The 288,358-nt window shown below is 44.4% G+C and overlaps 3 protein-coding genes across 3 annotated transcripts; all 3 read right to left on the reverse strand.

The window, feature by feature from the left end:
• Window positions 1–1,610: 1,610 nt before the first annotated feature.
• Window positions 1,611–146,869, reverse strand: LOC147462489 (nucleotide pyrophosphatase/phosphodiesterase-like). The gene is made up of 14 exons (XM_086493680.1): window positions 146,809–146,869; window positions 144,522–144,541; window positions 144,315–144,440; window positions 57,716–57,807; window positions 56,592–56,658; window positions 55,298–55,420; window positions 55,051–55,143; window positions 54,834–54,966; window positions 28,390–28,471; window positions 16,149–16,281; window positions 15,714–15,919; window positions 15,479–15,604; window positions 13,653–13,962; window positions 1,611–2,430 (listed from the first exon to the last, which is right to left on the reverse strand). The coding sequence occupies exons 1-14, from the start codon at window positions 146,867–146,869 to the stop codon at window positions 2,122–2,124; spliced, it is 1,881 nt and encodes a 626-aa protein (XP_086349806.1). The 3' UTR covers window positions 1,611–2,121.
• Window positions 146,870–231,635: 84,766 nt separating this feature from the next.
• LOC147462490 ((S)-8-oxocitronellyl enol synthase CYC2-like) lies at window positions 231,636–233,845 on the reverse strand. The gene is made up of 2 exons (XM_086484149.1): window positions 233,654–233,845; window positions 231,636–232,999 (listed from the first exon to the last, which is right to left on the reverse strand). The coding sequence occupies exons 1-2, from the start codon at window positions 233,696–233,698 to the stop codon at window positions 231,872–231,874; spliced, it is 1,173 nt and encodes a 390-aa protein (XP_086340275.1). The 5' UTR covers window positions 233,699–233,845; the 3' UTR covers window positions 231,636–231,871.
• A 22,398-nt stretch (window positions 233,846–256,243) lies between these two features.
• On the reverse strand, window positions 256,244–259,735 carry LOC147462491 (peroxidase 57-like). The gene is made up of 4 exons (XM_086484157.1): window positions 259,310–259,735; window positions 257,520–257,708; window positions 257,179–257,341; window positions 256,244–257,091 (listed from the first exon to the last, which is right to left on the reverse strand). The coding sequence occupies exons 1-4, from the start codon at window positions 259,559–259,561 to the stop codon at window positions 256,355–256,357; spliced, it is 1,341 nt and encodes a 446-aa protein (XP_086340283.1). The 5' UTR covers window positions 259,562–259,735; the 3' UTR covers window positions 256,244–256,354.
• Between the last annotated feature and the right edge of the window lie 28,623 nt (window positions 259,736–288,358).

Below are 288,358 nucleotides of genomic sequence, written 5' to 3' on the forward strand. Positions count from 1 at the left end.
AAACTTGGTGAAACCTACAACATCCTTAATAGAGTCTGTATCCACGGAAGACGGACGTACATCAATGCCCCGCATAATATTCCAAACGCCCTTTGACACAAGAACATGTGTCATCATGTAAGCCCACATTAGGTAGCACAACCCAAAGAGGAATATAAGGGACCTGTTTTGCAAAAAAATTCACTGACAAAAATTTTGCAAAAAAGGACGAAATTGCCTGCATAGTACTTCTTATAGAAGAAACGGAGGTCAAAATCAACCCGAATCAAAATTATGAGAAAACCAAGCTCTATGAGCTTGCCTGAAGTATTAATCGACCCGTTGATGCGCACCAAAGCTCACCCAAATCGGAGAAAGTGAGCAGGTGGATGTTGGTGACGCTAGCAACTACATCCAAGGAGGATGCAACCTGCTCTAATACCAACTAACGGAATTAGAGTTGTAGAGATACACACACAACTTGGAGAAGATGGAGAAGCTAAAGGCACACAACGGAGAGTGTATTGCTTATGCACAATAGAAAGATGAGTTAGCCTCAAAATGATGGGTGTATATACAATGCACGAGGAAAAAATCTCCTAGTGAGGGAAAAAATGCATGGCGGTCCTGGGTGTGTTCACACACATCACTACCACATATATGATAACAATAATTGTAGTAAAAGCAAATTACATTGTGTTTTCTTCTCTCTCTGCGCGTGGGAGTCACAACACAATGACATGAAGACGCATGTTCTCACTCTACTACTGATAGAGTAAACTTTCTTGCACACACACAAACAACTTTCTTGCTACAACTTTCATTGCTCATACATTGCATATTACAAATAACTTGAGATTGACCTTCATCATTCAAAATTTGGTGTATGTAGTATCCTTCAATGCTAAGCTGATTCACATGTACCTCACTCTTTATCAAAATGATCTGCTCCAGGTATTATGTACCTACAAAAACCTATCTATTTCTTCTTGATACTTTTGAAACGAAACAAAATGAACACATCAAAACACCTAAATAAAACACCCAAAGGATTTCATGTGACTATGACTGGGTTCAGATGACATAGAGAGCACATCCACATTTGCAAGCAACCATTGGCCAATGCAAAGAGAATTGGTTTCCAGACCCATGTCAAGTTGGATGAGCCCTCCTTGTCCCTATCTCACATGGGATCGACCTATGAGGGCTCTAGGGCCCAGGTTGAGGAGGGACGCACCCGTTGTCTGATTGCCACTATGAGCTAGGGCTGAACTAAGGGCAAAAACGGTGCCCCAAGTTCACCCCCTAGTTCATTGGCCTCGCATCATTGGTGACCATGTCGCACGACAAACGATGACCATGTCGTTTCACCCAAGTTTATCCACCCCTAGTTCACCATACTTCACCTCTAGTTTACCCTTAGTTTACCCACGCCTAGTTCACCCTTGTTCCATGGGCGATTGGACAACTGAGATGAAAGCCCTCCGTACCGCCGAGTTTGGGCCCTAGACCTCATCTTAACCTACCCTATGGCTCCACTCCTAGATTTTCGAATCATATTTTTAGCCTGCAACATTTAATGCTTAGAAGTTCGTTGTTATTTTTGAGATCATTATAGAACACACGCATGCTCGCTCAATTTGGATCGGATTGTTCCATTTCCTTTGTTTTGTACAGAACATGAGAACTACAACCTTTCTTGTCTGTTGAAAATTTTAATGCAAGAAAACCTATTTCTGTGGGAGCATTACTGCCCGTGTAGTCGAGGGTTTAATGCCCTCAAAATGATCTTTTTGATCGTTCCTATAATACATTCATCACCTCCAGGATTGCGCATTTAGGGTTGAATATTAGAGCTTCCTCCGATGCAAACCATTTCCATAGTATTTTGAGTCTTGAAAGCTACTGCATTATATGTGCCATAATAACATTTCATTAATAACACCAACGTTTTGGACTGGTGATTGAAGAAAAAGTAATGTCTTAAATATCTCATAGAGGATTGTAAATTGGAAACAATCCTGAAATGCAAGGATCTATGAATAGGTTTTTGAATGGGATTATGAAATCAACAAAACAACTCAAATTTCCATGAATTTCATGTCAAATGAGTAAGACATGTACGTCAACTTTCTGATACCATCAAGTGGCCCATGTAGTCTCTGGGCAGTTGTTTAGAGAATCACAGCCAAGGATATCTTTGTAGCGCCTTGATATCCATAACTGGTCATACACCTTACCATCACTGCTTTTCTTGTACTCTAGCAGTAGCCCAGACGAATTGTATGCGGTTAGCTTTACGAACCCGAAATCCTTGTCTTGAAACACACTCCAGTCTGGTCTTGGTGAGGAAAAGTTTACCAAGTGAGATCCACCCCCACCAACCACAAGATGGATAGTTGCATTGAATCTTCCAGAGAAAAAGTTTTTCTCTTCACTAACACATTCACCCTGCATATGTCAAAAACTTGAAGTCGGTATACATATGCATGTGCCTATAATTTGGTTAAATTCCACAATGAAACAGTTACAACAGGTGCATTTCTTCTAGGTCTCATAGGCCAGATCGGTGCGCATGTAACACACACAAAGAGAGAGAGAGAGAGAGAGAGAGAGAGAGAGAGAGAGAGAGAGAGAGAGAGAGAGAGAGAGAGAGAAATGAAATGAAATGTTATATTAACGTCTTCAAAAGGCCAAAGTGACCTATGAGACCTGAAAGTTACAATGTGGTGGATCTGATACAAAGTCAGAGTAACAAGATGACAAAATGACAGAATGACAAAATAAATTACTATGGAATCCTAAACTGCTAGGTGTGGACTAAGCAGCTAAACAACTAGCTGGGATGGGTAAATCACAGGAGATCCAGCATCAGTCGCTGGCGGATCTCATCAATCTCCTCCATGGTCAGTAGTCTGACCGGGCGTCGTGCATGTCGAGCCAAAGTGATCCGAATCCTCTGATGCAGCCTCCGTCGATGCTGTGTAGTCCTCCGCAGTCGTGGGCGTCTGGATCTCCCTAGCCCAATCGCTCGGTCGATTAGTATGCCTCTGGTGTAAAGCGACGGGCTCTGCTGTGGTAGTAACTCCTCTGGGTGTCTAGTGGCAGCTCTAAAGAAGTCTGATCTGTCTCTGAGACTGGCTAGCCTCTCCTCTCATTAGGCTCTCTGTGTGTCTGTGCAGCTCGAGCAAAAACAAACCCAGGCATCTCTAATCCTCGTACCGCATGACTCTAGCGAAAGGTCCAAAGCCCTCTCTGAACAAGCAATGGAAGCGGCCTCGTATCTCGTAGTAGACGGGGCAGTGGCATGTGTAGTGCAACTCTGTCTCAGGCTCGATGTCACACAGGGGGCATGTCCTGGCCTCTGCTGCTATTCCGTTGTATCTCCCGGTCTCGATCCGCAGCTGGTGTGAAGATGTGCGAATCTGGCCAATAGCACATCGTATTCCATGAGACAAGTGGGTGTCCATGTAGCTGGGCCTCGTCACAAAACCATCCTCCGTAAGCTGGAGGAGATGCTCTTTGTAGAAAGCCATCTTCGTGCCTAGCTCTTGTGCTGGTTGTATCCATGTCCTCTTGGTGTCTAGCTGAGTCAAATCTTGGCGAATGAGCCTGGTTACCTCGGACTGTGTAAGAGTCAGAGAGGGCGCATCCAGTGAGTACTGGAAGGGGGGCAATCTGTCTATGCTGAACCCATGCATCTGAAACCATGATGTCATCTCCCCGTACCAGCATGCTGTATCTTCTTGCATGGCTAACTGTCGAGAGGGCTCAAGTGCAAGGCGCGCATATCTGTCTTTGGGAAGTTCTCATATGCGGTGCATGAAGGAGACAGATCTAGTGAGCGCCTCAACCACCAGTGGGGGGGCAGCTAGCTCTGCTCGTACAATAGCACGTGGTACTGAAGCCTTGGCTCTAATGAGCCGCGAGATCATAGAGACCAGAGGCTTCTCCATGTCCCCCCATCCATCCCTCCGGCCCGTCCTCCCATGATGATCCAGTGAAGGTCCCCAAATCTCAGCTCCATAAAGCAATGCAGAAGCCACTAGAGTGTCAAAGAGCCAGAGCTTCGTCCGAGGCTCCTGAAACTGAACCTGTGAACACATCCTTTCCAATCTACCCAATGCTGCATGGGCTCTGGTCAATCTAGTCTCTGCTGCCCTCCTTAATGAAAATGCTGGCCCACTAAAAACCACTCCAAGGTAAGTGTAAGCATATGTATACTCCACCTTCTCCTGGCTGTATGTGAAGGCAAGTGCTGATCTCCTAATCCACTGTGGGGTGGTATTAAATACCATGACCTTGGTTTTACCAAGGTTTACGGACAAACCACTTTCTTGGGCAAACCTATGCAAAGCATCCGAGTGACGTTGCATCCCCTTCGGAGAGTCGGAGATCAACACAATATCATCAGCATATAACAATAGTGGAATCCATGTCCCTGCCAGCTGTGCACCTCTATCACCATCTCTCTCAATGTAGTCAGAAGCCTCATCTACATACATACCAAATACAGTAGGAGGGAGCGGGCAGCCCTGCTTCACCCCAATAGTGGAGTAAACCGGTGTGGATAGACCCTCTGGGATGCGTACATGCCCCACTACTGACCTGTATAATGCCATGACCCCCCAAATGAGCTCTTTGGGTACTCCCATCTGCTGTAATCTGCGCATCAATCTAGCTCTGGGCACTGTGTCAAATGCTTTGCGAAAATCCACAAAGCTACAATAGATCCGTCTCCCATGCGCTCTGCCCTCCTCAATGATGGCTCTGAGTGTCAAGATATGGTCCAGAGTAGAAAAACCCCTCCTGAAACCTGCCTGCCCGGCTGCGCGTATCCCCTCCCTCTCTGCCCATCTACTCAGCTGCTGCTCAAGAATAGATGCGTACAACCGTGCCAATGTGTGTCCAATCATGATAGTGCGATAGTTCCCAGGCTCCATGGGGTCTCCCGACTTGAAGATGGGTACAATAGTAGATAGGCTCCAAGTATCAGGCAAGCCCTCACACATGGCACGGTTAAACATAACCGCTAGAAGCTCTGCTAGTAAATCTCTGGCATGCGTGAAATGCTCAGCCACTAGGCCATCATGATCATATGCTCTCCCAGTCCTCATCCTGTCAATGGCCTTCCTCACCATCTGAGCGGTGAAAAAAGCACATGTGTGTGGGCATGGATCGGGGGGGTCGGGAAGGGGGGGCTGCTCAGGAACTGTGTACAAAGATGATGCATACTAGCCCCACGCCTCTGTAGAAGTGATGGCAGGGGGGGGGAGTGCTCATGAAAGAGCCTCCATGCCTCACGTGAGTCCTGACTCAAGAATAGCTGGTATAGATCCTGCTCTAGGCGAGCCAAAAAAGCCCTCTTCTTCCGCCGCACTAGGCGTCGGAAGTCAATCTGTGACTGCCTGTGAGTGATGTCCCCCAAAAGCACCTCCTTCTTAAGTCTAGCTCTAGTGTCCCGGCATTCCTCATCATACCAGCTGTTCTGGGGCATGCTTCCCGAACGGCTTCTCTGCTCAGGCTGGGTATGTGGGTATGCCTCTGTTGCTGCATCATGTAGTGTCTGTGTCAGTATAGTAGTAAGCTCCTCCAGAGGTCGCCCTGGATCCTCTGTGCACAGGAGTCTGTAGATCCCATCTATGTATACAGAGTCCGTCTCCCGTGTAAAGGTGTAGCGAGTAGGGGCTGCTGCCCGTCGCCTGTGTGCTACACTAAGCTGAAAAGAAATGGTCAGCGACACAAGAGCATGATCCACTGCCACACCAACAAGTCTGGGTCCAACCGTAAGGTCCTAGATACTAGAGATGAGGCTCGGCTGTGCCATGACATAATCCACTGTGCTGGCTCCATGTCTGTGTGGAAAGCACGTAAAACCCCCCGCAATGGGAAATCTCTGTAGGCCATTCAAGATGACCAATCCATGTGCAGTCCCCATGTCTATCAAGTGTCGTCCATACTCAGTGTGTTCTCCATCCTGTGATAGTCTGGATAGGCCCGTCTCTGCAACATCCAACTCTCTCAGCATCTCCTCTGAAGTATCATAAAATAATGTCTGATGATGGGCAGTCCTAGCATTGAAATCCCCTAGAATGATGATGTCACCATCTCTAGAGAACTCCCATATGTCATCATCTAGAATAGAGAAGGGGGACTGTCCTCTGGGTGGTGCATACACTGACGTACTCGGGGGAAAGTAGCAAATAGAAATGTAAAGATATCTGCCTATCTCCGCTCTCAATCTCACCCACATGTACCTAGCTTGCTCATCCCTGCGGGCTATATGTATCAATGGCTGCAACTCCTCCCTAAATAACACTGCCACTCCTCCTGAGCCCCGCCCTCTGTGCTCTGATCGTGTTTCCTGTCTACAGGCTGTCTCCCATCTATATCCACTAATATGAGGCATAGATTGCCCCGGTGCCTGATGTGTCTCAGAGTAGAAGACGATGTCTCTTCCCGTAAAACTATCCTCAAAGGCACCCACATCAAGGCGCATAGATCCATTGCAATTCCAGGTGGCAACTTTGAGTGTGGTCCCATAGGTCTCGCACCGTCATGTGGAGCGCCGCTCTATAATCACCACTCGGCCATCTCTGTAGAAGGCCGTCTTTCCCTTCTCCCTTGCCGCTTGAATCTCTGGCATTACCTCTCTCATATGCGCCAGCTGTGTGAGAGTGAGGTCATCTCCAAGGAAAAATGAAAATGAAATGTCATATTGAACTTCTTCAAAAGGCAAACAATGACCTATGAGACCAAACTGATACAATGTGTATCTAATGCTCCATCGGTGTCGAGACGACCCCCTCATGTGGGAGCCACATGGGGGCGACGGGACTGTCACAAACTGATGACGTGGCATGACCTTTGGACAGATCCCGGACAGAGAGGACCCTAGGGAAAGTGGCAGAGAAAGTTTTGCCACCTTACAGAACCTTTCCGACGGGGCCTAAATTAAAGACTTTAGGCCCTGTCAATGAGGGTGCCTCTCGTATGAATGCGGGTACAACCCTGTGCTGGTGGTTGGTCTCTTGGCTCCCTCGATCCAAAGAAGTCTGTGATCTGTCTCTGCGACTGTCGTACTCCATGTCTCCTCAACAGACTATCTCTATGTCGGTGTAGCTCAAGTAGATATAGGCCAAGGCATCTCTGATCCTGATACCTCATGACTCTATCTAGGGGTCCAAAACCCTCCCTGAATAAGCAATGGAAGCACCCTCGTATCTCATAATACGCAGTGCAGTGGCATATGTAGTGTAGCTCTGTCTCTGGCTCTCTACCGCATAGTTGACATATCCTAGACTCCTGCGGTATCCCTCTGAATCTACCCGTCTCAGTCTCCAGCTGGTGTGAGGATGTGCGAATCTGACCAATAGCACATCACAGACCATGAGACAAATGAGTGTCCATGTAGCTTGGACGAGTCACAAACCCATCTCCCGAAAGTTGGAGAAGGTGCTCTTTGTAGAAAGCCATCTTGGTGCCCAACTCGTGCATCGGCTCTACCCATGTCCTTCTGGTGTCCAACTATATAATATCCTGCCGAATGAGTCTAGTGATCTCCATCCGTGTGACTGGTAGGGAGGGTGCATCCAGGGAATACTGAAAGGGAGGCAATCTATCCATGCTGAGACCATGCCTCTGAAACCATGAGTTCATCTGCGCATACCAACATGATGCATCTCCCTGCATCGCTAACTGTCTAGAGGACTCAAGAGCCAATCTGGTATATCTGCCTCTATGTGTATCCCATAGACTGTGCATAAAGGACACTGATCTGGTAAGAGCCTCAATCTCTGTAGGAGGGGCGGCTACCTCCGCTCGAATAATCGCATGTGGTACGGAGGCCTTGGCTCTAATCATCCGAAATATTATAAATAACAAGGGTCTCTCCATGTTCCTCCAACTGTCATGATTCACAGATGGTCCCCACACTTGGACCCCATAAAGCACAGCTGAAGCAACCAAAGTATCAAAGAGCCATAACTTTGTTCGTGGTTCTTGAAACTGAACCTGCGAACACATCCTCTCTAGCCCTCCCAATGCCGCATAGGCTCTGGACAGTCTAGTCTCTGCTGCTCTCCTCATAGTAAACCTCGGCACTATCCTTTGCAAAGTTGTGCAATGCATCCAAATGTCTCTGCATGCCCTCTGGCGACTCTGATATCAACACAATATCATCAGCATATAATAATAAAGGGATCCATGTCCCTGCTAGCTGAGTGCCTTTGTCACCCTCTCTGTCAATGTAGTCAGAGACCTCATCTACATACATACCAAAAAGCGTAGGGGACAAAGGACACCCCTGTTTCACTCCAATAGTGGAATGAACAATGTCAAGAAATCCCCTCAGGAGTGCGTACCTGGCCACTCACTGAGCCGTATAAAGCCATGATCCCCCATATGATCTCTGTGGGTACTCCCAACTTCAGTAGCCTGTGCATCAATCTGGCCCTCGGCACTGTGTTGAATGCCTTGCGGAAGTCCACAAAGAAGCAATACATCCGTCTCCCATGAGCCCGACCCTCCTCAATAATGGCTCTGAGTGTAAGAATATGGTCCAAAGTGGAGAAACCCCTCCTGAATCCAGCCTGTCCTGTTGCTCGTATGCCCTCATTTTCTGCCCATTTACTCAGTTGCTGTTCAAGAATGGATGCATACAACCGTGCCAATGTGTGCCCTATCATAATAGTACGGTAGTTCCCTGGTACCGTGGGGTCCCCTGCCTTGAAAAGAGGTACAATAGTAGATAATCTCCAGGACTCGGGTAGTCCCTCACACATGACACGGTTAAACAACCGCGCAAGAACCTCTGACAGTAAATCTCTAGCATGTATCAAGTGCTCTGCCACCAAACCATCATGATAATATGCTCTCCTAGTCCTCATCCTGTCAATGGCGTTCTTCACCATCTCAGTGGTAAAGAAGGTACTAGTGGCTGGACATGGCTCTAGAGGGTCTGGTAATGGTGGTTGCCCGGGTACTCTATATAATGATGCTACATACTGACCCCAAGTCTCGGGAGAGGTAATCACTGGAGGAGGTGAGTGCTCACGGAAGAGACGCCAGGCCTCACCTGAATCTCGACTCAAAAAGAGCTGATACAAATCACGTTCCATCTGGGCTAAAAAGGCCCGCTTCTCCCGTCGCACTAAACGCCGAAGAGCAATCCGAGATTGTCGATATGTAATGACTCCCAAGTATAAGCTCGCTCTGAATCTCAACTCTCATCTCTCTGCATTCCTCATCATACCAACTATTCTGAGGCATGTTCCCAGAACGTCATCTCTGATCTGGTTGAGTGTGTGGGTATGCCTCTGCTGCTGCCCCATGCAAGATCTCCGTCAATAAAGTGGTGATCTCCTCCACTGTATATACAGGCTCGGCTGCCCACATCCGTCTGTAAATCTCTTCCACATAAACTGAATCCGTCTCTGGTGTAAAAGTATACCGTGTGTGTGCAATCCTTCATGGTGTCTGCGAGACACTATACTGGAAAGAGACTGAAAAAGTCAGGAGAGCATGGTCCACTGCTACTCCAACAAGCCTAGGGCCCACACTGAAATCCTGAATATTAAAGATGAAGCTCGGTGAAGTCATGACATAGTCTACTGTACTGGCCCCATGTCTGTGTGGAAAGCATGTGAATCCCCCAAACGAAGGAAAAATCTCTAGACGATTAAGTATGGCCAGACCATGCGTAGTCACCATCTCTGTGAGATATCTCCCATACTCTTGTGTGCTCTCTATCCTGTGAGTGTCTGTCAAGCCCCATCTCCGATATATCCATCTCTCTAAGCATCTCCTCCGAGGTATCATAAAATACCGTTTGGAAGTTGCCCGTCCTGGCATTAAAGTCTCCCAAGAGAATGATATCTCCATCTCTAGAGAACTCCCATATGTCATCATCAAGTATAGAGAAAGGGGATTGCCCTCTAGGTGAGGTATAGACTGATGTGCTAGGGGGAAAGTAACATATAGCAATGTATAAGAATCTGCCTGTATCAGCTCTCAGTCTCACCCACATGTATCTTGCCTGATCATCTCTCCGGACAATCTGTAATAGCGGCTGCAACTCCTCCTTGAATAAGACTGCTACCCCTCCTGAACCTCGACTCCCATGCTGGGATCTAGCGTCTGGCCGACAAGCTGTCTCCCATACATAACAAGTCACACTTGGCATCAACTGTCCAGATTTTTGATGTGTCTCTGAGTAAAAGACAATGTCTCTATCTCTGAAGCTATCCTCAAAGGCACCCACATCCAGCCTATATGATCCATTACAATTCCATGCCGCCATCCCGAGTGTGGTCCCATATGTCTCGCACCGTCATGCTGTGCGATTTTCCAAAACCACTACTTTCCCTCCTCTATAAAAGGCAATTTTTCCCTTCTCCCTTGCTGCCTTGATCTCTAGCATCAACTCTTGCATATGTGCTATTTGTGCTAGAGTAAGGTCATCCCCCATAAATATTCCAGTTTTCTTAAGTGCCGGTCTCTTCTTTAGGAATTCCTTCCTTGTTTCCAAAGTCGGGAAATGCAAAATAAGTGCTTTCTCTTTGACGTTTCCCTTCTCATCCACTCCTTTCTTTCCTACTCTCCAAGCACCTGTGTGCATAGGTTCCGGGATGCCCATGCGTTGCAAGAGTTCCTTCACTTCGTCTTCTACATTTTCGGTGTCTTTGATACCGGTAATACGCACATGGAGGGCTCTAGTACTCCTCTTCTGTTCCTCCTCAATGGTCATATTGATGATGGTAGAAGTCTGTGCGGCTTCTGGCATCCGGGCCTTCCCTTTCTTTGCACCTTCAATCCATTTTTCTGCTTTGTCAACTTTCTCCTGTGTTTTAAAAAGGCGCTCCGCCCATGAGGAAGCCTCTTTCGAGTTTTGTTCTTCCCCTTCGCGCAGAGTTTTCACCTGCTCCTTAATATCTTCGAGCTCCTTTAACATCGAGGGCTGATTTCCCCCTTCCGTTTTGGGCATAATTTTGCAAGCTGCAAGTTCCCCTTTAAGCTCTTCAATCATTGCATCTTTTTCCTTCATGCACTTTTTCACATTGGTTTTCCAAGATTCAAAGCTTGCAATTGCCTCATCCAACTTTTTCTGCATAATACATTCCATTACATTCACTTCTGCCCGCATCTCCCCTTTCACAGATAGATACATCTCATCATGCCTATCAAGCATCGCTTTATCTAATTCTTTCCTCATATCTACATACATAGAATTCTTATAACTATCTGCATTTGCGTACATCTCTTTCCTGATGTCATCTCTCATAAAGCTGAGCTCAGATTTAATCATTACTTGAACCCTCTCCATCATTAAATCATCTTGGACTTTGAGGGTTTTCCCTGCCCTCAGTGAGCTTGGCGAGAGTATACTATCTCTGCTCCTCCGCTTGAAAGTCGCTTTCATTTTTTTTGGGGTGGTGAAGCCACTTGCATCACCATCCTCGGCTGGTTGGTCCATCTGAGAGAGAAGAACAAAGACTCACCAACAGAGGTCTCGCCTCCGCCCTCGTTGGCCTCGCCTTCGTCACCAAAGTCCTCGCCCTAGCCAAGAACCAAGAACCTGCCTCGCCAAGAACCAAGAACCAGCCAGCTCGCCAAGAACCTGCTCGCCCTCGCCAAGAACCCTCGCCACGGGCAGGGGCGGCGGGTGCAGAGCAGGGGGCAGCGGGCGAGAGAGAGGGCGGGAGGTCGGGGCAGCGGCAACGGGGGCAGCAGAGAGAGAGAGAGAGAGAGAGAGAGAGAGAGAGAGAGAGAGAGAGAGAGAGAGAAATCAAATGAAATGTTATATTAACGTCTTCAAAAGGCCAAAATGACCTATATGAGAGAGAGAGAGAGAGAGAGAGAGAGAGAGAGAGAGAGAGAGAGAGAGAGAGAGAGAGAGATGAAATAAATGTTTCATTGATATCTTCTAAAGTCGCGGGGTAACAGACAGACTGCTTGAGATTGACTCTGCTATTCCTTCACACTGGGACGCAGTCATGCGAGGCACGGTTCAGATGCCTCCACATTGTGGCTGGGAAGGCCTCTTTGCTCAGAGCACTCTCTTATTAGTTCGTTTAGACACCATGCTGTTCACAGTTGATACTGACTACTCTCCGGGGATGCATGCTAGATTGACATATGCTACTACCTCTCCGCCCCTTGTCTACCCCGGCGCTCGATGGGAGGCCATACAAGTAGTTGGCTCCCGCGGGAAGCGTCGTTGTGTTGACCCCCGTTTTGCTTCCGCTGATGTTGCACTTTGGAGGCTTTGGGTGTGGGAAGGCCGTGCCCTATCTCAGCTTTATTGGGACCCAGGAGAGTGGGATTGGCCTCACTCTCACCCCACCGGTGCGCATGTATCATTCTTTGAGTACACAATCAGAATTGGAAGATTCGCATTGATGAGACACCACCAAGAGCAACCCACTCGTATGCGTTTCTGGTTACATTCAGGTCTCCCCCATGCCTATCTACAGCAGTTTTGGTCAGCCATCTGGGATTTACATGTGGCTCGTCGTATTTCCTTTTTCCTGTGGATGATTGCACATGCAAGACTTCCAGTTGGGACTTGGTTAGCTTCTATGGGTCATGAACCGTTATGTACTCGCTGTTCTTTGCGCATACCTGAGTCACCTGCACACTGTCTTTGGTCATGCTCGTCTTCTCATGTAGTGTGGCTATCAGTTTGTTTTTTACTTAGCAGAGCTGGTGTTCAGCATGGATTTCTCACTTGGGGATCCGTCTCCTGGTTGATGCCCATGCCCGGACCACATCTTTTCTACGAGGGCTCAAACACAGATCCAGCTCTTATGCTTACCCCGACTAGTTACCGGCGAGGGACTTTGGCTATGTTACCACAGATTGCTTGGCAGGGGGATCCTCAGACACGTGATGAAATCTTTTCAGTCATCACTAGCATTACACTCTGGAATGTTTGGAGAGCTCGTTGTCTTCACATTCTCAGTGCGGCTCCACAGCTCCTTCCGGATACCGTCACTGCCATTTGGCTGGACATCATTCACACCCTCATTTGGCAGTGGGATTCTTCCTCAGGTACATCTAGAGCAGCCGAGGCTCATCGATTTGACTTCCTTCGGCGTTGGGCCCGATCTCCACTCTTCTTCACACTTACAGGTGGACAGATTACATGGCATTATGCACCTCCTCAATGGTTCCTCCTCCACTCATCATACAGACCACCATGAGATTGTTCTAGTCGAGTTGTCACTATAGTGGCTCTCAACCTTACATTCAGCATGTACACCCCACGTGATAGGCTATTTTGGCATCCGCTGGGGATTATATTGTGCTCAGTAATATGCAGCCCTGATTTTTCCACAAAAGAGAGAGAGAGAGAGAGAGAGAGAGAGAGAGAGAGAGAGAGAGAGAGAGAGATGGAAATGAAATAAATGTTTCATTGACATCTTCTAAAGTCCAAAACGATCCATGAGACCAAAGAGTTACATCATGATGAGTCTAACACAAGGTCTGGATAAAAAGAATGAAACTAACTAAACAGAAACACTATCAGAGCTGTAAAAGGTGGGTATCAAGAGCCTGAGGGGTACATATACAAAAGGTGGGTGTGTATCTCTGAGAAAAAAGAGCATTTCAAGACAAAATTTCGGAGCAAAAATTATTTTAGCAGTGCTGTTAGTATAGCAAGCAGTGCTAACCTCATATACAGGACATGTTCGTTCATAGTTGTGCACATGTCCATAGAAAGCCAGGTCCACTTTGTACTTCTGCCACAGTTGCTGCAACGAGTCTCGTCCGAATGGCTCCGCAAAAGTCCCTTCGCTGGCATACCCTGGACTTGATGAGTACCCAAGTACACGATGGGCGATGAAGATAAGCCATGGTTGCTTCCGCCGATCTGCACCGGAAAGGCACTCTTCAATAAACCTGTATTGCTCAGTTCCAGGCCTCCAATCATGCTCAGAGTCCGCAATGCAAAAGTGGAAAAGTCCGTAGTCTGCTGAATACCTGGAAAACAACACATATGCTCATGTTAATAGTCTTCCAAGCATTTACAACCCAACTCTTTCAGATTTGTTCAAATTCCTGCAAAGTAAATGAAGCTCACTCTCCTCCTCTGTCATGTGCCTCTGTGCCTTCTCAGCCGCCCATGTATGGCCTGCCACCAACTTTCTTACCTGTAACTGACTGTATCATAAATATAGCGATAATACGATAAGAGGTATACCTAGATGAACCCAGAATAAGCCCAGATTCACCCTTGAAGGAAAGTGCAAGATATAGACCCGTGGTAGTCACCCAGAAGACAATATAACCATCAGCTCCATCATGCATAGTATTGACTAAATACCACGGCATCCCCACTAACGTCGTCAGTGCCCAATAGTGGGTCACAAACCTCAAGAGAGATTGTTGTAGAAGCTTACTCACACACTGGGGGCAGCTGGTATGGATTTATCTTTTGAGGTTCCATGCACATCTGTATGCCCGGGTAAGTACAACATGCTCAACATTACTATAATCAGCTCTGTGAACGGTTCTAGGGGTTAGGGGTACTATCTAGGCAGATTTTTTGCTCTTGCTTTTTGCGTTTTTCTGCCCTCCTTATCTCATTGCTTTTCTGGCTAATTGTTCAGCCTGACAAAGCATGTTGCTTGTCGTTAAACAACTGCTGCTTTTTTACTGGATTGCTTGTCAAAGTGCACGTTTTTCATTGACCAGTATCTATTCTGAAGAGATGATTGGCTACCTTTAGACATGCTCTTTGGGGCTAGAACCTCTTGATGGATTCATAAGGCCTCATGAACTTCAAATCAAGCTCTTTTTGGGGCATCACATCAGCATAAACTCTCTACCTGGCTTTCTGTTCTCCCTCTTGGAGTCCTCGCTTGTCGTGGGCAACCTGAGCCAGGCAACCTAAGTGGGAAGGCAATTTCCAAGGTGCGACTCTTATCAACAGTACCTGTAGTGAAGCAACCTGAGCCAGGCAACCTAAGTGGCAAGGCAATTTTCAAGGTGCGACTCTTATCAACATACCTGTAGTGAAGCACTAGTTCTACATTCAAAGGATACCCAGAACCTAGTTGTATGTGTTGAATGATCCATAAACAAATACCTACGGCCGACATTGACAATGGCAGTTACAGTGCTACAACTTCTGTAAACCAGGAGTTGCACTCCCCCGTCTTCTCTCTCCTTCAATCTCTGAGTACAGTACATGTGTTTTTGTGTTGTGAAATTTGAGTATTGCAGAAATGGTGGTTTACTTCAGAGTTGCAGATTCAGTTCTTGCCAGTTTTTATTTTGTGGTGATTTGTAGTGCACTGTCTTTACCCCTTCTGCTGTGGCAGAAGCTGGTTTCAAGCTCCATGTGATGATGATGAGAATGAGTGTGTGTGCAAGCACATATAGTTCATATGGATTTGGACATACCAAGTTACCCACATGACCATTCACCTAAACAACATGTTTGAATCCAAAAATCATGACTAACGTCTGAAAACTACAGTGATTAACAACGTACCAAAACTTAGCTCTGTTTTTAGAGGGCACGTAGAACATTGTCTCCGTCACTGCTCCACATTCTCCTCCAGAGTCCTTTGTTTTATAAAATGATCCTGAATTTGGCCAGTCTCGTTCATGGTTCCCGCTGTGAGCATTAATTTCAGTCAAAAACCAAGTGCATTTCTCTCTTTTGCAGCATGCATCTGGACTTTTTCAACATGACCTCATTATTTTTCGAATATCCTGGATACAACCTTGCAACCATGTAGGGTACTTGGGAGCTTAAAGGCTCTACTAGCTCTGTGAACTGATCCCATTGTGACAGATAACCATTTGCATATGATAGATCCCCAATGTGGAAGATGGCATCTATGTTTGCTAGGTCTTCTATTAGTCGATCGGTTGTATTCAATGAACCAGGTTGGTAATTTGAATATTCATTTGACAGATCCCGTTCAGCCTACAAAGAATGAAATTGGAGCCTCTTAGAATAGCTGCAATTCTATGTTATGCCCAGTGACAAGAAACTGTTTAAAGTTAATAACTGTTACTGTCCACAGAACAACTATTAATGACTGGTTGAAAAAGGATTTCCCTGTTCTTCACATATCAACCCAATTACAATCAGGGCTTTCCTTCACTCTTTTGATGAAAACAAAAAGCTGGAGAGAGAAAGGTTTCAGATCAACCTTGCCCAGATCTCCAAAAACTATGATTCGTTGCAACGAACTCTGGCCAGGGTAAGGAGGGCCCTTAAAAGTTTGTTCTTTGCTCCAATCGTAAGTTCCATTCACCAACTTATGCCCAACCTTATAGTAGTACCTGCTTTATGCAAACTCTCTCTCTCTCTCTCTCTCTCACACACACACATACACACACACACACACACACACACACACACACACACACACTGAGTATGGCAGATACTTGATAGATATGGGAACTGCACATAGATTGGCCATTTTGAATGGCCTACAAAGATTTTCTACAGCTAGAGGTTTTACATGCTTTCCACATCGACATGGTGCTAGTACAGTGGATTATGTTATGGCCCAGCCAGTTCTCATTCCATTCTTTCAAGATTTCATGGTGGGCACTAGGCCAGTTGGAGTAGCAGTTGAGCATGCTATCTTGTCTTTCACTCTTACGTTTCAGTTAAGCACAGCTCCATTAGGAGAGGTCCCCACACACGCTCGATATACCTTCGTGAGGGAGACGGATTCTGTGTATATGGATGAGATATACAGGCAGCTATGCACTCACGAGCTGGGACGGCCACTAGATGAACTCATTCAGATACTAAGAGAGACGCTCCATGATGCAGCATCGGAGGCATACCCCCACAGCCAGCCTACACGAAGACGATCTGGGAGCATGCCTCAGAACCGCTGGTATGATGAGGAGTGTAGAGAGACGAGGATCAGATTACAGAGGGAAGTGCTCATGGGTATTACCACACATAGACAATCACGGATTATCTTTCGCCGCCTAGTGCGACGAAAGAAAAGGGCTTATCTATCCCAGCTAGAGCGGGATCTGTATTAGTTGTTTATGAGTCAAGACTCGGGCGAAGCATGGAGGCTATTCCATGAGCATTCACCACCACCTGCCGTCGCCTCCACAGAGACATGGGGGGAATATGCCACATCTCTCTACACAGCAGCAGGGCAACCACCTTTGCCAGACCCACTAGAGACATGCCCTGAGGCATGTACTTACTTTACTGCCGAGAGGGTAAGGAAAGCCATTGACAGGATGAAGACAAGGAGAGCACATGATCATGATGGTCTGGTAGCAGAGCACTTCATCCATGCCAGAGATATTCTTGCAGAGCTTCTTGCTATGATGTTTAATCGAGCCATGTATGAAGGCTTTCCTGAGACTTGGAGTATGTCTACAATTGTGTCTATTTTCAAGTCAGGAAATCCCATAATTCCCGGGAATTATCGCACCATCATGGTTGGATACACATTAGCTAGGCTGTATGCATTCGTTCTTGAGCAGGAGTTGAGTAGATGGGCAGAGCGAGAGGGCATACGAGCACCAAGGCAGGCAGGATTCGGGAGAGGTTTCTCCACTCTTGCCATATTCTCACACTCAAAGCTATTATTGAGGAGGGTAGACACCATGGCAAGAGGATTTATTGTAGCTTTGTGGATTTCCGCAAAGCTTTTGACACAGTACCGAGAGCCAGACTTATACGCAGACTATAGGACATGGGTGTGCCTATAGAGCTGATATGGCGTATTTTGGCTTTATACAGGACAGTGATGGGGCAGGTACACAATACTGAGGGAATGTCTGGCACGGATGCCCCCTATCTCCGACTCTTTTTGGGATGTATGTGGATGAGTTTTCAAACTATGTAGAGCATCAGGGAGACAGAGGGGCTCAACTAGCAGGGACATGGATTCCGTTGTTACTATATGCTGATGATATTGTGTTGATTTCTCACTCTCCACAGGGGATGCAACGTCATTTAGATGCACACATTTGCTTGTGACAGTGGATTGTCTGTCAACCTTTGGAAAACCAAGGTTATGGTAGGTTCAACACCACATCACAGTGGGTCAGGAGGTCAACACCCACATTTACGTATGGCCAGGAGACTGTGGAGTACACAGATGCATATACCTAGCTTGGGGTAGTTTTCAGTGGACCGATGTTTTCACTAAGGAGAGCATCAGAGACTAGACTAGACTAGCTTGGACTAGACTGAGGAAGACTGACCACCACAAAATCCAAGCTAAGTGTGAAGTCTTGTACCCTCAAAGGCACCTTCTCTACTATGCCCACAGGGTAGACTGTCATCTCGTCTGCCAATGTAACAGTGAATGGAGTAGGGTGGATAGGCTGCAGACCTAAGGTCCACATAGTAAATTCTAGCATTAGATTGATCCCAGATCCACCATCCACTATGACGCCTGAGAATTGATGCCCAAGAATAGATACAGTGAGACGAGGACTTTTGTAGTCGGTGAGGGGAGCAGTTGGATATGAAATCATGTAGGACTCCAAGGGCTGCACAGGTAGGTGACCGCCACTAGGCCCTACACCAGGGTATAGAGGCTGAATTACTGAGAGGGTGTCACTTCTGAGCGTTGAAACTAGCCGGGGCATCTGATAAAGGGACACTTGTTCAAAGGTATTCTTCAAGATTGCTTCTGCTGTGGGCTTCGCTCCTACAATCTGGGCCTCCTCGAAAACTTTGACCTGTTGCAAGTCAGCCACTGCTGCAAAGAAGGCCCCATCAATGTCCGAAAGCATAGAGATTGTCCTATTCTTTTCACCACTTAAGGGTTCGACAGTTTGATCAGGTTGCGGAAGTGATGGACGAGATGGTCCTGTTGGCAAGCTTAAACCCAGGGCTGCTCTTTGTGCCCGAGTGAGCACGCCAGCGGGCTCTACCACTTGTTGTAGCCGAACTGTATGAGTAGCAGGTGCTGGCTGAGGGGTGGTGTTCACTGTGATTAGATTGATCTTTGGGAATGTGAACTCTTGTTGGTTTTGAGTCGGGCCTGAAGATGGGGATCCCCTTTGCTTGGGACAATCCTTACTGTAGTGGTCCTTAGACTCCACACAATGTCTGCAAGGAGGAGACCCTTCAGGTAAAGGACACTTACTTTGGTAATGCCCAATATTCACCGCATCTGTAGCATAAGATTGGCCGATTAGCCGGACAAAATGGGGGACGAGGTGGTCGCTGCTCTTGTTGCTGCATGGAGTTGAAGGCTGAGGTGTAGAAGCTTTGGGGAACTGAAGGAGTACTAGCATGATAAAAGCTGGGGGATGCAAAGTTGTTGTGCATACCTTGCTGCAGACGAGGTGTTGTGAGCATAGGTGGCAACGGGTTTTGATGGCCATAGGGTGAGACCATGTTGGATGCAGGAGCTAGCCCTTGTTGGAGAGAAGGACCTAGACTTTGTTGTTTTTGCCGCAATGCCTTGATATAGTAACAATCCTTCTCTTTGTGCCCAGATTTTTCGCAGAAGTGGCAAGAAGTCCGAAGAGGACAGTCCTGTAGAGGGTGTCCTGGAGAGCGACAAGAGCTGCACCATACAATAGCTTTAGTCTCTTGCTACAACCCAAGCTCTTCTAGCTCTCTCTTGATTTGATCCAAAGCCTCAAAATGCGGTTGTTTCTCTTGTCTAAGAGAGATTGATTTCTCTTCTTGGAGAGCGCGTTGTAGTTTTAGGGCTTCATGTTCTCTGCACAAAGAAGTCAATGGATCAGCAGGACTACTTTCCGAGAACACAGAGGGAGTCTCTATGTGAGGGGAGTTGTTGAACAGTTTCCTAGCCCCCTCTATCCTAGTAGCAACTGCAACGAATCCCTCCAGAGTGGCGTCGGGTCGGAGACTGTCTCGGAGTTTTTGCTGAGAGGTTTTGGGGAGCACCTTCTCCACCCACTTCTTAACCATGAATTCACCGGGTTGCTGGGGAAGTTTGGCAACCAGAGACTTGGTTTTAGTCATAAGCTCTGCAAAAGTCTCCTTTGGTTGGAGCACCATGTTGGCCAACTCATCCAACACCTTCTCTTGGTAGTCACCTAGCCAGAAAGCTGCACAGAACTGTTGTCTTAAGGCTGCCCAAGTTGCAAAATGGTTCTCTGCAAACTGGCTGTACCATTTGTCTGCTAAGCCATCCAAGGTGGATGGAAAGAGTACCAAATTAGCATCTTCTCTGTTAAGACCACGACCCCTACAGAGAGATACAAACCTCCTTGCATGGTCGTCAGCATCTTCTGAAGAGAGTCCTTTAAAGGTGGGGAACTTGATGTTTACCTTGGCCAAAACACTAGCCAATGCCTCCATGGCCCCTTGCTGAGCTTGTTGCTCAATAGCTTGCTGTAGCAGAATAGAGGAGAGCTTTTTTGGAGAAGGTGATCTGGAAGATGTGGAACCGGATGAAGGAATGAGTGATGTCGTATGTGGAGGTATGGGTGATGAGGTTAATGGACTTCTACTAGGTACCAAAGGTCGTCTTCTGTAATAGTACTTGAGAGGGCTCAGTAGTGCGCTTTGACGCTCGACTGACCGCCTTGTATATGTCATGCAGTGACCACCAATCCAACCAAGCTTTGGGCAAGAAGACCCTTAACTGTGGGCTGAACAACATAGGTCTAGACCAAGACAAGTGAGGATAGTGGATCACCTGGTCCATGACGAGTGACTAGACCACCTAGCTGGACGAAGACGAGGAGGACTGGACCATGGCGAGGAGGACTGGACGAGGACTAGGAGGGACCAGACCACGACCACGGACGAGGACGAGGACTGGTTGGACCAGGGCGAGAGAGGACCAGACCAGCAGAATAGCTACCGGACTTGCTAGGCAGTGACACGTGGCAGGGATACGGTGGTTTAGTGGACATCGTAGCGAGGTCACCACCGCCACCCAGTGGAGATAGACTTAGATGTTGTCATTTATAAGCCGTTGGTGGCTCTTTATGGTTGTATATATGAGGAGTAGCGTTTTGGTCAGGTTTATCTTTTACGTAGTCGTCTAGAGTGAGTCTATACACAGAGCACGTCTTCACCGTCCCTGCACATCTGAGCCTCGACACCCCCATTGTACCTGTGAGTCCTGGGCTGGAGCTGAGTGTGCTGCCACGCCAAAGTCTATATCAATTCTTTGAGATAGTCGAGTCATATGTTTTGGTCTGCTGTTGTGTCTTTGTGAGCTCAGTTGACGTCTATTGTTTCCTTCTTTTCAGTCTGTTTGAGTGAGATTTTCAGTCTGTAGAGTGAGATTGTCACGCACATTGCACTGAGGACCACCCACTGTAGAGAGCACGACACATTACGCGCGCTACACCTCTGTGCTCTGATCGAGTCTCCTGTCTGCAAGATGTCTCCCATTGTATCCGCTGACATGGGGCATGGACTGCCCCGGGGCCTAATGCGTCTCAGAGTAGAAAATGACGTCTCTCCTTGTGAAACTATCGTCAAAGGGCCCTACATCTAGACGCAAAGATCCATTACAATTCATGTAGCCACTCTGAGTGTGGTCCCACAGGTCTCGTGCCGTCATGCAGGGTGCTTCTCCAGAATAACCACTCGTCCATCCCTGTAGAAGGCCACTTTCCCCTTCTCTTGAGCTGTCATTATCTTGGGCATAACTTCTTTCATATGAGCAAGCTGTGAGAGTGTGAGGTCATCTCCAAGGAATATTCTTTAGTGTAGCTTCTTCAAGAAGTCCTTCTTTGCCTCCATGGATGGGAAGTGCATGATTAGTGCTCTTTCCTTTGAAGTCTCTCCATTTCCTTGTGTCTTCTTCCCTACGCTCCATGCCTTTGTATGAGAGAGAGAGAGAGAGAGAGAGAGAGAGAGAGAGAGAGAGAGAGAGAGAGAAATGAAATGAAATGAAATGATATATTAACGTCTACAAGAGGCCAAAATGACCTATGAGACCAACTGATTACAATGATGAGTCTAGTACCAAGTCTGGGTACAAACAAGAAAACTACAAACAAAGAACTGATAGGAGTGCTACCGACTCCTATGGGTGGCTGGTAGGCTGAGCACTGGTATCATGCCATAAAGGTACAAAGTGGGGATAAGTGTCACCATGATACAATATAGCAGTAGCATGAAGCCTATCCCGATCGACATTCTGGGTGTCATGCTAGAATCCTGTGGATCCTCTGCCGCAATCTCCGCCGGTGCTACGTGGCTCCCCTCCTCAGTCGCAGTCGTCTCGATCTCCCTAACTCTATAGCTCGATCAATGAGAGTACCGCTGATGTGTGTATGGGTGGGAACCGAGCTCTCTGGTGGTGGTGTCCCCTCTGACTCTGTGGTACTCAGACTGAAGAAATCTGAGATGCGTCTCTGGGACTGTCTCTGTCTTTGTCCATTCAATAGAGCGTCTCTATGTCTCTGAATCTCAAGTAGGAATAATCCGAGACATCTTTGATCCTGATATCTCATGACTCTGTCTAACGAGTCAAAACCATCTCTGAATAGACAATGAAAGCGTCCCCGAATCTCATAGTAGACTGTGCAGCGACATATGTAGTGAAACTCTGTCTCTGGCTCTGCATGGCATAACTGACATATCCTACTGTCTGCTGGTATGCCTCTGAATCTACCTGTCTCAATCCCAAGCTGGTGTGAAGATGTGCGAATCTGGCCAATAGCACATCGTAACCTATGAGATAGATGTGTGTCCATGTAACTGGGCCGTGTGACAAATCCGTCTGTCGTGAGTTGAAGAAGATGTTCTCTATAGAAAACCCTCTTCGTACCCAACTCCCGTGATGGTTCTATCCATGTCCTCTTGCTATCAAGCTGGATAAGATCCTGCCGAATGAGTCTAGTAGTCTCCATCCGTGTAAGAGCCAAGGATGGTGCATCAAGAGAATACTGGAAAGGGGGCAGCCTGTCCATGCTGAAACCATGCCTCTGAAACCATGAGTTCATCTGTGCATACCAACATGATGTATCTCCCTGTAATGCCAGCTGTCTGGATGACTCGAGAGCAAGCCTGGCATACCTGTCCCTGGTGGTGTCCCATAAGCTGTGTACAAATGATACTGATCTGGTGAGTGCCTCAACCTCCATAGGTGGGGCAGCCAGCTCCGCTCGTATGATGTCATGTGGGACTGAGGCCTTGGCTCTAATCAGCCTAGAAATCATAGATATCAAGGGTCTCTCCATATTAGTCCATCCAGCACTGTCAATAGACGGTCCCCAAACCTGAACCGCGTAGTGCATAACTGAAGCGACCAAAGTATCGAAAAGCCAGAGCTTTGTTCGAGGTTCCTGGAACTGAACTTGCGAGCAAATCCTCTCTAAACCACCTAGGGCTGCATAGGCACGAGTCAATCTAGTGTCTGCTGCTACTTTCAGTGTGAACCTCGGTCCACTAAAGACCACCCCACGATATGTGTATGCATCAGTGTACTCCATACTGTCCTGTCCATATGTGAAAGTAGGTGCTGATCTCCTAACCCACAGTGGCATGGTATTAAATACCATGACCTTGGTTTTACCAAGGTTGACAGACAATCCACTATCCTCTGCAAAACTATGCAATGCGTCCAAATGTCTCTGCATACCCTCTGGCGATTCTGATATCAACACGATATCGTCAGCATACAATAAAAGAGGGATCCATGTCCCTACAAGCTGAGCACCTCTATCACCTCCTCTGTCAATATAATCAGAGACCCCATCAACATACATACCAAATAAAGTAGAGGACAGTGGGCATCCCTGTTTCACTCCGATGGTGGAGTGAACTATGTCGGATATCCCCTCTGATGTGCGTACATGACCCATCACTGAACTGTACAATGCCATGATCCCCCACATCAGCTCTGTGGGTACCCCCAATTCCATAAGCCGGTGCATCAATCTGGCCCTCGGCACTGTGTCAAAGGCTTTGCGAAAATCCACAAAGCTGCAGTATATCCGTCTACCATGTGCTCGACCCTCCTCAATGATAGCTCTGAGTGTAAAGACATGATCTAGTGTGGAGAAACCCCTTCTGAAACCAGCCTGCCCAGGTGCTCGTATGCCCATAATCTCTGCCCAACTGCTCAGCCTATGCTCGAGGATGGATGCATATAACCGTGCCAATGTGTGTCCTACCATGATAGTACGGTAATTCCCCGGCACTGTGGGGTCACCTGTCTTGAAGATAGGTACAATAGTAGATAATCTCCAAGACTCAGGGAGACCCTCACACATGACACGGTTGAATATCCGTGCAAGCATCTCTGCCAACAAATCCCCAGCATGTATAATGTGCTCTGCTACCAAACCCTCATGATCCTGTGCCCGTCTGGTCTTCATCCTGTCAATGGCCTCCTTTACCATCTCAGTGGTAAAGAAGGTGCTCGTAGCCGGACATGGTTGTGGTGGGTCTGGTAATGGTGGTTGTCCAGGTACAGTGTATAAAGATGTTGCATACTGCCCCCATATCTCTGTAGAAGTAATCACTGGTGGGGGAGACTTCTCATGGAATAGACGCCAAGCCTCTCCTGAATCTCTACTAAGGAAGAGCTGATATAAATCTTGCTCCATCTGGACCAAGAAAGCTCGCTTCTTCCGCCGCACTAGTCGTCGTGTAGCAATGCGAGACTGTCTATAGGTGATCACTCCCAATGTAAGGTCCCGCTGTATCTGAGTTCTCCTCTGTCGACACTCCTCATCATACCAGTTGTTCTGAGGCATGTGCCCAGAACGACGTCTCTGCCCAGGCTGAGTGTGTGGATATGCCTCTGTCGCTGCCCCATGTAATGTCACTGTCAGCATAGATGTGATCTCCTCCACTGTGTATACTGGCTCTGATGTGCATAAAAGCCTACGTATCTCCTCTACATAGACTGAGTCAGTCTCTGGTGTAAAAGTATAGCGTGTATGTCCACCATCCCGTGAGGCCTGAGATGTATTGTACTCAAAGGAGACTGATAATGTTAAAAGTGCATGATCTACTGCTATCCCAACTGGCCTGGGCCCCACTGTGAAATCCTGAATGTGAGAGATAAAGCTCGGATGTGTCAGAACATAGTCTACAGTGCTGGACCCATGTCTATGTGGAAAACAAGTAAAACCTGTAGACAATGGGAAAGTCGTTAAGCCATTCAGTATGGCTAAACTGTGAGTAGTCGTCATCTCTCTCAGGTATCTCCCATACTCTGTATGCTCTCTGTCGTGTGAGCATCTCTCAAGTCCCAACTCCTCTGGCTCTAGCTCTCTAAGCATCTCCTCTGATGTGTCATAGAAGACTGTCTGTGAGCTGCCTGTACGGGCATTGAAATCCCCCAGGAGTATGATGTCTCCATCTCTGGAGAACTCCCAGATATCATCATCAAGTACAGAGTAAGGAGACTGTCCTCTGGGTGAAGCATATACTAAAGTGCTGGGAGGAAAATAGCATATGGCGATGTACAAGAAACGTCCAGTCTCTGCCCTCAGCCTCACCCACAAGTATCTGGCCTGATCATCTCTCCGAACTATGTGCAATAGTGGTTGGAGCTCCTCTCTGAAAAGAACTGCTACACCTCCTGATCCTCTAGTCCCATGTGCAGTTCTGGTGCATGTCCTACAAGCTGTCTCCCATCTGTATCCTGATATGTGCGGCATCAACTGTCCTGGAGCCTGATGAGTCTCTGAGTAGAAAACAATGTCTCTGTCTCTGAAGCTATCCTCAAAGGCCCCCACATCAAGTCTATACGAACCATTACAGTTCCAAACTGCCATCCTAAGAGTGGTCCCATAGGTCTCGCACCGTCATGTAGAGCGGTGCTCTGTAATCACTACTCGTCCATTTCTGTAGAAAGCTAACTTCCCCTTCTCCCTTGCTGCTATAATCTCTGGCATGACCTCTCTCATATGTGCAAGCTGTGAGAGCGTAAGATCATCTCCTAAAAAGATACCTGTTTTCTTGAGGGTTGGCCTCTTCTTTAAAAAGTCTTTCTTTTCTTCCATGGAGGGAAAGCGCAAAATGAGAGCCCGTCCTTTTGAACTCTCCCCATTACCTTCACTCTTCTTGCCCACTCTCCAAGCTTGTGTGTGCGAGGGCTTCTCCACCCCCATCATGGACATGAGGCTCTTCACCTCTTGGTCCACCTTATCTGAATCTTTTAGGCCGGTCACTCTCACGTGTAGAGCGCGTACCCTTCTTCGTTGTTCCTCTTCTAGTGTTTTGTTGATGATGTCGGGTGTAGTCGGAATTTCTTTGCCCTTTCCCTTCTTGACAACTTCAATCCATTTTTCAGCCTCGTCCATTTTCTTTTGTGTTTTGGAGAGAACCTCCACCCATGAGGTCTTCATTTCTCCTTCCTCCTTTATTTCTTTGACTTGTGCTCGTATACTATTCAGCTCGTCAATCATTGATGGCTGAATTTCCCCATCTTCAAGGCGTCTTCCCTCTTTGGTTTCGTCGAGTTCCTCCCGAAGGGCTGAGATGCTACTTTTTAAAGCTTGAATTTCATCCCGGAACTCCTTGCGTTCTAGTTCCCTCGCCTGTTCCTCCCTCTTTTTCCATTCGAGAATTAAATTCTTCTCTTTCTTCCACTCATCCATGTGGGCTTTGCATTCTTTCAACTCCTTTTCAATGGCTGTCATCCTCTTGCTTGTGACCATGTAGTGCGCCGCCATTTGTCTTGCCTTATTTGTTTCACTTTCTGAGAGAGAGGAGAGAGCAACCTATACGCACCGCATTATGCATACATATGTTTCCCCATTCAGCCTACATGGCATATGTTTGCTTTCTGTATGTGTCAATTTGTAATTTCTGTGAGCTCTGCAGTTTCCAAATTCCTTGCAAATAAATCCTTGCACGTAAGATACTCGCTGAAAGCTATACTGGGCTCAATACGCGCTGAATGAATGCTGATGCTGCTGGCAGATGCTACTGAACTGGTGTTGAAGCTACTGGATGGCTGAGTACTGAATGGGTACTGCAGGATGCTGACTCCAGGAGATGGCGATGAGGGAAGGGAGACCTCTGCGATGTCTGGTCTGTTGACACGCCGAAGCCCCTGCTGAAAACGCTAACTCTGGAGCAGCAAACGCTGGTACAAGTTGAGCCTAACGCAGGCTGCCAGGTGCTGGGCGTAGGATAATGCAGGTGTTTGCTGGCTGACCCACGTAGATGGCTGCGTGATGGGGAGCGAGGAGGGGCTGCGTGAGAGAGAGAGAGAGAGAGAGAGAGAGAGAGAGAGAGACGTGAACATCAAATAGCATAACATTGTATTCCATCATGCACTGTTACAAAAATGAGCAAAAATTACAAAGGCGTGATCACAAATCATCATTGTCTTCAAACACTTTAATCATGAGCATTTTGAGGCTATCTCCGATTCCATATCATCATCGTCGTCAACTTTTGTAGCAACAACTTCTTGCATTTGGAAGACATCATAGTGCTATTATGCTGCTCTTACTACAATTTTTTGAGGCTTATGGATAAGTCTCATATTGCAAGTCAACCTGTCTAACTAGAGGCAACTCTATCTGCCTCTGTCACCTACTCTTCTTGGCTTCTCTCCTCCTAGCTCTCTCGGCAATACAACCGGTTCATGCACTTTATGGAAAATCCTGGAATCAATAAATATGCTGGTCTGCTAGCTTTGGTCCTCATGAATGAGCCATTTAGACAGCTTAGATCAGACTATAGGCCATAGTATAAATACATGGTCATTTGAGTACAATACGCTTGATCAGAATTTTCATCTATCAAGAGGAATCAGAGCTTCCCCTTTCTCATTACTATTGTCTCTTTGTACATCAAGGTAGTTCCTTTGGCACCACAGAGCTTCTTAGTCATCATTTTGGGCTAAAATTAATGTAAAATGCTAATTTTTTTTCAAACAAAATTCTACACACTTGGTTCCTAGAATTTAATATTTTTCAGCATGCCCTTGCTATTCTTGTGGAGAAACAAGCGGATAATTTTTGTAAAAAGCACATGGTAAGAGTCTTCATATGAGGTTATGTGCTATCCTGTATGTCAATGTATGCATGGAACAAGAATACATTCTGCCATGCACACTCCTCTGCCTGTGGTTGAGTCAACGACTGTAGAGAATGCTCAAGGTGTAGGTTCACAGAAGCATGGAGCTTATGTTCGGTAAAATTATCAATTTGTGGTTATGTATGGATAATCTGGAATTCACTGCGCAGAAACCTCCAAAATTGTACTTGGAATCTTCTCTTTGGATAGGGAATTACTCAAAAGGAAGTGGGTCCATTCCCGCCTAGTGTCTTATGTGCCCATTCTATTTTCAGCTTTGTCCTATGGTTATGACAGTGCTTACGTGCATGCATGAACACGGGGACAAAAACAAACAATCTAGGAAATCATACATGACATTTATGTCGAAAATAAATGCTTATGCTTGGGGATAATTTTGTACACTATACTCCTGCCGAATTGCATATGAGTGGAATAATAATCATTGCTTTATGTTTTCTTACTTGACATTTGGCCACAAGTCGCTTAAATAGCTTGAATGGGTAAAGCCAGGATCGCGCCATCCCACTGTTAGTGCTGGAGGTCCTGAGAAAAACAAGCAAAAGAATTGAAAGAAAAAACCTTTTCTGCTGAAAACTTCTTAACTGCTAGATTAAAAAAAGAGGTCAAAAGATAACGCAGAGACAAAATAAAGTAAATGGAATGCTTTGTGTACGTTTTATGCTGCAATTAGTTAGCTGCATTAACTACTTTTCAGCAATTCATAACATATGTAGGTGAACCAACGAACAAGCACTTACAGAGAATGCTGCAGTCATTCATCTGACCAGACTCATTCAAGTAAGTGTGTCTGTCGTGACAATTTGACAAAAGAGTTTGCATCACAAAATACGTACAAACTAGTCCGTAGGCAGAATACTACCAGCTTACTATTTGAAAAGTACCATAAAAGAAATAAATATCCATGACTACTTTCATCACAGTCCGTTAACCTATTGACAAGGGGATTGGAGTGACTCCCTTTATGCAACAGTCTCTACATCAAGCTCAACATGGACTCTTGGAATGGTAGTCGCCACTCCAAAAGCTTCAAAGATAGAGATCCGTCCGATAATTTAGGATGATCTGCCCAATCGCCCTCCCCCAACCACTTAGCATCCAAAGCAAGATAATTCCTGAACTTGACTAAGTACCTTCAATGGATCTTACCTTTTACTTTCTTTTCCTTGTGTGCAAGAATTTGTTCTGATTGAAGGGTTTCTTCCATTTCTTAAACTTCTAGCTGTTGATCAACAATCATTTCCTTTGGAACCTTCTTGAAAAGGGAGAAAGAGACTAACATGGAAAGCGTTATGGATTCTCCAATGAGGAGGCAACTGCAAGCGGAAAGAGACTTCATTAATGTTTCAGAAATCCTAAAAGGTCCATAATAACTTGCAATCAAGCCTTCTTAAAACGGAGAAGAACCCAATCACCTTCTTTAAACACCAATGCCCTTCGACGTTTATCTACTACCTTCTTGTGCTTCTCCTGGGAGCATTGAAGAGCGAATTTTGACTTTAGCATAGGAAGAAGAAAAGTCCTCCACAAAATGATAAGCCTGGAATATTTTATCCTTTGTACAGAGAATAGGTGGAATTTTCTTCCCTCCTTTGGCAATTTCAAAAGGAGCTTTACTTGTGGAAGAATTCATTGTGTTGTACGCAAATTCCACCAATGAAAGATATTTTCCCACTCACTATCATGATCAAATACATAAGACTGAAGCCAATCCAAGACTATGGAATGGTAATTTCCGATTGACCATTGTTTGGGATTAAAAATAAGAGAACTTCAGAGTTGTTCCCATTGTTGCTAAATTGGCTTTATCTGACAAGAAAATAACTCTAAATGAATTATTGGATTTATAAGTGAGAAGGGTTTTCTCGCTTGGAACACCAAGAAAAATAATTCTAAATGAACTATTGGAATTTTAAGTGAGAGGGGTTTTCTCACTGGAGACATCCGAGTACAGAGAATTCCTAGTGCGTCATTCAGAGTAATGACGGGAGCACTTTGAAAGGGAATATATGTAAGGCCACCAGGAACGGGTACTTCTGATGCGTCACATCAGATGGGTGACAGGGAGCATCGGGAAGAAGTATCAGACCATCCAGGAACGGACATCTCTGATGCGTCATAGGATGCGTGACAAAGAGCATCGCGAAGGAGATTGTACCGTAAGTTCGGTAGGAAAAGACTAGGTGATGGGTATTCCTGATGTGTCACAAGGTGGGTGACACGTGCATCGGAAAGGGAGTATCCATAGTCGGGAGGAAATTCCGAACTGTGTTAGAATTGTGCATAAGGAAAAGCAAGCACTTGAATGAAGATGGATTCAGAGAAAACTTTGAGGAAAAACAGATGCTTTTTGAGAAAGCGGGATTGCTTTTTGGAAAAGCATATGCTTTCTCGCGAGGAAGTCTATGTTTGCATTGCAATTGTGCATGTGATTGCATCCAGGGACGCCTCGGAAGTGCTGTGAAAGCATTGTTTTTTACTTATAAGGTTTTATTGAGTTTTTTGGGCAAATTCAAACTATTTTAAAATATGTCGGCCGCTCACACTTAATAAGTGGGCAGCCATCAGATAAATAAGGCAACAGATCAACTAGCGTTTTCTCTCTCTTTTTCTGGCAAAACAAAGCACAAAAAAAAGGCCGCGATCTCTACTCGAGCAACTATTCTTGCCCGTGGCCAGGAGCTATAAAAGCATCGCATGCCCTCACTCAAAGGGAAGGATCAGTTTCTGCAAGAAGGAGATGCTACTCGAGACTTTGACGGTAACGATTTTCATGTCATGATCTCTAAGTATTTGTTTGCAGGTGTACTTCCTCTTAGTGAGGGAGTAGGAGCAGAGGAAGGCATGAGCCTCTGCAAGAGAAAGCGCTCTGAGGAATTAGAGCCAGATTAGCCCAAGGGTTTCGTACCCAAGTTTGGGAAGTAGATCCACGGATCGGAGAGAGGTAGTCTCTCGAGTTGTGATCCGGGAGTTGAGATTCCCAAGTAAGGATTTCGCGTCTGGGAAAGCAGAGTTGTTCTGCGAGAAGAGGACTCTGGAAACAATGTTAGATTGTACAGCGTCCCCGAACCTCCTAGGGATATTAGGGTCCATTTAGCACCAGAACCCTAAACCTGCAAAAATACACAACAGGCTGTAATTCACTGTTTCGGCTCCGTTTCGTGTGCCGGTCGCATCTGTAGCAAAGTCCTCGAGCTCCCGCACCTGTAGGGCTACTTGCCCTTTGAATCGAACGAGATTTCACAAGTGAAACCTCTCCAAATCACCTGTACCTGCGGGGGATTAGCCGCTAGCTAATCCAGTACCTCTGCAAGAGGCTCTTGCCTCGGCAATCGCGCAAGAACCCACACAACTGTACATTGGTCAATTGAAAAGCCCACTAGAGGGGCATAACATACTGCCATAAGGGAGAGAGAGAGCAGTGCGTAGCGTGCAGGGCATCACTCCTGGCACCGCATTGTATATAAGAGGGAAAGGAAGCACTCCATAGCTCTCAACCTGTGACAAAATGCAAATGAAGGCCTCTCCCAGCTTAAAAATCAGCGCCACTTCTTCCTGCATGAGGAAAGTGCACAAAAATGTGCCACTTGGCACATTTACAACCTATTTCCCGTTTCTGGGTTGCCACCTAAAAATCTCCCGACAGGTTGCCCAGTTGACTTCATGGCAGAGTAATAAAATGTTCCCCTTGTCATTCCGAAGGTAATGACGCCAACACATCTTCAGGTCCCAAAATAGCAGTTCCCTAAATTTTAGGAGATGCTGCCATTGTATCTTTCTAGGTCATCTGACCCCCTTTGTACACTGCAGCCACACCCAGAACTGAAATGTAGCCTCTTAGCAAAGGATTCCACTTTGGCTAGTCAATGACCCCACTTTGGCTAACCATAGTCCTTGTCCGACCTTAGTGCTCTCTTGCCCTCAGGCCTGGACTCCCTCTGAACAGTTCCACACTAGCTATGCAATGCAGGGCAATTAGATTTCCCGAGGGGTGTTTCCAAAAAGTGAAAATAAATAAATAATAAAGAGGAAATCAACAAAAAGGATAGATAGTAGTCACACGCTGGTGACAAGTAGTCTCTCGAGTTGTGATCCAGAAGTTGAGATTCCCAAGTAAGGACTTCGCGTCTAGGAAAGAAGAGTTTTTCTGCGAGAAGAGGACTCTGGAAACAGAGTTGGAAAAGAGTTGCAGGGATGCCATGCCCTGAATCTGGAAGGTGAGACCCAGAGGCTAGAACCTTGATTCTCGACAATTTGGAATAAGGAACGAAGGTTCCTTGGAATAGGGTTTTGCCCTAAGAATAGGACGCAGAGGCTTCCGGGAACCATCAAGTCTCTTTAGTTCAAGTGCTTGTATAGACTTCTCCTCAGTAATAAAGATACTATTACGGGGGGGGGAGGGGGGACAACCCATCTTCTAGTCCCCAATACTGTGTCAATCTTCTCACTCTCTATCTCTCTCTCTATCTATTTCTCTCTGTATCCTCTGGCTTCAGTAATAAGTGATAAATTCTATTTATCCGAATGTATTCTATATTGCTATGCGCTCCCGTTTGTGAGTGGTATCAGAGCATGGTCTCCTCTCTTTCTATGTGAAGGAGGACGACTCTGGGAAGAGACGGGAAGAATCCATGACAAGCCAAGAGAGAAGTAAGCAGGCGGAAACCTAAGTCCTGCAAGAAAAGCTCGCAGAGTTGGGAAAAAAATCTCTCTCTGCAAGAAGTCTACACAAGACTTGGGATTCTCTGAGAAAGCGATAAGAGCATGATGCTCAAGAACCTAGAGATTCCAAGGAGCGGAATACTCAAGATCCTTCAGAATCCAAAAATTATCCATGAAGATCAATCCAAAACCATAGCCAAGAAATCCCGTCACTCCGGGAAGGATATGAAGAAGGTCTTTAGACCTCAGAACACTCCGGTCAAGTTTCATACTTTTGACGGAAGGGAAGATGTTCCAAAAGCTACCGCTTTCATTCGACAGTTTCAAGTTGCCTTTACAAACGGCAATTTCTGAGAAGCGTCGAAGGTGAGGCATTGTGACCAAACACCTCAAGCGTCGAAGGTGAGACATTGTGACCACCCCCTCGCCCGACTCTACAGAGCCCACCATCAGACTTGCTCTTTCACCGACAGAGCAAGCGAGCCTCGTAGCAAAGGTGGAGCACCTCCAAGCGACCTCCGTCATCTATAAGATTCTCGGCACCAGACCCAGCAAAGGAGAGCTGCGTGACCTTCTCCAGGCCCGCCTTCTCGCAGAGGTGGGCAAGATCTTGGATGTTCAGATCCTCGGACAAGGCTAATATCAGATCGAGCTTGAGACCTCCGAGATGGCGTCCAAGGTCATCGCCACGAGTCCCTTGACCATTCGAGCAGTTCGAGCCCACTTTCAATAGTGGAGACATAGTTTTGACCCTGCTTCAGATGTTTTGGTAGAGGAGGCAGGACATTCCCATCTCGGTCTGCTTTCCTGGTTTACAAAAGGAGTACCTGTCACTTTTGTCCAGGATAGGCTCAACGATTGGGACTGTCCTGGAGACACCTCGCACGGTAGCCTCAATAGCTGCCAAGGCGACCGGCATTCCCTCAGTTCGCATTCTAGTTAGGGACAATCACACTCTCCCAAAGGTCATCCTCCTTCCTCGGGTCAATGGGGGTTGGTTTAGACAGAGAGTGGAGTATTCGGGCCTCCCAAATCAGTGCTTCATTTTTCGACAGATGGGCCATCTTGTGAAGGACTGTCCACACAGGAGGCCCCGACCTGCACCACAAACTCAGCCCCAGCCTGCTAGGGCTAGCCGGCAGCCACAGGCAAAAACATAGAGCACACAGACAGAGCCACCCTCGGAGCTTGGGGCTCCAGCAGAGGAAGGATGGCAACAGGTTCGTGGTCGACAACGGTAGGGGCCACAAAAACAGCCTGGCACTCAGAGTGGTCCTCAGGCGCTTGCCCAACAGCAGTGGGTTCCCACGGGGAACCGATTCGGTCCTCTTGAGCAGGACAAGGTCCTTGCTCCAGCCCCCACCTCAGCTTCATCCTCGACAGCCCCCCCTCCCCCGAGTTCCCCCCCTCCTCATCACCCTCCCCCTTGCCTCTTGCTCCCGCCGCCTCTCCCCCTCGCCCCTCTACCTTTGCCGGTCCCCCTGCCCCTCTTCTCCCCCACCTCCCCCCCGTTTCCCCCTGCTCCTACACCCACCCCTCCCGCTCCAGTACCACCGTCGACCCAGGGGACAGGGCCATCTCCGGCTGCTAGGAGATCTCTTGGAAGCGCCTTTGCCACGAGTCGTTTGGCGAAAGAGGGACAACCTTTCTTACGACCCCCTCTATAGGTACAGACGTCTCTCTTTGCAGTAGTCCCTCGTGGTCTGACAAGCTTCAACATTCGGCGCCGATGGGACTTCTTTGCCTACGACTTTACACGCTTTCCCGGTGACTCCTCATCAGACCTTGAGGCAGACTACTTCAAGGTTCATGTTTTGTAGGCAGCTAGGGGGATAGAGACCTTGGACTCTACGGTTGGCTTCTCTTTTCCCCTTTGTGGCAGGGACCAGATTGAGTGGACTCTCGACTCAGTGTTGGAGTGGCTCCATACGCACGCCCTAGAGTTCTCTCGCCACATGGGAGACCTTGGAGTTACAGACATACTTCAGACTCTATGGCCATTGGCCAAGTTTTCTGTGACCCCTCCAGATGCAGCAGGATGTAGACACATTGTGGTTCACTTCTTTGTTGATACGCAGTGCTCGCCATGCTATGTACATGTTCAAGAGGACTCCTGGACAGAGGAGGTTGCTTTACATACGGCTCGGTCTACTTGAGCTTGGGCCGGGTACTCTTTGCAGTCACGCCTATCTAGAGGACGCTCGGATGCGGATTACTCCCCATCCAAGCCAGCCTCGAAGATAGCACGTTTAGCTACTGCGGCAACGTCTGTTCTCTCTCGCTCCCCATGAGGATCGTCTCATGGAACGTGCAAGGATTAGGTGGGCCCCAGTTTCAACGTCAGACGAGCCGACTGCGTCAGGAGCTTCAGCATTGCCTTGTGGGAGGAGAGATTGATCTCCTTATGCTACAGGAGCATCATCTGTGTGAGAGCCGCATTAGATGATGTGGTCAGCTCTTGCGTGGACGATATGATACTTTTTGGTCAGTTGCTTTTGGACCTGGAGGCATCCAGGGTGGGGTATGTATGACTATTGCGGATTCTTTACAACAGGCCATTGTGGGAGGCAGGGCTCAGTGGATCACTATGCAGGTTCAGGGTTGCCTTGTGGGCTTCCTGGACATATATGCGCCCAATGTGGTGAGTGCACGAGCAGAGTTTTGGTCACAGATTGTTGAGTCTCTACCGCAAGCAGAGTAGTGATGCATAGGGGGTGACTTCAACATGTTGGAGGACCCTTCTGACAGGATTGGTGGTAGCCATGCTACTGTGCATGGAGTTGAGCTGGCAGCATGGGAGAGGTTTTGTATGACTCTGAGAGTTTCGGATGTGTGGCAGCACTCTAGCTTTGTGAGGCCCCCAGACAGTCTGACCTTCTCTCGTTCGGACCAAAGAGTGGGACTAGTGACTATTTCTGTGACTTGGGTGAAACAGTTGGCATTCTGGGAGGGACCTCCTTCAAGGACCATGCACGAGTGATCCTCACAGTGGCAGATAGGCAGAGGAGGGGGAGCACGATGCTTCGCATCCCTGAGAGGGTCTTGCTGGACTCTGCACTCAGAGAGCGAGTAGAGGCTCTTTGGACAGAGAGCTTGGACATGCAGGATCCTCCTGCTGACAAAGTGGCCTCAAGACTTGCTCAGATTAGTCGTTTCTTTCTTCAGGAGTCTTTGGCTCGCCTGGCTGCAGCGACAGAGGAGGAGCAGTGTCACAAGGCAGGCACCACGTACCAATAGAAAAGAACAAACTGAACAACTTTAAGTACTTCAAATAACAATTGAACTGAAATGGAGAGAGAGAGACGACACAGAGTGGCGGAATTCCACCCCAGAGAGTATTGGCCCCAAACCTTGGCGCCCCTTTCGGTATTTCTTTATATTGCATCAACACAGTACAAGCCGGTACTCCAGACTCTGCACCTTCGTACTGAAGCATGCCATAGAATGAGCCCTAGCCTCATATTTAAAGGCCCTTGGCCTGAAAAGCAGTTATAGTAAAAAGCCTTTAAAACTCAAAAGCTTCTGGTTCAAAAGCAAAGCCAAAAAGCTGCCAGCGCAATTTACGGAAATCCGTACAGCCTGCCATGTCATCAGCCTGCGCAAAACGCGGTAATCCGTACAGCCTGCCACGTCATCTTGTCAGCGCAATTTTTGGAATTTGTCTGCTGCCTTAGGGTTAGGGTTAGGGTTTCTGGCAGAAATTAGGGTTTAGGCCCCTCGACCACATGTGTATGTTGACTCCATTCTTTAGGCTTTGACACGTCAGCAGTTTGTTACATCTCCCCTTCTTGAAAGAGAGTAATCTTCCGCCATTTCAGCATACCTGCAAAACAACTCAAGTTAGCTCAAAAATTTCCGAGGGTCATTCCGAGGGACAATCAGTTTGCTCTTTTTATTAAGCAGTTAGCTTCTCCTTTCTGCTCTTTTGATCAAGGAGTTAGCTGCTCCTATCGGCTGTTTTGATCAAGGAGTTAGCTTCTCCTTTCGTCCAGATCGGAACTCTTGATATTCCGGCGTAGTAAAATTAGCCATCACACCCAGACCGTACTGATCTTCCTCGGGTGTCTTGATGCACTAAAAATACATACCCAGGCAATCTCATCCAATTAGGAATATTCAATGGTTGGCACATCACAATGCAACACAAATGCTCACATATGCATGTTACAAGACATAGAAACATAAAGCCGCTGATGAACACTCCTCCCGCATCCTGTGGAGTAAGATCTGTAGCAGGCTGGAGTGTAGGTCGCCCCCCCTGCATCACTATCATCCTACTGGTGGAAGATAGCTCAAACTGAAGTGCCGGGCCTGTGAGGGTGGACCAAGCCGCTGCCCCCCAAGTGTATTGTCAAGCCGTGGAGAGGGAAGGCATCAGCCGAAGAACTCGTAGCCACACCTGCTGGGCCCAAGGACAGTCCCAAAGACAGTGACGCTGACTCTCCACCAACTGGTCACAGGCTGCACATGCAGCCGAGAGACCACTATGCACAAGCCAGCTCCCTACTGCTGTGGCTCTGTGTGCAACCAGCCACTGGAACAAAGTGACGCGCCTCGGCTGTCTGGAGTCCCACAGCCTCTGCCAAAAAGCTGCCAAGAACTCTACTGTGAGGCCCTCCTCCTGCCAATGACGTGCTGCAGCGGGGCGGGCCTCTCTCTGTGCTGCAAGTATATGACGTCCAAGCCGAACAGTATACTGAAAAAAGGGGACTCCTGGGCGGTCTGCAGAAGAGAAGGGGTCCCTCCATAGCCACTCACCAGGATCCCACTGTACTCGTACCAGTGGATAGCACTCCCAAGCCCATAGCCTCCAGTGTCCTGTCTCAAGAGCTGCTGGGTAAGGGTCGATGACGCAAGTCCTCCCACAGATGCCCACAACTCGGATCCTTTGGAAACAGCACTCTGCTACCTGCGGGGCCTCTACTGCAACTCGCTGTAATCGTCCCCCACCCTGAAGCTCGAAGAACAGGGCTGGGACAGTCTCTGACCAAGCCCTGACTGAAATAAGAACCTCCAGTCGTGTGAAGGCTCCCATCCACCGGGGTGCTACTGGCTCGAGAGGCGTGAGCCACTCAACTGGAACTGACTCTGAGATGTCCTGACACATGCTCTGCACCCCTCTCATGCCCTGTAGCTGGACAGCCTGCACCTCCTCTGACAAACCTGTGAACGCTAGCCAGTCACCTAGAGAGCGCGCTGGACCTGTTGCCATGGGACCCCAAGAAACATGAGGCCGACTCCCAACCAAGTGGCCTCTCAGAGTGCTAACCATGGGGTTCCAGACGAGGGGCTGCCGTAGGCGCTCCTCCGTGCACGTCAGCTGTCTCTGCTGTAGGCCACGCCGTAAGAGCTCCCAAGATCGAAGCAAACTCACAGCCAATCAGTCCTCCAGTCTCCTGCTCAAACCAACTCGGCGCAACTCTGTAAAGATCCATCTGGTCGAAGGTTGCCAAGCGTCTCCTGACTGAGGCACCCTGGCACGAAGCCTCTGCAGCAAGAACTCCTTCCAGGGCTCCTCGCCTGGAAGAAGTCCTCTGACGACGAACTTCCCAAGAAGGGCTCTGCTCTGCTGTGCTGGATCAATGATCCCAAGCCCTCCCTGAGAACAAGGAAGTGTGATGACCGACCAAGCCACCTTGGCTCGGGCAATCTGAGTGTCGCGACCTGACCAAAGGAACTTCCTGATCTGCCTCTCTACCTGGCTGATACAAGAACTCGAGAAGATCCAGCAAGAAGTGATGTACCACATAGTCGCCAACAACACCTGGTTGGCAACTACTACTCTGCCAGCCAGCGAAAGTCGTGCTGAGCTCCAATGTAACAGCTTTCTCCTGATGGAAAGAAGAAGAGGAGCAATCTGCTGCTCGGGGGACAAGTCTAAACCAACGTGACAACCCAAGTACCGAACTGCAGTCCCTGGAGGAATCCACCTCAAACCCTCTCCTGGCATCCAATCTGGCACAGGAGCACTGCCAACCGAGAAAGCCACTGTCTTTCTCCAGTTGATCAGTGCGCCAGATGCACAGAAGAAGGTCTCCAAAGCCTGCTCACATCTGTGTAAATTGGCCTCCTGGCCCTCTAAGTACAAGGCTGAGTCGTCGGCAAACTCAGCGTCCAGAAGCTCATCTCCCCGTATAGGGAGTGCTAAGCCCCGCAGACCAACCTGCTGTGACACCAAAAATCTGCTCTCATCGCCTCCGCATAAAACAAAAAGAGAAAGGGGGCAAGAGGACAACACTGTCTGACCGATCGTGTGAGCATGAAGTGCTCACCTCTACCTCCTGCCAAAAGCACCTGACTGTGAGCCTGTCTGTACAAAGGTGACACCCCTCTGATCCAAGCATCTGAGAAGCCCATCCTGCGTAGTGTGCCCTCTAGAAAGTCCCAGTCAACTCTGTCGTATGCCTTCTCAAAATCGAGAAGAAGAATCACAAGGTCCTCCCCACGGAGTCGTGCCAGGGAAAAAGCCTACCTGAAAGTGAAGATGTTGTCAAGGATACTGCGTTCCTTGACAAAACCTGTCTGAGTCCCATGTATAAGGCTCTCCAAAAGTGGCTGAATCCTCAAACTAAGAGCCTTGGCAAGAATTTTGTAGGCTGAGTTGAGGATGGTGATGGGGCGCCACTGTCGAATCTCATCCAAGGAGCCATCCTCCTTTGGAATGAGGTAAATCAGGCCCTTACTCATGCTATCCGGCATCACTCCTGTGTGCAGAATGTACTGAAAGGCACTACAAAGATCTATGCCAAGCAGGTCCCAATACTCCAAGAAAAAACTGGGAGTCAGCCCATCCTCACCTGGAGAGCTACCACGAGGGAGGGCCCTAAGAGCCATGTGCAGCTCCTCAAGCTAAAGAGGTATCTCTAGCCTCTGGCGCATCTCCTCAGTCACAAGACAAGGCATCTGTGCCCAAACCTGCTCCCTGCATGCATCCCGTCTCTCTGACTGGGGCTCATCCGACAGTAACTCACGGTAAAAGTCAGTAGCAACTGCACGCATATCCTCGGGCTCACAAACAACTGACCCATCGGGTCTCCTCAACTGATTGACCTTGGCATGCGAGTGCCGAGGTCCCACTGTCTCAAAAAAAGCACCTGTCACTCTGTCACCCACCTGAGTCCACTGAGATGCCTGTCGGTGAAAGGCAAACTCATAGCGCCTCTCCTATGTGCAAGCAAGCTCCTGTCGAGCCTACTGTAACTGCTCCTCCAACCATGGACTGTCTGGATGCTACTCCTGCATCCTCTGTAGTGAAGCAATGCCTCGTCTGAGACGCTGCTCCTCCTCTCTCGCTGCAGCCCGTCGAGCCAGACACTCCTCGAGAAAAAAGTGGCTAAGCTGAGCTAGGCCTAAGGCCACTCTGTCTGCAGGTGGAGCCTGGCTGTCCATGCCCTCTGTCCAGAGAGCCTCTACCCTCTCTCTGAGTGTTGAGTCCAACAAGACCCGCTCTGGGATGGGAAGCATTGTGCTCCCACTCCTCTGCCTGTCTGCCACTGTGAGGATCACTGGTGGAGCCTACTGTAACTGCTCCTCCAACCATGGACTGTCTGGATGCTACTCCTGCATCCTCTGTAGTGAAGCAATGCCTCGTCTGAGACGCTGCTCCTCCTCTCTCGCTGCAGCCCGTCGAGCCAGACACTCCTCGAGAAAAAAGTGGCTAAGCTGAGCTAGGCCTAAGGCCACTCTGTCTGCAGGTGGAGCCTGGCTGTCCATGCCCTCTGTCCAGAGAGCCTCTACCCTCTCTCTGAGTGTTGAGTCCAACAAGACCCGCTCTGGGATGGAAAGCATTGTGCTCCCACTCCTCTGCCTGTCTGCCACTGTGAGGATCACTGGTACATGGTCCGAGAAGGATGTCCCTGCCAGGATGCCCACTGATCCCCCCAAGTAACTGAAGTGGTCACTAGTGTAGAAGCGATCTATGCGTAATAGATTCACTCCTCCCACTCTGCGGTCCGATCTAGAGAAGGCAAGACTCTCTGGAGGCCTCACAAAGCCAGAATGCTGCCATGTATCCGAGACCCTCAAACTCATACACAACCTCTCCCAAGCTGCTAACTCGACTCCATGCACAGTAGCATGGCTGCCTCCGATCCTGTCAGAAGGGTCCTCCAACATGTTGAAGTCCCCTCCTACACACCAATGGTCAACCTGTGGCAAAGACTCAACAATCTGTGACCAAAACTCTGCACGAGCACTCGCCACATTGGGCGCATAGATGTTCAGGAAGCCCACAAGGCCACCCTGAACCTGCATAGTGATCCACTGAGCCCTGCCTGGCACAATAATCCCTCTGCCCACAATGGCCTGCTGCAATGAGTCCGCAATAGTCATACATACCCCACCCTGGATGCCTCCAGGTCCAAAAGCAGCTGACCAAAAGGTATCATAGCGTCCACGCAAAATCTGACCACATCGCCGAATGCGGCTCTCAGACAAATGGTGCTCCTTAAGCATGAGGAGATCAACCTCTCCTCCCACAAGGCAACGCTGAATCTCCTGACGCAATCGGCCCCGCTGTCGCTGAAACTGGGGCCCACCTAGTCCCTGCACGTTCCACGAGACAATCCTCGTGGGGAGCGAGAGAGAACAGATGCTGCCGCAACAGCAAGACGGGCTATCTTCGAGGCTGGCTTGGATGGGGAGTAATCTGCATCCGAGCGTCCTCTAGATAGGCGAGACTGCAGTGAGTGCCTGGTCCAAGCCCAAGTAGAGTGAGCCGTGCGTAAAGCAACCTCCTCTGTCCAGGAGTCCTCATGAATGTATACATAGCAAGGCAAACACTGCGTATCAGCAAAAAAGTACACCACAATGTGCCTACATCCTGCTGAGTCTAGGGGTGTCACCGCAAACTTGGCCAGTGGCCACAAAGTCTGCAGCAAATCTGTAACGCCAAGTTCTCCCATGTGGTGAGAGAACTCGAGAACCTGTGTATGCAACCATCCCACCACTGAGTCGAGGGACCACTCTGTCTCAGTCCTGCCACAGAGGGGGAAGGAGAAACCAACTGCTGAGTCCAAGGCCTCTGTCCCCCTAGCGGCGAGGAACAAAGCGTGGACTCTGAAGCAGGCTGCCTCGTGGTTTGCTGCGGAGTCGCCAAGAAAACGAGTAAACCCGTAATCGAAGAAATCCCAGCGGCGTCGGAGGTCAATGCTCGTCAAACCACGCGGGATAGCTGCAAGAGAAGATGTCTGAATCTGCAGAGGGGGCCGCAAGAAGGGCTGACCCTCTCTCGCTAGGCGACTCGTGGCAAAGGCGCTGCCAAGAGATCTCCTAGCCGCCGGCGAGGGACCAGTCTCCTGAGTCGACTGTGGTACTGAAGCAGGAGGAGGGGGTGAAGGAGCTGGGGGGGGGGGGGGAGGAGAAGAGAAGCGGGGTGGGGCAACAGAGACAAGGGGGCGAGGTGGGGAGTGGGCGGGAGCAGAGGGCGAGGGAGGGGATGAGGAGGAGGAGGGGAAATCGGATGGTGGGGCGGCTGGCGAGGGTGAAGCGGAGGTGGAGGCTGGCGTAGGGGGCTCCTCCTTCTCAAGAGGACCAAAGCGGTTCCCCGTGGGAACCCACTGCTGCTGAGTAGGCACCTGAGGGCCACTCTGAGTGCCAGGCTGTCGCTGTGGCCCCTGGCGTCGACGGCCACGGGCCTGCTGCCACCCCTCCTCCGCTGGAGCCCCAGGCTCGGAGGGTGGCTCTGGATCTGTGTGCTGTGTCACTGGCTGTGGCTGCGGCCCAGCCTTGGCAGGCTGGGCCTGAGGCTGAAGTGCAGGTCGAGGTCTCCTCCGTGGACAGGCCTTCGCTAGGTGGCCCATCTGTCTGCAAATGAAGCACTGGTTCGGGAGACCCGAGTACTCCACACTCTGTCTAAACCACCCCCCACTCACCCGAGGCAGAAGGATGACCTTCGGGAGCGTGTGGGTATCTCTGACCAAAACTCGAACTGAAGGGATGCCAGCCGCCTTGGCAGCCACTGATGCTGCCGTACGAGGTGTCTCCAGGACGGTCCCGATGGCGGAGCCAATCCTGGAGAGAAGTGGAAGGTACTCCCTCCGTAAACCCGGAAAGCAGACTGAGATGGGGATGTCTGCCTCCTCTACTAGCACATCCGAAGTCGGGTCAAAACCATGTCGCCACTGTCGAAAGTGGGCGCGTGATGCTCGGATGGCCAGTGGACTCATAGCTATGACCTTGGAGGCCATCTCGGAAGTCTCGAACTCAATCTGGTAGTACCCCCGTCCGAGAATCTGGACATCCAAGATCTTGCCCACCTTTGCGAGAAGGCGGGCCTGGAGAAGGTCTCGCAGCTCTCCTCTGCTAGGACGGGTGCCGAGAACCTTGCAGATGACAGAAGTCGCCTGCAAGCGTTCTACCTCTGCGGCAAGGCTCGCTTGCTCTGTCGGCGAGAGAGCAAGTCGAATGGTGGGCTCAGCGGGGTCGGGCGAGGGGGCTTCAGGCGAGTCCCTCTGTGGCGGAGTTGGAGCCTCCATCTGTGTCTACTGCTAAGTCGAAGAAGCGGGCGGTGAAGAAAATCTGTGACTGAGTATGCCAAGCACTTGTCCGAAGAAGAAGTGATGCAGAGCCAGGTGCAGAAGACCTTCGGGAGCGATGAGGACGGGAGGGGGGGACGGATAAAGCGGCGAGCGAAAGTTTAAAAGGCTGCCGGCGAGGGGGGGGGGGGGGGGGGGGGGGGGGGGGGGGGGAGGGAGAAGCGGCCAAGGAATGGGGGGCAGCAGACGGGCTAGGGGCCAGCTAGGGGGGAGGGCAGCGGGCAGCAGAGGGCAAGGGTGGCATGGCGGGCAGGGCTGGGCGAGGGAGGCAGCGCGGGGGCAGGAGGTAGCGCGAGGGGGAAGCGCGGGGGCAGGAGGTAGCGCGAGGGGGCAACGCGGGGGCTGGAGGCAGCGAGGGCGAGAGGGAGGGGGGGGGGAGCGTGCAGCAGCAGCGAGCATCCTTGTGTCGACTATCTAAAAGAGTTCTTACAAGACATTTGTTGGTTTCCTTCCCTTGACTTTTATTTAATTTTGGGACCCTCTTTTTGAAATCACAAATGCCCGGACATTGCATGGCCAATGTGGAACAGCTGTTGGCCGAGAGTTTCAACCGCAAGAGTCAAGGCTAGGCAACCACCAGATGGTTGGGCCGATCGGCACTGAAATTTGACTAGTAGAGAAGTGGCTAGGCTAAGTTAAAGTCATTTAGGGCCCTCAACAAGACTTCATAAGTTGGTGGGTACTAGGTAATTAAACCAAATGGGCAAAGTGGACACTTGGCAATCTGAAGCAATGAACGACACCTCAGCCAAAATGGGGCGCCCAAATTCGATATGAGAGAGAGGAGGGCTGATTTTGCTCATAAGTGACTATAGTGTGTGTGTGTGTGTGTGTGTGTGTGTGTGTGTACTTTCTTCACATGGGTCAGATATTGGACCTTCTGGAGTATTTGGCGCCAACGCAACTCCAGCATGTTTGACCACATTGATCTGGACCCTTTCCCCTATCAAGATGTCTCTTCGGTAATCCTTGCGCTTTGCCATCGCTGCTGGGGATATATCGCCTGACCTTTATCAGCTTTCTTATGTTTGCTTTTAGAGACTTTTTATACTTGAACACATTGGTGTTCACCCTGATGTATCGACTTCTTGTTGTGGGTTTTCCCTCTTTGGAGGTTTCCCACTTGTAAATTAATCAAATGCACTTACTATAAAAAAAAAAGTGTGTGCGTACGTACTAGGTGCACGTTCACAACTTTAATGGAAATCTTGCCTTCTCCTCTGTTTTATGTCGCACAATGATTCCGCTCTCGTGCATCTCTCTCCCCTTTTGAATACATATTCATGATGACCAGCTCAAGGGCTATTCATTTGTTATGTATAGTTGTGGGGATTCTATGCTCGATTGCCGAGGCAAGAGCCTCTTGCACAGGTACTGAGTCAACTAACCACTTATTCAAAGCAAGTAGCACGCTAACAGAACGATTTAGAGAGATTTCTCGTGAGAAATCTTGTCTATATCAAAGGGCAAGTAACCCTACACATGTGGGAGCTTGAGCGCTACCCACAGGAGCAATCAGCACACGAATCAGAGCACAAAACAGAGAATTTCAGCTTGCTGTAATTTTTTGCAGGGTTAGGGTTTCAGCCACAATGATGCCTAAATGTCCCAAGAGCTTTCGAGACGTGGTTTCATGGACTGCGCTTATGTCCGGATATGCAAAACTTGGACAGACAGCTGATGTTTTCAAGATTTTCAACAGCATGGTAGGAGAAGGTACAAAGCCTGACTCAATCTCGTTGCTGGTTGTGCTTAGAGCGTACAATTTTCTAGGTTTTCCTAGTGGGGATAACTCATTTTGTGAGGCAATTGCCAAACATTATGGCATTGCTCTACCCCTTGAGAAAAATGACAAGGTTTTGGAGTCCTTTGATTGTTTGCAGCTAGCAGGTGCCTGTCCGGATGCAAGGACCTTCATCTGCAGCTTGAATGCTTGGAGAGATTTGGGGGCCATAAGTAAAGGTGAAAAGCTACATGGTGAAATTCAAAAAAGAGGATTGCTACAAGAAGAGCTACATGGAGAAGTTGGAAATACTCTTGTAAGCATGTATGCTGGGAAGCTAGGGAATTGTCATACAAATACAGGTGTTTTGGTGCATTTTCGAGGCCAGAAACACAAAAAATTCAGCATGCTGTAATTTCTCATAAAAGTGCTCTAGAGTGTGTGGGAAATCACCGTTTACTTGGGTTCTTGTCCGTGGAGACTTCTAATGTCGCTATGCTGCCAAAATTGGGCTAGAGTAGGGGAATTTCAGCCTGAAAAAAGTGGGACATCTTGTAGAAGTTTACAGGATTTCTCAAGTGCAATAAGAATAAAGAAATACCGAAAGGGGTACCAACCTTTGGCACCAACAAAGTGTCCTTGTCTACTTGGGAGCACTCTAGCTACCAAGTTGTGAATTATTTTGAAGTGGTGAGATCCAGCTACGGGACTATTGGTGAAGTTACTTTGTGTCGTATAGTACAGGGAAAGACCATGTATTTTACGGGTGTGAGCTAAAGTTTACCGCCCTTTAGTAAGACTACAAGCCGGTTTTAGACAACTTGGTCTGAGCAAGAAAATGCCTCAAACTTTGGTGATACGTACGCATGTACAATCAGCCCCCAAAAGATAATGCTTCCAGGAAGTCAAGGCATGGATGATCACCAAGACTTCCTTTCTCATAAATTTGTGAGACGCGCTTTGCCTTAGTCAAAAGTCGGCACTCATATGCTATGACGTGCCCATCCTATTGCAAAACCTTCCCAATACTACTCCCACGGAGTCCCACATCCATCAAAAGAGCTTCAAAAGATTTTTGAAGATCGAGTAATACTAGAATTGGTCAAGTTGTGAGTTTCTCCTTGAGGCATTCAAAAACAGCATCCTCCTTCTGCCCCCAAATGAAGACTCCTTTGCGGGTAAGAGTATGTAGTGGAGCTGCAATTTCAGCAAACGACTTGATACGGTAAGAGCACAAACCCAAGAAACTGCACACATCATGCACATGTCGAAGAGGTGGCCAGACGCGGATGGCTACCACCTTTGCTGGATCCATGTGTACACCTTCAAAAGAAATATGTGGCCAAGAAAAGGAATCTCTTGCATCAAGAATTCTAAGCAACTTTGACCCATTTGTGAAAGATTAGAATTATCTGAAGAAGATCCTCTGCCCTTGAAAAAAATCAAGTACGCGGAAAGATGTGTTTTCATTAACTTGGACACTGCAGAAGTAAATACAACTGGAGCAGGCCCGCCTTGAAGTTTGACATTGAGCACAAGCTCTTTGCCTCTTTGTTGCAAGTACAGTTTCTTATCTCGAGAATCAATCATTACATGGTTTTTATGGTGCCATGGCATCCGTACTAAGACATCACACCCTTCAAGAGGCATGATGTATCAGTCATCTTATCCAACAAAACCTTGGACATGCAACCGCAGATTGCCGCGATCAAAGGAGTAACCATCACTTCATGTCCTGGTGCTACAGCATCCATTTGTGGCCCCATCTCCTTTGGCTTCACTCCAAGCTTGGCCGCAACTTTAGGAGAAATAAAATTCTCCTTGGCTCCATCATCAAAGAAGATAAACACCTCTTGATCTCGAACTTCTCCCCAAGCCCGATATAACTCTGTAAAGTCATCTTCAAGCTGCATCCCCAAGATGTCATGTACTAGTCCAGCTGTTTTGGACTTCTTGTATTTTCACTCCTCCATAGCTTTGGTGGACACGAGCTTGTCTTTAGAGTGTTTAGTGGGGCAGCCGACTTGTGTCCCACCTTGCCACATGTGAAGCACTTTCCTCGCTTGAACCATTCCATCTTTTCTTCACCATCTTTAGGCCCTTTGCTGATTTCCTCTTCCGAAAACGGTTCTTCTTGTTATCTTGCTTCTGGGACTGGTTCTTAATCTTGGACTGATCTTTAGACTACTTCTTCTTGCCGAATGTCAGCTTTTCCCACCAACAGCTTTGTACCCATCGTGAGCATGAGCCATCACTTGTTGGATTCCTTCTGCTTCAATAACGTTTAAGTTCTTGAGGAAGCCCACAGCAATACTTCTCTAATTACTCTGCCAAGATGACTAGGCCAAATGAAGCAACTGGAAGGTAGGAATCCCAGAATTTCTTGTCATAGTCTCATAGAGTCTCTCCTTCTTCAAAGAGTAGTTGATTGCAATCTAAAAGGACATCAACTTCAAAAGAGGAAGTTAGCCATAAAGATGCAAATTCAAGCCACATTCTAGGAGCTTGGCTTTGTAATTGCTCAGCATCTCCCTTCAGGAAAGAGGAAGCTTTTCAGACTTTAGAAGCTTTTGTGAAATTCCCTCCAGAGAAGGCTGCGTCAAACTGTTGTGTGAAAGCTAAATCCTTCTCCCCATCCGTGAAAGGTGTCAAACTTGATACTTTGGCCTAATTCCTTGTAGTCTTTCTGAACACCCCATGGTGTAAGTTGATCATAAGGGGTGGGGCGTAGCAACGTGTTACTGGTACCTCCAAAGGTTGAACCAAAAGTAGGTGCAATACCTCCTCGATAGCCATGGATTGTCCTCAAAAATGGAGTTGTGATTAGGACCTAGCATGCCTGCCATTCCTCCATTGAAACCATTATGGTTTCCTGGCATGTCATTATTTTGTTCCGGAATGTTGGATCCAAAGATCCCATTGTGCACCCAAGGATTTCGTTCCCCTGCAATTCCAGAGATAATAGGAACTCCTACCGGAAAAATTGGTATTCCCACCCATGCATTGTCTGTCTACGAAGAAATTGGGCTCCTCAGGGCCTTCACGTTCGGGACATTTACTTTGATTTGGGGATTTAGAGAACCCACCAGATCCTTCCCTTGCTTGAAATGGTCTTCATGGCTCTCTCCTTCATGTGCTTGACATAACAGGGATCCTGATTGTAAGCAATAAAATGCTCTAGCATATGCGATGAAGATTATGAAGCACCAGATATGCAAAGCTTTAAGAGTAAGACATTAAAGCCACGTGGATGCAAGAAATTAGGCACAACATACTATAGCGTAGATAGTGTGTCGTGCTCTCTACAGTGGGTGCTCCTCAGTGCAATGTGCGTGACAATCTCACTCAAAACAGACTGAAAACGGGAAACAATAGACAACAACTAAGCTCACAGAGACACAACAGCAATAGTAGACCACAACAAATGACTCGACTATCTCAAAGAACTGATACAGACTCTGGCATGGCAGCACACTCAGCTCCAGCCCAGGACTCTCAGGTACAATGGGGTGTCGAGGCTCAGATGTGCAGGGATGGTGAATAAGTGCTCTGTTATAGACTCATTGCCCTCGACGACGATGCTGGACCCGATGTAAAAGAAGATGATGATCCTGACCCTACCGCTACTACTCACATGTACAATCATAAAGAGCCACCAACGGCTCATAAATGTCCAGTCAGCTAAGTCTATCTCCAAACTGAGTGGTGGTGGTGACCTGGCCACGATGTCCACTAGACCACCGTCGGTACCCTGCCACGTGTCATTCCCCAGCCCAGAGGGTCCGTCCAGTGTGAACCAAACCAACTGTAACCAACTGTCCAACTGTCTGTCCAGTGAAGTGACACTAGCCCTGCTACAGGTTGCCCGCCACAAGACCGCTCACCGTCTCGGTGAGAGGAATACTAAAAAAACTGTGAAGGAAAACCACTAGGTACTGCATCCGTACATCTTTCTTGAAGCAGGTGTTAGGCCCATGACCTTATGTACCTCAAAAGTGGAGTTAAAAACACTGCACTGCTTGCAATCGCCTTAAGCCTCTAACTGGGCAGGAACCCAGTATGTATGATTGCATAGCCTAAGAATCCCAATTGGCAAAAAATGAGGCTTTATAGCAAAGAGATAAGCTCAGTTTGATTCCAACGCATCTTTATCTTCCCTAACCGTAGTGATAGGAAAATGACCTGGTCCATGCTTGCAGTTGCAGATGAACCTTGCCACACTTTTTGCAACAACACTCTTCTCGAAAAGAGGGATGACCATAAGCCCGAGTAACACCGCAAATAGGGTTAAGCTCCATCATGATGGCAAAACGAAAATGCCTTCACAGCAAATAGGATGGCAACCAAGTGAATGCATAAAGCCAGCTGATCATGCGGGGTGTGTGTGTGTGTTGGGGGGGGGGGGGGACTTGCTGAGGCTGAGAGGGGTGGGAAGGGAAAAGAGGGATGACAATAAGCCCGAGTAACACCGTAAATAGGGTTAAGCTCCATCATGATGGCAGAACGAAAAGGCCTTCATAGCAACAAGATGGCAACCAAGTGAATGCATAGAGCAAGCTGATCATGCGGGGGTGGTGGGGGGGGGGGGGGGGGGGGGGGGGGGGTGGAACTTGCTGAGGCTGAGAGGGGTGGGGAAGGCTAGATAGGGGAGAGTAGTGGAAGGGGGTGGGTAGGGGCGAGGGGGGGCTCGTTAGGGGCGAGGGGAAGGGAGGGGGTGGGTTGGGGTGGGGGTCGGGGGGGGTGGGGTGGTTTGGGTAGGGGCGAGGGGGGCTGGTTAGGGCGAGGGCAAGGGAGGGGGTGGGTAGGGGCGAGGGTAAGAGAGGGGGTGGGGTGAACTCCTGTCGAGGAGATTTCTGCCCGCTTCTATGATCCTCCATAGGCTCACCAAATTAAAAGACTTCCACCAAGGGCACATCCGGGGTAACTTCTATGACCTTCAACCTTTGAGCTAGCTCAGGTGGCTCATTGGTTTTAGTTGCTGTGGACACATTGGAAGAGGGTGTACCTCTAGGCAAGGAGTGAATAGAGACTCCATAGCACGGCATAGATTTGGTAGCTTCTAACCACTCTAGCAGATCTTCGTCTGACCCTTCAGGTGTAGTAGGTTGTTCTTGTTCAGGGTTGGTTTCCATTGACAAAGAAACTTGTTGCACCACGGGATCCATACCTCCTAAGAGAATGGGTTGCATCGGGGAGCCAAAAGTATGTATCCACATTGCATCGTTTCCCCAATCATGAAGTGCTTTAGTGTGTCGTAGCCATGGTCTTCCAATGAGCAAGGGAAATCCGCCCTCAACCTCGGGAAGACGAACCACAACAAAATCCAAGTTAAGAGTAAAGTCTTGTACCTGCAGAGGCACATTGTCCACCATGCCCACTGGGTAGACTGTCCGCTGGTCGGCCAATGTAACTGTGAAGGGAGCAGGGCGAGTAGGCTGTAGACCTAGAGCTAACATAGTGAACTCGGGCATCAGGTTGATGCCAAATCCACCATCCACTATCACTCCTGAGAATTGCCGACCCAAAACGGACACTGTCAGGCGAGGGCTTCTATAATCAGTGAGTGGAGCAGCGGGATTGGATATCATATAGGACTCTGATGGTCGCACTGGGAGGTGCCCGCCACTAGGACTTACTCCGGGGTAAAGTGACTGAATAACAGCAAGGGTGTCACTTCTAAAATTCGCATCTAGTCACAGCATGTCATAGAGGGACACTTGTTGGAAGGTGTTCTTCAAGACTGTCTCTGCTGTGAGCTTTTCCTGTTCTACCGGTTGTTTCTCGGGTACCTTGATCTTTTGTAGATCGGAAACTGCTTCCAAGAAAGCTTCATCAATATCGGAGAGCAAAGATTTGGATTCTTTCATGGCACGGGGGGATAGCTTGTTAAGAACTGCAGGCAGGGTATCCACTGGTGTGAGAATGTGTGGGAGAGTTGAACTTGCTGGAATGCTAAGACCGAGAGCGGCTCTCTGGGCCCGGGTGTGGACGTCCGATGGCTCCTCTGCCAACTGCGGCGGCTTATTTTGAGGGGTAACCAAGTGGGTAGAAGGGGGCGGCTGAGAAACGGTGCTCACTGCTATCAAATTGAGCTTGGGAAAGGCAAACTCATTTTGGCTTTGACTTGAGTTCGAAGCCGTGGATACACGAAGTTTAGGGCAATCCTTACTGTAGTGATCCCGTGTTTCAGGGCAATGACGGCAAGGAGGGGACCCTTCTGGCAGGGGGCATTTGCTTTGGTAATGCCACTATTCCCTGCATCTGTAGCACAAAATGGGCCGATTCAAAGGGCGAGTCGAAGGGTGAGGTGGTCCTTGCTCCTGGTGCATTGAGTTGGAGGTGTAGGCATAGAAGCTTTGAGGTGATGAGGAAGCAAGGGTGTGATAAAAGCTCTGAGACGGAAAAGTACTTGGCATACCTTCCATAGGAGGGGCTGTCAGCAAAGGTGGCATATGGTGTGGATGGCCACAAGGAGAAACCATGTTCGATGCAGGTGCTGGCCCTTGTTGAAGAGTAGGACCAAGACTTTGATGTATTTGTCGCAATCCCTTGAGGTAGTAACAATCCTTCTCCTCATGTCCAGATTTTTCACAAAAGTGGCAGTAAACCATAAGGGGGCATTCCTGTGGAGGGTGCCCTGGAGAGCGGCATGAGCTACACCAAACCGTAGCCTTAGTCTTTTGCTGACCCTTGAGCTCTTCTAGCTCGCGCTTGATCTGTTCCAATGCCTCGTGATGTGGACGCTTCTCCTGTCTAAGAGAGAAGGACCTCTCCTCTTGAAGAGTTCGCTGTAACTGTAGGGCTTCCAGTTCCCTACGTAAAGAAGTTAACGGATCACCAGGACTTTCCGAAAACCCAGAGGGGGTCTCTATGTGAGGGGAGTTGTTGAACAGCTTCCTAGCCTCCTCTATCCTAGTAGCAGCTGCAATGAATCCCTCCAGAGTGGCGTCGGTTCGGAGACTGTCTCGGAGTTTTTGCTGAGAGGTTTTGGGGAGCACCTTCTCCACCCACTTCTTAACCATGAATTCACCGGGTTGCTGGGGAAGTTTGGCAACCAGAGACTTGGTTTTAGTCATAAGCTCTGCAAAAGTCTCCTTTGGCTGGAGCACCATGTTGGCCAGCTCATCCAACACCTTCTCCTGGTAGTCACCTCGCCTGAAAGCTGCACAGAACTGTTGTCTTAAGGCTGCCCAAGTTGCAAATGGTGTCAACATCTTCTGAAGAGAGTCCTTTGAAGGTAGGGGACTTGATGTTTACCTTGGCCAAAACACTTGCCAAAGCCTCCATGGCCCCTTGCTGAGCCTGTTGCTCAATAGCCTGCTGTAGCAGAATAGGAGAGAGCTTTACTGGAGAAGGTGATCTAGAAGATGTGGAACCTGATGAAGGAATGGGTGATGTATGTGGAGGTATGGGTGATGAGGTTGATGGACTTCTACTAGGTACCAAAGGTCGTCTTCTGTTGTAGTACTTCTGAGGGCTCAATAGTGTGCTTTGACGCTCGACTGACCGCCTTGTATGTGTCATGCAGTGACCACCAACCCAACCAAGCTTTGGGCAAGAAAACCTTGAACTGGCTGAAGACTGGTCTAGACTCTACTAGACCAGGCAAGTGACTAGACCAAGGTGGACCAGGGACGGGGAGGACTAGACCAGGGTCGAGAAGGACTAGACCAGGGACGAGAACTGGTTGGACCAGGGGCGAGAGATGACTAGGGCGAGGGAGGACTAGACCAGTTGGACCAGGCAAGAGGAGACAGTGCAAGGCAAGGTAGGCGAAGCTAGATAAACCTAACCAGCTTCAAGATTTGTAGCTCACAAAGTGAGATTTCAGTTGAGGTCCCACCGTGATCGCCAAAATGAGAGCACCTGTAGCGCAGATAGTGTGTCGAGCTCTCTACAATGGGTGCTCCTCAATGCAATTTGCGTGACAATCTCACTCAAAACAGACTGAAAACAGGAAACAATAGACAACAACTGAGCTCACAGAGACACAACAGCAACAGTAGACCACAACAAATGACTCGACTATCTCAAAGAACTGATACAGACTATGGCGTGGCAGCACACTCAGCTCCAGCCCAGGACTCTCAGGTACAATGGGGTGACAAGGCTCAGATGTGCAAGGATGGTAAATAAATGCTCTGTGTATAGACTCACTGACCTCGACGACGATGCTGGACCCGATGTAAAAGAAGATGATGATCCTGACCCTACCGCTACTACTCACATGTACAATCATAAAGAGCCACCAACGGCTCATAAATGTCCAGTCAGCTAAGTCTATCTCCAAAGTCAGCTAAGTCTATCTCCAAACTGAGTGGTGGTGGTGACCTGGCCACATGTCCACTAGACCACCGTCGGTACCCTGCCACGTGTCACCCCCCAGCCCAGAGGGTCCGTCCAGTGTGAACCAGACCAACTGTAACCAACTGTCCAACTGTCTGTCCTGTGAAGTGACACTGTAGCCCTGCTACACATACGAGCCACTACATGCAGCTAGAGTATGCACAGAAAGTGATCCGTGCAGTTTGGGCGCAATCTCTTGACACGTTTCTGGAAAATGATGTGAGACACCCTGGCTTTCTCTAGATGATAAAGGATGTTATTACAATGCCACACGTACGTAACTGTTACAAAGTGTACACAACATCCTGGAGAGTCTCGCATAAGGGAATGCGGGCTGCACTACTCTCCCCTAACAGTCTCCCCTAAACACAGATTTCTCTCCACTACACTTACCTTCGTAAGGAGCTTCCTTGAATGTCCCACACCTAGTATAATGGACCCAATGACTCAGAACATCAACAGATGTCAGCACTTCCAGAAAAAACAAGAGGAAAGAAGATCAAAAAGCTCCCTCAAAACCCACCAAAGCTCACATGGTTCCATTTGTAAAAAGCATGGTCCAAAGGGGACTCTATGGCAGTCAATATTACAAACTAAAGAGGGGTTATCTCTACCCAAATCAAGCCCCTTCAAGGAAAAAACATGAGAAGAATCAGGAAAAGGTCTAAAGATACGAGGGGAAATTTTGAGACATCATATGCACAAGATTCTGCTTGACAAACGAACCCTTATGTGTGTGTACACCATAGATAGAAAGTCATACTAGACAAGAGGCTCATGTGCAGAGCTAAAACCACTTGCCCATTGACGTATAGAGAAGAGCCAGATTCTAGACACAACTCTACAAGCCTGACAACCAGCAATGCAGGCTCCTCCACCTCCCAAACCCTCCAACTTTCACTGCAGCTAGGTTGTTTTGTCGCTTTTCCTTAATTAAATCTCACACGTTTCCCTTGTTGAAAAACTAACATTGTTCTGCTTTTCACTTGTACGCACAATCAATCACACAAATAGCTAGTAGCACAAACAACCGTCCCATCTTCTTCATTTGATGGTGATAGGTGGCGTTATAGAGACAAGCTCCTACATCCATCGCAACATGTAAGCTAGAACAAGAAGAGCCCCAGATATCTGTAATTCTCGAACTGCAATGACACATCATAGTGGTCAGAATAGTCATTTCTATTTTACCTTTTGTTTTGCTTTCAGTTTCTCTTAGTTCCTTCCAGACACTTTATCAAATTCCCCCAAGCTGGTAACTTTCTGGGTCTCATAGGTCATTTTGGCCTTTTGAAGATGTTTCATATAACATTTCATTTCATTTCTCTCATCTATTCTCAATCCTCAAATTTTGCAATGACGTACAAATTTGTTCAATGGAACTCCAAATTCCAGTGAGAGGTGAGTCTCCAAATCATGCATGATATCATCACAACAGGTGGTCTCCCATGGGCTGCTATCCACCATAAATATTTATCTGGCCCAAATTGACCTCCATCCTTGCATGATAGAGGTTAGGTTCCCACATAGGTGACCCATATAAGAGAATCAGGGAGACCAGCATGTCAAACAACAGAAGGCAAAAAAAAAAAGATTTTCATTAAAGAGCAATAAAGATTACCACACATGTCATGTCTTTCATAGGTCAATGTGCCTGCAGAGACATGGTTCTCAATCTTGAATTCTTCTGTTCCCCATCGGACAATAGGAATGGCTTCATGAATTCCATAACCGCTAGTCCAAGTGACTACCATCTTGTAACAATGTATATTTTGTCTCAAGAGGAGTTGCTTCTTCAAGTGTGTATCCAGAAAAACCCTAACCTGCATTTACCTTACCTCATTCCAAGATCTTCCAAGAGCCAACCGTGGATAAAGAGGAGCTTTTGGATTCCAGAACCTAATGGGCTCAGAAATTGCAAGTAGCACAGGCTGCTCAAAGCAAAGATGACAAAACAAGTCAGAAGAATCAAATATGAATCTGAACAAATTCTAGGGTTGATAATCAGAAAAAAAACCAACTGTATACCCCTGAAAACTAGTTTTAAGAAAACATTCTTCTATCCAAGGAAATAATAAACCTTACACTGGTTATTCCGCCAGAAAAGTAAGCAAAAGAGAAATCAGCACGCTGATTGATTAGTCTCAAGTGTAGCATTCCCCTTCCAGATATTTCGTAATCAGCAGAGGTGAAGTTTGCAAATTGGTACTGTGGCCAAAAAGGGGAAGAAGTGAAAACAAACGCTAAACGATTTCAGAACCATCGACTAGCACTGTAATATCCAAACACTGTTCCATGCAGTGAACTTTTGTGGTTAGGTAGCAGCACTTGGAACATGTATCATTTCTAAAAGCCAAATCATTTCTTTCCTAAAGCCACATTTACAACCACAACATTTCTACAGCATCAGCAACAATGTTACCAGAATATTTCCTCAAAATCGAAGGACCACAAATACAGCCTCACAGAACTTGAAATATACTATCAGATTTGAAAAGGACCCAGCATACTTACCGATGAAGCTTCATAGCTACAGATTGCATCTCATCGTATGGAGCATTGCTGATACCCCACATTAAGCTCTCAAGAAGACCACGCTTCACTAAAACTGTTTTGTTTCGAGTGTTTTGAATGTGCATTCTTCACACGAATTCCTTTTTCATATCCACAGTCAAGGAGTTTTTGTGCTTGAACACAGAAAGAAATGGGCAAGACTAGAGACATTGAAACAAGGACAAAAATAAAGAAATAGGCAGGGCTAGAGACGTTGAAACAAGGACCAAAATAGTCAGGGCTAAACACATTAAACGAGGACAGCACATTAATATCCCACCGAAAATGTCAAAGGTTCCTCGAGTGAAAAGCCAGAAGCATGCATGGTGTATTCTTTGCTGCCTGTCAAAATGATTAGCAAGACCTTGATTGTATGCTCTGTCAGAAGAAAAGGGCAGAGCTAGAGACATTGAAACAAGGATAGCAAGAAATGGGCAGGGCCAGAGATGTTAATAAGGACAATAATTTTCTTTTCAAAAGGCAGGGTAAAGACGCCGAAACAAGGACAACAATGACGATGGATGAAATATGACATCCAAAACTACATCCCACAAAGAATATTAATAAGACTTTCCTCAATCCAATGGCAGAAAATATGCTTGGTGCATTTTGGCCAATTGTTAGAATGATTTGAAGGCCTTGATTGTATGTGGTGTAGGAGATGCTAGCACAGAAACCTCTCTTTGAGTAGCTTTACTCCATACAGACTCCAATTTGTAGGATCAGTCTTAACTGCTGATAGTTGACAGAAAAAGCCCTTAACAATCTGGACACACTTCTTAACCACAACATGTGTTTCTATTCCTCGACGATTTTACAGTTCTACCTTGATTGGGGCGTTGCAAAAGAAAGGCGCATCCTCCAAATCATCGCTTTCCACACAAAGAGATGCACTGTAAATAAAATCCCTATTAAAGAGCAATTGAAGAAATTTGAGGCGTGCAATTTGTTTAAATCAATTACACCAAACTAGCAAGCAGGGTACACTTGGTACTCTCATTTCACCAGCTCACAAAAGAACCATAAATTAATATTTGGAGGTCTATCTGCAACCCTACAAGCTCAAAATTTGTGGGGCTACTGCCAAAACAAATTGATATGGACAAGCAACAAAATAGCAAAGAGCATCCCTGCCTTGCATGTGCCTATAAGAAACACTAAACACTAGTGCCTTCCATCCTTGTGTTGACTATCGGTAACACAACATTCTTTGATATACCCGCAAGGCTACATGAACAGTAGCAATAAATTCCTAATGGTAGGCCTAGACTGCCCTAAAGTATTTTTTATATAAAGCTGTAGAAAGCCTCTCTCAACAAACTTAGCATCTGCCCAGACATATTGTCATTTTAAAAAATCGAAGCTCACCCCGTTCCCCCTGGCAACACAGCGCACAGATTTCTCCATAAAGTTCCCCAAAATTTTTCCTTTGAAGTATATCTGATTATACGCTGGATACCAGAAACTTTCTCGACTCCCCGAGCATCTGTCGTTGTCTAGAAGTTGTGGACTTTCCATACTACATACCTTCTTTTGCTCTTCGTCCACCTTAAGAGCACTTTTCCTTGCCAAGACATTGTAGATAGTCCCTTGCTGAACCTTGTCCACTGAACTTTCGTAATTTGGTTCCTTAACCCCAAGTAACTCACAAGAAGAACTATCCCTGACTGCCTCATAAGTCATTTTATATTCAATTATCTAGCATAAGGTCCAAGCTCTTACAATTTCCCTATGGAAACCTAAATCCTTGTAAATAAGTTGATACATGCATCCTTTCCACTTTGCTTCAACATTGCATGAACCTCTGAATACCAATAAAATTATCCAGTTAACTACAATGCGAACTCCCACCACGCCTTCAAAGTAGCTCATCAAGCTTTTCTAAATGCTCTCTACTTATCACCATATGACTCTTAAAGAGTTGTTTAACTCTTAGTAAAGAACACTTACTTGAACTTGGCAGGCGAAAAAACAGCAATCCAGTCTGATGAAGCTGCAGCACTTCGATTAAAAATAACAGTTACCAATTCGGCATGATTGCCCTAATTCAAACCAATAAAACCGTCAGATGAAATTATTGTGCAAAGCATGCAATGGTTTGCAAAAGTTAGTTGAAACCATAAGGAAGACAGCACGTGCAATGCCTTCCACAAGGGGATAGTATAAAGAAAGAAATGTACAATCTAAAAATCATTCTTTTCTTCTACACTTCTTGTTAGTACTTTTAGATGAGTGTGCAATTCAATACATGGGTTCGAGTCTTGTGTAATGCTGTAACATAAGCTCCAATGTGGTTGCGATACACAGCGGTCATCTTTTCTTTCTATCAAGCCTCTTTGCTCCTTGATTCCTGACCACCTCCTCTTATTCCCCCCCCCCATTTCATAGATCTCCACTTGAGCCTAATTCTTTATCCAAAGATTCTCCATCCTATTCTTTCACATCTAAGTCTGACTCTTCTCCTGCAAGCTACCTTATAAGCCGCTAAAATCTTCTCTAAATCAGAAATCCTCATCTCTTGCAAGGAGGACCAGAAGTAAATGTCTACCATTAGGTGTGTCGCTAAATTGAACCTTTGTTTAATAATTAGTATCATATCAAGTCATGCAAAGCCTTCCAATGCAGACGACACTATAAAATTCCACATTTCAAGGAGGAAGATTTGTCTTCCATTTGTGACATATAGAGGAATCTTGTAGACAAGCTTCCTAGGAGGAAGATATCATCATTACATGAGTATGTATGACAAAATATATAGTAGAGTGGTAATCTTGACAAGCACAAAGCAAAACTCGTCGTCAAAGATTAAGCTCAAAAAGAAGGGATCCACTATGGAGAAACCTTTCACCAACTACCAAATACAAAACTAACCATTGTGAACTATCGTTATACGCACAACAAAAGCCCAATTGGACTGAAATCGAGGGTTTCATCTCTGTGGATGCTCACCAACATAATAAGCGCTCGTGCAAACTACATCCATGTGGTGTTCCATGCTGGGACCAAGCATATAGAGATTTAGTACGATTTTGTTTGTGAGAAGACCAAGGATGGCTCTATTCAACTAGAGTACATTCCAATGTCAGATAACCCTACTGATATCTTCACCAAACCTCTTCCACAGGGGATATTATCCTTTCATGCCAGCTCCCTTGAATTTGTTTCCCATCCAAGAGCTAGGAGGGGGTGTTGGAGTTCAGATTCATGTCTGATGGTGGCTCCAGTATCTCCCACAAGCATATTAGGGAGTGGGGGACTGTTTTGTGGCTGTGCTCGGCCGTATTTGAGGTAGACGTACCTTTCTCAGCGATGCACTCCACGTGTAATGTGCAGCGGCAGTGAATGATGCTCCAAGCTCATGATGAGTGATCAATGGGTGCTCAAGGTTCCTTCTACGGAAGGGAAGGGAGAGCCTTCCTTGAGTTAATAAGAGATTGTGCAATGACCAAAACAAGAGAGTGGAAAACTGTGCGAGAAAGTGTTGTGAGTGGTAGAGAGAGAGAGAGAAGATACGACACCAGATGGGGTCCAAAACCCCCCCTCCAAGGGGGCCCCTCTCTATTAGAGAGGTATTTTCTTTAGATTGCACAAAGTCTGGTACAATGGTTTTAAATGCTGTGATGCTTGACGGCGACGATGTCAAAGACGATGATGATGACGTCAATGACAACGACGAGGCTATGGCTGAATGCTGAAAAATGCTAGCAATGTCGATGGCTAGAATCTGCAACCATGACGAGGCTAGAGGATCAGAGAAGCCGAGCCTCTCAAAGACCAGCAGTACCAACGTTTTTGCAGCCTTGCATCAGCGTTTTTTAGCCAGCATTCAGCCATACAATCACCGTTGATTTCAAGCCTTCGCCTCATCACCGATTCAGCCCTCAACCATTAGCAGCACCAGCGATTTTCAGTTTCAGCCATCGCCACTCTCGGCGATAGCAGATTAGCCCACACCCTCGTCGTCATCGACCCCGCTGTATCAAGCACAAAAGTACGCGTAGTACCCTTCAATATCTCAGCAATACCAAGCATCTGCATCAAGTACCCATTAGCATCTCAACATTCCAACATTTAGCCATTGTATCAGCATTTATGTAAGTAATAAAGGAAGTAGCTACTCTAGCAACAGAGCAAGAGGACCCTTGAGGGTGGTTGGGACCTGAGGACGAGGGCCCTAACCTCTGAAGGACGAGGGCGAGCTGTGCCAAGGGCGAGAGCTAGCTGCCTACCAAGGGAGAGGGCTAGTAGAGCCAAGGGCGACCAGACGAGACCAGTGCCAGGGCAAGGACGAGAGCAGTCAAGTCAGCCAGGACAAGGGCGAGGACTTGGTGACGAGGGCAAGGCCAACCAGCGCGGAGGCCAGACCTCAGCTCGTGAGGGCCTTGACTCAGTGCTCGCTTTGTTCTTCTCTCTCGGATAGACCTCAGCTGGTGTAGGCCTTGACTCAGTGCTCGCTTTGTTCTTCTCTCTCGGATGGACTAACCAGTCGAGGATGGTGATGCAAGTGGCTTCACCACGCCACAAAAAATGAAAGCGACTTTCAAGCGGAGGAACAAAGATAGCATACTCTCGCCAAGCTCATTGCGGGCAGGGAAAACCGTCAGAATCCAAGATGATTTAATGATGGAGAGGGTTTAAGTGATGATTAAATCTGAGCTCAGCTTTATCAGAGATGACATCAGGAAAGAGATGTACGCAAACGCAGAGAGTTCTAAGAATTCTATGTATGCAGATATGAGGAAAGAATTCGATAAAGCGATGCTTGGTAAGCATGATGAGATGTATCTATCTGTGAAAGGGGAGATGCAGGCTCTAATGCGGGCAGAACTGAATGTAATGGAATGTATTATGCAGAAAAAGTTGGATGAGGCAATTGCAAGCTTTGAATCTTGGGAAACCAATGTGGAAAAGTGCATGAAGGACTCGGAAACCCCATCAAAACTCGAGGCTCGCTGCTGCTCGCACCTCTCCCCCCTTGCGCCATCGCCCTCCTTCACTCCCTCGCGCTGCTCTCCCGCTTGTCCGCCTCGCGCTGCTCCCTTCCCCTCGCGCTACCCCTGCTGCTGTCCGCTGCACTGGCAGCCCGCAGCTGCCCGCTGCCCAGCTCAGCCAGCTCTCCCTGCCGCTCCCCCCCCCCCCCCCCCCCCCCCCCCTCGCGCTGCCCCCCGTTGCTGCCTGCTGCCCAGCCAGCCCGAAGCAGTTCCCGCAGTCAACCACGCCAGCCCGCCCCCTCCCACTGTCCGCCCCCCTCGCTTGCTTTTTACCGTTAGCCTTCTCCCTCTCCATTCTTGCTTGACGGGCGTCGCCAGCACCATTGACGTGCTCGGTCCAACAGGTCTTCCCCCCCTTTTTTCGTCGACGATCCTCCGCCTTTTCTGTACCAGTAGCAGACACAAATGGCGGCTCATGCTCCACCGCAGAGGGACTCCAATGAAGCCCCCTCGCCCGACCCCGCTGAGCCCACCATTCGACTTGCTCTTACGCCGGCAGAGCAAGCGAGTCTTGCCACAGAGGTAGAACGCTTGCAGGCGACTTCTGTCATCTGCAAGGTTCTCGGCACTCGTCCCAGCAGAGGAGAGCTGCGAGACCTTCTCCAGGCCCACCTCCTCGCAGAGGTGGGCAAGATCTTGGATGTCCAGATTCTCGGATGGGGGTACTACCAGATTGAGTTCGAGACTTCCGAGATGGCCTCCAAGGTCATAGCTATGAGTCCATTGGCCATCCGAGCATCACGCGCCCACTTTCGACACTGGCGACATGGTTTTGACCCGTCTTCGGATGTGCTAGTAGAGGAGGCGGACATCCCCATCTCAGTCTGCTTTCCGGGTTTACGGAGGGAGTACCTTCCACTTCTCTCCAGGATTGGCTCCACCATCGGAACTGTCCTGGAGACACCTCGTACGGCAGCATCAGTAGCTGCCAAGGCGGCTGGCATCCCTTCAGTTCAAGTTTTGGTCAGAGATACCCACACGCTCCCGAAGGTCATCCTTCTGCCTCGGGTGAGTGGGGGTTGGTTTAGACAGAGTGTGGAGTACTCGGGTCTCCCGAACCAGTCCTTCATTTGCAGACAGATGGGCCACCTAGCGAAGGCCTGTCCGCGGAGGAGACCACGACCCGCACCCCAGCCTCAGCCCCAGCCTGCCAAGGCTGGGCCGCAACCACAGCCAGCGACACAGAGCACAGATTCAGCGCCACCCTCCGAGCCTGGGGCTCCAGCGGAGGAGGGGTGGCAGCAGGCCCGTGGCCGTCGACGCCAGGGGCCACAGCGACAGCCTGGCACTCAGAGAGGCCCCCAGGTGCCTACTCAGCAGTAGTGGGTTCCCACGGGGAACAGCTTTGGTCCTCTTGCGCAGGAGGAGCCCCCTACGCCAGCCACCTCCTCAGCTTCACCCTCGCCTGCCGCTCCGCCTTCCGATCTCCCCTCCTCCTCCTCATGCCCTCCCCCGCCCTCTGCTACCGCTCACTCCCCACCTCGCCCCCCCCATGTCTCTGCCGCCCCACCCCGCTTCTCCTCTCCCCCGCCCCCCCCAGCCCCTTCTCCCCCTCCTCCTACTTCAGTACCACAGTCGGCTCAGGAGACTGGACCCTTGCCTGCGGCCAGGAGATCTCTTGGCAGCGCCTTCGCCACGAGTCTCCTAGCGAGAGAGGGTCAGCCCTTCATGCGGCCCCCACTGCAGATTCAGACTTCTCCTCTTGCAGCTATCCCTCGTGGTTTGACGAGCTTTGACCTCCGACGCCGCTGGGATTTCATCGATTACGGGTTTACTCGTTTTCTTGGCGATTCCGCAGCAGACCACGAGGCAACCTGCTTCAGAGTCCACGCTTTGTTCCTCGCCGCTAGGGGGACAGAGGCCTTGGACTCAGCAGTTGGTTTCTCCTTCCCCCTATGTGGCAGGACTGAGACAGAGTGGTCCCTCGACTCAGTGGTGGGATGGTTGCATACACAGGTTCTCGAGTTCTCTCACCACACGGGAGAACTTGGCATTACAGATTTGCTGCAGACTTTGTGGCCACTGGCCAAGTTTGCGGTGACACCCCCAGATTCTGCAGGATGTAGACACATTGTGGTGTACTTTTTTGCTGATACGCAGTGTTTGCCTTGCTATGTATTCATTCATGAGGACTCCTGGACAGAGGAGGTTGCTTTACGCACGGCTCGCTCTACTTGGGCTTGGACCAGGCACTCACTGCAGTCTCGCCTATCTAGAGGACGCTCGGATGCGGATTACTCCCCATCCAAGCCTGCTTCGAAGATAGCTCGTCTTGCTGCTGCGGCAGCATCTGTTCTCTCTCGCTCCCCATGAGGATCGTCTCGTGCAACGTGCAGGGACTAGGTGGGCCCCAGTTTCAGCGACAGCGGGGCCGATTGCGTCAGGAGCTTCAGCGTTGCCTTGTGGGAGGAGAGATTGATCTCCTTATGCTTCAGGAGCACCATTTGTCTGAGAGCCACATTCGGCGATGTGGTCAGATTTTGCGTGGACGCTATGATACCTTTTGGTCAGCTGCTTTTGGACCTGGAGGCATCCAGGGTGGGGTATGTATGACTATTGCGGACTCATTACAGCAGGCCATTGTGGGCAGAGCGATTATTGTACCAGGCAGGGCGCAGTGGATTACTATGCAGGTTCAGGGTAGCCTTGTGGGTTTCCTGAACATCTATGCGCCCAATGTGGCGAGTACTCGTGCAGAGTTTTGGTCACAGATTGTTGAGTCTTTGCCACAGGTTGACCAGTGGTGTGTAGGTAGGGACTTCAACATGTTAGAGGACCCATCTGACAGGATCGGAGGCAGCCATGCTACTTTGCATGGAGTCGAGTTAGCAGCTTGGGAGAGGTTTTGTATGACGTTGAGGGTCTCGGATACATGGCAGCATTCTGGCTTTGTGAGGCCTCCAGAGAGTCTTGCCTTCTCTAGATCGGACCGCAGAGTGGGAGGAGTGAATCTATCGCACATAGATCGCTTCTACACTAGTGACCACTTCAGAGACTTGGGGGGATCAGTGGGCATCCTGGCAGGGACATCCTTCTCGGACCATGCACCAGTGATCCTCACAGTGGCAGACAGGCAGAGGAGTGGGAGCACGATGCTTCGCATCCCAGAGCGGGTCTTATTGGACTCAGCACTCAGAGAGAGGGTCGAGGCTCTCTGGACACAGGGCATGGACAGCCAGGCTCCACCTGCAGACAGAGTGGCCTCAGGCCTAGCTCAACTTAGCCACTTCTTTCTCCAGGAGTCTTTGGCTCGACGGGCTGCAGCGAGAGAGGAGGAGCAGCGTCTCAGACGAGGCATTGCTTCACTACAGAGGATGCAGGAGCAGCATCCAGACAGTCCATGGTTGGAGGAGCAGCTACAGCAGGCTCGACAGGAGCTTGCTTGCACAGAGGAGAGGCGCCATGAGTTTTCCTTCCACCGACAGGCATCTCAGTGGACTCAGGTGGGTGACAGAGTGACAGGTGTTTTTTTTGAGACAGTGGGACCTCGGCACTCGCATGCCAAGGTCAATCAGTTGAGGAGACTCGATGGGTCAGTTGTTTGTGAGCCAGAGGATATGCGTGCAGTTGCTACTGACTTTTACCGTGAGCTACTGTCCGCTGAGCCAGAGTCAGAGAGATAGGATGCATGCAGGGAGCAGGTCTGGGCACAGATGCCTTGTCTTGTGACTGAGGAGATGCGGTAGAGGATTGAGTTACCTCTTCAGCTTGAGGAGCTGCACACGGCCCTTAGGGCCCTCCCTCGTGGTAGTTGTCCAGGTGAGGATGGGCTGACTTTCACCTTCTTCTTGGAGTACTGGGAAATGCTTGGCCCAGATCTTTGTAGTGCCTTTCAGTACATTCTACACACAGGAGTGATGCCGGATAGCATGAGTGAGGGCCTGATTTACCTCATTCCAAAGGAGGGTGGCTCCTTGGATGAGATTCGACAGTGGCGTCCCATCACCATTCTCAACTCAGCCTACAAAATTCTTGCCAAGGCTCTGAGTTTGAGGATTCAGCCACTTTTGGAGAGCCTCATACATGGGACTCAGACAGGTTTTGTCAAGGAATGCAGTATCCTTGACAACATCTTCACTTTTTGGGAGGCTTCTGCCCTTGCACGGCTCCGTGGGGAGGACCTTGTGATTCTTCTTCTCGATTTTGAGAAGGCATACGACAGAGTTGACTGGGACTTTCTAGAGGGCACGCTACGTAGGATGGGCTTCTCAGAGGCTTGGATCAGAGGGGTATCAGCTTTGTACAGGCAGGCCCACAGTCAGGTGCTTTTGGCAGGAGGTAGAGGTGAGCGCTTCATGCTCACACGATCGGTCAGACAGGGTTGTCCTCTTGCCCCCTTTCTCTTTCTGTTCTATGCGGAGGCGATGAGCAGATTTTTGGTGTCACAGCAGGTTGGTCTACAGGGCTTAGCACTCCCTATTCAGGGAGATGAGCTACTAGACGCTGAGTTTGCCGACGACTCAGCCTTGTACTTAGATGGCCAGGAGGCCAACCTTCACAGGTGTGAGCAGGCTCTGGGGACCTGTTGTGCATCGGGCGCACTCATCAACTGGAGAAAGACAGTGGCTTTCTCAGTTGGTAGTGCTCCTGTGCCAGATTGGATGCCAGGAGAGGGTTTCAGGTGGATTCCTCCAGGGACTGCAGTTCGGTACTTGGGTTGTCAGGTTGGTTTGGATTTGTCCCCCGAGCAGCAGATTGCTCCTCTTCTCCTGTCCATCAGGAGAAAGCTGTTACATTGGAGCTCAGCACGACTTTCGCTGGCTGGTAGAGTAGTAGTTGCCAACCAGGTGTTGTTGGCGACTATGTGGTACATCACTTCTTGCTGGATCTTCTCGAGTTCTTGCATCAGCCAGGTAGAGAGGTTGATCAGGAACTTCCTTTGGTCTGGTCGCGACACTCAGATTGCCCAAGCCAAGGTGGCTTGGTCGGTCATCACACTTCCTTGTTCTCAGGGAGGGCTTGGGATCATTGATCCAGCACAGCAGAGCAGAGCCCTTCTTGGGAAGTTCGTCGTCAGAGGACTTCTTCCAGGCGAGGAGCCCTGGAAGGAGTTCTTGTTGCAGAGGCTTCGTGCCAGGGTGCCTCAGTCAGGAGGCCCTTGGCAACCTTCGACCAGATGGATCTTTACAGAGTTGCGCCGAGTTGGTTTGAGCAAGAGACTGGAGGATCGATTCGCTGTGAGTTTGCTTCGTTCTTGGGAGCTATTGCGGCGTGGCCTAGAGCAGCGGCAGCCGACCTGCACGGAGGAGCGCCTACGGCAGCCCCTCGTCTGGAACCCCATGGTTAGCACTCAGAGAGGCCACTTGGTTGAGAGTAGGGCTCATGTTTCTTGGGGTCCCATGGCAGCAGGTCCAGCGCGCTCTCTAGGTGACTGGCTAGAGTTCACAGGTTTGTCAGAGGAGGTGCAGGTTGTCCAGCTACAGGGCATGAGAGGGGTTCAGAGCATGTGTCAGGACATCTCAGAGTCAGTTCCAGCTGATTGGCTCACGCCTCTCGAGCCAGTAGCACCCCGGTGGATGGGAGCCTTCACACGACTCGAGGTTCTCATTTCAGTCAGGGCTTGCTCAGAGACTGTCCCAGCCCTGTTCTTCGAGCTTCACGGTGGGGGACGATTACAGAGAGTTGCAGTAGAGGCTCCGCAGGTAGCAGAGTGTTGTTTCCAGAGGATCCGAGTTGTGGGCATCTGTGGGAGGACTTGCGTCATAGACCCTGACCCAACAGCTCTTGAGACAGGACTGTCACAAAGTGATGACGTGGCGGACAGCAGAAACCCTAATTTCTGCCAGAAACCCTAAAATTCCTGCAAACCCTAATTTTTGCCAAAAACCCTAAATTCCGGAAATCGCGGAGGCGGATTATTAAAAATTTTTATTTTATTTTTTTTAATAATCCGCCTCCGCGATTTCCGGAATTTAGGGTTTTTGGCAAAAATTAGGGTTTGCAGGAATTTTAGGGTTTCTGCTGTCCGCCACGTCATCACTTTGTGACACAGGACACTGGAGGCTATGGGCTTGGGAGTGCTGTCCACTGGCACGAGTACAGTGGGATCCTGGTGAGTGGCTATGGAGGGACCCATTCTCTTCTGCAGACCGCCCAGGAGTCCCTTTCTTTCAGTACACTGTTCAGCTTGGACGTCATATACTTGCAGCACAGAGAGAGGCCCGCCCCGCTGCAGCACGTCATTGGCAGGAGGAGGGTCTCACAGTTGAGTTCTTGGCAGCTTTTTGGCAGAGGCTGTGGGACTCCAGACAGCCGAGGCGCGTCACCTTGTTCCAGTGGTTGGTTGCACACAGAGCCACAGCAGTAGGGAGCTGGCTTGTACATAGTGGTCTCTCGGCCGCATGTACAGCCTGTGACCAGTTGGTGGAGAGTCAGCGACACTGTCTTTGGGACTACCCCTCGGCCCAGCAGGTGTGGCTACGAGTTATTCGGCTGATGCCTGCCCTCTCCACGGCTCGACAGTACACTTGGGGGGCGGCGGCTTGGTCCACCCTCACGGGCCCGGCACTTCAGTTTGAGCTATCTTCCACCAGCAGGATGATAGTGATACAGGGGGGTCGACCTACACTCCAGCCTGCTACAGACCTTACTCCACAGGAATGGAGCAGTGAGAGAGCGGAGTGTTGGGAGCTCATCAGCGGCCTAGCTCTCTGGTTCATCTGGCGAGCCCGTTGTTTCCGCATCTTTGAGGCTCGCCCTGTACCACCAGCGGAGACTGTTCGTGACTTTTGGCTAGAGCTGATCCACACTCTCAGAGGATAGCTTGAGGGACTACAGGGCAGCTCCGACCGCATGCGGGAGCGCCGCGAGGCTTTCCTTCGTCTCTGGCGCCCTGGGCCGTTTTACTCCATGGTCCAGGGGGTGCTCAGATGGCACTATTGTCCACCTGTGTGGCCTTTCCCTCCTCCCATCTCTTGATTTAGCCCCATTGTATATATGCTGTTTTTTTCATTGGGAGAGTCTCCCCATCATGTTTGTTGTAGCCCTCTCTTGCAGAGGTGGATGTAGCCCTATGGGCAGCTTTCATTAACTAATAGAAGGATCTTTTTCTCGAAAAAAAAAAAAAAAGTGCATGAAGGAAAAAGATGCAGTGATTGAAGAGCTTAAAGGGGAACTTGCAGCATGCAAAATTATGCCCAAAACGGAAGGGGGAAATCAGCCCTCGATGTTAAAGGAGCTCGAAGATATTAAGGAGCAGGTGAAAACTCTGCACGAAGGGGAAGAACTTAACTCAAAAGAGACTTCCTCATGGGCGGAGCGCCTTTCTAAAACACAGGATAAAGTTGACGAAGCAAAAAAATGGATTGAAGGTGCAAAGAAAGGAAAGGCCCGGATGCCAGAAGCCGCACAGACTTCTACCATCATCAATATGACCATTGAGGAGGAACAGAAGAGGAGGACTAGAGCCCTCCATGTGCGTATTACCGGTATCAAAGACACCGAAAATGTAGAAGACGAAGTGAAGGAACTCTTGCAGCGCATGGGCATCCCGGAACCTATGCACACAGGTGCTTGGAGAGTAGGAAAGAAGGGAGTGGATGAGAAGGGAAACGTCAAAGAGAAAGCACTTATTTTGCGTTTCCCGACTTTGGAAACAAGGAAGGAATTTCTGAAGAAGAGACCAGCACTTAAGAAAACCGGAATATTTATGGGGGATGACCTTACTTTAGCACAAATAGCACATATGCAAGAGTTGATGGCAGAGATCAAGGCAGCAAGGGAGAAGGGAAAAATTGCCTTTTACAGAGGAGGGAAAGTAGTGGTTTTGGAAAAACGCACAGCATGACGGTGCGAGACATATGGGACCACACTCCGGATGACGGAATGGAATTGTAATGGATCATATACGCTGGATGTGGGTGCCTTTGAAGATAGCTTCAGAAATAGAGACATTGTCTTTTACTCAGAGTCACATCAAAAATCTAGGCAGTTGATGCCAAGTGTGACTGGCTATTTATGGGAGACAGCTTGTCGGCCAGACGCTAGATCCCAGCATGGAAGTCGAGGTTCAGGAGGGGTAGCAGTCTTATTCAAGGAAGAGTTGCAGCCGCTATTACAGATTGTTCGGAGAGATGACCAGGCGAGATACATGTGGGTGAGATTGAGAGCTGAGACAGGCAGATTCTTATACATTTCTATATGTTACTTTCCCCCTAGCACATCAGTCTATACCTCACCTAGAGGGAAATCCCCTTTCTCTATACTTGATGCTGACATATGGGAGTTCTCTAGAGATGGAGATATCATTCTCTTGGGAGACTTTAATGCCAGGACGGCCAACTCCCAAACGGTATTTTATGATACCTCAGAGGAGATGCTTAGAGAGATGGATATATCGGAGATGGGACTTGACAGACACTCACAGGATAAAGAGCACACAGAGTATGGGAGATATCTCATGGAGATGACAACTACGCATGGTCTGGCCATACTTAATGGTCTAGAGATTTTTCCTTCGTCTGGGGGATTCACATACTTTCCACACACACATGGGGCCAGTACAGTGGACTATGTCATGACTTCACCGAGCTTCATCTCTCATATTCAAGATCTCAGTGTGGGCCCTAGGCCTGTTGGAGTAGCAGTGGACCATGCTCTCCTGACTTTTTCAGTCTCTTTCCAGTATAGTGTCTCTCAGACAACACGGAGGATTGCACACACACGGTATACTTTTACACCAGAGACGGATTCAGTCTATGTGGAAGAGATTTACAGACGAATGGGGGCAGCCGAGCCTGTATATACAGTGGAGGAGATCACCACTTTATTGACGGAGATCTTGCATGGGGTAGCAGCAGAGGCATACCCACACACTCAACCAGATCAGAGAAGACGTTCTGGGAACATGCCTCAGAATAGTTGGTATGATGAGGAGTGCAGAGAGATGAGAGTTCAGATTCAGAGCGAGCTTATACTTGGAGTCATTACATATAGACAGTCTCGGATTGCCCTTCGGCGTTTAGTGCAACGGAAGAAGCCGGCCTTTTTAGCCCAAATGGAACGTGATTTGTATCAGCTCTTTTTGAGCCGAGATTCAGGTGAGGCCTGGCGTCTCTTCCATGAGCACTCACCTCCTCCAGTGATTACCTCTCCCAAGATTTGGGGTCAATATGCAGCATCATTATATACAGTACCTGGGCAACCACCATTACCAGACCCTCTAGAGCCATGTCCAGCCACTAGTACCTTCTTTACCACTGAGATGGTGAAGAACGCCATTGACAGGATGAGGACTAGGAGAGCATATTATCATGATGGTTTGGTGGCAGAGCACTTGATACATGCTAGAGATTTACTGTCAGAGGTTCTTGCGCGGTTGTTTAACCGTGTCATGTGTGAGGGACTACCCGAGTCCTGGAGATTATCTACTATTGTACCTCTTTTCAAGGCAGGGGACCCCACGGTACCAGGGAACTACCGTACTATTATGATAAGGGCACCTTGGCACGGTTGTATGCATCCATTCTTGAACAGCAGCATCCATTCTTGAACAGCAACTGAGTAAATGGGCAGAAAATGAGGGCATACGAGCAGCAGGACAGGCTGGATTCAAGAGGGGTTTCTCCACTTTGGACCATATTCTTACACTCAGAGCCATTATTGAGGAGGGTCGGGCACATGGGGGACGGATGTATTGTTGCTTTGTGGATTTCCGCAAGGCATTTGACACAGTGCCGAGGACCAGATTGATGCACAGGCTACTGAAGGTGGGAGTACCCACAGAGATCATATGGGGGATCATGGCTTTATACGGCTCAGTGACTGGCCAGGTACGCACTCCTGAGGGGATTTCTGACATTGTTCATTCCGCTATTGGAGTGAAACAGGGGTGTCCTTTGTCCCCTACACTTTTTGGAATGTATGTAGATGAGGTCTCTGACTACATTGACAAAGAGGGTGACAGAGGCGCTCAGCTGGCAGGGATATGGATCCCTTTATTATTATATGCTGATGATATTGTGTTAATGTCAGAGTCGCCAGAGGGCATGCAAAGACATTTGGATGCATTGCACAACTTTGCAGAGGATAGTGGACTGTCTGTGAACCTTGGTAAAACCAAGGTTATGGTGTTTAACACCACACCACAGTGGGTCAAGAGATCGGCACCTACACTCGTATATGGCCAGGACACTGTGGAGTACACAGATGAATATACATATCTGGGGGTGGTATTCACCGGACCGAGGTTTACCCTGAGGAGAGCAGCAGAGACTAGACTATCCAGAGCCTATGCGGTATTAGGAGGGCTAGAGAGGATGTGTTCGCAGGTTCAGTTTCAAGAACCACGAACAAAACTATGGCTCTTTGATACTTTGGTTGCTTCAGCTATGCTTTATGGGGTCCAAGTTTGGGGACCATCTGTGAATCATGACAGTTGGAGGAACATGGAGAGACCCTTGGTATTTTTGATATCCCGGATGATTAGAGCCAAGGCCTCGGTACCACATGAGATTATTCGAGCGGAGGTAGCCGCCCCTCCTATAGAGATTGAGGCTCTTACCAGATCAGTGTCCTTTATGCACATTCTATGGGATACACATAGAGGCAGATATACTAGATTGGCTCTTGAGTCCTCTAGACAGTTAGCGATGAAGGGAGATGCATCATGTTGGTATGCACAGATGACCTCATGGTTTCAGAGGCATGGTCTGAGCATGGATAGATTGCCTCCCTTTCAGTATTCCCTGGATGCACCCTCCCTGCCAGTCACACGGACGGAGATCACTAGACTCATTCGTCAGGATCTTATACAGTTGAACACCAGGAGGACACGGGTAGAGCCGATACAGGAGTTGGGCATGAAGATGGCTTTCTACAAAGAGAACCTTCTCCAACTTTCAGGGGATGGGTTTGTGACTCGTCCGAACTACATGGACACTCATTTATCTCATGGTCTACGATGTGCTATTGGTCAAATTCGCACATCCTCACACCAGCTAGAGATTGAGACGGGTAGATTCAGAGGGATACCACCAGAGGCTAGGATATGTCAACTATGCGGTAGAGAGCCAGAGACAGAGCTACACTACATATGCCACTGCACTGTATTATGAGATACGAGGGCGCTTCCATTGCTTATTCAGGGAGGGTTTTGGACCCCTAGATAGAGTCATGAGGTATCAGGACCAGAGATGCCTTGGCTTATATCTACTTGAGCTACACCGACATAGAGACAGTCTGTTGGGAAGTCATGGGAGTACGATAGTCGCAGAGACAGATCACAGATTTCTTTGGATCGAGGGAGCCAAGAGACCTACCACCAGCACAGGGTTGTACCCGCATTCATACCAGAGGCACCCTCATTGACAGGGCGATTGAGCTCGGGAGATCGAGACGACCACGACCGAGACACACGAGCACACTACATCGACGGAGACTCCAGCAGAGGATAAGAGGCATTCTAGCACGACACCCAGATTGTCATTGAGGGCCTATTCTACATTTTCACATCTCACATTTCACACTTCATTTCAGTTTTCATTTTTACTTTCAGTACTTTTTGTACTTGTACTTCAGACATTGTATTAGATTCACCACTTTGTATCTGATGGTTTCAAAGGTAATTTTGGCCTTTTGAAGACGTTAATATATCATTTCATTTCTCTCTCTCTCTTTGCGTCCCTCATATTCATTGTTTTCAGTTCAGTAAAAAAAAGTAACCCTTGTGTGGTCCAACAAAGAAAGGGCGTAAAATGATCTGAATACGCTCGCTGCTGGTACTACGCCTCGCGCTCGCCCTCGCTGCCCTTCTACCTCCCCTCGCGCATGCCCTGATGCCCACTTCATTCTCCCCCCCCCCCCCCCCCCCCTCCCGCCCCGCCCCCTGCGCGCTACCGTATGCTGCCCTTTGAGCCTGAGCTGCCCGCTTTGCCAGTGCTACCCCACCCCCCCTACGTGTTCTCTTTCGGAGTCGCTTCACAGCGGCATCGGCTCGCCGTTTCGTTTCACCTCGCCCTCATCAACGCCCTCGACTCCCTCTCGCTCCTCGTCTTCGCAGCAACAGACACAGATGGAGGATTCTGCTCCGCCTCGGAGGGACTCCACTGCAGCCCCCTCGCCCGACCCCGAAGAACCCACCATTCGACTTGCTCTCTCGCCGACAGAGCAAGCGATCTTAGAGGCAGAGGCGGCGCGCCTTCAGGCCACCTCTGTTATTTACAAGATTCTCGGCACCAAACCCAACAAAGGGAAGTTTGCGATCTCCTTCAGGCCCGCCGCCTTCTCGCTGAGGTGGGCAAGATTCTCGATGTTCAGTTATCAGACGTGGCTACTACCAAATAGAGTTTGAGACTCCTGAGATGGCGTCCAAGGTCATTGCGATGAGCCCCCTGGCCATCCGAGCAATTAGAGCACACTTTTGACAGTGGCACCACAGTTCCGACCCAGCTACCGACGTTCTTGTAGAGGAGGCAAACTTGCCCATCTCAGTCTGCTTCCCCGACCTGAGGAGGAAGCACCTTCTGCTCCTATCCAAGATAGGCTCCGCGATTAGGATTGTCCTGGAGACACCTCGCACGGCAGCCTCTGTAGCTACCAAGGCGGTTGGCATCCCTATAGTACGTGTTCTGGTTCGGGACACCCACACTCTCCCGAAGGTAATCCTACTACCTCGAGTGAGTGGAGGTTCGTTCCATTAGAACGTGGTGTATTCGGGCCTCCCGAATCAGTGTTTCTTTTGTCGACACATGGGCCATTTGGCAAAGGCATGTCCTCGCAGGAGACCTCGACCCACAGCGTAGGCGCAGCTTCCCAAGGCTGAGCAGGCCCAGCAACCAGATACACAGGACGCACAGGCTGGTACCTCGACAAAGACCAGCGATCAGAGAACTGACGGTTGGCAGCAGGTGCCTGACCACCGCCGACAGGGGCGGGCTCACCCCATTGCTCCCCCTGGTGACCGACCTTCTGCAACACAGCAGCACTGGGTTCCGACTGGGAACCGTTTTGACCCCCTTCTGCAGGACCCGCCTGAGGAGGCCCCGTCCACTTCAATTCCTCCACCTCCACCTCCCTCTGACGCTACCGCTTTGCCTCCCCCACCTCCACCTCCGCCTCCCGTCCCTCCTCTCTCCCCGGTGGGGCCCTCAGCCTCATCTCCCGACCCCTCCTCCACTCCTCCTCAGCCGATGGAGACTGGACATGCGCCTGCCGTGAGGCGTTCTCTTGGTAGTGCTTTCGCTACAAGCCGTGGCGCTTGAAAGGGACAGCCCCACCTGAGGCCGCCTTTTTTGGTGCAGACTTCTCCTTTTGTAGTAGTCCCTCGAGGTTTGACTAGCTTTGACATTCGTAGACGGTGGGACTTCTTCGACTACAGCTTCACACGGTTCCTAGGTGACCCTTCTCCCGACCTAGAGGAGGCTTGCTTTCGAGTTCACGTCCTCTTTCTTGCAGCTAGAGGCACTGAGGCTTTGGACACAGCGGTAGGTTTCTCCTTCCCGTTGTACGGTAGAGATTCCACAGAGTGGACCCAGCACACAGTTCTTGACTGGCTCCGGACTCAAGCTGCTAGTTCTCACACCACACAGGGGACTTAGGGGTGACAAATTTGGTGCAGACACTTTGGCCTCTTGCCAAGTTTAGCGTGACCCCTTTGGATGCAGTGGGTTGCAGGCACATTGTGGTGCATTTGTTTGCTGACACTCAAAGCCCTCCTTGTTATGTATTTGTACATGAGGATTCTTGGACAGGGGATGTAGCCCTTCGGGCTCCACGCTCGGCTTGGGCCTAGGCAGGACAGTCACTTCTTTCTCGCTTATCTAGAGGTCGTTCGGATGCGGATTACTCCCCATCCAAACCGACCTCAAAGATAGCGAGGTTGGCTGCTGTGGCAGCAGCTGTTTTCTCCCACTGATTCCATGAGGATTATCTCATGGAATGTGCAGGGATTAGGAGGGCCCCAGTTTCAGCGTTAGCGGGGTCGATTGCGTCAGGAGCTTCAGAGATGCCTTATGGGTGGTGAGATTGACATTCTTATGCTACAGGAGCATCATCTTTGTGAGAGCCGCAAGACGGTGTGGCCAGATTTTGCATGGTCGCTATGAGACATTTTGGTCTACTGCATTTGGACCTGGAGGCATCCAAGGAGGGGTATGTATGACTATTGCAGTTTTTTTGCAGCATGCCATTATGGGTAGAGGGATTATTGTGCCAGGCAGGGCTCAATGTATTACTATGCAAGTTCAGGGTAGCCTCATGGGCTTCCTGAACATCTATGCGCCCAATGTGGCGAGTGCACGTGCAGAGTTTTGGTCTCACATTGTAGAGTCTCTGTCGCAGGCAAAGCAATGGTGCATTGGGAGTGACTTCAACATGTTGGAGGACCCCTCCTACAGGATTGGAGGTAGTCATACTACAGTACATGGAGTTGAGTTGGTAGCTTAGGAGAGGTTAAGTATGACTCTTCGGGTTTCAGATGTGTGGCAGCATTCTAGCTTTGTGAGGCCCCCACACAACCTAGCCTTCTCTTGTTCGGACCGTGGGAGGAGTGAATCTATCTCGGATAGATCGCTTCTACACTAGTGACCACTTTTGTGACTTGGGTGGGATACTTTGCATTCTGGCTGAGACTTCTTTCTCGGACCATGCACCAGTGATCCTCACAGTGACAGATAGACAGAGGAGGGGGAGCACGATGCTACGCATCCTTGAGAGGGTCTTGCTGGACTCTGCGCTCAGAGAGCAAGTGGTGGCTCTTTGGAGAGAGGGCTTAGACATGCATGACTCTGTTGACAAAGTAGCTTCTGGACTTGCTCAGCTTAGTCGGCTTTTTCTCCAGGAGTCTACGACCTGCCTGGTTGCAGCGAGAGTGGAGGAACGTCTCCAGCGAGGCGTTGCTTCCTTGCAGAGGATGCAGGAGCAGCATCCAGACAGTCCCTGGTTCAAGGAGCAGTTGCAGCAGGCTCGCCAAGAGCTCGCCAACACAAAAGAGAGGCGCCATGAGTTTGCTTTCCATCGACAGGCATTTCAATGGACCCAGGTGGGTACAGAGTGACAGGGGCTTTCTTTGAGGCAGTGGGACCACGACATACGCATGCTAGGGTCAGTCGGTTGAGGAGGCTTGATGGGTCAATTGCTTCAGAGCCAGAGGACATGCGAGTAGTTGCTACTGACTTCTACCGTGACTTGCTGTCAACAGATCCTCAGTCAGAGCGTCAGGATGCATGCAGAGAGCAGGTTGGGTACAGATGCCTTGTCTTGTGACTGAGGAGATGCGCCAGAGGCTTGAGCTGCCTCTTCACCTAGAGGAGCTCCACGTGGCCCTCAGAGCACTTCCCCGTGGTAGCTGTCCAGGTGAGGATGGTTTGACTCTCAGCTTTTTCTTAGAGTACTAGGACTTGCTTAGCTCAGATCTCTTGCAGCGCTTTTCAGTACATCCTGCACACAGGAGATGGCTGACAGCATGAGTGAGGGTCTGATCTACCTCATTCCCAAGGAGGGTGGCTCCTTGGATAAGATTCGACAGTGGCGGCCCATCACCATTTTCAACTCAGCCTACAAAATTCTTGCCAAGGCTCTGAGTTTGAGGATTCAACCATTTCTAGAGAGCATTATACATGGGACCATAGTTACCGGGAACGGGAAAACGGAACGGGAACGCGGAACGGGAACGTGGAACAAAATGCCATTCCCTGTTACGGGTACTCACGTTTGAAACACGGAACGGGGATTCGGAACGGGAACTTGGAATGGGAACGGGGAACGGAGACCTAAAAACGGCCATTCCCTGTTTCTATGCATGGGACACATACAGGTTTTGTCAAGGAGCGTAGTATCCTTGACAACATCTTTACTTTTTGGGAGGCATTTGCCCTCGCGCGCCTCTGTGGTGAGGATTTGGTGATACTTCTTCTCAATTTTGAGAAGGCCTACGATAGAGTGGACTGGGACTTTTTAGAGGGCACTCTACGCAGGATGGGTTTCTTCAAATGCCTAGATCAAAGGTGTGTCAGCTCTTTACAGAAGGCCACACAGTCAGGTGTTGTTGGCAGGTGGTAGAGGAGATCACTTTATGCTCACACGTTCGGTCAAACATGGCTGCCCTCTTGCCCCCTTCCTCGTTCTATTCTATGATGAGGCAATGAGCAGGTTTTTGGTTTCACAGCAGGTTGGTCTACGTGGCTTAGCGCTCCCTATTCGGGGCAATGAGCTACTGGATGCTAAGTTTGCAGACGACTCACCCTTGTACTTGGAGGGCCAGGAGGCCAACCTTCACAGGTGTGAGCAAGCTCTTGAGACCTTCGTTGTGCATCAGGCGCATTGATCAACTAGAGAAAGACAGTGGCTTTCTCGGTTGGTAGTGCTCCTACGCCTGATTGGCTACCAGGTGAGGGTTTCACATGGATTCCTCCAGGGACTGCAATTCGATACTTGGGTTGTCAGGTTGGTTTGGACTTGTCTCCTAAGCAACAGATTGCTCCCCTCCTGTCCATCAAGAGGAAGCTGTTACACTGGAGCTCCGCACAATTTTCTCTGGCTGGCAGAGTTGTAGTGGCCAACCAGGTGTTGTGGCTACTATGTGGTACATCACTTCTTGTTGGATCTTTTCGAGTTTCTGCATCAGCCAGGTCGAGATGCTGATCAAAAACTTCCTTTGGTCAGGGCGCAACACTCAAATAGCCCGGGCTAGAGTGGCATGGAAGGTCATCACTCTTCCGTGTTCTCAGGGAGAGTTGGGGATCATTGACCCAGCAGATCAGAGCAGAGCCCTTCTTGGGAAGTTTGTTGTTAGGGGATTACTGCCATAGGAGGAGCCCTGGAAGGAGTTTTTGCTTCAGCGGCTTAGTGCTAGAGTGCCCAAGCCTGGAGGCCCTTGGAGACCTTTGACCAGATGGATTTTCAAAGAGATGCGCAGAGTGAGCCTGAGCAAGAGACTGGAGGACCGTTTTGGTGTGAGTATGCTCCGCTCCTGGGAGCAGTTGAGGAGAGGCCTGGAGCAACACCAGCCTACTTGCACGGAGGAGCGTCTGCGACAGCCCCTTGTTTGGAACCCCATGGTTAGCACTCAGAGAGGCCACTTGGTTGGTAGTAGGCCTCATGTTTCATGGGGTCCCATGGCAGAGGGTCGACCACGCACCTTAGGTGATTGGCTACAGTTTTCAGGCTTGTCAAAGGAGCTTCAGAGCATCCAGTTGCAGGGCATGAGAGGGGTGCAGAGCATGTGTCAAGACATCACAAAGGCAGTACCAGCTGAGTGCTCACACCTCTTGAGTCAACAACGCCCAGATGAATGGGGGCCTTCACACAACTGGAGGTTCTCATCACAGTTCGGGCTTGCTCAGAGACTCTACCCTCCCTGTTTTTCGAGCTCCAGGGTGAGGGTTGTTTACACCGAGTTTCTGTAGAGCTCCTCAATTGGCAGTGTTGTTTTCAGAGGATCCAAGTTGTGGGCATTTGTGGGAGGACTTGTGTCATAGATCCTGACCTAGCAGCTCTTGAGACTGGCCACTAGAGGCTATGGGCTTGGGAGAGCTTTCCACTGGCACGAGTACAGTGGGATCCTGGAGAGTGGTTTTGGAGGGACCCCTTCTCAGCCGACCATCCAGGTGTCCCTTTCTTTCAGTACACTGTTCGACTGGGACGTCACATACTGGCAACACGGAGAGAGGCTCATCCTGCTGCAGCACCTCATTGGCAGGAGAAGGGTCTCATAGCTAAGTTCTTGTCAGCTTTTTGGGCGAGGTTGTGAGACTCCATACAGCCGCGGCAAGTCACTTTGTTCCAGTGGCTGGTTGCACATCGAGCTACAGCAGTTGGAAGCTGGCTGTACATGGTGGTCTCTCGGCAGCATGCGCAGCTTGTGACCATCCTGTGGAGAGTTGGCGTCATTGTCTTTGGGACTGTCCTTTGGCACAACAAGTTTGGCTCCATGTCCTTCAGCTGATGCCAGCTCTTTCCTCAGTACGGCAGTACACTTGAGGGGCAGCTGTTTGGTCCACTCTCACGGGCCCAGCACTTCAGTTTGAGCTATCCTCCACCAACAGGATGATAGTGATGTAGGGGGGTCGGCCTACACTCCAGCCTGCTATAGAGCTTACGCCACAGGAGTGGTGCAGTGAGAGAGAGGAGTGTTGGAAGCTCATCTGCGGCCTGACACTCTGGTTCATCTAGCGGGCTCGCTGCTTCCGCATCTATGAGGCTCGCCCTGTGCCACCAGCAAAGACAGTTTGGGATCTTTGGCTAGAGCTGATCCATACTCTCAGAGGACAGTTCAAGAGACTCTAGGGCAGCTTCGACCGCATGAAGAGAGGCTTTCCTTCGACTTTGGCCCCCTGGGCCTTTCTTCACCATGGTCCAGGGTGTGCTCAAATGGCACTACCATCCACCTGCCTGGCTTTTCCCTCCTCCCATCTCTTGATTTAGCCTCATTGTACGTATGTTGTTTTTCATTGGGAGAGTCTTCCCCTTATGATTGTTGTAGCCCTCTCTAGTAGAGGTTGTTGTAGCCCTGTGGGCAATTTCAGTAACTAATAAAAGGATCTTGTAGGGGGGGGGGGGTGTTAAAAAAAAAAAAAGTAACCCTTGTGTTTGTGCAGAGTACTAGATCCAAGCTAAATCCTTAAACACTTCCGCTGTACCACACTGTTGCCCACCCGGTAGGCTGGTATGAGGGAGGACCCCCATTCCTAGGTTTCACGGGATCAGAGTCTCGAATCCTCTACATTTTACTACTAAATATGTGTGCCAGGTCACTTTAGTGAGTTTACATATTTATTAGAATTTTAGGCCATTAATCAAGATTGTGGAGTTTTCTAGGCAGGTAGGGCAATTCTTGGAATTGCTTATATATGCAAACCCCCCTCCCTTGCACTATTGGCATGTAGTTCAGTGTAGAGTTACAGCACTTGGACACACTCTCTCTTTAGTGTTTTCATCTTGCTAGTGTTTTGCAGTGTGCGGCCACTTTCTCTCTCTATTGTTTTTCTCCACCAACAATCTCTCTCCTCGTCAGATAGATCTTTTAGGTCTCTTGGGATAGTTTCCTACGACGTTAAAATACTCTTCTTCTTCTTCTCTCTCTCTCTTTGGCGTTTTCCTCTAGCGATCTCACTTCCTCTCTCTAGCGCTCCCTCTCCTCTGCGTATAGATATCCTACACATGGTGTTTGTGCATGCGGGTGATTGCGGTGCTCGTACGGTGGGCGGTTTGCGCTACGAGCTTGTGTACAAGAAGATCTATTGCGATAGATCCGTGAATGCTCACTCCCGACGGGAGGTTTGCGTGTGAATAGGGTTCATCTGATTCTTGCGGGATTTGCCGTTTGAATCCATGTGTGTCGCGGTAAGAGGATCGGATTTCCCGGTAGAAGAGAAATCGGCCTTGCTCTGATATCACTGTCACAATCTTAGTCACCCCCAAGACGAGAATCCAGCACGACACACAAGAGAATCACTTAAAATACTTCACAACTTTGAAATCACAGTTCAATTTGGTCGACATGGCCAAACGTAGTTCCGTGCCCAGAGAGATCGACCCCCAAGACTAGTTCCCCTTTCGGTATTTCTTTTATATTAATGTTTGAGCAAAGTACAACTCCCGAAGGAGTCCTCTGCTCTCAGACTATGCATCCAGATGCCCTACAGAGTGAGGGCCCTTGGGTCTATTTATTGATACAAGGGATGTCCAAAAAGCAGAGCCCCAAAAGCTTTTAAACTGAAAAGCAAAGTGTTCAAAAGCAATAATCCCAAAAGCAAGTAGTGCAAATTACGGAAATTCGTACTGTTTCCACGTCATAATCTGTCCGCTTCTGCCACGTCAGCAGATTGCCACGACATTCCCGCCACATCATCAGTTTGTGACAATAAAACCAGTCCTCAAGAAACCTCCTGTCCCACGGATGTTTATTGAAGATGAACTCGAGGACCTTGTCGGAAAACAAGTCAACCAACTGTTGCGGTCAAAGGAGCAACTGAAGAAACGTAACAAGGGAAACTGACATCCCTAGTTACTTGGGCCGAAAATCCTCTTTTGAGAATGCAAGAAAACAGAAGAAGCGTGTACGCTTCAAAGGATTGTCCAGTTCGTTCTCATCTTCTTCTGATAACTCGGACAGCTGATCCTCTTCTAACTCGAGTGACGAGGACAAAAAGGACAAGAAACGACGAAAGGACCATACGTTTTATGCAAAAAGGAAGCACTTCTTCAGAGCCAATCAGTATGATTTTCTCGACGACAAGGGCAAAAAGGCCAAGGAATTCAAAGAAGGTGGACACGTAGTAAAATTTGAATACTTTTCAGGATTTCGAGATGCTCCCAAGGCTTTAGACTTTCTCCAGCAGTTTGACATAGCAATTTCTGGAGGCTGCTATATAGAGCACTCCAAGATTAGACGGACAGCATCCTTTTTGAAAGGAAATGCACGGACATGGTGGTCCATTCTTTTGTTAAGAAAAGAAGCACCAACAAAGTGGTTGAAATTTAAGAAACTCTTTATTTCTTCATGGCTTACACAAGAATACGAACAAGACGTTATTAATGACTGAGACCATTTTCAGATGGTCAAGGAAGAACCTTTGGATACTTGCCTTTAAGAAGATCAGTGTAAGGAGCAAATTGAGCAGTTTTGTTGTGGACTTCTCAAAGAAATTCATGACTACTATCTTGAGAAGAAGTCAGAATCCATACAACAATTGATGGGACATGCTAAGCGGGGATTCGATATGCATTCGGGTAACTTTACTTACCCACTGGATAAACCTTCAACAAATCAGAACAGAAACAGATGACAGAAAGATACACGATCTCGATTGACAGAAGACCAGAGAGATGAATATTTCAAAGCGGAAAAGTGTTTTTGAATGTGGAGAACTAGGACATATCTCTGCACGGTGCCCCAAAAAGGCACAAGAATGAAAACGGTTGATAGATTGAAAATAGAACGGGGCGAGGAGATGCTCGTTTTAGAACAGATATTAGATAGAAAATTATGAACAAACTAGCATTATTTTTGCTTTATGAAATTATGAAATAGGAAATTTTGAAGATGACTTTGATTTAAGTATGAAACTAATGTTTTATGGAAGATCCTACTATTTGTGAACAAATAACAGGATTATGAATGAGATGATGATGATTTTGGAGCAGTGAGCTCCCGAATGAACCTGATATCATGATTCAATGGAGTTGTCGTGCGCGCAACAAGAGTTCCTGCAAGATGAGATGGCCACACAGCTAGAACTGAATGATTGAACCACTTTGTTCAGTATGAACTCAGTGTGTGATGGATTGGGATCCCCGGAAATGATTACTCGCACACGACAGTGCTTGAATACAGATGGAATGATTGACCAAATGACTGCAGCATTTTGGTCTCGAAAATCTATGGGCATGATCCCAATATAAGATTAGTCAATCCGACATCAATGAGATCTAGGATAGATCTAGATATGATTGCTAAATACGTTGCTAGGAATCATGGTCCTAGATTAGAACAAACTCTATGGACGTATTCGCAATATGGGATTAGTAAATCCCGACATCAATGAGGTCCGGTGCGCATCTAGATGCGATTGCTAAATACGTTGCCAAAAATCACGCTCCTAGATTCTATGTGAAATGATCTGAATGTGATATGAATGTGATGTGATGTGATCTGATGTGACTGTCGTCTTTGTACAAGTGCTGGATTTGTGTCATCTAGTGCGTCGATACTTAGAGTAGTGTCTACTGACCTGGTTTATGGCTTATGTCTGATTTTGCAGGCGTAATCGAGGGCGATTATATTCTTTTAAGAGGGGGGTTATGTCACAAACTGATGATGTGGCAGTATGACCACCGTACAGAAGTGTTGGTGTGGCAGTACGGATGTTGACAGGGAAAACTGTATGGAATCCCGAAATATGCGTTGGTTGATGACGTGGCAGCTTGTACAGATTCCGCAAATTGCGCTGATGGATTTTGGTAGATTTTTGACCAGTTGCTTTTGAGACTACTTGCTTTTGAGTTGAAATTGCTTTTGGGAACCAATTGATTTTGAGTTGAATTGCTTTTGGGGCTCTGCTTTTGGCATCCCTTGTAAGAATAAATAGGCCCTTAAGGGCCTCACTCTTCAGAGCATCTAGACGCAGAGTCTGAGAGTAGAGGACCCCTTCTGGAGTTGTACTTTGCTCAAGCATTAACATAATAAAGAAATACAAAAAGGGGCGCGAAGTTTTTGGGGCCAATACCTTTGGGCACGGAACTACTGGCGTGTCAAAGCCCTGAAGAATGGAGCCAACTTGCAGATCCCGGCCGAGGGGCCTAAACCCTCAGAAGAACAAGTAACATAAGAAGAAGTCCTACCAACTTATGGGGACCCCGTCCAATGGGGCCTGAGTGACGTAAAGGTATTAAAATAAAGCAGGACCCCCACACACACACCAAGACTTGTGCAAAAACTGATGACATGTCAGTTGTACAGAATTCCGTGATTTACACTAGCAGCTTTTGGGCATTGTTTTTGGACCAGACACTTTTGAGTTTGAAGGCTTTTTATGTAAACTTATTTTGGGGCCTAGGGCCTTTAAATATGTGGCCATGGGCTCATTCTCTGGCATGCTTCTTGGAGAAGGTGCAGAGTCTGGAGTACCGGCTTGTACTATGTTGATGCAATATAAAGAAATATCGAAAGGGGCGCCAAGGTTTGGGGCCAATACTCTCTGGGGTGAAACTCCGCCACTCCGTGTCGAGTATCGTCCCTCTCTTTGAGTTCAGTTGTTATTGAAGTGCTAAAAGTCTGTTCAATCTGTTCTTTTCTATTGGCACGTGGTGCCCGCCTTGTGAAACTACCCCGGGCCGTGTCGACTCAAATGAATTGTGATAAAGTTTGTGAAGTATTTTTAAGTGATTCTCTCGTGTGTCATGTCAGATTCCCGACTTGGGGTGCCCAAGTCTGTAACAGCTTCTATCTATACGTTCATGTAGGTCCGGATTTCTCTCAAGAAAAGGAAAAAAAAATTATGTTAATTATCAAAGTGTCATCTTGCTCTCTATCTCCTCTTCAAGGACCCGCATGCTTTCAGAAAAGCACACGACTAGAGCTCTGATACCATTGTATGTAAGGAGCAGCAGAAGTGAATGTTGAACTTTGCTCAAGATAAGTGCTCCAAACTGTGCTCAAGGGTTCCTTTTACTTACAGAAGGGAGAGCCTTCCGTTCCTTTAGTGAGAGAGCGCAATGATCACAAACAAAGTGAATGACACTATGAATAAAGGTGTTGAGACTGAGAGAAAGAGAGAAGAATACGACACCAGACAGTTGTCAAACCCTCCTCCAAGGGCCCCCCTCTCTATGGCGAGAGAGGTCTATGCTATTGATTGCACAAATCTAGTACAATGGTCTAGATGCAATGGACTTGCCGACGATGCCGACAACAATGATGACGACGATGAGACAGGCTGAAATCTGAAAATGCTAGGGGCTGAAATCTGCTTATCTGCTAACTGTTGAAATCTGACACTGTGTCGGCGAGGATGGCGATGGCGACGATACAACAACAATGCGTTGAGAACGCAGATGCTGAAATCTCCGGACAGCGGGCTGAATCTGAAAACGCTGGTTCCTCTGACGGTGCGGCGAGGACTGCTGCGGGTAGGTGAGATGTGCGACGCTAGAGGCGGGATCTGCTGTGTCTAACTGTCACGTGCACATGTAACCCTATGTGCATGTGAACAGCTACTTCATGTTCAGGGTTCAAGTCAAGCTTAGAAAGTGTTCTGGCACCTTTGTGAGTCTGTTCGCAGGCCGTGCATGTCCACACACTTAGTAGTTGCATTTCCTCTGGTTGCACATAGCATGATCATCAGATTACAATCAATACCCATCAGGAGTATTTTACAGTGAACAGAACCCATTTTCCCTATTTTAGCCATTTTTCACTTATTATTATTAAGTGACTTTCTTGGGAAACTGGGTAGGGCAAATCTTACAAGTGACTATATAAGAAAAGCTAGCGCTAGCACTTTCTGGCAAAAGAGGCAACATGGAACCCAGTTCTGACAGTGCACCTTCTCAGCAAGACCGGCAGGAGGACTTAGCGTTTTTCAGCCATCAAGACACAGATAGCGTTTTCTGCAGCAGATCAACGTTTTGCAGTTTGCAGCAGATCACCTAGCGTTTGCAGATTCCCAGATCAGCCTGGCGTTTTTGCTGTCACAAACTGCTACCGTGTCAAAGCCCTAAAAAATGGACCCAACTTACAGATGTCGGCCGAGGGGCCTAAACCCTAACAAGAACAAGTAACAGAAGAAGAAGTCTTACCAACTTATGGGGACCCCGTCTGATGGGGCCCCAATGACACAAAGGGATTAAAATAAAGCAAGATACACATACACAAGCGCAAAACTGATGACGTGGCAGCTGTATAGACGCTCCGCGTTTTGCGCTAACTGATGACGTGGTAGTTGTACGGAATACCGCAAATCGCACTGCCAGCTTTTTGGCATTGCTTTTGGATCAAAAGCTTTTGAGTTTTGAAGGCTTTTCATGTAAACTGCTTTTAGGGCCAAGGGCCTTTAAATATGTGCTAAGGGCTCATTCTCTGGCATGCTTCCTAGAGAAGGCGCAGAGTCTGGAGTATCGGCTTGTACTTTGTTGATGCAATATAAAGAAATACCGAAAGAGGCGCCAAGGTTTGGGGCCAATACTCTCTGGGATGGAATTCCGCCACTCCGTGTCGTCTCCCCCTCTCTCAGTTCAGTTGTTATTGAAGTGCTAAAAGTCTATTCAATCTGTTCTTTTCTATTGGCACATGGTGCCCGTAATGTGACATTTGCAAAAAGCAGATCAGTCTAGCGTTTTTGCATTTGCAGATTACCATCAGCGTTTTGCAGATTTCCGACGACAGAACCCACTTGCGTTTTCAGTTTTCAGCAGTCAGACTCCGCACCACAGCTCCCAAACCTCGCCGATCTCACCTTCCCGCAGCAGATCCTCGCCGCACGGTCAGATCAGCCAGAGTTTACAGATTCAGCCCGCTATTCGCAGATTTCAGCATCTGTGTTTTCAGCGCATCGTTGTCGTGTCGTTGTCATAGCCGTCGTCACCGACATAGAGTCAAAATTCAGCAGATACCAGATTTGCAGATTTCAGCCCCTAGCGTTTTCAGTTTTCAGCTCGTCTCGTCGTCGTCATCACCGTTGTCGACATCGTCAGCAAGAACATTGCATTTAGACCATTGTACGAGGATTTTGCAATCAATAGCATAGACCTCTCTCGCCATAGAGAGTGGGGCCCTTGGAGAAGGGTTTGACAACATTGTGGTGTCGTATTCTTCTCTCTCTATCTCTCAGTCTCAGCACCTTCATTCACAGTGTTTACCACTTGTTTTTTATCATATGCACTCTCTCACTAAAGAACCAGAAGGCTTTCCCTTCTGTAAGTAAAAGGAACCCTTGAGCATAGTTCGGAGCACTCATCCTGAGCAAAGTTCAACATTCACTTCCGCTGCACCTTACACTGGTATCAGAGCTTTGGCAGTGTTCTGTATCACTCAAGGAAAGAACCACAAGAATTTTTTTTTGCTTGTTGCGTTCGCACGTAACCCAAGTTCTCTTGGGCGTGTCGATTGCTAATCGTGTTTTTGAAGAGTGACAAGAAACCCAAGAAGAAGGGCTTGTCCAGCCTCCCCTTGTTTCTCTTTCCACTCATTGAGAGCGGACCGTGCACTTAGCGGCCGGCCAATGGACGTGAGGTGGGAAAAAGCAACCTAGGTGTGAGCGCAAGGCCGCCAAGGGGTGCACCCGTGGGAAAGAGAAGAGCTCGGGTAAGAGAAGATCCTTCTCTAACACACATTCCAAGCTAAAGCAAGAACCTCAAGAACTCAAGGACTCGAGAACCCAAGAACCTCAAGACCCCAAGTTCTCTGTGAACTTAAGAACCCAAGATATTAGTGTATGGTTATCACCCATAGCAGAATGGATACTTTGCATGAAGGTGATGAGCATGAAGGTGGTAAAGAAGAATTTTCCCCACCAAGAGGTTTTTCCGACCCTCCCCCTTCCCCATCTAAGCCGCGGTTTGCACCAAATCCGATGGAGGCTTTGGTCAAGTCGATGATGGACATGATGCTACAACAAGAGGCGCAACGCGCCACCTTTGATCGCGAGCGCGAGCAATCGCGCTTGGCAGCCGAAGAAAGACGAGCGGCCTTGGAATTAGAGCGTGAGGCGCAGAGAGACCAACGCATGCAAGAGTTGGTCCTACAGGTACTTACCTCGAAACCCGAGCCTGTAAGGGTGCAACGAAATGAATGTTGAACTTTGCTCAAGATAGTGCTCTGGATTGTGCTCAAGGGTTCCTTTTACTTATGGAAGGAAGAGCCTTCCGTTCTTTAATGAGAGAGTGCAATGGACACAAACAAAGTGAATGGACACTGTGCGTGAAGGTGCTGAGAGTGAGAGATAGAGAGAGAAGAGAATACGACACCGAAGATATTGTCAAACCCTCCTCCAAGGGCCCTACTCTGGATGGCGAGAGTGGTCTACTATTGATTGCACAATCTAATACAATGGCTGATGCAAATCTAAATGCTTGCTATGTCGATGTCGACGGTGTGGACGACGAGGACGAGACTATGGCTGAAAACTGAGTGCTGCTAATCTACAATTGTCGAAGTTGACGGGCTGATCTGCTATTGCCAAAACGTGTCCTTGCTGCTCCTTTAAGCGTTGGATTGCTAATGCTTCGTAAGGCCAAAAACGCTGATCTTACTGTCTGCAAAAATGCTATCTCTGATGTCCCCTTGATGGCTGAATAACCCTGCTCAAAACGCTAGAACTACTGCATGTAAAACGCTGGCAGAAACACCAAAAACGCTGCTGAAAATCGTGTCTATGGCTATGCAAAAACGCTAGACAGCAGGTGTTAAAAACGCTGAATGCTGAGTCTTTTGCTGGCGGGAATCCCTTGCTGAAAACGCCAAGGATCAGGGCTGAAAACGCTGAAGTGGCCTTGTGGAAAAACGCCAGGCTGATGGGTTCTTGTTCTTGCTTGAGAGGGTGCCTGTTGAGCAATGCTCCTGCTGCCTCCTCTGCCAGAACGTACTAGCTTTGGTTTGGTTATATATTATCTTAGCAAAATTGCCCTACCTAGTTCCCAACAAAAGTCACTTAATAAATAAGTGAAAAATGTCAAAAATAGGGAAAATAGGTCTTAATGCACTGGAAAATTCCCCTGATGGATTCTGATGGTAATGCTGATGATCATGCTATGTGCAACCGGAGGATATACATCTACTCTACGTGTCTGGTCATGCACGGTCTGCGAACAGACTCACAAAAGTGTCAGATCACTTCCTATTCTAGACTGACTTGACTGAACTAAACCTTGGTCATGCTGTAGCTTGTCCATGGACACATAGGGTTGGATGTGTCACGTGACATCCCCTCCTTTTCAAAGTGAGGTACTGGTACCGAACTGTATGGCGTTGAGGGAGATGGCCAACAGCATCCGGAATCCTTGAAAAGACTCTTCACCGGCCCACTCTGAGGTGTGGGTCGTGCGATATTTGAACTTCATAAAGGTCTGCAACGCTTGCTTCTTTGGGCCGCGCCGAAAGCGACAGTCTTCTGTGGCTTCTTCGATGCTTCAACGTCGTCGATAGTCATGCGTCTACCTTCTTCAAGAATCTCTGAGGCTGAAAATTCCTGAAACCACTTCCAACACAAAAACATGAACATACCCATTCCATGTAAACTGACTGGAAAAAATCTCGTCTTTCTAAAGGACTCTGCATGCAATGTAGATGAACAAAGAGACGAAGTGCCAAATCATTCATCACACACATGCAAACAATGAGATCGAATCTCTCTCTTCTGATCTAAAGCAATCAACTGTGGCAATTCACAACGGAAATGCCCATGCTTGGTGCTCGTACTTTCATGTCCTCTTTCTACAAATGTGTCATGCCAAGGAAGAGACATGGAATGTGACTTCCTTGAATGCATACTTTTCAGCTTTTCATGAGAAATCTTCATACATCCGTACTCATTTATGAGTGAAACGTGCTCAACGTACAATATGGCATGCCTACGAAAAGGGATCACATAAAGACGCTGACTAAAATACAGGAAACGATCACGAATGAAACACTAGAACCATGCATGCTGACTAATCATTCGAACACATAATACTTCCTATGAGGGTTCTTTGGACCTAGGCTCGAGAGCCAAGATCGGTTCTTCCTGAGGGGGTTCTTTGAACCTCGACTCAAAAGCAAAGATCGGTTCTTCGTGATTGATCGAACCTGCAATGAGGTTAGCTTCACTAGAGAAAGTATCAACTAACACATCATCCTTGTGAACAATCACATCATCTTCATGCAAATCATCATCCTTGTGAGAAATCACATCTAATCATCATGCTTGTTATTGTCATCCAAATCATCATGCTCATCAGTATCATGCAAGTCATCATGCTTATCATCATGCAAATCATGTGTATCATGCTTTGGAGAAGACGAGACCGAGAGAGTCTCCTTCTCCTGAATCCCTTCAATCTTTGTCTGCACATTAGAAATGAGAGATGGAGAATGAACAACTTGCTCTCCACGAATGACAATGGGAGAGTCACTTTTGACATTGAAAGTGACCGTATTTTCCACCCAATCAACGAGAGGGTTATGCTCACGAACCCATCGAATGCTCAAAATCATATCACATCCTAAGAGAGAGGAGAGACAAAAAAATTTCTACGGAAAGCAGCTTGTTAAATTGTAAACAACACATCAAGGCACTCTTTCGTGATGAGAGAGTCCATACCGCGAGCGAAGCCAGAGACCCCGAGAGGAGATTTCTGACTAACCTCTAGGCGGGCTCTCTCAACAAAAGAGGGACTAATCACATCATGCATATTGCCTGGGTCAAACAATATGACAAACGTTGCCCCGTCATATGACCATAACATTTAAATGAGAGACTCATCAATGGGAGGGTCATGAGAAACTTGGGGCACACTCGTGTTGTCATTGATTGCATGACAGAGGAAGGGGGTTCTGTGGATTCTTTAGATTCATTCGATTCAAGCTTAGGACATTTTCTTTTTATGTGACCCTTAATGTGACAATGAAAACAACGACCTTCCTTAGAATAAGTGCTTTGCACTTCCGACGTGATGTATCCTCCTAGAATTCCTTGTGCTATCTTTTCATCTGGAGTAAGCTTAGGTTTAGCAATTGTGTTAGCCTTACCCTTAGGTTCACTTTGAGAGTTCTTTTCTAAGAGACTATTGAAGATTGGTTAGAACAGTTACCGTTCTTACCATTCTTACCGCTCTTACCATCCTGAGGGTTTTGAGAAGTCTGAGAGGTACTTGTTGAAGTCTTGTTTTCCTTAGGCTTTCCCTTGTTGTGCTTCATCTCCTGTGCAAGAGCAATCGCTACCGCCTTGTTGAGATCGATTGGATCAAGCACCTCGACATCATACTTGATATACTCGTCCAATCCATAAAGGAATGCCTCCTTGTGCTCCGCATCCGATTTGCGTAATTGAGTGCCCAGCTGCAAAACACGATTAGAGAAAGACATAACTGGCATACCATTTTGCTTGAGGCCGCGCCAATCGTCCTTCAATCGTGCGAGGTACTGAGGTGGCATAAACCGCGCCTTGAGATTGTCTTGGAAATCAGCCCAATTGAAGGAAAGGGGCGTGAATTCGTCGGCTTCCTCTAGGTGCGCAGCTAACTGTGCCTCTTGCCATGCGTGGTACCAATTGATGGCATCACCGGCAAGGTACATAGCTACCATCAAAACCTTGCTATTTCCTGTCTTCTTAGTTGTCGCAAAATAAGCATTAAATTGATGCAACCAAGAATGAATAACCGTAGCATCCATCTTACCATCATACTTACTGAACTAGATCTTCTCTGTGACTAGGTTGTTGGAGTCCGAATCTCGGCTTGCGCCACTTGAGGAACTACCAACATCTTTGGCTGGCTCGGACTTCAAGGCGAGAACATGTCGTACAAACTCTTGCATGCGTTGTTCACTCTGTGCCGCACCCTCTGCCTATCGTTCTTCGGCCGCCAAGCACGCTTCATCACACTCACGCTCCAAGGTTCTTGTCTGAGTTGGCGTTCACGCTCCAAGGCTTCCTGTCGTTCTGCTTTTCTTTCTAGTTGTGCCATCTCAACGCGATTCCTTTCTTATTGTTGTGCCATCATCTCCATCATCGACTTGACCATCGCCTCCATAGGATTTGGTACAACTCCTGGCGTAGATGGGGACGGGGGAGGGTCAAGAAAATCTCTTGGTGAGGAAAACTCTTCTTCGCCACTCCCATGCTCAACACCTCCATGCGAAGTATCCATTCCGCTTCGGGTGATGACCATACACTGTTATCTTTGGTTCTTAATTTCACGAGGAACTTGGGTTCTTGTGGGTCTTGGGTTCTTGGGGGTCTTGAGGTTCTTGAGTTCTTGAGGTTCTTCTTTCGCTTGCAATATGTGTTAGAGAAGGATCTTCTCTTCACCCGAGTTCTGCCCTTTTCCACATGCGCACCCCTTGGCAGCCTTGCGCTCACACCAAGGTTGCTTTTTCCCACCTCGCGTCGATTGGCCAGCCGCTAAGTGCACGGTCCGCTCTCGATGAGTGCAAAGAGGCACAAGGGGAGGCTAGACAAGCCCTTCTTTCTTGGGATTCCTGTCACTCTTCAAAAACACGATTAGGAATCGGCACGCCCAAGAGGACTTGGGTTACGCGTGACCGCAACAAGCAAAAAAAATTATGTGGTTCTTATGGTTCTTTCCTTGAGTGATACAGAACACTGTCAAAGCTCTGAAACCAATGTAAGGTGCAGTGGAATGAATGTTGAACTTTGCTCAAGATAGTGCTCCGAACTGTGCTCAAGGGTTCCTTTTACATACGGAAGGAAGAGCCTTCCGTTCTTTAATGAGAGAGTGCAATGGACACAAGCAAAGTGAATGGACACTGTGCGTGAAGGTACTGAGACTGAGAGATAGAGAGAGAAGAGAATACAACACCGAAGATGTTGTCAAACCCTCCTCCAAGGGCCCTACTCTCGATGGCGAGAGTGGTCTACTATTGATTGCACAATCTAATACAATGGCTGATGCAAATCTAAATGCTTGCTATGTCGATGTCGACGGTGTGGACGACGAGGACGAGACTATGGCTGAAAACTGAGTGCTGCTAATCTACAATTGTCGAAGTTGACGGGCTGATCTGCTATTGCCAAAACGTGTCCTTGCTGCTCCTTTAAGCGTTGGATTGCTAATGCTTCGTAAGGCCAAAAACGCTGATCTTACTGTCTGCAAAAATGCTATCTCTTATGTCCCCTTGATGGCTGAATAACCCTGCTCAAAACGCTAGAACTACTGCATGTAAAACGCTGGCAGAAACACCAAAAATGTTGTTGAATATCGTGCCTATGGCTGTGCAAAAACGTTAGACAGCAGGTGTTAAAAACGCTGAATGCTGAGTCTTTTGCTGGCGGAAATCCCTTGCTGAAAACGCCAAGGATCAGGACTGAAATCGCTGAAGTGTCCTTGTGGAAAAACGCCAGGCTGATGGGTTCTTGTTCTTGCTTGAGAGGGTGCCTGTTGAGCAATGCTCCTCCTACATCCTCTGCCAGAAAGTGCTAGCTTTGATTTGCTTATATATTATCTTAGCAAAATTGCCCTACCTAGTTCCCAACAAAAGTCACTTAATAAATAAGTGAAAAATGTCAAAAATAGGGAAAATAGGACTTACTGCACTGGAAAATTCCCCTGATGGATTCTGATGGTAATGCTGATGATCATGCTATGTGCAACTGGAGGATATGCATCTACTCTACGTGCCTGGTCATGCACGGTCTACGAACAGACTCACAAAAGTGCCAGATCACTTCCTACTCTAGACTGACTTGACTAAACTGAACCCTGGTCATGCTGTAGCTTGTTTACGGACACAAAGGATTGGATGTGTCACGTGACAGAGCAGGTCAAAGATGTTGGTAGTTCATCAAGTAGCAGAGACGCAAACTCCAACAACCCTGTCACAGAGGAGATCATGTTTAGTAAGTATGACGGTAAGATGGATGCTAGTGTTATTCAATTCTTGGTTGCATCAATTAATCATAGTTACCCGGAACGGGAACGGGGAACGGGAACGGGAGGGTCCGGAATGGGACGAGAACGGGGAGAAGGAGGGGGGGCCGGAACAGAAACGGGGCTAGAACGGTCCACCTAAAGTAAGGATTGAATTACCTCCATTCAGCTTAGTCCCAAATAAACTCCTAAACAACCCCAAAAAATGCCCCCAAATCTACCCCCTAACCTGCCCTCAAACTGCACCAAATATGTTCCTCGAGCAACCCTAAATCTACCCCCAAAAGCCCACTTTTTTCCCCCAAATGCCTACTTTTTCCCGTTCCGCCCGACGTTTCGCCGTTCCGCCTCATGTTCCGCCCATCCGGAACACCGTTCCAGTTACACATCGTTCCAGAACGGCGTTCTGTTCCCATCTCCGTTTCGGGAACTGGACTCATTTGGAACGCCGTTTCGGAACGTTCGGGCTGTGTACCCTCCATTCCCTATTACAGTGCAATTAATGCTTATTTTGCGACAACTAAGAAGATAGGAAATAGCAAGGTTTTGACGGCAGTTGTGTACCTTGCGGGTGATGCCATTAATTGGTACCACACCTGGCAAGAGGCACAGTTGACCGCCCACCTAGAGGAAGCCGAGGAAGGCGCGCCCCTTTCTTTCAATTGGGCCGACTTCCAAGACAAGCTCAAGGCACGGTTTATGCCACCCCAATACCTCGCACGGTTGAAGGACGATTGGCGCAGCCTCAAGCAAAATGGTATGCCGGTTATATTTTTGTCTGATCGTGTTTTGCAGCTCGGCACCCAACTACGGAAATCGGATGATGAGCGCAAGGAGGCTATCATTTTTGGGTTGGACAACTATATCAGGTTGGATGTCGAAGTCCTCGACCCGTAGATCTCAACAAGGCGGTAGCAATTGCTCTCACGCAGGAGATGAAGCACAATAAGGGAAAGCCGAAGGAGAACAAGACTTCTCAAAGTACCTCTCAGACTCCTCAGAACCCTCAAAACGGTAAGAATGGTAAGAATGGTAACTCTTCTAACCAATCTTCCTCTAGTCTCTCAGAAAAGATCACTCACAATGAATCTAAGGGTAAAGCTAACACAATTGCTAAACCTAAGCTCACCCCAGATGAAAAAGCAGCATAAGGAATTTTAGGAGGATACATCATATCAGAAGAACAAGGCATTTATTCTAAGGAAGGTCGATATTATCATTGTCACATCAAGGGTCACATAAAAAGAACATGTCCTAAGATTGAATCTAGCGAATCTAAAGAACCCACAGAACCCACATCCTCTGTTAATGCCATAAATGAGAACACGAGTGTGACCCAAGTTTCTCATGATCCTCCCATTGATGAGTCTCTCATTAAGTGTTATGGTCATGTGAAGGGTCAACGTTTTGTCATATTGTTTGATCCATGCAGTATGCATGATGTGATAAGTGACTCTCTTGTCGAAAGAGCCCGCTTGGAGGTTAGCAAGACATCTCCTTTCGAGGTGTCGGGCTTCGCTCCCGGTATAGACACTCTCATTACACGAGTGTGTCACGAGGATGTGGCAACTGTTAACTATGTCACGAGGACGTGGCAACTCCTAACCTTAGTTGTTGGTTTCTTTTCAATGATTTTTGTTTTATTTTTGAGACCCTCTTTTTGGAGTTGCAAATGGTCGGACATTGTATGGCCAATGTGAACGGTAGTTTCACTCACAGACGGGAAGTTGGTCGGCACAGGAATTCGTATAGTAAGAGGATGTCTAGGCTCAGTCGAAGGTCATGTAGGTCCCCCCGTCGCACTTAGCAAGTTGGTGGATACTAGGAAATGAACTCGATAAAGGCATAAAGTCAAGGTGGGATCACCGACAGAAAGTATCCGACAGTTGGGCCACATTGCACTTTTGGATGCGGTCCCAATGAGGATAGATGGTCAGATGACCAGTGGGAACCCAACAGAAGCATCTCCTAGAAATTAGGAAACTGCTATTTTGGGCCGTGAAATGTGTTCGAGTCGTTACTTCAGAATGACAAGGGGAACAATTTACATGTCACGTGACACATCCCAACCCTATGTGTTTGTGGACAAGGTACAGCATGATCAGGGTTCTGTCAGTCCAGTCAAGTCTAGATTTAGAAGTGATCTGGCACTTTTGTGAGTCTATTCGTAGACCGTGCATGCCCAGTCACTTAGCATAGATGCATATCCTCCGGTTGCACACAGCATGGTCATCAGTATTCCCTTCAGAATCCATCAGATTCAGTCAGGGGAATTTTCCAGTGCATTTAGTCTATTTTCTCTATTTTTGGTATTTTTCACTTATTATTTTTAAGTGACTTTCCAACAAAAGTAGGTAGGGCAATTTTGCTAAGTTAATATATAAGCAAACCCAAGTTAGCACTAAAGGGCAGAAGAGGTAGCAGGAGCACATGCTCAACAGGCACCTTCTCAGCAGAACCCCAGCAGTATCCCCAACGTTTTTGGTTTTCCTTCATCGCCGGACATTTCCCTCTCTTGGCGTTTTCAGCCTTGATTGATCGCCATCAACATTTAGCCCTAGCGTTTCCAGTTTGGCATCGCCATCAGCAGTACCAGATCCCCCTAGCATTTTCCATTCCTGCCATCGCCGGAACTTCCAAGCTACCTAGCGTTTTTGCTAGCGTTTTTCAGATCTGCCAGCGTTTTGGTTTTCAGCCCATTCCGCAGCAGAAGGCTCAGCGTTTTCAGCATGCATTAGAAGCAGCAGATTCAGCCCTAGTTGGTTGCAGAAGATAGCCATTTTCAGCCTCGAAAACGCAACCAAAACAGTCATTTCCAGCCACTCAAAACAGCCCAAAGATTAGCAAATTTTCAGCAGTTAGAAGACCACAGATTTCAGCCCTAGAGTCGTCGTCGCCATCACCGTCGTCGTCACCGACATAGTCACAGGTTGCATCAGTCCATTGCATCGTCATTGTACCACTTTGTGCAATCATAAGTAGACCACTCTCGCCGACGAGAGAGGGGCCTTCGGAGGAGGGTTTTACAACGTCTCCGGTGTCGTATCTCTCTTCTCTCTATCTCTCAGTCTCATACACTTGCACGCACAGTGTCCATTCACTTTGTTTGTGATCATAGCACTTTCCATTAAGAACGGAAGGCTCTCCCTTCCATAAGAACTAAAAGGAACCTTGAGCACAGTTCGGAGCACTCATCTTGAGCAAAGCGCAACAATCATTCTGCTGCACCTAACATTACAACTTTGCCGTGAAGTCAATTGGGCAACCAGTCGGGAGATTTTTAGGCGGCAACCCCGAAACGGGCAAATGCTTGTAAATGTGCCAAGTGGCACTTTCCTGTGTACTTGCCTCGTCCAGAAAAAGGAGCGCTGATTTTTAAGCTGGGAGAGGCCTCACTTTGCATTTTGTCACAGGTTAAGAGCTATGGAGTGCTTTCTTTCCACTCTATGTACAGTGTGGTGCTAGAAGTGATGCCCTGCACACTACACACTGCTCTCTCCCCCCTCCGTGCAGTTATGTGATGCCCCACAAGAGGGCTCTTCATTTGACTGATGTACAGCTGTGTGGTTTCATGCTTTTGTGCTGAGGCAAGAGCCTCCTTGAGCAGGACCAAGGGTAGCTAGCTGCTACTCCAAAGCAGGCATCGATGAGGGTCATAACCTCACCGTACAGGTGCGTTTTTAGCGTTGTGTACGCACTGTAAATTGACTGTTTTTCAGCCATACGGATGCCAAAACCATTGGGAATCATGCCCACTGACAGAGGACAGCTAGGGGACTGTTTGGGGCTGATAACAGGGCAAAAACCAGCAAATACAGCATGCTGAATTTACTGTTTTTGGGCAGGAATCAGAGGGTATATGTCAGTGGAAGTGAGTCCTAGCAGGGGAATTGGTTTCGCGCAAGTTTTGGGGTTGTTATGCTGCCGAAATTTGGCCAAAACTGGTAGTATCTAGCAGGGTACAGGTAAAGGATTCCCAGACTCTACTTTGTAATTTACCCTCTCAAAGTATAAAGAAATACCAAAAGGGGCGCCAATTTTGGGGCCTACAGGTTGTCGGCATCTGCTCCGAGCATTCTAGCTTCCGAGCCGTGTGTGTGCTTAAGTGTTAATTCCCGTAGCAGGTTTCCTTTGCACGTTCTCTCTGTGTGTGTCTAAAGTAAAGAATTTCGGGTGAAAGCCAACGCCTACCGCCCCATGGGCCGCTTTCAAGGTTTCGTTGTCGGGACATCAATCACTTTTTCCTCAAGAAGTGAGCCTCGGTTGTTTTGGGTAAAGACACAGAGTACAAGAATGCGGGGTTACACTATGGCCGACAAAGGGAAGGGCATTATGGAAGAGGGTTCCTCTTCAAAGGACAGGCAGGAAACTCCTATGGTCTTCGAGATTGGCGAGAGCTCACGGCCACGTCAGTCTGTACCTCTTATTGATGTGAATGTCCCTAAAGTAGTACAGGGCTTTATGACTGGGCAACTTGAGGATGATGCGTTCAGGACTCAATTAGTTGCCGCGGTGAATGTGTTTTCGCAACTGGTGCAAAACCCAAGGTTTTTGGAGCTCTTGCAAGTGCCAGCAGTGCAACAGCAAAATAGGCAACCTACACCGCGAACGGAGCTTGTTGAGGCTCAAGCCCAAGTACTTCATGCGACTCAGCAGGATAGGGAACACTCGCATGTTGCGGAGTCATGGGCTCCAAAACAGGTTCCTCCCGTGCTTGAACAGGTGGCTAGAACGCCTATTCCACAGGCTATGCCAGTTCAGCCCGCCACCTTTCAGAGCCGTATGTTGTCTTGAATGGATAGGGAACTGGATACCAGGCTATGCACCCAGTTTTTCCACCACCCATGGTACATCCTGGGTATTTCGAGGGTGGATCAGTGTTCCAAAGTATGGCTGATAATGCGCCTAGAAGTCAGCCGTACATGCTAGGAATAGTGTTTGGGGGTATGCAATCCATGATGCCAAACCCCATGTATGGTAGTATCGGCATGCAGCAAGGTTTTCAGTGCAACCAGGGCCAGTTTGGGGTGCCACAGGGTCATTTTGGCATGGCTGGTTTTTCAGGACAGCAGTCAGATATCGCACCTCTGACGCAAAATGTTAATGGCCAAGATGTGCCGATCATGCCTACTACAGTGCCCGTGTTGCAGATCATTCCTTATGACAACTTGGGGGCACTGGAGAAGCCGAAAGCTTACAAAGAAGGTGGTGCAGCTGTAAAGTTTAGCACTTTCAGTGGCTTCGAGGATAAGACAAAGGCTCTCACTTTCCTCCAGCAGTTTGATACAGCTTATGCAGGAGGGAATTTTATAGAGGCCTCTAAGGTCAGGAAAGCTGCCACTTTCTTAAAGGACAATGCGCTTACATGGTGGACGACATTGTTAATGCAAGGACAGGTAGCCGCCACTTGGGTTTACTTCAAGCAAATGTTTGCATCTGCTTGGCTGTCAAATGAATTTGAAGCCGACGTCATGACAGATTGGCACCAGCTCACTTCGGCTACATGCAAGAGCTTGTTGGAGTACAATCGGAGGTTTTGTAAAGCGTTACTCTCAGTGACCTACAGATTTGTGCCATTGATAGAGCAAATAGAGAAGTACTGTTGTGGTCTGCCTAAAGGGCTTCGCGATTATTGTACCAAGAACAGAGTGGCTAGCCTCACTCAGCTTATGGAAGTTGCTAACACTGGTCTTGCCTTGTTGAAAGGAGAGGAAAGTGGGTTTCCAAGCAATAAGAAAGGAGTGTAGCAAAAGAAAAATTCAGCGAAGAAGCCCTTTGTGAAAACGGCTCTTGAAGCGTCACAGGGGTCAGAAAAGGCCACCAAAGACAAGGATTCAATCGGGACTTCTGGAGCGCAGGCAAAGAAACAGAAAAGGAAGCCTTTTGTGCGCAAGTCGCTCGAGGAAAAGGTCCTAATGGCTGAAAATAAATGCTTTATACGCGAGCAGCCTGGTCACTTTGCTACCAATTGTCCACAAAGGAAAAGACAAACTGACTTAGATGATAAAGAGGACCGGAAAGGCAAGAAGCCTAAACCCACGGCAGGTTTGGTGCTAGACATGGTGGGTGACAGGCCCAGTACAGATGCCAGTGAGTTATGCAGGGCATGGGGTAAAGTTAGGGATCAGACGGCACTCATCTTCTTTGGTCCAAGTGCCAAAGCCAACCTTATCTCACCAGAGTTAGCTATGAAGCTGGGCATCAGAGCTGAAGAGATGGGGTACACAGCACAGGCAGGGTTGGCATGTCCTGGCCACTCAGAGTGTGTTACTCCCATTATTGGAAAGTTGCGTCTGCATATTCAGTCATATGTGAACACGGAAGAGTTCTATATCATGCAATTAGAAGGGTGTGATGCGCTACTTGGGATTCCCTGGATGTTCAAAGTACATGGCGTGCTGGATGTCTTCGGCAAGACATTCACCCTTCAGCATAGGGGCAAAACTCATGTTTTGGATGTAAAGCTCAAACGGGATTGTATCTGCTTCTGCTATCACTTCTGTAATAAAGAATCGTCTTTCTGTGTACTTGATTTTTGCACGTGATGTCTCAGATAATGATCAGTCAAATTTATATGTGTTAGATAAAGAAAGGTCAACATTTTTGCAAAAGTTTAGTGACTGTTTTTTTGATTCATTACCGTCGCAATTGCCGCCAGAGAGACCTGAGGACCATCGGATAGATTTGGTAGCCCACCAAATAGACCTCCCTACAGGGTTAGTGCGGCGCAGCAGAAAGAGATTGTGTACCAGGTTAGGAGTTATTAAAGAAGGGGCTGATTCAGCCTAGTTCTTCACCCTTTTGCTCCCAAGTGCTCCTAGTGCAGAAGAAGGATGGCTCATGGCGCATGGTGTATTGATTACCGTGCGTTGAATAAGAACACCATCAAGAATAGGTTTCCTATTACTAAAATTGATGATATTTTGGATCGTTTAGAGGGTGCTGTAATTTTCAGCAGGATAAGACCTAAGAGTGGCTACCATCAGATTCGTATAAGGCCAGAGGATGTGCACAAGACTGCGTTTAGAACGACATTTGGTCTTTATGAGTTTCTAGTGATGCCGTTTGGTCTAACAAATGCTCCTGCCACGTTCAACAGAATGATGGACCGGATTTTCCGCTCGCATCAACAGTTTGTTGGGACATTCTTCAATGACTTGATAGTCTATTCGAAGAATGAAGAGGAGCATAGACGTCACTTGACCATTGTGTTCGAAGAGCTGCACAATCACAGGCTACTTGTCAATCCTAAGAAAAGTGAATTCTTCCTGGAAGAGATCCACTTTCTTGGCCACATAGTCTCAAAGGATGGTGTCAAAATGGATCCCGCAAAGGTCGAAGCTATTAAGACATGGCCAGACTTGAAGACTGTGCACAATGTCAGAAGCTTCTTGGGATTGTGTTCCTACAATAGAAGGTTTATCACGAATTTTGCAGAGATAGCATCACCTCTTCATGCTTTGCAAAAGAAAGAGGTCGCTTTCAGATGGACCCCAAAAGAGATTTCAGCTTTTAGTCTCTTAAAGAAAAAGTTGACTTCAGATCCAGTAATTGTTTTGCCAGATCTCAGGAAGTCGTTTGTGGTCCAATGTGACGCGTGTGGCAGAAGCATCGGAGCAGTGCTAGTGCAAGATGGACGGGTAGTAGCTTATGAAAGCCGAATTTTGCAAGGGCCAGAGAAGACCATGCAAGTCTATGAGAAAGAGCTCTTGGCCGTGATTCATGCGCTTTCTAGCTGGAAGCACTACCTCTTAGGTGCTGATTTTGTTGTCCAAATAGATCATCAGACCTTGCGATACTTCTTGACACAATCAAAGTTATTCAAAAAGCATATGCGATGGGCAAACATTCTTTCTATGTTCCACTTCCAGAATAAGCAAGTGGAATGCAAGAAGAATGTTGTGGCTGATGCGTTATCAAGAAAGCCACAAATTTCAGCTGTGTCAATTCCTTATCATCATGAGTTAGATGACACGAAGGAACAGTAAGCTATTGATGAAAATTTGTAAGGATCTTTGAACAAATGCAAGAGGGGTAACATCATGAGCACTACCTCCTCAGAGATGATTTTATGATGATGCATGGCAGACTTTGTGTCACTAGGCCATTGCGACATAAGGTCATGGCAGAGAGTCATGTCCCACCGTATGCAGGGCATCGTGGTATTGATGCGACAGTTAAAGCGGTAGAGACATTCTTCTATTGGCCTACCTTGAGGAGAGATGTGGATGCCTTTTTGCAAGCATGCGTGTATGGTATGCAATCGAGGACGTTTGCGAATTCAAAGGAGGGTATGTCACGCGGACGTAGCAACTGTTAACTATGTCACGAGGACGTGGCAATTGCTAACCTTAGTTGTTGGTTTCTTTCCAATGATTTTTGTTTTATTTTTGAGACCCTCTTTTTGAGGTTGCAAATGGTCGGACATTGTATGGCCAATGTGAACGGTAGTTTCACCCGCAGACAGGAAGTTGGTCGGCACTGGAATTCGTATAGTAAGAGGATGTCTAGGCTCAGTCCAAGGTCATGTGGGTCCCCCCATCGCACTTAGCAAGTTGGTGGATACTAGGAAGTGAACTCAATAAAGGCATAAAGTCAAGGTGGAATCACCAACAGAAAGTATCCGACAGTTTGGCCACATTGCACTTTTGGATGCGGTCTCAATGAGGATAGATGGTCAGTTGACCAGTGGGAGCCCAACGGAAGCATCTCCTAGAAATTAAAGAACTGCTATTTTGGGCCGTGAAATGTGTTCGCGTCATTACCTTCGGAATGACAAGGGGAACATTTTACAACTCTACCGCGAAGTCAACTGGGCAACCAGTCGGGAGATTTTTAGGCGGCAACCCCGAAACGGGCAAATGCTTGTAAATGTGCCAAGTGGCACTTTCCTGTGTACTTGCCTCATTCAGAAAAGGACCGCTGATTTTTAAGTTGGGAGAGGCCTCACTTTGCATTTTGTCACACGTTAAGAGCTATGGAGTGCTTTTTCCCACTCTATGTACAGTGTGGTGCTAGAAGTGATGCCCTGCACACTACACACTGCTCTCTCCCCCCTCCGTGCAGTTATGTGATGCCCCACAAGAGGGCTCTTCATTTGACTGATGTACAGCTGTGTGGTTTCATGCTTTTGTGCTGAGGCAAGAGCCTCCTTGAGCAGGACCAAGGGTAGCTAGCTGCTACTCCAAAGCAGGCACCGGTGAGGGTCATAACCTCACCGTACAAGTGCGTTTTCAGCGCTGTGTATGCGCTGTAAATTGACTGTTTTTCAGCCATACGGACGCCAGAACCATTGGGAATCGTGCCCCATTGGCAGAGGACAGCTAGGGGACTGTTTGGGGCTGAAAACAGGGCAAAAAACAGTAAATACAGCGTGCTGAATTTACTGCTTTTGGGCAGGAATCAGAGGGTATATGTCAGTGGAAGTGAGTTCTAGCAAGGGAATTGGTTTCGCGTAAGTTTTGGGACTGTTATGCTGTCGAAATTTGGCCAAAACTAGTAGTATCTAGCGGGATACAGGTAAAGGATTCCCAGGACTCTACTTTGTAATTTACCCTCTCAAAGTAAAAAGAAATACAGAAAGGGGTGCCAATTTTGGGGCCTGCAGGTTTTCGGCGCCTGCTCGGAGCATTCTAGCTTCCGAGCCGTGTGTGTGCTTAAGTGTTAATTCCGTAGCAAGTTTCCTTTGCACGTTCTCTCTGTGTGTATCTAAAGTAAAGAATTTCAGGTGAAAGCCAATGCCTACCGCCCCACGGGCCGGTTCCAAAGTGCCTTGATGCGTTATTCACGGTTCAACGTGTCCTTCCGCAGAAAATTTGTAGTATCTCCTCTTTCAATATGTGATATGCTTCTTGGCATTCGATGGTTTCGTGAGCATAACCCTCTCATTGATTGGGCAGCCAATACTTTCACTTTTAATGCCAAAAGTGACTCTGCCATTGTCATTCATGGGGAGGAAGTTGTTCATTCTTCATCTCTCATTTCTAATGTGCAGGCGAAGCTTGAAAAGAATCAGGAGAAGGAGACTCTCTCAGTCTTGTCTTCTCCAAAGCATGACACACATGATTTGCATGATAAAGATGTGATTATTCACAAGCATGACGATTTGTAGGATAAAGATGTGATTGTTCACAAGGATGATGGTTTAGTTGTTGCTTTTTCTAGTGAAGCTAACCTCATTGCAGATTCGATCAATCACGAAGAACCGATCTTGGCTCTCGAGTCGAGATCTAAGGAACCCCCACAGGAAATATTATGTATGCGTTTTTCATTCGTGACGGTTTCCTGTATTTTAGTCACCGTCTTTATGTGTTCCCTTTTCATAGGCATGCCATATTGTACGATGAACACGATTCACTCATATGAATGAGCACGAATGTATGTGGATTACTCATGAAAAGATGAAATGTTTGCATTCAAGAAATTCACATTCCATGTCTCTTCCTTGGCATGACACAGTATCCAAAAGAGCACAATAAGGATCGGCATTTCCACTGTGATTTGCCACAGTTGATAGATTTAGATCAGAAAGACAAGTTTCGATTCCAATTTTTGCGTGTGTTTGATGAACGGTTTGGCACTCCGTCTCTTTGTTCATCTACATTGCATGCACAGCCTTTAAAGAAGACCAGTATTTTTCCAGTCACTCTACAAGGAATGGGTATGTTCATTTTTTGCGTTGGAATTGGTTTCAGGAATTTTTCTCCTCGGAGATTCTTGAAAAAGGTGAACCTACGTCCATAGACGCAATTGGACCGTTGAAGCAGCCACAAATGACTGTGTCGGTTTCGGCGCGGCCCAAACAAGCAAGCATTAGAGACCTTCATGAAGTTCAAGTAACACACGACCCACGCATCAGAGTGGGCCGGCGAAGAGTCCTTTCCAGGATTCCAGACATTGTTGGCGATCTCCCTCGACACCATACAGTTCAGTACTAGTACCTCACTTTAAAAAGGAAGGGATGTTACGTGCACATCTAACCCTATGTACATGTGGACAAGCTACTTCATGTTCAGGGTTCAGGTTAAGCTTAGGAAGTGTTCTGGCACCTTTGTGAGTCTGTTAGCAGGCATTGCATGTCCAGGCACTTAGAGTAGTTGCATTTCCTCTCGTTGCACACAGGATGATCATTAGATTATAGTCAGTACCCATCAGGAGTATTTTACAGTGAACAGAACCCATTTTCCCTATTTTAGCCATTTTTCACTTATTATTATTAAGTGACCTTGTTGGGAAACTGGGTAGGGCAAATCTTGCAAGTGACTATATAAGAAAAGCTAGCGCTAGCACTTTCTGGCAGAAGAGGCAGCAGGGAACCCAATTCTAGCAGTGCATCTTCTCAACAAGACCAACAGGAGGACTCAGCATTTTTCAGCCATCAAGACACAGATAGCGTTTTTTGTAGCAGATCAACGTTTTGCAGATTGCAGCAGATCACCTAGCGTTTGAAGATTCCCAAATCAGCCTGGCATTTTTGCAGACAGTGGATCAGCCTAGCGTTTTTGCATTTGCAGATTACCATCAGCGTTTTGCAGATTTCTGGCGATGGAACCCACTTTTGCATCAGCGTTTTTAGTTTTCAACAGTCAGACTCCGCACCACAGCTCCCAAACCTCGCAGATCTCACCTTCTTGCAGCAGATCCTCGCCGCACGATCAGATCAACCAAAGTTTGCAGATTCAGCCCGCTATTCACAGATTTCAGCATCTGCGTTTTCAACGCATCGTCGTCGCGTCGTCGTTATCACTGTTGTTATCGCCGTAGAGTCAGAATTCAGCAGGTACCAAATTTGCAGATTTCAGTCCCTAGCATTTTCAGTTTTCAGCTCGTCTCGTCGTCGACATCGCCGGAAAGACCATTGCATTTAGACCATTGTACGAGGATTGTGCAATCAATAGCATAGACCTCTCTCGCCATAGAGAGTTAGGCCCTTGGAGGAGGGTTTGACAACATTCTGGGGTCGATTTCTTCTCTCTCTATCTCTCGGTCTCAGCACCTTCATTCACAGTGTTTACCACTTGTTTGTGATCATATGCACTCTCACTATACGTACCGAAGGCTTTCCCTTCCGTGAGTAAAAGGAACCCTTGAGCACAGTTCAAAGCACTCATCTTGAGCAAAGTTCAACATTCACTTCCGCTGCACCTTACACTAAGTGCTGAAAACTGAAAAAGATGATGCTAGGGACTGATTTGTCGCTGGGAATCTGCAAAACATTGATGCAAGATGCAAAAACGCTAGGCCTAGTCAGGGATCTGCAAAACGTCAGGGCTGATCTGGTGCTGCTGAAAACGCTAGGCTGAAACTGCTGGTGAAAAACGCCAGGGTCTTGATGGTTGAAAACGCTAGGGTCTCCTACCGGTCTTGCTGAGAAGGTGCACTACAAGTTGTGGGAACTTCTGCTGCCTCTTGTGCCTGTCACGTGACACATTCAACTCTATGTGTCCGTGGACAAGCTACAGCATGACCAAGGTTCAGTTCAGTCAAGTCAGTCTAGAATAGGAAGTGATCTGGCACTTTTGTGAGTCTGTTCGCAGACCGTGCATGTCTATACACTTAGATTAGATGCATATCCTCTGGTTGCACACAGCATGACCATCAAATAACAATCAGATCCCATCAGTAGCATTTTTACATTGCATAGGCCTATTTTCCCTATTTTTGACATTTTTCACTTATTATTTTTAAGTGACTTTTGTTGGAAAGTAAGTAGGGTAATTTTGCTAAGTTTGTATAAATAAAAACCTAGCACTAGCACTTTCTGGCAGAAGAGGCAGCAAGAGCACCTTGCTCAACAGGCAACTTCTCAGCAGAACCCCATCAGAAGACCTAGCGTTTTGCAGATTGCAAGACCTAGCGTTTTGCTTCTGCATCGGCTTGGCGACAAGACTACAGCAGGACAGCCTAGCGTTTTGCATTGCAAGGCCACCGGCCAGCAGAGGACCTTTTTCAGCCCTAGCGTTTTTGGTTTGCAGAACCAACCTCAGCGTTTTTGCAGATCATCGCGACAAAATCAGCCATAGGACCAACGTTTTCAGTTTTCAGCCATTAGCACTCGCAGAAGGCTCTCCCTTCCGTAAGTAAAAGGAACCTTGAGCACAGTTCGGAGCACTCATCTTGAGCAAAGTTCAACATGCAAGACAACTGAAGGGCGACCAAGACATGAAAGAGTTGTGGCGACTTTTTTCTATTGTGCAGGCCTAGTTTGCACAGAATCCGGAAAAGGAGACTCTCTTAGTCTCTTCTTCTCCAAAGCAAGACACGCAAGATTTGCATAATGATAAGCATGATGATTTGAATGATAATGATGAGCATGATGATTTGGATGACAATGACGAGCATGATGATTTGCATGATCAAGATGTGATTTCTCACAAGCATGATGATTTGCATGAAGATGATGTGATTGTTCACAAGGATGATGTGTTAGTGGATACTTTTTCTAGTGAAGCTAACCTCATTGCAGATTCGATCAAACACGAAGAACCGATCTTGGCTCTCGAGCCTAGGTCCCATGAACCCCCTCAGGAAGAACCGATCTTGGCTCTCGAGCCTAGGTCCAAAGAAACCTCACAGGAAGTACTATGTGTTTGAATGATTCGTCAACACGCATTGTTCGAGTGTTTCATTCGTGATCGTTTCCTGTATTTTAGTCAACGTCTTTATGTGATCCCTTTTTCTAGGCATGACATATTGTACGTTGAGCACGATTCACTCATGAATGAGCAAAGATGTATGCGGATTTCTCATGGAAAGTTGAAAAGTATGCATTCAAGGAATTTACATTCCATGTCTCTTCCTTGGCACGACACAGTTGTAGAAAGAGCACAAGAAAGTATGAGCACCAAGCATGGACATTTCCATTGTGTTTTGCCATAGTTGATTAATTTAGATCAGAAAGAAAAGATTCGATCTCATTGTTTGCATGTCTTGGATGAATGGGTTGACACTCTGTCTATTTGTTCATCTACATTGCATGCACAGTCTTTTGAGAAGACGAGATTTTTTCCAGTCACTTTGAATGGAATAGGTATGTTCATGTTTTTGTGTTGGAAGTGGTTTCAGGAATTTTCAGCCATAACGATTCTTGAAGAAGGAAGAAGCATGACTATAGACGAAGTTGAAGCATTGAAGGAGCCACAGAAGACTCTCTCGCTTTCGGCGCGGCCCAAAGAAGCAAGCGTTGCAGACCTTTATGAAGTTCAAGTACCGCACGACCCACACATCAGAGTGGGCCGGCGAAGAGTCCCTTCCAGGATTCCGGATGCTATTGGCGATCTCCCTCGACGCCATACAGTTTGGTACCAGTACCTCACTTTGAAAAGGAGAGGATGTCACGTGACACATCCAACCCTATGTGTCCATGGACAAGCTACAACATGACCAGGGTTCAGTTCAGTCAAGTCAGTCTAAAATAGGAAGTGATCTGGCACTTTTGTGAGTCTGTTCGCAGACCATGCATGTCTAGACACTTAAATTAGATGCATATCCTCTGGTTGCACACAACATGGCCATCAGATTCCAGTCAGATCCCATCAGTAGCATTTACAATGCATAGGCCTATTTTCCCTATTTTTGATATTTTTCACTTATTATTTTTAAGTGACTTTTGTTGGAAAGTAGGTAGGGCAATTTTGCTAAGTTTGTATAAATAAAAACCTAGCGCTAGCACTTTCTGGCAGAAGAGGCAGCAGGAGCACCTTGCTCAACAGGCAACTTCTCAACAGAACCCCATCAGAAGACCTAGCATTTGGCATATTGCAAGACCTAGCGTTTTGCTTCTGCATTGGCTTGGCGATAAGACTACAGCACGACAGCCTAGCGTTTTGCGTTGCATGGCCACTGGCAGTAGCAGAGGACCTTTTTCAACCCTAGCGTTTTTGGTTTGCAGAACAACCTCAGTGTTTTTGCAGATCATCGCGACAAAATCAGCCATAGGACCGGCGTTTAGGGCAATTTTGCTAAGTTTGTATAAATAAAAACCTAGCGCTAGCACTTTCTGGTAGAAGAGGCAACAGGAGCACCTTGCTCAACAGGCAACTTCTCAGCAGAACCCCATCAAAAGACCTAGCGTTTTGCTTCTGCATCGGCTTGGCGACAAGACTACAGCAAGACAGCCTAGCGTTTTGTGTTGCATGGCCACTGGCAGCAGCAGAGCAGAGGACCTTTTTCAGCCCTGGCGTTTTTTGGTTTCCAGAACAACCTCAGCGTTTTTGTAGATCATCGCAACAAAATCAGCCATAGGACCGGCGTTTTCAGTTTTCAGCCTTTAGCACTCGCAAAAGAACCCCCGAACCTCACAGATCTCACCTTTCCACAGCAGATCCTCACCGCACGGTCAGATTCCGCAAGGTTTACAGCTTCAGCCCGGAAAACGTGGATTTCAGCATCTGCGTTTTCAGCGCGTCGTCGTCGCATCGTCGCCATCGTCATCGACATAGAGTCAGAATTCAGCAGATAAAGATTTGCAGATTTCAGCCTTTTCAGATTTCGGCCCGTCTTGTCGTCGTCCTCATCATCGTCGACATCGTCGGTAAGTCCAAGCATTGTAGAGATTTGTGCAATCATAAGTAGACCGCTCTCGCCATAGAGAGTGGGGCCCTTGGAGGAGGGTTTACAATGTCTCTGGTGTCCTATTCTCTTCTCTCTCTATCTCTCACTCTCATGCACTTTCATTCACAGTATTCATTCACTTTGTTTGTGTCCATTGCACTCGCTCACTAAAGGAACGGAAGGCTCTCCCTTCCGTAAGTAAAAGGAACTTTGAGCACAGTTCGGAGCACTCATCTTGAGCAAAGTTCAACATTCATTCCGTTGCATCTTACATAGCCCCAGGTCTTTATTTATACTTGCTTAGTAAAGTTGCTCTACCCAGTTTCCCAACAAAGTCACTTATTAATAATAAGTGAAAAATGGATAAAATAGGAAAAATGGGTTTTGTGCACTGTAAAATGCTCACGATGGGTCCTGACTGTCATGCTGATGATCATGCTGTGTGCAACCAGAAGATATGCAACTACTGTAAGTGCCTGAACATGCATGGCCTGCGAACAGGCTCACAAAGGTTCCATAACACTCCCTAAGCTGACTTAAACCTTGGACCTGAAGTAGCTTGTCCATATGCACATAGGGTTAGATGTGCACGTGACATCCCCTCCTTTTTAAAGTGAGGTATTGGTACCGAGATGCACAGCTTCCTTGTAGTCTACCAACAACTCTGGGTAATCTTTGAAAAACTCTTCATCGACCCACACTACCTCGTGGGTTCCTCGATCCTTGAACTTTAAAAAGTATTGTCTGACTTGCTTCTTTGAGCCATGGCGAAACCAATGCAACAACACTTGCTCTGGCTCCATGACTTCAGCTTCATCGATGATCTCCGGCTCTTCTTCTTCGGAAATGTCCTTCGGAGGTGTTCCCTGAAACACTTTCAACCAAGAAACATGGAAAATGTTGTGCACTGACCATGAGTTAGGCAATTGCAATTTCATCGAAACCTCATTGATCTTTTTAATGATAGGAAATGGACCATACATTCTAAAAGACAACTTAGGACACTTTTTTCCAGCTTGCTTAAGACGTTGCTTCATGATTCTTAAATAAACCCAATCCCCTTCCTTGATACAAACATCATGACGATGCTTGTTTGCCTGTCGTCAGGAAAGTTCTTTATCATTAACTGAATAGTTCTTTTCTGCACTATTGAGCTTCTGACTAAGGAATGCAATTGGACGGCCATGCTGCTGAAGCACAGTACCTATGGCGACATTGCTCGCATCCGTCCATACCTCAAAGGGGTCATCCCATGAGGCAAGGATGAGACGACGCTTCTGTCACCGCAACCTTGAGAGCTATGAAAGCCTCAATGGCCGTCTCGGGCAAATCCACGAACTGTCGGCGAGTCTTTACCCTTTCAAAACATCTGGCATGGGTGCGGCAATGCGTGCAAAATTCTCTATGTACGAACTATATGCTTGACATGAACCAAGAAAAGAACGCACATCATATGCAGTTTTGGGCAAATCCCAATTACGTACCTGTTCTATTATGAAAGAGTTGAGTGATGAGGATAGGACAAATATGTCTAAACTTGATAAAGAACGCCAAGACTTTTTCCACTCTCATGCCGATTGCTTCTCAGAGGGCCTGCCAGGCGAGTTACGACCTGCTCGTCCTGAAGATCATACCATTGATCTGATTCCTGGAAGCACACCACCGAACCAGCCACCTTACCGTGTGAGCCGAGCACAGAATGAAGAGATTATGAACCAAGTGAAAGACCTCTAGGAAAAGGGTCTTGTCCAGCCTAGTACTTCACCGTATTGCTCTCCAGAGACTCGACAGATTACAAGGATCCTCGTGCTTTAGCAAGATTGATTTGAAGAGTGGATATCAGCAAATCAGAATCGCGCCGGGAGACGTCTACAAGACAACATTTCAGACAACTTTTGGGTTATTTGAGTTTTTGGTGATGCCTTTTGGCTTAACCAATGCTCCTGCGACATTTAACCGGATGATGGATAGGATTTTTTGAGAGTACAGGCTATTTGTTGGCACTTTCTTTGACGATATCATTGTTTTCTCCAAGAATGAGGCAGAACATAGAGATCATCTGCTTCAGGTCTTTCAGGCATTATGAGATCACAAGTTAGTGATTAATGCAAAGAAAAGTGAATTTTTCCTACCAAAGATACACTTTTTGGGACACATTGTGTCAGCAGCAGGAGTGCAAATGAATCCGGCCAAGATAGAGACTATCCATGATTGGCCCGATTTGAAGAATGTCCATGAAGTTAAAGGCTTCTTGGGACTGTGGTCGTACTACAGGCGGTTCATTCGAAAGTTTGCAGAGGTTGCTTCCCCTTTGCATATCTTGACACAGAAAGAAGTCCCTTTCTCGTGGGGACCCACAGAGGTGACTGCGTTTCAGATATTGAAAGAGAAATCGACTACGGGACCAGTTTTGACTTTTCCGAACTTGTAGAAGTCATTTGAAGTATATTGTGATGCTTGTGGTCGTAGTCTGGGTGCGGTCTTAATGCAAGAAGGCCATGTCATTGCTTACGAGAGCCGATTGTTCTCAAGGCTGGAAATGACAGCACAGATTTATGAGAAAGAGCTTTTGGCGGTTATCCATGCTCTTTCTCAGTGGCAGCATTACCTACTCGGAGCGGGATTTACTGTCTTTACAGACCATCAGAGTTTGCGCTACTTCTTGTCACAGAAGCAGCTATCGGAAAAGCAGATGCGGAGGGCGAACATCTTGTCACAGTTTGTTAGAAGCTGGACACACCCCACGGCATCTAACTATTCGGAGGATTATTATTTTGTAACTATTCATTCATTGAGGAAAACCTGATTTTTCACCTTTTGCGAGCTCCTTCTACGAGCTTCATCGGGTGTTTGGGTGAGTATACGTTGTCCGATTTTGTATTACAGCATATCCACGCGTTCACATCGAGTAGAACTACACATTAGGCACTTTAGATTTTGGAAACGAAGACCAGCACATTTCAGCCAGACATCCTACGTGTTTCTGCACCAGGTGTTTTTGTCGGGATTTTGGTTCATAGACCTTAGGGAGAGCGACCTATTGGTATTAGTAGGATCTCCTCCAAGTTCTATGGTGTTTCGAGATTGTTTGATGGGTGTTCGACTCTAGAAAGCGTTGTAGGAAGTTTCCTCTTATGCACTCTTGAAGGCTGTGACTTAGACAATTGGTAGAGACCTCTGTAGGAATTAGTTAGGAGTCGGTCGAGTGTAGGATGACACCTTATGCTTGCTTCCACGCGCTTGCGGGTCGAGCTTCATCCTTAGCTGACATTACATGTTAGGTGAGTTCTCGCTGTGCTGACGTCCGTCGCGGCGTATCCGTCCAACATTGGCGCCGCTGCCGGGGACGAAAACCTTAGGTAGGTGACCGAGACTAATCCTTGAGGATTGGGATTTTTGGCTTGCCAAGAGTCTTGCTTTACATTTAGATAGGATCAGAGGGTGGAGGACTCTTTAGGTCTTAGAGGGAGTCTAGGAAGCGTGTGTCTGGTCTAGATCCTTCGACTTAAGTAGATGAGGTAGACTAAGGTAGTTTTAGGTGGTAGTCGAGTTCTAGAGTAGGAGTTTGGAGTGGTAGAAGCGGTGAGAGAAGAGCTTGAGAGTCCGGAGAGGCCAAAAAGCAACCAAAAACACTATTATCACCGTTTCACATGATAGGTAGGAGTAGGGTAAGTAGGACATCATGATTCAGGATCTAGAGCATTTCATGTATGTACACTTGCTTGGTTAAGTCATTACAAGTTTGAAAAAGACGCAAAAAGACGCAAAAGTGTGTTTGAAAGCCTAATTGAAGTCCAAAAGTTACTATGAGTGTTTCCGATAGATCTACAGAGCATCGGGAGCATTCCTGTCAGAAAAAATTTTAATTTTAAGCCAAAAGACATCCTCCGCGTAGGATGTCTACAGGCTAATCTGGAAGGAATTTTGGGATTTTGAGTTGACCAGTGTGTTCAGAAGGTAGGGTTTACCCTAATTTCAACTGGAAAGTGGAAATTTGACCATATCATGATAGGATAAGGCCAGATAGACTGAAATTGCAAGACATCCTACCCAAATAGTGCCAAAACATTATTTTGAGACCAAAACCACAAGATGGTTGCATGAGCATGTCTTGCACAATATATTGAGTGACTGAAAGGGGTTTCACCTCATTTGGGTGAGAAAATTGGGTTCAAAGCAGACTTTAGCACTTTTGACTGGAAAAGGCAAGAACGGCTAAAATTTGGGACTTTTGACATCCCAACCAAAATCTAAGCATACCACTAGGTTACTGACATCAAGGGGAAGCTGTGGGACAAGTCTGGGGTCAAACAGGCCAAAAAGACATCCTATGCGTAGGATGTCTTTTGAGTGATTTTGGACTCCAAACTAAATTTTGAGTATACCAAAGTGATCAGCAACTCAAGGGGAGCTTAGGCTTTGAGTTTGAAGCCATTCTGATGAAAAAGACATCCTACGCGTAGGATGTCTAAAGCAAGAAATTGAAGCCAGACTTTAACAGTGAGCATAGCCAGGTGTTGTATAGCATAAGGCAAGCCTCCTAGTCAATTTTGGTCCAATTTGGAGTTGATTAGATTGATCAATATCAGCAACAGGCTGTCGGAACAGATTTTTGACTCATTGATCAGCTAATAGGTGTCCAAACCAAAAAGTAAAAGCAGCTGTAAGCTCAGCACAACAAGGGGAAACTACAGTGCAAAAATCCAGGCAAAACACAGCAAGAGACATCCTACGCGTAGGATGTCTATTGGGGCATACTGTAAAGAAAATTTGACCTGGCATAGATAGTGAGATTCTATTTGACTTAGGGGTTTCAGAACTTCTTTCAGAAGTGAATTTGGACCTTGTTTGCCCATTTGACGAAGCAAAGACTGAATTCAGACTTTTTCGCGTAAATTGACCAACATCTGAGGGTAGTACTGTTTCAGATTAGCAAACCTAATCCAGAACATCAGCAGTGTATAAAATACAGTAGTGGTTGGGATTAACTCTCCATTACTAAGATAACCTCTAGCAGATAAATGCTTTGATTCGATTGCCGAAATTAAAACGCTTGTGTACAGGTATATTCAGCAACAAAGCAAAAAGTTGTGCAGAAATTGACCCTTTGACAGGTGAGTGGTTGGATTTGTGATAAATTGCATTGATAAGTTTGATGAATTTAAGATCAGAAAGATACATTGTTAAAGACCAGAAGGTGGCAGGTGACTAAAGTAGCTTAGTGTCCACCGAAGAGAGTGTAACTCAGGCAAGGCTAGATCCGCTAGCACCGATTATTGAGGGAAGTAGTGATACTGACACTTCGTCAGACAAATCTTTCTTCATGATGGGTAGTCAACGGCCAGGAGGTTTCACCTATGATGGACCTATGCAAGGAGGAAGCACCTCCCAAAATCCTTTGAATGATTCCAAGCTCACGGTGATCTTCTTAGAGGAAACAAATTCGAGAGGAGCCCTAGTCTATTCTGACTATCGAGGCCGCAAGTGCATTTGTATCGAAGAGAGGCCAGCTCAAAGATTGGAGATAATCCGAGTGTATGATGATGGAGATAGATTCCGAGACGAAAAGGGGAACCACTATTTAATAGTTAGTAACCCTGAAGATTACAACAGATATGGAGATAATGTGGCGAAAGGGAAAATGATTTGAGAAACTCAAGAACCGCCACCAAACATTGATCGACCCGGAGCTATTTTTATGTATGATAAGAAAACAACCAGGGTTCCAACTTATAACGAGAACGTGGGAATCTACAAACATGAGAGTGAGGGTATAATCTATGAAATCGAACATACAGATTGGGTGTCACCCATTGTGGTAGTTCCCAAAAAGAATGGAAAATTGCGAGTGTGTGTAAACCTCAAGAAGGTGAATGCAGCAACCATAAGGGATAATTATCCCTTGCCAATTACAGAACATGTACTTGAGCGAGTGGCCGGGAAACGGGCTTATTCCTTTCTGGATGGGTTTTCAGGATACAACCAACTAGCAATAGCAAGGGAGGATCACAAAACAACATTTGCCACAAAATGGGAGATTTATACGTATCGAGTTATGCCATTTGGCTTAACTAATGCACCAACCACTTTCCAAAGGTTAATGACTCACGCATTCAAGAAATACCTAAGAATATTCTTAGAAATTTACATGGATGATCTTTGTGTACACTCTCTTCTACGAGAGGAGCATATCGACCATTTGCAAAAGGTCTTTGAAAAATACAGGACGTACCGATTCTGTCTTAACCCGGAAAAGTGTGTATTCATGGTTAAGCAAGGCCGCATCTTAGGACACATTGTCTCAAGAAATGGCATAACCACAGACCTAGAAAAAGTCAAAGTCATTGTAAACCTATCCAAGCCTACTAATGCGAAACAAGTGCAATCCTTCATGGGACACTGCGGATATTATCGAAGATTCATATACATGTATGCGGTTATCGCACAACCTCTGTATCGTTTGCTAGTCAATTTCGAGTGGACCGAGGAGTGTGAAACTTCATTCCAAAAGCTAAAGGAAAACCTTATATTAGCACCTGTACTAAAAACACCAGATTGGGAAAAGATATTCCATGTGCACATTGATGCTTCAGCATATGCCATTGGAAGTATTCTGGCACCACCACCGAGCGGGAAGGGTTAGGAATGATTTATGCTGTAAAGAAATTTCGGCATTATTTGCTCGCAAATAAATTTGTGTTCTTCACAGATCATCAAGCTCTTTTGTATGTGGTAAATAAACCTTGCAACACAGGAAGAATCGTACGTTGGTTTATTATATTGCTAGAATTTGACTTCACAGTGGTGGTCAAAAAGGGTAAAACCCATCTACGAGCGGATCATCTTTCAAGGATACACAACGGGGAAGCTCCTGAAGGTGTAGATGATGACATACCAGATGTTTATCTTTTCAACATTGAAATGGTACCCAAATGGTCTCAGGAAATTGTTAGCATTCTTTCCTTTGGAAGTAGGTTTGATAATACGGAATGCAGATCCAAACAGCAAACAATTCGACAAACAAAAAACTTCCAGTTGATAGCAGGACGGCTGTATCATCTTGGATCGGACCTAATCCTACGATTATGTATAAATCCGGAAGAATTCGAGTACTACCTTGAAGAGGGACATGTCCAGGGTTGTGCATTTCATTGTTCAACAATGAAAACACACCAGAGACTGAAACAGTTAGGGGTTTATTGGCCAACTATGTATGCGGACACACATTCTTATATTACCAATTGTACTATATGTAGTGCCAAAAGACCAGTGGATCACATAACTTTGTTTCAGATAAACATAGCACCTGCATGGAGTCAATATATCATTGACTTCTTAACCACCAGGACGTTCCCTAAGAACATCACAAGAGCACGGAAAAAAGCTATAGAGCTGGAAGCTCGTGACTTTCAGTTAATTGGGAACCAACTCTATAAGCGGGGAAAGGACAATCAACTTAGAATCTGTGCAAGTGAAAGCGAATACCTCCTAATTCTAAAATATGCACATAGTGGAATAAGTGGAGGCCATTTTTCGGGCGATAAGACGGCAAAAATTGTCTTAGCGGCAGGAATTTGGTGGCCTGCATTCCACATGGATGCTGAAGAGTCTGTAAAGCGTTGTGACGCATGTCAACGCACCAAGGTGCCAATAAAACGAGATGAGATGCCATTACGGCCAATGATAGGAGCAAGAGCATTTGCAAAATGGGGTATTGATTTTGTGGGACCTATATCACCCCCTGCATATCGCACCCATACCCAATATATCATTGTGGCTACGGACTATCTCACAAAATGGGTCGAAGCCAAGGCAACACAAAAAGCTGATGCACGCACCACTGCACAATTTTTGTATGAGAATGTTTTTGTACGTTACGGGTTACCAATAGAAATTGTCAATGATCATGGGACACATTTTCTCAATGAAGTGATTGAATACCTGCTAGAGGAATTCATGGTCATACATAGGAAATCTGCACCATACCATCCACAAGCCAATGGGCAAGCTGAGGCCACAAATAAAACACTATGCACGGTTCTCACGAAAATAGTGTCAGAATCAAGAACACATTGAGATCAGCAGCTACACTCAACACTATGGGCATACAGGGTAGCTTACAAAACATCAATCGGAACAACACCATACAACATGGTGTTTGGCCTAAATGCTATACTACCCATAGAGTTTTTAATTCCAACTCTACGAGTAGCAAAAAGCTTAGAATAGACACAGCATTCTTGAAAAGCTAGATGAACTCCGCTTACGAGCTGTCGCTTCAATCTATGCTAAAAAGAGAAGACAAAAAGAATTTTTTAACAAACATGTGCGATCTAAAGAGTTCAAAACAGGTGATTACGTACTTATTTATACCTTGAAGCAACATGCCAAGAAACTTAAAAAGCGAGGGATGGGACCATTTGTGATTAGTGATCTATCATAAAGTGGAGCTGTCAAGCTTGCTACATTAGCAGGTGAAGAAATGCCAAACTGGAGTTGTGGATGTAGACTGAAGAGATATCATCTACCACTCACACAGGAGATGCTCCAACAAATTCATCAAGGAAAACAAAGAATGAAGAAAAAACAGAGAGTACGAGAGGAAGCTCAAGCAGAAGCACAAGAACGCATTGCAAAAAAAAGACTTCTGCAACAACAACAACAAAATGGACCACCATTGCGAATCAATGCCATTCGACTGACGAAGTTGGATGAAGAAACAGTGGAGCCAATAATTACGGTCAAAGCGGGCAGCAATCAAGTTGAATCAACAGCCTTGCTTGATTATGGGACTCAAGCAAATTTAATCTCTTACGGATTATACCAACGGCTCAAGGTGACAAGTCAACTTCATCCTTCTCCTCAAGTGCTGGAAAGTAGCACATCACACCCATTGAAAACATTGGGATGGACTATATTGCATGTACAGATACATCAATATATTTACCCACACAAATTCTATGTGGTGGCAGATGAAAGCACACAACACCCAATGATGTTGAGACAACCTTGGCAAAAAGAGTACAATGTGCAGATAGATTGGATAGCAAAGGCAGTCAAAATTCAGCATGAACATGAACAACAGGTGATAGCCTTTGCTCAGCAATACCAGAATGATAAGCTGCAAGCCATGCAATCACTGGAACAGAAGCCAAAAGCAAAAATGTCATCAAAGAACGACCTGATAACCGAGACCAACAATCATGTAAAAGCCAACCATGATAATTACAGACATATGCAGTCACCGGCCGCAATGCAAAGTTCTAGGTTAGCAAAACAAAGAAAACAAGTATGGATGAGGATGGATAGAAATGCCATGGCGGACAAACAACAATGCATCAACAAAATTCCAACAAAGCAGATGGTTCAACCACAAACCAAGGACATAAAACAGATATGGATCCCGAAGAAAATGCTTGGCCATAACCTAAATGTCACTCACATTTGGATACCAAAGCAAAAGCACAAGGAACTCCCTTCAGTACAAGCACCAACGGAAGGCAGACAACTGCATTTCAAAAAGGAAAACCGCTTTATGTGGATGCCAATCAACAACAAACCAATGGCAAACAAGAAAGTGCCAAACCATCTACAAAAACCGGCAGCAACTAAATACCAATGGAAAGCAAAGGCAATACGGCCCATAACCATTACTACCCAGCCAATTCTCTCCTTAGTCACAGCTACGGCTCTATCATCAGTGTCGGCAAAGCAAGTGCCTTTTGCAAAAAAGACAATTAAACAGAGAGCAGTAGAGTTACAGCTGTTACTTGCAAAAAAAAAAGGAAACCTCGACGGCGAATGCCAATAAGCATCTTGCTTATACCCTTCTCTTGCACAGCATTACTTTTTCCATGCATTGACCGAGTATGCATAAAGTAGGGCCACAGTAATCGGCCAGGCATTAGCACAACTTTTTCAACCTATGCACGGCACATACTCCGAGGCGATACCTTGTTGTCCGGGAGGACTCCGACTAGGAGGGGGGGACGCATTCTCAAATGCGGAACCAATAATAGAAACAGCAAAAAAGGGCATGATTTTCGACTATTTTAAGGGTTGTTGTTTGATTGCGAAATTTTCTGGAGTAACCCAAGTATAGATACCCTTATACAACATGTATCCACAGGTATATGGGACCAAACGCCAAATCAAGGCCCTAGGTGTGTGTGTATAAGTAGAAATAGTCATTTTTCGGGCAAAATATTGGTAAAACCGAGAAATCCGGCCAAAAAAATTGCATGCGAGTGTATATAATGTTTTGCGGTGATGTTTGTGATTTATTATGATTTTTGGGGATTTTCTGGGTTTGATTTGCTATTTTCCTTTTAATTTTGCCAATTTTCGGCAAAAAAATTTCAAAAATACAAAAAGCAGGTGAAAAACAATCGTAATGAAAAACAAAAAATATGGGGATGATCAGTGACTATAGGACAACCTATGGTACAGTGGGGGTGCAATTATGAGACTGGAGCGTAAAGCGTGTTTTCGCCAGGTTTTGACCGAAATGTCAAATTCCTGTTAAACAAAGCAAATGGAGTCCAAATCAAGAAATTTTTGAGCCTAAACCGCATTTCGCAAGAAGATAGGAGCACATGTCAAATTTCATGAAAAGTGGTTTGGGGACCTCCATTATAAGAAATTTTCACCCCATTTTTAGCTCATTCTCACTATTGACTTTGTGAAGAGAGCTTCTGCCACCTAGAGCGAACCGACCTTCCAGCAGCTTCTACGACGCGCACGACTACCCGACGAGCTCCAGACATGAGAGGTAGGCTCACCACCTTGAGCTTTTCGTGCATGTTTGTCATTATGTCGCGAAAACTAGCGTAGGGGTCACACACAAAGCGGACGGTAGAGACCTACAGGTAGAGATGGCGGCCTAACAGCTAACCCGAAAGCAACAAAACTTCATCGGCAGCTTACCCTAGTTTAGGAGACCAGTCCTGGATGTCCAAAGGCAGTAGGAAACCATTGAAAAAAGCCCTAATTCCCAGAAACCCGCAAGAGGCCACCAAATGGGAAATCGGTGAAACGGCGAGACCAAATGCTACCAAAATTCATGGGTAGGAGCATCTCGACATTGCTCGACAAGTCTATATGACCCGCATAACCAAAAAGTGACCCGAAGCGGCACTAAACTTCAGAAACGGCATCAGACACACAAAGCGTCAAATTGCACTTGCGGCCAAACCGCAAGTCCGTTTACCACCAAACTTCACGAGCAGCCTTCCTAAACCATCAACAACCAAGTCCTATGGTGGTAGACCACCACAAATCATCGAAGGTATGTAAACGCAACCACGGGTGCTTCTAGAGCGACAAATTGCCAAATGGAGCTACGGTGAAGCCAAAGTCGACAAAAACCATACGGCAAGGATCCCCAAGGGATCGGGAAGCTATGGAGACCAAAATCAAGAAATTTCATCGCCAAAAAGCACTCCAAAAGTCAGAAAACGGCTCGGAGGCTCTGAAGTCCACTCAGGCAGTTATTCTCTATCCATTTGACTTTTTTGTTGAAATTAGGCTCAAAAGGGACTTAGGGGGGTCAAGGGCAAGCACTGGGAGCACCAGCAATGAAAAAATCACAAGGAGACATCCTACGCGGGCACTTTTGGGCACAACCTCCAACATTTTTCATCATGCACATTTTCTGAATGACATTTACAAGCTATCTACCAAGTCTCATCACATTTGGACCAAATTTGACCTCATATGCATGAAAAAACGCAAAGTTAGGACATAGAGGCAATAATGAGCCATAGACCTACCAAATCTTGTCCAAATCCCATGAAACTTGCACAACACATTCACCAACACATCACCAACCAATCTGTGTGGTCAGAAGCAAAAAATGATGAAATAGACATCCTACGCGTAGGATGTCTATTTGACTTTTTTGACATGCCAGGGATGTTTTATCATTCCAGATCCAATCACCTCATCATCAGGAGCCCATATATCAAGTTTGAAGCCATTCTAATTACTTTTGACCCCCAACACCTTCAAGATACACTTTTTGAGCCCAAAAACACCACACAGAGCCTTACAAGCATCAAATCTTGTCCAAATTCAAATCCAAGAACATAGCCATGTTCCATAGGCCAAGGACAACCCACAGAACAAGTTTCATGTCATTTTGATGAAAAAGACATCCTACGCGTAGGATGTCTCCAGCATAAATTTAGCCTTCTGTGCAAAGAATGACATCATGGGCGCCAATACCATGGTGCAATAAGCCCATATACCAATTTTCAACCCATTTGGACATCAATTGCTACCTATGATGGACATTCTACCCAAATTGTGACCTAAAGCCTGAATCAGCCCCAAAAATCCACTTTTTGATATCCAAATTCGAATCCAAACATATAGCCATGTTCCATGAGCCTTACACTACCTGCATGTCAAGTATGAACCAATTCTGATGAAAAAGACATCCTACGCGTAGGATGTCTAGATGAAAATTTTTGGCCAGATTTGCACTGTGAGCACATGCACAGCTTCACAAGTTCCTTTTAAGATTTATTTTCAATTTTCAAGTCATTTGGATAAGTAAAACTCAGTTTCGCAGCTAATATGGAAAAAAACACTAACTTCGGACTATGGAGTGCAACAGGATCTATGGCAACCTCGAAGTCACCGGCAAAGAGGAAAAGAATGACCATCAAGGATTATCTGGAAGAAGTGGAACCCTTTGTCATTCCAGAAAGAACACTAAAGCCCACCAGCACCTGGATACAAGAGGATCTGTTAGAGTCCAATGACCTAAAGATCTACCAGGGAGTGTTCAAAGACAGTGAAGGCAATGTTATAGAGCTACCAATGCTGCCGAGAGAACTCAATGAGTTCATACGAAGCAAGATGGCCGGCTACTTGGAGAAGATTGATCTCCACAACTACTTCGAAGCAATACCGGCAGGGGTGGACATCAAAAGAGTCTGGGAGTTTGTAACAAGCATCAAAGAGGATGGAGTGGCCAAGGTAACAGATTTACAAGGCAAACCAGAAACAGAAATAATAATCACTGAGCGGGTTGTAGCCGATGCACTAGACCTCTCCAACGAGGGGGACGGTGTAACAAAAAGAAGGGATGAGGTCAAGGTGTACAAAGAGAAAAAGGCGAATTACACCTTTGAAGACATTGCCAACCCAAAAGTGGCAATCATGAGCCAGTTATACAACTAGTACTTCCACATGTGCACGAAGAGACCACAAAAGTACAGGATGCCGCCAGGTGCAATTGCCATGACATTCACGTGGGCAACGACGAAAGGCGCCCCAAAGATAATCAACTATGCGGCATATGTACATGACAACCTAGTGAAGATGGGTAACAAGAAATCGACCTACATGGTGCCAGGAGAACTCATCACCAAGGTGATTTATGGGGCACTACACGCAAAAGGAAGGTGGCCTGACCCCCGTCTCAGAATGATTGGCTGAGGTTAAAGGAAGACAAGGAAGATGAGCCGCAAAGAGCACCAAAGGTGGCAACAAGACTGAAAAGACGGCTAGAGCCAGTCCAAGAAGAGCACCCCGAGCAGAAGAAAGGGAAGAAGAAGTTTGCTCAAGTGCCGGCCAAAGAAGCAAGGTCACAGAAAGCAGCAAGACTAGAGAGGCTGATGGAGAGTTTTCGAGCGGAGAGAACCCTCAAGGGTGATTTAAGTGAACTCTGGAAGCCTTCTCTAGAGTCTATGTAAGGATCGTCCAGAAGAGTGCAAAGGGACCGATTTGAAGATTATATCAAGAATTTTGAGATTCTTGATGCTGCATCAGAGAACATTCCACATGTCCCTTTCACAGAGGAAGAAGTACAACAAATACGGCAGAAACTGCTGGATGAGCAAGAGAGCCAGGAAAGAGAAAGAAAAACAAAAGCAGACATGGACTTAAAGGGCAAACCTGCATCTCTACCAACCAGCCCTAAACCCAGCCCACAGCCATCACCACCGCCCTCACCACCTCCTAGCAGCCCCCCACTAGAAGATAAGGAGGCTGAAGACAAAGCAGAGGAACGGCAAGGAGAAGAGCAAGAGCAAAGGCAAGAGCCGGAGCCGAAAGAAGAGGCTAAGCCTCAAAGTGAGCAAAAAGAATTCAAAGATTCTTACTATGCATTTTTGGACCTGCTAGCTGCAGGATATACGAAGGAAGAAGCCGCCACAGTCGCATTCGACTTGGCGAGGACAGGGCCTAAAGAACAGATGCAAGGCATCAGGCCAGTGGAGTTAAAGGAAATTGCTACAGGCACAGTGGACCTGCACCCGCCCTCCAATGACTGGGATGTGGTGATGACAAAGCTAACAGGATTGAGAGCACAATCCATGGCTTCAGAGAAAGAGATGACAACTCTCAAGGCCACTGAAGAAAAGATCAAAATGGAACTAGATTCTCTGCAAGCACAAAGTCAAAGGCAAAAGGAGAGAGAAGCTGACCTACAAACCAGCTTAGCAAGAGCACTACAAAGCTGCCAAGAAATGGAGGAAGCCAATCGAGAAGCCGCAAAAAGAATGCAAGCAGCTGAAGAAGAGTGTCAGCAGCTCAGCAAGTCACTGCTAGATGCCGAGAAAGAAAGAGATAATCTGACACTACAGCTGGCAAAAGAATCGAAAGAAGTAGAAGCCATGAGGAACGCCAAGGAAAGAGCATAGATAGATCAAGAAGCAAGCCAGGATGAGGTCTTAGAGACCAAAGACCAACTCAAGGTCAAAGATCAAACCATCCAGAGGCTGCGAGCATCACCTACTAGAGTCAGAGCTACTAGCTCGACTCAAATCATGACTGAGAGTCAACTCTATGAAGAGCAAATGCAAGAACTTCAGAAAGAGCTGACTCTAGAGAAAAAGCAGAGATTGATGATGGCAGAAGGCTCTATAGTCATGCAAACGAGAATGGAAGAAGGCCAAAAGCCCTGCAAGAAGAAGTAGAAAGCATGAAGAGAAAGCTCGAGGAGGCGGAAAGAATAGACGCCGAACTTAATGACCTCCTCGTGAATATGGGCGAAGAAGTTGAAACGGAAAAGCAAAAACTCCTCAGGCAAATTGAGGAGTTGAAAGGCCAGCAAGGAGGAGAGGCAGAGAGCACAGGGCCAGCCGCCAATGAGGGCATTGACCTAGAAAATGTGGCAGATCCAGTGGACACGCCTATGCAAGAGGAAATCCTAGAAGGATACTCTCAAGAGCCACAGGATCTCACACAAGAGGAGGAAGAAAAATTCCGTAAAGCAATAGAGGTGGAGCTCAGAGACACCACAAAGGAAGCCTTGGAGTGGGAGCAGAGGGTCTTCAAATCTATGACCATTCAGAAAATCGACGACAGCAACCTTAGGCGCGAGTGGCTTCAACCCTCTCTCCCATATCCATTGCTGAAATATGAGGCAGCTACCATAAACAAGCGGATCAGAGAAGAGCCAGCTGTACCTCTTTACAATGCAGATACCTCAAAACCTGAAGGGGTCAAGCTCATTGTGGATTCTGATTCTCAACCAAAGTGGAGGAAGGCCTGGCTTACAAAGTACCCACAATACCTAATCCACTTGGTACAGGCACCTAAAAATATCAGAGACAACCTCAGCTTCTGTCCTCTACCAAGGATTAGGACATGGAAAGCATAGGAAATTTTGCAAAGAAGCCAACACAATTGGCTGAACTACCCCAAGCTACCAGGCTTGAAGGCAGGTGAGAGAATAAGTGTCCAATACATGGTGAAAACTCTAACGAGCGTCATAAAGTTGTTCACTGGCTCACCTGACCTTACATGCATTATGATGAGGAAAATTTGTAGAACCATCTTAGCAGTGTTCGAGACCTTCAAGCCAGGCCAGGTGACCTACAGCATCTTCTTCTTCGAGGATACATACAGATGCGTTTATGATCTGTCAGGTCAGCCTTCCAAGGAGATGATACATGCACTGTATCAAAGGATAATGTTTCTATCATCCTATCACCTCAAGGCTTTCGAAGAGGCGTTCTACACAGGCTTCTTCACCATAAATACTGACATTTTTGGCCCAACAATGCTGAACCTGCATGCCAGATACAAATCTCTGCTAAAGATGCGAGAAACTATACGATGAAGCAGCAGATCAAGGCCATGTTGGGGACGACATGAGCAAGGAGGGGGGGAGTGTTAGAAGCTGGACACACCCCACGGCATCTAACTATTCGGAGGATTATTATTTTGTAACTATTCATTCATTGAGGAAAACTTGATTTTTGACCTTGTAAATATTGGGACTTACAGAAGTTTCCAGATTGTATCCCAGTTTTGATAGTTAGATCAAGTAGATGGTTGATTTTGGAACTTTAGGGTTTGAGAATTGTAAGGTATATATACCACTTTTTGACCTTAATGAAAAAACCTTTTGTCATTTTAAAACAAGTTTTGAAGTCTGTGAGTGAGCGTACTGTGTACGAGAGAGAGAGTGTGAGCTTCATTTTGACGCTACGTCTGCTTCGGTGGTCGGAATCGAGTGCGGAGAAGTGCAGCGTGTTGCCCCCAACGAGAGCTACGCGCCGATACCTACATTGCGCGCGTACGGTCTGGTTTTGCGAGCTCCTTCTACGAGCTTCATCGGGTATTTGGGTGAGTATACGTTGTCCGATTTTGCATTACAGCATATCCACGCGTTCACATCGAGTAGAACTACACATTAGGCACTTTAGATTTTGGAAACGAAGACCAGCAGATTTCGGCCAAACATCCTACGTGTTTCTGCACCAGGTGTTTTGGGTCGGGATTTTGGTTCATAGACCTTAGGGAGAGCGACCTATTGGTATTAGTAGGATCTCCTCCAAGTTCTATGGTGTTTCGAGATTATTTGATGGGTGTTCGACTCTAGAAAGCGTTGTAGGAAGTTTCCTCTTATGCACTCTTGAAGGTTGTGACTTAGACAATTGGTAGAGACCTCTGTAGGAATTAGTTAGGAGTCGCTCGAGTGTAGGATGACACCTTATGCTTGCTTCCACACGCCTGCGGGTCGAGCTTCGTCCTTAGCTGACATTACATGTTAGGTGAGTTCTCACTGTACTGACGTCCGTCGCGGCGTATCCGTCCAACACAGTTTCACTTCCAGATTGTCCATGTTTAGGGACAAAAGAATGTGGTGGCAGATGCTTTGTCTCGGAAGCCATTGGTTCTGGCTATTTCCGCGATACATCATAGGAGCTTCGAGGATATGGTCGACCAATATGCCACAGATACAGATTTTGCAGACGTTTTCACACGGATACGGGATAGGGAGACGGGAGCGGGATATTCCATTCGGGATGGCTACTTGATGAGAAAAACCATGTTGTGCGTTACACAGCCGTTAAGGGAAAAGGTTATGACTGAATGCCACTGTCCACCTTTTACGGGTCACCGCGGCATCGCTACCACCATGAGAGGGGTAGAGAGATATTTCTTTTGGCCGAGACTCAAGAAGGATGTGGAAGAGTTTGTGCGCAGTTGCTTGGTATGCCAGAAGGTCAAGTTTGACACGCATAAAGCACAGAGATTGTTACAGCCTTTGCCCATACCCACCCGCCCCTGGGAAAGTATTGCAATGGATTTTATTTTTGATCTCTCAAGAACACAGAGTGGTCACGATGGTATCTGGACTGTTATTGATAGATTTAGCAAGCAAGCTCATTTCATTCCAGTGACGAAAACACTCAAGCTGGATCACTTAGCGAGACTGTTTGTGGCCCAGATCTTCAGATTACATGGCATGCCTGAGACGATTATCTCCGACAAGGACCCCAGATTTACGAGTTTGTTTTGGAAGGCAATTTGGGAGAACATTGACACGCGGTTGCAGTTCTTGTCATCGTTCCACCCGCAGACTGGCGGGCAATCTGAGATTGCTAATTCAGTGGTTTTAGATTTGTTGAAGTCTTATATCTCGGATCAAAAGACTCGATGGGAAAAGTATCTACCTTTGGTGGAAATTGCCTACAATAACACGATACACTCTTCGATGGGGAAGGCGCCATTTGAGATTGTTGAAGATGCTGTGAAGGTTCCACCCTTCCTAAGCACGAAAGATAAGATGTTTGAAGCGGATGAGTATACGCGCGACTTAGACACTGCTTTTACCAAGGTCCGCGAGGCTTTGCAGAAATCTCAAGAACGATAGAAAAAGGCAGCGGATCGCCATTGTCGCGATTTGAAATTGAAGGAGGATGATTGGGTGCTCTTACGTTCTGAGAAGGCACGCCTGAGAAAGAAAAAGGGAAAGAAGAGGCTTTCTCCAAATCTTAGTATGCGATACTACGGACCTATCCAGATTTCTGAAAAGATCAATGATGTCTCCTTCCGAATGAAACTGCCTAACACTTGGAGGATTCACAATGCATTTCATGTGAGTCTCTTGAAACCTTTTAAAGGTGATGTGCCCGACGATGGGGAGCCTGATGAGCAACCCAAAGCGGAGGAAAACGAGGAGATCCTTGTTCCTGAACAAATTTTGGCACATAAGGACACAAAGTGTCACGTGACACATCCAACCCTATGTGTCCGTGGACAAGCTACAGCACGACAAGGGCTCAGTCAGTCCAGATTTAAGAGTGTTCTGGCACTTTTGTTAGTCTATTCGCAGACCGTGCATGCCTAGGCACTTAGAGTAGATGCATATCCTCCGGTTGCACACAGCTTCATCATAAGCATTCCCATCAGAATCCTTCAGGGGAATTTTCCAATGCATTTAACCTATTTTCCCTATTTTTGACATTTTTCACTTATTAATTTAAGTGACTTTAAGTAGGTAGGGCAAATTGAGTAAGTTTGTCTATAAGCAAACCTAGGCTAGCACTAATTGGCAGAAGAACAAGGAGAACACAGGCCGCAGGTTCCCCCTCTTTCTCTCAGCAAGATTCCCCCCTTGGTGGTGTTTTTCCTCCAAGCAAGATTCCTCAGCATCTAGCGTTTTTCAGCCAAGTCTCTTCGCCATAGACCACCAATCTGCTGGCGTTTTTCATCCACAGCCTCATCGCCACAGTTCCCCCCTTTGCTGGCGTTTTTCAGCAAGATCCTCATCACCCTAGACTCCCAGACACTAGCGTTTTCAGCATCGCCAAAGCCTCAGGAATTCAGCCATTAAGAACTAGCCCAATCAGCGTTTTTGGAGCACTTTCAAGACCGCAAATCTGCGTTTTTTAGGGCAGCCGAAGACACGAAGAACCTGCAGCAAAACAGCGTTTTTCCTTGCGTTTTTGGCAGCAACAGATTTCAGCCATTGGTGTTTTTGGACAGCAAATAAAGTGCATCAGTTTTCAGCTCTAGAGTCGGTCTCGTCATCCCCGTCGTCGACATCGACATAGCCTACACTTGCATCAGCCTCATGCATCCACTTTGTACCAGTTTGTGCAATCAATAGTAGACCACTCTCGCCAACGAGAGTGGGGCCTTCGGAGGAGGGTTTTTCAACATCTCTGGTGTCGTATTCTCTTCTCTCTCTATCTCTCAGTCTCATACACTTTCTCGCACTGTGTCCATTCACTTTGTGTGTCCATTGCACTCTCTCATTAAGAACCGAAGGCTCTCCCTTCCATAAGAAAAGGAACCTTGAGCACAGTTCGGAGCAATCATCTTGAGCAAAGTTCAAACATTCATTCCGCTGCACCTTACATTGGTATCAGAGCTTTGGCAATGTTCTGTATCACTCAAGGACAGAACCACAAGAATCACAAGAGATTTTTTTTTGCTTGTTGAGGTCGCACGAACCCAAGTTCATGCGGGCGTGTCGATTCCTAATCGTGTTTTTGAAGAGTGACAGGAATCCCAGGAAAGAAGGTGTAAGGTGTAGTGAAATGATTGTTTGCGCTTTGCTCAAGATGAGTGCTCCGAACTGTGCACAAGGTTACTTTTAGTTCTTATGGAAGGGAGAGCCTTCCGTTCTTAATGGAAAATGCTATGATCACAAACAAAGTGAATAGACACTGTGCGTGCAAGTGTATGAGACTGAGAGATAGAGAGAGAAGAGAGATACGACACCAGAGACGTTGTAAAACCCTCCTCCTAAGGCCCCACTCTCGTCGGCGAGAGTGGTCTACTTGTGATTGCACAAAGTGGTACAATGCGTATGCAATGGAATGATGCAACTTGGGACTATGCCGATGACGACGACGGTGATGACGACGACGACTTTAGGGCTAAAATATGTGGTCTTCTATCTGCTGAATTTCAGGACTGTTTCGGTGGCTGAAAATGACTGTTTTGGCTGCGTTTTCGATGGCTGAAAATGGGGGTCTTCTGCAACCAACTAGGGCTGAATCTGCTGCTGTCCAAGAAGGCTGAAAACGCTGTTCCTTTGCTGCGGAATGGGCTGAAAACCAAAACGCTGGCAGATTTGCTATCGCTAGCAAAAACGCTAGGCTGTCTGGGAACTTCCGGCGATGGCAGCAATGGAAAACGCTAGGGGATCTGGTACTGCTGATGGCGATGATGCAAAGCTGAGATCGCCAAGGCTTAGTGCTTGATGCGGTGGAAACCTGCTAGGGACAGAAAACGCTAGGTTGAATGTGGTCTTGGCGATGAAGAGGAAATCTGCAAACGCTAGGTTCTTGATGGGTTCTTGCTGAGAAGGTGTCTGTTGAGCGGGGAGCTCCTGCTGCCTCTTCTGCCATTTAGTGCTAACTTGGGTTTGCTTATATATTAACTTAGCAAAATTGCCCTACCTACTTTTATTGGAAAGTCACTTAAAAATAATAAGTGAAAAATACCAAAAATAGAGAAAATAGACTAAATGCACTGGAAAATTCCCCTGACTAAATCTGATGGATTCTGAAGGGAATACTGATGATCATGTTGTGTGCAACCAGAGGATATGCATCTACACTAAGTGACTGGGCATGCACGGTCTACGAATAGACTCACAAAAGTGCCAGATCACTTCTAATCTAGACTGACTGGACTGACTGAACCCTAATCATGATGTAGCTTGTCCACGGACACAGAGGGTTGGATGTGTCACGTGACAGGAGGGCTTGTCCAACCTCCCCTTGTGCCTCTTTTCACTCATTGAGAGCGGATCGTGCACTTACCGGCCGGCCAATCAACGTGAGGTGGTAAAAAGCAACCTTGGTGTGAGCGCAAGGCCGCCAAGGGGTGCGCCCGCGGAAAAGAGCAGAACTCGGGTGAAGAGAAGATCCTTCTCTAGCACAGATTGCAAGCAAAAGAAGACCCTCAAGAACCCAAGTTCCTCGTGAACTTAAGAATCAAAGATCATAGTGCATGGTCATCACCCAAAGCGGAATGGATACTTTGCATACGGGTGGTGAGCATGGGAGTGGCGAAGAAGAGTTTTCCCCCCTAGGAGGTTTTCCCGACCCTCCCCCTTCCCAATCTACGCCACGAGTTGTACCAAATCCTATGGAGACGATGGTCAAATCGATGATAGAGATGATGGCACAACAATAAGAAACGACTCACGTTGCGATGGCACAACTAGAAAGAAAAGCAGAACAACAGGACGTCTTGGAGCGTGAGCGTGATCAAGCGCGCTTGGCGGCTGAAGAACGACAAGCCGAGCGTGCGGTACAGAGTGAACAACGCATGCAAGAGTTGGTCCGACACATTCTCGCTTCAAAGTTCGAGCCAGCCAAAGATGTTGGTAGTTCCTCAAGTGGCGCAAGCCGTGATTCAGACTCCAACAACCCAGTCACAGAGAAGTTGACTTTCAGTTAAGTATGATGGTAAGATGGATGCTACGGTTATTCATTCTTGGTTGCATCAATTTAATGCTTATTTTGCGACAACTAAGAAGAAAGGAAATAGCAAGGTTTTGACGGCAGCTATGTACCTTGCCGGTGATGCCATCAATTGGTACCACCCATGGCAAGAGGCATGGTTAGCCGCGAACCTAGAGGAAGCCGACGAATTCACGCCCCTTTCCTTCAATTGGGTTGATTTCCAAGACAAGCTCAAGGCGCGGTTTATGCCACCTCAATACCTCACACGATTGAAGGACGATTGGTGCGCTCTCAAGCAAAATGGTATGCCAGTTATGTCTTTCTCTAATCGTGTTTTGCAGCTAGGTACCCAATTACGCAAGTCGGATGATGAGCGCAAAGATGCATTCCTTTACGGATTAAAAGAGTATATCAAGTATGATGTCGAGGTGCTCAATCCAATCGATCTCAACAAGGCGGTAGCGATTGCTCTCGCACAGGTGATGAAGCACAACAAGGGAAAGCCCAAGGAAAACAAGACTTCAACAAGTACCTTTCAGACTTCTCAGATCCCTCACAACGGTAAGAACGGTAAGAATGGTAAGAACAGTAACTCTTCTAATCAATCTTCCAATAGTCTCTCAGAAAAGAACTCTCAAAATGAACCTAAAGGTAAGGCTAACACAATTGCTAAACCTAAGCTCACTCCATATGAAAAGGTAGCACAAGGAATTTTAGGAGGATACATCATGTCGAAAGAGCAAAGCACTTATTCTAAGGAAGGTCGTTGTTTTCATTGTCACATTAAGGGTCACATAAAACGAACATGTCCTAAGCTTGACTCTAATGATTCTAAAGAATCCACAAAACCCACTTTCTCTGTCAATGCAATCAATGACAACACAAGTGTGCCCCAAGTTTCTCCTGACCCTCCCATTGATGAGTCTCTCATTAAATGTTATGGTCATATGACGGGGCAGCATTTTGTCCTATTGTTTGACCCAGGCACTATGCATGATGTGATCAGTCCCTCTCTTGTTGAGAGAGCGCGCCTAGAGGTTAGTCAAAAATCTCCTCTCGAGGTCTCTGGCTTCGCTCCCGGTATGGACTCTCTCATCACGAAAGAGTGCCTTGATGTATTGTTTACAGTTCAACAAGCTGCTTTTCGTAGAAAAAATTGTCTCTCCTCTCTCAGGATGTGATGATTTTGGGCATTCGATGGTTTCGTGAGCATAACCCTCTCATTGATTGGGCAGAAAATACATTCACTTTCAATGTCAAAAGTGACTCTCCCATTGTCATTCGTGGAGAGCAAGTTGTCCATTCTCCATCTCTCATTGCAAATGTGCACGCGAAGATTGAACGGATTCAGGAAAAGGAGACTCTTCTTCTCCAAAGCATGACACATAGGATTTGCATGTTGATGAGCATGATGATTTGGATGCCAATGACAAGCATGATGATTTGCATGATCAAGATGTGATTTCTCACAAGCATGATGATTTTCATGAAGATGATGTGATTGTTCACAAGGATGATGTGTTAGTTGATACTTTCTCTAGTGAAGCTAACCTCATTGCAGATTCGATCAATCACGAAGAACCGATCTTGGCTCTTGAGCCTAGGTCCCAAGAACCCCCTCAGGAAGAACCGGTCTTGGCTCTCGAGCCTAGGTACAAAAAACCCTCACAAGAAGTACTATGTGTTCGAATGATTCGTCAGCACGCATTGATCGAGTGTTTCATTCGTGATCGTTTCCTGTATTTTAGTCAATGTCTTTATGTGATCCCTTTTCCTAGGCATGACATATTGTACGTTGAGCACGTTTCACTCATAAATGAGCACGAATGTATGCGGATTGTTCATGAAAAGCTAAAAAGTATGCATTCAAGGAAGTCACGTTCTATGTCTCTTCCTTGGCACGACACAGTTGTAGAAAGAACACATGAAAGTACAAGCACCAAGCATGGGCATTTCCGTTGTGAATCGCCACAGTTGATTGCTTTAGATCAGAAGAGAAAGATTCGATCTCATTGTTTGGCACTCCGTCTCTTTGTTCAACTACATTGCATGCACAGTCTTTGAGGAAGACAAGATTTTTTTGAGTCACTTTACATGGAATAGGTATGTTCATGTTTTTGTGTTGGAAGTGGTTTCAGGAATTTTCAACCATGGAGATTCTTGAAGAAGGAAGAAGCAGGCCTCTAAACGAAGTTGAAGCATCGAAGGAGCCCCAGAAGACTTTGTGTCGCTTTCGCACGGCCCAAAGAAGCAAGCGTTGCAGACCTTTATGAAGTTCAAGTACCGCACGACCCACACATCAGAGTAGGACGGCAAAGAGTCCCTTCCAGGATTCCGGATGCTATTGGCGATCTCCCTCGACGCCATACAGTTCAGTACCAGTACCTCACTTTGAAAAGAAGGGGATGTCACATGACACATCCAACCATATGTGTCCGTGGACAAGCTACAGCACGACAAGGGTTTAGTCAGTTCAGATTTAGGAGTGTTCTAGCACTTTTGTGAGTTTGTTCGCAAACCGTACATGCCCAGGCACTTAGATGCATATCCTCCAGTTGCACACAACATGATCATAAGCATTCCCATCAGAATCCTTCAAGGAATTTTCCAGTGCATTTAACCTATTTTCCCTATTTTTGACATTTTTCACTTATTAATTTAAGTGGCTTTTGTTGAAAAGTAGGTAGGACAAATTGAGTAAGTTTGTATATAAGCAAACCCAGGCTAGCACTAATTGGCAGAAGGGAAAAGAGCTTTTGCTTTCAGGATATTGCTTTCAAGCTTTTGGGGCTCTGCTTTGGCATCCCTTGTAAACCTTTAAATAAGTGGCTTGGGCCCTCACTTCTCAGAGCATCTGGATGCAGAGTCTGAGAGTGAACCCCGAGTCACTCCCTTGTACTTTGAACTGAATTAATATAAAAAGAAATACCGAAAGGGGCGCCAGTCTTTGGGGCCAATATCTCTAGGCACGGAACTCCGCCGAGCCAGTGCAAATCTATTGTGATCTGTGAATTGTTTGAAGTGGTTATTTGGTGCTGTCGCGATTGATTCTTGACTTGGAGTGTCCAAGTCTGTTACAGTGGTATCAGAGCACGGCCGATTTCTCTTCTACGGGAAATGCGATCCCCAATTTTTTTTCCCGCGGCACCTATGGCTTCACGCAAGGATCAGTCGACTCCCTCTGCATCTAGAGATACGGACAGGGATCACAATGAAGATCCAGACAGAGAATATAGCCCGCCTCGGCCTACTCAGGCGGAGCAAAGAGAGATGACGCGTCGTCAATTGATCGGCGATGCAACGAAGATGATGCTCAGTTTTGCGAAGGATCCGAAATTGGCAAAATATATGAGCAAGACTTCTTTTCAGGAAGTGCATGCGCAGTGGCAGAAAACCACTACACCACCCCTGAAACCCGCTCTCAAGAAACCTTCTGATCACAAACAGTATACAGAGAAGGAATTACAAGAGGTGGTTGATGCACGGATTGCCCAGATTTATGACGCGCAAAAGAAAGCCAAAAAGCAGAAGAAAAGCACTGACTTCCCGGGATATTTGGGTCGTCAGTCAACTTTTGATAAGGCAAAGAAACAGAAGAAGTGTGTTCGATTTAAAGGAGTACCCAGTTCTTCTTCTTCTTCTTCTGACAGTTCTTCTAGCTCTTCAGATTCGAGCGAAGAAGACAGAAAAGGTAAAAAGCGAAGCAAGAAACAAAGCTTTGGAAAGGGCAAGAAAAAGGCAAAGAACGCTAAATCTCGCCCAGAGCCTGACAGTTCTACTGAGGACTCGTCTACAGACAGCTGAGATTCTGATGATAGAAACTTCTATGCGAACAAGAAGAATTTTTACAAAGCCAACCAGTATGACTTTCTCGAAGATAAAAGCAAGAAAGTCCGAGAGTTTAAGGAAGGTGGCCACTCGATCAAGTTTGATACTTTTTCAGGATACTCAGATGCTTCGAAGGCTTTGTCTTTTATACAGCAGTTTGACATTGCTTTCGCGGAAGGACGCTATTCAGAGCACTCCAAGATTCGGAGAGCTACCTCTTACCTTAAGGGGAATGCTCGTACTTGGTGGTCCACGCTTCTTTTAAACAAGACTGCGCCAGTTAAATGGCTGAAATTTAAAAATCTTTTTATTTCTTCTTGGTTGACGCAAGAATATGAATGAGATATACGAGCTTGGAACCATCTTCGGATGACCAAGAAAGATACAATCAATGCTTATTGTGAAAGATTCTGGAGCTCTTTTCTACCCGCCTCTTCATTCAAGAAGATCTCGTTCAGAGAACAGATTGAGCGGTTCACCTTGGGTCTACCTACAGCGATCTGAGATCACTGCTTGGAACAGAAGTCAGCTTCTATTCAAGAGTTGATGAGTCATGCGAAGCGGGGCTTTGCCATTCACTCTGGCAATCTGACCTACCCCACAGATGAGGGCATGACACAACGAGCCGAACAGACTTCTGGGAATGAAAGTAGAAAGAAAAAGAGCAACCCAGAGAAAAAGGATGCACGACCCAAGCTTACTCCTGAGGAGAGAGCTCGCCTCATCAGAGAGGGGAAGTGCTTTGGATGCGGGGAACAGGGACATATCTCCGCGAAGTTCCCTAAAAAGGCACAGAAAGAATAGAATGATAAAGACGACGACAGGCTTGAGAGTTCAAGAGCAGCTGAGGAACGTGGCAGAAAAGGCAGATAGAAAAGCAGAACTGGTACCACATGGCGTGGGACCCGCACCGAATCTAGCCAACTTCTTTTCACTTGGAATTGGCAGCTCGATTTGGAACTACGCCCGACAGACTGACGCCACAGGCGGAGGTAGTTCGACTGGCACCCGGATGGGATGTTGCCATTACACCGAGCATTGGCAAACTTCGTTTGCAATGACAGGGGTGTTCAGGGCACGCGAGTGACGTTCTACTCAGGATCCCTTGGTACCACAAGAACTACGCCGTGGTTGACTACCGGGCAAAGAAAGCGACTTTGATAAATGAAGGGCTTAGAGATTGTACTTGATGAACTTCAGTTTCTTACTCATTCTTTTGGGAGAGAACTGAACGATGGATAAAGGTTGAATATGTTTTGACCCGATCAAAAGAACGCCAAGATTTTTCTCTCCACTCATGCCGATTGCTTTTTAGAGGGCCTGAAAAACAAACCATTGATCTGATACCTAGAAGCACGCCACCAAACCGGCCACCTTACCGTGTGAGCCGAGTACAGAATGAAAAGATTATGAACCCAGTGAAAGACCTCTTGGAAAAGGGTCTTGTCCAGCATAGTACTTCACCGTATTGCTCTCCACTGTTGTTGGATTTGAAGAAAGACAGATCTTGGAGAATGTGCATCGACTATAGCGCTCTTAACAAAATCACCATCAAGAACAGATTTTCGATTCCTAGAATCGATGATATACTCGACAGGTTACAAGATCCTCGTGCTTTGGCAGGATTGACTTGAAGAGTGGATATCATCAGATCCGAATCGCGTCGGGAGACGTCTACAAGACAACCTTTCGGACGACTTTTGGTTATTTGAGTTTTTGGTGATGCCTTTTGGCTTACCAATGCTCCTGCGACATTTAACCGGATGATGGACAGGATTTTTCGAGAGTACAGGCTATTTGTTGGCACTTTCTTTGATGATATCATTGTTTTCTACAAGAATGAGGCAGAACACAGAGATCATCTGCTTCAGAGATACACTTTTTTTGGGATACTTTGTCTCAGCAGCAGCAGAAGTGCAAATGGATCCGGCCAAGATAGACACTACCCGTGATTGGCCCGATTTGAAGAATGTTCATGAAGTTGAAAGCTTCTTCGGACTGTGCTCGTACTACATACGGTTCATTCGAAAGTTTGCAGAGGTTGCTTCCCCTTTGCATATTCTTGATACAGAAAGGAGTCCCTTTCTCGTGGGGATCCACAGAGGTGACTGCCTTTCAGACATTGAAACAGAAATTGACTACAGGACCAGATTTGACTTTGCCGGACTTGCAGTAGTCATTTGAAGTATTTTGTGATGCTTATGGTCGTAGTCTGGGTGCGGTCTTGATGCAAGAAGGCCATGTCATTGCTTACGAGAGCCAATTGTTCTCTAGGCCGGAGATGACAACACAGATTTATGAGAAAGAGCTTTTGGTGGTTATCCATGCTCTTACTCAGTGGAGGAATTACCTACTCGGAGCGGATTTTACTGTCTTTACAGACCATCAAAGTTTGCACTACTTCTTGCCACAAAAGCAGCTTTCGGAAAAGCAGATGCGGTGGGCGAACATCTTGTCACAGTTTCACTTCCAGATTGTCCATGTGCAGGGATAGAAGAATGTGGTGGCAGATGCTTTGTCTCGGAAGCTGTTGGTTCTGGCTAGTTTTGCGATACATCATAGGAGCTTCGAGGATCTGGTCAATCATTATGCCACAAATACAGATTTTGTAGATATTTTCACACGGATACGGGAGGGGGATACAGTAGCTGGATACTCCCTTCGGGAAGGCTACTTGATGAGAAAGACTATGTTGTGCGTTACACAGCAGTTGCGGGAAAAGGTTATGACTGAATGCCACTGTCCACCTTTTACGGGTCACCGCGGCATTGCTACCACCATGAAGGGGTAGAGAGATACTTCTTTTGGCCGAGACTCAAAAAGGATGTGGAAGAGTTTGTGCGCAGTATGCCAGAAGGTCAAGTTTGACAGGCATAAGGCACAGGAATTGTTACAGCCTTTACCCATACCCACCCGCTTCTGGGAAAATACAGAAATGGATTTCATTTTTGATCTCCCGAGAACACAGAATGATCACGATGATTTTCCGATTACATGGCACGTCTGAGACGATTGTCTCCGACAGAAACCCCAGATTTACAAGTTTGTTTTGAAAGGCAATTTGGGAGAACATGGGCACGCGGTTGCAAGTTCTCGCCATCGTTCCACTTGCAGACTGACGGGAAATCTGAGATTGCCAATGTGGTTTTAGATTTATTGAAGTCTTGTATCTCGGATCAGAAGACTCAATGGGAAAAGAACTTACCTTTGGTGGAATTTGCCTACAAAAACAAGATACACTCTTCGACGGGGAAGACGCCATTTGAGATTGTTGAAAGTGCTGCAAAGGTTCCATCCTTCCTGAGCACGAACGATTAGATATTTGAAGCGGATGAATATTCGCGAGATTTGGATACGGCTTTTGCCAAGGTTCGCGAGACTTTGCAGAAGTCTCAAGAACGGTAGAAAAAGGCAGCGGATCGCCATCGTCGCGACTTGAAACTGAAGGAGGATGATTGGGTGCTCTTACGTTTTGAGAAGGCACGCCTACGAAAGAAAAAGGGAAAGGAGAGGCTTTTTCCAAAGCTTAGTATGCGATACTACGGACCTTTCCAGATAACTAAAAAGATAAATGATGTCTCCTTCCGATTGAAACTGCCAGATACTTGGAGGATTCACAATGCATTGCATGTGAGTCTCTTGAAACCTGTTAAGGGTGATGTGCCTGATGATGGGGAGCCTGATGAGCAACCCGCAGTGGAAGAAAACGAGGAGACCCTTGTTCCTGAACAGATTTTGGCACATACGGATACGAAGAAAGGTAGAGTCCGAAGGCGGCTCTTGGTTAAGTTCAAGAACTTTCCTGCATTTTATGCGAAGTGGATGGAGGAGGAGGACCTAGCAGATACTCCTCGGATTGTGAAACTTTACCTCGATGCTTTGGTTTAGCATAGTCTACTCCAAACGGAACCCAGAATTCAGCTTGGCCACAGATCTGGTACAGTGGGATGCACAAGAGGGGAGTCACTCCACTCCTTTGTCAACAGATGCCTTGATTTTGATACTAAAGTCACTGATGTCTCTTTGAGCTTCAGGGATACTGAGAGCTGACAATATTCTGCTGGATGACTTTATGAAATGGAATTCCTGATAATGATACTGATTTGTTCTTGACTTCTTTTGAGTGCAGAAACTGATAGACGAAATGACTGCAGCATTTTGGTCTGATTGATCTCGAATAGACATGGTTGCAATAGGGGTTAGTCAATCGGACATCAATGAGGTCCCGATTGGACCTAGATGTAATTGCTAACTACATTGCCGATAAATCATGGTCTAAGATCCGAATGAATGTTGAATGTCATGTGATGTCCTGTGATGTCGTGTGATGTAACTGTCGATTTGGTACATGTGCTAGATGTGTGTCCCTAGTACGTAGGTACTAACAGTCAGTGTCTGCTAAGACGGTTTATGGCTTTTGTGAGTTTTGCTGACGTAATCGCGGTCGTTTACAATGCTTTCAAGAGGGGGGTATGTCACAAAGTGCTGACGTGGCGGACAGCAGAAACCCTAATTTTGGCCAAAAACCCTAAAATTCTTGCAAACCCTAATTTTTGCCAAAAACCCTAATTTTTGAAAATCACGGAGGTGAAGGAAAAAAAAAATTTGGATATTTTTGAGTGACGCAAATCTCAGCTTTTGCTCTCATTGAGAGAATTTGCTTTTGCTTTCAAAAGCTCTCTGTGAGGGAGGGAAAAGAGCTTTTGCTTTCAAGCTTTTGGGGCTCTGCTTTTGGCATCCCTTGTAAACCTTTAAATAAGTGGCTTGGGCCCTCACTTCTTAGAGCATCTCGACGCAGAGTCTGAGAGTGAACCCCGAGTCACTCCCTTGTACTTTGAACTGAATTAATATAAAAAGAAATACCGAAAGGGGCGCCAGTCTTTGGGGCCAATATCTCTAGGCACGGAACTCCGCCGGGCCAGTGCAAATCTATTGTGATCTGTGAATTGTTTGAAGTGGTTATTTGGTGCTGTCGCGATTGATTCTTGACTTGGAGTGTCCAAGTCTATTACAGTTCCCCCCTTTGCTGGCGTTTTTCAATAAGATCCTCATCGCCCTAGACTCCCAGCACTAGCGTTTTCAGCATCGCCACAGCCTCAAGAATTCAGCCATTAAGAACCAGCCCAATCAGCGTTTTTGGAGCACTTTCAAGACCGCAAATCTGCATTTTTTAGGGCAGCCGAAGACACGAAGAACCTGCAGCAAAACAGCATTTTTCCTTGCGTTTTTGGTAGCAGCAGATTTCAGCCATTGGCGTTTTTGGACAGCAGATAAAGTGCATCAGTTTTCAGCCCTAGAGTCGGTCTCGTCATCCCCGTCGTCGACATCGACATAGCCTAGACTTGCATCAGCCTCATGCATCCACTTTGTACCAGTTTGTGCAATCAATAGTAGACCACTCTCGCCAGCGAGAGTGGGGCCTTCAGAGGAGGGTTTTTCAACGTCTCTGGTGTCGTATTCTCTTCTCTCTCTATCTCTCAGTCTCATACACTTTCTCGCACTGTGTCCATTGCACTCTCTCATTAAGGACGGAAGGCTCTCTCTTCCATAAGAAAAGGAACCTTGAGCACAGTTCGGAGCACTCATCTTGAGCAAAGTTCAAACATTCATTCCGCTGCACCTTACACAAAGAATAAAGGTAAAGTCCGAAGGCGGTTCTTGGTTAAATTCAAGAACTCTCTTGCATTGGATGCGAAGTGGATGGAGGAGGAGGACCTAGCAAATACTCCTCAGATTGTGAAACTTTACCTCGAAGCTTTTGGTTTAGCATAGTCTATTCCAAATGGAACCCAGAATTCAGCTTGGCCGGAGATCTGGTGCAGTGGGATGCACAAGAGGGGAGTTACTCCGCTCCTTTGTCAACAGATGCCTTGATTTTAGACACTAGAGTCACTGACGTCTCTTTGAGCTTCAGGGATACTGAGAGCTGACAGTATTTTGCTGTATGACTTTATGAAATGGAATTCCTGAGTATGAAACTGATTTGTTCTTGACTTGTTTTAAGTGCAAAAACTGATAGACGAAATGACTGCAGCATTTTGGTCTAATTGATCTCGAATAGACATGGTTGCAGTAGGGGTTAGTCAGTCGGACATCGATGAGGTCCCGACTAGATCTAGATGCGATTGCTAGCTACATTACCGATAAATCATGGTCTAAGATCCGAATGAATGTTGAATGTCATGTGATGTCTTGTGATGTCTAGTGATGTCCTGTGATGTCGTGTGATGTGACTGTCGATTGGTACATGTGTTAGATGTGTGTTCCTAGTACGTAGGTACTAACAGTCAGTGTCTGCTAAAACGGTTTATGGTCTCTATCTACTTTGCAGGCATAATCGAGGGCGATTACAATGCTTTCAAGAGGGGGGTATGTCACAAAGTGATGACATGGCTACCAGAGAAACCCTAATTTTTGCCAGGAACCCTAATCTACAGAAACCCTAAATGGCTGCAGAGATGGCTGAAGTGGCTGGCCGTACGCTTGCTGATGTGGTAGCCCGCAGATTGCGGCGGAAATTACGGAGGCTGCCGCTTTTGCTTTTCTACGCAATTGCAAGAAAGAGAGAGAGACAACTTTTTGCTTTATTCAAGGGCTCAAGAGAGCTTGAGAGAGAAAAGCTGGAATTGCTTTTTTTTTACAAGCTTTTGATTTTCGGCTTTTGGGGCTCTGCTTTTGGCATCCCTTGTACCTTTATATTTGTGGCTAGGCCACTCACAACTCAGAGCATCTGGACGCAGAGTCTGAGTGTGAACGCTTGCCCGCACTCTTCTACTTTGAACTCAGATTAATACAAAAAGAAATACCGAAAGGGGCGCCAGTCTTTGGGGCCAATATCTCTGGGCACGGAACTCCGTCGGGCCAGTGTGAATCAATTGTGAACTGTGAACAGTTTTGAAGTGGTTATTTGGTGCTGTCGCAGTAGATTCTTGACTTGGAGTGTCCAAGTTTGTTACAAAAAACCTCCTGGTGGGGAAAATTCTTCACCACCACCTCCATGCTCATCACCTTCACGCAAAGTATCCATTCCGCTTCCAGTGATGACCATACACCGAGGTCTTGGGTACTTAAGTCCACAAGGAACTCAAGTTCTTGTGGTTCTTTCTTGAGTCCTTGAGGTTCTTAAGTTCTTCAGGTTCTTGAGGTCTTTCTTTACCTTGCAATCTGTGTCAGAGAAGGCTTTTCTCTTACCTGAGCTCTACTCTTCCCTACTGGCGCACCCCTTGGCGGCCTTGCGCTCACACCAAGGTTGCTTTTTCCCACCTCACGTCGATTGCCCGGCCGCTAAGTGCACGGTCCGCTCTCAATGAGTAAAAAGAGGAACAAGGGGAGGCCGGACAAGCCCTTCTTTCTTGGGTTACTTGTCACTCTTCGAAAACACGATTAGGATTCGACACGCCCAAGTGGACTTGGGTTACGTGTGACCGCAACAAGCAAAAAAGTTTCTGTGGTTCTTTCCTTGAGTGATACAGAACACTGTCAAAGCTCTGATACCAATGTAAGGTGCAGCGGAAGGGAATGCTAAACTTTGCTCAAGATGAGTGCTCCAAATTGTGCTCAAGGGTTCCTTTTACTTACGGAAGGGAGAGCCTTCCCTTCCTTTAGTGAGAGAGTGCAATGATCACAAACAAAGTGAATGACACTGTGAATGAAGGTCCTGAGACTGAGAGAGAGAGAGAGAGAGAGAGAGAGAGAAAAGAATACGACACCAGACGGTTGTCAAACCCTCCTCCAAGGGCCCCCCTCTCTATGGCGAGAGAGGTCTATGCTATTGATTGCACAAATCTGGTACAATGGTCTAGATGCAATGGACTTGCCGACGATGTCGACGACAATGATGACGACGACGAGACGGGCTGAAATCTGAAAACGCTAGGGGGCTGAAATCTGCAAATCTGCTAACTGCTACATTTTGACACTCTGTCCGTGAGGACGGCGATGGCGACGACACAACGACGATGCGCTGAAAACGCAGATGCTGAAATCTGCGGACAGCGGGCTGAATCTGAAAACGCTGGCTGATCTGACGATGTGGCGAGGAACTGCTGCGGGTAGGTGAGGTCTGCGAGACTAGGGGCGGGATCTGCTGTGTCTAAGTGCTGAAAACTGAAAACACTGATGCTAGGGGCTGATCTGTCACCGGGAATCTGCAAAACGCTGATGCAAGATGCAAAAACGCCAGGGCTGATCTGGAATCTGCAAAACGCCATGGCTGATTGGCGGAAGAGGGCCATACTCGGCTCCCAATTCCTCGAAAAGATGCCGACTCCCGCTAAGAACGTTCGTTAGTCTCCTCACTCGTGCCAGTAGATGAAACAGTTTCCTCTCTACCAGGTTCACTGTCGGAATCCATGTGTGTTGTGGAAAAGGGGTCCGATCCTTCATAGAAGAAGAATCATTTGAGCTTTGATACCACTGTAATAGACTTGGACACCCCAAGTCGAAGATATACACCAACTCATGAGAAAACTGCAAACAACTGAGCTGAACTTGAAAAGAGGGAGAGTGAAGAGGAGAATCAACACCAAACGACGCAGTTCCGTCCCCAGACGCACTGGCCCAAAGATTGGCGCTATATTTCTTTATTATTATGCTTCACAAAGTACAATGTCCAAGGGTCCTCTCCTTGGCGATGCTCCCAAGCTAATCAGCAAAGAGTGAAGCCCCGAGCACACTTATGAAGACCCTTGGCCTATCCAAAAGCAGTTACATGAAAAGCGTCACAGTTGAAAGCATCAAGGTCCAAAAGAAAGCGTCGAGTGGGCTGTCCATACACGCTGCCACGTCAACTTGCTCTTCCGCAATTCGCGGGCCAGTTCGTACGGCATGCCATGTCATCAGCTCTACACAATTTTGCGCCCTCCTCAAGGTTTTAGGTCCCTCGGCGGGTTCTGCACGTTCGGAAGGGTTAGGGTTAAAACCCTAACCCCAGTTCGTACGGCATGCCATGTCATCAGCTCTACGCAATTTTGCGCCCTCCTCAAGGTTTTAGGTCCCTCGGCGGGTTCTACACATTCGGAAGGGTTAGGGTTAAAACCCTAACCCCTTTAGGCCTCTCGGCCATAAACTGTAAGTTGGAAAACTCTTCTGCTTCTTTAGGTCCTTTCACTCGGATTCTGTCCTCTAGGCTATGCCATGTCATCACTTTGTGACATTCACCCTTAAAGGAAAGTGCAAGGTATAGACCCATGGTAGTCACCCACAAGACAATATATCCATCAGCTCCATCATGCATAGTATTGACTAAATATGACGACATACAATAGTACGTGTAGAACTCAGTACTAACATATGCTCTCAAACACGACACACACTACACACCTATAGTAAGGGCACAAATCTCCAAAAACTACAAACATCATGTACATTCTTCGATGTAGGCCAATCTCAAGTCGCCACCACTTAAACTAGATCCATGCTACCACCCTTGGACAAAAAAATGTGTCCCAAAAAGTAAAACTCTAACAGAAAGAACTCACTCTTCTTTTCGTTAATCATCAATCTGTGTTCACGCACTACATTGAACACGTACAACAAATGCTCTCGATGTCGGAATTGGAGAAAACAAAAATGTGCCCACAAACTGTCTAAGCTCCCCTTTCATAACATGGCATGGGGGTGAAGTGGAAAGGATACATCTTGAAGATTTAGAATTGCTCTCCCCTTGTGGATGCCTAGTGGAGGATGGAGTGGGAACTACAAAGATCACCGAGAACTCTTAGAACATTATCAAGAAGTTCTACAGTTGGAGACAATTGTTTAGAATCCAGAGGATGTAACTAGGCTCACTGCCATTGTATAGTCTACGAATTCAAGAAACATATTATTTTTGTGCACATATGAATTATTTTGGATCCGGTTGCCTTTTTAAATTCTCGGTACAGATGGCGTTCTCAGGCCTTTGTTTACATGTTTAAATAAGTCCTAAATGATTTGCCATGTCCGGACGATTGCTGGACAAGTTGGACACTCGTGCTGTAAAGTTCTCTGGACGCAGATTGGACCTGTGGATGGAAGGAGTCCAAGCATCTATCCGGCTGCTAAAGAGTTCTTGAGCGGGGGCACGGGGTTAGGATTATTAAAACCTTAACAGTCCTGCCAATATGAACTGCCCAAAGAGTCCCTAAATTAAAAAGAAATCGTGGTGAAAATACTTTCTACGGATCCAGCCAGACTTAAGTTCATGTTCCTGGTAATGTCGTAAAAGGATTCTTCTATTTCGTCTACCTAGTTCTTTAGTTACTGAAATGAAGGAGGTTCGCCAGCATAAGGTGGAAGCAAATGGGGAAAGAAATAGGTGCCGAGTCCAGGTAGAACTACCTCCAATGTCAGCAAAACCTTGTTCTCCATGAATCAAGTTTGTGTCATATACACAAAAAGGATGGTTGAGTATGGTAAAATCAAATTTTGTTAGTTGCCCTATATTGTAGACTAACAGAACAGAATTTGCCAACATTGACAGGTTTATGCCAAACACTTCTACGGTACCTGGAGACCCAATAAAGTGGGAGAGGCAGAAATAGAGGCAGACGGGTCAATATTGACGGTCGCCTGCTGCAAAGAGATTCCCGCAAGGGGCTGCTCTCTGTTCAATACGTTTGCTGCCGAAAGTTGCTGGAGCAGAAGAACGAGTAGAAGATGGAAAATTGCCATGCAAACGAAACCAGGAGAATGCGCTTGTCTGCTGCTTGTTACCTGCCAAAATCCACATTTGACTGATTTGAGAGCTTTTTGCCTTTGACAAGCAAGGCGGAGTCATCGAGGGCCGGCCGTACAAAGTCCTGCAAAGCTGAAATTTTACATAGACCTGACGAGGCCTGCGAGCCTCATATGCGAGGGCCCACTACGTCCATGCCAAATGGCATGGGTATCTATCTATATAAGTGGTAGTCACACGTGACATAGTTATCTGTAACTCAAACCTTGCCATGGTTAGTAGAAATATGCTCGTGCTTTTGCAATTACGCCAATTTGGGCATTGTTACACAATTCTACAAGGGAGACCTTTCAATCAATTGGGTACTTGACTTGCTTTTGTTGCATAAAGTGAAGCATTTGCCATGTGTGAGTGGCGTGGACGGACAACTTGGTACTAACATATGTTCTCAAACACAACACACACCGCACGCCTATAGTAAGAACTAGATCCATGCTACCACCCTTGGACGAAACAATGTGTCTCAAAAAGTAAAACTCTAACAGAAAGAACTCGCTCTTCTTTCTGTTATCACCAATTTGTGTTTGTGCACTACATTGAACACTTGCAAAAAATGCTCTTAATGTCTAGCTTCAAAATTGGAGAAAACAAACTTGTGCCCACAAACTGTATATGCTCCCCTTCATGCCATACCATGGGGGTGAAGTGGAAAGGCATGGAGAGAGAGAGAGAGAGAGAGAGAGAGAGAGAGAGAGAGAAATGAAATGAAATGAAATGATGTATTAACGTCTTCAAAAGGCCAAAGTGGCCTATGAGACAAAAGAGTTTACAAATGGTAAATCTGATACAATGTTTGTGTAAATGACTGAAAAACTGAAATTGAACTGAGCTAAAGTGAAATCAAACGAAATGAAATAGGATGAAATGAAATGAGGAATCAAGATTCTATCCTATGATATCCAGCATCGGTCTTTGGCAGAGCTCATCAATGTCCTCCTCAGTTGAGTACTCTGACTGGGCGTCTCCCATGTCGTGCCAGAATAGTCTGGAGACTCTGATGCAGCTTCCACCGATGTCTCGATGACCCTCGCAATCGTGGGCGTCTGGATTTCCCAAGCTCAATGGCCCTGGTGATCAGTGTACCTCTGGTGCAGGTGGACTCTAAAGTCTGATCTGATGTCTACTCCTTTGAATGTCACGCATGTAGTCTAAAAAAATCAGTGACCTCCCTCTGTGAGTGTCTCCTACTATCTGGTCTCCTCAAGAGGTTCTCCCTATGTCTGCGCAACTCCAATAAAAATAGCCCAAGGCATCTCTAATCTTGATATCTCATAACTTTGGCCATTGGTCCAAAACCCTCTCTAAATAGGCAGTGGAAACAGCCTCGTATCTCATTGTAGAATAGGCATTGACAGATGTGATGTAACTCAATCTCTGTCTCTATATGGCATAGCTGACAAATTGTGGCCTCTGCTGGTACTCCTCTAATTCTACCAGTCTCAATCTCTAACTGATGTGATGATGTCCGCATCTATCAATAGCACATCGTAATCCATGGGATAGATGAGTGTCCATGTAGGCGGCTCTAATCACAAAACCATCCTCTGTAAGCTCAAGGATATGCTCTCTATAGAAATCCATCTTCGTGCCAAGCACATGCATAGGTTGTATACATGTCCTCCTAGTGTCTAATTGAATCAAGTCATGTTTGATGAGTTGAGTGATCTCGGTCCGTGTAAGAGACAAGGAGGGTGCGTTCAGCAAATACTGGAAAGGGGGTAGTCTATCCATGTCAAAACCATGCAGCTTGAACCAAGTTGTCATATGTGCATACCAGCAAAGAGGTGTCTCCCTGTGAGGCAAGCTGTACCGAAGACTCCAAAGCTAGATGGGCATATCTGTCTCTAGGGAGATCCCAGATACTACGCATGAAAGAAATGGATCTGGTGAATGCCTAGATGTCGAGTGGTGGAGTAGCGAGCTCTACACTGATAATCTCATGTGGTACACAGGGCTTGGCCCTAATCATCCGAGAAATCATAGAGACCAGAGGCCTCTCCATGCACTTCCATCCATCAGTACTGCTAGCCCGGCTATGGCGGTCCACTGATGGCCCCCAAATATGCACCCCATAAAGCATAGCTGATGTGACCAAAGTGTCGAAAAGCCATAGTTTCGTTCGAGGTTCTTGAAACTGAACCTACAAACGCATCCTCTCCAGCTATGTGGGTACACCCATCTCTTGGAACATGCGCATCAGTCAAGCTCTAGGGACTGTGTTAAATGCTTTTTGGAAGTGCACAAAAGTACAATAAATTCTCTTACCATGTGATTTGCCCTCCTCAATAATAGCTGTGAGTGGGAAAACATCTCTTGAAACCTGCATGTCTTGATGCTCGTATGCATGCTCTCTTTGCTCATCTACTCAATCGCTACTCAAGAATAGAAGCATATAACATGGCAAGAGTGTGCCTAATCATAATGGTGTGATAGATAGCAGGCATCATTGGATCTCCTGCCTTGAAAATAGGCACAACAATCAACATACTCCAAGTATCAAGAAATCCCTCACACATGTCTCAATCGAATATCAATGCTAGAAGTTTTGCAAGCATTTCTCGAGCATGTATAATGTGTTCCGCTACCAATCCATCATGATCATATGCTCTCCTAGTCCTTATCTTGTCAATAGATTTATTCACCATCTCAGCGGTAAAGAAAATGCATGTCTTTAGCGATGGCATCAGGGGGTCTGGTAGATGTGACTGTCCTAGAACTGTGTAAAGAGATGTTGCATACTCACCCCAAGTCTCAATGGATGTGATAGCCGGTGGAGGGGAGTTCTCATAAAAGAATCTCCATGCCTCACTTGAGTCTTGGCTCAAAAATAGCTTATACAACTCCTTCTCTAGGTGAACGAGATAAGACCTTTTCTTCCGTTGCACAAGCCATTGAAAGGAAATTGTTATTGTCTATGAGTAATGACTCCCAAAGACACCTCTCTCTTAAGTGTGGTTCTCGTTTTTCTACACTCCTTATCATACCAACTGTTCTTGGGCATGCTCCTAGAACGGCATATGTGCTCGGGTTGGTTGTGTGGGTATGCCTCTGCTGCTACATCATGTAATGTCTCTGTCAATATATGGGTAAGCTCCTTTAATGGAAGTCCCGGCTCCTTAGTAGCTAAGCATTTGTATATGCCATTTATGTAGACAAAATCATCCTCTGATGTGAAATTGTATCGGGTATGTGTGGATGTTTGTGTCAATCGAGCTGTGTGGAACTAAAAAGAGACAGTAAACGTGAGAAGGGCATGATCTACTGCTACACCGATAGGCCTGGGCCCGACTATAAAATCGTGAATAGAGGGATAAAATTGGGTCGATCCAAAACATAATCCATTGTGCTGCCCCCATGCCTGTGAGGAAAACAAGTGAACCCACTGGATGCTGGAAATCTCTGTAGACCACTCAAAATGTCCAATCCATGTGCACTCCCCACCCGGGGGATTCACTCTATATACAAAATGGGACGCCACCTGCGAGCGGACAACATTGATAAAACCCCTATATACGACTCATATTAGGGAATATGACCCCCCTTTCTACTCTTATACATTAATCAATGCAAATAACTATCATACCCCTATCTTACATATAAAATTTAGGTCTCACATGATCTAACTTAGTAAAACTAGTCAAAGAGCATGTAGCATAGTGATTGACAATGTACAAAGGAACCACTTTTGTTGATACCTACATATACCCTCAATGTGTCTTAGTTTGACTTTCAAACTATGTGCATGTTCAGCCTGCACTCTAGCTACTTGTCCAATCTAAATTACTTTAAAAACATGGCTATAAAGTTGTGTTAGGTTCTTTGTGTAAATTTGCATCTATACAAGATCTTTATGGCTTTCATCCCTCAACAAATGGACTATAATCACAAAACAAGCAATTGATACAAAGCAGTGTTAGTTCTTGCATGTATCTTTGTAGCTATTGACTCACAAGTTTGAGGGAAGGCTCTTTTGGGAAGGTATGATTTAAACACAAAAAAAAACTTCCTCACATTTTTCCCTTCCGTACCCCATAAATATAATACCCCCTCCCTTATTTTTAAGCTTGGGAGAAAAATTATTGGGGGCCTGCCCCAACTTATACGCTTATGTAACTTGTAAAAAAAAAACCCTCCCTGCACTTACGTTGTGCGGTGATTTTTCTATGGTGAATCCCCCGGGAGTCCCCATGTCTATAAAATATCCCCCATAACCCGTGTTCTCCTCATCCTGCGAACACCTGGCCAGACCCATATCATTGACATCCAATCCTCTCAACATCTCCTTTGAGGTATTTTAGAAGACTATATGAGAGTGGCCCGTCTTGGCATTGAAGTCCCCTAGAAGGATCATCCCCATCCCTAGAGAACTCCCATACATCCTCATCCAAAATTATATAAGGTGATTGTCCCTTGGGGGATGCATAGTTAGATGTGCTTGGCGGAAAATAGCATATTGCAATGTAAAGTGGCCTCCCTGTCTCCGCTCTCACCTTGACCAACATATACCTGGCATGCTCATCTCTACGGACAATACGAATGAGGGACTGCAACTCCTCCCTGAATAAGACTGCCACACCTCTTGACCCACGTCCTCTATACTCTGATCTCACCTCCCGTCTACAAGTAGTCTCCCAATGATACCCCGACACTCTAGGTAATGTGTCCATTGGGAGTCTAGTGTGTCTCTGAGAGTAGAAAATAATGTCTCTTTCTTTGAAGCTATCCTCAAAGGCGGCCACATCTAGCTTCAATGACCCATTACAATTCCATACTACTAGTTTTAGGCTTGTCCCATAGGTCTCACACATCATGCGGTGCTTTTTTCTAGAATCACTACTCTCCCTCCTCTGTAAAAAGTAATTTTTCCTTTCTCTCTAGCTGCCTTGATCTTCGGCATCTTCTCTTGCATGTGTGTGACCTGTGCTAGGGTGAGATCATCCCCCAAGAGCCATGTCTTTTCTTCAAAAACTCCTTCCTAGCCTCCCAAGAAGGAAAGCACATAATGAGCGCTCTTTATTTGGAGCTACCTATACCATCCTTCCCTTTCTTCCCCACTCTCCAAGCTCCTATGTGAGTAGGCTCGAGGATGTTCATTCATTTCAAAAGTTCCTTAACTTCTTCTTCCACATTGTTAGTGTCTTTGAGACCAATGACACGTACATGAAGAGCTCTCATCTTCCTCTTTTGCTCCTCCTCCAAGGTCAAGTTAATGATTGTAGATGGGGGTGTGGTAGAAGATATTCCTCCTTTTCCTTTCTTTGCAGTCTCAATCTACTTCTCCTCTTCGTCCGCCTTCTTTTGTGTTTTGAAGAGCCTATCTGCCCATGAGGAAGCTTCTCGTGTTTTTTGTTGCTCCTCCTCCTTAAGAGTTTCTACCTGCTCTTTGATCATTTTGGGCCGATCATTTTTAGCTTTTTTTATATTTACTTTTGCACTCTACAAACTCTCTCTTAAATTCTTCAATCAGGGCATCCTTTTCATTCACACGCTTCTCCATCTTTGTTTCTAAACCGTGAAGGTGGTGATTGTTGCATCCAATTCCTTTCTCCAAAGGACTTGTGCTACCTCTATTTCTGCCCTCATCCTTTTCTGCATTTCTATTGTCAGTTTGTTATACCACTGGACTTTGCATTCCTCCTTGGCTTTGACAAGTTCTTTTTCCATGTCTTCTCTCATGAGATTGAGTTCAACCCAAATTATCATCTGAACCTTTTCATACATGGTTTCATCCTTGATCTTGTTGAGCTTACTCTCATAGAGTTCGGTGACAACACACTATCACGCATCTTCCATCGGAAGGTGGTTGTCACCTTGGGTGGAGTCCAGTAGTCGTCACCCTCTTCATTCATAAGTGACTCCATCTTAGCACACTCGACTAGGTATAGAGAGTCTTGTTCCCACGGCGCACGTCGGGAGGTTTACGAACTTTTGATTGCCATGCGCACGTCGTAGAGCATAGTAGTTGGAGAGAGGGAAAAGGGGAAGGTGTTTGTCTTCCAGTCTTTTGCCTCACGACACGCAAGGATGCGTTTACTCCGCCTATGTTGTCACGTGCGTGCTGTAGAGCAAACTAGAGAGAGAGAGAGAGAGAGAGAGAGAGAGAGAGAGAGAGAGAGAGAGAGAGAGAGAGAGAGAGAGAGAGAGAGAGAGAGAGAGATGAAATGAAATGAAATGTTATATTAAACGTCTTCAAAAGGCCAAAATGACCTATGAGACCAAACTGATACAATCCTTGTGGATCTAATCCAATGTCTGGGTATAAAAATATATTAAAGTGAAAGACTAAAAAGACAAAAACTAAGAGACTAAAATCGTCAGACTAAAATTATCATCATCATCATCAATGCCCGGCATTGGGCATTGTCCGAGAAAGGATTGCATCAATCGCTGAAGACCTTCGTCAATGTTCGCCTATGTAAAATAGTCGTATTGGGCGTCTCCCATATCCTGCTAGAATAGACTTGATCCTCTGATGGAGCCTCCGTCGATGTGGTGGTCGCCCTCGTAGATGGGGGCGTCTAGCTCTCATGAGATCAGTGGCTCTGTCCACTAATATACATATGGTATAAGTGGGCTCTGACGTCTGCTGTGCGGTATTCTCATCGGATAGCTCTGGGCACTATATCGAAGGATTTTCATAAATCCACAAAGCAACAATAGAGCCATCTCCACGTGATCTCCCCTCCTCAATAGGGGATCTGAGTGTAAGAATATGATCACGAGTAGAGAAACCTCTCCTGAAACCCCCTTGTCTTGCTGCCTGCACACCCTCTCTCTCTGCCCATCTACTCAACTGCTGCTCAAGGATGCATGCGTACAACCGTGCCAATGTGTGTCCAATCATGATGATGCGGTAGTTCCTATGCTCCATAGGGTCCCTTGACTTGAAAATAGGTACAATAGTGGACAAACTCCAAGTATCAAGTAGGCCCTCACACATGGCACGATTGAACACCACTGCTAGAAGCTCTACAAGCAGATCTCTGGCATGTATAAAACGCTATGCTACTAGGCCATCGTGATCGTATGCTCTCCTCGTCTTCATCCTATCAATGACTTTCACACACACACACACACACACACACACACACACACATGTGAAGGGGCATGGTGGGCCTCTTGCTGGACCTAATTCACTTTTCACTTGGCAGCCACCATAGCAAGGTTGCATGTGTGCATTGAGAGAGAGACAGAGAGAGAGAGAGAGAGAGAGAGAGAGAGAGAGAGAGATGAGGGAAGAGAGATTTTGACTTTCTAAAAGAAGCCTTAGAGGAGAAGAGAGCTAGGCGGACATTTGAAATTTTATTATTTTCAATACTAATTGGACATGCCTTTTCATATGAACAATTGAATTCTTCTTTTGTTTAGTTTGTCAATGGGTCTTTTGATTTTCATTTCACAGCCTTAGATGATTTTACTTCCTTCTCATTTTGTTCTTTTATTTGCAAATGATAGGTGGAAAAAGCATAAGTGAACTATGGACTATGTGACATGATAGCATGTTTATGGACATTTATTATTTAACTGCTCTTTATTATCTTTGGTCGTTATTATGTCGAGGCGGACAGTTTGTATTCATTTTGAGCATTCAAGAAATCTATAAATAAACATGTGCAAGAGGACAATGCTCACTCTTACACGGGGGGAGATTGCACCTCATGCTCTATGTGGTTCTTATCTCCTCTCACCTCTCTTCTCTCCGTGCCTGCGTAGCACCCCGCTCTAGGAGGTTGAAAGGGCGGTGGTAATGCATGTGCTAGTCTCCACCCAACCGTGCTACCTTATAGCCTCCCCCTAGCGTACACACTGTCCAGCTATGCCGGTGGCCTTGCCCGTAGAACCCATGTCCTTACATTACTCCCCCCCCCCCCCCCCCCCCCCCCTCCCCCCCCCTTGGAGAATCGTTTTCATCCTCGAAAACATTTCTTAAGTGCGGAGACATTCTCCCATGTAGAACCTTCTTCAGGTCTATCTAGCCATTTTACCAACACTTGTTGTCTGACATGATGTCTGGTGCGAAGCTCATGAGAATCCAAAATCTATTCGGGCTCATGAGGATGCTTGGTGGTTCAATAACGTCAACTAACACACCTATGTCAATGACACTATCATTCTGTCCTAGTTGTTTTTGTAAACGGCTAACATGAAAAACATGATGAACTCGTGAGTGCTCTAGAAGAGCTAACTTATAGGCCACTTGACCTATACGTTTGAGAATGGTAAACGGTTCATAATAGCGTGGTGAAAGTTTAGCAACTTTTTCCCGTCTTTAGACTTTCTGAATGCTCCGAAACTTTGAGGAAAACCTTGTCTCCTTCCTCAAAAGATCAAGACGACGATGCTCACCTGCGTACTTCTTATATCGATCTTGAGCTTGCTTAACATTCTGTTGAGCAACTCGAAGTATGTCAAAATGGTCTTGGAGAAAATCCTTCGCTTGTTGTATCTTCTCCTTAGCCAACCCCACCGTAACGGGTGATCTAGGTTGAAATCCATATAAAAGCATAAATGGACCAAACCGTGTAGTCACATGCTTTGAACTATTATAAGCAAATTCCAATACAGGTAAGTAGTCTTCCCACTTGGTTTGCTTCTTGCTAACGTATGCTCCTAGCATATCCTCTAGCACTTGATTAAATCTTCCGGTTTGACCATCTGTTTTTGGATGATCAATCGTACTTAGATAAAGTTTAGTTTCCAACTGTTGAAACACAACTCTTTAGAAGTGATTATCGAACTTTCGGTCTCTGTCACTAATGATACTAGCTGGAAGACCGTAGAGTCTATATATATGCTCTACAAACTGCCGTGCTAATTTTGATGTCTTAATTGTAGTCTTAGTGGGAATGAATCGATCCATCTTTGTGAGACGGTCTACAATTTCCCATATGGCATCATGGCCACGATTTGTAGTAGGTAGTCCTAGTACAAAATCCATAGAGATACTCTCCCACTGTGGAATCTCTAAAGGATGTAAAAGGCCACCTACCTTGAGGCGCTCTACCTTATTAACTTGGCACTGTTGGAAGTTTAGTATGTACTCTAGAACATCATGATGTAAGCCCGACCAATAAAATTACCGTCGAACTAAAGCATACGTTTTCTGAATACTTGGATGACCAATACTTGGACTATCCTGACACTCAAATAAGATTTGGCGCTTAGTGTCCGATTCCTTTGGCATACATAATCTACCCTTGTGGAGTAAGTAGCCATCATCAATGGAAAAACTCTTCCATCGCTTAAGCTCTTCTTGAGTAGGGGTGGAGCTCTATGTCTTGGAGTTTTTATCTGCGCGTACAGAGACTTGTTGATTTGGCTGTACAGAGACATGTGAGTGTGAGGGATCCCTTTTTGAAATTGCACTCCACACTTTAGCATATAATTGATCTTATGCACACTTGCCACGTAATGACTCCAAAAATCCACTCTTTATTTCCGTGAAAGAAAGTGAATTAATCTGAGGCATCCGACTTAGTGCATCCGCTACTACATTATATCACCCCTTGCGATCTCATAGCTTACAATCATAATCTTGAAGGATTTCAACCCATCTAGCTTTACGGACCTTCAAGTCCATTTGAGTAGTAAACCATTTGATACTCTCATGGTAAAAAGCTACTTCAAACTCGGCAGCATATAAATAGGGTCGCCACTTTCATAAAGCATGAATCATGGCGTAGAGCTCTCTCTCATAGACATAATAATTCTGTTGAGCTCTATCTAACTTTTTACTTTCAAAGTCTATATGTCTTCCCTCTTGGAGAAGTACCGCACCAATTGCTTTATCACTAGCATCAGTCTCTACCACAAACGGCTTAAGTGGGTCAACGATTGCTAGGATGGGAGCAGTGGCTATAGATACCTTGAGCTGTTCAAAACTGCGTTTTTGGGCTTCTTCCCAAGAAAAGGTCTTACCTTTTGCTTTAAGTTGATCCGTCATAGGAACAATGATTTTGGTACAATCACAGATATACTGTTGATAAAATCGAACCATGCCTAAGAATATTTGAAGCTCCTCAACCGTGTTGGGTTGTGGCCATCGAAGAATGGCAGCGACCTTGTCAGTGTACATCTTGATGCCAGAATAAGAGCACATGATCGAGATAATGTATCTCCGTTTTAAAGAAATCACACTTGCTTTGCTTAGCATACAGAGCGTGAGTTCGTACTGTTCGAACACTAATCGTAAGTGTTCTAGGTGTTCATCTTCAGTCTTACTGTAAATGAGAATGTCATCAAGGAAAACCACAACAAATTTTCCAAGATAGGGACGTAAGACACTATCCATGAGTGTCATAAATGTAGATGGAGCATTGGTTAGACCAAAAGGTATAACCAAAAATTCAAAATGCCCGAACCTGTGTTTTAAAGGCAGTTTTGGAGATATCTTGCAAAAGGATACGCACCTGGTGGTATCCTGAACGAAGATCTATCTTTGTATAATATCTTGCCCCATGGAGTTGATCAAACAACTCATCCACTCGAGGTAGAGGATACTTGTTCTTGATGGTTATGGCATTTAATCTGCGATAATCTACACACATGCGCATAGTACCATCTTTCTTTTTTACCAATAGAATTGGTGATGCCTCAGGCAAAGTGCTAGGTCTAATGAAACCACGGGCGAGGGTGTTAGCCAACTGACTCTCAACCTCCTTGGCTGCTTTAGCACTCATACGATAAGGTGGTTTACTCACCGGTTTAGTGCCTGGCAAGACATCTATGCCATGCTGCACATCACGTGTAGGGGTTAAACCCGGCGGTAAATCACTTGAGAATACATCACTATACTCCGTGAGTAAGTGAGTCAGATTTTGCCATGCAAAAGGAGAAAGTAAACTAAAGTTATGTTGGGATGGAGAATCTTGTAATTCCTGTAATGTTTGTTTTACAACAGTTGTACGTTGCTCTATAGAATTAAAATTGAGAGCACTTTGCTCGTTAGATTTGTTAACACTTTGCTTATCATTAGAATTCATTGCACTTTGCATACCATTACTAGAATTCACCACACTTTGCTCTTGAGAATTCACAAGACTTGGAGACAAGTAGTAACACAAAAAGACTTCATCTATTAAATTTGCTTTCTGCGAAATAGAAAGCTCGGCTGTACATATAAGAGGTGCAGATGGTATATTTTTCTCACCAAGCAAACGCACATGTTTACCATTGGCCATAAAGGATAAGGAGTTGTGTTCATAACTAGTGTGCAATGTATTTTTTAAACCATGCAGCCACTCTCGTCCTAAAACTACATCAGCATGGTCCATGTTCATAACTTGAAAGTCAAGGGTCATCGTATGATCTTGAACAATAAGCTCAACCCCTTGAACTACCGTGTCCCATACTTCTTTATCATTGCCAGACATCTGTTCGACCACATACTTGTTGTGAGAGTAGGGAGTCTGTGTAAGCTTCAATTTCTTAACTAGCTTATAGTTTAGGAAGTTATGAGTTGCACCATCATCCACTAAAATACGAACACGTTGTTCGTTAATAGTGCCATGCATGCGAATCAAATCATGGGGGTGAAAGGTGGGTTGCCACATTGAAACAGACACACAACACTTGTGATTTTCTTCCATATGAAGAACCTCTACAACACAGTATTTAGGAGATGAATCTAATGTGAGGTGTTGCACTGTGTGCATGACCTTTTCTTTGCCTTGCAAAAGAGGACAATCTTTCTGGTTATGCTGGTTCGAAAGACATCTAAAACACAAATTGTGTTTCTTTGCACGCTCAAAATCAGCAGTGCTGAGAGACCCACGTGGAGTATCTCGTGATTGCTTAGGCTTCTTAGCCTCTTGTGGGCGTGGAGAGGTAGATTGTCTCTTATTCCTCTTGGAACGTGTGTGAGATCTACCTCGCCATTGGCTCTTAGCCACATTGCTCTTAGCAAAATTATTCTTAGAGTAGGGAACATTTCCTTTCCTCTCTTGGTCATCATCATATCTTTGGGCATGACTGATGGCTTCTTCCAAAGTTTTTGGATGTTGGGTCTTGACATGAAGACGATAGTCTTTGTCAAGGCCCCTATTAAAACCCCGTATATTTTGGAATTCATCTAAACCTTCTAGTTTTAATATGATTTTTCGATACTTCGAAAGGTACCATGTGAGAGAGAGGCCAGACATGCGGCATGTATCCCATGCTAACCAATTCTTATCTTCTTCATTGGGTCCAAAAACTCTTTGGAGGAACAAGCTTAAAACGCAGCCCAAGATAGAGGACGAGCATCTATTGGAAATGTCATCCACCACTTATAGGCCTTGTCTTTAAGAGATAGAATTGTTTCCACATTCGTCTTTATATCCGGGGTGTGTCTCAATCTATGAATATCACTCCATTTGTGTAAGAACGTATTGACCGCATCCTTATTGCAATCATGCTCTTCCTCGTCATGAAACTCAGGAATGGTGATATTCTTAAGTAATGCATTGCTACCTTTTGCATCTTCTGAAGCACTTGTCTCTTGGACTCCTTGAGTCATGTGACCTTGGTTTCCTTGAACCATGCGACTTGTGGCTCCTTGAGCTGTCTGTGAATTCGTAAATTTCACAAGTAGCTCCGTAAGATTTGTAACATTTATATTGAGTGCAGAGAGGTTGCGTTCAAGTACGTTTTGGCGATTTTTCAAAGTCTTGAAAGCAGCCATATCTACAAGGCCATGATCTCCTAGATCATCATCATCATGCATATTAGTGTCAGCAGCACTCGTGGTGCCCTGATTTTGATCTACGTCCTCAAAATCAAAAGTGTGTGTAGGTGGGATATCCTCAGTGGCCATGGTAAACACACACTAATGTAAAGAGAGAAAAAAAAAAACGTCAACTTGTACCTTGTGAAGCTTGAAGTCTTTGTGTTTTTTATGCTCCACGATTTGTGTTGCATGCAAACCTTGCCTTGTGGAGATTGTAACGCTTCAAAGTGTCGTTCGTCATAAGAACACCTTTGTTGATTCTTCACAAAAACTTGTTGTTTTTGTGCTTCACAAAAACTTGTTGTTTTTGTGAAGGCTTTTGTTCACTTTGAAGCTACCTCCTTGAGGAAAAAGAATTTTTGGAGGAAAACTTGCCTTCCTCCAAGAAGTGAAAAGGAAGGGTGAAACTACTTCCTTGAAGTTTGAAGCTTTCCCTTTCCTTCTAGCTTTCTTTTCAACACAAGTATGCTATCTTTCCTTGTTATACACAACAAGGCTCAATAGCTTGATGGTAAAGTGCTGGCCTCTTACCCTCATTGGGTGGGTTCAACCCTAATTCATGCAAGGGTTAAGCGGGCCTTTGTGTGTAGCCAATGGCACCAATGGAAGCCTTCAAGGCTTGGAACCAATGGAAGCCTTCGGAGCCTCAATGCCATAGAAATTTCGGTCGATTTTTCCTTGGTCACCCGCCTTCGTCATGCGCTAGATGGGACTGTCGCTACCTGTCTTCGCACGTTGCCCGCTAAAAATTGTGTCTGCCTTCTTTTTGCTACACAGCGGAGACGTCGTTGTCTGTAGCTCATGGGAGAGAAGCAGCGCGTCGCATCCACATGAAATCCGCTTTTTCCCTTTCCCAAAAATAGCTCGGATACCAGTCAAAGGGTGGTGGTAATGCGTGTGCTAGTCTTCACCCAGCCGTGCTATCTTATGCAACCCGCTTTTCCCCTTTTCTAAAAATACTCGGATACTAGTGAAAGGGCGGTGGTAATGCATGTGCTGGTCTGCACCCAACCGTGCTATCTTATAGCCTCTCCCTAGCGTACACACTATCTGGCCGTGCCGCTGGTAGGACTCATGTCCTTACAGAGGTGCACTTACACACTCATATCTTCTTTCTCTCTCGCTCTCTATTTTTCACGCTCTCTATCTCTCTCAAATGGTGTACGGTTCTTGATTGTGCATATGTGCAAGTTCAACAAGCATGAAATCTATTGTTTTCTCATTCGTAGCATGGTATTTTGTGTATTCCAAAGGCCCTTTGCGGACTATAGAAGTGGTATCAGAGCACAAGGCTACCAAGGCTATGCTCTTGGTAACAATCATCCAAAGAGATCCAAAAACTGGCATCTAAGCAAGGATTGACACAATTATGCACCAGAGCTAAGTGCACTTACATAATTCTTGTTTTTTTTATTTATCAAAATTTTGTCATTTTATTCCTCTTTGATGATACCTGTTTCCTCTTTGATGATACCTGTCTCTTGTAGATCTTTGGATACTTAGCATTAACCCTTCATTAATTTGTAATTAGTGAAAAGGATTTGGATAGGATATAAAAATCATGATATTCATATATTGAGCAAAGCCTAAATATTTCTAATATCTCATATAGCACTCGATAAATATCAATATATCTTGTTAATGATGCATGTGAGGTTAAATATGACCGAGGATGTGACTAGTAGAAGGAGAAATTGTTTATATCAAAGCAGACCTACCTCGCAAGTGACCGATCCCAAGAGAAGTAGAAGAAAAAGGTAGGATGAGTAATGTTCAAAAGGCACAAAAAAGATAGATGGATAGTTTTAAATCCATGGAGCTTTAGTCATAGGAAGGAATACTAGAAGCATAATCAGATAAAATTTTAACATCAAAGACACAATCGTGAGAACCCTCATAGATCAATGAAGCTTGATCTCAATGAACTACTACTCAAGAGGAAAGTAAGATACTCAATATACTGTCCTTCGAGTAGTGAAGAGACCATATGTTTAACAAATTTCCACAGATGTGGGATTGGCCCCTACCTTTAGGCCAACAACATGCCAACACGAGCCATGATGCATTAGGCATCACCCTTGCATCCAATAACAGCACCTGCAGTAGCCGCAACATTAGCACCAAGAGCTTCAATGTCACTTTCCACATCAGCTCAACAATCGACTCTCTCTTAGCATGCGGGTGCTGACTGCAAAAAATACACGAGAACATGCACCATCCAACCAACTCTCTCCCTCTCTCTACTGCCGCTGTCCAACCAACTCTTTCTCTCTCTCTCTCTCTCTCTCTCTCTCTCTCTCTCAGAACATGCATCCGTTGTTTTTCATTGCTCTCTCACATGCTCTACCACTTTCTCGAGTGGAGGATTATATGCATGGTGGCCCAACCACTATTGAACTCTCTCTCCCCCCCCATATAACTACTGACCATCCAAATCTCTCTCTCTCTCTCTCTCTCTCTCTCTCTCTCTCTCTCTCTCTCTCTCTCTCTCTCTCTCTCTCTCTCTCTCTCTCTCTCTCTCTCTCTCTCTCTCTCTCTCTCTCTCTCTCTCTCTCGTGGAGGAGACACTGAGCTCCCACACACATTCTTATTTGCAACGTATGCTCACACTTGTAAGCGGTATACGCAGGTGCAAGCCCCTTTACTCAGAGTGCCCTAATCCTAGCTCCTTTCATTGTTTGCAGTTCCTGTGTGAGTCCCCTAGTCTTTCTATAATTGAGCCAAAACAAAAAGTATGGTTTCAAAACAAAAGGACCAGGTAATAAGGCAAGGTGTAGGAAGTTGTAATTGTCATGACTGCATGCAGATATTGATTGTGTGGATGGCAACTAGTGCTAATAGGTTGAGCGGGTGCATTGCAAAATGTATAGCAAGCTGGGGAGCAATGTACTGTGTTGAGCTAGTAGTAGTGATGAAGAGTATGGTTGGATTGCATGTGCACCCTAAGTCACAATTGATGGCATCAAAAGTGGAGAGCCTTCAAACCAATTACGATAGCACATGGCTAGGTTTGACCAAGCTGCAGTGTTTCTTGGACATGTCGATTTTCTCTCTTACACCCACACACATACACTTGGCAATCCCCTTGGGACCCTCTTGTAGCCGGCACTACCTCCCACTTCTGTAACCTTTGTGGGACTTGTCCAATTACCCACCCACAACAATTGTTTCTCTCTCTTTCTTGTTGCAATGATCATCCACTCATACGACAAGTTCCACTACAATGATCAACAGGTGCACACACACACACACACACACACACACACACACACACACACACACACACACACACACACACACACACACGTACAAAAAGGGAGTGTTTGTCAAACACTTCAAAGGGAATGGCATTGAGTCTCTTGAGTACTTCATCATCTGTATTTACGTTGTTCTTTGACAGGACAATAGACATCGCACAAGAGATGCTGATGAAGATCCAAGCATACATATATGATGCACAAGGATACCCTTGCTACCGATGGTCCTCTACATCTCTAAATTATCAAGGTATCACACTACAAGAGGCCTTTTACGAATGACAACCAATCACATGGTTGTGAAAGCCCTTATATTCTTGTGACCTTGGATACTCCTTGGCTGCAAGGTCTCCATGGGGGCTACTCAATCATAAACCCCTTGAGAATTGGCCTCAACCCTCTAGCATGGTATTGAATTGTATCAAAAATTTGTATTCCTTTGCAATCGTTATTTTGATATTGAATTGGCATTTAAGCCCACCCAAGTAGCATTATGGTCATTGTCTCAAAATCTTCGATCTCGTATGAGCTCACATGGTCAATACTGACTTTCCTTGCACTTGAGATGCTAAACATGAAGATAACAATTGAAATCAACAAACCTAACTTTTTAACTAGCTTTAGGCTAACATGAGCCAAACCTTTCTTGTACATTGGTAATAGGCCAATTTCATGTCATTTGCCCATTGTCTTTTACAAGTAAAGCTATGATTTGGATGGTACAAATAGACTTAATTACCCAAATATTTAAAACCTGTAAAATTTTTAGGCCGGAAAGGGTGCCATCAAAATCAACCCTAAATTGATCTTTAAGGACTCTTGGAATAGTGGGCTTAATATTTTTGTATCTTTTGACCTATGGCCTATAAGGTCAGGAGTTGTTGCGAAAAGGGGGTTGCAATCCACATCAAGTAAGCTCTAGAATCTACGACACTATTAGTAGTCAATTAGAGGCATACATACCTTGAGTGAGACTTTTGATTTAGGCAGTATGAACATGCATGGAGAAAGATACATAATTTATTTATTATCTTAGATAGCATATGCAGCAATTCTGGCAGGATCTTAATGATCTCTTTACATTGTTATTTTACTTACGATTTGTAATTTTCTAATGGCATGCTTTTTATGATCCTTTCTCTATGAGCGAGCAACACAACATTCAAGAATCTTTTGCTCATCCTAGAAACCTTTCCAGCACTATATTAAAATTTGAATAACACATTTAATTAGGACATGTAGACAATCCTATTTGATCATATATGCAACACCTCCTACTATAAGCTTGTTTTTGTGACCACTTTTGTATGACTCCTTCATAAATTGATGTGATGAATGCATCTGTATGTTTTAGATTTTGTTGATTTCTTCCTCTTCAAATGACTCAATGTAATATTTTTCTAGTTGTTAATTACATTAAAACTCGTTAACAACATTAAGTTTACAGAAATTTTAAGGTAATACAAGTGACTGTCTCAACTGAACTTAACCAAACGATTTTGATGTAATTATTTTTCTAAAATTTTTAGAGCATAATCATTTACAAAGAGGGGTCAAGTAAGCTCTCTCCTCATTTTTAGCTACTTTTATTTATAATCTACAATAAAAAGTTCTTTCAATATACCTAAACATATATATTATTCGCAGAGAAATACAAGTATACAAACTCAATTTACATGGCTCGTTTCTCACTTTGATTACTAACTATTCCTTGAGAGTACCTCCAAATAACCTTCAAGGGCTACACTCAAGCAATAAGGGAGAATAGCACTGGTCAATTTTTAGAAGGCAGGGCTCTTTTACTTACTTATGAGTTGTGGAATCAACCATCTCTAATAGGAATTACTCTTGAGATGATTAATCATTAAGCTAAAGAGCTACTCACATGAGCTCAAGTAATGTGGAATGACTGACAACACCTTGTATGTACTTCACTATTTCAATCTACACTAATATATTGTCAAACAAGTAGTAAATGTTTTGTCTTTACTAGTGTCTTTATGCCTTGCCTCCTAAATCATTGGTCATGTGCACACAGATTCATCGATGATTTTTACCTTCAGTTCTTCTAGCTATCCATAAAGCTTGACCGGGTCACTTGAGCTATCTATTCTTACCAAATGTTAAGTTGTGCCTCTTTTTACAATAAAAACTGTTATAGATTTTGAGATTGTTAGTTTCTTTTCTTTGTAGTTACAAATTCTATAGTATCAATTTCTCACATGGTCATATGGCTTGACTGGGTGTGTTGACCTTCAGCTATAGTTTCTTGCCAAGACATGTCTAGTATACCTTGGATTTGTGTGTCACACATACATAATGTGTTTATTTTGTATATAATTACAAATATAGTCTCAATTTGTCACATGGTCATATGGCTTGACCGGGTGTGCCATCTTGAGCTAGCGATTTTTAGCTTTAGTTCTTTTAACTTTCAAAGTGATATATGGGTCACATTAGGTTAACGTAAGAGCCTTAATGTGATAGTTTAAAATAGACTCAAAAATATCTACCTATATGTAGATTGACTTCTCATTTCTTTTTGTTCATAGGTTATCTATATAGTCAGTATGGCAGAGGGTAAGAAGAAGGCCTTTCTTCAGTCTCTAAGGTCACCTCTCTGTAAGATGATTAGTGAATTATCAGAGAAGCAGGTGCAAAGTATCGTGCAAAATGAGATGCTCATAGAAAAAATACTTGAAAAATCAATTGTAAGTGTGGTTTCCAAGGACACGTTTGTTATAAGTAAAGACAAAGCTCACCAGTCTGCTTATAGTATCATTGGTGACATGGAAAGTTGCACCCATGATTTATATGAAGCTCTTCCCGAAGGTGTTCAGTTGATAAAGCTCAAGGCATGGGATTTGGCTTGGTGTGCAGAAAGAGAGAAGAGTAAGCATGCCAAAGATATAGATACAGAATATGTGTTATCTAAAAAGCTATGAAGGGAGCAAGTCAACCATGCCCAAGAGAAGATGGTGTCAGAGATAGAATGCCATGGACATCCAATGGCAAACTCTTTGCTTAAAGTGTTTTATATACTTAAAGTGTTTTACATGCTCGAGTCTTAAAGAGTTTTATATGCTTCAATATTTTTTGGGGATCATACCCAAAATTTTGAGTGGTAGTGTTGTATTAACTCATTAACAAATGTACATTAAGTCTTAAGCTGGGTGTGGATGCCGTAGGTTTTCTTTCAAAGAATTAAGCATACTCCGGTATGGCCATAAAAAAGTTTGTGATTAACCTCAATGAAGGGACAAGGCAAACAAAAACACTTGGTTTTGTTATGGAGAGAGAGAGAGAGCTACATATAGGGAGCTTAGAGAAGAGATTAAGTCTGGTGGTTTAGCTTCAAATGACTATAGATTTTTGGGAGGCTCACGCATGTTACCAATAAGTGAAAAACAAGAGGAGATATGGAAGGTGACGAGTGATGAGGTGACAATAGAGTACAAAATTGGTGTTGCATCCCCTACAAAGTGCCCTAGGGTAGATTCTAGCGGTGCATCCAATGAGGTGGATGGGAGATTCTCAACGTGTCAGGCAGCAACAAGTGAGACATGTCCCTTTAGTTCTTCTTTAGATGCTTCTGTGGAAGAGAGAGAAGGAGAATTTCATATGAAGAGAATTCTTGCTACATGATCCCAAGTCAAGAAGTGGGAATGAGATGTGAAGACTGCCAAAGAGAAGTTGCGATTCAAAGGGCACTCTAATAGGTTTACTCTAATGTCAAAGGATAAAGATGGGAGGGCTGTGTTTCAAATCTGGTGCGAAGAATGCGGGATCGCATATGGGCAGGGAGGTCCAGATACCATATACAATTTTATGGATTCACACTTAAAGACCATAAATAACATGCGATCCATGGGGCTCCATGAAGCAAAAAAGTCGAACTCCCACACTACAAGCCTAGAGGATTAGATTATCGCTAGAAACAAAGAGAAGGTGGTTGAGGCAATGGAGGAGGTCAATGCATTTGCAGAAGATAGGACATTAGAATTTGCATTGGTGCTTGAGACAATTGATGACTATAAGTCTACCTCTAAAGTCTTTATAAAGTGCAATGTTGATGGAAAATGGATCCCCCTATTTCCAAAGATAGGGTCTATCAGACAATGCATGATAGAGCACACAAATTCAAAGGTGCATATTCAGTGTAGTGCTCCAAGTTCGCATGAAGGGACAAAGAAGGTTGGTCGTCCAAGTAAGTTTGTAGTACCTGATGAGCATTAGAAGGAGTTGAATGGATTTTTCAAACCAATCTCATGTAAATTGCATTATTGACATTTTTATTAGTCTCGTAGATATTTTGTTGACAAGCTTGATGAATGTGTGTTGTCCTTGCTAGTATGTTCTGGGAAGTCATCAAGTGCACCAGACAGAAATGAAGGTGAAGGTATGCCATTCTAAGTACCTCTCTATCTTTTCCTTGAACCACTTCTGAAGCGATTTTTGATAAAACAAGAGTTTGTTGTTCTTTGTTTTCCTTTTTTTTCCAAATAGAAGAAAATATATATTCAACACTATGGGGATTTTGGCAAAAATCATTCACATTTGGAGGAAACACAATTGATCTAAAACAATTTTTAGATGATAGTAGAGGGGAGGCAAATTGGTTTTGTGAACCAAACACCATAGCAACGTTATATAAGGATCAATGCATCATTGACATCTCTTGAACTTTTTGTCACAAAAATTGTAGCAGAGTAAGCATGCTAGGAATGTCATTTGATGGGCTAATGTGTTCAAATTGCGCCTCCATTCCAAAGGAACGGGATTTTCGGATGAGACTCTATAGCCAATCCCTTTGTCTGCAACAACGGGGTCAGACACTTGTGAAAATTTCTTTAGAAAATTTGGTGGTATGGTTAGTAATGAGAGGAGTTATGATGGAGTTGATTTGTTAAGCAGTGCTGGTGTGCTAAACAGGATTTCCGAGATTCAATCAAGCTCCATGCTTGTTTTTCCAGTAGCACAATCTAAGCAAGAAAGCATATGGACTGTAACGAATCATGTACCTGGCGTTCCATTTGCCAATCTTGGTGACTACATGTCCGTATCTTGTGATGAGGACACATTACGAGCTTTAAGAGAGGGCTTTTGTGAAGTGAAGCATGTGTGCAAAATACTAAGTATTCACGATATCTCTTGGTTCCATGACACATGGAAAGAGAGAGATCTTGAAGATATAATGGTTGCCAATGCAGATGACCAAATTTTGGATTATGGAGTTGTTGATGATCTTTCTCTTGAGGTAGACAAAGGTGCAAATGAGTTGAGCACATGTGACAAATATGACGTGATAGTCATAGAATGTGAGTTACGCCATGTGTTTGATGAGATAGTTGATGAAGAGGAGAAAGTTCAGAGCCAGGTCTGTTCTTTTGTAGAGATAGATGGGAAGAAAATGTGTAAGAGTATTCTTGTGCGTCAGCTAAATGGAAATCCAACGCTGTCTAAGGACAGACTAACGAGGGTGAAAAGTGGGATTTATTCTTCAATGGATAAAAAGATCAGGTTTCAAACAGGAACTTCTCTTGCAGTAGGCTCAGATTGTGCTTTTTTATTTGAGGGTTTGTCTTCTAAAGATGACACAAGGTGCAAGAGGTAAGGAAAGATCTGTAGCACTAGCGAAGCTGTAGATAAAGGTACATGGTATCTTGGAAGAGTTGTGTGTATGAGAAGAAAAGTGGGGCTGCTATGAAAGAGACCAGGGGTCCTATTTATCTTCTTGACCGGCCTGCAAATGTAGAGATACATCTTGCATGGTATCAAAAATCTAAGGGTGCAAGGAGCTATACATACAATCTTATGGACAATCAATGTGTATTCTTGGAGTCTATAATTTTGCTTGCAAACTTGACGTATGATTTGGAGACTAAGAAATACCAGCTTGATGCTAAGGACTACAAGGTCTTCAATGAGTATGTGAAAGGAAAATTGACTTCATTTGCAAATTATGTTCAAGCATGTGCAAGAGAAAAGTTCATGGGATTGGTTTTTACAATAAAGAGCTATATTTATTTGCTAATTCTAAGCGTAACTATTTTGAATCTTACAGGTTGATACTTATGCTAGATGCAAGTGGCAAAGATGAGGGATGACTACGCTTTGAAAATATTGACTTAGAATTGTGCTTAATACTTAGATAGGAGTACTTGCATAAAATGATGATGTGCTCTATGAAAGATGTTTGTCCGACATGGCATGTGGACCAATGAAATGTTGATTACAGGGTGCGCACTCGGTTTAAGAAACTCTCTTCAGACATTTCATTTTGATGTTTTGATTTATGTGTTTCATGTACACGATAGCCATATGACATGGACATGCCATTTTGTTGATTGTGTAGTATGAGAAGCATGACATACTAGCACTTGGAATGTACTTTGGTTTTGAGGGTTCTTAAGTTGATTTGATAGGCTACTTTTATGTTTTCATTTTGGGTTTGTTTTGTACATGATCGCCACATTATGTGGACATGGCCTTTTGGTAATCGTGTGATTAGACTATGTGATTGGAGGTTTCCTATGTACTATGATATGTAGGTCATACCACCACTTTGAAGTTAGATTACTTTGACTCGATTGAAAATGTGTTTGATTTTAATGTGTAAGATAATCCTTAAATCCCATGTGGGAGTCCAAGATGAGGTGGACAGTTTTTTGGAAAAAGAAATTATGTGATGAAAATCCCATGTGGGAGCCCAACAAAAGGGTGTACTGACTTTTTTTGAGAAAAAGGTCTCCGTACAAAGGAGATTGTGGTGAAATTTTTAAGACTTATATTTTATGTACAAGCTCAAAATTAAATACAGATGCTGATTTTTTAAAAGTTCATTTTGCTTAAGCATAGACGTGCATTCATATCACATATAATTGTTTTTGTTCAAAAAGATTAATCCTTTTAATGGGTTGTTTTGTAATGTGTTTTGATTTGATGAGTGAAGTTTTTCATGGTTGTTTAAGAGTATGCATTATTTGTTATTTAGAGAACAATCCATTTCATACGTGTGCCTAAAATCCCATGTGGGAAGCCTACTAAGTAGGTGGCTAGTATCATATGTTTTGAGATTGAGATTTGTATAAGTTTACAAGGGAAATGTTATTTGTTTTTTGACAAATTACATTGAATCGATTGGTTCATTTTAGTTCGGTATTCATTATATTTGTTTCTTTTCATGGTGGTTTGTTATCTCAAATGAAGTAGTGGGCCATGACATTGCGTACGAAATTCGTATGAGGGGGGATGGCTCATTGCAAGAACGTCCATATCTTTTTGTATGTAGGGGGGTGGGTTAGCATGTAAGATATCGTACATAGGGGGGTTTCTCTAATTTTGATGCACGCATGTGACATCCTTCCATTATTAATAGTGAATCCCTTGGGAGTTTGCCTTGCCAGTTCTTGCTTGTCTTTTGATATAATCAAGCCTTAGTGAATTTAAGAGAACCCCATTCTTTTTTCTTAAACTCTAAAGGCCTTCAATGCTTGTGAGCAAGTCTTTTTTGCTTCTATTGTGACGCTTGAATAGCTTCTTCTATTGTTCAAAAAGCTATGTTAATGTCACACACATTTTTATCAACTATAAATACCTTTTGACGCATTTTTGAAATAGGTAGAGGCTTGGAGCAGCTTTCAATTATCTCGAATGGAGACTTTCATACAAAGTATGCATCGTGTTCTTGTCTGCAAGCTTTACCAAAGGTAATTATTTCTCTCATTGATTACCTTGGTCCTTCTCATCAACATAGTGTTTTAGAAGATCAAGAATAGTCAAATTTACAATTTCACTTTGGCCATCGGCTTGAGGATGATATGCTACAAAAAAATCGAGATGTGCGCCTTTCAAATAGCACTCTCCAAAAGAGACATGTCATACGTGGATCTCTATCACATACTATTGAACTTGGCATACCATGGTACTTAAAAAATTGGGAAATGAACAAAGTAGCCATGTGATGCAATTCAAGTATTTTTAACAGTACAATGAGCCTATTTGCTAAATTGATCAACCAATGTCCAAATGCCTATATTTCCATGTATGGACTATGGCAAGCCAAAGATGAAGTCGATAGAAATACTCTTCCATGGAGCTTTTAGAATTTGGAAAAGGTTGCAACAATTTAAGGGCCTTGTGTCTATCATACTTGACCTTTCGACATACTATGCATTGCTCTACATAGTCTTGAATGTCATGTCACATAGTGGTCACCAATGGAAATAAGTTTCTATTTCTTGGGTTGCGGCTTGAATTCCATAGTGCCCTACATAAGGAGGAGAATGGGATTCGTACATAGCCTTCTCCCGTGGCTTCTTTGTTATGCATAGTCATGAACTGTGCAATAGAAATCTATCCTTTAGTGAGAAAGGCTCATGGGTTTTCATTATCTAAGTTAGCCATGATTGTTACATAGTCTCCATCTTTTACATACTTGCCAATCATGCTCGTATGGTCATGACTATATGCAACAGAGACAACATTGATCCTAGGTTGATGTGAGAGTGTATCTTCAACCGCATTTTTCTAGAATGTGAGATATGTGAAAATGAAATTGTGAAAGAAAATTATTCCACTTCATTTGTTTGTTCAAAAGCTTGGTTTGTAAACTTCCTTCAAGTGTTGTTTGTGTTCTTCCAAAGGTTTTAAGTAGATGATTATATAAACAAAGAATAATCACGTGTACACTCTATGCTTTTTAAAGATTCTTTCCATCAACCTATTATAGGTTCCGGGAACATTTGTGAGGCCAAAAAGCATTACAAAGTATTCATACACCCCAAATTATCTAGGAAATGCATTCTTGTATATGTCACTAGGTTCAATCTTTATTTGATGGTAGCCACTTTTATGGTCAATTCTACTGAAGTAGAAAGAAGCTTGTAGCTTATTAACTATTTCCTCTATAATGTGAGGAACTAGAAATTGATTCTTTATTGTGCTCTCATTTAGTGCACACACACATATGGTAGAACCTATCCTTCTTTTGCACTAAAAGTACTTGTGAGCGTATTTGGACGTACCATTCCCTTTTCTATCAGATTATTAACTTGGGAGAGAATATCCTCTTGTTGTGTAGAAGAAACACAATAAGGTGGTCTATTAGGAGGTGTAGTTTCATGGAATAGCTTAACCATATGGTCATCATCCCCTCTTGAGGGAGGTAATTCACTTGTGATAGAGAGAAAAGAAATCATGATTGAAGGCAAGACTTGTGATTCATTTCATCATTAGAACATGAATTGCTACTAGATTCCATAGTGGTGGGAGAGGAGTCTTTGACAAAAACCATTTAAAAAAAAGTGAAGAATTTATTAATTTTTGTATCTATACATGTGATACCACTAGAATTGTACTTCTCTTCCCCTTAGTACTAAGACTCATAGCTCTACCTTGATGAATGAAAACTTATAACACTCTTAATATGCTTAAATTGAGTAGCCATGTGGTGAAACCATGGTACTCTTAGAATTACATCCTCGTGGAGCAAAGGGGATATGCAAAATTCTTCTTGGTCTATATAGCCTTGCACATTTTTATAGTTTAAGCGGTTCAAGAGAGAAGCTAGGAAGGCACCGGACCTCTGAATATGAGAACGTGATTAAGAATATTTAGAGCATAAAAGATATGGCATAGAATATAAACTAGAACCAAGAATTGAATTACTAATTGAGATTTGAAACCGATAACAAGAAATTGCCACAATCAGGTCCCTATGCACGTGTGGTACAAGTAACGAACACTACTGTTAACTCTTCCTCTATGTAGATAGCAATTGGGAGGCAATAGGCAATGTACACTAGATGGGAGGAACAACGACAATTCAATTTCTTAATAATCAAACCCTAATACATGATCTAGACATTGATATAAAGCCAAAAATTTAATTAAAAAAATTTATTACATTGGTTTTTCCCCATCCAATGAAGAAAATATTGCACACCTAGTCCCTCGAAAACAATGAGCCATAAAGATAGGCTTGAAGAGCACCTTGAATAGCACACAATCAGCCCATATACCTGGAATTTGAAAATTTACAAGAATTTTGGATCATAGGCATCAAAACACACTTTATAGCCCCCAAATTCACATTTGACATACCACTCGTTACTCTCATCTACATTTGTGCCCTATCATTGCACAAATAATGTATACACTTCAAGAAAGCATAAATTTCTTCCCTTTCTCCCATCATGGAAGCAAAGCAACAATGTGGAGCCTTAGCCTTCCAATTAATGGTGTAAATGGAACTTATTTCCCTTTAAAAGCTCCAAATGCATCAAGCACCAGTCCCAATTCTTCAATTTTATGCTCAACTTTTGAAGGAACTCAACCAAAATCAAGTGACTGGATTCGGGATAAAAAAGAATGAAAGCACTTTGATTGCTTAACCTACACCATGCATAACATCATTGGCTTGTTGATTGACCTCTATAGGACGAGAGATATTGATAACTATAGATCATTTGGCCTTGATTGCCAGCCCACAACCAAGCCTCACTATATCAATGGTAGTATATCAAAAACCACATACGTTAATATGTTGTTGAGGAGTGTGTGTGCACGCGTACACGCTTAAGGAGACTTAAAGTTGAAGACAACCATAGCTTTTCACAAAGAGAGAGAGAGAGAGAGAGAGAGAGAGAGAGAGAGAGAGAGAGAGAGAGATCCCATCACCAAAACACTTCAAAAGAAGAAAATTAATGACATAATTAGCATCATGATTAATATGCCATGCAAAGGGGTGTTGACTTAACAATTGCAATGGCTAATTAGAGGAGGTGCCAATGCAATCTAGCATAGGGGAATGCAAATGCCTTAGATATAATTATATTAGGATATACAAATTTAGCTAATGGCTTTGATACCATTTGTTAGTTATGGTGGATAGGTTAGTGTGCCATTCATGGCATAAGCATGATTAGAGTAGAGTAAGGTTAGAGCTTGATTGAGCACACAATAGAATAGAGTATGGATACAAAATAATAGACTTATTTTACTGAGCATAATGTGCCTCTATACATGCATATACAAAGAAGCACCCTTTTGACACATATTGCATATATGAGGCTGCTTATGCATTATTTGTAGGTGGCTCCTTATGCACCAGACAAGTGGCTATATTTTATGTAACATTTAATGGTCTAGTAACTTGAGTGTAGTGGAAAATAGCATGAACATAGTGAGCATTTCATTAGAATAGATTACTAATGAGAATAACAAGAGTGCTTGGGTGGAGAGAGCAACAAAAAATATAAAACCTAGTGAGATAGCATAAACAATACTTCAAGCAATTGACAACAGTTGAGGACCAGATTTGTGCGGAGCCGGTCCCCCCTCCAAAAGACTTTGTCCCATCAAGAGAGACATTTTACAATACAATTCTTTGTGTTCCTTCAATACTAGGTAGTGCAATGAAGATGGAAACTTCATGCACTAAGCAAAACACTTATCAAACACAATATCAATTCCCTCACGGTCTCAGACCCAAGACCTCACACACCTTCGAAGATGGTGAGAGCTAGCGGGGTATGAGAGTAGATTGAGAGAAAGGAGAATTCTTACGAGAAAAATGTACATCTCCTCACATAATCACTCATATTACCATAGATTAGCTTAGTAATTAGCATGGTAGAGGAGATGAGCATTCATTAAAGCTTGGCTCTTGGTTGGATTTGCATCACAAAGCCAAGAGTTGTTGGTGTAGGGCTCCCTTCTCACAAGCTTGGAGTAGGTGGTAAGCTTTCCATTAAAGCTTGAGAAGGAGAGAGAGACTCTTCTTGCTTCACACATAGATTATGTGTGTGTGTAAGTGAAAAATACCTTTGAAAAATCAGCCCCCTCTCTCTCTTGGTCGACCCCTCTTGCTATTTGCTCTTGCTAGCACCTCATTGGACCTCCCCAGGCTTAGCCAATAGGATTTCAGGAGCATAAGTGATAGCCTTCTTACATGTGTCCCCCTTTCCCCTTTTGTGAGAGCTTTAGGTAATTAATAAATGCAACTAAAACTCTCATTGGACCCCTTTTCCTCCTGGCCAATAGGAATCAGGCAAGCCATTGGGCTGCTGAATGCTCATTAGACCCCTTGGGAGATTGTCCAATAGTCTTCTAGAGAGCTTAATTCTTAATTCTGGAGAGCTTAATTCTTATTGGTTCTTTTATTAATTATTTTAAATTGATTAAATTAGATTTACTCTAGCCTAATTCTCATTGGTCCACCTCCAAGATCATCCAATAGGATTTGAGTACACCTTGTGGGTATCTGTACTAGAGAGCTGACATGTGTCCCTCATTCCCTTTGTGTAAAGGGAGCCTGTGTGTGTGTGTGTGTGTGAGTTTCTCTCTCATCTCCTACAACTAGGGCTCGCCCCCTCTTATGTAGGGATGCATGAAGACTTTTGGGACACACACAAAGCATCCAATTGTCCTAATGTTTGACCTTTGGACACAACCTTTGAATTTTGGAACCTTAGCATTTTGGAAGTCTTAATGGGCTGAACCTTAGGGTCTTTTAAGCCCATTGTTGCACATTGCACTTTTGCAGATGGGTCCCCCTTTGGATCCCTATTTTCCCTCCTTTGGATCCTTACTGTGGTTGGTCTGCCAGCTTAACCAATATTCTAGCTTTTTCTCCCCTGGCACTTCCCCATATTAAATGATTAGTTTAACATGAGAAAATCATTTAGGAGAATTAGATATTAGTTTTTATGACATCACCTCTCCCTTGAAATCATAGTCGTCCTCGACTATGGGGTGGAGAAGATAAAGCATATTGATTAGTCCTTTTTCCTAGCGGTAGAGGATCCCTATGTTACCCTACGACATCGTTCCACAATGGATGACTAGTCCATTTGGTGCTTGAGAGCCTAAGCTGCCGCAAGCATGTCTGCACATTAGTCCTATCAATCTTCCATAATAGAGTGACAACCTCTACTTGGTGTCAGAAGACTTCGTCTCCGCAAACTTTATCTAAGCATGCATACTACTTCATTTTTGTGCACAATAAAGGAAAAGAGAGTCTTATAAGACAAAAATTTTGTTCATTTTTAACATTTGTACATTTGCTTACTCTAGGGAAGCATTGTAAGCATTGACAAGGTTTAGGTTATCCTTTAATTGTATGCCTTGTATCCATCTAGCATCTTAAAAAGGATAATTCTTAAACTTGATAAGATATTATTAGATAGTCTTTCCACCTCTTAGTACCTTGTCTTCATGTCGGAGAATGGACTCGGGCTGCAGCACCTCTTCTTGGTCCTCGATCTCCGGTGGGTCTTCAATAGTTGGTTCTTGAGGTGGCTCTCCTTTGTAAGGCTTTAATAGGCTCACGTGGAAAGCATTGTGTATGAGCCAATGGCTGGGCAACTTGAGTTGATAAGCCATCTCATTAATTGGCCTAAGAATCTGAAAGGGACCATAGTACCTTTTTGCTAACTTGGCATAGTACTTTTGGTGTCCCGTAGGATTCTTGCCTATTGTGTGCCTTAATCGAGCCTTGGGAAATTTTAATAAGACCCAATCATTTAAAAAAAGGCTTGGGCTCTTCCTTTCTTGTCAGCAGCAGCCTTTTGCCATTGCTGTGAGATAGAGATAGCATCCTTAATCTTTTGGAAAGATTATTGTAGGTCTCGGCTATACTCGTTTGCAGCGAAGATCTTCCCGTGTACCTTAAGTAGCAAGAAACTTTTTGATCTTCCCTCAATTACCTCAAAAGGTGCTTTTCCCCTGGAAGTATGTACTGTGTTATTGTAAGCATACTCCACTAAGGGTAAGTACTTCTCCCATTGGGATCTTTGATCTACTTCCGTTACATAGGCTTTTAGTAGATCAAGAATTGTTAGGTTAGCTATTTCACTTTGGCCATCGGTTTGCAAGTGATAGGCCGAAGAGAATTTAGCCTTGTCCCTAAATTCTCAAAGAGACTCTTCCAGAAAATACTGGTCATTCTAGGATCTCTATCCGACACTATGGACATTGGCAAGCCATGGTACTTGAATATTTGTGAAATGAAGAGGGTTGCTTTTGATGGGCTTTGTTAGTCTTTTTGACAGGTATAAAATGATCTTGTTTACTGAACCTATCTACTATCATCCATATTCTCGTATTCCCATGGATAGACTTAGGCCATCCAAAGATAAAATCCATGGATATGCTCTCCCATGGTGAATTATGGATTGGCAAAGGTTGGAGCAATCCAGGTTGCTTCCCTCTAACAAACTTAGTCTTTTGGCATACCACATATTTGGAAACATACTCTTGTATTTTTGCTTTCATGGTAGGCCAATAGAAATATGTTTCAATCCCCTTTACAATAGACTGAATCCCTCTATGTCCCGCATAAGGAGGAGCATGAGATTCATACATTACTTTCTCAGGTAGTGAGTTAGTAACGCATAGTCTATTGCCATAGAGAAGCTAACCATCTTCTAAAGTAAATGGTTCCTCTTTCTTCCCTAATGCAAGGTCTTAAATCACATCTCTAAAATCGGGATCAATAGCATACTCATCTATCATTGAAGATAGATCATTGTGAGTCGCTATGGAAACCGCATTCACTCTCGGCCGTCTTGACAGTGCATCGGCTACTTGATTATGCTTGCCAGCAACGTGAGCAATATGAAAATAAAATTGCGAAAGAAAATTTTGCCCACCTCATTTGTTTGTCGGAGAGCTTGGTCTGCGTCATGAAGTACTTAAGACTTTGGTGATCCGTTCGTAGAATGAAAGGAGTCCCTAATAAATAGTGCTTCCATGAGTCTAAGGAATGTAGAACTGCGACGAGTTCCTTTTCATATATGCCTAGAGCTTGCTCAATTGGGTCGAGCCTTCGACTTTCATAGCCTATGGCGTGTCCTTCTTGGAGCAAAACAACTCCAAGGCAATCACCACAAGCATCACATTGGACCTCAAATGGCTTTGAGAGATCTAGTAGTGTAAGCACATGTTGAGAGATAAGTTTTCCTTTAAGATTTTTGAAAGCATTGTTCTCCTTGGCAGACCATGTGTACCTAACGTTTTTCTTTGTTAGGTCATGTAATGGTTCCGCTATTAGTGAGGACTTTTCTATGAAGCATCTATAGTATGCACACATACCTATAAAGCTTCTTAGTTCATGAAGATTCCTTGGTTTATGCCATCCTTTTATTACCTCTAGCTTTGATGGATCCATTTGGATGCCATCTTGAGAGATAATGTGACCTAAATACTGAATCTCTTGTAAGAAAAATCCACTTTTCTTTCGATTAACATAAAGTTTATTCTCTCTTAAAACTTGAAATATTATCTGGAGGTGTTTCTTGTGTTCGTCTAATGAATTAGAGTAGATGATGATATCATCAAAGAACACTCTAGTAAAGCTTCAATGAGGCCTGAATAGCTTCTCTATCAAGCGGTTGAATGTGGCTGGTGCATTGATCAAGCCAAAAGGAATTACAATGTATTTGTAAAGACCAAACGTAGTGCAAAATGCGGTCTTTACAATGTCTTGATCAACTATCCTTATTTGATGATAGCCACTTTTTAGGTCAATCCTACTGAAGTAGGTGGACCCTTGTAGCTTATCAAATAGGTCTTCTACCCATGGAACGTGAAACCTATTCTTGATAGTGATCCTATTTAGTGCTCTATAGTCAACACACATACGATATGTGCCTTCTTTCGTTTGCACTAATAGCACAGGAGAACAAAATGGAGATGAGCTAGGCCTAACCATGCCCTTCTCAACTAGCTCATGCACTTGCCGCATAATCTCCTCTTGTTGAGCTTGAGAAACTCTATAAGGAGGTTTGTTAGGCGGTGAACTTCTTGGAAGAAGTTCAATTGCATGGTCATCATTGCCTCGTTTAGGAGGTAGCTCACAAGGGATGTTGTCAATAAAGACATCTTGAAACCCCTTGAGAAAATTGGATAACTCTAATTCCTTTTGATTGTGTATATTTTCTTTTGCTAAAACATTAGGTTCATTTTGAGAGTCTTTAACAAAAATCATGTACACGGAAATAGAGTTCTTTATTGACTTGTTGAAAGCTTGTGCATGTACAATGGGTATGGTGTTACCCATTTCCTTAGCATCTATGTACATATCTTTTTCCCTGAACTTAAAGGAGATTCTCCTTTCAGGGAATTTAACATTGGCAGCCATGCGATCAAACCATGGTGCCCCTCGGATTACATCCTCATGCTTGAGAGGAGAGATAAAGAAGTCCTCTTTGTCTACATAGCTTTGGACATGGAGCCTCAATTTCCTGATTAAGGGAGTCACTGAAGCTTCTTGCCCATTGAAAGCACCATCCTACAGGTAGGACATCTCCCATCTCGTATTCTTGTATGCCTAGCTTGGTGGCCAACTCTATGGATATGAAATTGTGGATAGAACCAGGGTCAAAGAGAATAAAAGCATCGTGTTCTCTTACCTTTCCCCAAGCATGGCATAGAGGAGATCCTTTGTGGTGAATTTCCTCCTCTTGGATTTGGACCAAGGTAGCTCTAGGAGGTTCATGGTGGGTGTTCTTTTGGAGACAAGCGCGGTACGCATGCCCTTGCTTGCCGCACTTAAAACAACGGTTATCCTTGCGATAACGCTCAAGATCTTCAGGAGAGAGTTTGTTTTTGCCTTTGTAAACTCCCTTCTCTTTAGCTTTGTTGGAGTTGCGCTTAGGAGAATTTTGGACATTGTCCTTCCCTTTAGGCTCATTGGAACCCTTGTTTTCCGTGTGCTTAGAATTTCTTTTACCACCCGTTTGGAAATTGATTCGAGAAGCCACCATAGTATGGTGTATAACCGCCAATATGGTGCATGGCCTTTGGGAGTTGACATACTCTGCCATTTCTTCAATTAAGCCCGCACAAAATTGTTGCTTTTGCTCTCCAAAATCCAACTTCTTAAAGACAGTGGCTTTGAGTTGTAAGTCCCAAAACTTGTCTACATATTTGTGAATGGATTCCTAGGGAGAGAGCTTCAAGCTTCGCCTGAGTACTTTGTCTTTGGCATCGGTGGCCAAAAACTGCTTCATAATGGAAGCTCTTAAAGCTTCCCATGTTCATGGAGCTTCACCATTGACCCGTAGGCTAGACCACCATTGCCTGACGGACTTTTGAAAGTGCATAGCTACATGGCGCAACTTAGAGGACTCCGTGAAGCCCTCATCTCCAAATGCCGCATCAAATTGTTGGATAAAGGCCAAGACTTTGTCTGTAGCACCAAAGGTGCCATCGTAGGTAAGAAAAGAGATGCTCTTCCCTCCCTCTTTGAACTTCTTGAGCTTGGACGACCTCTTCCACGTGGCATAGGATTTCCTATGGCCTCTTCTTTTTGATGGTTCAAAGGTTGCACCATCACTTTCTTCAGAGGATGAAGAATTTGAGGAAGATGGAGAAGAGGGTGACCTCTTTCTCGCCTTTTTCTTTCCTTGATCTTCTTTGTCTTCACCATCACTTTCATAAGAGCAAGAGGATGAAAAAGATGGAGAAGAGGGTGTCCTCTTTCTCACCTTTTCCTTCTCTTGCTGATTGTCATCCCTCTTTGAATTATGGTATGGAGAAGTGTGCGATGGTCTTCTCTGTTTTGGGGGGTGATGGAGAGCGTTTAGCCCGCCGTCTTCATGGAGCCATCACCGTCGAGGTGGCAAGAGACTCACTTCTTTCTCGTTCCTTTGGTGGGGGCTCTTGAATTCTCCTTTGAGAAGGAGATACGTCATCAAGGAAAAAATTTTTGGGCCCTTCATATGGATCCTCTTCTTCTTCCCGAATCGGAGAGAGGCCTCTTTTGGAAGTCTCACAAGGAGGCTTCCTAGGTGCTCTCTCATCATGGTGGGGAGCTTGGAGAATCCCATGAGCACGAAGCTGCCGTTGCACTTCACTTTGGAGGGATGGATTACCCATAGCCTTTTGAAGCCTAGAAACAAGGTAATTAACAAGTATAGGGGCATCATTAGTAGCCTGCTCATTCGCAAAATCAAAGTTATCAACATTTATTTCACTCTCTTTACTATTGTCAGCCATTCTAACAACTTTTAGGTGTACTTTGGCACTTCAAGCCCTAGTTGCTACTCCTCTTTACCCCTTTAGAAAAATCACTCAAGCTATTGTACCCGTGGCTCGAATACCATTAATTGCAAGGAATAGAAGAGAGGGTCATTCAACATCAAAACAGTACCGGCTCCTGTCGAGCTTCTAATAGCTCAATAGTGGTTAAGCCATAGGCAACCCTTGTAGGAATCCACTATTAAGACCATAGCTCTTGACGGTGATGCCTCATTAACTGCACAAAGGCAGGCGCACTGCAAGGTTGAAAATCCCTATTCTACTTACTCACATGCAATTAATAATACCAACCATTTATAGCTAGCTTGAGGACCTCCCTTCTTGAGCAAGAAAAGAGAAACCTTGTGCTCTGATACCAATGTAACATTTAATGGTCTAGTAACTTGTGTGTAGTGGAAAATAGCATGAACATAGTGAGCATTTCATTAGAATAGATTCCCAATAAGAATAACAAGAGTGCTTGGATGGAGATAGCAACAAAAATTATAACACCTAGTTAGATAGCATGAACAATACTTCAAAAGAGAGAGAAATTAATCAATTGACAAAAATTGAGGACCGGATTTGCATGGAGCCGGTCCCCCCTCCAAAAGGCTTTGTATTATGGTTTCTCCCATCAAGAGAGACATTTTACAATACAATTCTTTGTGTTCCTTCAATACTAGGTAGTGCAATGAAGATGGAAACTTCATGCACTAAGCAAAACACTTATCAAACACAATATCAATTCCCTCACGGTCTCAGACCCAAGACCTCACACACCTTCGAAGATGGTGAGAGCTAGCGGGGTATGAGAGTAGATTGAGAGGAAGGAGAATTCTTACGAGAAAAATGTACATCTCCTCACATAATCACTCATATTAGCATAGATTAGCTTAGTAATTAGCATGGTAGAGGAGATGAGCATGCATTGAAGCTTGGCTCTTGGTTGGATTTTCATCACAGAGTTGTTGGTGTAGGGTCTCCCTTCTCACAGCTTGGAGTAGGTGGTAAGCTTTCCATTAAAGCTTGAGAAGGAGGGAGAGAGAGAGTCTTCTTGCTTCACACATAGATTATGTGTGTGTGTAAGTGAATAATGCCTTTGAAAAATCAGGCCCCTCTCTCTCTCTTGGTCGACCCCTCTTGCTATTTGCTCTTGCTAGCACCTCATTGAACCTCCCGAGGCTTAGCCAATAGGATTTCAGGAGCATAAGTGATACCTTCTAACATGTGTCCCCCTACCCCTTTTGTGAGAGCTTTAGGTAATTAATAAATGCAACTAAACTCTCATTGGACCCCTTTGCCTTCTGGCCAATACAAATCAGGCAAGCCATTGGGCTGCTGAATGCTCATTGGATCCCTTGGGACATTACCCAACCAATAGTCTTCTAGAGAGATTAATTCTTATTGGTTCTTTTATTAAGTGTTTTTAAATTGATTAAATTAGATTTACTCTAGCCTAATTCTCATTGGTCCACCTCCAAGGTCATCCGACATGATTTGAGTACACCTTGTGGGCATCTGGCATAGGGAGCTGACATGTGTCCCTCATTCCCTTTGTGTAAAGGGAGCTTGTGTGTGTGTGAGTTTCTCTCTCATCTCCTACAACCCCTCCTATGTAGGAATGCATGAAGACTTTTGGGACACACACAAAGCAACCAATTTTCCTAATGTTTGACCTTTGGACACAACCTTTGAATTTTGGAACCTTAGCATTTTGGAAGTCTTAATGGGCTGAACCTTAGAGTCTTTTAAGCCCATTGTTGCACATTGCTCTTTTGCAGATGGCCCCCCCTACCCTATTTTCCCTCCTTTGGATCCCTATTGTGGCCAGTCTGCCAGCTTCACCAATATTCTAGCTTTTTCTTCCATGGCACTTCCCCATATTAAATGATCAGTTTAACATGAGAAAATCATTTAGGAGAATTAGATATTAGTTTTTATGAAATTTTACACATGGATTGTAAGAGGTTCTGCACATAGGTTATTGACATGTCACATTTCTAAGTGGCAGAGGTTGTCCTCACAAGAGATGCAACAAAATCCCACATGTTACAAGACCGGCACTCTCCTGTTGTATGTGATGAACTACAATTGGGATAGTTGGAGCGTAATGGGTAATTACTGTGTTGTCTTTCTATATTTTTTTTACTAACGGTGAGTTGATGACTTGTAGATTGAAGTTTTGGGAGTTGAGCAGAAGGCATCGGCAATAAATAAATTTATCGTACATTTTTATATCGCATAGTGTTTTAGATCTTTTATCAATAAGCCAATATGGTTGCTTTGTAAATAGGATAATGAGAACTCATCCTAAGAGGGTCAACACAATAAGTGATATGCTCCACTCATAACTAAAGTGGAGTAAGTGTAAAAGAGGGACCTCCAATTTTTGGCACAACAAGTAGTATCAAATATTAAATACCAAATTCCACAAGAGGTGCACGTGGAGTTTGGGGCTACAATCTTTAGGCCATTGATTTGCAAGATTCTCTCTCTCTCTCTCTCTCTCTCTCTTTCACATGCTAAGTTATCCTATGATGTGTAATCGCTAATCAAGTCTACATCTCCTTTCTTACACTCTTTCATTTTCAAGCTTGTGTGTGTGTGTGTGTGTGTGTGTGTGTGTGTGTGTGTGTGTGTGTTTTCCCTCTAAGGGAGTCATATCAAACACCGAGCGAGATTTTTTGAGCAAAGAAAAAGCCAAGCGAGATCCACAGATTAATGAGAGACATTCATCTATTCTAACTCCCACTTTATGCCTCACGTATTATGGTAGACTTCAGCTATCAAGTAATTTGGTTGTTAGTTTTGTTTTACACTTACATATTTATTTTCTTTTTGCACCAACTTTTCCTCCTCCTTAAAAGCTCAAGTGTATCATGAAAGTATAGTCAAGAGCGGAAACAAAGTTGATTCACATGCTACACTTACACATTTGAGGTGAATCACCCTTGTAACTACACATTTGAGGTGGACCACCCTCGTAACTACTTCTCAAAGCTGTTCAAGTCTTTCTATTTCTTAAACCTTGCATAACTACATTGAGAAAGCAACGCCAGTGTGATGACACTATATATATTTTATATTTTTGGATCTTGAGTCTCTAATTTTTCTCCCCCTTTGCTACTTTAGGGTTCTAGCCCTTAACTTTACTAGTGTAAGCAACTGATTTGTGTCCCTTATTCCTAATGGTCTGATAGAATTGTTTCATGCTGCCTTAGGCTCTTATTGCATGAACCAAACATACGAGATAATTGTATACGAGCATAAATGAACGTTGTTTTGCATCCCTTATACACACAATTCAATGCAGATGCAATATGAGCTTCAGCAACATGCTTAGGAATGTGGGTAGCCCCTATTTTTTCACCCTCTTGTCCATACCATTGCTTTGGGCAAATTTTTGTGTGCCGATTTGGTTACATGTAATTATGGAATTATGTTGAGGATGTGTGGTGGACATATGTAGATGGGCACTTCTTCAAACAACCGGGGCTCCTTGGGCACACAATGAAGCACTTTAAAAAAAATCAAAATTTAGTTATGCATCACCAATGTACAAGTGATTACTTAGTGACCTAATTCTCTCCACTCAGCATGGAAAATCCAATTCTTTTATATAGACTTATAGTTTCTTGAGTTCATTTTCAAAATAAAGATTATAAGTTGGTTTTTTCACAAAATGAACATGACAATCTTTCTCTAGGGGACCATGATTGCGCAAATTGATATCTATACATATTTGAGAGAGAGAGAGGAAGGGGGGGGGGGGGGGGGGGGGGGGGTCTTTGATAAATTTTTTATAAATCAAATTTCAAAATTGGATTTTGAACACCCTTTTACCAAGGCTTTAAATCTTTCTCGAGCACCCACGCCGGCGTGGACTGCTAGAGATAGAGATGGAGAAGAGAGTTGGTTGAGAGAGAGAGAGAGAGAGAGAGAGAGAGAGAGAGAGAGAGAGAGAGAGAGAGAGAGAGAGAGAGAGTTGGGGGAGGTCTTTGATAATTTTTTGATAACTAAAATTTCAAAATTGGATTTTGAACACTCTTTTACCAATGCTTTAAATCTTTCTCCAGCACCCTACACCGGCCTGGACTGCTAGAGACAGAGATGGAGAAGAGAGCTAGTTGAGAGAGAGAGAGGGAGAAGAGAGTTGGGGAAGGTCTTTGATAATTTTTTGATAACTCAAATTTCAAATTTGGATTTTGAACACCCCTTTACCAAGGTTTTAGATCTTTCTCCAGCACCCCGCGCCGGCGTGGACTGCTGGGAGAAGAGAGTCGGTTGAAGGTTTACATATTTCTCTAGGACCCCACGCCAGTGTGGACTGCTATAGAGAGGGAGAGGAGAGCTCTTAAGTAGGTGAAGAGGGCTACAAGATTGAGGTGCTTCTGTTGCGATCTTTCCCAACATGGTGCAGGAGGAGATAGAGGGAGACAACAAAAAATGCTTTTTGTGTGCAGACAAAAATCATTGGAAACCCGAATAGTATCTTCTCTGAAGCTACCATTAGAATAATGCCTTTTGGTGGATATTTTGTCATATCGCTAGCGCTATTGAGCAAAGGAGTAGCACTGCAGTGGGCAAGAGCCAACCTCCCAAGGCCTCCCCTCAGCACCTAATAAGTAGAAAAAGGTGTTTAGAGAATTTGTGTCTAGTTGGGAATTTGCTTAATAATGGCAAGGCTATTGAGGTCGATGAGGCACATATTTGGAATGCATGACAATGATGCACAGAGAGAGAGAGAGAGAGAGAGAGAGAGAGAGAGAGAGAGAGAGAGAGAGAGAGAGAGAGAGAGAGAGAGAGAGAGAGAGAGAGAGAGAGAGAGTGAGTAGGTGGGAAAATGATTTTATTGAGCCTGCTTTAGATCCCTTTCACCCGTTTTGAAGTAAGAACCAAGGAAAATTCTATGGCCAGGTTCACACACGGCAAAGGAAAGTAGGCTCCAAATTTTCATCGGCAACTTGTAAGGTTCACACATCACCGTGAAAGATATATAAGAAGCTTTAACGTGCTCAAATGGTCACACATACTATACATTGCATCTATGGATGGGAGAGAGTTCGAATCCTTGCTGGCAAGTTTCACTCAGCTCTTTGAGCGAAGCCGCGCATTTCTCAAGGGGGTGGTCTGGAAGAAGTTGGGGTAGGGTGGAAGGTTTTGCCTCCACTCATGGCAATTCATATTGCATCCCATCATATTTTTCTTCCTTCCATTGCTCCCCATGCTATATAGAATTAAATTTTCAACTAAAAATGTTGAAAATTGGGCCATTGTCTCAAACCTTTGAGGCGGCCAAATTCTCGCTTTCACACCTTTTGGATAAAGGGAGCCTACCTTTTCTGAGCCCTAGGCTATAACAATTGCTGGAGTTGGTTGGGTATCATGCTGACAATAATGTCAATGTGGCAAGGGACATGCGCAGTGACGTAGGCATGGGCACCCATCGATTGCCAAAGTTGGACAAAAGACAAGGTCATTATTTACGTGAAGGAGTTTAATATAGAGCAAATGCAAAGTACTGTCCTACACCTTTGAGAATGGTCTATCTAGCTCTATCAATCTTGCGCCAATTTTGAGGATGGTGTATCCAGCTCGACTTTTTTCCTATTCTTCTTCGTATAGAGTTCTTGTAGGTACAAAGTTCTCTTGAGCTAGAAATTATATGTCAATTAGATTTTTCACTTGTATCAACACAATGTACTTCGACCACCATTGTAACTCCACACATACCTTGGGTATTGAGAAGAGTGTAATAAGAATGCGCACATCACAAAGGTCCAAAATGCCTCCTTTCTTCTAACAATCCCTCACCCGCACACTATAAATGTTTCTTGGACTCTCCCTTGATCGCATCATCCCCCACTAGAACATCCATCTCATTGTTGTTCTTGAGATTTTCATCTTGCATCTGTTTGCCCGGTTTATATATCGCTCGAAAAATCTTGCTCGAGGTTTGGGTTTCCTCTAAGGTGTCATAGTCTAGGGGTGTGTGTACTTGGGAATTGGGAGAGATGGTGAGAGGTTGACAGGTAAGTGTGCAAGCGAGATTGGATTGGAAGCAACCGTTCTCCCCATCTCCTTCCCAACACCACATCCCAACACACTTGATGGGTGTGGATAGAATAGAATGCAAGTAGTTTACATCCAACATCTCTTTCATTGTATGTAGCTTCATAGTTTGGCAAACCATTAATCACCCTTGATATTTTCCTAAATATGGCGGTCGGTTTCTAAGGATATTTATTTTCCTTGGATGCCTCTAACTATTCTGTTTCCCAATCCCCGGGTAAAGACTGCATGTATATCTCCAAGGGAGGTTGATTCACGCATATTTCTTCAAAAGAAATTAATTACTTCTCCAAGTTCACATTGTTTGCACCCCTTACCCTATTCCATAGTTGTGTTGGCCAATCTTCATCAATTGATGGAATTCCTCCCATCCCATCTAAACAGTTTGAAATAGTCCAAAATAGATTGGAGTGTTTGAACTATTTTCCTGAATGGTTAAATTGCTCGTTCAGAGAGACTCAATCTCTTCAACAATTGCCCCTTTGATTTCCTTTTTCTCTTTTTTTTTTGTGCTTGTATCTAAGATTCTAAAAGCTCTTGAGTTATCTTGACCAACTTTTCAAAGGATTCAAGTTTTACAGCTTCAAGCTTTGGGTGTGGGTAAAATTTCCATTTGTTTTTTGGGACTTGTCTAGCGAGTAAGCCTGCTTGGTACCTCTCTAATGCAACATTTATGGGCTCATAAACATTGTCAACCAAAGCTGACCCTCCAGATTTGATTGAAGATTTTACCATCCGTTTGCACATAGATTTGGTTCCTTTTTCCATAATCTCTTAAGCTCTAGCTTCCATTTTAGCATTGAGTTTCCGTTTTTTTTCTTTGTACCTTTGTCTTCTACCCTTTTGAAAGATGAGGATTTGATGCTACCAGTTGAGTCCTTAGTTTTGTCATGCTATTCCAATTTCTCTTTCATTCTTATGGCTACCTTGATGGGTAATCGTCAGCTGACCTTCTGATGAACTTGATGGAATTGATACAAGATTCCAAGTTCAGTGGGATATTTTTTTACTAATGATTGCTTCTATTGGGAGGTCTACGCGTATGCCAAATTCATAGGAATATTTCCCTTGTTGCTAGGGATTTTGAACAATCTTCATGAAAGTTTCCCCCCTTTTTTGATACAATCCATGCAATAAATTGGTGGTGGTACTAACCCCTATCTATCTTGTTCTTGGAAGGATCTACTTGCAAAGGCATGTGGATTAGTGGCTTAGGACACTCCAAAGAAAGCATTGGCCCCATGAGGTCATGTGCTCAATTTCTCTTGGTCTAATTTTAGCAAAGGGAAAGCGGACATATTTCAAAGTTTGGCTCTCCATTGCATTGAGGCCTCCTGTCAGGTTTGGATGCATGCTTCCTTATTGGAGTTTTTATCTTGTCTAGTTGCTCATTCCATCCGCCCATGGACTTCTCCTAGAGGCGCTCAAGCCACTTCAACAAACTTTTAGATCTGCCCCTAGGGAGTCCCCCCTTCTTGCAGTCAGAGCTTCATCTTATCCTCCAAGGATCCTAGCTTAGAGCCTGCTCCCATGCTCAAAACCATCAAAGGAGGCTCTCTTCCACTTCGATTAAGGGGGTTTCTCACGTGAAAACAAGGAGCTACTCTGTTAAAGGACATTTCTCGTGGGCTAGCAAAACCATTGAAGATTAAAGGCGTATTCAAAGGATCAAAGCTTCAAAGCAAGGTGTGCTTGAAGAATCAAAGGAATTTTCATTACTCCTTAGTGAAGGATGGATTCACTTAACGGTGAAGAGATACTTCATTAAAGTGATGGTCAAAGGGAATTTCTACTACTTCTTCTCCTCCTCTCTCTCTCTCTCTCTCTCTCTCTCTCTCTCTCTCTCTCTCTCTCTCTCGCCCCAACAAAAATAAAATTCAAATCATGCACCTAAGCACATCTTGAAATGTATGCCCATTGATATTGTGCAATTACAAGGAACTCAGACACTAGGCTTGACATTAAAAATGAAAGTACTAAGACCGCTCCAAGATGAAATGGAAGACAAGGGACTTATAAAGTTTAACGGTGAGGGATTTCACGCATGGCAGACCAAGTCAAGAGGTTCTTAAGGAAAACCATTTTGTGGAAAATAATCAAGACAATGATTAGTGACCCCTCAGGTAGTGATGGAGCACAAATCTAGACATGAGGGCAATACATAAAGATGAGCATGCATTAGGAATCATAATCACTACACTACATGACAATTATGTACATTTCATTGACGATTTTGAAACTTCATCAGCCGCATGAGAGACACTGGTGAAAAATTTTCAAGCTAGGAAAAAGTAGAGTAAAGTGAGCTTAAAGAAGGATCTCTATAAATTAGAAATGGAACCTGACAAATATATTGCAAGCTTAATCAATAACCTTAAAAGCATGACCACACAAGTGGTCTATGTGAGCAGTGTGGTACTAGAGGAGAACAAGATTGCAGTCCTTCTAAGAGCCTTACCGTCTAGCTTTGACCAAATAACGACCATCATTGAAGAGAAGGATCCAACACCAAATTTTCAAAATGTGATCTAAGGAGAATAAGTAGAGGAGCAATTCTACTTCTGGGAAGTAGATTTTGTTGTTAGTTCTAACAATAAAACTTGTTTCAAGAGTGGAATTTTCATAGTTTAAAACCCAAGAGAAGGGTTGTTAGGGCTTTGGGCTTTAGCTTATGCTTGTGTTTAACACCTCTTGTGTACTCAGATGCATAGGTGGCATAGAACCATGTGGCAGCATGTGGAAAAGGGACTTAAGGGGTGGGGGTACCCATAGGGGCCATTACTAGAGGCTGTGGATGCACCTTAGCTAATAGGTCCTTAGAGTTCCTTGAAAGTTCACCCACGAGTTTTCAAGTGGATTGGGATGATTTGAGGCTTCCTTGTGATGTCATGTATGATGCTAGATGAGATGCCTATAGTATCTCTATATAATGAGCCTCTTTGTGCACACTTTTTTCTCAATCGCGTAATCAAGTTTGTGTCTACATTTTAATTTACTTCCCTTTGTGTACTCGAGTATTATTTACCATGCCAACACTATGAATGGCACTCTAATTCACCCTAACGATACATGTGTCATACTATACAAGCAAGAATGCAAGTTTTTGTTGATCAGACCTTGCAAAAACAATGATAATATTGTTTTTGGTGCTGATAGCTCTCTTCTACAACATCTTGCTACGCATTGTTCAAACCAGCTTGCCTATCATCATGCATGCTATCTATGAAACCTTCTAAAATATTCACTCTCCCCTATTTAGGCTTATACTATTTCATTGAATTTCCTTGGCACAAAGTTATCTCTATGTCTTTCTGAGGCATGTATGTGAACCCGTTATTATATTTGTCCTAAAACCTAAAGACAAGCATAGCTCCTTCATCCTTCATGAAGATGTACGCTATCTTGATTTCTTGAAGGGTGATTGTTGGGGGTCCAATCGTTGCAATAGCTCCAATGACCAACAAAATTATCAATCCAGAGGGATGAGCTACCCGGCTAACGCATGGAAACACTCACACGGTTAGTGAGCTAATCGTGGCAACACAAATGGTTAACTCTACGAGGTGAGCTTCTCGACCTATGGAGGAGATAAGCCGCAATGAAGGACAATATCCATATCCACTTCTCTTCACCTCTAATCAACCCAATCACACACACTACGATTGCAAGACGCACACACTAATCCTATCATGCAACACACTAATCGCAAGCACACACACATAGATCTATCGAGCACCACACTCCAATCAAATCTACATGCACATACAAGCAAAAGAGGGCAATCACACAAGATTAGAGAGGGATTAACCACTAATTAGTTAAGATCTAGTTAATCTAAGCATCATAGGAAATCATAAGAAGTAAGAGAGAGGCATAGTGAAAGAGAATGAATCATTGATTAGTGTTAATCAATAGGAGGAAGGAGAAGCTCAAGGACTCCATAGCCACACACCTCAAGAGCTCTCACCAAAGAGTGCTTTCAACAAATGACTTGAGAACCCTAATTTCTTTTACACACTGCCTTATATACCTAGGTTAAAAATATGCAATGTCCGGGCGCCCAAGGCCTTTAGGGCTCACCACTTACTGAATCTGTACCTACACACAGTAAGTGACAATTCTTTACAACTTGGAACTCCCATTGAGCCTGTAACACATTAGAAATATTACAATGGTTTTAAATAAATCGGGAACTTACAATATGTGACCATTTTGGGAAAACGTGAAAATGTGTAACTCCAATCTTTACTTCTTCTTTGCATTCATCCTCGATGTGCATTCATACGTCTTCGGTCTTTAGCAGCTTCTGTTAACTAACATTGAATCAATTAACATTCCCCCCTTCCTATTTTAGTGCCCGTCCTCGGGCACTGTTGAAAAGTGTCCATGGAGGCTAGGAAGGTTTTGATTGGTTGTTGATGGGCTCATTGTCTTCATTTTGTCGTTGGATTTGTTGATGAGGTTCAATTTGTTGCAGAATCTTGGTTGGTCCGAATATGTCTGATGTGAGAGATGATGTTGCATTTGTCCGTTGTAATAGCATAATGATGAGGTTGTTGTTTATTTATAAAAAGTATGTACAAGGGAAGTAGAATGATGAGGTTCTAAATTAGGGTCTAATACTTGGATGACCAAAGGGAAAAAACCCAGTGGGAAAAAAGTGCCTCTGGCATACGCACATTATTGGAGTACTTATTAGCATGGGAAATATTAATAAAGTACTGAAGGGATTATTTGCTGATAGATGTTGAATTAAAAAGGCAGCAAATATGAAAGGATAGCGTGATGGAACGTTTGTTGCATGTTGTAGTCCACTCAAGGTGCATAGGTAGAAGCAAAAAAGAGTGTCTAATGTGTATGTCCAATGGTGGAACATCCTATTTATGCATACACAGAAAAGCATGAAAAACAATATGCTGTGCAAGAAAGATTTTGAGGGCTTATTCAGAAAGATGGTGTAGCTATAAAAGCATTTGACATGGCTTTGTAAGTTGGCACCCCTTTAAGAATGGTTTTTGTTGGGCGAGGATATGTGCTCTCATATTACTGTGCACTGTGCATGAGTGTTGGACTCCACGACACTCCAGAAATTGTAAGTTAATAGACTTCGACTCTTATGCTCATCTCATCCAGCATGAGCAACATGACTTTAGATATGCTCAACTCTTCCAGCTTGAGTGTAAGCCTAATAACTATGACTCTTAGCATAGAGTTTAATATGACTTGAAGCTTTGGGACTAATGCTTTGCTTATTTTATGGCTCAGCAGCCCGACTTTGACTATGCCCAAGAGTGTTTTTTGCACCCTGGTGACTTGACTTTTTACATTCTTGAGCTTACTACAAACATTTCTTCAGGTAAAAGTAAGCTTGAATCCTCAAAAAGAGGATTAGTGAAGGACCACGTTGGCATTGAAGGTTTCTTTTGCCATACCTGTTTTATCTTCTTTGAATTTGTATTCACGGTGGTGGGGTTGTCCTTCTTTGATTGTGAAGACTCCATTATCCGTTTGATTCTCCAAGTAGGCCTGTTGATAGGAGTCTTTGATGTTGTTGTAGGCCTCTGTTGGCTATCAGCATCTGGCTTTTGACTAGGAGCATTGGAAGACTTAGGAATCCAAATCTCTTGATAAACTTTGTTCTTTGTTGACTTTGCTTTGCTCAAGGTTTTGTCAAGTTCTTGAGATCTTCATGCAAGTCTGGTGTAGTTGCAGTTGGCTTGTGGTTGACTGGTAGCCAAATCTTTGTATACCTTGTATAGAATCCTTGTCCAAGAAGATCATTCTTTGAGCTCCATCTTTGTTCTGTATCCTTTTGTGAGCCGTGGTAGACTTCAACATCATTCAATGTTGTTCTGTTGTATACCTTCTTCTTAGGTATCCTAGGATATTGTCGAGGTTGATACCTTGTGGGCCTTCTTTCTTGGGAGGGTCTTGAAGTTACTTCATATGCTCTAACCTGCGGTTTTGGTACCCATATCTGTCTATTACCTCCATAGTACTCCTGTTCTTTTAAGCTCCATTGTGATGTTATCCATCCCATGTGTCTGTCTTGATGTGTTTATTTCCCGTCTTTAATCCAAACCGGATCATTGACTTTGACAAAACTGCTTGGAACCAACACTTGCTTGACTTTCCTTTGCTTTGTTGAGTACTTTGGCTGATATATCTTTGCTTTTTTGGGTGTCTCCTTAGAGGTTTCAGTTGTGTCAGCAATTGACTTGGAATTTTGAAATCCTGACTCGCTTGAAGAATCTGATCCATGAGGGTTCTTTGATGTAGAGGCATATGCTGCCACATCTTCTTTGCTAATCAGTGGAGGGTCCACTTTGGCCTTACCTTTGTCTGCAAGATTTTTCTTCGATCCTTGTGACTTCTGCAACTCTGAATTTGGAATTTTTGGTTCTATTGAAGATCTTTGTTCTGCTTTTTCCATGGTCTCATCTTGATCTAATTGTGTCATTATGGAGGGTGGCTTGAGACCCTGTTTTCCAATCTGACTTTCATCAGCTGATTCAACTTGCAATGAGTGATTGATCTTTGGAATTTCTATTACTTCCTGGTTGTCTACAACCCCGTTCTTCTTAACTTCAGGCTTTGGTGGCATTCTCTGCTCAATAGCTATCGTGGTTGCTCTTTGCTCTGTTTGATCTGCACTTGCTATTGCCTGATTTGCTTTAAGCCCTTTTGAAGTTCTTCTCGATGGAGATGAATCATATTCAATAAGATCTGCTTTAATATCAATATCCACTTTAATTGTGCCCGAGGACTTTGTGCTGTTGTCCGCGGGTGACCAGACTTGATCTCCATTCTTTGTTGTCTCTAAAGAACGCATCATGTTTATATTCTGTATCTCTAACATCTTCAGGGACATTGGCATTCCCATTATGATGTTGTTTGGCATATCCTTTGCTGTGATCACATGGAATTGAGCTGTGATGATTTGTGAACTTACTTCAATGGTGGTGGAGATGATTCCCCAGCATTCTGCTCGTTTGTTTCCACGTATGCTCACAATTTCAGGAGCATATTCCAGTTGTGGTTGGCCACATCTTTTGCAAGTGCGAAAAGACATGAGGTTCTTGTCTAACTGAAAATCCAGCTTTACTTTCTTGACAGCTTTTCTTCGTGTTCACCAACAATGTTGCACTTGATCTTCTCAGGATTTGTGTTTGATTTGACTTCTTTTGCTATGCCAACATCCTTTGGTTGAACTTTATCTGCATTTTCTTTGCTTTGACCACCTGCTTCAATTGATGTTGACTCCATTGGTTGTGATATTGCACCTTTTTGCAATTGTTGAGCATTGTCCTCCTGCATCTGAGTAACCTTTGACCTTAGAAGATCCATTGTACTTTCTGGCAGGAATCTGTCTCTTCGGAGGAGATTTTGGTGGTGACCTTTGTGTAGCTTTTTGGACTTTAGGTCCCATTGACTTTGACTTTTCTTTCATCTGTTCTAGCAGCTTGAGGCTTTGGATCATCTTCAGATAGTCTTTGACTTCAATCGGGACATCCGTATGGGTTTGTACAAGGTCATGATCTTGTTGATATTTATTACCATGTGCATCTTCATATGCATATGTGAGCTTGGTTACATGTAACTGTTTGAAACTTCTGTCCTTGATGATCTTCATATACACATTTGTCTACAGATTGTGAGGGAACCTCGGTCAAATGGAAACTTCCAACAACCATATGGTCTTTCAATGGTTTTTTCTTTGAAGAGGTCTATTGGTTAGAGGCTCTACGGCTTCTAACTGGTGTAGCATTTCCTGGTGCATGAGCTGATTTTGATGGATTTGCAGCTCCCCCCTTCCTAGGGTGATCACTATAGCTTGCTTCATTGTAAGAGTTCAAAATTGGTTGGCTCTAATTTAGTCTCACCTTGTGAGGTCCCTGCCCCTTGTTGAGAGGAGCGGAGTACCTTTGATAGGTCTCCAACCCTGAAAAAGAAAAACCAACGGACATTGTCTTATCTACTACATAGCCACGGGCATGAACCGTTAGTGAAGGATTGGTCCTATCTCGAGCGCTATGGCGGAGTGTGACCACCATAACTCTATCTAAAAACTATCTAAAATCAATTATACCTAAAAGTATAAATCTTAGAGTGACCAACCTATGCGCTTTGTTCCCCATGTTTCAGAAGCACAGCCACCAGGTTTGTCTCTTTTAAGATTTATGACTAATAAAAAAAATTCTAGCGTTGAAAAGTTACCCGACTCATTGGGTCCACCCGTCCATAGAATGATACCGTCGGGGTATCATTCTCCCACTTTCCACACCACACTCACTCTTCTTTTTTTATCTAATTACTACCACACTGTTTAAACATACATGTTCCTTTACTTTATTTATGATACTGGTTCGTTAAAACAGTCCTTCAAATAGTATTACAAACAATAGTCAAACAAGAAGTCGTCCAATTTTAAACCAACAACCCTTGGATTAGGTTCACTCAAGAATCTCTACTGGCGCTATTATGTCCGATCGGTATATACATTATTTATAAAAACGCTTGACCTCATGAGCGTCCCATACCGCTCGACAAGTACTCATTGTGCTAATCTGGACGTACTCCCGCCACAACAACAACGGTGCCAATCTGGGAGTCATCCTCACGCCACAGCAAAAACAAAACTACAGTATCCAGCTGGGCTAATCTAGGTGTACTCGCACCACAGCATCAGCGGTGCCATCCTCGGCGTCATCTCACGCCTCGGCAACTGCCACATAATTCCAGCGCTAATAAGTAGAGAGACTTGAGAGAAACCATACCGAAGGTTTTGGACAAACATTCTTTCCTATAGCAACCAGTTTAACCAGACAATCTTTCCTACTTGTCAAACATATGCCGAGTTTCTTGGGGTTAAGCCCTGTGGTTTCCGTCCGTGTTTTCTTTTCATGAGGTAAATAATATATTCCTATGGTCTCGCATATGCAATGATGTATAACTTGAAACTGCAATACTAACCTGTACCATAGCTCTGATTGGTCCGATTGGTGGAGACATAGCATGTTCCACAGGGGTTCCACCGTTACTTGTACCAGCTTCATGATCATTAGCGCCTTGGGTTCGAGCACGCTTTGTAGCCATTTTTTTGTACTACACTTATGTTAGACACTTAGAACTTTAAATTGGTCAATTTCCCTAGTAATCTCCTTGTTTCCAAAGAGAGTCTATAATTTGAACCCTCGCCAACTCGGATTCACACTTAGTGTTGTTGTTCTACATCTAATTTCTATACATCAAATATTTGCTAATCGTAATTAATAAAAAATTAAGTGTGTAAACTACGAGTGAAATTTTAGGACTGCATTACTTTTATGCATGACATTTCTAATCCAATTCTAACTTCCATTTTTATACTTCAACTAAATCAATTTTTAGTATTATTCAAAATTCTACTTAATCTAATTGACAATAAAATTGTTGAATGATAATTTCATCATGTATAATAAGAATATGATGAGTTCTCTTATGCATTCACTTTCAATTAACTATGCATAAGTTAATAGTGAAGATGTACAAACTAGAGAGAGTAGGTATACTTACAGAGATTAGAGTAAGAGAAAACATACACACACATATTTTCTAAAGTTAATTGAATCTTACTAATCCATTAGAAGATTAGAGTAAAAGATAGCACACACACACACATATCCTTCTTAAAACTAATTGAATCTTACTAATCTATTAGAGAGATTACAGTAAGAGATAGCACACACACACATATCTTTCTTTAAGCTAATTGAATCTTACTAATCTATTAGAGAGATTAGAGTAAAAGATAGCACATATACACACATAGCTAATTGAATCTTACTAATCTATTAGAGAGATTAAAGTAAGAGATAGCACACACACACACACACATAGATAATTGAATCTAACTAATCTATTAGAGAGATTAGAGTAAGAGATAGCACACATACATCATTCCTAAAGTTAATTGAATGCTTAATTAATATGCACCTTAAATTAGTCCACTAGAGTTTTTGCTCTCTTAGTGGTTTGTGGACGCCTTCTCTCTAAGAGAAGTGGCAGCACTTCATGAGCGCTCTAGAGGCAATCTCTATGTCTAAAGTGTGAGCATAGATGCTCTATTTATAGCAGAAAAGAAAACATCCAAAATTTTTTTCCAAAAAAAAATAATAATTTTTTTTCCTCAAAAAATCATACCCGCGGTTTTGGTACCCTTGTGGTACCCATCAGCTTGACCACTTTGTCATTATCATCAAAAGATAGGGCCACAAACCCCCCCTTCATTAAGATTAGTCAAGACTAGCCTCTCCTTTTCATGTGACAGTGTGTCCCACTTTGTCCCCTCCTATGTGAGTCCAAGTGAGTCCATGTGCCTTCATTTGTCATCCCTGTGTATTCTTTTGTCTTTATAATTATTTTATTTATTTCTTTAATGATAATTTACTTTACATTTTTAAGTTAAACTTTACAGTCTTATATTAACTTTACAGTAGTAAAAGAAAATTCTACAATCAGTAAATAAGTCTTGCAATAAGTTAGTTAGTGATTCATATAGCTAAACATGTCAGAATTTTGTAGCGTAAATTTTAAATTCTAGGTTTTCTCAACCTACGATTCATAATTTGAACTCGAATATCTTAAATAATGAGTGATGGTTTAAAAAAATTCAAATGCGTAATAGAACTTGTGTGAAATTTGAAAGTAGAGACCTTACAATCTCCCCAACTTAGAATTTGAGATGTCCTCATCTCAAGAACAGTGAAGGGTAATCCTTAAGAAGGGATGTCTCATCTTCCCAAGTAGCATCTTCTATAGGGAAATCCTTCCATAAGATAAGATGTTCTTTGATGGATATATTCCTAAGATTTCTCTCCCGAGTTTCTAGGATAGTATCATGTTGGAGTTGTAGAACATCTTGAGCAGGTAAAATGATTTGCTCATCATCAAGAACATGGTCAGGATTATATACATAAGGTTTTAACAGACTTACATGAAATACATCATGCACTTTGAGATGAGAAGGGAGTTTTAGTCTATAAGCTTGATCACTTACAACCTTGATTATTACGTATGGTCCACAATATCGGTAGCTAAGCTTCTTATACCTTCCGAGAGACAGATTGCTTTGTTTGGGCTTTACTCGTAAGAAAACTTTGTCACCTTCTTTGAAAATCCGATCAGATCTTTTTAAGTCGGCGTACTTCTTTTGTCGATCTTGAGCCGCTTGAATATCCCTTCGAATAGCTTTTGTTTGAGCTTCCATTTCTTCAAGCATTTTCTTTGAGGCTTCTACCCTTATAGTGGGGTGAGAAAAGTTAAGAGGTGATAAACATTCTTGACCATAAAGAGCATTAAAAGGTGTCATTCCAATACTTCTATGAGTAGAGGAATTGTATGCATACTCTACCAAGGGTAGGTATTGAATCCACTTGCGAGGTTCTCTATTGCAGTAGGCTCTGAGGATGTCTTTAATTACTTGATTAACTGTTTCACTTTGGCCATCAGTTTGAGGATGATAAGCAGTACTAAAACATAACTGGGTTCCAATAGCTTGAAACAATGATACCCAAAACTTTGAAGTAAACTTGGCATCACGATCGTTGACAATCCTCTTGGGTAAACCATGAATTTTGAAAACCTCCTTCACAAACATACGAGCAATATCTAAAGTTGTAAAGGTTGTCTTGATTGGGATTAAGTGAGCCACTTTAGTAAGCAAGTCGACTATGACCATGATTGAATCATAGCCAGCTTGAACAGAAGGAAACCCGGTGATAAAGTCCATGCTAATACATTCCCATTTCATTTGGGGAATATCTAAAGGATGTAATTTACCTGGCACCTGTAGTCTCTCTACCTTAATCCTTTGACAAGACAAACACTGCTTGACATAGCGAAGGACATCACCCTTCATACCTTGCCAATAGTAACTTTTGCGAATTGCATTGATGGTTTTGGAATAACCTGGATGTCTTGAAGTTGGGCCATCATGTGCTTCATATAGGATAGCATTCCTTACGGTAGAATCCTTAGGTATGTATAGTCGATTCCTATAGTAAATTTTCCCATCTTCTAAGGAGTAATGTAGAGGTTTAGGCTGATTTGATGATACCCTCTCTTCACGTAGGATACTAGCAAGCATCTGGTAATCTGCATCTCTGACATAAGCATCCGAGACCTTGTCTAAAATAGGGTTGTTAGCCATGGAAATTGCCCCTAGAAAAAGTTTTACGGCTTAGGGCATCTGCCACAACATTACCCTTACTTGGTCTAAATTTAATATCAAAATCATATTCATGCATGAGCTCTATCCATCTCCTCTGTCTCATGTTAAGGTTAGGTTGGGTAAAAATCCACTTAAGACTCTTGTGATCTGTTACCAATTGGAATTTGCGTCCCAATAGATAATGTCTCCATAGCTTGAGAGCGTGAATAACTGCTAGCAATTCTAAATCATGTGTAGCATAATTCACTTCATGAATACTAAGATTCTGAGAAGTATAAGCTACAGGCCTTCCTTCTTGAGTAACGACTCCTCCTAATGCAAGGTTACTAGCATCTGTGATCACCTCGAATTCTTGGGTGAAATCTGAAAGTTTTAAGAGAGTTTCTGAAGCAAGATACTCCTTAAGCTGTTTGAAGCAAGATTCATGTTTTTCTTCCCAAAGTATCGTAGCTCTTTTCTTTAGCAAATCGGTTAGTGGTGCAACTTTAAGAGCATAGTCCTTTACAAAGATCCTGTACCACCCTGTGATACCTAAGAACCCTCTGACTTCGGTTTGTGAAGTGGGTTGAGGCCATTCCACAATATCTTTGACTTTGTCAGGGTCAACAGAGACTCCTTCAGGTGAAATGATAAACCATAAGTAATAGACCTTAGGGGTAAAGAAGGTACATTTGCTTTTCTTTGCATACAGCTTATTTCGACGTAAAAGCTCTAACACTTTCCTAACATGTCCTTCATGCTCTTCCTCTGATTTGGAATAAATTAAGATATCTTCAAAGAATACTAGGACAAAATCGTCCAAGAATTCTCTAAAGATATCGTGCATCAGACGATTGAAAGTTGCAGGAGCATTCGTAAGTCCGAAAGCCATCACTGTAAATTCGTAATGACCATAACGAGTGTTGAAATCTGTTTTGGAGATATCAGTCTCCTGGATTCGAATTTGATTGATAGCCAGATCGAAGATCAATCTTCGTGAATATTTTGGCTTCATTTAATCTATCCAACATCTCATCAATACGAGCAATTGGATATTTATTCTTGATGGTAACCTGATTTAAGCCCCTATAATATATGCAAAGTCGAAGAGAGCCATCCTTTTTCTTTTGGAAGAGAACAGGTGCACCCCATGGAGATGTACTAGGTCGAATAAACCCTTGCTCAATCAACTGCTTGAGTTGCTCCTTGAGTTCTATAGCCTCTGGAAGTGACATTTTGTACGACGCTCTTGAGACTGGTTGACTACCTGGAAAATTTTTGATTTCATGGTCTACCTCCCTAGGTGGTGGTAGTTCAGAAAGTTCAGTGGGGAAAACATCCAAAAATTCTCCTAGCCACATTGGTTCAGGGTTGGAAGAAGATTTTTCTACTTTGTTTAGCTTGACTACAAAAATTTGTTGACCCTTGCGTAACCCTTTCAAAAGACGATTAGCTTTGACCAAGTAAGCTTTTGGTCGTCCATTCTGGCCTTGAATAGTGACTTCTTGACCTTGGTTGTCCACAAAAGTAACACTTCCTTGGGCACAATGGATATTGGCATTATGACTGGCTAACCAATCCATTCCAAGAATTCCGTCATAGATTCCTATGGGTAAGGTTCGAAAAGTAGCAGAAGTAGAGTATTCTCCCAACTTGAAATCTATTTTTCCCACAGTGTACTGAGATAACACCTCCTTTCCATTGGCTAATTCAACTCTCATCTTTCTTGCAGGGTGTTGATTAAGTCCTAACCTCCTTAAACATTTAGGTGACAAGAAAGAATGAGTACTGCCACAATTAATAAGAAGCTCAAATTTTTCACCTTGGTGATTTGCAGGTGTTTGAATGACAGCATATTGTTGTCTTGCTCTTGGGTTATCAAGTGCAGCATGTAGAGTTGCTCTTTCCTCTTGTTCTTCTCCCAATGTTGGTTCTCCTATGATAGCATTGACTCTGGCAGCCATTCCGCGCCCTCGACCTCGTCCTCCATTTCTTCCTCCACGATTTATTATTTGGCCTCGTCCTCTAGCTCGATTAGGTGTATTTGTTGCGGAGACTCGCCTAGGACATACATTCCTGAAATGTCCTAGCTCGTTGCATTCATAGCATCTAAGATCTACATTTTGAGCTCCGTTTGCTGAAGCTGCAACTATTGGATAAGTTTGGTGAACTGGGTGAACTTGCCTTTGGTTCCACATCATAGGCCGTCCTCTTCTTCCAACATTCCTTGTATGTCCATTTCGTACCCTTTGAGAGTTTGACATCTCTTTAGCTAAGGGTTTGGCTCTTAAAAGAGCATCTTGCAAATTTATAGGCCTCATGGCTTCTAGACGTGTATTTAAAGGAGCATTTAGCCCTTGGCAGAAACGGGCTACTTGTTGATCTGCGATCATTGGCGGAGCATAGCACCTAAGAGTTACAAATTTGGAGTAGTATTCTTCCACTGTAAGATGAAACTGACGTAAGTTGAAGAATTCATTCATCTTAAGGGATTCGTGTGCAGGTGGAAGATAAAGTCCTTTGACAGCATACTTAATGTCTTCCCAAGTTTGAGTGTTTTGAGCTACTTGATTATCTTTACAGTGTTGTTTCCACCAAAGCTTGGCATCCCCCGTGAGACGAAACATAGCCAACATTGCTTGGTTATCGGGAGTAGTACCAGCAGCAGCAAAATAATCCTCCATCTCTTCGAGCCACACTTCTGCATCGCGCTCAACTAGGGCTCCTTCCCCTTTGAAAGAGGGAAGTTTAGCTTGCTTGAGAAGTAGCTTTTTCTCTTGAAGAGATGTGTACACCGCACTCTGTGCAATATAGATTAAGTGAAACTTTATTGGATACTCTAACTTTAATCCGCTTTAAGGCAAGACTTGATCAGACAATAATACAAACTAAAGATAATATTAATCCAAACTTTATTTATATACACATTATTTGCTACCAAGGTTGGTAGTCTTTAGGTACAAGGATTGTAATGTCTCTATATTTTGAGTTTAGTGACTACAAAAGGATAGGCTAAAGGATCAAAATAATAAGTTTCTTTTGACCCCTGAAAGCTACGAGATACACATATGGGTCGAATCTTACCACCATGGATAACTTTTGTAACTTGGTTATAGACCCATTGAGTCTGAGATATCTTTTCTCCTCCCAAGGTAATGGTAGCATCCGGATTCTTAGTACCAATGAAAAGATAAACTTCGATGACTTTTAACTCCTCTGCCCATCGAAGTTTCTTGAGATTGGTATCCATGCACCATATCTTGTCAGCATCGATGGTATAGATTCCTCCAGATGGAATCCACTTGATGCCCCATCCTCTATGCACCCTTGGGATACGTGGTGCAAACACCCTATCCAAAATCATCATCACCCTTTTTCGAAACTGATAATTTGGTGATTGGCATGCATTTTCAAACATGATGGTGAACACCTAGAATTTCTGGTAGGCTTAATGAACATTTTCCTGTACCAGGAAAGTTCAGTCTTCAATACCATATAAAAACTCAAAACAATTTTTCTAAGTTCTTCTATTAGTTCAAACATTCGCATCCTTCAATATCCAAACATCAATCTAAAAATCTCCCTAAGCTTTAGCCTAGGCTCTGATACCAATGTGAGGCCCCTGCCCCTTTTTGAGAGGAGCTGAGTACCTTTGATAGGTCTCCAACCCTGAAAAAGAAAAACCAACGGACATTGCCTTAGCTACTACGTAGCCATGGGCATGAACCGTTAGTGAAGGATTGGTCCTATCTCGCTATGGCGGAGCGTGACCACCATAACCCTATCTAAAAACTATCTATAATCAATTATACCTAAAAGTATAAATCTTAGAGTGACCAACCTGTGCGCTTTGTTCCCCATATTCAGAAGCACATCCGCCAAGGTTTGTCTCTTTTAAGATTTATGACTAATAAAAGAAAATTCTAGCGTTGAAAAGTTACCCGACTCATCGGGTCTACCCGTCCATAGAACGATACCGTCGGGGTATCATTCTCCCACTTTCCACACCACACTCACCCTTCTTTTGTTATCTAATTACTACCACACTGTTTAAACATACATGTTCCTTTACTTTATTTATGATACTGGTTCGTTAAAACAGCCCTTCAAACAGTATTACAAACAATAGTCAAACAAGAAGTCGTCCAATTTTAAACCAACAACCCTTGGATTAGGTTCACTCAAGAATCTCTACTGGCGCTATTATGTCCGATCGGTATATACATTATTTATAAAAACGCTTGTCCTCATGAGCGTCCCATACCGCTCGACAAGTACTCGTTGTGCTAATCTGGACGTACTCCCGTCACAGCAACAACGGTGCCAATCTGGGCGTCATCCTCACGCCACGGCAAAAAAGAACTGCAGTATCCAGCTGGGCTAATCTAGGTGTACTCCCACCACAGCATCAGCAGTGCCATCCTCGGCGTCATCTCACGCCTCGACAACTGCCACATAATGCCAGCGCTAATAAGTAGAGAGACTTGAGAGAAACCATACCGAAGGTTTTGGACAAACATTCTTTCCTATAGCAACCAGTTTAACCAGACAATCTTTCCTACTTGTCAAACATATGCTGAGTTTCTTGGGGTTAAGCCCCGTGGTTTCGGTCCGTGTTTCTTTTCATGAGGTAAATAATATATTCCTATGGTCTCGCATATGCAATGATGTATAACTTGAAACTGCAATACTAACCTATACCATAGCTCCGATTGGTCCGATTGGTGGAGACATAGCATGTTCCGCAGGGGTTCCACCGTTACTTGTACCAGCTTCATGATCATTAGCGCCTTGGGTTCGAGCACGCTTTGGAGCCATTTTTTTGTACTACACTTATGTTATACACTTAGAACTTTAAATTGGTCAATTTCCCTAATAATCTCTTTGTTTCCAAAGAGAGTCTGTAATTTGAACCGTCGCCAACTCGGATTCACACTTAGTGTTGTTGTTCTACATCTAATTTCTATACATCAAATATTTGCTAATCGTAATTAATCAAAAATTAAGTGTGTAAACTACGAGTGAAAGTTTAGGATTGCATTAATTTTATGCATGACATTTCTAATGCAATTCTAACTTCCATTTCTATACTTCAACTAAATCAATTTTTAGTATTATTCAAAATTCTACTCAATCTAATTGACAATAAAATTGTTGAATGATAATTTCATCATGTATAATAAGAATATGATGAGTTCTCTTATGTATTAACTTTCAATTAACTATGCATAAGTTAATAGTGAAGATGTACTAACTAGAGAGAGTAGGTATACTTACAGAGATTAGAGTAAGAGAAAACATACACACACATCTTTTCTAAAGTTAATTGAATCTTACTAATCCATTAGAAGATTAGAGTAAAAGATAGCACACACACACACATATCCTTCTTAAAACTAATTGAATCTTACTAATCTATTAGAGAGATTAGAGTAAGATGTAGCACACACACACACATATCCTTCTTAAAGCAAATTGAATCTTACTAATCTATTAGAGAGATTAGAGTAAGAGATAGCACACACACACACATATCCTTCTTAAAACTAATTGAATCTTACTAATCTATTAAAGAGATTACAGTAAGAGATAGCACACACACACATATCCTTCTTTAAGCTAATTGAATCTTACTAATCTATTAGAGAGATTAGAGTAAAAGATCGCACATATACACACATAGCTAATTGAATTTTACTAATCTATTAGAGAGATTAGAGTAAAAGATAGCACATATACACACATAGCTAATTGAATCTTACTAATCTATTAGAGAGATTAGAGTAAAAGATAGCACACACACACACATAGCTAATTGAATCTTACTAATCTATTAGAGAGATTAGAGTAAGAGATAGCATACATACATCATTCCTAAAGTTAATTGAATGCTTAATTAATACGCACCTTATTAGTCCACTAGAGTTTTTGCTCTCTTAGTGGTTTGAGGACGCCTTCTCTTTAAGAGAAGTGGCAGAGAAGTGGCAGCACTTCGTGAGCGCTACAGAGGCAATCTCTATGTCTAAAGTGTGAGCATGGATGCTCTATTTATAGCAAAAAAGAAAACGTTCAATTTTTTTTCAAAAAAAAATTTCCAAATTTTTTTTTAAAAAAAAAAAAAATAATTAAAAGAAATTAAAAAAATCTTAAAAATCATACCCACGTTTTTGGTACTCTTGTGGTACCCATCAGCTTGACCACTTTGTCATTATCATCAAAAGATAAGGCCACACAACCCCCCCTCATTAAGATTAGTCAAAACTAACCTCTCATTTTCATGTGACAACGTATCCCACTTTGTCCCCTCCTATGTGAGTCTAGGTAAGTCCATGTGCCTTCATTTGTCATCCCTGTGTATTCTTTTGTCTTTATAATTATTTTATTTATTTCCTTAATGATAATTTATTTTACATTTTTAAGTTAAACTTTACAGTCTTATATTAACTTTACAGTAGTAAAAGAAAATTCTACAATCCGTAAATAAGTCTTGCAATAAGTTAGTTAGTGATTCATATAGCTAAACATGTCAGAATTTTGTAGCGTAAATTTTAAATTCTAGGTTTTCTCAACCTATGATTCATAATTTGAACTCGAATATCTTAAATAATGAGTGATGGTTTAAAAAAATTCAAATGCGTAATAGAACTTGTGTGAAATTTGAAAGTAGAGACCTTACACACCTTTTGGGACTGTGAAGACACACTTTGGGTAGCAGTGTTGACATTTGGTATCTGTAAACCTTCTACATAGTTTTCTATGTATCTCCTTGAAACATGACAAATTATTCCCCAAGTTAAGTTGTAGATGGCATCATCTTTGCCCTGATATTGTCTATCCCATGGGTCTCCTATGATATGAGCTTCTGTGGTTTTAGGACCCAAGGCATCATAGATGCTAGACTCCCGTCTATATTTACAATTGTTTTGGTCAAAGTATATCCTCGTTTGGTCACAACATTGAAGTTTGATTTCCGATGGAGGAGAGTTTGGCTTTGAACAGATTTCTGGGCTCACTCGAGTAATATCCTTCAGCTCTAGAGAGGATGGGCTATAATAGATTCTTTCCTCTGAAATGAATCATCCTTTCTGATCTATCACTGGACGCACTTCTATGAGTTGGTATGTGGGTCGTTCAAACATAGGTTGATCTTTTTTGTATAGATTCCCTTTTTGGTCTACATAGTGTGCATATGTATAATGGGTGCCATACAATGCTAACATCATTCTGTTTGATGTGTCCCTTAGACTCGTGAATGATTGCACACTTGTGTCAGTGGGTGCAAAATCATTTGCAAATTTAACAGTCTTTTCAACCTTTGGTGATTTCTTTGACACCTTGACTAAATTTATGCAAGAATTTTTTGTTCAAAGAATCAATTTTAAGCTTCTCAGGTGTTGTGCATCTTTATGCTCATTTTGAACTTGCAGTGCTTTCACTGGTGCTTCTAATGTTAATGCAGAATCATCCAATTGCATTAAAAGTGACAAGTTAGATGCACTTACATCGAGATTCGCATTTCCAATTTGCTATGTACCTTGCTTGGCAGTTGATGTGTCCTTGTTGTCTAGATTTCTTGGACAATCTTCAAGAAAATTTCCACCTTTTTGTCCACAAGCTGAGCAATATGCCATGACTGGTGGTATTTCATTTGGTTCTGTCATGTCAAGCTCTTGCTAAGAAGATTCTACTTTTATGCTTGCCAAGTTGTCGGCATCTTCTTTCAAAACACTAAGCATCAAGCTATAGACTACTCCACCTTGACCTTTGTACCGTCTTTGGCTTCGTTCTCCAATTAGATTGGCTTCAATTGGTTGATCTGTTGGATCTTGCAATTCTGGCTCTCGATTATAGATCTGACCACTGTAATCCATGTACAATGACCCTGATTACATATACACTAAATGTATGTTTTGCGGACTTGTGCAAATTTCTAGATAAACACTTGGGTTGACTTTTTGAACCTCTATCTGCACTTCATCTTTAAGCTTGCAATACCTGCCTCCACTAAAGTCTGTGAACATTTGGGAGTTCTCTGAATCTGGCTTTACTATGATCAACAGGATTTTGGCTCCTGTGTTGCTTTTGCTGCTCATTAAGTATCTATGGCCTTTTGTATCTGTGTACAAAACCTTATCCCCATTGTAGCCATATAGCTGTAAAATTTGCTCTGTTGCAGTTGTGCATGTGTTGCCACTGCTACTAGCATGCTCTGTTGTACTTGTACTCTCGGTTCGATTTGAGTCCATGTCAAATGGTTTTGTAAAAACTATCTGCTAGCAAATTTTGGTATTGATTAGCACAATTTCTTCTGCTCGGCTTGATTAAACTACTTGTGTCAAAGCACTTTTGCAGTTGACTACTCTTCAGACTCGCAAGAGTTGATTACTCTAGCTTCACAGTCTCAAAATTAATTGCAACCTTTTGAAACGATGAAAAACTGGGCCTTGAACAGATTAAGCTGCAATCCACCGTGATTTGTGTATGTTCATCCAATTTGGAAGCTAATTTACAGCGCAATTACTCGCACTAGCAAATTTTTAGCATGCAGAATTTTGACAATTTGATTGTCGCTTAATTGGTTGTGAGTTGGTCGATTTCTCGCTTTTTTCGACTATTTGCTTGATTTTTTTCTGGCCGCCGCTGTTCTCGATTTGTGCTAGCTTTGCGGTGCACTTCTTCGGCTTTGTTTTTCAACTTTTGATTTGCTCGTTTTGGTGTTGTTTGCTCGACATGTGATTTTTCTGCTTTTCTGGGTTTTTCTGGCAGTTCCTGGCTTTCTCTGTCCTTTTTTTTTGCACTTCCGACGAGTTCCTTTTTATTTTTCCTAATTATTTGTGAAATTTTTAATTTTAATTTTTTTGATTTTTTTACACTTTTTTTTGGAAGTTTTTGTTTTTTGGGGATTTTTTGATTTTTTAAATTTATTTTGATTTTTTGGAGGATTTTGGATTTTTTTTGTGAATTTTTCTCTGAGAATATTGGTTTTTTTTAATTTTCTATGTGCTTTTTATTTTTTTGTGAACTTTTGATTTTTTATAGAATTTTCTAAAAAGTTTTTAAATTTTTATGAGTTTTTTTATTCGATGGTGATTTTTTTAATTTTCTTTTTGAATTTATTTAATTTTTTGACTAATATACAAATAAATGAGAAGAAAAAAGAAAATGAAATGTAAAGGAAAAAAAATGAAATTGAATCGAAATGAAATGAAAATGAAAAAGAAGTTGAAATGGAATTGAAAGAGACAAAATGAAATGAATACACTACAAAAGTCAATGGCAAAAAAAAAAAAAGACAAAAAGCTCAGGAGGCACCCGTTGAGTTGAGTTGAGGAAAGAGTGGTCCTTGTTTTTTTTTTTTTTCTCTTCTTGTAGATTAATCAAGTGTGTGTGATAGGGTGAGTTCACACAGAGAGAGAAGAAGAAGAAAACAATTTTGAAGCCGATAAGCAATCGTAAAGATCTAATCGACGAAGAATTTTTTTGGGGTGCAAGGCATGCGCTTCGAGTTCGAACCGGCTTTCTTTTATTTATATATATTTTTTAAAATTTTAAAAATTCCAAAATATGCTAAAAATGGCCAAAAATTAGCCAAAAACTCCAAAAATTGCCAAAAAATCCCATAATTTGCCAGAAAAGTCCAAAAAACTCTCAAAAATTTCTAAGAATCTTAGAAAATCATTGTAATTCACACTCGAGTATTTTCGATATGCAAAAACACATTGAAAATAGCAAATTTTATCGAAAATGTCAATTTCAACAAAATTGTCCACCCGACGCTCGAAAATAGCAAAATGCTCAAAACTTGACCATAAAGGGCACAAATGCGAACAAAATGATATCGTAAATACGCACACACAAAATAGTTCGTAAAGATCGCAAAATCAATTTTTAAAAGGAATTATCTAAAAATTAATGCAAAAATTAGCAAAAAAATTACAAAAATTATCTGAAAAATACCCCAAAAAATTCTACAAATTCTCCACACATTGGAGAATAGTGCAGCCAATTAAAATTGCCAAGAATTTTATCAATAAATTCAAAACTAGGCAATTAAATCAGCAAAATTATCGAGAAAATTATGTCAAAAATTGACGCAATTAGAGTGTGTAAATCACTGTTTTGAGCACAAAAACGCAGCATTTCATCATTACACACATCATTTATGTAATCAAAACATTGAATTAATCATGCAAATTAAACACTTTTTTAGGCGAACACACACTAAAAAATTGGTAGCTTTTGCCAATCTTTAGGTGCGCACAGAAAAGGGTTAAATTTATCAGATTTACAATGTGACTTCACAAATCATTAGTTGGGCATGTGCACAACACATATCAATCATCACAATTCAAAAATGATAACGCACACATTGATTTCTGGGTGCTCAAACATAGGCAAATAGTGCACACACACACCTAAAACTAGCATGCACACACTCAATTAGAATGCACACACTTAAAATTGACCATCCAAGCATGCAATTAACTCAATTAGGCATCCAATTAGCAACACACATTCATCAATTAGCAATTGAAACTTATCAAATCATACACCACCAATTCTTAAAAATTTCGGCATTACGACAGCGTGAAAATGAAAAATCGCAAAATTTTCAATCCCTAACATCAACAAAGCATAGCATTACATTGCATCTTGGTGGGATATCTACACAATTATACACATCTCTAGATTCTATGGAGGTTGAGAATACCACCTTAATTACCTTTCTGTTGAAGATCAATTGAATGGTCGAATGCTCCAATCCTTCATAGCACATTAGTAAATTAGCAAAAAATAGTCAAATTAGCAAGGGGTTAGTGAAAAATTAGAGTGTGTAAACACACAATTGGCAAGATATGATCACATTAGGGAATTATGAACACAATGCTTCATGCACACACATTCAAAATCCACAAAAACATAAACACACGAGTGAAATTAGTAGTGAAATTAATGAGGAAACGCATTCGTCTATGCCACAATTACACTAGCCTAGGCCATCGTCCCTGGCAAAGGCGCCAAATGTTGGGGGTCCCATCGTTGAAATACCTCCAATGACCAACAAAATTATCAATCCGGAGGGATGAGCTACCCGGTTAGGGCATGGAAACACTCACACAGTTAGTGAGCTAATCGTGGCAACACAAATGGTTAAATCTACAAAGTGAGATTCTCGGCCTATGGAGGAGCTAAGCCGCAATGAAGGGCAATCTCCATATCCACTTCTCTTCACCTCTAATCAACCCAATCACACATACTACAATTGCAAGATGCACACAACACTAATCCTATCATGCAACACACTAATTGCAAGCACACACACATAGATCTATCGAGCACCACACTCCAATCAAACCTACATGCACATACAAGCAAAAGAGGGCAATCACACAAGATTAGAGAGGGATTAACCACTAATTAGTTAAGATCTAGTTAATCTAAGCATCATAGGCAATCATAAGAAGTAAGAGAGAGGCATAGTGACTTCAATAAAATTTCCAGGCTACGTGTACAACGCTCGCTGCTGCTGCACGCTCCCCCCCCCTGCGCCATCGTTGCCCCTCACCCCCCCCTCTCTCTCTCTCGCCCTTGCGTTGCCTCCAACCCCCCCCCCGCGCTGCCCCCCCTCGCCCTCACGCTGCCTCCCCTGCCCCCCCTCTCGCCCTCGCTCTGTCTCCCTCGCCCAGCCCAGCCCGCCACCGCTGCCCCCAGCTGCCCGTCGCTCTCGCCCCTAGCTGCCCTTTAACCCGCCCACTACCCCCCCATTCCCTGGCTGTTTTCTCCCCCCCCCCCACCCCCGCAGCCTTTTGTTCCTTCGCTCGCCACTGTATCCTTCCCTCTATCCCCCCCCCCGCCGTCCGCATTGCCCCCGAAGGTTTTCTGCACCTGGCTTTGCATCGTTTTTTCTTCGGAGTAGTGTTCCGCGTACTCGGTTGCAGTTCTTCTTCACCATCCGCTTCTTCGACTCAACAGTAGACACAGATGGAGGCTCCAGCTCCGCCACAGAGGGACTCGCCTGAAGCCCCCTCGCCCGACCCCGCTGAGCCCACCATTTGACTTGCTCTTTCGCCGACTGAGCAAGCGAGCCTTGCCGCAGAGGTAGAGCGCTTGCAGGCGACTTTTGTCATCTACAAGGTTCTCGGCACCCGTCCTAGCAGAGGAGAGCTGCGAGACCTTCTCCAGGCTCGCCTTCTTGCAGAGGTGGACAAGATTTTGGATGTCCAGATCCTCGGACGGGGGTACTACTAGATCGAGTTCGAGACTTCCGAGATGGCCTCCAAGGTCATAGCTATGAGTCCATTGGCCATCCGAGCATCACGAGCCCACTTTCGACAGTGGCGACATGGTTTTGACTCGACTTCGGATGTGCTAGTAGAGGAGGCAGACATCCCCATCTCAGTCTGCTTTCCGGGTTTACGGAGGGAGTACCTTCCACTTCTCTCCAGGATTGGCTTTGCCATCGAGACTGTCCTGGAGACACCTCGTACGACAGCATCAGTAGCTGCCAAGGCGGCTGGCATCCCTTCAGTTCCAGTTTTGGTCAGAGATACCCACACGCTCCCGAAGGTCATCCTTCTGCCTCGGGTGAGTGGGGGTTGGTTTAGACAGAGTGTGGAGTACTCGGGTCTCTCGAACCAGTGCTTCATTTGTAGACAGATGGGCCATCTAGCGAAGGCCTGTCCACAGAGGAGGCCACGACCTACACCTCAGCCTCAGCCCCAGCCTGCCAAGGTTGGGCCGCAGCCACAGCCAGCGGCACAACGCACAGATTCTGAGCCACCCTCCGAGCCTGGGACTCCAGCGGAAGAGGGATGGAAGCAGGCCCGTGGCCGTCGACGCCAGGGGCCACAGCGGCAGCCTGTCACTCAAAGTGGCCCTCAGGTGCCTACTCAGCAGCAATGGGTTCCCACGGGGAACCGCTTTGGTCCTCTTGAGCAGGAGGAGCCCCCTACACCAGCCTCCACTTCCGCTTCACCCTCGCCAACCACCCCAGCTTCAGATTTCCCCTCTTCCTCCTCATCCCCTCCCCCGCCCTCTGCTCCCGCACACTCCCCACCTCGCCCCCCTGTCTTTGTCGTCCCACCCTGCTTCTCTTCTCCTCCGCCCCCCCCAGCTCCTTCTCCCCCTCCTCCTGCTTCAGTACCTCAGTCGACTCAGGAGACTGGTCCCTCGCCGGCGGCTAGGAGATCTCTTGGCAGTGCCTTTGCCACGAGTCGCCTAGCGAGAGAGGGTCGGCCCTTCTTGCGGCCCCCTCTGCAGATTCAGACATCTTCCCTTGCAGCTATCGCTCGTGGTTTGACGAGCATTGACCTCCGACGCCGCTGGGATTTCTTCGATAACGGATTCACTCGCTTTCTCAACGATTCCGCAGCAGACCAAAAGGCAGCCTGCTTCAGGGTCCACGCTCTGTTCCTCGCAGCTAGTGGGACAAAGGCCTTGGACTCAGCAGTTGGTTTCTCCTTTCCCCTCTGTGGTCGGACCGAGACAGAGTGGTCCCTAGACTCAGTGGTGGGATGGTTGCATACACAGGTCCTCGAGTTCTCTCACCACATGGGAGAACTTGGAGTTACAGATTTGCTGCAGACTTTGCGGCCACTGGCCAAGTTTGCGGTGACACCCCCAGACTCAGCAGGATGTAGGCACATTGTGGTGTACTGTTTTGCTGATATGAAGTGTTTGCCTTGTTATGTATACATTCATGAGGACTCCTAGACAGAGGAGGTTGCTTTGCACACGGCTCGCTCTGCTTGGGCTTGGGCCAGGCACTCACTACAGGCTCTCCTATCTAGAGGACGCTCGAATGCGGATTACTCCCCATCCAAGCCTGTCTCGAAGATAGCCAGTCTTGCTACTGCGGCAGCATTTGTTCTCTCTCGCTCCCCATGAGGATCGTCTCGTGGAACGTGCAGGGATTAGGTGGGCCCTAGTTTCAGCGACAACGGGGCCGATTGCGTCAGGAGCTTCAGCGTTGCCTTGTGGGAGGAGAGATTGATCTCCTTATGCTTCAGGAGCACCATTTGTCTGAGAGCCGCATTCGACGATGTGGTCAGATTTTGTGGGGACGTTATGATACCTTTTGGTCAGCTGCTTTTGGACTTGGAGGCATCCAGGGTGGGGTATGTATGACTATTGCGGACTCATTGCAGCAGGCCATTGTGGGCCGAGGGATTATTGTGCCAGGCAGGGCTCAGTGGGTTACTTTGCAGGTTCAGGGTGGCCTTGTGGGCTTCCTGAACATCTATGCGCCCAATGTGGCGAGTGCTCGTGCAGAGTTTTGGTCACAGATTGTTGAGTCCTTGCCACAGGTTGACCATTGGTGTGTAGGAGGGGACTTCAACATGTTGGAGGACCCCTCTGACAGGATCGGAGGCAACCATGCTACTGTACATGGAGTCGAGTTAGCAGCTTGGGAGAGGTTGTGTATGACTTTGAGCGTCTCGGATACATGGCAGCATTCTGGCTTTGTGAGGCCTCCAGAGAGTCTTGCCTTCTCTAGATCGGACCGCAGAGTGGGAGGAGTGAATCTATTGCGGATAGATCGCTTCTACACTAGTGACCACTTCAGTGACGTGGGGGGATTAGTGGGCATCCTGGCAGGGACATCCTTCTCGGACCATGCACCAGTGATCCTCACAGTGGCAGACAGGCAGAGGAGTGGGATCACGATGCTTCGCATCCCAGAGCGGGTCTTGTTGGACTCAGCACTCAGAGAGAGGGTAGAGGCTCTCTGGATAGAGGGCATGGACAGCCAGGCTCTTCCTGCAGACAGAGTGGCCTTAGGCCTAGCTCAGCTTAGCCACTTTTTTCTCCAGGAGTCTTTGGCTCGACGGGCTGCAGCGAGAGAGGAGGAGCAGCGTCTCAGATGAGGCATTGCTTCACTACAGAGGATGAAGGAGCAGCATCTAGACAGTCCATGGTTGGAGGAGCAGTTACAGCAGGCTCGACAGGAGCTTGCTTGCACAGAGGAGAGGCGCCATGAGTTTGCCTTTCACCGACATGCATCTCAGTGGACTCAAGTGGGTGACAGAGTGACAGGTGCTTTTTTTGAGACAGTGGGACCTTGGCACTCGCATGCCAAGGTCATTCAACTGAGGAGACCCGATGGGTCAGTTGTTTGTGAGCCTGAGGATATGCGTGCAGTTGCTACTGACTTTTACCATGAGCTACTGCCGGCTGAGCCCCAGTCAGAGAGACATGATGCATGCAGGGAGCAGGTTTGGATGCAGATGCCTTGTCTTGTGACTGAGGAGATGCGCCAGAGGCTAGAGATACCTCTTTAGCTTGAGGAGCTGCATACGGCTCTTAGGGCCCTCCCTCGTGGTAGCTGTCCAGGTGAGGATGGGCTGACTCCCAGCTTCTTCTTGGTGTACTGGGACCTGCTTGGCCCAGATCTTTGTAGTGCCTTTCAGTACATTCTGCACACAGGAGTGATGCCGGATAGCATGAGTGAGGGACTGATTTACCTCATTCCGAAGGAGGGTGGCTCCTTTGATGAGATTCAACAGTGTCACCCCATCACCATCCTCAACTCAGCCTACAAAATTCTTGCCAAGGCTCTGAGTTTGAGGAATCAGCCACTTTTGGAGAGCCTTATACATGGGACTCAGACAGGTTTTGTCAAGGAACGCAGTATCCTTGACAACATCTTCACTTTCTGGGAGGCTTCTGCCCTGGCACGTCTCCGTGGGGAGGACCTTGTGATTCTTCTTCTCGATTTTGAGAAGGCATACGACAGAGTTGACTGGGACTTTCTAGAGGGAACGCTTTGCAAGATGGGCTTCTCAAATGCTTGGATCAGAGGGATGTCAGCTTTATACAGACAGGCTCACAGTCAGGTGCTTTTGGTAGGAGGTAGAGGTGAGCACTTCATGCTCACACGATCGGTCAGATAGGGTTGTCCTCTTGCTCCCTTTCTCTTTCTGTTCTATGCGGAGGCGATGAGCAGATTTTTGGTGTCACAGCAGGTTTGTTTGAGGGGCTTAGCACTCCTTATACGGGGAGATGAGCTCCTGGACGCTGAGTTTGCAGACTATTCAGCCTTGTACTTAGAGGGCCAGGAGGCCAATTTACACAGATGTGGGCAGGCTTTGGAGACCTTCTGCTATGCATCGGGTGCACTGATCAACTGGAGAAAGACAATGGCTTTCTCGGTTGGTAGTGCTCCTGTGCCAGATTGGATGCCAGGAGAGGGTTTCAAGTGGATTCCTCCAGGGACTGCAGTTCGGTACATGGGTTGTCAGGTTGGTTTGGACTTGTTCCCCGAGCAGCAGATTGCTCCTCTTCTCCTGTCCATCAGGAGAAAGCTGTTACATTGGATCTCAGCACGACTTTCGTTGGCTGGTAGAGTAGTAGTTGCCAACCAGGTGTTGTTGGCGACTATGTGGTACATCACTTCTTGCTGGATCTTCTCGAGTTCTTGCATCAGCCAGGTAGAGAGGCTGATCAGGAACTTCCTTTGGTCAGGTCGCGACACTCAGATTTCCCGAGCCAAGGTGGCTTGGTCGGTCATCACACTTCCTTGTTCGCAGGGAGGGCTTGGGATCATTGATCCAGCACAGCAAAGCCGAGCCCTTCTTGGGAAGTTCGTCCTCAGAGGACTTCTTCCAAGAGAGGAGCCCTGGAAGGAGTTCTTGTTGCAGAGGCTTCGTGCCAGGGTGCCTCAGTCAGGAGGCCCTTGACAACCTTCGACCAGATGGATCTTTAAAGAGTTGTGCCGAGCTGGTTTGAGCAGGAGACTGGAGGACCGATTCGCTGTGAGTTTGCTGCGTTCTTGGGAGCTATTACGGCGTGGCCTAGAGCAGAGACAGCCGACGTGCACAGAGGAGCGCCGACGGCAGCCCCTCGTCTGGAACCCCATGGTTAGCACTCAGAGAGGACACTTGGTTGGGAGTAGGCCTCATGTTTCTTGGGGTCCCATGGCAGCAGGTCTAGCACGCTCTCTAGGTGACTGGCTAGAGTTCACAGGTTTGTCAGAGGAGGTGCAGGCTGTCCAGCTACAGGGCATGAGAGGGGTTCAGAGCATGTGTCAGGACATCTCAGAGTCAGTTCCAGCTGAGTGGATCACGCCTTTCGAGTCAGTAGCACCCCGGTGGATGGGAGCCTTCACACGACTGGAGGTTCTCATTTCAGTCAAGGCTTGCTCTGAGACTGTCCCAACCCTGTTCTTCAAGCTTCAGGGTGGGGGACGATTACAACGAGTTGCAGTAGAGGCCCCGTAGGGAGCGGAGTGCTGTTTCCAGAGGATCCGAGTTGTGGGCATCTGTGGGAGGACTTGCGTCATAGACCCTGACCCAGCAGCTCCTGAGACAAGACACTGGAGGCTATGGGCTTGGGAGTACTGTCCACTGGCACGAGTACACTGGGATCCTGGTGAGTGGCTTTGGAGGGACCCCTTCTCTTCTGCAGACCGCCCAGGAGTCCCCTTCTTTCAGTACACTATTCGGCTTGGACGTCATATACTTGCAGCACAGAGAGAGGCCCGCCCCGCTGCAACACGTCATTGGCAGGAGGAGGGCCTTAGAGTTGAGTTCTTGGCAGCTTTTTGGCAGAGGCTATGGGACTCCAGACAGTCGAGGCACGTCACTTTGTTCCAGTGGTTGGTTGCACACAGAGCCACAGTAGTAGGGAGCTGGCTTGTGCATAGTGGTCTCTCGGCCGCATGTACAGCCTGTGACCAGTTGGTGGAGAGTCAGCGACACTGTCTTTGGGACTGCCCCTCGGCCCAGCAGGTATGGCTACGAGTTCTTCGGCTGATGCCTCCCTCTCCACGGCTCGACATTACAATTGGGGGGCAACGGCTTGGTCCACCCTCACGGGCCCGGCACTTCAGTTTGAGCTATCTTCCACCAGCAGGATGATAGTGATACAGGGGGGGCGACCTACACTCCAGCCTACTACAGAACTTACTCCACAGGAGTGGTGCAGTGAGAGAGAGGAGTGTTGGGAGCTCATCAGCGGCCTAGCTCTCTGGTTCATCTGGCGGGCCCGTTGTTTCCGCATCTTTGAGGCTCGCCCTGTGCCACTAGCAGAGACTGTTCGTGACTTTGGCTAGAGCTGATCCATACTCTCAGAGGACAGCTTGAGGGACTACAGGGCAGCTCTGACCAGATGCGGGAGCGCCGCGAGGCTGTCCTTCGACTCTTGCGCCCTGGGCCTTTCTACACCATGGTCCAGGGGGTGCTCAGATGGCACTATTGTCCACTTGTGTGGCTCTTCCCTCCTCCCATCTCTTGATTTAGCCCCATTGTATATATGCTGTTTTTTCATTGGGAGAGTCTCCCCATCATGCTTGGTGTAGCCCTCTCTTGCAGAGGTGGATGTAGCCCTATGGGCAGTTTTCATTAACTAATAGAAGGATCTTTTTCTCGAAAAAAAAAAAGAGAGAGGCATAGTGAAAGAGAATGAATCATTGATTAGTGTTAATCAAGTCTCATGAGAAAGGAGAAGCTCAAGGACTCCATAGCCACACACCTCAAGAGCTCTCACCAAAGAGTGCTCTCAACAAATGACTTGAGAACCCTAATTTCTTTTACACACTGCCTTATATACCTAGGTTAAAAATATGCAATGTCCGGGCGCCCAAGGCCTTTAGGGCTCACCACTTACTGAATCTGTAACCTACGCATAGTAAGTGACCTATTCTTTACAACTTGGAACTCCCATTGAGCCCGTAACACATTAGAAATATTACAATGGCTTGAAATAAATCGGGAATTTACAATACGTGACCATTTTGGGAAAATGTGAAAAATATGTAACTCCAATCTTTACTGCTTCTTTCCATTCATCCTCGATGTGCATTCATACGTCTTCGGTCTTTAGCGGCTTCTGTTAACTGATGTGGACTCAGTTAATAGTTATAAGTCATGAATTTTTTATCCATAGAATTTCATTTGAATCGACATTTTTCCAATAGTATACTCCCAAGCTCTCATTGTCCATTTCAAGCATCCCATGACCCCAAAGTTAACTTGTAATCTAACAGTTCTTTGGAAGGTGGTCCTTCCAGGCTCTCCTCATTTGGAATTTTATTTTTCAACCTTGTTTCCCCATTTGTCCACAATGTTTGGGTTTTCTACTAAAACATACATAGTTCCCTTAGAGTCCATCTAAAATCTTCCTTTTTTATTGGTTCAAACCTCTTGTTCGACTTTATTTCATGGTCATCTATTCGCACACAAAATTTATCTTTTGCATCCAAGTAGATATACACACCATGGTCATTCTGTTTTAGAATAGTCAAAATGTAGCGATATCTCACAGTGTTTTTGAACCATCAATCCTTGAAACTATTCCCATTGACATGGAAAACATTTTTGAGTTGGTATCTGAGTATGTATCTTGTACTTTTTCAACTATGGTAGACAATATATCTCCTTGGTTGCACTTTCTTTTGTTGATGCTTTGTCGAGGTTTTTTCTAAATGTCCCAAGATTTCTTAACACTTTTCTAGACGTAAGGTTCATAAGGATTCATAATGAATTTCTAACCAACCGCAAACCTCAGACTATCTCCTTTGGTTGATTCCTCTCCCTCTAAAGTAATCTCTGGTTGTTTCCCTACCAAATGCTACAATTCTTGCAAAGTGGCACTCTAAGAAGTATGTGACTCCAAAAATGTTCAACTGGCCAATTTATCCCAACATTGCAATGATTTTCATGTAGAAATTTGTCAAAAGTAAAAAATTGCTATGTCAAACCTTCTCACTATTTGGTGTAGCTAATAGTGGAATGTCCAAATTTGTGGAAATTTTTCAAGCCTTTAGGTTCCTTTGGGTTGTCCTCATGAAATAATATCCTCTCCTTGAGTTTCACTGGGTTTGGATCTAAAGTTTGAGTTTTATCACAAGATATGCAGATTCTAGAAGGTCTTTGACTGTTTTGGCAGTTTCCCTTTATATGTGGCTCCAAATTCTTCCAAAATTGGCTAGTATCTTCCAAGTGTCAATTATAAGCCCTATAAAACAAAAAATGAGAAGAATTGCCCTTCTAAAGAGGTGTCATCTATTAGGTGCGCCTAATAGTGAGCTTAACAAAAATCCAATCTTTTGCCAATTTGAGGTTGCCCATAGCTTAAGCACATTGTTTAGGTCTTACATATAAACTGGTTTTATTTTTGGATACAAAAATCTCCACTTGTATCACTTTTTCTACTTACTTCAATATTTTTCTCACAATTTAGGCCCTTATTTGGAAATCCAATAAATTGAATGACACCAAAATTGCTAGAACTAGTTTATATAATGTAGACAATCATCTCATCAAGTCAAAGTTGGAAATTGAGTCCCAAAAATTCCCTTCAACTATTAGGTGCATCTATAGTGAGGTACCCTTTTTAGGTGTCCAAATCCCACTTTTTGCATCTAGATGTGTTCCTAGTGATGATTTGAATGTGTTGGATTGCTTTGACATCCTTTCTATAGTGGCAGTGGCTGCAATTTCAGGATGGGTGTTGAAACAAATGGATATAAAGAATGCTTTCTCAAATGGAGACTTGGAGAAAGTTGTGTATATGATGCAGCCACATGGTTATGTGAATATGGGGCTATGTGACCTTGTATGCAGGTTAAAGAAAGCTCTCTATGGGCTGAAGCAAACACCTAGAACTTGGTATGAGAGGATTGTGGAATTCCTCAATTCCTTGGATTTTGAAATGTTTGATATAGATCATTCATTGTATGTGCAAAATAATGAAGCAGGAACTGTGGTGATATGTATCTATGTGGATGACTTGATTGTTGGAGTTGGAGATGATAATGGGGCTAAAGTAGAGGGTATAGGCTCTACTTATGTAGGAGTTTGAGATGAAATACTTGCGGTACTTCTTGAGCATTGAAATTGTTCACATAGAAGAGGGTGCATGGCTGCCACAAAGACAATATACTTTGAACATGCTAACAAAGTATGGTATGGCTGATTGTAAGCCAACTACAATGCCCTTAGATCAAAATTTGAAGTTCAGAACTAATGCAAGTCAAGTTCTTGAGAATGCTACCATGTATATGAAGATGGTTGGTAGCATGATCTACTTGACTATCTCACATCCAAACTTGGTGTTGACCGCTGGGTCAACAACACAACATAACTCAAGTTTCGTACCAAAGTCTTATCTTTTGCGAGTTATGAAATGCTGCGGATTATGGCTATAAACGTCATTTGTAATGAGTAGTTATTCTAGTTTCAGAAGCCGGGGTGCAATGGCACTTCCAGATTGTAAATACAAAGCCATTTGACCCCTTCAATCCCAATTTTGGTTAAACTTAAGGTAGCCTTAGTATATAAGGTACCTAGGTCATTTTGTAAAAGGACTTTTAATCATAATCAAAACTTAGCGCTGCCCTCTACTGTGTGTGAGAGAGAAAGAGAGTGAGTGTGAGCTTCATCCTCCCGCTACGCCCGGCTCGCTCAACACATTGGAGATCCGACTGCACCATTGCTATAGGCTCGAGGAGAGCTACGCGACAATGCCAAGCATTCCACGCGAGACGAAGCGCACATGCCGACGCATCTATGAGCTATTTGTGGCCGTAAGTGTATCAAACGATGTCTGTTTTCTGCGTGCTAGTAGTCTATAGAATCGTGGCGACATAAGCTACGCATAGGTACTCATAAATTTCAGTTTCGAGCACTTTCAAATTTTGGCTCTGTCATCCTACGCGTTTTTTGCAGATGGGTTTAGAGCGAGGGTTTTGAGTGTAGAAGCTTAGGGACAGGTGTATCCTAGTGAGGGGATGGTGTTCCTTATTTTTCGTACGAATCTGGCATGATTAGGCGAGTTACCTTTAGTATGTGTGTATGTGGCTAGGTGGTGTAGTTGAGAGCAGTGAGGTTCTTGATTGTGGTTTCGTTGGCCTTCCAGAGTGTTGTATGTGTAGGATGGTCTCAGCCTGACAAGCTTAAGATATTTCCTCCGTGTGCCTATCGTGTCATCTATGTCCTCGATTGACATTATGTTGATCTAGGTAGTGTTTGCATGCACTTCATGGGTGTGTGAGTAGCTTCCCGTCCAACATTGGCGCCGCTGTTGGGGACACAAGGACCTAAGTACATTTCCTACTAACACTTGTGTGATGGTTGCTTGATTTAGTTTCGGCTAAAGAAAACGTTTTTCTTAAGTGGATCCGAAAGAGGATATTCCGCGATCAAGTGGATAGCCAGGAAGCGTGTGTCTTGCCGAGGGTCTGCGACTAGATAGGTTTAGTTAGGATCTGTGGATTAGAGTAGTTGTTGGTGGTTGAGTTTGATCTACTTGACTATCTCACATCCAAACTTGGTGTTGACCGCTGGGTCAACAACACAACATAACTCAAGTTTCGTACCAAAGTCTTATCTTTTGCGAGTTATGAAATGCTGCGGATTATGGCTATAAACGTCATTTGTAATGAGTAGTTATTCTAGTTTCAGAAGCCGGGGTGCAATGGCACTTCCAGATTGTAAATACAAAGCCATTTGACCCGTTCAACCCCAATTTTGGTTAAACCTAAGGTAGCCTTAGTATATAAGGTACCTAGGTCATTTTGTAAAAGGACTTTTAATCATAATCAAAACTTAGCGCTGCTGTCTACTGTGTGTGAGAGAGAAAGAGAGTGAGTGTGAGCTTCATCCTCCCGCTACGACCGGCTCGCTCAACACATTGGAGATCCGACTGCACCATTGCTATAGGCTCGAGGAGAGCTACGCGACAATGCCAAGCATTCCACGCGAGACGAAGCGCACACGCCGACGCATCTATGAGCTATTTGTGGCCGTACGTGTATCAAACGATGTCTGTTTTCTGCGTGCTAGTAGTCTATAGAATTGTGGCGACATAAGCTACGCATAGGTACTCATAAATTTTAGTTTCGAGCACTTTCAAATTTTGGCTCTGTCATCCTACGCGTTTTCCGCAGATGGGTTTAGAGCGAGGGTTTTGAGTGTAGAAGCTTAGGGACAGGTGTATCCTAGTGAGGGGATGGTGTTCCTTATTTTTCGTACGAATCTGGCATGATTAGGCGAGTTACCTTTAGTATGTGTGTATGTGGCTAGGTGGTGTAGTTGAGAGCAGTGAGGTTCTTGATTGTGGTTTCGTTGGCCTTCCAGAGTGTTGTATGTGTAGGATGGTCTCAGCCTGACAAGCTTAAGATATTTCCTCCGTGTGCCTATCGTGTCATCTGTGTCCTCGATTGACATTATGTTGATCTAGGTAGTGTTTGCATGCACTTCATGGGTGTGTGAGTAGCTTCCCGTCCAACATTGGCGCCGCTGTTGGGGACACAAGGACCTAAGTACATTTCCTACTAACACTTGTGTGATGGTTGCTTGATTTAGTTTCGGCTAAAGAAAACGTTTTTCTTAAGTGGATCCGAAAGAGGATATTCCGCGATCAAGTGGATAGCCAGGAAGCGTGTGTCTTGCCGAGGGTCTGCGACTAGATAGGTTTAGTTAGGATCTGTGGATTAGAGTAGTTGTTGGTGGTTGAGTTTGATCTACTTGACTATCTCACATCCAAACTTGGTGTTGACCGCTGGGTCAACAACACAACATAACTCAAGTTTCGTACCAAAGTCTTATCTTTTGCGAGTTATGAAATGCTGCGGATTATGGCTATAAACGTCATTTGTAATGAGTAGTTATTCTAGTTTCAGAAGCCGGGGTGCAATGGCACTTCCAGATTGTAAATACAAAGCCATTTGACCCGTTCAACCCCAATTTTGGTTAAACCTAAGGTAGCCTTAGTATATAAGGTACCTAGGTCATTTTGTAAAAGGACTTTTAATCATAATCAAAACTTAGCGCTGCTGTCTACTGTGTGTGAGAGAGAAAGAGAGTGAGTGTGAGCTTCATCCTCCCGCTACGCCCGGCTCGCTCAACACATTGGAGATCCGACTGCACCATTGCTATAGGCTCGAGGAGAGCTACGCGACAATGCCAAGCATTCCACGCGAGACAAAGCGCACACGCCGACGCATCTATGAGCTATTTGTGGCCGTAAGTGTATCAAACGATGTCTGTTTTCTGCGTGCTAGTAGTCTATAGAATCGTGGCGACATAAGCTACGCATAGGTACTCATAAATTTCAGTTTCGAGCACTTTCAAATTTTGGCTCTGTCATCCTACGCGTTTTTTGCAGATGGGTTTAGAGCGAGGGTTTTGAGTGTAGAAGCTTAGGGACAGGTGTATCCTAGTGAGGAGATGGTGTTCCTTATTTTTCGTACGAATCTGGCATGATTAGGCGAGTTACCTTTAGTATGTGTGTATGTGGCTAGGTGGTGTAGTTGAGAGCAGTGAGGTTCTTGATTGTGGTTTCGTTGGCCTTCCAGAGTGTTGTATGTGTAGGATGGTCTCAGCCTGACAAGCTTAAGATATTTCCTCCGTGTGCCTATCGTGTCATCTGTGTCCTCGATTGACATTATGTTGATCTAGGTAGTGTTTGCATGCACTTCATGGGTGTGTGAGTAGCTTCCCGTCCAACATTAATGTTGACCGTTGGGTCAACACTTGGGCTATACATCTGGAAGGTTGAGTCCATTTATGTAGTCTCCTAGGAAACCACGCCTAGATGTAGTGAGGTGCACATTGTGCTATCTGAGTGTTACTCTGGATTATGTACTCTTTTATAGGATGATGTTGAGTTACAGCTATATGGTTACACATATGCGGATTGGTCTCATAGCACATATGGTCTACCAGTAGATTCATGTTTTCACTCGAGAGTGCTGCTATTACATGGAGCAGCAAGAAGCAACCTATGATTTCTCTATCATGTACAAAGACATAGTACAAGGGTGCTACAGTGGCGACATGTGAAGTAGCATGGTTGGGATTGCTACTTTGGGATTGGAATACAGGTATAGAGGCCGATTGTCATTTATTGTGACAACTTCAGTAGCATACAATTTTCTCAGGACCCAATGTTTCATACAAGGATGAAGCACATTCATTTGAATTACCACTTCATCAAAAAGTGAGTCTTGGTAGGAAATATCAACCTTGATTATGTGATGACGGATGAGTCAATTGCAAATATCTTCATGAAGGTCTTTGGAGCGCAACAATTGTGACGATTTTGAGCGATTCTTGGTATATGGGAGATGGCATTGAGCTTGAGAGAGGGTGTTGAGATGCCAATCTCAAGATGTACTACTCCCAAATGACTATCACCATCGACAATCATCATCACTTGTGCACCTTTGTGGATATGTATATCTTCGTCAGTGATACTACAACCTGACTACATCGACTTGATCTACCTACCAAAGTGACAACACACTTATCCATTTATATCACTCACTCACGGTTCACACTAATCCATTGTATTAGTTTCCTCTTAGTGGTATACCTTCCTTTTATGCCTTGTAGACTACATATCTTGAGTTAATGAAGAAGAAGAAGTAGAAGTTTTTGCCTCCATCTCTTTGTGTGTCTATGTGTGTGCTTACAAGAGCTCAAGACCTCTCCTTCTCTATCTTTGAACACACTAACTTCTACAAATAGCATTTCAAAGCACTCCAGGTGCGAGTAGGCATCATTATCATCAAGATATTTTTGAACCTGGAGCTCTTTTTTATCTTCGCAACTTCTTATTCAGATTAAGACATTGATTAGGCAACTTAGCGTTATGGCCTAAGTTTCTTTTCACCTTGATAGCCCCCTTGTTCCTATGTGTAAAGACTATTTGATGCTGACTAGGATCAATTTGTTGATCTGTGGTTTGGTATGCATGGCTTCCACGTGTTGATCAGGTCTATTGTCTAGAATCTGATTGGGCAGCCGATAGGTTTGGTCAGGTGTTTGATCAGCTTGACCCACTCCTTGGATTTGATCCAGAGCATTGGTACAATCACGATTGTTGTCATCATTGGTTTTCTTGGAACTTGTATCAAAATATTTAGTGTCATCCTTGTCATCTTCTTGATCTTGGATGGCTTGGAGGTTCTCCAAAAGTGCATGATTGGCTAGAGCAGTTGTGTATCTAGTAGGGTGAAAGCATGTTAACGTGTCACACTTTTTCATGTCCCGGACAATGCTAACTAGCACAATTTCAGCATATGCTAACTAGTACGATAATATGAGCTACATCTCCAAGATCTATGACATATGATATATCAGTAGAAAGCTCTCGAAACAAAGAATCCAGATGTACAACCTCCGACAAATTTTGATATAAGTTGTAAAAATTCTACGGGATGCCCAACTTTTTCAAACTCACAAAATATTATTGACCTTGAGAAAATAAACCGTTTGGTTGTCGAATCATATAGGCTATACGCCTTGATGCCATGTGGCTCGCCATAACCGCAAAATATGGTGTTGATGCTCTTCGGGGAAAATTTAGGATTATGACCAGTGAGCAGAGGGTATGCCGGACAACCAAATTTTTTGAGATGCAATATGTTGGGTGGGTGGTTGTACCATAATTGGTAAGGGTTTTTGTGTGGATTAGCTGATGAGAGAACTCGATTTTGAATGTATGTTGCGGTAGCTATGGCTTCTTCCCAGTAATTGAGTGGAAGTTGAGCGAGGGCTAGCATTGAGCAGGCAGCTTCAACAATGTGCGATCCTTGCGCTCGGTGACTCCATTCTGCTGAGGGTGATCCAGAATTGTAAATTCTCGTCGAATACCGGGTGGTACACAATATTGTTTAAAATCATTGCTTTTGTATTCCTCACCATTGTCTCTCCTCAGTGCCTTAATTTTGCGATCCAATTGTGTCTCCACCGCAGCTTTGAAAGCTTGAAATGTGATGAAAAGTAGCACCTTTATTTGCCAAGAAATAGACAAAGTGTACCTTGTATAATCATCGATGAAGATTAAGAAGTATTTGTTGCCGATGAGTGATTGTGTTTGCATTGGGCCGCACAAAATCCAAGTGGATGAGCTCAAGAGGTTGAGTTGTATGGGACTTTTGAAGTCGCGGAGCGGAGCGTGGGTCGACTCTCTCTCTCACACACACACACAGCTTACACAGTACACAGTACACAGAGATCTGTTAGAAGGGTTATCTCCCAATTCCTTAGTATTCACAAAGAATATGTTAGTATATACAAAGAGTCAGAGGTAAGTGAGTTAGGCGGGCGGCCGGCCATATCCGCATAAGAGGCCACTTGGGCTTTAATCCCAACAACCTCCCACTTAAAGTCCAATGTGGCACTTTAAGTAACTGTAAATCTATGAACATAAATGTACAAAGATTTACATGGCTGCCATCTATCCAATGCCCAATAACTCACGACAATGCACAAAGCCCTCTCCTGGAAGTCCCTTTGTGAGTAGATCAGCAGGATTGTCCTTGGTGTGGATCTTCAGCAGTTGTATCTGCTTGTCTTCAAGTACTTCCCTAATGAAGTGATACTTCACATCAATATGCTTAGTCTTCGAATGGAACACTGGATTCTTTGCCAATTGTATAGCACTTTGACTATCACAATATAACGCTGGCATATCTGCATTGATTCCCAAGTCTGCAACCAATCTACCAAGCCAAATAGCTTCTTTGCATGCCTCATTTGCTGCAACATACTCAGCTTCTGTAGTAGACTGCGTAACACAATCTTGTAATCGAGATCGCCATGATATGGCACCTCCAGCCAATGTAAAGACATAGCCTGATGTAGATCTCCTCTTATCCAAAACCCTACTAGGAGACCTGTTGATCAAATGGACTGCTGTAGCCACTGCTTCCGCCCAAAATCCATCAGGCAACTCAGCATTTGACAACATGCTTCTGACCTTCTCTTGTATGGTCCTATTCATACGTTCTGCAACCCCATTCTGTGAAGGATTATATGGTGCAGTAAGTTCCCGCTTAATCCCTTTTTCTTGACAAAAGTCTTGAAAAGCTTTGGAAACGTACTCTCCACCATTGTCAGTTCTCAAGCACTTCAGCTTCTGACCACTCTGATTCTCCACCAGCTGCAAGAATGTCTTAAGGGGATCGGGGAGCACCACAGACAGAGAGTGAGAGAGAGAGAGAGAAGGAGACACACACTATGTGGGTGGGGAGACTCCAAAGAGTGAGCAGCCCCCTATACACTTATGCTATGTATAAGGTATACAAGTCAGTGGGCGCCCAGACTCTGGGCGGCCGGGCAAGGCACAGACGCCTATACCCCAACAACTTTGACCTTGGAAACTTAAAATGCTTAGCTTTTCCCAATACGCATGCTTCACAAAATGTGATTGGTGTAATTGTGGTTGGCAGACCCACCACTAGCTCCTTCTCTGCATATCCTTGAGTACTTGTTGCGAGACATGATCCACCCTATAGTGTCAAGTAAGAGTCTCCTCTCGCTTAGGAGAATTGATGACTGATGAAAGTGCTTTGGCTTGGACCTACTAGAGCCGAGAGGATACAAGCGTCCTTCCTTAGGGCAAGATATAGAGAGAGGCTTGTGATTTGTGTCAAGTGTTTGTAGGATGTACTTATCATTGTGACAGAAACTGTAATGCCCTTGGAGGTGAGCTCTCCTACTGAGATTAGATTCTGCTTTAAACCAGGTACATAGTATACCTTGTCTAAGTGATCTATAGTGACATACTGGCAACAGTGCCATATCCTCGAGCATATTGAATGTTGCTATCCCCCATGAGGACTTCAAGTGGGTGTTGAAGAGGAGTGTAGTGTGCAAGCTAATCAAAATGATATGTCATGTGATGTGTAGCTCCAATGTCTAGATACCATATAGAAGAGTTGTGATGTGTCTTAGAAGAGCTGAAGCTTGCAGCAAAAAGTTGTATAGAGGTAGGGTGTGTATCACCATAATAGCTTGAAATATTAGTGAAATGAGTATGAGCTTTGTGATGATAGCCTCCACTTGCTTTATGTCCAATGAATCCTCCATAATTTCCACCATGATGCTTGGTTTTGGACCTACAATTCTTGGCAATGTGTCCGAACTTCTTGCAGTTGTGGCATTGCACTTGACCATAAGGTGCATTTCTAGGGCAGTTAGAACCACCTTCATGCAGGTGCCTTGAATTGTTGTAATGGTGGTTAGGACCACCTTTTCTGAAATTGACATGAGTGGCTAGAGCCACTGGAGTAGAGCCATTAGACTGGTCTCTCAAAGCTTCTTCTTGATGGATTTTGGATACAGGGCCTTGCAATTGCATTTGGGACATAGCTTGTGTAGTAACAAAGGCTCTCCAGCTAGCAAGTAGTAAAGCCGCCAATAGAAGCATACAATGAAATTTCTCTGAAATCTCCATTCCGGAGATGAGTACTTCATCTAAGAATGGCTGCCAATTGTCAAGGAACTTGACTACAAATTGGCCTTCTTGCATAGTATTGTTTACAAGCCTCTTAATCAGGGAGACTTGATAAACAAGACTCAATGTGCTCATAATTGTTGTTGAAGTACTCCCAAATAACCTTAGAGGTGGATAGAGTTCGCACCATTTGGACTTGCCTATCCTCACAATGGAGTATAATCTCCATTTAAGCCGTAATGTCCCTTGAATCCCATGCCGAGAGTAGCTCCGTGTCGGAGAAGTACTCTTATTCACTTGGTCTAATTTCATATCCAGAAACAATCTTTCAGAGGCCAAGTTGCTTCAAATATAGCTCCATTCTTAGCTTCCACACATTGTAATTGTTACCATTGAGCTTGTCAATGGTGAAATACCTTGACTTGGTGGTTGCAACCATAGGTGACGAGGCGCTAGTCATGCTACCCGAGTAAACCTTGGAAGTGAGAGATGGACGGAGTAATAGACTGTTGCTTTGAGAGAGGGATCTTAGAGTACTTATGAACTCAAGTGCTTGAGCTCTAATACCATGTGAACTCGAGTGATAATGAGAAGATAGAGTGAGAGAGGAGAGGAAGAGAGAGCAGACACAGAGATAGAGATAGAGAAGTGTATGAGAGAAGAGAAGGGGGAACTGACACCAAGTAGAGGGGAAAAATTTAAATTTGAATTGCACACTCAACTACACTATTACAATACAATGGGTAGTCCCTTTTATAGACATGGATAAAGCATCTAGCCGTTGTAGGGATAACGTTTCATTGGTGAGGTTTTAATTCCATTGCTTAGGTGTAAAGTGTAATGCACTTTCCACATTTCAACTTGGGATTTTTGATATGCCTATGAATCAAGGGGGAAGATTCTCTCTAAAATACAACAAGGAGAAGCCCTGGCTGCGCTAGTGGCAGGATGACCATGTGACAGTTGGAGGCAAGTGCAAAGAAATAGCTAGTGAACAATACGACAAGCATCCCAAGCATGGTAATGGACTCGGGGGGGGGGGTCACTATGTGTAAAACTACTATAGCACGTGCGTTCAAAACATGTTTGTAAAACTCCTTATCTGTGAATTTTGTTAGGAATATAATGTACCCTTTTCTTTTAAAATCTGTAAGTTTTTTTCAAATTTGAAAAAATAATATCCTTCTGTATATATATTCCTGTAAGTTTCAAGAGCTTTAAATACCCTTCTGTTGAGCTCACGTGATAGGTTACATTTTTCTTAAGTGACCTCCCCGGGGTAATGGGAAACCCTTCTATTTTATACGACCACATGCTGCTCTGCATATAAGCTGGCTCCTTACAACACCTGTCATAGATAATCATGGCAAAGAACATTAGAATGGCAATTGTAAACTCCTAAAATATGTTACAGGTGTGGCGATCAAGAAAAGCCATTCATCTTCATGGGAAACTTGGAGATTTTAGTGGCAACGAGACCTTGTCATCTTCACCTTCTGAGGTTTGCATAAAATCTTGCAGCTTTGTTGTAGCAATATTGTATTGATTAACAATGTCAAGAGCAGACAAGTTCTCCTATAATAAGGAAAAAGCAAAAAACAAACCAAATTTCAGGCAATATCATAGTATCCATAATGAAAAAGGGTTCCTTAACCTTCATACAAAAATGCAGAAAAATGCACATTGATGAGGCAACTTTGGTCCATACATACTTAAGCACACAAACATGTTGCCATCAGAGCACAAAAACATATAGAAAACAAAGGTGCTCAAATTCGGGGCTTGCAATACTACATCCTTGATTGACAGATGAGGAAATGGTTCTGCAAGAACACCAACAGGGGTGAGTTGACACCCAACAACCCCAAGTAGCATAAAGGGATAAGAGCACTTCTTGAGGACCTTTGGCTATAGAAATGATCCCAAATTTACCATCAAAAGCATTTTGCTTGGGCCTTCTGTAGCAAACCTCGCACAAAGTAGAAATAATGTCATAAACCAAATAATAAGAGAGAATAAATGGATAAAATAAGGCAGCGTCTCAAAGCTGACAACCTCTAGGGTTAGAATATTGCATTGCCGCGATGCCACTGCCAATTTACGTGAGCAAGCATTGTTTAATGAATAGGTACAGATTGCACAATTGAGATTTCGAGACCTTATACTGGTTTAAAATAAATTTTTTTAAAAGTTGGAGACCTTCTTGTACCCTTTAGTAGCTATACAAACTACTGTGACAGTACTCAAGATTGAGACAGAAGATCCAATAAGTGTGTATACTCTTTTCTTGGGGCACATGGAGGAGAGAGAGAGAGAGAGAGAGAGAGAGAGAGAGAGACTTCACATGTATCAGCACGAGGGTGGAGCGACACACAGGTTTTTGGCTCCTCTTCACCACGATGATAGGTGCATGCACAAGACTGAGAGAGAGAGAGAGAGAGAGAGAGAGAGAGAGAGAGGAGTGCCTAGAAGAGAGCGAAACAACTTAACAAGCCATGGTGAAGGAAAGGTTAGGGGGCAAGCATAGGGTGGAGATGGCGAGCGTAGATGATGTAGAGATGGCAACAAGGGGAATTTTCCCCTCAATTTTGAGGCAAGCTCGCATTTTGATGCGCTAATTAATGGTTAGAGCCGGGTCGCACCCCGGTTAGTGGGGGGAGTGGAAACCCAGAGTCGCACCGAGCCTCTTTCAAAACCATGGTCTGTGGCGCCTTCTGTCGACCAGCTCGTGTACTTTGCTTTCATTGGCTCAAGAATTCCTACGTCCCCGGAGGAAGCAGCTAGCCCTTAATACTCGCTTAATCCCCCCCCTTTTTCAAAGTGGTAGCAGGGTTAGTAGAAGCCTTCGGATTCTCTGCAGAGAATTTCGGACTTGCTGAAAATGGCGAATGACTTCCCCCACTCCTGGGCACGACCCGGCTCTTATTGCCGATTTGCCTGGCAGATTTTAAGTTTTAACCCACAATGCACACACATCAAAGCAAAATTATCGCTTATTTAATGTGAAAACAAACTCCAGGAAACAGGCAACTGAGTCCTTAAAATGAATGTCAAAAAATTATGCATTTTTAAAAAATAATTTCTCTTTTTTCATTAACAAAAAGGGAACACTTCACTATAGCCTTAGCCCTTTGGGCACGCCAAAAAAAAAAAAGGAATCGTGCAAGATGGGTCGAGTGGGTAAAGGAAGCCGACGCGTAGAGCAGTAGCTGCGTGCAGGGTAAAGTCAGAGTCCGGCATATTGCCTTTTATTTGCTTGTATCTACTTTATACCTCTGAAGCAGTGTTTTTTAACCCTTCCCGTGGACTTTTGGAACCCCCTTGCAAAACCTCTCTAAGGTCCGCCATTAAATCTGGCCTTCTTTGCACGATAGCAAAACTTTAAACCCATCTTTCCTGCATAATACTGAGATTTATGTCTACAGGGCTTCTCGAGTCTTGGTTTGGACTATATTGCCTCCTATGAGTTTTCCTAATGAGTATAGTCTCCCCCTAGGAATCCACTCCAATAATGCTGCCCTGATTTGTAAAACTGTACTTGGTGATGATGATGATGATGCTCTGTTCTTATATTGGTTTCTGATCCTCTAGAATGTTTACTTCCTTATGGTAGGCTACAGATCTGATGATGAATCCAGTATGGGTCTCGATCGGTTCTACTAGTTGCTTAGTATTGTGCTTTGCTCATTTACCTCCCCGATTGGAATATTATCCGCAGAGGATTGCTCATGCATAAGGCAGTATAATATTGCTCTACTTTTCACGAAAATCTGATGAAATGCCTATCTTCTTACTCTCCGCTGTCACCAAAACATATACTAGTTATTTTGGGGCTGGATATTCTACTGATTTCATTTGAGTTAGGGTGGCTTGGCTATCTCATACTTACTCTGAACTTGTGTTGTTATGCATATTGAACTCTGAGCTTGAATGATACGTTGTATTATTGTTTCTTGATAATGCTATGGGTTAGGTCTTTAACCAGAATCAAATATGCGCCGAGTAATCATCAAAGCCGGTTCTCTTTCATGGGGAACCCTAACAACTCAAAACAGCATATATGAGCTGTATTACGCAGGCGTTGTTAGAACCCAAAACCACCATTGTATGATGGTACTCAACAGGGGCAACCCCTTTTTTTTTGACAGAAAAAGGAATTCTGTGCTCAGTTTGCGGATTATGCAACAAAGCATACAAGGTCAACCTTCATACCCATGGCATGGGTGAGTTCATGTATCATAAAAAAACAACCATGGGAACCCGACACTCTGCTGTGTGATGCTGAATAAGATGATGCAAGTGGTTTTCCACAAAAGTGGCAACCAGGTATGGTTTATAAGCTGTTAGACGCACAGGTTCCCATTCAAAAGTTTACAAAAGATTTGCATGGTCTGTGTAAAACAAAATAAGGCTACTATTCGATTGGCAAGAGCCATAGAGGAGGTTTACTACCTTCTTTGAACCTTTCGTCATGGCAAGTACCACTCTTTCTCACTTGAACAAAATACAGCACGCACCACGCATACTATGCACTAGCATGCAGGACTAAGTGAGCTCCAAAGGGACTCGCCTCAATACATAGGTTGGCCAAGTTGCCTGAGAGATCTGCATTTCCATAGTTTAATCATCACCACGAGCAGGCGCCCGCCAGGCGACACGTGAAAAGGAATCCTCAGTTCAAGTAACCATTGCAATGCCCCAAAAATTCTATGCTAGGGCCTTTTCCCATGCAAAAATGCACACAACACGTTTATTTATTTATTTATTTACCGAAAGAGAGAGAGAGAGAGAGAGAGAGAGAGGTGGATCATGCCTACCGGTTTCTCCTGCAAGTGACCTTCAGAAGCGGTTGGTTATGGTTTCTGCTCCTATCCACAATTACTGCCATCTTCAGCAACCACCTTCAGCAAGAGGCCTGAATTCTTCAGGGTTCCCTCTTTGGTGTTCCCGTTTAGAGATGCTTTGTGCTTCCTTGTGCGGAGGTTTACTGTGAGATTCTCCGCGTCTCCCTGTGCCCTCTTCCCCTTCATCCTTGTCCTCATTTTCTCTCTCGTCTCTGGTTAGACATTCGCAGTATGGTAGCAGTCGATGATGGTTGGAGGCGTCTAGCCCAAATTGTGGATTGTTGTTTCTTGAGGGTAGCTGCTACTACCCCTGCTGGCTTCTTGTTGCCATGGATCGGTACCATTTGAGCGTCCCAGGGGCCTTTTTCAAGGATTAGAATACAGGCTCTTTTTGTGCACACAAAAAGAGAGAGAGAGAGAGAGAGAGAGAGAGTAGTTGTTTCAATACAGGATAGATAAAGCAAGGTATCAAAATGTGATCATCAAGTAATCTAGCACAGCCATAGGAAAGTGAGTAAAACACGGTCGGCCAATCAAACTGCATTCAATTCGAATAACAAATTTTGCCAAGCATAGTTTTCTGTGTTGACTTCATTATGTTTAGCATGACCACCTAGCCTAGACAATGGAATTGTCTTTCAATGGTTTGAGGTGACTGAGCAGCACACATTTGTCGATCATTGATACCTCCCCTCTAAAATTGAAGGTGTCAATTAGTGACGAGAGATATCTTAAGACCTGAAACAACTCAATCAGCAGAGACACTGATGAACCTCTTAAGTCAATCATTCTCACGGGGCTCCAACATCAAGGCAGTCAAGACACATTCTCAATTCTTATTCATATGTTCATTAAACATTTCCTTATTATAGTTCAGTGCATCCCCTTTCATTCATTTTATTTTAAACTACGGTTCAATGCTTACCCATCATGCACCAGCTTTGCATAGAAGAGGTTCAGCATTACAAAACTTAACTGTTAAGAGTATCCTGGTGAAAAGAGGTTCTGGGTACAAAGTTAAGGTATCCAAACGCAACTAGCCGATTCAAGGAATCAACCTTTCCTGCCTCATCTTGGCAATCCAGTGACCGACAGAAGCTTCCGTGTTTCGAAATCCAAGAAACCCCAACTCCTTGCTCTTGTTCATGCTTGAGATCCCTAAAAGACTCGTGTTTAGTACTCCATCCACATATCGCCAGTTTGCAATTTCGTCAAGCTTGGTAGGCACTAGGCCATGCTTTTGAACAATGCCATCCCACACAGGCCCGTTATCCTTCATTGCTTCTCTCAGGCTTGTTGGCTGACCATTGTAATCTGGAACTGCAAGATCAAATTGTTTGGCCAAGAGGCTCCACACCCGCTTGTAGTTGAAGACATCCCCGTTGGATATATTGAACGCCTGGTTTTTAGCACTCGAATCCAACGCAGCCCAAAGTTCTTGTTCAGCAACAAGATCGGCATCAGAGACATCTCCAAGCTGCTCCCAAGTAAGGTTATTACCAGGAAAAAGGAAGGGCAAGCCCTCATGCTTGCATATGCAAGCATACACTGCAAGGCTTCCGAGAATGTTCATTAAACTGCATGGAGAGAAGCCAAAGATAACATTCGGGCGGTGGACGGACCATGTCAAGCTCACACCTTCCCTCTTTACAGTGTCAAAAAGAATGTCTTCAAGTGTGTAGTAGAAGTTTGGGGAGGGCAGTCGAGGCATATCCTCCTTGAAAGGCGGTTCATTGCCATGACTTTTCCATGTAGAACTACTTGTGCCCACATAATGCTTGCCGCCAGTCTGTAAAACTACATGTTGCAATTTACCTGCATTAGGTAGTAAAGCATCCAAAACATTCTGAAACATCTTGCCATTGTCAGCGCAGTTGTTTTCTTCACTACCACGACTCACCCATACTACCCAGAAGAGGTGAGTGACATCTTTCAAGGGTGCAATCTTGGTTTGTACATCCGCTCCATCTAAAACATCACATTGTACATACTCTATCTGCCTATCGACAAACCACTTTGGCTGTGCCCTTCTTGCCACCCCATACATCTTCCAAGGACCCCCAGGTGCATCTGGTTTGAGAAGTAGATTCGCAAGGCTGGTGCCCACAATGCCTGTGATACCCACAACTAGTGCAACCTTTGGACGCCCATTCCCCACAGCCGTAAAGTCATTCTGAATCAGGAGCTCAAATAAAATAATTAAGAAGAAATAGTGAACACACACAATAATGAAGAACCCAACATCAAAATTAACGCCTTACTCACTCCCTCTTTCCTTGTTTTAGGTCATACATCTACTCAAACGTGTAGAAAACTTGATGCTGTCAAAGCTCAGACAACCTCAAGCCAAGGCACAATACAGAAGGGAGGTTCAATAAAGAAGACACGTTCTGCAAAGTTAACCTTTCCATGAGAGTTCCTTGAATATGCATACATGACTTACAGACTAAGCCCAAAAATCACAATAATAACATGACAAGCAATTTTTCGTTCATCCAAGATCTCAACAAGGTATCTTAGAGGTGCGGTCTGCAGTTAATTTTATGTCTACCCATGCCTGCACTTTCCGCTCCAAGCTACAGCTTGAGCTATGGCACCCGTGCTTTGTCAGAGATGCAGACAAACGATGATGACCTTACTTTTGTGTCTGAACTTAAAGTTTCAGCTCTACACATGCCCGCGCTCTCTCCTTCAAGCAATCCTTGAGCTATGGCACCCGAACTATATTAAAAGTGGAAAATCGCTACTGAACATGCACGCAGGCCCGTTCTCAAGCACAAGATGCAGAAAACGAGGAAACTAGGGGAAAAGATGATGATGAGCTTACCGCATCAGAGCGAATCCTGCCAGTCCACCAGGAGTACCAACTCATTTGCAAGCGCAGAGAATGGCTATCGATGAGAGAAGATACAAGCCTTAATCGGGAAAGACAGAGCTGGCCTAGAGGACGGCACTCGGCAGGGTCCTCATAATGTGCCGACAGTCACCGTCTTTCATGGTTGCGCAGCCTTTCCTAAAAGCTTTTCCCCACGGGAATAATTTAGACCTCCATTCACAAGGGATCAACGGCCCACATTTTTGGTCCGCTAAAGGCATAGCGTGAGGTTAGAGCCGGGTCGCGCCTGATATTAGTAGGAGAAGAGAGGTCGCACTCTAGGGAGAGAGCAGGGCTGCAAAAAGTGTGCCGAAAAGTTTCATGAGCAGAACAATCTCATTGGTTGAAAACAAGAGAAACGCGGTGGATTTCACTTTTTTTGAATCTTATAAGCGTAGCCCTTTCATTTTCAGCAGGACTAGTGGGGCAATTGCAGCACTACGAGAGAGTAGGAAATCGTCCAAAAAAGCCAGATTCCATCCCCAGCTCCCCCTCCTAGCACAGAGTGCGACTCGGCTCTTAGTGTACTCCACTATGGGTGAAGGTCGTTCAATGTTCAGCCTAAGCACTATCTCACACGGGCATGGGCAGGAAGGGATCAATGGTGGAGGACAAAAACGGAGGGTGTGTCGATCGTGGATCGTAGGATTTGACGACACGGGCCGACTTGAACTTACAAATATGCCCCGAATTTATGATAACCCCCGGATTTACTATATCACATACTCAAGCCCCCTGTATTTCAATGAACACAAGCCGGCATAGTGGTTAGTACACATGAATGCAAATGTGAATGCAAACTTTGTACAAGTCCAAGAATACGTTCTGTGAATGCATGGGTTGGTGTTACAAGGTCCTTTGATAATCATGAAATTAGGTAGTGCATACATAGTATTATGCCTTGAAGGATTCTCTACAAACTCCCCCTTGAAATTGACATCCTAGAGACAACATCGGTGAATAGTGTGGGAAAGAAGCCCTTATGCTCTAACTGGCTTGAGCCTTTGGGAAATTTGGCCTTGGGCTACGGAGACTCACGCCAAAGAGGGTTGTAACTGTGGGAAGGGGCCATGTTGAGAGTCAAGTGAAATTCAACTAGTTTATTTTAATGCTTTACTGAGGCAGAGCTGAACAGCCTAGACGGTTGGCAAATTCATGAGCACATGAATGGCAACTGAGTTGGAATAGCTAGCGCTTGCAAGGTAGCATGAGTGGAATTAGTCGATGTAGCAAACGATGACGATGATGACGAAGTTGACCTGGCTGTGGAGTGTGTAGCTGCGAAGGGATGAAAAGGGCAAGGGCAACGGGTGTAGGTGTTGAATTAGTGTAGGTAATTACGTCAAGGGTTTGACGAAGGGAGCTCATGGAACTGCAGATGATGATGTTGTTGCAGAGCTTGATTGTGAACTATTGTAAGACAGGGGTGACTAGAGCCTGAGAGTCCCCCACCCAACCACCCTTTTTATAGGCAAGCCCCTGGCCCTTTGCCCTAGTTGGACTCCCCGTTCCACACCGCCTAGCCCGGCCCTGCCCTTGTCTAGTCCAGCCTTGCCGGTGTCTTGGCATTACTCCCCTCTTAAGAAGAGTTTTCGTCCTCGAAAACAAAAGTGGGAGACTTCTTCTTAGGAACACTAACGTTTTCCCGAGTGGCATCTGTCATGGATCCAGCTGTTTGGTTGATCGGAACACGGTTCTGCAAGAGGTTCAATGAAACCAAGAGTAACACCTTGATTTTCCACATTGTTGTCCATTAGCAACCAGCTTGTGTTACCGATTCCTATCCGAGCATTGTGTGTAGACTCCATTTAGAACACACATGAGTATTCAAAACGAGTTATCACACAAAGATGTACCCTAATGAGTACCTCTTTTCACTTTCCATGAAAGTAACTTGCTAACATACTCATCAGCCAAGTTTAAGTCCTTGACTTGTTTTCCAATTTCAGTAGTAAACAACCCCACCATCACTAGTGTTCAAGGTTTTATACATGAAGAGACTACACCTAGTCGCAACCATGCTTTAACTTTATAAGCAAACTCGCAATAAAGGCTTACTAATTGGATCGTGTGGTGCTAACGTACACTCTTGCGTATCCTTTTAGCACAAGATTACACTTTGTAATCTGCATATCCCCTTGGATAAGTGACAGTATTGAGGTGTGTTTCCCCCACAGTTTACAGCCAGTCGTTCTAGATGGCAAGTAAACGGGGATCACAATATCGTACCACATTGCTGAGGAATCAACAATTTGGCTGAATAACCTTCATGGTTAACGTGAAAGATCCATAAGCATCCAAACCGAGCCATGACCTCTATTTGTGATTGGTAGACCAAAAAGTAAACTCATTGAGATAATGCACACCGAGTGCAGAAGGCTTCATAAGCAACAAGTTGAGGAATATGCATGCCGTTCCAAATCAGCCTTTGCTAAACACTAGGGCCCATAACACCTAGTGTGCATGCATTTAGCAAAAAACAGATATGAACATGTATATCCATGGTGATCCTTGCCAATACTTATGGCAAATGTGATGCACCTAGCACACATGTAAATAGGTCTGAAAAGAAACTAAATACTTTCAGTTGCAATCTTGTGCCAGCCTTGTTGAAACGTCTGAACCATAATAGAAGGTGAAACATTGATCACTTCTAGGTACAAACCATGAAAATTTTTCATTAACAACTTAGAGCCTTGCTATATGTATTAAACAACCATCTGTAATGTTGTTTAAGAGTACTTGTACATGAGCAAGTCATTCTAAGTATCCGACAATTTCTGGCCACTGAAATTGCTCTTGATACGTTGTGCTAAAAATGGTCTAGAAAACAGATTTGACCAGCACCTAGTTGGACTTTGTCGTGATACATAATTGATATAATGGCGCCAGTGTCAGTCCAGAGACTCATATTCTCCCCATGTGGAATATGTCTCATGTGAGGATGTATAAAAAAGAACATCCGTGAAGTACAAAATGTACTTGTGTGTGGAGGTAACTCTAAACACTCTGCGACAAGAGTGAGAGGGACCCTCATTCATTGCTCCACCACTGGCTAAACTGAACTCCTTGAGTCCCTAGACCATGTTGTATCCCACGTGACAACTTGTGCCAAATTGAATCCTACAAGTGGAGTCATAACAGCACAATGTACATTGGACACTACGTCCCAAAATACTTGTTTCGACATGCCCTTGGCATGGCCCTGAAATATTCAAGCGTATTTAAACGACTTGAAAAAACCAAGCAATGCATACTAAAAACTGGAATAACACCAAATCAATAGATGCGTACCTGGAGATTGAACTGAATGTTCTCTTACCTGTATTCAAGTACAGAGGAACATGTCGTCCATGTATGAAAAAACAAGCAACATTGTTGCCTTCGCAATCCAAACCCGTTGGGTAGAAGCTACGTAGTCAAACGCCTTGGTAAGACCCTTTGTAGAACTGCGCAACTAGTAGGTAACAATAACCAACCTAGTTAACCGTGTACAGAATGATGAGAATCAACTTAAAAAGTTGAATTTTTTCGCTACCACGTGGTAGATTGCAGAATTCTTTCCTTGAAAGTATAAAAGATCAAACTGTGATCCTCAATGCATATGGGGTGATTTAATAAGCACTTGCTGGGTCGTACCCCAAAACTGTGATTCCATAGACAGTTGTAGTGCTATAGAGAGATAAAGAAATCCACACAAGTGAGATGCCCAGCTCGTATCAACAGCCATGCTGTCTCAACTGTTTGCTGCCTCTAGACTCCATGGTATAGATCAGCTGATGTAAGTGCAAGAGTATCAAAACTCAACTTGAGCGTCGCACATATAGTGCAAAAATGACACCCTAATCCTCCGAAATGACAAGACTCTTGCTCGTACATTAACGTCGATATGTTCGATGTGTACTCCATTGGGCAAATCTGTTCGATCCTAAGAACAATCACCCAAGGAATAGCTGAGAGTTAGAGCACCTTGGCTCATACTGACTCCCAAACAAAACATGTACGAAAAGCTTCTTAGAAAGTTTTCATTATTCTTGAGAGAAATAAGAAAAAGAGAGAGAAGAAGAGCATGTTGGGCTAAGGAACTTTCCTTAAATTTGTAGAGGGTGTGCCTAAAATGTGTGCTCTTAGACATCTTATGCCTGAATTGCAGCTTATCATATAAGCATACCACAATCTGTCTGTATGACGCTCTCATCGAGAGAGGCAACAAAAACCACAAGTCAAATCTTGACCATCTACCGTGTATGGGTCGTGACTGTATGAGGATGACTTGAATAGGGCACCTTGCCGGTGTATCTAGTCGAAATTTGAGGTTCTTTTTAGTGTTGTTGAGTGTTGATAGCAACCAACAATCATATTAAACAATCCATCTGTAGTTTGTCCTTGACAGAGTTGTGAGTGTGTTAGTGGAAGCGTAATGCATGAAGCGGTAGAATTGAATCCACTTCACTAGCATGCCTTGCATGAAGAATTGTAAGCCCTTGCGGAGAGTGATGGCCTCAACCATGAGAACCAAAACTATAAGTACCTTGCACAATTTAGACTGGTAGGGATTCTGTGAGTTGATATTCCCTATTTTGCCAGTTCCCTGAAGCCATGCTTCCCATAAAATTTCCAAAGCACTTTGCTTTGCACAATGACAGTAATTGCGAAGTAAAGTGTAAACAGGAAAAAACAAGAAAAACTTAAACTTGGCTAACCTGGTCGTTGTTGTAACCAGTTGGCCCGATATTCCGTGGAAGAAAACTCGCTTAAAAATGGAGCATAGCCATATTTGTTGCACGAGTGTGATTTGTTTTTGTATCATACACCCGTCTGTTTCTCATGAAATAACCTGCTTGCATATTGTCAAGTCTGTCCCAAGTTTGTATGCTCATAAAGTCTTGTCTTTGCCTGATACTTTTCAATAGACCCACTTTGGATGCTACCATGCCTCAGAGCTACATATACTCTTGCTCATAGACAAATGTCCTAGTAAACGAAAGTTGACTTCGCACTTGCTTGGCTTGATTACGGAGACGAACCCTTGTTCCAGTGAAAACAAGCCCTAACAATTTGCTTGACAGCTTCCTGAAATGGTCGTTAATGGTTGGTCCTGTCTAGCACCTGCTGCCTCCTGTATCAAGATTAGCAACAGGCTGTGCTGACTGCCATGAGATTCTCCAGCACTACCATGCTCTAGTCTCTGCAAGGCTAGACAGAAGCCTTGTTGTGAAACTCAAGCAAAGATACTCCTGACTGTTTTGCAGGTTTGGAGGTGGTGACAAATGGTCGGCCATGCCGAGCACTTTTGCCCTATTGTAGTTAGAACTCGTTCTAGGCATAGCCAAGAAATGGTCCTTGTCCTTGAAGAAAACTTGATCCGTTGATGGGCGTGCTCTATCCATGCACTCAGGAGAAGCCATGCTTCTGATTGAGATTGTGTGTATTCAAGCCGTGCTTGATGCGGGCTTGCTACTAATAATTGGCCCTTGCCAATAATGTAGGGCAAATATATTTGAATGCTGCAAATAACTCTCACAAGCCGTGCTTGCTTGGAGTGCTTGATGTGTGCTCAGTTCTATTGCATGATATAACTATGCAACATTTGAAACATTGACCAAACAAACGGAAGAATCTATGTATACCTTGTTAATCATGCGACTCGACTTGCCGTGCCGTCGAAAGTTTTGCATGATGCATGAGCATGCATGCTAAACTTTTCATCTCCGTGCAGATGTTTCCTGCGCCGAGTCTCGAGAGGTGTTGACGGATATACCATGGTAGGTTGTAGCCTTGTCGATCAATGCATCGATGATCCGCAAATCAATAACAATAATGTCCGTGCCGTTGTCACAGTGTCGGGGTTGTGGAAGTGGAGGGAGATGAGAATCTTGCCACCCAAAACCCCAAAAACCAAGTCGTTAACCCGCTGTGCCCGGCCTTCCCGTGGGTTTTGACCCTTAACTGGGTGTGGGTACCCCAAAATTAGGGTGCCCAATTAAATGTTTTTTACAATTACCTCCTGCAGCCATGGAGGCCGACTGCGCAGGCAAGATCTTGATCATCTTCGCCTTTATGATTATCTCACGGCCGTGCAGCAGGAGCGAAATTTGCTCCGCAGGCCAACGCGCATCCATAGATGCTTTCCATGCAATGCATGATGCAGGTCGAAAATTCGGCCCTTCCTCCTGCTAAGCGGCCGCTCCCACAATAGTCGATCCCACGGTTCTCTCCAAGGGAAGCCGTGCTTCTCACGGCTTTACTTCTCAGTCGAAACTGCCTTGCATGAGGCCATGTCGAACTCGCCTTGCAAGAGGCCATGCCCGTGCTGCTCCAAGCCCGACAAGGAAGAGAGAGGTTGCCTTGTTCTTTGATCGAGAGAGAGAGAGAGAGAGAGAGAGAGAGAGAGAGAGAGAGAGAGAGAGAGAGAGAGAGAGAGAGAGAGAGAGAGAGAGAGAGAGAGAGAGAGAGAGAGAGAGAGAGACCATGCATGCAACCTTGGCTCATGCAACCTTCCTACCCCCTCCTCCATGGCTCCTCCTCCCTAGCTCTGATACCAATGTAAGACAGGTGTGACTAGAGCCTGAGAGTCCACCACCCAACCCTTTTTATAGGCAAGCCTCTGGCCCTTTGCCCTAGTTGGACTCCCCGTTCCACATCGCCTAGCCCGGCCCTGCCCTTGTCTAGTCCGGCCTTGCCGGTGTCTTGATAACTATCTTCAAAGCTTTTTCCAGTAGAGAATGGGATGATAGTAAGCGCAATTGATGAGGAGCAGTGGCTTGATGATGGGAGCATCACGGGAAGTAGGAGCAACGTTTTGGATGGAGCAGGCCGAACGTTGGTGGCCAAGATGGTAGGGAACGTTGGTGGCCAAGATGGTAGGGAAAAGGGAGTTGCGAGTGGCTTGAGTATAAGCGCAAGTGTGAGCCTCTGTGAGGCCTGAGGCTTGTTATGCAGGGAGATAATGAGCCAACATGGTAGGGGTTTGGTGATGATGGCAATGGGGGGAGAGTTGTGGAGAGAGTGACAAAGCTTGCCAAGGAGTGCAAGCAGATCCTGCAATTCGATGGTGGTATGAAGGCACCAAAATGACAAGGCTCGTAATCAAGGACTATGAGGTAGCCATCCTATAGGGAGAGTTATGGCGGTGTCGTGATGGCAAAGGGACCGCAAATGGTAGATACTAGGATTGTAGAGAGCGAATGATAACTTGAAGAGCTCTTGACAGCAATAGGCGAGCACGTGCAAGCAGGGAGTAGCACACCTAAGCACACTTCATAAGTTGTGAAGGCAGCTTTACCCCTTTTCCACCTTTTGAAGACTTCCACCTAAAGTGTCTTGAGCATTGAATGCTCCCAAACACAGACACATAAATCTTCCCATCTACTGCAAGAAGAGCAAAATCCTAGCTTCAAAGCTTGATTTTAATGAGACCATTAATTTGTAATGCTTAATCCAATATGTATGTGGATGGATTCAAATGTGAAGGAGTACGAGCGGAAGTGTGACGCGAGAGAGAGTGCGAGAAGAAGAGCACGACGATATGGTGAACTCGCTCTACTGTAATGTGTAGAGCATAGTGAGTTCTTATTAGGTTTTTACAAAAGAATATGTGTACATACCTGGCGGCCCGCCCACTTACCTGGGCGACCACATTGGGCTTTATACCCCAACAACCTCCCACTTAAAGTCCAATGTGGTACTTTAAGTGTGAGAGAAGCTACTATACAAGAGATGTAGAGAAGTGATGTACTACCCTACACCTAACTGCTTGCGAAAATGCGTAAAGCTCTCTGAGGGAAGTCCTTTTGTAAGTAGATCAGCAGGATTTTCTGTGGTGTGAACTTTGACAAGCTGAAGTTGCTTATCCTCGAGCATTTCCCTGATGAAATGATACTTCACATCCACATGCTTTGTCTTTGAGTGATAAACTGGATTGCGAGCCAATTGTATAGCACTTTGACTATCACAATATAACACAGGCATCTCTTCTTTGATTCCCAAATCTGTTACTAGTCGATTAAGCCAAATTGATTCTTTGCATGCCTCTGATGCTGCAACATATTCAGCCTCTGTAGTAGACTGAGTAACACAATCTTGTAATCTAGAATGCCATGATACTGCTCCACCAGCCAATGTAAAGACATACCCTGACGTAGACCTTCGGTTGTCTAAGTCACCTGCATAATCTGAGTCTGTAAAACCCTTTACACTTAGCTCCTGACTCCCATAGCATATACGCATACTCTTTGTAGCTTTCAGGTATCTCAATATTCCTTTCACTGCCTCCCAATGTTTCTTGCCTGGGTTTGACATGTATCGACTTACTACTCCCACTGCAAATGCAATGTCTGGGCGAGTAGCAATCATTGCATACATTAAACTACCCACTGCAGACGCATATGGAATCTTATCCATTTCAGCCTGTTCTTCCTCAGACACAGGACAATCTTGTTTGCCAAGTTTCACATATGGTGGCAATGGAACACTCAATGCCTTTCCCTTCTCCATATTGAAACGTTGCAAAACCTTGTCAATATACTCTGTTTGAGATAACCAATTCAACTTCTTTGATCTGTCTCTCTCAATGCGCATACCAAGTATATGACTTGCCTCACCCATGTCTTTCATGTCAAACGATTTGCCATCTTTGACTTCAAAGCTGAAATTTCTTCCAAGTGCTTGCCAGCAATCAACATGTCATCCACATACAAAATAAGGATCAGCCAACTGCCATCCTTAGCCTTCTTTGTATATAGACAGTGATCGAACTCACTACGTTTGTAGCCTTGAGAAAGCATAAACTTGTGGAACTTATGGTACCATGCCCTCGGTGATTGTTTTAAGCCATAAAGACTCTTTAACAACTGGCATACCAAATCTTCCTTGCCTTTCTCAACAAACCCTTCTGGCTGCTGCATGTAAATTTCCATATCTAAATCACCATGCAAGAACGCTTTCTTGACATCCATTTGGTGCAACACCAAATCTAATATGGCAACCAATGCAAGAAAGCATCTCAATGTAGTCATCTTGACCACCGGAGAGAAGACTTCATCAAAGTAAATGCCTTGTTCTTGCTTAAAGCTCTTGGCAACAAGCCTTGCTTTGTACTTTGGCTGACTATCATGAGCGGTGATCTTATACCTGTAAACCCATTTACAAGGTAGAGCCTTTTTGCTCTGTGGTAATTTAACTAGCTTCCATGTCTGGTTTTTATGCAGAGCTGTCATCTCTGACTGCATGGCCAATTGCCAATTCCCGGAGTCCTTCATTTGCACTCCTTCCTTGTAACATGAAGGCTCATTGCAATCAGTCAACATGACATAGTTCATAGATGGAACAAACCTATCAGGAGTTCGCATGATACGTCCAGATCTACGCACAATAGGTGGCTCAGGCTCAGCCACAACCTGTGGTTCCAATCTATCCCGTCCTTGCTCCTCTTGAGCCCTGACATTTTGTCTTGCACGTGCAGGTCCATCTTCTTGGAAGACAACTCTTCTAATCTCCTCAACCCTCTCTGGTTTAGAATGATATTTGGATTCATTAAAGTGAACATCATTGCTGCGGACAACCTTTCTGGATTCGGGATCCCAAAATCTGTACCCCATCTCACCAGAATTACCATAGCCTAGAAAGATGCACTTTCTACTCTTTGGCTCAAGTTTGTTCCTAAATTCCTTTGGAACGTGAGTATATGCCTCACAGCCAAAGACTCTGAGATGCTTGTATGAGGGCATTTTGCCTGACCATACCATCTCTGGCACTGAATCCTTCTGCAAAATCTTGCTAGGAGATCTATTTACAAGATGAACAGCTGTTGATACAGCTTCAGCCCAAAACCCATTTGGCAGCTGTGCATTAGACAACATACTTCTGACCTTCTCTTGTATGGTCCTATTCATCCTCTCAGCAACACCATTTTGAGGAGGATTGTAAGGAGTAGTAAGTTCACGTTTTATACCTTTTGACTCACAAAAGTCCTGAAAGGCCATTGAAACATACTCTCCACCATTGTCAGTGCGTAAGCATTTAAGCTTCTTGCCACTCTGATTCTCCACAAGTGTCACAAACGTTTTGAAAACACTAAACGCTTCATCCTTGTGCTTGAGAAAGTAAACCCATACTTTCCTGGAGTAATCATCTATAAATGTCATAAAGTAAGAAGCTCCCCCTAGAGATAGGTTAGGCATAGGTCCACACAAATCACTATGAACAAGTGCCAACTGTGTATCTCTTCTATTGCTTCTATGCTTATGTGGTTGCTGTGTTTGCTTACCATACAGACAATGTTCACAGAATTCAAAATCATTAAATGAAAAGCTAGGCAAATAACCAGAACAAGACAAGATTTCCATTCCCTTCTTGGACATATGTCCTAACCGGCTATGCCACAAAGAAACGTTCGGCTACTCGGTTACATTGATTACATTTTTAGAGACATTTGATACATAAATCATGTAAAGTCCTCCAGACTTTACTCGATGTGCTACTGTCATAGAACCCTTGGATATCTTCCACATGTTCTGTCCAAAAGTGGTGACGTAGCCAGCATCATCAAGTAAACCTGTGTTGATCAAGCTCTTTGTAATTGTGGGAACATGTCTCACATTCTTCAGCGTGAAAGAAGAGCCATTCTGAAACTTCAATTGAACATGTCCAACACCTAAGATCTCACATTTCTGCCCATTGCCTAGCCGAACATGATCTTTAGTGGTCACATAAGAGGTAAACCACTCCTTGTTTGGAGACACATGAAGTGATTCCCCTGAGTCTATAATCCAGTCACCCAGTGCATTTCCATCAGATGCTGTAAGAAGAGCTGAGTCCATTGTATTCTTCAAGAAGTAGATGTCTCCTGACACTAGACTGTCATCCTCTGCAACAATATTTGTCACATTTATTTCTTGAATCTTCATTGAGGACTTGTTCTTCTCACCATGGTCTTCAGCTTTCTCTTTGCCTTTTTCTGCTTTCCATTCTCTGCAGTCTCTTTTCATGTGACCCTTCTTGCTACAATGGTAGCATTCTATGTCACTCCGCACTGCGGGACTTGCTACGAGACTGGTTCCTCTTTCCACCTTTGTACTTTTCTTTGGTCCTTCCCCTGACAACTAAGGCTGTTCCTTTGCCTTTGTCCATTGTCTTTCTATTGGTTTCTTCAGTAAGCAGACTTCCTTCTACACCTGCTATGTTCAAACCATCTGGAGGTGCAGAATAACTCAAAGTTGTGCGAAAAGTGTCCCAAATTTCCGGCAATGTGATCAACAGGAACATAGCTCTAATAGGTTTATCAAACTTGACACCTTGAGCTGACAATTGACTGTAGATTGTGTTGAATTCATTCAGATGATTGGACGTAGGTGTCCCTTCTTTCATCTTCAAGTCAACAAGCTTCTTAAGCCAGTATACTTGTGAAGCTGCACTCTGCTTCTCATAAAGATCACTCAGCTTTAACCATGCTTGATAAGCCGACATCTCGTCTGCTACATTGAAGTAAACGGTTTCTGCCAAAGTCAGCATAATGGTAGAAAGTGCCAATTCATCCATTTCGCTCCATTTATCTTCGTCCATATCTTCTGGTTTTATCCCCTTGAGATTTATAGGTTTTATCTGCTTCTTTTGTACCAACACGTGCCAAATCTGCTTCTTCCACAATGGGAAATTGGTTCCATCCAGCTTCTTGATATTATAAAGAGCAGTGTCCTGTGATCCAGCCATAGCTACGCTTCACAGTAGTTTACTTTCCTGGGAAAAATTCGACAGAGTTTCCCCTGTAAACTGACCTCTGAACCAATATCAACCTGTCAAATGAACCAAGAAAGCTTCAGATTCTGCATAAATTTCGGCAGAGTCTCCTTTGTAAAATGGCTCTGGTGTACTAAAAAACAGACCAAAAAACAACTCAAAAAACCACTGTCTCTCTAACACTGTAAGCTGTGGGTAAACCTGTCCTGCACCTGTAAGCATAGACTATGACAATGCCTCAACGACAGTAAAGCAAAGATGCAATCCCAACTGTCTAACTCACAGTCAATACATCCTAGCTGCCTATCTAAGGGTGCTCGAGGGATCGCTCCAAGACCTGTATCACCGAAAGGATCTCAACATTCGAGAATCCCCCAGCTCAATAAAACCTCACTCGACCCTCAACAAAGGCTGCAGTAAATCTGACAGTACATAAACTTCCCACAAAGTCATACATCCACAAATTTCCCACTATATGCTGTAACCGCTGCGGTGGTTGTTTGCTGCGTGACTCACAGCCAGCAAACCCTCACCAGACATACATCATCTCTGACAATACATCCCATGTGGAAGTACCTGCAATGTCAGGATGAAATCTGGAATATCAAGCAGCAAACACAAGCTACCTGATGAACTAGTGAATGTCGCCTACAGTCTATGTGTAGATGCGCCCGTGTCGTATGTGACACGCATCCAAGAATTGTGAGCCGTCCTTCGATGTGTAGACATCCACAAATCAACACTCTGGGAGTGCCGATATCCTCAGCACCTGCAGTCGTAGGCCGAAACCCCAAATTTGTAGAGTTGGATCTGTACCCGCTGAGACCACGTAGTCGAAAATGGCCTGCGCAGAACTTTGTCGAAGCCGAACGGTGGCTGAGATGACCCACAAGATTTGGGGCTGTGTCTTCGCCTATCAAATCTCACTCCAATCTGAGCAGGTGACTCTGGCTACCTGCAAATGCTGCCCCGAGCCTCGATCTGAGCTCTGATACCAGTTGAAGGCGTACGAGCGGAAGTGTGACGCGAGAGAGAGTGCGAGAAGAAGAGCACGACGATATGGTGAACTCGCTCTACTGTAATGTGTAGAGCATAGTGAGTTCTTATTAGGTTTTTACAAAAGAATATGTGTACATACCTGGCGGCCAGCCCACTTACCTGGGCGACCACATTGGGCTTTATACCCCAACAAAATGAAAGCCGACGATGGAGGCTACGCATACACATATATGTGTTTCTTCAAATTGTTGTCGAAACTTCCTTTGAGGAGATTTAAAATTGCAGTTGTGTCCTTCAATGGGATAGCACCAATGCAATGCAATCCTAAATGTAAATGCGAATGCATTCCTAGATCCAAAGGAAGACTTAATGCACTCACTAATTAATTTCAATAAGCATGAAAGGTAGTGGCTCAAGGAATAAATCCAAGAACGTGCCCAAGCATGGATAATTGGAATCAATTAGCGATGCTTATTATAGAGAGAAGGACCGTAGATAAGTGATTCAGAGATATTATTCACCATGCAAGCTTTGATACCACATGTTGAGATCAGGATGGATAATTAAGTGAAGCATTCATGGTGTTGTGTGTGTGTGTGTGTGTGTGTGTGTTGTGTGTGTGTGAGAGAGAGTAATAGAGACAACAACACAATGTAGACTTGGAGATGGTTGATAATAGAAACTTAGAATAAGTGAATATAAGGCTTAAAGTTATAGGCTCAATGGGCAGTGATACATCATCCAGTGGACTTGTCTACACAAAGGTGACTACACATGGCACATGGGAGAGTTCAACTTGGACTTGTCTACACAAGGACGGCCACACACGGCCATCTCTCATGGCCTATAAAAGGAGGCCCATTCTACACACAAAATGGATCAAAAAGGTGCATTGAAAGGTGTGTGAGTTCGTGAAGTGTGAAGTGGTGGTGAGAGTGAAGCAAGGCGGGAGTTCCATAAAGGGATCTAATCCCTTTGTAATCTACTTCAAGATTGAAGTGCAAAGCCATTAAGTGGCTCCTTTCCCGTGGACGTAGCCCACATTGGGTGAATCACATATATCGTGTGTGCTCTCCCCCTCTCTCTCTTCTCAATTATCTCTCTTGTGTGTGAAATTATCTCTCTCCATTAAGTAAAACACTCTAATCTCTACTTAGCTATGCCTCTATATCCAAACAGCTGGTATCAGAGCAAGGTTTGCTTGTAGAGATAAAGTATCTCAAGGACAGGGTTCCTTAAATTGAGTGGGAAAATGATGGAGGAAGATAATCTCAAGATCGAGAAGTTCAACGGCAAAAACTATAAACACTGGAATATGTAGATTGAAGACTATCTTGTAGAGTACGCGTGCGTGCGAATGCGCGTGTGCATAGGTGCACTAGCAAGGGAGAGTATGTGAGGGGGAATTGGGGAAAAAGGAGAAGCTACACAAACAACCTACTTAGGTTAGTGAAGTAGAAAGTGAGAGTGCAAGTCTGATCTCACTCTCTCCATATATTCCTTATAGAGAAAATAGTTAGGGGTGGTTCCCATGGTCACATGGCCTACACCCCAACAACCTCCCACTTGAAGGTTAGGGTGGCTAATAGTGACGTCTTTATAGTTAGTCTATACAAAGTCGATGAAGCATCACCTAGGCTTCATCCTACACCCATAAGCTATATGCAATGTGTAAACCGCTCCGAGGCTAGGTCTTCGTGAGAGCATCTACGGGGTTTTCTTCAGTGTGAACCTTGACAAGCTCAATGCGTTTGCCAACCAATACATCTCGTATGACATGGTATCTGACCTCTATGTGTTTGACTATGAGTGAAACACCGGATTCTTTGCCAAAGAAATGGCACTTTGCCTATCACAATGCAGTTTCGAAACCTCGTGATGCCCAAATCTCCCACTAGATGAGGTAACCATATGGCTTCCTTGATGTTGTCAACATACTTTGCCTCAGTGGTAGACGAAGACGTGAAATCTTGGAGACACAATCTCCAAGAGATAGCCGCTCTAACAAACATGAACAAATAGCCAAATGTGGATCTTCTACTATCCACACAACCCGCATAATCCGCATCCGTGTAACCCACAATAGATGCATCACTGTTCCTGAAGCGTAAAACACTTGCTAGCTATACCCTTCAAGTATCTAAGGATTTTCTTCACTGCTTCTCAATGCTTCTTGCCAGGGTTTGACATGTACCTACTAACCACTCCCATTGCATGTGCAATGTCTAGTCCTGTGGCTACCATAGCATACATCAAACAACCAACTGCTGAAGAATATCACACTTTTGCCATTTCCTCTTTCTCAGCATCTATCTTGGGAGAATCTTCCTTGGTAAGTTTTTGCTTGCAAGTATGCTAAGCGGCATACTTGACATGGTAAAGTTCTATCATACACAGTGTGTCAACAAGCATCCTCACTGTGCTAACTAGTATGCTAACAAGCATACTAGGTATGTACTAACTAGCATAGAATGTGTGCTGACCTGATCACACATTATGTTGACCAGCATGCACAGTGTGAACACCATTATTAGACTATAGAATAGTATGATACTTATCAGACAATAGAAAATATTATGCACTATAGATGCAATGCATAGAATACCAAAGTTATGGCATATCAATTGGCTTGATCACCTGAGGCTCATCCAGGAGGTGCATAGGGTGTGTTATGTAACTTTTCCTCCCCATTGTCTTTCGCCAAACATCCTTCTTGTTAAGGGATACACGAGTTTCCTCTCTCCAAAATGTATGGACCAATTCCTTGATTTCGTCCATCATAGGGCTATGACGGTGTTGCTTGTGACATGCAGCCAATGAAAGGACAAATGTACTCTTTTCCCTCTTTGAGAGATAGAGCTTAATTATTTATTTGAACGCATTTAAATTATTTTTGGACCCCTTTAAAGACTATCCAATAGGTTTCAAGCACATCATGAGGGCAAAATGGGGAGGATTTTGAGTCTTTTATGCTTCTTAAGAGATCATGTTTGAATTGAACACTTCAAGCACCTTAGTCATTTAAGCAGTGACAATCTTTTTTATGCCTCTTGAGAGATCATGTTTAAATTAAACACTTCCAGCACCTTAGTCATTTAAGTATGGAAAGCACCTCAAGCTTGGGCAAGGTTCCCACAAACACCTTAAGCACGTTAGTCAACAAGCATGACAAGCACCTCAAGCTTGGGTAGGGTTCCCACCTCAAGGTCAGCCCCAACTTGCTTAAGGTCCTAGGTCTAAGGACTTTTAACACTAACCTTTGGAGGTCTTTAATGAAGCTAACCCTAAGGTCTTCTAAGCTCCATTATATGCACATGTTTATATTCTACCTCTAGTTCCCATTCCATCTCCCCCATATTAAATGATCAGTTCAATATGAGAAGTCTCTTTGGAATAGGTAAATATTAGATTTTATGACAGCCTCCTCCACTGAGGAATGTTCCTGGATTGCCTAAACAACAGGATGTTTAGTAACTAGGTTCCAAATTTCCCATTTTACTTATGTCTCAAAACCTTCAATCCTCCTTTTGAAAGCTATCACAATCTCGGAGGAGATTTTTTGTTTCTCCTCATCATTGAGGGCATGATGTCCTCCCTCATCCTGCATCTGTTTCTGCTCCCTCTGTTTCCCCTTTCTTTCTCTCTCGTATTTCCTGATTACAGAAAGACCTAGATCTTGGGAGTTGTGATTATCACCTGTAATGGCTCCCTTCTGCAAGTTTCTCTTGAGGATTGCAAAACAGAAAGCATCAATTACTTGGAATCAGTTAAATGTCATATATGTCTGCATCATAAGTTAACACTGGCAATTTACTGACCAACATTGAACACATTGTCTGCATATCCAACATTGGAGCTAGTGGAAATATTGCTGTTTGTTTCTCCATAGCTCTATGGAGATGGGAGGAGAAAAGAAAAAACAGATAGGAGGGTAGGTCAGGGCCAGTTAGAGAGAGAGAGAGAGAGAGAGAGAGAGAGAGAGAGAGAGAGAGAGAGAGAGAGAGAGAGAGAGAGAGAGAGAGAGAGAGCAGTAATTGAGCATGCATGCTAGTCCATGATCCCATGACTCCAATAACCAAAAAAGAGGCCTCATTTGAACGAATAATAATTGTTTATGGATATTTTAATTTGAAAATGTGCATTGTCTTGGCTTTTCAACATATGCTAACAAGCACTACTACCTAGCAGTGTCTCGGAAAACATTTTCGGTGACACGTTAACATGCTTACACCCCAATACCATTTTATGGTACCCTTATGTATGTGAAAATGTGAGAAAAAATAAAATTTTATAACCCCTTTTGTTGCACTCACGGATAGTCCCATAATTATTAAGGTACCCCCTCGAGCAATGACAACATGTTTAAGAGAAGCCTCCAAGTCACCTTCCATTACATTTGTGGGAAGGTGGCTCCTTTCATGAAAAAGTGTGTCACTAACATGCGCAAAACCATTGACCTTCCAACACGTGTGACCTTCGCTATGGTAAGGTTAGCTCTTCTCGCACACATTTGGAAGGCTTGGGTGACTTGAATGGGTGTGCAAAGAGCACAACATGTGGGATTGTATTAGAATTTTGCAAGGCCATCATTCAATCGGGCTTGAGAGATGTGTACATTTGTTGGCCTTTTGCATCACGCTTTGAGAAGTTGGCTAGTGAATTTGAAGCTCTCCAAGGAATACCCTATGTTGTTGATGCCATTGATGGTTCACATATTCCAATCATTGCGCCAAAGGAGAACCATGTGGATTACTTCAACTGTAAAGGCTTCCATTCAATCTTATTGCATTCGTGGGGGATTCACCATGAAAAACTTACCACGTAAGTGGAAGGAAGGGTTTTTTTTTAACAAGTTACATAAGCGTATAAGTTAGACACATTTGAGGACACATCTAGCTATCAACAGAAGTGGTTCCTTAGTATGTTGCCAGTTTACTATGCTACACACTCTTAGACTAGTTTTACTCAGTTAAATCATGTGAGACCTAAATTTTATATGTAAGATAGGGGTATGATATTTTTCTTCATTGATTGTCGTATAAGCGTAGAAAGGGGGGTCTTCTTCCCTAATATGAATTGTGTATAGGGGTTTTATCAAAGTTGTCTGCTCGCAGGTGGCATCCCGTTTTGTATATAGAGTGAATCCCCCGGGATAGCGTTGACAATGGTGGCACATTGTTCCGTATGGGACTACGATGTTGGATGGGCAGGGTCAATCCATGACTCCCTAAACTTTGCCCATAGTGAGTTGGGTCCAAAATGTGCTAGAGGTGAGTTGGGCCATTATTGTTTGATGGGAGACTGCGCTTATCCAGCTCGACCATTTATGTTGGTGCCCTTGAAAGGGTGCAAAGAAAGCTTGTCGTGCAAGAAGTTTTATTGGAATTTCATACAATCCAGTGCAAGAACGCCCGTGGAGCGAGCATTTGGCATGCTAAAGGCAAGGTTTCACATCTTGTTGAAGAGATGTGACATGGATCTACATCATGTATCTGATGTAGTGGCAACGTGCCTCATGCTACATAATATTTTCATTCGCCACAATGATGCTTTTGACATGGAAAGGGTGCATGATGCAGAAGCCAGCCTAATGGTTGGTAATTCGCACGAAGAGACTTAAAGGACTACGACAAGCTTTATGGTGGAAATTCAAGCAAGGAGGAGTGGCATACGACCTTGGTTAGGTGCTAGTTTCCACGACAATCTTGCAAAATCATTGTACTAGGAGAATGTCAGGAACAAAGTACAATAAGTCTTTGGTGATGCTATGTTAGATGAGTCATCGCCATTAAATTCCACTTAATTAAGCTAATGTAATATGGGTTGGGATTTTTACCTGGGTTTTTTTGATTTGATATTTGCAATCTCGAAATAAACTTTTCAATTTGACTTTATCACATTGTAGTATTTAGGTATAATCAAAGTCATTTGTTTTTCAAAATCGGATGATCTGTAGTGTCATTGGTCAAGGCAATAGTCAAACTTGGACTTGGTGTGTGAACTTTCTCCAACTTAGATCTCTTCCGCCGCCTTCGTGTGAATAGAGGGGCGGTGGAAGTTAAAACAAGCTTGCTTTTGCCAGGCTCATGTGAACAAATGGACGGCGGAAGTTACCTTTTTAGGAAGTTTCCACCTAGAAATCCCCTTTCCAACCCTCGTTTTCCGCCGCCGTCGTGTGAACCCAGCCTCAGCCCTTATTTGCGGAAAAAGAGCTGCCAAACATGTCTATCCACTTTTCAGCGTGCGTCAATGGTTCAAATGCGGCGATAGGTTCAGCGGCATTCCTGGTTTCCCAATACTTGGTGTTGCCTGGGAGCGAGGACAGAGGCCAAACATAACAGAGATGGACATCAGTCTCCGCGTTACGAGGTTGAAGAGCCCTTTCATCGTGTCAAGAGCAAGTGCAGAAGAAAGCGAGCACTGTCCTATCGCTTCCACTTAATTACAAGGTGTACGCTTACCACTTCTTTGATGATTTATGTGACTTGCTTGCATTCATCACTATTGTGTGGGCAAGATGACGGTTCTGCGCCTTGAAAGCTAGGCCGCACAGTTTTAGATGTATTCCAGTCCTTAGGCAGTGGAATTCCGCAGCTTGCATCCCTCATTGAGATGGTTTCCTCAAATTACCGACACAGATGCCACGATTGGCTTGCTTTCTTTGTTCAGATTTTGTGTTCTCAGGTGCGTTGCACAATGCCTTGTGCATCTGATACATTGAAAGTATGGTACAAAGGATAGTGCTTTTGTGGCACTTTAGTACATTATAGTGCCACAAAAGCACTATCCCTGGTTATATTGTCTTGTGGGTGACTACCATGAGTCTCTACCTTGCACTTTTCTTTAAGGATGAATCTGGGCATATCCTGGATTCATCTAGGTACACTTTAGTACATTAAAGCAAGTTGGTATGCTAAGTGCTTTGCCTCACCTTGCTATGGCTGGCTTTTCGCCAGGAAATTTCTTGTTTTCGTAGAGTTTTCACCAAGAATTAGAGATATTTTGGATAGTGTAGAGATTTTTTAAGTTTAGCCTATGTCTCTCTCCATTTACAATTGCTTTGCATGTTCATTTGTTTGGCACTATAGCATTTTCTGTTTGTTAGGGCCCAGAGTCATCTTAGTGAAAGTGGTGTATTATATGAAAATCATTTCTTGGCCGGCTTTACTATCTGCAATGGAGGTATCCTGAGCTTTTGAACTTTGAAGGACACATCTGAGCCTACGATTCTCATGGTCGTTATCTCTCCGGGACTTCAACGAAACTCCTTTGTGGAGGTACCACTGTAGGAGAGATGGTCTGAAGATTGTAGAAAGGACTTACTAAATGTGATGAGCTGAAATATTATCATAAGCTATCTAGTGAATGCAGCCCCTGATTGCATCATGCAGGAGGATGTACTTTGTACGCAGCCCCTGATTGCAATGCAGGAGGACCTAGTAGGTAGAAAACTCTGGTGGCACGGTAATTAGAAGCTCACTTTTGGCTCCCCTCTATGCTTGCTCTTACAGCTGCAAAATTTGGCAATTGCTGACTAATCTACTTGATCCTTTTGCGACCATTTAGAGCCAAAAGCTTCTGAGGAACTCAAGTCAGCGACAACCTTAACGAAAGCTCATCTCATGTTACGCTTGATTTCTCTTTGCTGGGGTGATCTCAACAGAGAGATTCTTTCCTTGCTGCCGATGCGCTTGCTAACAAGCCAACCATAGCCTCATACTCACCAATGAGCTTGCACCTCCAGCACGAGCTTCTTGGACCACTACATCTACAGCAAATATCTCTCTGAGCAGCAAATTTTGCTTGTAATTGAAGAGAAGAATGAATGAGGAGATCATTAGAGCTAGGGATGTGATATGATGCTGACCAGCTCTATCAATCCAAAAGTAGCAAGCGGATAAGGTCTCCATCGGCTGCTGGTGTTATTGGAAGTTCTCAAGGAACAAAGAATCCTGAGACAGCTGGTCAACAATTATTTTATGCAGTTTGTAGTTGGAAAGCAAAGCTTGATGACTGCAATTATTGTGTGTGGGCATTATCTGAGTCCGGGTTGCCAAGAGTCAACCGAGTTTCATTGGCAAGGAACTGGAAAAGGACTCAGCTGGAGACCCATCTTGTCCGAATAGCTCTGGCCTATCATTGGCACAGACCAAAGGGATAAACTTGTATGAGCAGCAGCTTATCCCTATCTTGAGCTCAACACTGCATGACCTGTATGTGTATAACCGATTGTTAGAATGCAAAATATCGACCGACTTGTATCCATTACCTTGGTTAAGGTCAAGTCCCTTAGCTGGCGCACTTTGCACCACCTTGTCAGCTTTTGGAGCACATGACACTCTAGAACACTTGACTGAGTTGTGCGGTCCCTTATGCTTAGATGCCTAATTGCCAATGCGATGGACATGTCCACGAACAACATAAAAAATGGTGTAGCTGGAGAGAATTATAGTCTTCAGGGTGATCAAGAAACTTCTTCTGCTTTGGCCTCAACATTTCCAATCAAGTGTTAGCCCGATGCGGTTAAATTTCGAGCGCTAGTGCCTACGTGGCACTAGCGAAAGTGGTCGATTTTCTTGATCTTCAAATTTTTAATGGCGAGCGCTTCTGCCACATAGGCCGAAGCGCTCGAAATTTATTATCGCCCGTGTTTGCCTAAAGGGCTGCCCTAGGGAGTCAAATGACGATTAGACTTATCCCAACTAGCGAAAGCTGCAGCAGGCTTTGTTGCCACTCCTACAACTTGCCAGTGGTCGACCTCTTGCCATGTATATGATGTGTCCAACCGATCTATCGACAAAGAGAAGGCAATAGTGATTTGTTGGATTTTGCTGCTTGTCAACTCAGTATTGGGGGGGGGGGGCACACACACACACACACACACACACACACACACACACAGAGAGAGAGAGAGAGAGAGAGAGAGAGAGAGAGAGAGAGAGAGAGAGAGAGAGAGAGAGAGAGAGAGAGAGAGATCAAAAAACAAAAGAAAAGTGTTCTAAAAATCCATTCCAAGTATTTGGGTAATAGTTTAATTAAAGAAACTATTTCATGAATAGACTTCCTTATAATGATTCAAGTCTCATAATTCATAGACACATTGGTATGTTAATTTAAAAAGGATACGGGTTGTTAATTGAAGGCATCTGTGGTACATTGCATTTTTGCAACGTATTATAATCGAGGCTTGTTGGCCAAGTAAGTTGTCTAGATTCATTTTGGCATATGCCAGCTAATGGAAGGGAATGAAGACAGGGATGAGGTGAGGTCGGCGGGGCCTACGGGATCGAGGTGGTGGGCGGCGTCTAGGGGGGAGGGCGGCGACGCCGAGGCGGTGGAACACGTTTGGGTGGGGGACGCCGAGGTGGTGGACGACGTTTGGGTGGGGGCCGTCTTGGTGGGCGCATAGGTGGCTTATGTGGAGGCTTTGTTGGGGGCCGTGGAGGCGGCAATGTTGGAGGCCTTGGAGGTGGGAATGTGGGGGGTTTTGGAGGTGGAGTGGTGGGTGGCTTGGGAGGGGGAGTGGGGGGTTTTGGAGGTGGAGTGGTGGGTGGTTTTGGAGGTGGAGTGGTGGGTGGCTTGGGAGGGGGAGTGGTGGGGGTGGGGGGTGTAGGAGAAATGGGTGGTGGTGGTGGAGGCAACCTTGGAGGAGGGGTGATTGATGGTGGTGGTGGAGGAGGAGACCTCATGGGTGGCGGTGGAGGTGGTGAGGAGGGTGTGACGGGTGGTGTGCTTGGGGTGGGTGGTGTTGGTGTGGGGGGTGGCGGTGGGCTATGGGTAATAGGAGGGGAAGGAGGAGGGGGGGTGATGGAGGGTGTTGGCGGAGGGGGAGGAGGGGTGACAGGAGTGACAACAGGTGGGGGGGGGGAGGCCTTACTGGAGAAGGGGGAGTGATGATAGGTGGGGGAGGAGGAGGACTTATCGGAGGAGGGGGAGTGACCGCGGGTGGGGGGGAGGGGTGACGACAGGTGGGGGAGGAGGAGGACTAAGTGGAGAAGGGGGGGTGACCATAGGTGGGGGCGGAGGAGGGGTGATGACAGGTGGTGGAGGAGGGGAAGTGATGACAGGTGGAGGAGGAGGAGGCGTTACTGGAGGAGGGGGAGTGATGACAGGTGGGGGAGGAGGAGGCCTAACTGGGGGAGGGGGGGGAGGAGGGGTGACGACAGGTGGTGGAGGGGGAGGGGGGCGAACTGGAGGAGGTGGAGGGGGGTTTACCGGGGGCGGTGGTGGTGGAGGCCTGGGGGGATTGACTCGATGACAGTTGAGGCGAACTTCGCCGGTAGCAGCGGTTTTGAGGTTGAGGTCACCGAGAGTGGTCATGGAGTTGACGAAGGCGGGAAAGAAGGTGGTGGGGTTGGTGAACTGGGCCACCATAGGGGAAGTGCGACCATCTTGATTGAGCGCTTGGTCAATTTGAAGGATGCCATTGCGGGATTGCAACTGTGTGTAGAAGCTAGAGTCGAACGTGTCCCGTGTGCCTTGGTCTAGCGCAACAGTGGGATCGGCTGGACTGCCAGATCGTGGATCGGGGCACACTCCTCTTAGGCGATTGACCAGGTTTGGGTTCATGGTTGGATCAGGTTGCCCTGTTCCTTGGAAGTCGAAGAGCCTGTCGCTAAAGAAGCCACAATGCGCAAAGCCCGTCGTATGCGCACCTGCCCATTTAGACACGCGACCCTTTTATCTCATTGTCGAGAAACTGTGAGAAAATGGAAAACAAAGTCACACAAAATGAACCTTACCTAACAATACCACCATGTCATTCAATGATAGGCCTTGGCTTGCAAATGCCGACCTAGCTTGATCAACAGTGGAGGCTGGGGACGGTAAGATATTGGCATCTGTCGACCTTGATCGCCTCCCATCAAAGCGCCCTGTCCTCACTACATAGCTTGGTCCACCAGCCTTTCAAATACCAAGCGAGTGATTAGCTTTGTTTGGGCTATTGCAACAAAGATGTAAAACTCTTACAGGCAAACTCTCTTCGCAACACATTATGTTAGACCTAGACTACCAAACTATGACTTAGTACATGATTACAACTTGATTGATTGAAAAGATGATTAAATAGACTTGTGCTCACCAAAGCTACACTATCCCTTGTTGCCACTGCAATGATGTCGGCACAAGAGACGACCCCTGGGCATGTGGCTTCTAATCGTGTCTTGATAATGTCAATGAGATCAAATTCACGTACTGTTAGATTTGGCCCAGAGTCCTTTTCTGCGGTGTTACCCGGTGTAGAATCAATGAGAAGAGAAGCATCACAACCCTGGAAAACAACACCAAACATGTTATGTAATGCTTTTCACATCCCATGCACCATGAATCTAGTGACCATTCTGTAGCTCATATAGCTAATGCGAAGAAACTTATTGGTCTGACTAAACATAGCTGTCTTGTATCTAATTAGCACATTCCTATAAGTCAATTGTACCCTTCATAAAAAGAATAATGCTAATCACTATTTTAAAACAACAAGTTACAAACTTTTTTACACCATGCTTCATTTTTATGCATACATATAATATTACCGTCGTATGATGCTGAAGTATATGCAATCCTTTGCTGCTTTACTTTCATATTGATTGGTTGTATTTCTTATTCTAATTTTTTTGAAAAATTTATCTACAAGTTTGATGCATCTTGGTGACAAATGTTGAAATTACATATCATTATTTCTAGATGGTGGTTCAATAACAATTCTTTCTCATAGAAGGTTTCATGGAAAAGTGAGTGTATGTGTAAGGGCTGAATGTGGACTAGTATTTGATTGGGTGCGGAAACAGATGTGTGCGAGTTTTTCTAAGACTACAAGAGGTGTGCAAATCAGTCTTTGAGGTAGGTTGTGGCTTTGGGGTTTTGAATGTAGTGTCAGTGTGTCTATGTGTGTCCTTGTTTGAGCCTTAAGCTCATCTCTACTTTGATTGCTTCTAAGCTTTCTAGAGTTGATATTGTTGTGACTACTTTATGTGTGTCCTTGCTTAGATTTAGATGAGTGATTGCTTCTAAGCTTTCTACATTTGATATTGTTGCGACTACGGACCCACTCTACTTATGCTACTGTGATATTTCCTTTTGGATCTTGCAGCTAGCTTTGAGTTTGAGGTCTTACCACAAAGATACAATATGGCATTACTAAAAGTAGGTGGGTGGATTGAGGATAGATCCAAAACTTTTAAAGATGACAGTGGGTGAATTGAGGATAGATTGAAAATTTGCCATGCTCACAAAACACTCTTTTTTCTATGACCTCTGCTTCTTTTGGAGGTGGTTGATTTAAGCCTCTTTCAACGGGTTTATAAAGACAACAAATCAAAGTTCTCAGTAATCTCCTCACTCATAAGAAATCTCTTGAAATAAATGGAAATTGATAACATGGCTAGTGAAGTGAGTCTTTATGTAGAGACATAAACTTCCCCAAAAACATGCACAATGTGTGTTTACATATTAACACTAATCACCTCTCTAAAAAAATGGTAAAGTTTGATCCTCGATTAGATTAAATCTCGTCTTAAGGGTTCTCTAGTTTTTTTTTTTTGGTATTGTGTGCGCAAAAGGTTTGGAAGTCCCGACTGCTACAAATACAACAAGGCCGGTTTTCGAAAGCACTTTCGAAATGTGTGTGTTTTGTCTCTTTCTCTTGTGAATGTGTGTGATGTACTGTGTCAATGCTCAAAATAAACGCTTTTCTACAGACATGGAAAACCTACACATGGAGAATTGTGAGTTAAAGATACATATCTCGAAATTTTGTATTCTTACCCTCAAACTTAGAACTAGAGATAAATCTTAGCTGGCACTACCCTCTCTCTCTCTTTTTTCTTTTTTTTTGGGGGAGGTGGGGTGGGCGGGCGGGGGTTGGGAGCTTACTTGTACAAAGCAATCATGGAAGAACATGCGCAGCAAGCCGGCCGTGACGGTGGGATCGGCATTGAAGCGCCTCTGCACTTCCTGGCGGATGAGCGTCTCAGCGGTGGGGCAGGTGGTGGCGTAGAAGCCCACCACGGTGGCGCTCTGCACCTCCCTCACATTGCAAGCAAGCTGTAAAAGGAAGGCACTTATCACCCACGCGGCCACCACCCACGCCGTTGCACCGCCATCGTAAGGGTGCCACCTGCCCATTCTCCTGTCGCTAGTCACCTTGTTGCATGCAAAGGAGCGGACCTACGTCTGTTTATTGCCCCACAGAGAGAGAGAGAGAGAGAGAGAGAGAGAGAGAGAGGCGAGCAGAGAGGCTCCTTTGCCTGCTTTGCTCTGTCCCTCTCTTGTGCGCACACACCCCCGCCCACCGGCCCGTGTGAGTGCTTCGCTTGCTGTCTGCGTGCTTATTGAGGATATATAAGCGCATGGCTCCTGCTGCATGCGCTTGGCTAGCTAGCTCATTCAGCGGGTTGTCCGCTACACGTTGTTGCATTTCGACTAGTAAGACGACGTGCGGGACGGCTTGCTGCGGTGTTTCGATCTGGCCTCCCATTTTGCAGGTCAAAATAGTCCGACTTCATTATCCAAGCGAATCATCTATTCCTTCTCTCCCAAAGACTTGTTTGTCCCATTATTGTCCACTTGACCTGCCCTCACCCCAGCACGTTTGACCACCTTGTTCTTCAGACCCTTCATGCCTCTTCATCAATCTCCTTCACATGCCTCTTAGAGGGGTTTCGCACAGGCATGCATTGCAATTAACTGGCACCCCCCCCCCCCCCCCCCCCCCCCCCCCCCCCCCGGTTGACCATCTGCGCAATCTATGCGTCTTCAACCTTGGCTTTCGCATGGTCATGTGTGAGCATTCTTGACTCCTCAACCTCAATAGCACGATCACTGGCATCCATTTTCAAAACGAATGGTTTCAAAGGATCTACAATAGCTAGTATGGGAGCTGTAGCTAATGGGTTTTGCCAAACTCCACCCATTTGGGCGGAGTTACGAAGCTAAGCAGGGTTGACCCCCGCCATGCGCATGAAACCGTCCGCAATTCCATTTGTGAAGGTTGACCCCCTCCTGTGTGAAACATCGCTTTTACCTATAATTTTCCCCCCACTACCTCCTTACCACCACCATTTCACTACCTATATTATACTCCCTAACTACACTCCTCACACCTCATTCTCCATTTTTCAACCCCCCCCAAAAAAAAAATGTTCCCTTTCATATATCCTATGCCAATAGAAAAATTACACATAGCTAGCTCAACTTTTGACATGTGACAAACACGTTTTGAATGACAAGTCTACATATTGTTTTGGGCTTCATTTGCCGTGCAATAAATCTATAGTGGTAGAAAGAATCAAATCATAAACCTTTAGGGGGAGAACATCCATAGTCAAAAGATACATCAACATACAAGCAAGCAAAAGGGCATGCAATCAGGAGATGTACATCTACATAAGTTGATTATATAGAGCAGAAGGTTCTTCGAAAATATACATCATCAAAAAGTGAAATCAATGCCAAAACATTTATCTCGTATACCAAAAACTTGTGGTGTCATGGGAGTGTAAAACTTAAATCAAGGGGGCATATGATGATGATGCCAAGTTTGGCTGAAGGGGGCGATTGTTAGGGTCAACCCATACTTGGATGGCTAAGAGTGTGTGAACATAATGCAAAGCCTATAAAGGCCTAATAAAACTTAATGATAACCTTCTTTATTTTTTGCTACTACTGTGCGCCTTATCTCCCTTATCTTATCTCTCACTCTCTCCTAGCCATGTCGGTTACAGAAGCATTTCACTTCCGTTGTGAACTCAACACTCTCTCTATCATAACGTTAACGCAACGAGCATGGAACACTAGGTTCCTTGCAACTTTCCAGGCATTATGATTATCAATGAAAGTAGTGGTGGAAAATATTTGAGCCAAATGCATTTAACAATAGTTGTGAAAGTTGCCTTGTAGTCGGTCTCACAAATAGAAGTAGCCGCCACTCTAGGATGCTTCTTGATCAACCAAGATATGCATGAGCAGCCACACATGAAACAAAAACCAGCAGTAGACGCTCCTGTCTTATTTTGAGTTTGATAAAGTGTAAAATTTCAGGAGCAATGATCCCACTTTCAGGTACAAAAACCTAAGCTATATGGTCCACATGCCATTCTTCACAACAACATCATGATAACTTTGCATTGTGTCCAACCAATTTTTTGAATTTTGTGCTTCATTAAGGGACAAAGGTTCTTTTTTATCATACATACTAGACATAGCCAAAACATAAGTGTATAATGCATAAGAGTCAAATTGAGAACCTCAACAAGTATGACTGGACAAGTGTGCACATATTGGCATAACTCTAGTCTACTCATTTTTAGCCATATCCACATCAATCACATCTTATACATCTTCATAAAAAATTAATTGATCTATTTAAAACTTGCATAGGCTATACACGTGCCTAAATAGAGACAACAATCTATCATACACATACTGTGAGATCACATCTTTCACATGCTAACCAGGCATAAACTGCATCTTCCAAAGAAAAAGCATCTCAACTAGTTGAAACATAGTTTGTTTCCAAATGATACAAACCAAACAACCAAACATGATAATGACCAATAGATAGCCTTTTGCCATGCCAAACCTCATATTGACTGATAGATTGCAATGCTTTAGTAGGATACTTGTTCAATACATACAAAACACACATGAAAATTTTAAGCTAAATAACATGGTAAAGCTTCATTATTAACCATACATTATGTCATCTTTATAAGTGACCTATTTTCTTCTCAAGAATGCTAACTAGGGATGTATGACATTGTGCAATGGTGTTTTATACCACAAGTTTCTAGAAATGCAATGAATTCTTCAACTCCCTCTTCAATCAGAACGAAGGGTGCTCACATTACAACTACATAGAGTTTTAACCCTAAACAAAAATTGCATGAAGTACCTTAACATTTTAGAATTTTTCTTAGTAGATTTATTCATGTATGCCTAGATCGATCATAATTAAAAGGCACAAAGTTATTTACAAAAGATGGAGTATTCATCCGACTGCAAACATTGTCGGAGTGCACAGTTCTCCAGGGTGGACTGGGAAAGTGTTGGGCTTTTGGCTATGAGAGAGAGAGAGAGAGAGAGAGAGAGAGAAGCAACAAAGACAATGAGAAAGTTACAACAAAGATCCAACCCAACATTGATTTTTTTGAATATCGCAAATCGTGTACAAAGTGTGGTCAAAATCGACCCTCAATAATCACCAAAAATTGTAATAAAAAATTCTAGGTAATAGTAACATCAAAAATCATGTAATAACTAGGAGGGTATTGGCAATGCTACTTGGGAAACCAAAGCTGTTGATGATACCAATTGCTCAAAAAATACGCCTATAAGAATGCACACAAAGATAGAGAATTAAGAGGAACGAGAAGCTCAGGAACAGACAACAGTAAAATTGATAAGTGTGATAACACAAAGATAAAGATTTCCCTTGAATGTTGGGTGTATCTAGGATCCATGAAATTCTAGATCTATCTCCAATTTTGACAACAAATTTTCTCACAACAATCAATAGTTGCAACTTTATGAATGTATGCAAGTGTGCATCTCTTATTCAATGTAGGAGTCTTTACTTGCTTTTTTTGAACTCTTTCTCTATGCACATAGCTTCTTTTCCTTACCATCTCGTATTTGATATTATATTCGCTAATCATGGTATCTTTCCCTCTCTCATTCTCAATTTGAGGAAGAAAACTTGAAGAAGGAAACCTAGTTTTGTGCTACTTTTGCCAGCTTCTACACTAATGTTATGACCACTATCATGATCTTCGTCTTCATCACTAAAAGGATTTAAATAGAAGACAAGTCTGTGTCTCTTAAGGGTTTATCATTCTCAAAAAAGATTTGCCCAATCAGGTAGCTAACTAAATTCAAATTGGTTACACGTGTTGAAAATGATTTTGACAGTCGCAAAGATCCTTGAATGATGACACCCAAGTTACTCCTCACTAATTCTCTATACCTCACAAACGCATTAGGAAAAGTTTGGACTAAAAAATGGGCCTTGTAAGAATTGTTGATGTGGTGTAGCTTTCAAAAAGTGGGGATCGGTAAATTTTTTGCAAATAAGATCCAAACTTGTCGGAGGTTGGATATTTAGAATCTACTCTTCAAATGCTATCTATTCATATATAGCATGCATGTATCGGACATTGCCTTCATGTAGATCTAGAAAAAGGTGATTTTAGATTACCGTAACGGTAACAAAACCTCGCTGATTGAAAAAAAATGGCATAACTTTCATAGAAGTCATCCAAACTTTTCGGACCTCGGCTCTTTAGAATCCATTTTTCAAGAACGTTCCAATGATAGGTCATATCATGGGGTTCTAACCAATATTTAGAGGGGTCTACCGGGTTGCTTTCTTTTGTATAACTTTGATGATGTGGCACTCTTAAAAGGCCCAAAAATGAGTTCAAAATTTTCCTAATGCGTATGGGTGCAACAACAATACCACAACTTCAATATGTTTTGTGGATCTAGTATCATAAAATAGAATGAATGTTTTCTCTTTCAAACTTGGCTATCTTCTTGCTTAACATTAGGTTCTTTAGAAATTTTTTATTTGTTGACGATTTTCAAACTTGGCTATCTTCTTGCTTAACATTAGGTTCTTTAGAAATTTTTTATTTGTTGACGATTTTATCATTGTGCATGACAATGTCATTCAATGACCATTTTTGATAATGCTTCCAAGTTCCAATTTCTTGAGACATGTATTGCATCCATTTTCAAAAGTGATATCCAACAACTCTCAAAGGGGCCCTATAAGGATCTTTGAATTTTTCTCTCTTGTTCAATGTGGCACCCCAGTGAGGTCCATGAAGGCTTCATCAAAGTCTCATCAAGAAACATATCATTGGAAAGTAGATTTTAGATCCACAAAAACTCTGACAAATTTGAGTTGATTTGTAGAAGTTATGTCCACCCCACTAAAGCTAAAATGTGCAAGGGATTCCATTCATACATCAAAAAATAGAATCTTGTGGAATATATATATGAAGAATTCCAAAAGGTTCAACAAGGTTTGAGCTCATTTGTACAATTTTTATCGTGCATTCATTTTGGGAAAAAAGGAGAAAATCAACATGCTTATGAGGCCCGTTTGAGAGTTCAAATTTTTCCTAATGTGATGGAGTATAGAGCTATGGGGAAATAGGCAAACCCATTCATAATGAACATGTGGCAATTACACAATAGAGAAATGAACATGGAAAGTTCGATTATTTAATTAGACAAATACTCATACAAAAGAGCTAAATTTATATCCTAGAGCTTGGTATATAGTGTAGGTCATATCTAATGAAGGTAAAGACTAAAACTAGTGGCCATGTGAGTGCATGTGAAGTGTGCTTGTAGCGAGTGCGGGAAGGAGAAGACACATAAAACATGTGGTGGAGCACAATATGAGAAGAAGCCTCATCCAATTCTTATTGCTCTATTAAACCAATAAGTGAATTATGTTAGTGTTGGGTTAATGGTTGTCTTGTCTAGTTGTCTTGAAACCCCAACAATCTCCCACTTGAAGGCCAAGGTGGCCCACGTGGCCTATGTATGTACAAACATATACAATTGTGAAGCATGCCTGTGGCTTCATCCCACACCTATTATATCAATCCAATGTAAAAATAGCTTTGAGAAAAAGTTCTTTGTGAGAGCATATCATATGTGAAGTTGTCATCCGTATGGACTTTGAAACGTGTTTGCTAGCCAATAGCCAATTTATCTTGTATCACATGATATTTGACCTCTATGTGTTTTGACTTTGAGTGAAACACATGGTTAGTAGCTAATGCTATAGCACTCTGGCTATTACAATGCAACATTGGAGTCTAATGAATGCCAAGATCTCCCACTATGACGAGCTAACCATACAACTTTCTTGCTAACACTAGAAAATACAACATACTCTGATTTGTGGTGGAAGATGAAGTTTAATATTGGAGACATGAACTCCAAGGAATGACTGCTCCAACAAGCAAGATTACATAGCCAGATGTAGATTTTTGACTATCCACACAACCCGCATAATCTGCATCTGTGTAATCCACTATGGACACTTCTCTATTCCCAAAGCATAAGCGCTTGCTTGTTGTAGTACCCTTAAGGTATCTCAAAATGTGCTTCATTGTTTCCCAATGCTTTTTGCTAGGATTTTCCATCAATCTACTAACTACTCCCATTGCAAAAACAATGTCTGGTCTGGTGGATACCATGGCATATACCAAGGGACTCCACCTAAAAATATGTAGGTGTAGCATGTGAGTTCATCCAAACGGGTGATTTATTTTCAGAAAGTTACAAGTTTACATGTATGGGAGGGGTAAATTTAACCAATTTCAAGAAAGAATTATAAGTTTTCAAAGAAAAAGGGGTCATTTTATTCAAGAAGGCATATATGTGGAAGGGGTTTTATTCATGCCCTTTGAACGCACATGATAAAAACAATTTTTTGAAGGTGAACCCCCAAGGGCATATATAAGACTATGTACTACTGAAGAGTATGAAACCTTTTCCATTTCCTCTTGCTCAACATCAAATTTGGGAACATCATCCTTGCTAAGTTTTGCATTTATGTGCATTGGGATACTCAATGATGCCTTCCCCCCTTGCAGATTAAAAGATACGCCTCTTGATAACTCTAGTATTCCATGATTTTTGTATCTCTTGATATGCATACCAAGAAAGTGATTTGCATCTCTCAAATCCTTCATAGAAAATTGCGTGCTAAGTGATTTATTTAGGATGGAAATCTTGTCCTTAGACATCCCAATAATGATCATATCATCAACATGAAGTATCAAGATGATTAGTGAACCATCCTTCAACTTTTGGATCAATAATGATCATATCATCAACATGAAGTATCAAGATGATTAGTGAACCATCCTTCAACTTTTGGATATACAAGTAGTGGTCTTCTTTGCTTTTCACATAACCTTGGGACTTCATGTACTTGTCAAATTTTTGGTTCCACCTCCTTGAGCCTTGATTAAGGACATTCAATGCCTTTTATAGTCTACACACCAGTTCTGTCTTACTAGGCTTGTTAGGTGTAACTTCAAAACCCACTAGCTTCTGCATGTAAACTCCTCTTTTAGATCCCTACAAAGAAATTCCGTCATGTCTATTTGGACAAGTTCCATGTCCTTAGTGATTACTAGTCCAAGCACAAGACATAATGTAGTCATCTTGACTATTGGAGTCCACATCTTTTTTCTACTTGAATCCCTTAGCAACCTTATACTTAGGCTCGAGATCATCTGCCATGTATTATCCCATTTGGAAGGCAAGGGATTTTTTTTTCTCTCTTGAACTTGTGCTAGCTCCCAAGTCTCATTGGCAATGATCAAATTGTATTCTACTTGCATAGCATGCTCCCACTTCACGCTATTGCGTGTATTTTGAACACCCCCTTTTTCTAAACTTGTACATATGGACATGATGTTTGTGTCAAGAGGGTGTGTGGGATTTATTTTTGGGGTATTTCTAACTTGAATTAGCAAGCACATGTACATGCCATGCAAGTCACTAGTGTAGCACGGTCCACCAACTATTGAGCTTCCTTGGATGCCCGTAAGTGAGTTTTTGAAGTGTCACTTGCATATAACTTAAAACTCATGTACAAACATAAAAACGTTCAGCCAAGTATCAGAATTGTGTAGGTCTTGGATCTTTGTGCCTCCTCCATGTACTTTGATGTAGTTTCTTGCCCTTGACTAGCCTTGTCTACATGTGGTTGTGCTAGGATAGTTGGTTGTTCGCACGTTTTGCAAATAGAGGTGCATAGATTTGAAATTTATGGTCTTGAAAAATTTTGTTGCAAAAAATGTAGAGAATTTTTTAGGCTTAAAAACATTCCTATTAGATTTGTGGTTTGCGAAATACAGTGTGTTTCCCACATGGTATAGGATATGGCAGCCCTTAGGCAGTTTGGCTTCCTCAGGTGCATTGGTTGACGCGTGTTATAAATCCATGCCAGGGAAGATGATTCCGGTTTCCATGGTGGTCTTTTGGGTGGGCGTGTGCTTGTAAAATCCCAAGGGATCACTTTCCTTTGAGTTGTCGTTTTGTGAGATTTCTTTTGATATAGTTTGTGGCACCAAATTTGTGCCTTCAGCACTATTGGGAGACATTGCTATAGAGGTGCCCTTTGCTCTGAAATATTAAAGGCTTTACCTTCTTTTGTAGGGGAACACAATACAAAATTAGAGGTTAAAGGTTGTGCCCTCTCAATGGAATGCAGTTCTAGAGATGATGGACACAAAGAGCGTCCATGAATTGATGTCATTTATGATAAGATGTAACATCACTCTCTCAGAACTCTTCCAAATTTGACTGCATTTATGGGGCCAAATGGGCAAAAAATTTGAAATGATGGGGCTACAAATACCTCCTTAAGAGGTTCTAAAAAATGAAAACATGGGAAAATATCAACCAGAGAAACCAAAATCAAAACCTACGCCAGTAAACAATGTGGGCAGTTACTGTGAAGGTGAAGAAGGGAATACCACCTTACCACTAGAGCAAAAGGGAGTGAGGAAAATAGCCATACTGGATAGCGAGGCTGGAGTAGCCATAGACACCAAAACAATCTAGGAGAAATAGGGAAGACTAGCTCTCAGGAAGAAACGAATGAAATTGCAACTTGTAGACGAATTTGTAGAAAGACCTTTGGTTATGCTGGAGCAGATAATCATTTTCTCTTGTGGGATTGAGTATGAGAACCATAGTAGACTCTGGAAAAAGATGTAACTTTGATGTCCTTTTGGGGCAACCATTCATGCATCAACTTAAAATGGTGCAAGATTGGGGCTATGACCACCTCTAGTTGAGGTAGAAGGGCGTGACAATGAGGGTTAGCATCAAGGACCATAGTTATACAGATGTTAATCAAACTGTAGTGGAAGACTTTGATGTAACAATGATGATTGGCAAACAATTACTTGCATCATTAATAAATCAAACATATATTTGGATGTGCGGAGCGTTTGAATGTGGAAGCCTGAGAAAGGAAGATTTCATCTGAGAGAGGTCAATAGAGGATAAGAGCTATATTTGAGAGCCATTGATTGAGGACATTGTTAGCATGCAAACAAGAAGGAAAATGAGTGCCTCTATAGCCTTGCATGAGTCACACCGTCGAAAGGAAGAACTATTGCACAGCTGAAAACACCTGTGATAAACACCTGTAGGGAGATTTATGGAAAACCCTTCAAGCATGAGACACACTAGAAATTAGGAGAAATAAAGGACATCATGACAAAGATCGTCTCATGGAGATGTCCGTAGAGTATCCATAGGCAAAAAATAGATGAAAGACAAAGAAGTTATGGCCGCTCGAAACCGGGGGTATTCTCTTTCTTGCTAAAAAATGAGCTCTCTCAAAGTTTTGCAGGTGTTGCAGATATTAAAATGGGGCATTAAGAAGATACAAGCCATTGATTCTCTTTTAAGACCCACAAAATTTAGAGAGGTACAAGCCTTTATGGGCCATTGTGGTTACTATAGAAGGTTTATCTACATGTACGCAGTCCTTGCAAAACCTCTCTATGTTCTCATTACAAAGTGCAAGTAGAGAAGAATACGAGAAAGCGTTCCGACAATTGAAGCGGCGATTAATTTTTTCTCAAATTCTGAAAGCTCTTGATTGGGATAAGATATTGCATGTCCACGTTGATGCATCATCATACACAATTGAATGCATTCTAGCACAACTTGGAGAGGACAACATGGATTTTCCCAGATGTTAATCCATCACATAGCTTGATAGTGCGGAAAGAAATTACAAGACCACTGAAAGAGAAGGATTATGAATGGTCTATGTAGTGAGAAATTTAGACACTAACTTCTAGCGGATAAATTTGTATCTTTTTTGGATCATCAAGCACTATTGTACTAGGTGAACAAGATGAATTGCTTGATGGTTTATTATATTACTTAAGTTTGATTCCAACATAGTGGTCAAAAAAGGAACCACGTATCAAAGAGTTGACCATTTTTCTAGATTGACTCATGGGGAAGAACCTCATAGAGCTAATGATGATCTATCGGACTCATATCTATTCAATATCGAGATGGTACCAAGGTGGAGTAAACATGTAATACCCTACGTCACCATGGGTTCCTTACAAGTTGAAAGGCATCCATCAATCATGGAGCAAACACAAAAACTTGTGCTACAAGAAGGGAGTCTATACATGCATGGTAATGATGGAATACTTAGGCTATGTATAGAGCCAACATAAAAGAGTGTGTATTGAGCAAAGCTCATGGGGTGAAAGCATGTTTAGGAGGTAACACTTTTTGCAACTTTTGGTGGTACCACCAATAGCACCTAGGTGGAGGGAAATTAAACGTTTTTCAAATTTGGGAAAAGAGGGAGAGGGAAATTCTAAATTTGCATGCAATATAAAATATGTACCTATAATCTAGATGCATGCGAGCCATTATGGGGTGGAGTGGGTCCCCTTTTTTTGAACTTACAATCATCATGGCCTAGACACTCCTTGTCCTCTTTCTCCTTTCCTCTCACGCAACTAGCTTGTCACTTGGACGCCAACCTGTACTACCTGTGTGCTTGCTTTGCTCCCATAGATCATTCTTCCCCTATTGTATGCTGTAGCCGCTGCGCTCTACCCCCCATTTCACCCGTCACGCTCTGCCATATCCCTAGTGGAGCTTTGTCCCCATTGCCCCTGGCACAAACGTATAAAGGCTACAATAGCACACTCTACAGACATGACTCCTAAGAAGAACACTCCCTCCAGGAAGCGCAAAAACCCGACTTAGAGCAAGGAGGTGGTATATCAAGAGGTCCCTACAAAAAACACCACAACACAGTAGACCCCCGCACCAGCCACCACACAGTAGACCCTTGCAACACACATGACACAGCAGACACCTTCAACAACCACGACACAATAATCCCCTTCAACCAACACGATGCTGTAGACCCCAACAACAAACACAACCGCCAACTCTTTTCTCTCCAAATGCATGTTGTCGGTTGAAAAATATGATTGGAAAGGTGAGTTCTACATTGTGTTTTGGTCGTGTCTATGCGCCTCATGGCATAAAATCCTATTTTTCAACATTGGCTGCCAATCATTTTTATCCATGGCTTTGCTTGCAGCATCGGTGGAGTATCCGGTACTTTCCAGGTTTTTCTATTCTGCATTGTAGTTGCATGAGGAATATGGACTGAGCATGTAGGGCAAGCTGCCCAAGGATTTAACAGACAAGGATCTGCCACCTGACCAGTGGTCAACAATGTTCAAGGTGCCAGAGAAGAAGATGAAGACTAAGATCTTTCTCCACCAGGTGCATGACCACCTTTACGATGCATGCAGGCTTCTGTATTAGAAGGTCTACCAGGCTTCCCCCTCCAACAACGAGCTCTTGACGAGTTTTGCGAGGGGGTTTGCATATGAATACTGTGATGCTGCCAATCAGACCCTGGCAACCATAAGATTGCATGGGACTTTGGTCGGGGATCAAGTATTAAAGAATCTCAAGAGCCAAAAAAGGGGGTCTCAATCGAAAAATATAGAAGTTCATGTTTGATTACGGCGTGAAGGAAGCTCCCACATTTGAAGGACCGATAGAGAATGCTGTGGACAGTCTTGCGGCGTCCAACCTCCCTCTACAATACATGTGGACAGCCTCTCAGTCCCTCTACATAGCATGGGTGGATAATCTTGCCGATGACCTTGAGAAGCAGGCAGTGGAGGTAGAAGAGAAGGTGAAGTCTGCAAAGACAATCCTGGCTGCAAAGCGGGACTTATGGTTGCTCAACGAAGTTACCTCCTCAACACCCATCACTGCAGAGGTGGAGAGCCTCAGAGAGGATGTGGAGAAACTTAAAGCCTCTCCAACAGAAAACACAGTTGTGATTGCCAAAAAGGAGGTTGAAATCAGAGCTCTTACAAGGGTACTCTCTAAGTCCTTTGGATTCAATGATGTTGCAAGGATGAAGGGGGAGGTGTCAACCATGCAGTTACTCAGTCTTCTCTGTCTGTATAAAGTGCTAGAAAGTGCTGAAAGTGGTTGAGAGTGATCACCTTTTAAGCACTTGCAAGCACTTTCAGCCACCTACAGGCTCTTTTAAGCACATGCAAACACCTGGAAATGCCTGCAAGTGCTTGCAGGTGCTTAAAAAAAGGTTAAAAGTGCTTGTAAGCTAAAGAATTCTTGACTATTTAGCACTTGCAAACACTTTTAACCACCTGCAAGCACTTCCAAGCACTTTTAAACTCTTAAAAATGCCTGGAAGTGCTAAAAATTGCTAGAAAGTGCCTTACTTTTATGCACTTGCAAGCACCTTGAACCACCTACAGTCACATTAAAGCACTTTGAAGCACTTTCAACCACTCGCAAACTCTTGCAAGTGCTTGAAGGTGCTTCAATGTGGTTAAAATTACTTCAAAATCTTAAAGTGCTTTTTGCAATCACTTCAGAGCACTTTTAACCACTTTAAAGCACTTTTAACCACTTTCAAGACCCTGCAAAAGCACTTGCAGGAGTTTGCAGGTGGTTGAAATTGCTTCAAAGTGCAAAAAAGAACTTCCAAGTGCTAGCAAATTCCTTTCTATTGCAAGTGGACAAATAGAGCACCTGTAAGCACTTCCAAGCACTTTTAAGCATCTACAAATTCCTACAAGTGCTAAAAAGTGCATAACTTTCATGCACTTGCAAGCACTTTGAACCATCTGCATGCACATTAAATCACTTCGAAGCACTTTCAACCACTTGAAAAGTCCTGCAAGTGCTTGAAGGTGCTTCAAAGTGGTTAAAATTACTTCAAAATGCTTAAAAGTTTATTCTGCAATCACTTCACAACACTTTTAATCACTTTAAAGCCCTTTTAACCACTTTTAGGACCCTGCAAGCATTTGTAGGAGTTTGTAGGTGGTTGAAAGTGCTTCAAAGTGCTAAAAAGACCTTCCAAGTGCTAGCAAGTGCCTTTCAAAGTGTGGCAAGTGGACAGATAGAGCACTTGCAGGCACTTGCAAGTGTCTACAAGTACTTGAATGTTCCAGCAAGTGCTCCAAGGTGCTTTGCAAGTGCCTGCTGCTAGGGACTGCATGTCCCCCATCATGGTTGGTTGTGCAATAATCTTCCTTTGTTTTTCATTTTGTACAGAAAATAGTCCAAGAAATGGATAGGGAGCTTGGTGAGTCAGAAGGCAGGCCTCCTTCATATGAAGGGGTCCATCAAATTCAAGAAAAGAGAAGGCAGGGCCCTTCTAGTGCCCACTCCACCTTCCAAGTTTAAATTTAGTGTGGATACTATTTTATTGTGTGACATGTGGTCAAGAACTATGGGGAAAATATGTGTCCGGTGTCTTTCAGCTATCGTGTGCCCACAATTACCATCCATTCTGCTTTCAGTGGTCAGCGGCGCGACTGATCCCAAGTGTGTTGTACCAGACTGTAAATGGGAGATACCCCATATAGAAAAATGCTGGGCACTTGGAAATTCTTATGAGGAGCTTGAAGGTAGGTGGGTCATTTGATACAATAGAACTTATGCTAATCTATTGTGGGGACTAATTGTGTGTGTTGGTTCAGCTAAGCCAGTGGCTGAGAAAGAAGCTTCCACATCGTCCATGCACGATGTGGACGAGGTCTTTCACCTTGAGGCCGTGCTGTTGAAGCACAAGAACTTTGAGGGTGGGAAAACTGTTGAGGATGGTGATGGAGACATACTGAAGGAGACAACTTCGTCCGCAAGCAACCAAGAGAATGTCAGTTTTGCATATCTGTCTCCTCCCATGTCTAAATCATGGTCACCATGTCGATTGTCATCACAATATGCTGTCCAGATACTGATGCCTGTAAGGAGGATAGTGTAGCTGAAACAGAGGATCTTAAAATGGATTCAACCCTACAATTTGTAGTGAGGCGGTCCGGGGCGGGCAACAAGAGAGGCGACCTCTAAACGCTCCTCAAGGCTCCCGTGCTGCTCAATTGGGGCTGGGGCAACCACAAGCACAACACAACAACAAACCCACAACCAAACCCAAACAAGATAGGGGCACCACCTAGTTATGGTATGCGAACTAGGACGCAAGAGAGATTTTATCACAACCGAGAAGATGCACCACAAAACACACACAAGCAACCTCACACCAAGACACACACAAAATGGACCAGAGAGAGCTAGAGCAAAGGGAAGAGAGAGAGGAATGGATCTTGTGTAATACCTTATTTGTGACTTGCAAATGGATATGGTTCGTTATGATGCTATCATAGATCTTGTACAAAACTAACTCAATGCTTAGTGTATGCTAAAACATTGCCAACACACTCACACTGTCTTAGGGTGTGGGAGACCTCTCACCACAATACCCTCTTACACTGGACACAAAATTGGCAATGGAAAACCCACTAAAACACTTTTTAAAACAAGATCAAACGATAGAAACTCAAAATACACAAATCACCTTGAATTTACTAAACCGTAGTCGCACAAGTGGAAGGACAAAGATTTGAACGTCGAATCACGCCTTTGATGCACCAAACCTCAATTTATTGATGATGGAGGAACATATACAATAGTGATTTTGAGATTTGAACTCACGCTCTCTCACTTGCAATGTGCTTCTCTCACACCAAGAGTGAAGCTCACAAAGTGGTTGCAACGCCTAAGTCTCTCCTCACGCATAGAGTGTTGGGGTGCTATGTGAGATATTGGAGGTTGTTTTACAAGAATAAGAGGGACATATTTATAGGTTGGAGACCCCTCATTAAGATTATTGTAAATCCTAATTTACAAGCTAACAAATCAGGATTATTATTTTTTCTGAAACATTGCGGGCCTTCTTTGTCTACTTGAGTCATGGATGTGGGCTCAAAAGAGAGCATTATTGATGGAAGATAAGGTGAAAGTAGAGTTTCAAGGAAGGGAGAGAGAGAGAGAGAGAGAGAGAGAGAGAGAGAGAGAGAGAGTTACTATGCACATGTCTTGAGGTGAGGTGTCTTTTATGGTTAGGTCAATGGCTATTTTGTGTTAGTATGTTAATTGTTAGTGTTAGTAATCACTAGAAAGTTAATGATATATTTACAATGGGTAGAATGGGGTGAATGGTTGAATGAAGTAAAGAAAATCCTTGTGATTGTGAAGCTTGAAGAAGTTTTGGACTTACTTGTGTAGGTTCTCAAAATGACTATCAATCCTCTTCTTCCTCTTCTCTTCTTTACGCCACCGCCACCAAGGTTGATTATTGCGATGGAAATGGAAAATGGTTGATGAGATCTCTCAATTTGCAGAGGTTAAGCATGGTTTACATGCTGAGTTTTATGTATATAGAGAAGGGGTAAGATGGAATTGTACTTTGGAAGTAGTAGAGAGAGGCATAGAGATGGTGTATGTATATGGAGAGCTCACATGAGAGCTATGGGAGTAAGATGGGAGGTTAATGGTGAAGAAGGTGAGAGAAACCATGAAAAATGCAAGTTTGAGTGAGGAATTGAGAGGAATGAGTGTGTGTGTAGAAGTGTGGAAAGAGGTGAGAGAAGACTATGGGCTACTTGTGAGAAAAGTGGGCAGACTGGGGTCCACTCAAAAACTCCTAGATCACCGGTGGTTGCTCCAAAAATCACCAAAATCTTTGAGGTGATTATTAAGATCTTATTCCACATTTTCTCTTTTGACCACCACTTCAAATTTGGAGTGGAGATGGATATAAAAAATCCCACCAAAATAACTGTTTTTCTTCACAAAAAAGTCTTCAGTGGCCCCCCTTTTGTTGAATTTGCATATGGCTTCAAAGGTGAGCCCCTCGCATGAGAGCATGAACTAATTGATTTTTAGGGGTTTGAAAATATGCATGGTTGTGGATTATGCAAAATATAATACATGGATAAGATGGGAAGAAACAGGCCAGTATATATAAACAATTTATGGAATCTAGAAGAGTGTCAACTATATATAAATATAAAATGGAAAAAAGAGATATATAAAAATATAAGGAATCAAATGAGGGGACCCTAATTTGTTTTTATTGAAGTATATTTATTTACAAGAGATAAAAACAAATACCTCTAGGAAAGAGGAATTTAGTGAAAGGCAATGACTGATGGTGGAAAGTATTTTTGAGGTTTTTTCTTAAGAGTGGATGTAAACCAAAATTAAGAGAAGCTTGTGTGAAGATATTTTTATATGGAATAAAGAGTATGCAAAATGGTAAGAAAATTGTGGTAATGGTGAGCCAATGTACATATCATACATAGGCAAATAACGCACACCTAGGTAGAAATATTTAAACAGATACCAAAATAATTATGAAAATTCCTTATATTTAGGCCCTATATACAATGCAATATTGACACACAAATGGGTCATAATATATTTTATTTTTTGAATTTATTCAGTTTTTTTTTGGCTCAACTATCCCAAATTACTAGCTAGCTGCGGGTTTTAAAGAGATATGAGAAAAATTTCGTAACTCACACACGTCTACGTACAATGATAAGGTAAGAATAGCTACAATTTTTAGGTGATTTTGGTAGGGTGAGGCAACTCACTATGGGGATTACGAAGAGCCGAAAAATGGCTATCATTAGCTCTCCCCCATGATGATGGTGTATTCATGTACCATCATAGAGCATCTTTTGCAAAGAGAGTGCTTTTGAGTCCTCTATGATATCTGGTCCCTTGACAGGATTTTCATTGTGTGGCTTCTTGTCACACTCATGCTTCACGCAACAAAACTTACATGACATAGTCGCTTTTTGACAGTCCTTCGGTAGATCCTTTGATAGAAGGCGACTCAAATAGGGCTTCAAGCGATACCCGTTTACTTTCCTGGAGTGCTCTTTACCATTCAAGTCCATAAGCTAATAGTAACTTGAATTGAAAGCTTTCTTGACTATGTACGGTCCCTGTCATCTAGTTTTAAACTTGGCATCAAAACGATTGTCGAGTCGATTGTCATACCTTAGCACAAGCTCTCCTTCCTTGATGCCTTTGTCCTTGAGTTTCTTGTTAAGCTTCTCCTTTGCTTGTGTAGATTTTCTTTTGTAGCACTCATAAGCTGCTTCTCTTTTCCAGTCAAGCTCCACTAGTGTAAGAAGTCGATCCATCCATACCTCTTGATCATGTTGTGCACCTTTGCCATGAAGCCGTATTGTTGGGATGTTGAGCTCGATAGGCTGCAAAGCCTCTTGACCATAGACCAAGTGAAATGGTGTGAACTCCATGGCTTCCCTATATGTGGTTCGATATGCCCACAAGGCACCATCCAAGAAGTCATCCCACAACTTTGTCTTGTTTTGCACCATCTTTCTAATGATGTCTGCAATGACACCATTAGCCTTATCCACCAAACCATTTGACTGTGGGTAGTATGGTGTGCTATGACGATGTAGAATGTGAAGCCCACAAGGCACCATCCAAGAAGTCATCCCACAACTTTTTCTTGTTTTGCACCATCTTTCTAATGATGCCTGCAATGACACCATTAGCCTTATCGACCAAACCATTTGACTGTGGGTAGTATGGTGTGCTATGACGATGTAGAATGTGAAGCTCTTCCACAAACTTCTGTAAGTAAACCCTTCTTGAACCCTGGACCATTATCAGAAACAATCTCCAGAGGTGTGCCAAATCTACAACAAATATTAGTGTAGACAAACGTGCTCACTGTTTTTCCACTTACCCTTGTGACACTTTGAGCCTCTACCCACCTAGTCATCTAATCTACAGCCACTAGGATGTAGAGTTTATCATTTTTTGTTCTAGGAAGAGGACCCATAGCATCAATGCCCCATTTTTCAAAGGGTCCATTTGCCAACACTATTTGCCTTGGGTCATGCACCAACCTTCTATTTCCATTTATCTGACAATTGTGACAGCTTTTACACCAATGTTGGACATCCAAATGCAAGCTAGGCCAAACATACCCCGCAGGAAAAATCTTCTTCATGTTTAATTCTTGGGCAAAATGACTGCCACATGCCTCTTAATGGAAACCTTTTAGAATTGCTGGAATTTCATCGATAGTTGGTACTCTTCTACACACTTGATCCTTCCCTCTTTGATAGAGGGAGCCTTCTAGGAAGAGATAGAAACTTTCCTTCTTTATGAGTCTCCTCTTTTGAGCTTTTGTGAAGTCTTGTGGAAACTCGCCCTCCAAACTGTAGCCAATAATGGGAGCCAATGACTCCAATCCTTGGTATCTTGGTTGCTTGACAGCGGCTCCCACCATGATGACCTGCGCTTCTTTCTCAACACATGTAACTGCTTGTTGTGCAAGTAAATTGGCATCTTCATTTTGTTTCCTATGAATATGATATAGTTGCACTTCTTCAAATTGATTAAACAACCTACAAATGGCATGAAATTTTGTCCTTAAGCATTCATTCTTGCATGCCCAAATGCCTAAAATCTGCTTCACAATGAGAAGTGCATCCCCCTTTACCATGAGACGTTGTATACCTTGGCCAATGCACATCTTTAAACCATGAATTAGTGTGTCGTATTCTGCTTCATTGTTGCTAGTTGAGCGTGGTAGATTGACCTTCTCTTTCATGAACACCTCTCCACTTGGGTTGAGCAATACTAGCCCTCCCCCTTCTTTTCCTGTGGCTCGTCGAAAAGCTCCATCAAAGAACAAGGTAAAAGAATTTGGAATACTTTTTGGTGGTGGCAATGATAGGGTCTTTACTTCAGAAACCTTAATCTCCTTTTCATGTACCCTATAAGTGAGAATCCCTACCAATTGTGCACGCACACAATCTTCTACCTTGAAAGAGTATTGAAACTCTTGCAACTCCATAATCCACTTTGAGATTCTAGTACTAAGATTCATTTGAGATGACACCCAAGGGAACAAATTTTCTACAGTGAGAATTACAAAAGGTTTTGGTAGCAAGTAGGATCTAAACTTTCTCACCGCAAACATGAGAGAAAGAATCATGAGTTCTGCCTCCGTGTAGCCTCTCTCCAAGGCATTCATGACCCTACTAGCAAAATAGATGGGTCGCATCCTGCTACTGTGGGGATCTCGTTGTAGCAAAACAGCACCAATTGTTTCTTTTCCAACACTAGAGCTAACAAAGAATGTGTACTCCCAACAAGGAGGCATGAGTGTTGGTAGCTTTGACAGAATGACTTTGATGTTACAAAAATATTCTTCAAGCTCATTAGACCCAACAAACTCGACTTTTCGTGTCAATTTTTGCAAAGTTCGAAGTAACTCTGAGGCTAAGTGAATGAAGCGTGACATGTAATTCACCTTTTGAATGAATGAGATGACCTTCTTAAGACTCTTCGGTGATGGTAACTCAATAAGAGCCTTTGACTTTGAAGGATCCACCTCAATGCCTTTGTAAGAAACTTTGTGATCAAGCAAGATCACTTCATCCTCACCTATGTGGTACTTGTCGGGGTTGAGTTGACCTCCCATGTCATAGAGCTTCTTCAAACCTTCTTCTACCCTTTGTAGATGTAATGATTTTGAACTATAAATGCAAAAATCATCAATGAACACCCTAATTGACTTTCCAAACAATGCTTGAAACACCATGGTCATGAAACGTCGAAAAGTTGCAGGAGCATTTGTCAAACCAAATGGCATGACTCTAAAAGCATAACAACCCCAAGGAGTGATGAAGGTTGTTTTCAATTGATCCTCCAATGCAATCCCTATTTAAAAGTAACTTGAGTAGCCATCACACACAGTGTACTTCTCATGACCAGCTACCTCATTTAGTATCTCATCCAGAAATGGGAGGGGAAAGTGATCTCTTTTTGTTGCCTCATTCAATGGACGGTAATCCACACACACCCTCCACTTGCCGTTTTTCTTGGGAGTGACAACAATAGGAGAGACCCATTCTGAATTCTCCATTGGATAAATGAAACCTGCTGCTAGAAGTTTTCTTACCTCCTTGAGTAGAGCCTGCTCCTTGATGACTCCTAGTCTTCGTAGCTTTTGAGCTTTAGGTTTGGCCTCTGGCTTTAGCTCGATCTTGTGTTGAACATCATCTACTCCACGCACGTCGGTGTAGTCTTTAGCAAAATGCTTAGGAAATTTCCTTAACACACCTTTGAACTCCTCTCTTTCATCCTTTGTAAGTGTTGTAGACAACATACCTTCTGACATTCCTTCATCTTCCACATTTTGGTTCTCTTGGGCACCTATCTCCTCCAAACCTTAACAAGAGGTCTCTTGGTTGGTTGGCTTAAACCTTACCCCCATGACTTCGATGGAAGACTCCTCTTCAGTAATGCTGCCGGTACTTCCTTCTTCTGAAGTGTTATCGATCCAATCTTCTTCCGTCTCACTTTGAGATGATTCTTCGTGGAGCTCCTCTTGGCGTTGCTCCTTCATGTCAAAGACAACCTTCTTATGATAGTCATTCCTACAAATTAATTTTCCACTTTCCCAATCCTACAAAGCTCGCATTTTCATTAGCCATGATCTTTCTAGGATAAATGGATAGCCACTTCCCTTGGTCGACATAACATAAAAATCCACCGCCTTCTTAATGCCAAAGGCCTCCACAAAGACATTTTTACAAATGCCTATGCACCTAGCCTTGCTATTGTTTGCCATTTTCACTTTGATTTCAGGTGTCTCATGGATGTGCATGCCTAGTCTTTGCATGAGTCCCTCTGTCATGATGCAAATTTGTGCACCCCCATCCACTAGATCTTTCCTAACCAATCTTCCTTTTATGTAACAATCTAGCAGAGGTGTAATATCCTCATTCATTTCAGCTTGTGCAATTTTTACCACAGGCACACTCTCTTTTACCTTTCTCCTAGTGCTAATTTCCTTTGTTAAATCCCTCCTAACTTGTGGACATAATGCAAGAAATTGAGGCCATGATATATCAGGACCCTTACCTCTCATGTCTTCCAGCAAATTGTACGGAGCCATACCTTGTCCAAGAGGGAAGTCTTGGAGGTTGATACGATGTCGAGTCCTCTTGGTTTCCTTGGTCTCCTTTGCCTTCTTTTCTCATCCGTGATCACTTTGTGACGTGACTCCTTCTTTCTCCTTACCTTTTCCACGGCCACACTTAATGCCATTTGCTTTCATGTCCACCTCATTGGAATTTGTCACCTCTACCACATGCACATTTGGATCTGGCAAAGGTGGAACTCCTTCCACTCCTCGTGGAGGTGGTCTTGCTCCATTTGGCCTTTGTAGAAGCCGTGGTTGTTGACTAGGTCCTTCACCTGCATTCATCACTGGGCAAGCTAGGTCTTCCTGGCTCCCCACGGGGCCAAGGACAATTATACATCCCATGTCCAGATTCTCTGCAATTCCAACATTGCAAGACTCTCCTAGGTCATGGTGGCTCTCGCTCTTCTGACTTCTTTGCTTGTCCCTTGGGACCTACAGTTTGTGCAAGGTGAATTGACAAGTTTCGTAAGGATTCATTTAAATTTTCAATTACCTCTGCTGTTACCTCAGGAATCTCTCTAGATGTTGATGCTTGCAATTTTTCCTTAGGTCTAGGACCCTCTATTGGAACCTCTCCTCTTAGACACTTGAGTTTCCTATACTTCTCAACAGCCCTAGTTTCAGATGCATCAAAACTAGCAGGTGCACCCGCCTCAACTTTTATTTTGAGTGTGGGAAAGAGACTGGCTATGAACCTCTCCTTCTTGAGGAACTCTGTACCATCACCAGGGTTAGCAACATTTCTCACCCACACAACCCAAAGACGTAGAAACTCTTGTTTATACATGTAGTAGTCATCTAAGTCTTTTTGCTTATGAGAAACATGTCTTGCCATAATTTTTGAGTGTTTTTGGGATCAAAGAAGTATTTCTTGAAATGATTCAAAACTTTCGTGTAATTCCCCTTAACTTCCTCAGGCAAAGAGTCAAACCAAGTGCTAGCATCTTTCCTAAGGACCACCTCAAAAATTTTTATACGTTCTTGATCAGTTACATCCTCTTGATACGGCAAGACATCTTGAAATTTGCTAAAAATAATTCTGCATCCTCTCCAGGCTCTCCAAAGAAAAGAGGATATCCGTGCATTTGGCATTGGCTTTCCATTGAATTGATTTCAAATTGACGCACCTCTTTTTTTCTTTTCTTAAAAATATCTACACAATAATGTTTTTCAAATGACAATCTGTTCTACAACAAAATAAAAATATGCACATCAAATGATCTGTGATAATCAACAAGAGGCAGGATGACAGGGTTTGGTGATGCAAGAATTTCTCCTACTCTTTGGGCACCAAACATGAACACCATACGTTGTTGAAAAAGGATCTTTCTACTATTTGCAACGTTTATTCTAATGTGTGGAGTGAAATACAAGGGAAAAAACTCTATTCCTGGGCCATTATCCATGGTCTATGAAAGACCTAGTGCTTTAAAACAAAACAAGAATATAGACGTACAAACTAAGGTCGTACCTAATGAGAGGTAAAATAAGAGGATTTACTGAAGCGTTTATCTCGGCCAACCTAAGAGGGCCCAAAATTCTACGAAGTACTCGCTCAAATTATAATTTTGTGCTTACAATGATATGCACCTTTTGCGTTGCAATAGGAACAAATGGGTCATACAAATCTTCCTGATTCATTCAAGCTACTTGATTATGCTAAAGGTTGAGCCTACACAAAACATACACAAGCCCTCCTCAGTGGGGGCACCAAAATTGAGGCGGTCTGAGGCGGGCAACAAGAGAGGCGACCTCTAAACACCCCTCAAGGCTCCCGTGCTGCTCAATTGGGACTGGGGCAACCACAAGCACAACACAACAATAAACCCACAGCCAAACCCAAGCAAGATAGGGGCACCACCTAGTTATGGTATGCGAACTAGGACGCAAGAGAGATTTTGTCACAACTGAGAAGATGCACCACAAAACACACACAAACAACGTCACACCAAGACACACACAAAATGGACCGGAGAGAGTTAGAGCAAAGGGAAGAGAGAGAGGAATGGATCTTGCGTAATACCTTATTTGTGACTTACAAATGGAGATGGTTCATTATGATGTTATCATAGATCTTGTACAAAACTAACTCAATGCTTAGTGAATGCTAAAACATTGCCAACACACTCACATTGTCTTAGGGTGTGGGAGACCTCTCACCACAATACCCTCTTACAATGGACACAAAATTGGCAATGGAAAATACACTAAAACACTTTTTAAAACAAGATCAAATGATAGAAACTCAAAATACACAAGGCACCTTGAATTCACTAAACTGTAGTCGCATAAGTGGAAGGACAAAGATTTGAACGTCGAATCACGCCTTTGATGCACCAAACCTCAATTTATTGATGATGGAGGAACATATACAATAGTGATTTTGAGATTTTGAACTCACGCTCTCTCACTTGCAATGTGCTTCTCTCACACCAAGAGTGAAGCTCACAAAGTGGTTGCTACACCTAAGTCTCTCCTCACACATACAGTGTTGGTGTGCTATGTGATATATTGGAGGTTGTTTTACAAGAAGAAGAGGGGAATATTTATAGGTTGGAGACCCCTCATTAAGATTATTGTAAATCCTTATTTACAAGCTATCAAATCAGTATTATGATTTTTTCTGAATATCAAAACATTGCGGGCCTTCTTTGTTTGCTTGAGTCATGGATGTGGGATCAAAAAAGAGCATTATTGATGGTAGATAAGGTGAAAGTAGAGTTTTTAGGAAGGGGAGAGAGAGAGAGAGAGAGAGAGAGAGAGAGAGAGAGAGAGAGAGAGAGAGAGTTACTATGCACATGTCTTGAGGTGAGGTGTCTTTTATGGTTAGGTCAATGGCTATTTTGTGTTAGTATGTTAATTGTTAGTGTTAGTAATCACTAGAAAGTTAATGATATATTTACAATGGGTAGAATGGGGTGAATGGTTGAATGAAGTAAAGAAAATCCTTGTGATTGTGAAGCTTGAAGAAGTTTTGGACTTACTTGTGTAGGTTCTCAAAATGACTATCAATCCTCTTCTTCCTCTTCTCTTCTTTACGCCACCGCCACCAAGGTTGATTATTGCGATGGAAATGGAAAATGGTTGATGAGATCTCTCAATTTGCAGAGGTTAAGCATGGTTTACATGCTGAGTTTTATGTATATAGAGAAGGGGTAAGATGGAATTGTACTTTGGAAGTAGTAGAGAGAGGCATAGAGATGGTGTATGTATATGGAGAGCTCACATGAGAGCTATGGGAGTAAGATGGGAGGTTAATGGTGAAGAAGGTGAGAGAAACCATGAAAGATGCAAGTTTGAGTGAGGAATTGAGAGGAATGAGTGTGTGTGTAGAAGTGTGGAAAGAGGTGAGAGAAGACTATGGGCTACTTGTGAGAAAAGTGGGCAGACTGGGGTCCACTCAAAAACTCCTAGATCACCGGTGGTTGCTCCAAAAATCACCAAAATCTTTGAGGTGATTATTAAGATCTTATTCCACATTTTCTCTTTTGACCACCACTTCAAATTTGGAGTGGAGATGGATATAAAAAATCCCACCAAAATAACTGTTTTTCTTCACAAAAAAGTCTTCAGTGGCCCCCCTTTTGTTGAATTTGCATATGGCTTCAAAGGTGAGCCCCTCCTTGCATGAGAGCATGAGCTAATTGATTCTTAGGGGTTTGAAAATATGCATGGTTGTGGATTATGCAAAATATAATACATGGATAAGATGAGAAAAAATAGGCTAGTATATATAAACAATTTATGGAATGTAGAAGAGTGTCAGCTATATATAAATATAAAATGGAAAAAATAGATATATAAAAATATAAGGAATTAAATGAGGGGACCCTCATTTGTTTTTATTAAAGTATATTTATTTACAAGAGATAAGAAAAAATACCTCTAGGAAATAGGAATTTAGTGAAAGACAATGTCTGATGGTGGAAAGTATTTTTGAGGTTTTTTCTTAGAAGTGGATTCAAACCAAAAATAAGCGAAGCTTGTGTGAAGATATTTTTATATGGAATAAAGAGTATGTAAAATGGTAAGAAAATTGTGGTAATGGTGAGTCAATGCACATAGCATACATAGGCAAATAACGCACACCTAGGTAGAAATATTTAAACAAATACCAAAATAGTTATGAAAATTCCCGTATATTCAGGCCCTATATACAATGCAATAGTTACACACAAATGGGCCATAGCATATTTTAATTTTTAAAATTATTTAATTGCTTTTTGGCTCAACTAGCCAAAATTACTAGCTAACTGAGGGTTTTAAAGAGATATGAGAAAAATTCCCTAACTCACACACGCCTATGTACAGTGAAAAGGTAAGAATAGACACAGTGTTTAGGTGATTTTGGTAGGGTGAGGTAACTCACAAGGGCGATTACGAAGAGCCAAGAAACGGCTATCAGTAGCAATGGAGATGTGGAAGAAGAGAAATAGGTAGGTGGAGGACGAGCTAACCTAGGTCCTCAAAAAGGGTACTGGCATACTCTCCCCAAAAACCAGAGCATGCAAGAAGATTTAGCTGCTTGCATCTTTGTATCTTTTTTCCATGCTATCTTTTTTAGATCGTAGCTTTGTATATTTTTTTCCGGCAATATAAATATAAGTATTCTCTCTAGTTTCTGTCCATTTGTGCTTTGTAGTTAAAATTCGTGTGGTTGGCTCAAAACCCCCACCACCCACTGAGGAGGTAGAGCACATTGATCGCCAGTTTGCTTGCTATGAACCAATGTCTTGCTTCCCAATCCATAGAGATTTGGCAGTAATTGTAGACTTTAACAATGTGCTGGCTTGTGTGCATGATAAGCGCAAAGGATTGGAACCCCCAGATTTAAACACCCTATACTTTGACAAAGTAAAGGGGGATGATAATGTCACCTACTATGTACGGAATGATGCATAATTATTCTTCCTTGGACTGAGTCAGATAGCAAAAAATTTTCTATGGTCATTGCACACTTACCATAATCTTGAGAAGGGTATGGACAAGTGCCTATCTTAGGCCAAGCGTTGTTTTAGTGGGTGGCTGGCACAGAATTGCTGCCATGTTAGCAGTTGGGAATATGGGAACCCCCAAAGAAAATGTTTTTAAAAAAACTAGAAACCTTTTGGTACGTCTTTCCTAAGTTCAATAAGTCTAACACTTTTGGATGATTCCCTCTATAAGATGTACTTCAATGATCCCAGTAATTTTGTCATTCTGCCAGGGATAGAAAAGAAAAATGAGAGGCAGTGGGAAAATTTCCTCAAGAAGGATGTTGCCTCATTTATAATATAGTGGGTTGAGACTCCTGACAGAGCCAAGACTGTTAGGGAATGTTCATTTGATGCCAGGAAGGATGAACTTGCACAATTGGACTGGGATCTGCTGGCACATGGAAAAGTACGGGCACAACAAAAAATTCTTGCACCGAGTGTTAAGCTGAGAGAATTTTGGATGTTTTACCTTAGTGGAATTTGAAATATCAACTTTTGTACTTTTTGGATTCCAAGGGGTGTTCTTGGGAAAGGGCGTTGCCATTAGTATTCTCGAATTATGTAACTGTCGATCAGTGTCTTTTTGGGAATGTGAAGGCGGAAGTTATGGCGGAATTAGTCTGTTTTTGTGTTCTGTTCCAGTTCCATTTTGATTCCTGTCAGTTTGTCTGTTCTGAATGTCTGTGCCTATAACACTTGGCGATCACGGTGTAGGTGTGATATAGCATGGACGAATACAAGTTTCTCTTGTAGGAGCGAGTGCTGAAGAGGTGAAAGGTTTAGTTGAATGGAGGGAAGATGTTCAAAATAGTGCGAGTTGGTATGGGTGGTTGGCTGCACTTTGGAGGAAGTAGAAGAGGATACATTCCCGTATTGGGGACAAGGTCAATTGCTAGGCGATTCCGGCAGTTTTATGGGCGAGATGGTCAGAGTTCGGAATTGCAGGGAAGTTTGGATTATAGTGGGATGCACCGAGTTTCTATAGGGGAGGATTCTTATGATACTGTGGAAGATTTGGAGTGTGCAGAGGATTATTTGAGTGATAGGTGGGAGGAAGACGTAGAAAATGAAGAACCGGATATATTTCCGCGGTTGGCGGTTGCAGTTTTTCAGCATGCATTAGTGGCAAGAAGGAGATTGATTTTTGATCCGTTGGAAAGTACCAGTGCAAGAAATCTTGTACAACCAGGTGGACTTACAAATATGGCGGTGGCTAGGCAGGATATGTGCGTCAAATTTCGGACCTTTTTGGGAAAGTGGAAGGAAGACCCCGATTGCCACATATCTCAATACGAGACAAGATGACAGGCTAGAGGATTTGCCGGAGTGTACGATGCCCATGCTATGATGCGCCAGTTTGAGGCTACATTGGATGGGAAGGCTATGCAATGGTTTAATAATTTTCCAGCATGTCATTTTGCTAATTATGATGGCTTGAAAGCAACATTTTTGAATAGGTTCAGAAAGGAAAAGACTCCACATGATGTGTTGACCAAGCTTAGGGAAGTGAAACAAAGGAAAATGTTTGTTGAGGATTATGCACAAAAGTTTAACCAATATGTGAGAAAGCTGACTGCTCAAGAAAGGCCAACTGATGAAATGCTTGCTGGGTATTTTTAGAACGGATTAAGGAAGGAATTGAAGAATGCTATTGCTGGAGTTGATGTTGTGGGTGGATTACAAGCATTAGTGGAAACAGCTCAAAGAGCAGAGAAAAGGTTTGGGGTCTCTCATGGGAAAGCATCCAAGAGGTCATCTAAAGAAAAGAAGAAAAGCAGGTCGAAGAAGAAGAAGAGATCTGATGATTCGGATTTGGACACCGATTCGGATTAAAAAATTGATATTGATTCAGATACAGAAATGGATTCTGATAGTGAAGAGGATTCCAATGATGATTTGGATTTAGAAGGAGATGAGGATAAGAAGAAGAAAAGCAAGAAGAAGTTGCAGAAAAAGTCTAAGGATAAAGGATAGAGTGGAAAAATTGGTGGAGAAGAAATTGAAGAAGTTGGGAGTGCAGAAAGTTGTGGAATAAAAATCCCCTCATTGTGAAATTTGTGTTAAGGATGGGCATTAGACAAAGGAATGTTGGTTTAATCCGAATTTCAGGGGTGTTGTACCAGAAAGGATTCAGCAACAAGGACCTCAAACTCATGGGGTGTTTCCAGAGACATTAGGAAGGCAGAGGATGTTCAACAATCAAGGTTGGCAAAGGCAACAATCGTATTCTGGGTGGAGACCACAGTTTAATGAAGGGGGACCATCATTCAGAGGAAATTTCAATTCTGGAGGAGGACCGAGATATGGAGGATGGTAGAATTCAAGACTCCCATGGGGGGGAAATTGGTATTAGTAGCAGCATTGGCAGAATTGGCAGCCACAACCACAAGGATGGAATTAGCTGGTTTGGAATTATCAAGGGGGGAATCAGCAACAACCAAGGGGGAAAGTGCTGCAGTTGCCAGCACCACCAACACAATCAGCCGAAGCAAACAAAGAACTGGGAAGTAGTTTGATAGTAGTAGAATCGTTTCAGGATCAGGGGTTGAATGAAGTGGCTATGGATTGTCATCTCGAATGTGATTTTTCTAAATTTTTGCAAGAGGAAGTAGATGTATTAGTGACAACAAGGTCAAAAGCAAGGTTGAAACCTCCATTGGACTGGGAGGAGCAAAAGGAGATTCGGGATGAGGTAGCTGAAGATCTGATGGAAAAGGAGCAACAACATATCAAGCTGAAACTGAAGGAGAAAGGGGTAAAAAAGGTGGAGAAAGAAAGAGAAAGGACGGATGCCTTGTTTGAAGAGTTAACCAATTCCTCTATATATTTTACCTTGGATCAGTTGTTGTCATTAGTTCCAATTTTTAGGGATAAATTATATACAGTGATGCGGAGGTCGAAGACTGCTCCAAGTATGAATGAGGTGCAACAGATAGTTTAGAGTTGCCAGATTAGCCCGGAGGATGTGGATTTTTAAGTGCCGACACTATCGTTGGAGTTTAATAACCACAAATTTTCCGATGT

Source organism: Adiantum capillus-veneris, chromosome 2 (genome assembly GCF_014529385.1).
Source record: "Adiantum capillus-veneris isolate H3 chromosome 2, ASM1452938v2, whole genome shotgun sequence".
NCBI classification, from domain to species: domain Eukaryota; kingdom Viridiplantae; phylum Streptophyta; class Polypodiopsida; order Polypodiales; family Pteridaceae; genus Adiantum; species Adiantum capillus-veneris.

Excerpts from the sequence above, each read along its gene's own strand:
- LOC147462491 (XM_086484157.1), bottom strand. The coding sequence starts at position 259,561 with ATGGGCAGGTGGCACCCTTACGATGGCGGTGCAACGGCGTGGGTGGTG. Across the intron at positions 257,709-259,309 it reads TCCATGATTGCTTTGTACAA|GGTTGTGATGCTTCTCTTCT; the intron begins GTAAGCTCCCAA and ends GTTGTTTTCCAG. Across the intron at positions 257,092-257,178 it reads TGACATGGTGGTATTGTTAG|GTGCGCATACGACGGGCTTT; the intron begins GTAAGGTTCATT and ends CTAAATGGGCAG.
- LOC147462489 (XM_086493680.1), bottom strand. The coding sequence starts at position 146,869 with ATGCAGGTTTCAAGAGATGTTTTCCCACTCACAGCTATTATTGAGGAG. Across the intron at positions 144,542-146,808 it reads TGAGGAGGGCAAATCACATG|TCAAATGTGGATTTTGGCAG; the intron begins GTAAGAGAATTT and ends CTCTCAAATCAG. Across the intron at positions 16,282-28,389 it reads GACTTGTGGCCAAATGTCAA|GTACTACTATAAGGTTGGGC; the intron begins GTAAGAAAACAT and ends TGCATAAAGCAG.
- LOC147462490 (XM_086484149.1), bottom strand. The coding sequence starts at position 233,698 with ATGAGTTGGTACTCCTGGTGGACTGGCAGGATTCGCTCTGATGCG. Across the intron at positions 233,000-233,653 it reads GCAGGATTCGCTCTGATGCG|AATGACTTTACGGCTGTGGG; the intron begins GTAAGCTCATCA and ends CTCCTGATTCAG.